At 42.4% G+C, this 224,476-nt stretch overlaps 1 protein-coding gene across 2 annotated transcripts; it reads right to left on the bottom strand.

Annotated features, from left to right (window-relative positions):
* Window positions 1-37,428: 37,428 nt before the first annotated feature.
* heatr5a (HEAT repeat containing 5a) lies at window positions 37,429-206,756 on the bottom strand. 2 transcript variants are annotated; one of them, XM_080202886.1, is made up of 37 exons: window positions 206,663-206,756; window positions 198,773-198,985; window positions 183,779-183,990; window positions 175,899-176,007; window positions 175,468-175,617; window positions 170,968-171,139; window positions 165,661-165,818; window positions 164,055-164,304; window positions 162,703-162,858; window positions 160,279-160,529; window positions 159,902-160,013; window positions 151,139-151,291; window positions 148,397-148,496; window positions 147,758-147,867; window positions 141,274-141,437; window positions 136,541-136,716; window positions 135,823-135,928; window positions 130,805-130,995; window positions 123,577-123,736; window positions 121,067-121,256; window positions 112,755-112,924; window positions 112,132-112,158; window positions 96,275-96,404; window positions 94,562-94,741; window positions 93,623-93,859; window positions 91,952-92,133; window positions 88,208-88,276; window positions 84,301-84,480; window positions 82,857-83,091; window positions 79,651-79,899; window positions 70,010-70,137; window positions 67,451-67,598; window positions 56,426-56,695; window positions 45,537-45,761; window positions 41,195-41,346; window positions 39,469-39,682; window positions 37,429-38,770 (listed from the first exon to the last, which is right to left on the bottom strand). In XM_080202886.1, exons 2-37 carry the CDS (start codon window positions 198,896-198,898, stop codon window positions 38,457-38,459), a joined length of 6,156 nt encoding a protein of 2,051 aa, XP_080059012.1. In that variant the 5' UTR covers window positions 198,899-198,985; window positions 206,663-206,756; the 3' UTR covers window positions 37,429-38,456. The 2 variants fall into 2 exon arrangements, with proteins under 2 accessions (XP_080059012.1, XP_080059013.1); XM_080202887.1 differs by lacking the exon at window positions 112,132-112,158.
* Window positions 206,757-224,476: the final 17,720 nt, after the last annotated feature.

Genomic DNA, 224,476 nt, shown 5'->3' with positions numbered 1-224,476 from the left:
AAACACCTTCCTAGCCTGCCTGATCCTATCTCGTTCCAATGCAATTGTGAAGGAGATAGAATTATGATCACCATTCCCAAGATGCTCTCCTACCGAGAGATCCATCACCTGTCCTGGTTCATTCGCCAGTACCAGGTCAAGTACAGCCTCTCCTCTCGTAGGCTTATCCACATACTGTGTCAGGAAACCTTCCTGAACACACTTAACAAACTCCTCCCCATCCAAACCCCTTACCCTTGGGATATTCCAATCGATGTTTGGGAAATTGAAGTCTCCCATCACGACAACTCTGTTATTACTACATCTCTCTAGAATCTGTTTCCCTATCTGCACCTCAACTTCCCTGTCACTATTGGGCGGCCTATAGAATACACCCAGCAAAGTTTTCGATCCTTTGCTGTTCCTAACTTCCACCCACAGAGACTCTGTAGATAGTCCCTCCACGGCATCCTCCTTCTCTGCAGCCATGACACTGTCCCTGATCAACAGTGCCACTCCACCACCTCTTTTGCCTCCCTCCCTGTCCTTCCTGAAGCATCTGAATCCTGGCACCTGAAGTACCCAGTCCTGTCCCTGAGACATCCAAGTCTCCGTAATGGCCACCACATCACATTCCCAAGCAGCAATCCATGCCCTAAGCTTATCTACCTTATTCACTACACTCCTGGCGTTAAAATAGATACACTTCACCCCTCAGTCTGGGCATTTCCCTTCTCCACCCCCTATCTAACCTCCCTCTCATACTGCCTGCAGTCCTTCCCTACCTGGGAGCTGACCTCCTCAGTCCCAGTCTCCCCATCACAATTCCCTCCCCCCATCCTTTCTAGTTTAAAGTCCCCCCAGTAGCCTTAGCCAGTCTTCCCACCAAGATATTAGTCCCCCTGGGATTTAAGTGCCACCTGCCCCTAAAGAGGTCCCAATGATCTAGGAACCGAAATCCCTGCCCTCTGCTCCAGTCCCTCAGCCACGCATTCAGCCTCCACCTCATTCCATTCCTGCCCTCATTCTCCCGTGGCACAGGCAGCAATCCTGAGATTACTACCTTCGCTTTTCTCTTCCTCAGCTGCCTACCCAGTTCCCTATAGTCCCTTTTCACGACTGCCTCCCTCTTCTTGCCTACGTCAGTAGTACCTATATGCACTACAACCTCTGGTTCCTCACCCTCCCCCTTCAGGATGTCTGGGACACGCCCAGAGACATCCCGGATCCCAGCCCCAGGGAGACAAACCACCATCCGCGACTCACGTCTACGTCCACAAAAACGCCTGTCTGCCCCCCTCACTGTGGAGTCCCCTATTAGTACTACCTTTCTGCTCTCTTTTTTAATTTTTTGACATACTGGCTCAGCTCCAGAGACCTGGCCACCGCTTCCTCCCTCAGATGAGCTGTCCCCCCCAGTAGTACTCAGGCAGGAGTACTTATTTTGAAGGGGGACATCCACCGGCGTGCTCTCCATCACCTGAGGTTTCCCCTTCCTAATAGTTACCCATGTGCCTTCTTCCCGTTGCCCTGGTGTGACTGCTTGCTGATAGCTCCTATCAATTATCTCCTCACTCTCTCGAATGAGCCGAAGGTCCTCGAGCTGCATTTGCAGCTCCTTAACCTGGTTCCGTAGGGTCTGCAGCTCCACACACCGAGCACAGGTGTGGATGTCTGGTAGACCAGGAGCTTCCAAGACCTCCCACATGTTGCACTGGCAACAACATACAGGTCTCACACCCATACTTGCCCCTTTTTAGTAATGATGTGGGTATGCCGGCGTTGGACTGGTGTAAACACAGTAAAAAGTCTGACAACACCAGGTTTTAGTCCAACCTATTTATTTGATAATATACTCACAAGCTTTCGAGGGACACCCTCTTCATCAGGTGAATGGAGAGTTCTGGCCAAATCTTCTTGGAGATCCTCTCCACTTGGATCCGGCAGTTTGCGGTGTCGATAGTAGTCATGATGTGGGTATGCCAGCGTTGGACTGGCGTAAACACAGTAAAAAGTCTGACAACACCAGGTTTTAGTCCAACCTATTTATTTGATAATATACTCACAAGCTTTCGAGGGACACCCTCTTCGTCAGGTGAATGGAGAGTTCTGGCCAGAACTCTCCATTCACCTGACGAAGAGGGTGTCCCTCGAAAGCTTGTGAGTATATTATCAAATAAATAGGTTGGACTAAAACCTGGTGTTGTCAGACTTTTTACTGTGTTTACCCTTTTTAGTAACCCAGAGGAAAAAGTAAAAAAAAACTTATAACTTACCTTGCCTCACCCTTATCTCTTTGGCCCTGTGAGCCAAAGCCCTTACAGCACACTCAAAAACAAAAACAAACTTACCTGCTCTCAGTCAGAGCCCCTCTCTCTCTTTTTTAGGTTGGAGGAGGGGGGAGGGCTGGGATACTCTACCTATGTAGAGTATCGGGAATCCTCTCCAGTCTAATTTATAGTAAGGTAAAAAAAAACTCTACCCAAGTGCCCTAGCAACTGCTTCCGGTGCAAAACTTAAAGAAAGCAAAAAAAAAACTAATACAAAGTTAGTTTTAAAAAAAGAAAAAAGTCGCTGTACTCACCCACAAGCTCTCCACTCGCAAATCGCAGCCTCTCTTCAGTGCTCCCATGGAACAATGAGTAGAGCAAGAAATCCCAGCCAATATTCATCCCGATAGAACTTTTCATCGCGCTGGTGTTGATCTCAAGAAAAGTGTAGTATTACCTAGGCAACATTAATTTGGAAGTCTTTGCACTGACAACTATTTTTTCTTACACTGGTCCCTTCTCACTTGAAAAAAGCCTTAAGATTTTGAAAAGACTTTTCCTAAACATTGACAAATGTTCAATAAAATCACTTAGATCAAAAAGTAACACAAAGAAGAAACTGGGAAATTGTTAATGGCTTTAGCCTGGATGGAAAAGTATACTGTAATCAGGAAATATCCTACTTTTCATTACTACTAGATGAACATTGGCCCATGGGTATGGGGACACACTCATGAACCAAACTCCTAGTATGGGCAAATATCTCCAATGCCTTGTGGAGTTGAAGACTGAGAGAATAATTTCTGACAAAAATCTGCAGCAGAACCCAAAGAGAGACAGATGTCCACATATTTCATCTTATTTGCAGCCAAGCAGGTGCCATCATGTAATGCTTTGCAATCCTTTGGACTCAACCAGGGAGTAAAGCTTACTCAAGATGTGAACAGAATCCGTTACCCCACACAAACAAACAAAAACGAAAATAAGGATACCAACTTTTCGATTGGGAACTGGAATGCCAGGGCTATATGCATTAAATAACATGCTGTGATTAGCATAGAACATAGAACATAGAACATTACAGCGCAGAACAGGCCCTTCGGCCCAAGATGTTGCGCCGACCAGTTAAAAAAAAACAATGACCCTCTAACCTAAACCAATCCCTTTTCGTCCATAAACCTATCCACGGATCTCTCAAACGCCCCCAAACTAGGCGCATTTACAACTGCAGCAGGCAGGGCATTCCAATCCCTCACCACCCTCTAGGTAAAGAACCTACCCCTGACATCCGTCCTATAACTACCCCCCCTTAATTTAAAGCCATGCCCCCTCGTGCTAGCTTTCTCCATCCGAGGAAAAAGGCTATCACTGTCCACCCTATCTAAACTTCTAATCATCTTATATGTTTCAATAAGATCCCCTCTTAGCCGCCTTCTTTCCAGCGAAAACAACCCCAAATCCCTCAGTCTCTCCTCATAGGACCTCCCCTCCATACCAGGCAACATCCTGGTAAACCTCCTCTGCACCCTCTCCAAAGCCTCCACATCCTTCCTGTAATGTGGGGACCAGAACTGCACACAGTACTCCAAGTGCGGCCGCACCAGAGTTGTGTACGGCCGCACCAGAGTTGTGTTGGCATGGAAGTTGATAAACTGAATGTCAACATAGCAGCCTTACAAGAGACCAGGCTCACCGGGAGCATGTCACACATCAAGATGTGAGTAACTAACCTCCTGATTTCCTAAAGTCTGTTCACAATCTGCAAGTTAGAAGTCAGGAGTGTGATGGAATACTATCCACTTGCCTGGATGAGTGCAATCCAAAAATAGTCAATCAATTGGACATCATCCAGGGAAAAGCAGTGTTTGATTGGCACCCCATTCTCTACCTTCAACATTCATTCCTTCCACTACTGATGCACAGTGGCAGATGTGCAAGGTGCAATATAAGAACTCACTAATACTCTTTGGGACCATCTTCCAAACCCATGGCCTCTACCACTTAGAAGTGAAAGAAACACCACCACCTGCAAGTTCTCCTCCTAGTCACACAATATGCTGAGTTGGAACTATATTGTCATTATTTCACTGTCCCTGGGTCAAAATCCTGCAACTCCCTAATTGCAGCTGTTCAAAAAGGCTGCTCACCAATGGCAATCATGAGGCCCACATCCCCTAAAGGAATAAAAAGAAACTCACTTTGATGGAACCTGTCATTGCAATAAAGTGGAGAGATTGATTGAGAAGACTTTGAATGCATGAGGATTTGCTTGAAGTAAAATACAATAAACTACAAGACAGAGCACATAACTACAACATTCCCAGAGTACTCAGATGTCACTCAATACAAGAAATGATAGGGCTATGTATGAGGAATCAAAAAGGCTACCAGCCTACCAGCAAGAAAGTGCCGCCATTGAAATCAAAGGCATCACTGGCTGCAATAAACAGTTAGAGAAATGGGTGGAACACTAACTTGCATTGTTCTCTAAGGAGAACATTGTCATTGAGGAAGCTCGACACACCTTAGAAAGCCTGCCCATCATGGCAAGTTGAATATCAAATCAAGTTGTGCTGGTTAGGTGCATTGGCCGTGCCAAATTCTCCCTCAGTGCACCTGAACAGGTGCTGGAGTGTGACAACTAGGGGATTTTCACAGTAACTTCATTACAGTAAGACTACTTGTGACACTAATAAACTTTAAGTGGAGGAGCTTAGCAAAGCAAGTTGTCTGAAGTTGCCCATTCCAAAGTTCCAGATGCTGATGGTATTCTGCCTACACTCAATAAGTATAGGAAACTGGCACTCCTGCAGCTTCTGCACAAAATTCTCTGTCTCAATTAAGGAAAGGGAGAGTACCTCAGGAGATGTGTGATACAAAGATTGTGACCCTATACAAGACTAAGGACATTTGCAACAACTATCAAAGGTGAGCCTGAAGATCATTGCCACCTATGTTGCCATTGTCAGCTTGCAATCCTGGCTGAACACATCTACCCCAAATTCCAGTGTGTTTTCAGAACTGGGAGATTGACAATTGACATGATCTTGTCAGTCTGACAGTTGCAAGAGAAATGATATGAATAAAGGATACCACTATATATTGCCTTTATCAATCTCACCAAGGCATTTGACCACGTGAACACAATCAGTCTCTTTACATAGCTCGAGGAAATTAGGTTGTCAAAACTGCTCAACATGATTTCTTTACATGACAATATGACAGGGCCACATTGGAACCTTTTGAAATCCCCAGTGGGATCAAACAGCTGCAGTTATTATGTCCAAGCTTAATGAGAAAGAGATTAGAACAAAAATGACCTAACTGAACACCAACTGTGAGTCCATCAAGCCTGTGTCTTCAATGTACTCTTCTTCAGTACAGACTCTTGAATAACATATGCTAACCATCTAATTTACACCTTCATTGTTGCAGATGTATCATCGATTGGTCATCAACTCAGAAATCCTGGACCATGCTAATTCCATCAGTGTATATTCATTGCTAAGGATTCAACCTCATGTGGCTGGTTTGGCCACATTCATCAGATGGATGATAGCTGTATTCCTAAAGATCTTCTGTATGGTTAACTAGCCAATGGGTTACAAACTCCTGGGCATCCATACTGCACCACAAGGATATCTGCAAGTGAAATATGAAGAGATGGATAATCACACTGACATGGGGATAAAGGGGTTCTTTTCAGGTTGGCAGCGGTAACTAGTAGAGTTTCACAGGGGTCAGTGTTGAGACCATTACTTTTCATTTTATACATCAATGATCCAGATAATGAACTGAGGGCATTGTGGCTAGGTTTGCAGATGATACAAAGACAGATGGGGAGACAGGTCGTATTGAGGATGCGAGGAAGCTGCAGAAGGACAACGTGGGAAAGTGTAAGATTATTTTAAAAACATTTTATTGAACTGACAAGTAACAAAATCACTCCAAAATTTATCAGTCTAATACATGACACAATTCCTTATCTCTGGAATTAATTCTTGTAAACAGATATTGAAGATGTAAAAAGTAGGCAAGCTGGTTTGTTGAATGATACAGAACACAGTTTCATTCTGAAAGAGGGAAAGTTGCCTCATCACAAGCAGAACCAGCTGTTGAATCTTATGATTTTGACAAAGACCATGAAAATTTTAATTTTGTTATGGAAATCTGATAACCCAGGTATTTATTAAAAAATAAAGTCATAACATTGTATTTCAAACAAAATAATTTTACGACACAAAACCAAAGAATGACCATACTAATAACCATACACTATCTTAAATAGTCAGTTACATTAAATATATTACAAACATAATAACACAGTTAGAATTAGAATTATATTCTAAACTAAACTTCTGAACTCAAATTATGTTCTACACCCATTTGATTACTCAAATAAAACTCAAGTCAGAAACTGAAGATTAACCATCTGGTTTGAGTAACGTTTCAAAGATTTTAACAAAGGTTGAGATTTCTTGGGCCTTCTGTTTACCTGTGGTGAGGTTGTCCCCCAGCCAAGTTGGTGCAGTACAGCTACAACACTGGCATCCACCTGGCAATGTGGAAAATTGCCCAGATGTGTGCTGTTCACGAAAAACAGGACTAGTCCAATGCAGCAAATTACCATTGCATTGGTCAACTCAAGTGACAGAAAGGGTGATCAACAGTTCTATTGTGTAGCACTTGCTGCTGTCAGACTTTTGAATGGACTTAGCTTGCATTAAGTTGATTTTTCTCTACACCCTTGCTGTGACTATAACACAACATTCTACTCTCTCTCCTTTCCTTCTCTGTGAATGGTATGCTTATTCTGTACAGCACAAGAAACAATACTTTTCACTGTATGTTAATACATATGACAGTAACAAATCAAATCACTTACATAGCAATAACATACCCCCTGATGATCAGTTTGGGTTCTGTCAGGGTCACTCATCAAGGTTTGGTTGACAAAGCTGAGATGACAGAGACTGCCCTTGACACCAAGGCAGCATTTGACTAAGTGTAGTAACACGGAACCCCAGCAAAACAGATCTCATCAGTTGGAATCATACCTAGATGAAAGGAAGATGGTTGTGGTTGCTGAAAGTCAATCATTTGAGTCCCAGGACATCACTGCAGAAGTTCTACAGGGTAGTGTCCTAGGCCCAACCATCTTCAGCTGCTTCATCAATTATCTTCCCTTCCCCAAGATGAGAAGCGTAGATGTTTGCTGATACAAACTTTTGACAAGGTCCCATTAGGAGATTTATAAAGAAGGCAAATGCAAATGGGATACAGGGTAATTTGATAAAGTGGATTCAAAATTAGCACAGTTGGAGGAGACACAGGTGACAACAGCTTTAGTGACTCGAAGCCAGTTGTCTAGTGGTGTACCACAGGGATCTGTCCTTTATGTTTGTTATTTATATAAACAACATAGATGACCATGTGGGGGGAGAGCAAGGATTATTAAGTTTATGGATGACATAAAGATTGGCTGGGTGGTTAATGATGAGGCAGAGTGTCTTGGGCTACAAGAAGATATCGACAGGATGGTCAAATGGGCAGATAAGTGACAGATAGAATTTAACCCTGACAAGTGTGAAGTGATACACTTTGGAAGGAGTAATTTGACAATGAAGTAGTCAATGAATGACATGACACTAGGAAGTTCTGTGGAACAAAGAGACCTTGGCATGTTTGTAAGATATTTGTCCAAAGATTTTGGAAGACAGAAGGACATGTTGGTAGGATTGGGAAGAAGGCATATAGGACACTTGCCTCTATCAATCAAGGCACAGATTACAAAAGCACGGAAATCATTTTGGAGTTGTATAGAACTTTGGTGAGGCCACAGCTAAAGTACTGTGTGCAATTCTGATCGCCACATTATCAAAAGATAGTGATTGTACTGGAGGGGATGCTGAGGAGATTTATTAGGATACTGCCTGGGGTAGAACATTTAAAGCTATGAAGATAGGTTGAGTAGGCTTTGGTTATTTTCATTGGAGCAGAGAAGACTGAGGGACAACCTGATTGAGATTATGAGAAATGTGGACAGAGTGGATAAGAGGTAGTTATTCCCTTTGATTGAAGGGTCAGTCACTTGGGGACATTGGTTCCAGCTGAATGGCAGGAGGTTTAGGAGGGATGTGAGGGATGCCTTTTTTACCCAGACAATGATCACGGTCTGGAATGTGTTGCCTGGGAGGGTGGTAGAGGTGGGTTGTCTCACATCCTACCTGGGTGAGCACTTGGCATATCATAACATTCAAGGCTATGGGCCAAATGCTGGTAAATGGAATTAGGTGGGAAGTCAAGCGTTTCTTACACGTTGTTGCAGACTCGATGGCCCGAAGGACCTCTTCTGCACCATATGATTCAATGCACACACAATGTTCAACACTATTATAACTACTCAGATACTGGAAGCAGTCCATCACTGAATTCTGCACCATCAACATCCTGGGGGTTACAGTAGACCAGAAATTCAGCTGGACCAGCCAAGTAAGAAAGAAAGAAAGAACAAAGAAAAAGAAAGAACAAAGTAAACACTTTCGCTATGAAAGCAGGGCAGAGGCTGGGAATTCTATAGCAAGTAACACAGGCCCTGACCCCCAAAGCCGATACAATACGTACAAGGCACAAGGTGAGGAATGTAGTGCTCGATTGGCACCCCACCCATCTGCTTAACTATCTCTCCCTCCACCACTGATAGACAGCAGCAGTGTCTATCTACCATCTAGATGAGGCACTGCAGCAATTCACCAGCAATAGTTGATGAACAGTGGCAGATATTTTAGGAGATAGTCAAGCCCTCCCAACTGAAAAATATATTCCAGAGAGGAGGAAACTTGGTAAGAAGGGAGTGGGGGGAAAACTTGCATAGCTAAGCAAAGAAGTTGAGGATAACAGAAAGTCAAAAACGAAGGCATGCCATATTGCAAAGGCCAGTGGGCATACTGGAAGATTGAGAAGCTTTTAAAGATCAAAAAAGGGTCACTAAGAAAGAAATAGAGCAAAGGTAAATTGTGAATGAGAACTAGCACAAAATATAAAAATGGACATTTAGAGTTCTAAGCATATAAAGACGAAGAAAGTAACTCAAGTGAATGTTGTTCCCTTGGATGATGAGGCTGGGGAGTTAACAGTGGGGAATGCAGAAATCATATAGTGTCACAATCAGCATTTTACCTTAGTTTTCATGGTGGTAGACATGGGTAATATCCCAATAGTAACAGAAATGCAGAGGGTATAGAAAGCGAAGAAATATCATCACTAAAGAATAACTACTGAACAAACTATTGGGATTGAAGGCAGGCAAGTCTCGAGGGCCAGATGACCTACACCCTAAGGTCTTAAAGGAAGTGGAATTGGAGATAGTGGATCCATTGGTTACAGTATTCTCAAATTCCCTAGATGCAGGAAAGGTTCAGCAAGGTGACACAGTGGTTAGCATTGCTGCCTCAGTGCCAAGGGTCCTGATTCGATTCCCAGCTTGGGTCACTGTTCAGAGTCTGCACATTCTCCCTACGTCTGTGTGGGTTTCCTCTGAGTGCCTTGGTTTCATAGAACATAGAACATTACAGCACAGTACAGGCCCTTTGGCCCTCGATGTTGTGCTGACTATGTCCAATCCCAAGATCAAGCTATCCCACTCCCTATAATTCTGGTGTGCTCCATGTGCCTATCCAATAACCGCTTGGAAGTTCCTAAAGTATCCAACTCCACTATCACAGCAGGCAGTGTATTCCACACCCCAACCACTTTCTGAGTGAAGAATCTACCTCAGACATCCCTCCTATATCTCCCACCATGAACCTTATAGTTATGCCCCCTAGTAACAACTCCATCCACCGAGGAAATAGTCTCTGCACATCCACTCTATCTATCCCCCTCATCATCTTATAAACCTCTGTTAAGTTGCCTCTCATCCTTCTCCGCTATAAAGAGAAAAGCCCCAGCTCCCTCAACCTTTCCTCACAAGACCTACCCTCCAAACCAGGCAGCATCCTGGTAAATCTCCTCTGCACTCTCTCCAATGCTTCCACAGCCTTCTTTTGTGAGGTGACCAGAACTGAATACGCCATTGACTAAATTTGAGGAAGAGATATTTCCTCCCACAGTCCAAAAGACATGCTGGTTCGGTGTATTTGTCATGCTAAATTCTCCCTCAGTATACCCGAACAGGGGCTGGAGTGTGGTGACTAGGGGATATTCAGATAACTTAATTGCAGTGTTAATGTAAGCCTATTTGTGGCTAATAAATAAACTTTACTAGGTTCCAATGGATTTGAAAAATGCTAATATTCAAGAAGGGATGCAAATGTAGGAAACAATAGGCCAATTAGTTTAACATCTGTCATTGGGAAATTGAGTGAATCCATTATTACAGAAGTAATAACAAGACATTTAGAAATTCGAAATGCAATTCAGAGTCAGCATGGTTTTATGAAGGGTAAATCATGTTTGACCAATTTGCTTCAAATATTTGCTTCAAATATTTGCTTCAATTTTCTTCAAATATGTAACAAACATGGTGGCTAATGTAGATTTAATATATCTGGACTCCCAAAAGCTATTTGATAAGGTGCCAAACGAAAGGTTAATACACAAGGTTAGTTCACATTGGAGTAGGGATCATCTATTAGCTTGGATAAGGGATTAGCTAACCAACAGAAAGCAGAGAATCGGGATTAATGGGCCCTTTTTTTGTTGGTAAAATGCAAATAGTGGGGTACCACTGGTTCAGTCCTTGGACCCCAACTATTTACAATTTATAATGAGCTGGATGAAGGGATATTAGGTACCAAATCCAAATCTGCAGATGACACTAAAATAGGTGGGATAATAAATTGCGAAAAAGAAATTTACAAATGGATATGTCTCATTTAAGTGAATGGACCAAAATTTGGCAGATGCAGTTGAATGTGGATAAGTGTTATGTCATCCATTCTAATGGGAAAAATACAAAAGCAAATTATCGAAATCGAGAGAAACTTTGAAGTCCTAGTGAAGAGGGATCTAGGTGTTCTCATTCATGAATCACAAAAAATTAGTCTGCAGGTACCATGGTATTTATTGCTGAAGGAACAGAGTATAAAACAAAGGAAGTGTTGCTACAACTGTATAAAGCAGTAGTGAGACCACATTTGGAATATTGTGTACAGTTTTAGTCCCCTTACTTGAGGAGGGATGCAGTTACATTGAGGTGGTTAAGAGGAGGCTCACTAGATTGATTCCAGAGATGTGAGGTTTGACTTATGAAAAGAAATTGGGCAGTTTTGGCCTGTACTCCCTGGAGTTTCGAAGAATGATGGGAGATCTAATTGAAGTGTACAAGATGATAAGGAAGATTGACAAAGTAGACATGAAAATATGGGTGGCACAGTGGCAGTGTTGCCTCACAGTGCCAGGGACCTGAATTCAATTTGGCCTCAGGTCGCAGTCTGGGTGGAGTTTGCACATTCTCCCCTTGTCTGTGTGGGCATCTTCTGGGTGCTCCTATTTCCTCCCATAGTTCAAAAATGTGCAAGTTAGTTGATTGGCCAGAAAAAAATGTCCCTTGGTGTCAGGGAGACTAGTAGAGTAAATAAGTGGAGTTATGAGGAGAGGGCTGGGTGGGATTGTGATCAGTGCAGACTTGATGGGCCAAATGGTCTCCTTCTGCAGAGTGGGGATGCTGTGATTCTATGAAAATTCAATGACTCGATGTTTTCTGTTATAGGACAATCTAGAACAAGGGGTCATAGTTTTAAGATGAGGTAGCAGATTTAAAACAGATGAGGAGAAATTACTTTTCTCAAAAAGTTGTGAATCTGTAGATCTCAAAGTATGGTGGATGCTGGGACTTTGAGTAAATTTGAGGAAGAGATGGAGATTTTTAATTAATAAGGATTTGAAGGATTATGGTGAATGGGTAGGAAAGTGGAGATGAAGCTGAGATGAGACCAGCCATGATCATATTAAATGGCATTAGCAGGCTGAAAGGGCAAAATTGCCTATTCCTGCTCCTAGTTCTTATGTCTTATGTCAGCACTTCTTGGTGTGTATGGGGTGTCAGGGAGGGGTAGTACCTCTGGTGGGGGAATATGTCGCGTCCTTTCAGGGTGGTTTGTCCACCCTTTGCCCCCACCCGGCACTCAGCTCTCACCTGAGGCTCCCCGTCGCTGTTTGCATGCGACAGCAGCCACACCCTGGACAACGGCCTCGACAAGCTGGCTAAACCAGTGAGGGTAGCCCAATGGGTCTCAACCCTCAGTGAGATAGGGAGATGTCTGCCCCAGCATGTGAAGACAGAGTCCGGCAGATTGAGCGGACAAGACCAATAGAAGGTCCAACGGTCAAGAAGGCGGTCTTTGCAAGCGTCGTGGAACGCGAAGAGCAGGACAAGACACAGAAGATGTCCTGGTCACCCACTGCATCTATTCCCATCTCCAGCCATCTTGACTCTTGTTTTGCCACTGGATCTAGCTGGGAATTGGAAAAACAGAGTGAGGCTGATGCTGCACAACTCTCCCTCACTTTAATCCAAATCATGCACTCGAGACCTCGACACCATCATCATCATCATGTGTCCTGTTCAACCCTTGAAGTCCTGTGGCGATGGGCAAGTGACGAAGCAGCAGGTGTGGATACATTGAGAGCTGCAGTCATGGACCTGCACACAGGCGGCTCAGGTCTAATGCTCATTTTCCACTGACTGAAGCAGCAGTAAAACTCGGCGTCTACCTGAGCAACTGAGCAATCCTCTTCAGGAATGCAGTGCTCACCTCCACAGAATGAGGAAGGGGCTAGAAAAGGTGCCCTAAACATTTCCTGCTTCACTACACCCTGGCCAGTTTACCACGGCTGGCGGGGATCCCATCTTGCGATTGAACAAACAAAATAAAACACAAAGTGACACTGCTCACCAATGGGACTTGGAACGTGCACACATTTTTGGACAACCCTACAGCAGACAGACCAGAGAGAAGAACAGCCTTAGTCGCCAGAGAATTTGCAAGATACAACATTGACATTGCAGCCCCGAGTGAAACTCGTCTTGCCAACGTAACTCAGTTGATTGAAACTGGAGGTGGATACACTTTTTTCTGGAGCAGTCGCGGCAGCAATGAGCGTCGTGATGCTGGAGTTGGATTCGCCGTCAGGAGTCACCTTGTTCGGAAACTCGATGGTCTGTCCAAGGGTGTGAACGACAGGCTTATGACATTGCAGCTTCTGCTACAGAAGTCAAACCACCCTGATCAGCGCCTATGCCCCCACAATGAACAACCCGGACGAGGTGAAAGACAAGTTCTATGAAGAACTAGACGCCCTACTATTAGCAGTAGCAGTACCAACAAGCTGATCTTGCTTGGCGACTTCAATGCAAGAGTAGGGTGTGACTCTGCAATCTGGCAGGGAGTCATTGCGAGGCATGGAGTGGGCAAGTGTAACAGTAACGGCCTACTCTTAATGAAGACCCTGTGCAGCACACGACCTCCTCATCACCGATACAACCTCCCATCTGCCTACATGTAACAAGGCCTCCTGGATGCACCCGCGCTCTAAGCATTGGTATCTTATCGACTATGTCATTGTCAGGAGAAAAGACAGGCAGGATGTCAGAGTGATCAAGACCATGTGTGGTGCTGACTGCTGGATGGCTCACAGGCTCATTGTCTCCAAAAATGAGGCTCCGCATCAGACTCAAAGTGATCACAAGAAAGCAAGGTAATGAAAAGAATCAATGCGGCCAAGCTAAAGAACCCCAGCATAGCTTCAGCACTAGCTGAAGACTTAGAAGTCAAACTTGCTGACCTACACCTCGCAGGCAGCACTGAGGACGACTGGGAATGCTTCAGATGTATGTCCATACATCTACATTGAAGATGCTTGGGCCCTCTACCTGCGAGCAGCATGACTGGTTCGATGAGAATGATAAGGAGATACAGGCTCTACTTGTTGAAAAGTAGACGTTAGAAGAAAAGACTTGCTGTCTTCATCGGGCCTGTCAGAATGACCCATCTTCAGCTGCCAAGAAAAATGCTTTTACCAATGCTTGCAGGACAGTCCAGAATAAATTGTGTAAAATGCAGGACGCCTGGCTGAGCACCAAGGCAGATGAAATATAGGGATACGCTGACAGAAATGACTTGAAACGGTTCTATGAAACCCTCAACACTCTATGGACCTCAATCTCTCGGGAGTTCCCCCCTCCTGAGTACAGATGGTACAACCCTCATTACAGAGAAGGCTGAGATCCTGCAGAGATGGGCTGACCACTTTGAAGCCGTCCTCAACCGACCGTCATCTATTAATGATGAAGCAATAGACAGGATTCCCCAGGTTGATTCAACAGCGCCATGGATGACCCACCAGTAGCAGCTGAAGTCACGAAAGCTGTCAGCCAACTATTCAGTGGCAAAACCCCAGGGGCAGATGCCATACCCGCAGAGATCTATAAAGCTGCTGGCCCTATACTTATCGAGAAGCTCGCCGAATTGTTTCAGTCCTTTTGGAAGCAAGGATCCATTCCTCAGGAACTTAAAGATGCCTCCATCGTACACCTCTACAAGAGGAAGGGCAATTGGCAAGTATGTGGCAACCACCAAGGAATCTCGCTGCTCTCCATCACAGGAAAAATCCCCACAAGAGTCCTGCTAAATCGTCTGGTTGCTCATTTGGAGCTGGGCCTGCTTCCAGAGTCACAGTGTGGCTTCTGCAAAGGTCGCGGGACTACTGACATGATTTTTGCTGTGCACCAACTTCAGGAGAAGTGTCAGGAGCAGAATCACGAGCTCTACACAACATTTGTTGACCTCACGAAAGCCTTCGACACTGTAAGCCGACAAGGCCTGTGGAGGATCATGTCAAAGTTCAGCTGTGTCCCCCCCCCCCCCGGCAAATTCGTTCAGATGGAAAGCCAGTTCCATGATGGCCAGAGTACTGGATGGCGGAGAATCCTCTGAGGCATTCCCAGTCACCAATGGCATCAATTAGGGCTGTGTGCTCGCACCCACACTGTTCAGCATGATGTTTACTGGAATTAGCCTCAATTACAGAGTGGATGGGAAGCCCTTCAACCTGAGGAGACTTCAAGCTATTAACAAAGTGAAGGAGACTGTTCTGAGAGACTTCCCCTTTGCCAATGACTGCGCCCTGCATACTGGCTCAGAGCCAGAGATGCAAGTCAGTATGGACAAATTTTCCACAGCTTGTGACAACTTTGGACTCACCATCAACATTAAAAAGACGAAAGTCATGCACCAGCCTGCTCCTCATGCACCGTACACAGATCCCATAATCACAATCAAAGGGCAGAAACTACAGGCAGTGGACCAATTCACTTATCTTGGCAGCATTCTCTCCCAAGCAGTGACTTTTGATACAGAAGTTAACTACAGGATAGCAAAGGCAAGTTCTGTTTTCGGTAGACTGCGCTCCACTGGGACCGTCAAGGAATCAGCGCAGCAACAAAACTGAAGGTCTACACCGCCGCGGTACTCACCACCCTCCTGTATGCCTGTGAAACATGGACTGTGTATCGAAGGCATGCAAGACAGCTCAATCGGATATTAAAGATAGAAGGATGGTAGGAGTTGAGGGCCTGAATGTGATTACAGTCACTAGAGAGGTAGTGCTTGATAGACTAATGGGACTGATGGTGGACAAGTCCCCAGGACTGGATGGAATGCATCCCAGGGTTCTGAATGAAATGGCAGAGGTGATAGTAGATGCGCTCAAAAAAGACAGTAGGACTAGGGGGCACAGCCTCAAGATAAAGGGGAGGCGGTTTAGAACGGAGTTGAGGAGGAACTTCTTCACTCAAAGGGTGGTGAATCTCTGGAATTCTCTGCCCGTTGAAGTGGTGGAGGCTGCCTCGCTAAATATTTTCAAGAAGCGGGTTGATGGGTTCTTGATAAGAGAGGGGATTAAGGGTTATGGGGAGAGGGCGGGAAAGTGGAACTGAGCCACAACAGATCAGCCATGATCTTATTGAATGGCGGGGCAGGCTCGAAGGGCTAGATGGCCTACTCCTGCTCCTATTTCTTATGTTCTTATTTACCAAACTTCGCTGGATTCCGGGGAAGTGCCAGAGGATTGGAAAACGGCTAATGTTACGCCGCTGTTTAAAAAAGGTAGCAGGCAAAAGGCACGGAATCATAGGCCGGTTAGTTTAATGTCTGTTGTTGGAAAAATGCTTGAATCCGTCATCAAAGAAGAAATAGCGAGGGACCTGGAAAGGAATAGAACATAGAACATTACAGCACAGAACAGGCCCTTCGGCCCACGATGTTGCGCCGACCAGTTACAAAACAATGACCCACTAACCTAAACCAATCCCTTCTTGTCCATAAACCTATCCACGGATCTCTTAAACGCCCCCAAACTAGGCGCATTTACAACTGCAGCAGGCAGGGCATTCCAATCCCTCACCACCCTCTGGGTAAAGAACCTACCCCTGACATCTGTCCTATAACTACCACCCCTTAATTTAAAGCCATGCCCCCTCGTGCAAGATTTCTCCATCAGAGGAAAAAGGCTATTACTATCCACCCTATCTAAACCTCTAATCATCTTATATGTTTGATATGGTTTGATAGAGCAGATGCAGCACAGATTCGTTAAAGGGAAGTCGTGTTTGACAAATTTATTAGATTTCTATGAGGATGAGACTAGTGCGGTAGACAGAAGGGAACCGGTGGATGTGGTGTTTCTCGATTTTCAAAAGGCGTTTGATAAGGTGCCGCACAAAAGGTTGCTTCAGAAGGTTATGGGGCATGGAGTTGGGGGTAAGGTGTTAGCGTGGATAGAGGATTGGTTGTCTAATAGGAGGCAGAGAGTTGGTATCAATGGGTGCTATTCTGATTGGCGGTTGGTGACTAGTGGAGTGCCGCAGGGATCGGTGCTGGGGCCTCAGCTATTTACCATTTATACAGATGATCTGGAGGAGGGGGCTGAGTGTAGGGTGACAAAATTTGCTGATGACACAAAGATGAGTGGAAAAGCAAATTGTGCGGAGGGTGTAAAAAGTCTGCAGAGGGATCTGGATAGGCTGAGCGAGTGGGCAAGGACCTGGCAGATGGAGTATAATGTTAGCAAGTGTGAGGTTATCCACTTTGGCAGGAATAATAGTAGGAGGGATTACTATTTAAAGGGCGAAAAGCTGCAGCATGCTACGGTGCAGAGGGACCTGGGGGTCCTTGTGCATGAGTCGCAAAAACCCAGTCTGCAGGTGCAGCAGGTGATCAAGAAGACGAATGGAATGCTGGCCTTTATAGCGAGGGGGATAGAATATAAAACCAGGGAGGTCTTGCTGCGACTGTACAGGACACTGGTGAGGCTGCAGCTGGAGTACTGTGTGCAGTTTTGGTCGCCGCACTTGCGCAAGGATATTTTGGCCTTGGAGGGAGTGCAGAGGAGGTTCACTCGGCTGATACCGGAGATGAGGGGGTTAGACTATGAAGAGAGACTAAATAGACTGGGTCTGTACTCGTTGGAGTTTAGAAGGATGAGAGGGGGATCTTATAGAGACGTATAAGATAATGAAAGGGATGGATAGGGTAGAGGTAGAGAGATTCTTCCCGCTCAGAAAGGACAGCAGGACTAGAGGGCACAGCCTCAAGATAAGGGGGGGGTAGTTTAGAACGGAGTTGAGGAGGAACTTCTTCACTCAAAGGGTGGTGAATCTCTGGAATTCTCTGCCCGTTGAAGTGGTGGACGCTACCTCGCTAAATATATTTAAGACGCGGGTAGATAGGTTTTTGACAGACAGGGGAATTAAGGGTTATGGGGGAAAAGCAGGAAAGTGGAACTGATCCACTTCAGATCAGCCATGATCTTATTGAATGGTGGGGCAGGCTCGAAGGGCTAGATGGCCTACTCCTGCTCCTATTTCTTCTGTTCTTACGTTCAATCATTTCCACATGACTTGTCTTCGCAGAATATTACGCATCAGATGGCAAGACAAAGTACCAGACACTGAGGTTCTCTCTAGAGCAAGTCTACCATCAGTCCACACGCTGCTGATGAGACCACAGACCTGGTGGGCTGGTCTCGTCATCCGTACGTCAGACGAGCGCATACCCAAGCAGCTCTTTTTTGGGGAACTCTCCGCTGGAAGGCGCTTACATGGAGGGCAGAAGAAACGTTTCAAAGATACACTCAAGGCCTCCCTGAAGTCGCTTGACAGACATGACCACCTGGGAAACACTGGTACAAAACCGCCCTACCTGGCGCTGCCTCATCCTCAATGGCTGTCAAGCTTACGAAGCAAGGTGTACTGCTGAAGCACAACTTAAGCGCAAGCTGCGCAAATCCAGAGCCACCAGCACAACAACTACAGTGTCTACACAAGTCTGTCCAATATGTGCAAGGACATTCCATGCCCGAATTGGCCTGATCAGTCATCTTCGGACACACCGTGACCAGCCTCAAAATGACTAATGATGTCAAGGTCCTCATCGATGACAGTGGACGAACAACAATGTCAGCACTTTGCAATACAGTGACCTCTTCCACCTAGAAGGTCAAGGATACCAGATAAATGGGAACCACCAGCACATTCCCCTCCAACTCATAGAAGTTAAGCAAAGAGGTAGTGTCACTGGACAAGTAATTCAGAGGCCCAGTCTAATGCTCTAGGAATATAGAAAAACTACAGCACAAACCGGCCCTTCGGCCCACAAGTTGTGCCGAACATATCTCCACCTACTAGGCTTACTGATAACCTGCAATCCTACTAAGTCCCATGTAGTCATCTAGAAGTCGCTTAAAAGACCCTAACAAATCTGCCTCCACCACCACCGCCGGCAGCCGATTCCATGCACCCACCATCCTTTGAGTGAAAAACTTACTCCTGACATCTCCTCTGTACCTACTTCCCAGCACCCTCTTGAAGCAGCCATTTCAGCCTTGGGAAAAAGCCTCTGAGATTTCACCCGATATATACGTCTCAGCATCTTATACACCTCTATCAGGTCACCTCTCATCTTTCATCTCTCCAAGGAGAAAAGACCGAGCTCTCTCAGCCTATCCTCATAAGGCATGCCACCTAATCCAGGCAACATCCTTGTAAATCTCCTCTGCACCCTTTCAATGGCTTCCATATCCTTCCTGTAATGAGGTGACCAGAACTGAGCACAGTACTCCAAGTGGGGTCTGACCAGGGTCTTATAAAGCTGCAGCATTATCTCCTGACTCCTAAACTCAATTCCTCGATTGATGAAGGCCAGTACACCATATGCCTTCTTAACCACATCCTCTACCTGTGAAGCCGATTTGAGAGTCCTATGAACCAGACTTTAATGTCCTTCTAATCTTCCACACTGCTAAGAGTCTTACCCTTAATTTTATACTCCTTCATCCCATTTGACCTGCCAAAATGAGCCACTTCACACTTATCCAGGTTGAAGTCCATCTGCTACTTCTCCGCCCAGTCTTGCATCCTATCTATGCCTCGCTGCAACTTCTGACATCCCTCCAAACTATCCATAACACCTCCTACCTTCGTATCATGGGCAAACTTACCAACCCATCCCTCCACTTCCTCGTCCAGGTCATTGATAAAAGTCACAAAGAGCAAGGGTCCCAGAACATATCCCTGGGGCACTCCACTGGTGACTGACCTCCATGTAGAAAAAGACCCATCTACAACCACTCTCTGGGCAAGCCAGTTCTGCATCCACAAAGCAATGTCCCCTTGGAAATCATGCCCCTTCACTTTCTCAATAAGCCTTGCATGGGGGACCTTATCGATCGTCTTCCTGAAGTCCATATAAATCACATCTACCACTCTTCCTTTGTCAATGTGTTTAGTCACATCCTCAAAAAACTCAACCAGGCTCATAAAGCACAATCTGCCTTTGACAAAGCCGTGCTGACTATTTTTGATCATACTAAACTTCTCTAAACATTCATAAATCCTGTCTCTCAGGATCTTCTCCATCAACTTACCAACCACTGAGGTTAGACTCACCGGTCGATAATTTCCTGGGCTACCTCTACTCTCTTTCTTGAATTTAGGAACCACATCCGCAATCCTCCAATCCTCCGGAACCTTTCCTGTCTCCATCGATGATGCAAAGATCATCACCAGAGGCTCTGCAATCTCTTCCCTCACCTTCCACAGAAACCTGGGGTACATCCCATCCGGTCCTGGTGACTTATCTAACTTAATGCTTTTCAAAAGCTTCAACACATCCTCTTTCTTAAGCTTCTCAAGCTTTTCAGTCCACCGCAAGCCTGCACTAAAATCACCAAGAACCTTTTCCACCGTGAATATTTAAGTAAAGTATTCATTGAGCACCTGTTATTTCTACCAGTTCTATACAAACTTTCCCATCGTCACATTTTATAGGTCCTATTCCTTCGCATCTAATCCTTCTGTTCTTCACATATTTGTAGAACGCCTTAGGGTTTTCCTTAATCTTATCTGCCAAGGCCTTCTCATGACCCCTTCTGGCTCTCCTAATTTCCTTAAGTTCCTTCCTACAAGTTGTATATTCCTCTCGATCCCTAACATTATCCAGCTCCCTGAACCTTTTGTACGCTTTTCTTTTCTTTTTGACTAGATTCATTACAACTTTCGTGCACCACGGTTCCTGTAACCTACCAAAACTTCCCTGTCTAATAGAAAGCAGAGAGTTGGAATCAACGGGTGCTATTTTGCTTGGCAGTTGGTGACTAGTGGAATGCCGCAGGGATCGGTGCTGGGGCCTCAACTGTTTACCATTTACATAGATGATCTGGAGGAGGGGGCTGAGAGTAGGGTAATGAAATTTGCTGATGACACAAGATGAGTGGACAAGCAAATTGTGTGGAGGGTGTGGAAAGTCTGCAGAGAGATCTGGATAGGCTGAGCGAGTGGGCGAGGACCTGGCAGATGAAGTATAATGTTAGCAAATGTGAGGTTATCCACTTTGGCAGAAATAATAGTAGGAGGGATTATTATTTAAAAGGCGAAAAGCTGCAGCACGCTACAGTGCAGAGGGACCTGGGGGTCCTTGTGCACGAGTCGCAAAAACCCAGCCTGCAGGTGCAGCAGGTAATCAAAAAGGCGAATGGAATGTTGGCCTTTATAGCGAGGGGGATAGAATATAAAAGTAGGGAGGTCTTGCTGCAACTGTACAGGGTACTGGTGAAGCTGCAGCTGAAGTACTGAGTGCAGTTTTGGTCGCCGCACTTGTGGAAGGATATATTGGCCTTGGAGGGAGTGCAGAGGAGGTTCACTAGGCTGATACCGGAGATGAGGGGGTTGGCCTATGAAGAGAGACTAAGTAGACTGGGTCTGTACTCGTTGGAGTTTAGAAGGCTGAGGGGGATCTTATAGAGACGTATAAGATAATGAAGGGGATGGATAGGGTAGAGGTAGAGAGATTCTTCCCGCTTAGAAAGGATAGCAGGACTAGAGGGCACAGCCTCAAGATAAGGGGGGGTGCAGTTTAGATCAGAGTTGAGGAGGAACTTCTTCACTCAAAGGATGGTGAATCTCTGGAATTCTCTGCCCATTGGAGTGGTGGAGGCTACCTCGCTGAATATATTTAAGTCACTGGTAGATAGGTTTCTGATAGACAAGGGAATTAAGGGTTATGGGGAGAAAGCGGGAAAGTGGAACTGATCCACTTCAGATCAGCAATGATCTTATTGAATGGCGGAGCAGGCTCGAAGGGCTAGATGGCCTACTCCTGCTCCTATTTCTTATGTTGTGTTCATCGGAACGTTGTCGTGCAGAACTCCAGACAAATATTCCTTGAAAATTTGCCACATTTCCCCGAGAAAACCTCCTTCCAATTTATGCCTCTGATTTCCTGCCTGATGGCTTCATAATTCCCCTTACTCCAGATGAATACTTTCCTAGCTTGCCTGATCCTATCTCTCTCCAATGCTAGTGTAAAGAACATAAGAAATAGGAGCAGGAGTAGGCCATCTAGCCCTTCGAGCCTGCCCCGCCATTCAATAAGATCATGGCTGATCTGTCGTGGCTCAGTTCCACATTCCCGCCCTCTCCCCATAACCCTTAATCCCCTCTCTTATCAAAAACCCATCAACCCGCGTCTTAAAAATATTTAGCGAGGTAACCTCCACCACTTCAACGGGCAGAGAATTCCAGAGATTCACCACCCTTTGAGTGAAGAAGTTCCTCCTCAACTCCATTCTAAACCGCACCCCCCTTTATCTTGAGGCTGTGCCTCCTAGTCCTATTATGCTTTCTGAGCAGGAAGAGTCTCTCCACCTCTATCCTATCCATCCCATTCATCATCTTATACGTCTCATCTAAAGGAGATAGAGTTATGATCACAATCCCCAAAATGCTCTCCCACTGAGAGATCTGACGCCTGTCCAGGTTCATTACCCAATACCAGATTGAGTACAGCCTCTCTTGTAGGATTAACCACATACTGTGTCAGGAAACCCTCCTGAACACACCTAACAAACTCCTCCCCATCCAAACCCCTTACCCTAGGGAGATTCCAATCGATATTTGGGGAATTAATTCCCCATCACGACAACTCTGTTATTATTACATCTCTCCAGGATCTGTTTCACTATCTGCTCCTCAACATCCCTGTTACTATTGAGCGGCCTATAGAAAACACCCAGTAAAGTTATTGACTTCTTCCCGTTCCAAACTTCCACCCACAGAGATTCCATAGACAATCCCTCCACCTTCTCTACAGCCATGACATTATCCCTGATCAACAGTGCCACTCCCCCATCTCTTTTGCCTCCCCCTCTGTCCGTCCTGAAACATCTGAAACCCAGCACTTGGCAGTATCCAGTCCCATCACTGAGTCATCCAAGTCTCTGTAATGGCCACCACATCACATTTCCAAGCAGTGATCCACGCTCTAAGCTCATCCACTTTGTTCACACATGGTTTCAATTTCCAAAGTCATTTGGCTGTGCTGACTCCACAAAGGAACAATTGACCTGCTGACTCTCTCTGTCGCCCTGCACATTTTTCTTTTCAATAATAATCCAATTCCCTTTTGAATGCCTCAATTGAACTTGCCTCCACCACTCAGGCAGTGCGTTCCAAATCCTAACTTTTGCTGTGTGAAAGTTTTTCTGATGTTATCATTGTTTCTTTTGCAAATTACTGTAAGTCTATGCCCTCCTGCTCTCAATCCTTCCATCAATCCAGACCCTCGATCCAGAACCTCATGATTTTAAATATCTACCAAATTTACACGGAGCGTATTATGGATAGCACTTTTAGACAGGTGGTCATTTTATAGGCTCAGGCAGAAAGGGAATGGGTGACCTCCAGGCAGAGCAAGAGGACTAGGCAGGCAGTGCAAGAATCTCCCGTGGCTATTCCTCTGCAAAACAGATATATTACGCTTTGGATTCTGTTGGGTGAATAGCCTCTCAGGGGAAAGCAACAGTAGTCAAATTCATTGCACCAGAGTTGGCTCTGCTGCATGAGAAAGAAATAAAAAAGTATGGAAATACAATAGTTACTGGGGATTCAACAGGAAGAGGAATAGATAGGTGTTCTGTGGTTGCAAACAAGACTCCAGGATTGTATATTGCCTCCCTCGACTAGGATCAAGGATGTCTCAGAGCAGTGGGTGACCATTGACCAGAAACTCAACTGGATTCATTACATAAAGTGGATATGCCGGCGTTAGACTGGGGTAAACACAGTAAAGAGTCTGACAACACCAGGTTTTAGTCCAACCGATTTATTTGATAGTAAACTCACTAGCTTTCGAGGGGATTCCCTCTTCTTCAGGTGAATGGAGAGTTCTGGCCTCAGACAGAGCATATAAAGCACAGACAGTTGAGAGATTACTGATTAGAATGCAAATCTTTACACCTAATCTGCTGTTCAAGTCCTAAAGTGGCTGACAATGTGTGTGGAAGGAGCACTGATCACAGGTTAAAGAGATGTGTATCGTCTCCAGACAGTACAGTGAGTGAGGTTTTGCAAACCCAGGCAAGTCACGGGGGTTACAGATAGTGCGACATGAACCCAAGATCCCTGTTGAGACCGTCCTCATGTGTGCGGAACTTGGCTATCAGTCTCTGCTCAGCGACTCTGCGCTGTCGTGTGTCGTGAAGGCTGACTTGGAGAATGCTTACCCGAAGGTGAGAGGCTGAATGCCCGTGACCACTGAAGTGTTCGCCAACAGGAAGGGAACAGTCTTGCCTGGTGATTGTCGAGCGATGTTCATTCATCCGTTGTCGTAGCATCTGCATGGTCTCCCTGTGTACCATGCTTCGGGACATCCTTTCTTGGAACGGATCAGGTGGACAATGTTGGCCAAGTTGCAAGAGTATTTACCGTGTACCTGGTGGATGGTATTCTCACGTGTGATGATGGTATCCATGTCGATGATCCGGCATGTCTTGCAGAGGTTGCTGTGGCAGGGTTGTGTGGACACACGCATCTCCATTAAGGACGGTCACCTCAGCACCTCACTGTACCGCAAGCCCACAGACAACCTCACAATGCTCCACTTCTCCAGCTTCCACCCTAAACATGTTAAAGAAGCCATTCCCTATGGACAAGCCCTCCGTATACACAGGATTTGCTCAGATGAGGAGGATCGTGACAGACACCTCCAGACGCTGAAAGATGCCCTCATAAGAACAGGATATGGCGCTCGACTCATAGATCGACAGTTCCGATGCGCCACAGCGAAAAACCACACCGATCACAAACACGAGACACAGTGGACAGAGTACTCTTCGTCATCCAGTACTTCCCCGGAGCGGAGAAGCTACGACATCTTCTCCGGAGTCTTCAACATATCATTGATGAAGACAAACATCTCGCCAGGGCCATCCCCACACCCCCACTTCTTGCCTTCAGACAACCATGCAACCTCAAACAGACCATTGTTCGCAGCAAACTACCCAGTCTTCAGGAGAACAGTGACCACAATACCACACAACCTCTGCAAGGCATGCCGGATCATCGACATGGATACCATCATCACACGTGAGAATACCATCCACCAGGGTACACGGTAAATACTCTTGCAACTCGACCAACATTGTCTACCTGATACGTTGCAAGAAAGGATGTCCTGAAGCATGGTACACTGGGGAGACCATGCAGATGCTACGACAACGGATGAATGAACATCGCTCGACAATCACCAGGCAAGACTGTTCCCTTCCTGTTGGCGAACACTTCAGTGGTCACGGGCATTCAGCCTCTGACCTTTGGGTAAGCATTCTCCAAGGCAGCCTTCACGACACACGACAGCGCAGAGTCGCTGAGCAGAGACTGATAGCCAAGTTCCGCACACATGAGGACGGTCTCAACAGGGATCTTGGGTTCATGTCGCACTATCTGTAACCCCCATGACTTGCCTGGGTTTGCAAAACCTCACTTACCGTACTGTCTGGAGATGATACACATCTCTTTAACCTGTGATCAGTGCTCCTTCCACACACATTGTCAGCCACTTTAGGACTTGAACAGCAGGTTAGGTGTAAAGATTTGCATTCTAATCAGTAATCTGTAAACTGTCTGTGCTTTATATGCTCTGTCTGAGGCAAGAACTCTCCATTCACCTGAAGAAGAGGGAATCCCCTCGAAAGCTAGTGAGTTTACTATCAAATAAATCGGTTGGACTAAAACCTGGTGTTGTCAGACTTTTTACTCATTACATAAACACAGTGGCTGGGAATACTGCAGTGAGTAATTCACCTCCTGACTCCCCAAAGTCTATCCACCATCTACAATGCAAAAGTCAGGAGTGTGACAAAATATTCCCCACTAACCTGCATGAGTGCAGCTCCAACAACACTCAAGCTTGACATCATCCAGGACAAAGCGGCCCGCCTGATTGGCACCACATCTACAAACATTCAATCCCTCCATCACCAACGCTCAGTAGCAGCAGTATGTACTATCTACAAGATGCATTGTAACAATTCACCAAAGATTCACACAGCACTTTCCAAACCCACGACCACTTCCATCTAGAAAGACAAGGGCAGCAGATACATGGGAACACTCATCATGCTGATTCGGAACTATATTGCCATTCCTTTGCAGTCGCTGGGTCAAAATCCTGGAATTCCCTCCCTAACAGCATTGTGAGTGTACTAACACCACATGGACTGCAGCACTTCATGAAGGCAGCTCATCACCATCTTCTCAAGTACAGCTAGGGATGTGCAACCAGCAATTCCCACGTCCCACGAATGAATAAAAAACTACAGGACATTCTGGAGGTGGAGGGTGAACAGCTCATGGTCCTGGTACACACTGGTATAAACAACATTTGGTAAGAAATTAGGTCCTAAAAGCAGAACGTAAGGATTTAGGCTGGACCCCATTATCAAAGATTTTATAAAAGAGCTCTTGGATCATGTCAGCATGGATTTATGTGATGGAAATCATGCTTGACAAATCCACTGGAATTCTGAGAGAATGTAACTCAAACTTGATGAGGGGGAATCAATGGTTGTGATTCATTTGGACTTTCAGAAGGCTTTCGACAAAGTCCCACATAAAAGATCAGTGTGTAAAGTTAAAGCGCATGGGATTGGGGATCGAGGTGGATAGAAAACTGTTTGGCAGACAGAGAACAACGAGTAGAAAGAAACAGGTCTTTTTTCAATTGGCAAGCATTAACTAATGTGGTACCGCAGGATTCAGTGCTAGAACCCCAGCTATTCATAATGTACATTAATGATTTAGAGGAGGGTACTGTAATGATTTCAATCAGGTCATTCAGGTTGGCCTATTGGAATATGAACTCCCTGATTAAGGAGTTTTTCCATGCCCACTGGGCACTGCAGGGACTGAGGTGTATTATTGACCCCTTTGATCACATTTTAATTTGATGTTTTAAGTATCCTTTCTGCTTTGTCTTTGGTTTCGGGTGGTTCCCCTCCTTTTAGGGAGCTGCCCTTTTCACGTTGTCCTCAAGTTAGTTTGATTTCATTTACTTGGTTCAACAGGACAAGATATCCCTGATTATGGAGTCAATTGATGGGGCAATCGGGGAGTCTTTTCCTTGTACTTAACCAGGAGTGTTGGTTCCTCCAGCACTCGTGAAGGTAGACTGCTAACTGATAGCACTGTGTACTGCTGTTGGAATTGCAAATAAAGGGATTTTGGTGAAGGGTCTTGTGCCTCTGAAGGCTTATTACAGATATTATATGTAATACCTCCAAATTTGCAGGTGAAATAAAGCCGTTGGGGGGCAGTTGGCGGGGGTGGGTGGTGGCAGCTGTGAGGAAAATGCAGAGATGCTTTAGTGTGACTTGGATAAGGCGAATGAGTGGGCAGATGCTGTATAATGTGGACAGCTGTGAGGTTATCCACTTTGGTGGCAAAAACAGGAAGGCAGATTACTGTCCGAATGGCTGGAGAGAGGAATGTGCAAGAAGACCTGGATGTCCTTGTGTACTATTCACTGAAAGTATGCATAAAGTATGCATGCAGGGTGAAGGTGGCAAACGGTATATTGGCCTTCATAACAAGAGCATTCAAGTACAGGAGCATGGTTGTCTTGTTGCAATTATACGGGACCTTGGTGAAGCAGCACTTGAAATATAGTTTTGGTCTCCATATCTGAGGAAGGATGTTCTTGCTACAGAAAGATTGCAGCAAAGGTTTACCAGACTGATTCCTGGGATGGCAAGGCTGATATACGGGAAGAGATTAGAGTTGTTTGGGATCATCTTTGGAGTTTAGTAGAACGACAGGAGAATTTCAGAAACATAAAATTTTGGGTCCCAGACCAGAACCCCAAGGTATATTGTGAAACCAAACTGGACCCTAACAATTTTTCTATTTTGGCATAAATATGAGGAAGGGATGCTTCGCTCCACTGACAAATTAGGGATCTTGTATCAAAACAAGTTTTATTCATAACACAATTGAAAGTGGAGTCACAGGTGGATAGAGTGGTGAAGAAGGCATTTGGCATGCTTGGTTTCATCAGTCAGAACATTGAATACAGGAGTTGGGATGTCTGATTGAAGTTGTATAAGACATTGGTAAGGCCACACTTGGAATACTGTGTACATTCTCGTCACCCTATTATAGAAAGGATATTGTTAAACTAGGAAGAGTACAGAAAAGATTTATTAGGATGCTCTGGGACTTGATGGTTTGAGTTATAAAGGAGAGGCTGGATAGACTGGGACTTTTTTCTATGGAGTGTAGAAGACTGAGGGGCAATCTTATAGAGGTCCATAAAATAATAAGCTAGTCAATAGATCAGCTAGTCAATATCTTTTCCCAAAAGGTAGGGGAGTCTAAAACTAGAAAGCATAGGTTTAAGATGAAAGAGAGAAAGAGAGAGAGAGATAGATACAAAAGGGTCCAGAGGGGCAGTTTTTTTCACAGAAAGTGGTGAGTGTCTGGAACAAGCTGCCAGAGGTAGTAGTCGAGATGGGTAAATTTTGTCTTTAAAAAAAATGTTTAGACAGTTACATGGGTAAAATGGGTATAGAGGGATATGGGCTATGGGCTACATGTGGACAATTGAGACTAGCTTATGGATTTTTAAAAAAAGGGCAGCATGGACAAGTTGGGCCAAAGGGACTGTTTCCATGCTGTAAATCTCTGACTCTATAAGTATAACTCTAACACAACGAGGCAGCTTAACTGGTTGAACAAGCTTTAACAAGAAAAGAAACAACGTTAGTCTCTAACTTATCACTACTTAAGTTCGAAGTTAGCAACATCCTTCTTTTAGACTTAAAATTCTCTTTTAGCAATTCTTGAAATTCTCTTTTGCTGTATATAGACAGACTTGGAGTTTTCAGAACGATATAGAGCTTTCAGAAGCCTGCAAAATTCCCCTAACTTCAACCAAAACAGCCAAATTCCAACTTCTTTCTGCAAAAATGTATTTCTTCTTTGCTACAGATTCAGGACTGCAAAGAAATCACACGAGCCTGTCAAATGATCCATCTGAAATCCCAGAGGAACTTCAGTAAACAAAGTCCATTAACTTTTTTTTAAAACATAACCACTTACAAGATTGAAATTAGTAATTGTCCTACTTCTGGCATCTGAGCTGTATTTCTTCCAGACATACTGACTACCTGTTGAGAAAAAGGTAAACTTTAAAATATTCTCCTGAAAAAATCCAAAATGTACACATACTATTTACACACCTTTACAACAATGTGATGGGAATAGTCACTCATTATAACTGGCTCTAAACACCAGTGTTAATAAAGTGTACTATTTATTATTTGAACTTGGGCAAATTGCGTACTGCACTGCTCTTTTGCCCTCATAGAACAATAGAAACTAGAGTAGGCCATTTGGCTCTTCAAGCCTGCTCCTCCATTCATTTTGATCATGGCTGATCATCAAATTCAATATCCTGATTGCCCCTTCTCCCCATATTGTTGATCCCTTTGGCCCCAAAGCTATATCTAATTCCTTCTTGAAATCACACAATGCTTTGGCCTGAACTACATTTTCTGAAGTGAATGCCACACATTCACCACCCTCTGGGTGACGCAATTTCTACTGACTTCAGTTCTAAAAGGTTTACCACGGTAGCACAGTGGTTAGTATTGCTGCTTCACAGCTCCAGGGACCTGGGTTCGATTCCCGGCTTGGATCTCTGTGTGGAGTTTGCATATTCTCCTCGTGTCTGTGTGGGTTTCCTCTGGGTGCTCCGATTTCCTCCCACAATCCAAAGATGTGCGAGTTAGGTTGATTGGCTATGCTAAAATTGCCTTTTATTGTCCTGAGATGCACAGGTTAGAGGGATTAGCAGGTAAAATGTGTAGGGATAGGGCCTGAGTGGGACTGTGGTCGCTACAGACTCAATGGGCCAAATGGCCTCTTTCTGCACTGTAGGGTTTCTATGATTCTCAAACTATGACCCCTGTTTCTGGATTCTCCCACCACTGGGAACATTCTCTCTGTATCTACCCTGTCTAATCCTGTTGGAATTTTATGAATTTCTACGAGATTCCCTCTCACTCTTCTAAACTCCACTGAACATAATCCTAACCAACTTCATCTCTCCTTATATGCAAGACCTGTCAAACCAGGAACCAGTCTGGTAAACCTTCGCTAAAACAAGGACATCCTTCTTCAGCTAAGGACACCAAAACTGCACACAATATCTCAGATGTGGCCTCATCAACACCGTATACAATTACAGCAAAACATCCCTGTCCCGATACTCAATTCCTCTCAATATGAAGGCCAACATACCATTTACCTTCTTTACTGTCTGCTGCACCTGCGCACTTACTTTCAACAACTGATGTGTGAGGACTTCAAGGTCTCATTGAGTATCCATCTCTCTCAGTTTACACCCATTCAAGTGATAATCTGTCTTATTATTGCTGAATAAGTGGATAACCTCTCATTTATCCACATTGGACTGTCTCTGCCATGCAGATGCCCACTCAGCCTGTCCAAATCATGCTAAAGCATCTCTGCATCCACGTCACAGCTCACCGTGCCACTCAACTTTGTATCATCTGCAAATTTGGAGATAATACATTGTTCCCTCTTCCAAATTATTAATATATAATGTGAACTGTTGGGGTCCTAGCACAGATCCCAGTGGAACCCCACTAATCAGAGTGCCAATCAGAAAAAGACCCATTTATGCCAACTCTTTGCTTTCTGTCTACTAACCTGCTTTCTAACTCAAGACTTTACCTGCAATCCCATGTGTCTTAACTTTACATAGTAGTGTTATGTGAGACCTTGTCAAAAGCCTTCTGAAAGTCTAAATAAGTCACATTCACTAGTTTTCATTGGTCAACTCTGCTAGTTACAACCTCAATAAAGTTTTCATCTTGATTTTCCCTTGAACTCCCTTCATTGAGGCAAGTGTTTCTGTGAAAACAGTTGTATTTATCCAAAAGATGTTGTAGGTCAGTTTTGGCATTGTTGACAACACTGCAGTTAACCTTTATCTTCTCCAACCATGATCTCCCAAATGGAGTTGGAAAATTACCATGGATCATATGGACAGCCAACTCCACCATTTGCCCTCTCAACTCTACCATGATGTAACCTTTTAAAGGCAACCACATCAGCTGTTGTAAAGGAAGATGCTTTAGCCTTTGTTGGAATTAATGACATAGCAACATCAGCCTCCATCCTAATCTGTTGTCTACCTAACTTTGGAATTACCCAAAATCTACAAAATCCATCCTGTACATATTAGACATTACATTGCAACTCATCATTACTCTGGACATGTCTTCACAGTCATAATTCTTTTCTCCCATCCTATCTTTTTGAAGATAGCTTGTTTATTCTTCTGAATATTCTTCTCAGGGAAAGCTGGCCTAGCCCAACAAGCTTTTGAAATGTGGCCCATTTTGCCACAATTCTTGCATTGAGCATTGTTGCTTCAGCATTCACTCATTGAATGGCCCATTTTGGCACGTGTAACATGCTTATTGTTTTGATTATTTATGGCAGTTCCCATCTTGTGCATCTTCACCAAATTGTGAAGCCTGTTCATTGACACTGCAATTTCTACTCCAGCCTTTGGAGTCAAAGTATGTTCAGTAAAGCAATCTTCTTTGGATAGCCTCATTTTGGAGACCACAAACTAGACAACTTTGAAAAGTATCTTCTAATGACTCAAACTCAAAAATGCATGCCAGTTTTTTTTAAGGTTGCTACTAACTAACAATGCTTTCGTCTTTCACTTGATTCCTTTGATAGAACCTGAACCGTTCCACAACGATCAGTGGCTATGAGGAGTCATGCTCTTCAAGGAACTTTGTCAAGTCATTGTAAATTTTAGTTTCAGACTTTGTTGTGTGGAGTCTGCATTCTCCCCATGGGGTTTCCTCTGGGTGCTCTGGTTTTCTCCTATAGTCATGATGTGGAGATGCCATCGTTGGACTGGAGTAAATTGGTTGGATTGGTACTGTGTTTCTCCTATAGTCCAAAGATGTGTAGGTTAGATGGATTAGCTATGATAAATGTATGGGGTTATGTGGAGCGAGCATGGGTAAGATGCTCTTTTGGAGAGTTGGTGCAGACTTGATGGGCTGAATGGCCCTCTTCTGCACTGTAGGTATTCCATCAGATGGTCCATTCTATCAGTTAACAAGGTTCCAGAGCAAAAAGGTTTTACATTCTATTGTACTGAGAAAAACTGGACAGAGCAGTCCCTTTTCTATTTTGTTTGCTTGTACAAAGTGCTGAAACCGCTCAACATAGAAACTCAATGATTAATTTTCTTTATTGAACGTAGCCATGGCACCTAATTGACCCCCCAGTAAGAACCATTAAACCACAGAACACTACAGCACAGAAAAAGGCCTTTTGGCCCTTCTTGGCTGTGAAGAATCATTTTCTGCCTCGTCCCACTGATCTGCACTTGGACCATATCCCTCCACACCCCTCTCATCCATGTACCTGTCCAAGTTTTCCTGAAATGTCAAAAGTGAGCCCGCTTTCAACACTTCATCTGGCAGCTCATTCCACACTCCCACCACTCTGTGTGAAGAAGCCCCCCCACTAATATTCTCTTTAAACTTTTCCTCCTTCACCCTTAACTCATGTCCTCTAGTTTTTTTCTCCCCTAGCCTCAGTGGAAAAAGCCTGCTTGCATTCACTCTATCTATTCCCATCATAATTTTATACACCTCTATCAAATCTCCCCTCATTCTTCTACACTCCAGGGAATAAAGTCCTAACCTATTCAACCTTTCTCTGTAACTCAGTTCTCAAGTCCCGACAACATCCTTGTAAACCTTCTCTGCGCTCTTTCAACTTTATTAATATCCTTCCTGTAATTAGATGACCAAAACTGCACACAATACTCTAAATTCAGCCTTGCCAATGTCTTATACAACCTCACCATAACATTCCAACTCTTATACTCAATACTTTGATTTATAAAGGCCAATGTTCCAAAAGCATTCTTTACAACCCTATCTACCAGTGACGCCACTTTTAGGGAATTATGTATCTGTATTCCCAGATCCTTCTGTTCTACTGCACTCTTCGGTGTCCTACCATTTACCTTGTATGTTCTACCTTGGTTTGTCCTTCCAAAGTGCAATACCTCATTTGTCTGCATTAAACCCCATCTGCCACTTTTCAGCCCATTTTTCTAGCTGGTCCAAATCCCTCTGCAAGGATGCTCTTGCAAGTATTAGTGACTCAAGATGGCATGCATGTCTTTTTTTAAACTGTCTTCCTATTATTTCCCTTTTAAATCTGGAAAACATTGACTTGATGTGTTTTGTTTTTCAAATTACCCCAGCTGTAGGGCAAAGCATCTCATTTTCAAATATACCAGATACTGCCTGGAATCTCACCCTTCTGATTAGGGTAAAAAAATCCTCTTTTTAAAAACCACAGAGCCTTTGCTTACATGTCTTCCTGGCACAAGCATGTTAATCTATATTCTTGTTGTTGCTTAAGTCTTCTAATTTTCCAAGTGTGAGGACCCACAACTTTTTCTTACTCCTTTAGGATCATTCCTCAATGAAACAAAATCACTCCAATTTTCTTTCTGTAATCTCCTAGCTATGTTAGGGGTTGTGGGTTTTTGACAGAAAAAGACTTGGTTTGCACACATAGATTCAAACACACAACAGATTCTCTGCTCTGCATCAAGCACAAACTGAAAGTAAAACAGCAGCCTGAGGGCCTGTTCTGCGCTGTAATGTTCTATGAGTGCGCACACCCTAATGACATGACCATCAAATCATGTGATCAGTTCTTCAAGACACCGGCAACCTTTTTAAATGTACAACAAGCTGTGTCTCCTTTCTCATTGGACTGCAAACATATTGAAGAAAATCTTCCTGAACACACTTGAGGAACTCTAGCTCCTCTCTGCTCTGTAAACAATTTCGTCTATGTTTGGATAATTCCAGCCACCATTATAAGTATTCTTGCACCTCTCTCTAATTTCCATACAGATTTGTTCCTCTTCATCTTTCCCATGAGTTGCTGGCCCATAGCATGCAATTGCACCTTTTTGTTCCTTTGCTCTGTCCAAATAGATTTTAGCTGTTAACTCTCTCCCCTTAGGGTGCTCTGTAGCACATGACATCCTTAGCCCTGGCACCAGGGAGGCAACATACCACCCCAGATACACCACCCTAGGTACACAGTTGTGGCTGTTTCTACAAATCCCTCTTTATTATTGCTCTCCCAGTCTACTTTTTCCCTCTTTCACAGCTGAGCCAATATTGGTGCTGTGGACTTGTCTTTGCCTGCATTTGCCCCGATCAACTATCATTTTCATTAATATTCAGAATTGAATATTGGTTGCAGATTAAGATGCACTGAGTACATTCCCACACTACCTGCCTGACTCTGCTCAACTGTCTGGTGAACACAGTAAGAAGTCTCACAACACCAGGTTTAAGTCCAACCAATTTATTTGATAGTAATCCCACAAGCCTTCGTCAGGTGTGTGAAGGAACACTGTTTCCGAAAGCTTGTGGGATTACTATCAAATAAATTGGTTGGACTTAAACCTGGTGTTGTGAGACTTCTTACTGTGTTTACCCTAGTCTAATGCTGGCATCTCTACATCACAACTGTCTGGTGGTCAGCCAATCCTGCTTTCCCTGAATACACTTAAAATGCAGTGTGACTGCATCTAAAAACCCAGCTAATTACCCAGCTGTTTAGACTCAAACTCTAAATTTGAGAAAACACAACAAATTCCATGCAACTTGGTATTAACACACAAACAGAAGACTCAAAATGTTAGCTCTATTCTCTCGCCAGATGTCAGATGAGATTTTCCAGCATTTTCTGTTCTTGTTTCAGATTCTAGCACCCACAATAATTTGCTTTTATCATTTTTAAAATGTTATTAAGTTGTACCTTCATTTTATACTCGAGAACTTAAAAATTCAGTTCACTTTTCAATTTCCTTAGGTATACTTCCCAACTGTAAGATTCTGAGAGGCATATCCTAATATACACAAAAGAGTCATTTGATTATAGGAACATAGAAACAGAAATAAATCATTCAGCCCTTGAAGCCTGTTTTGCCATTCATTTTGATCATGGCTGATCAACAAATTCAATATTCTAATCTCCCCCCTCCTCCCATTTCTCTTGATCCCTTCAGCTTCTAGAGATATATCTAATTTCTTCTTGAAATCAGACAATGTTTTGGCCTCAACTACGTTCTGTGGTAGTGAATTCCACACATTGACCACCCTCTGGGTGAAGAAATTTCTCACCTCTGTTCTAAAAGGTTTACCCCCTTATCCTCAACTATGACCCCGCGTTCTGGACTCCCCATTGGAAGCATTCTTTCTGAATCTACTCTATCTAACCCTATTAGAGTTTCATAAGTTTCTATGAGATCCCCTTCCACTCTTCTAAACTCCAGTGAATATAATCCTAACTGACTTCATCTCTCCTCATATGACTCACCTGCCATCCCAGGAATCAGCTGGTAAACTCCCACAAAAGCAAGGACATCCTTCCTCAGATAAGGACACCAAAACTGCACACAATACTCCAGGTGTAGCCTCAGCAAAGCCCTATACAATTGCAGCAAAACATCCCTATCCCTATTTTCAATTCCTCCCACTTTGAAGGCCAGCACACCATTTGCTTTCTTTACTGCCTACTGTACCTGTACGCTTACTTTCAGCAACTGATGCCCGAGGATTCCAATGTCTATTTGAGTATCCACCTCTCTCAATTTACATCCAATTAATAATCTGTCTTCCTATTATTGGTATCAAAGTGGATAACCTGACATTTATCCACATTATACTGCATCTGCCATGCAGATGCCCACATGCTCAGCCTGTCCAAATCACACTGAAGCATTTCTGCATCTTCTTCACAGCTCACCCTCCCACTCAGCTTCGTATCATCTGCAAATTTGGAAATAATATATTCAGTCCTCTCTTCCAAATTATTAATATATGTGAACAGTTGAGGTCCTCGCACAGATCCCTGTGGAACCCCACTAGTCACTGACTGCTGATCAGAAAAAGACCCATTTATGCCAATTCTTTGCTTCCTATCTGCTGACCAGTTTTCTGTCCATCTCAAGACTTTACCTGCAATACCATGTGCCTTAACTTTACATAGAAGTCTGTTATGTGAGACCTTGTCAAAAGCCTTCTGAAAGTCCAAATTACCCACATCCACTAGTTCTTCTTGGTCAACTCTACTAGTTATATCCTCAAAAAATTCCAATAGGTTTGTCAAGCATGATTTCCCTTTCGCAAATCCATGCCGACTTGAGTATACCACTGCCTTCCAACTGCCGAGCTATGAAATCCTTGACAATAGACTCTAGCAACTTCCCCAATACCATCAATAGGTTCATTTATCTATAGTTCTCGGTTTTCTGTCTCTCTCCCTTTTTGAATAATGAGCTTGTATTAGTTCTCCTCCAATCTATAGAAACTATTCCTGAGTGCAAAGAGTTTTGGAAAATAACCACTAACAGATCTACTATTTCCAGGGCCACTTCCTTAAGTACTCTGGGATGAGGATTATCAGGACCTGGAGATTTATCCATCTTCAATCCCATCAATTTCCTCCAAAACCATTTTCACATTATATGTATTGCGTGCCAGCCTTCACTTTGCAAGCACAAAGTATTTTAAATGTTGGAAATTCTAGCTCAGAAGTGTTTTTCAATTGTGAAAAAGCGACACAATTCCTGAGATAGTAACATGTTCTCAATTCTTTATAGTCCAGAACAGGTGTTTGACATGAACAAGGCACAATCCTTAAAAAGGACAAAACACTAAAACAAATCACCTGATGAAAAGACCCCTGGCACTACATGTGAGCTACCAAAATGGTTGCTTGGTTAAATTGGTAAATTTTGTACTGTTTGATAGACAGTCACGTAGTCCAGGAAAGTCATAGGCTTGATTTCTGGTCTAGCGATTTCTAAGTAAAGCTAGAATAAAATTGGGAGTATGATTTATACCAATGCTCCTGGGCTAAGGATAACAAATAGTCCTAGATCCAAAGGGCCTGAAAAGAAAACAAAACAAAACTAATTTCTAGTGACTCACCAGGGAAAATCATCCATCAAAATCTGTTACTTAAACTCCTACATTTGGAATGGCCAGTAGTACCTGCAGAATTGTATATACCATATGAGTCTGAACCTTCATAAAGGAGGAAAATACAATAGTAAAAAAAACCGGCAGAAGGAACAAAAAAAACGAAAGATAGATTGTTGCCATTTTCACCTCGGCCTGTGGACAGGTATTGAACAACCTCAGCTGGGGGCAAAAGTTAGGAACAATAAAGCAGACAACATGAAGAAATTAGTTTTATTTCAGTGAAATTACAAAAGCAAGATGTAACAATAACATACATGGTTATTCTGTAAAATTTACAATTGTGTTATGTACATAACATCTAAGTCATTTATGATAATACAGTACTTCAGAGCTTTAGTTAAGCTAAAACATTTAAACTCACCAGTTGACAGCTAGCAGGCTGCTTTTCTGTATGAATAATTTTTGGAATTAGTCCTTCTGTATAAAGATTACTGCAGCATGAAGAACACCATACACAAGTGTGTAATGACATTATTACTGACAAACACAACTGAGTGTCATCAACAGCCATAGTCAGTAAACAATTTATGGTTACAAATTTATTAAACCTAAGTTTTTTTTAAAATAGAATCCAGAGTACATTTTTAAAAAGAGATTGAGTATTTGGGTAACTTGTTTATTTAAAAAAATAATAGTGTTATAGTGCAATTGTCTTTGGAGCTCATTTAAGAAGTTAGCAGTTATTAGTGAGAAATGTGTGTTGTGAGCCATACTAATAACACTGCTACATTAGGTTTAATGCAAATTCTGGCAATTGGAGAGCAGCCTTTTAAAGAAAAATATATTTGCATAAAATTCCCTTTAATATTACTCCTCTGGTTATATTTGTTTGCTTGGAGATTAATTCCTGGTTAACAAGGACTTTTATACCAAATCCTTAGATTATTACAATAACTGAGTACACAATAGTTGTTTTAAGATTTCAACTGAATGAACTAGCAATTAAAATCAGCAAAAGAAATGTTTAAAATTATATATATGAATTTAAAAAATTAAATGCTAATTTTTAAAAAATGCGTTACCAGGTTTTGTAATGCTAATGCATACACAAGCTGCTCTACAACTTCAGCCCTCTGCTATAAGCTGAAATAAGACTGGATTTTGACTGGATAAAATATGCTTTAAGATTTCTTTCTCAACTTTTCTACAATTTTAATTCCTTCACTTGGTTTAGCATGGTAGGCATTTTGTTATGAGCAGTTTGTTATAATTGGTTCACAGATTTTAGAAATTAGAAAAATTTGTCTTGAGTTGAATGCTGGGGGATGTTTTTCCAAGACATTTAGTCTGTCCAGCTGCTGTCTTTGCTTTGACACTCTCCTGGTTACCTTTAACAGCACCTTCAAGCCTTGCTTTCATCGTTGGTGAAGAACTCATTACTTTTTGAAAAATAGATGGATATTGAGGGCCGATTCGCATCAGGTTCTGAAGGGCAAACTCATGTAAACTCTTGGCTGGACTTGGTGCAGATGTTAAAACGTTTTCATCCAAAAGGAAAGAAATTAGCATTGGCAGAAGCAAGACTACCAAATGAACTCCTGAAATATATAAACAAAGTTCAAATTTACACTTAAATTAAATCTGTATAAATTATTCAGTAGTTGTAAAATTGAACTACTACAGGAAATAAATTAACGCATAAAAGCAAATTACCGCGGATGCTGGAATCTTAAACCAAAAGACAAAACGCTGGAAAATCTGAGCAGGTCCGGCAGCAACTGCAAGGAGATAAAATAGCTGACGTTTTGAGTCCAGATGACTCCAAATGTCAGCTCTTTTCTCGCCTTATACATGCTGCCAGACCTGCTGAGATTTTCCATAAATTAAAGCATGATAGCCAAATGGGTGAGGAAAAAATATTCTTATTCAAGGAAAATTCCTGTGAAGGGTGAATATAAAATCTAAATTTCAAGACTTGGAGCTGATAATAAGTCAGTGCTCTAAGGTAACTGTTATCTTTTTCTCTCCCCTTTCTTAGGCATCTTTTCAAGGGAGGGAAGAATTGCATGAAGATTTTCTATCTAAGTGGTATCTCATGCTTCCTGGCAATCAACGAAAGAGGGCACTAGCAGAGAACTTCAGCATTCACCCGCTCTGTTGAGGTGGTTAACGGACACAGAGATAATTAGAACACTTTAAAAATGAGTTAAATATTAAGATTCTTCAACTTTAAACTGAAAGTGAAAATTCTCAACTGTTAATAAAAGTCCAAAGTGAACTGTGTAAAAACACTTACGATTTTGTTCATCAGCCATGCTAACCAAAGTCTCTAAAGTTTTCATCCCTTCCTGCGCTGCCTGCAACTCTGCATATGTGCGTGGCTTTTCTTTTTCCACTTCTCGTAGCCTACCCACAATTAAAACAGTCAGGGAGTGGATATAAGGTGTGGATACAGCCCTATTTGGATGCTGAAATACTGACTGAAGCAACTTGTAGCAATGCATCAGCATCTGAGATGAAAAAAGAACAAGATCTTATAAATGAGAAAACATAGGGAAAATGTAAACACTGAGAAACTGAATACAACTGGAAAAGGTAGGACTTATAATACATAATAACAACACATTTTATATTAAAAGTTAGCCGATTTAGGATGATCACTTGTTTTCATCTTATGAAAAATACAGATGGAAATTGCTGCCAACAACCTTTCTGTACACGTGTACACCAATATTAACCAGTAAAGGTCTGCTGATACCACTAATACCTTCATGTTTCTCCTTAAGTTGTTGATTGAGGCGGGGTTGCAGGACCATCTGTCACCTGCCATCTTACTCAAAGCTTAGGAGGGATTGATTAACGTGAGTTTTGGTAAGCAATTCGATCATCAAGGACATTCAAGTCCTTGCCGAGATATATTTTCCAGCAAAGGTCGCAGTCATAGAATCTCAGAATGGTTACAGCACAGAAGAATGCCATTTGGCCCTTTGTGTCTCCAAACGAGCGGTATGCCGTAGTGCCATTCCTCTTGATCCCTGGACATTGCTTAAACAGAAACAATCGTCTAATGCTGTTTTGAATGCCTCAGTTGAACCTGCCACTTACAGGCATGCTCATAGTCCTGAACCACTCATGAGAAGAACTTTTTTTCTCATTACATTTTCTTCTTTTGCAAATCACTTGAAATCCCTCTCACTCTTGATCCATTTTTTGAGTGGGAACAGTTCCTTGCCATCTACTCTGTCTAGCCTCTTCATGATTTTATTTGTCACTGGTTTGCTGTTAAGAATAGAGACACTGACTGATTTTGATAACTTTTTAGTTCATGTGGCTTAATATGCGACATGCAGTGAATTAACAAATAAGCCACTGCATGAATTTCACCTTCATCAAATTGTCTGGCAATAAAGTACTTAACTTTCTAAATCGATAAGGTGTGCATAAGCTGAAAATTAATAAGCTAAATTCATAAACATGCTTTATTTAAGATTTGCTGAAATTTTTTCTCTCCTCCTCTTGTCAAAATGCTTACTTTGGGCATTGTTCCAGGCATATCTTGTTAATTTTTCAAGCATTAACAAGGATGGTAAAGCATCAGAAATGTAAGGCAAATTACAGTCAAGGCTATGTTATCATCAGCTAACAGCTATACATGAACATTTCTGTTGAGTGGTTATTCTGCAGGAAATCTTGCTCATTTCCACTTGACTATTTCAGGATACTGAGGTGATTTTAACTCACACTCCCTCAAATCACTTTAATCTTTTGGTAGTTAAACAGACAAAAGAATTCTGGAATCATTCAGACACAGGCAAAAATGGCAAACCTTTAGTGAAGTTCTTGTGAACTTGACAAAGATAACCTAATTCAACATCAATTCAAACTTGGGATCCTCTGGTCTGTATGGCTCGAAGTAGACAGGTAAAATGCATCTTTGATAATGCCTGTTATTTGATTTCAACTATAAATCAGGATTAATTTATGACACAGGAGAATTTTAGTACATCTACCAGAATACTTACCACTGGATTTTTAGAACTAAGGATTATTTTAAACCTGTTGATACATTTTTTCTCAAGGCACTGTACACATATGACTTCTGGATTTGCTGACATCAAGAAAATACTAATGGCAGTTAGCATGCTCACTTCATCCAGTTCTGACTGAGTCTCCTCTAAGAAAGAAAACAGAAAATTTAGATGGGGGTTACAACCAAGGAATTTAATTCATTTTAACTCAAAGATCATTTTGTGGGGGTGGGTGGTGCTGAGGGGTAGGAAAGCCACAATCTTTGGCACAAGCAAGACCTTTACCTATGGATAACCAACATATTATTTATGTACAAGACGAGAACACCTTTGCTATCAGTGAAGCAGGCCAAATTCTGCTTCACATTGGAACAACCATACTGTTTCACACAATCAACAACAACAAAATAACTACATCGGGGCATAGTTCAATTGCCATTGTGTGGTGGGGGGGGAAATAGAGAACTGTGCACTTAATTAATTTTGACATCCTCCTTTCCTGGATTGACATGGACTAACTGAACATCCAGTCTGACAACAGAAGCAGGATTTCATTGCTTAGGTATGGAATGGGAGATGAAGGAAATAACTCAAAGACCTGGCTAATAAGCAAAAGACAAAATTTACAAATTACAACTATGCAACAACAAAAAGACAAACAGAAAAAAAAAAATTTTTAACAACATGTTTGTAAAAACAGAATTCAATTAAATGGAAATAATTTTGTTATTGCTATGTGAAAATTTGGTGCATTTCTGAGACGCAAACAGGAAAAGGAAGTACCAGTCAACGCTATTCATGGGAAAAAAGGAGACACAAAGGGGAATATCTATTGAAAGCATACAATAAGGATATGAAGCAAGCTTGGCAGCAATCCCTTCACTTACTAATTTTCAACACAAATTAGGATGTCACACTGATGTTAACAAGTTAACCGTAAATTTGAACTATTAGAATATTTGGAGATCTGGGCCAGGAATCCAAAATTTTTCACCAATTCCCAAGAATTACCCTTGTAGATTTAATGTATCAATTGTCTTTCAGATCAATCTTCCTTTCATAACTGCACAAAATCAGCTGCAGCTGAATGGTGGGTATGAATCCAAAATCTTCTCAACAACTTCCTAACTAAAACTTTTTTTTATACTCGCTGCTTCCCAACTCGAGTTCACTGCCTCTCTCGTTACAGGCACCTCCCTTCTGTTTGTTGCCTCTCCTCCCGATTCTCCCACTTATCACTTCCTTCCCTGATCCTCTAACTTGCTGCTTTCCTTCTGAACCATACCCCACAACCATTGCTTCACTTTCCATCCCTATCTGCTCAGCTCGCCAATTCATCCTCCTGGGGAAGCACGGTGGCACCGTGGTCCACGCTGCTGCCTTGCAGCACCAGGGACCTGCGTTTTATTCCTGCCTTGGGTGGAGTTTGCACATTCTCTCTGTGTCTGTGTGGATTTCCTCTGGGTGCTCCAGTTTTTTTCCCATAGTACAAAGATGTGTGGATTCAGTGGCTTAGCCATGTATAAGGTTACAAGGATAGGGCAGTGGGGAGGACCTCCATGCTGTTTTGGAGAATTGATGCAGACTCGATGAGCTGGGTGGCCTCTTGCTGCATTGTATGGTTCTATAGTTCTATGAATTCTTGCTGTGAACACGGGCTTGGGAGGAGGACAGAGAGAAACTGAGAGTGGGTGGTCAACGAGGGAATTGATGAGTGGCATGAGACTGACAGTTTTGGGCTCTGCAAATTAAATTCAACAGTTAATTTCACCTGATTAATGATGTTAGGTTTGATCCTTGTCCATTAATTTCCTGTTGTGAGGGAGTCTACAGTTCTATAGTTTTGGGCTAGAGTTGCAGTTAATCTCATTTAGCCATCATGTCCACTGCCGTAATGCATTTGATGGGACTGTTGTGCAGCAGTGCAGTTTAAAGGCTTGCGTTTATTGTCCACTCCTAATTACTTTTGGGAAGATGGTACTGAATATCTTATATCACTGCAGTCCTTGTGGTGGAGTTACATCCAAAGTTCCAGGATTTTGAAACAGCAACTGTGATGGAATATATGTATTCCCAATTTGACGTGGTATGTGATGCAAATGGTGGGATTCCCACGTGCCAACTGCCCTGTTCTTCACAGAATCCCTACGGTGCAGAAGGCGGCTATTTGGCCCATTGAGCCTGCACCGACAACAATCCCGCCCAGGCCCCATCCCCAGGGCTCTACATACTTATCCTCCTGGTTCCCCTGGTACGAAGGGGCAATTAAGCATGGCCAATCAATCTAACCCATACATCTTTGGATTTTTTAGATAGTGGAGGTCACAGGTTTGAAACATGCTCTTTAAGGACACTTGCTAAGTTGCTGCAGTGCATCACACTGCTGAAGACAGTGAATACTTGAAGTGATGTACAAGGTTACTTAATCCTGGATGGCATGAAGCGTGGTGTTGCTGGCACCACATTCATGCACATAAGTATACAGTATTTCACCACTTTGAACTTCTGCCCTCAGATGGCAGACAGGTTTGGGAAGTTGCTTGCTACAGTATCCCTTGACTTTGACTTGCTGGTTATGCCACACTATTTATTGGTTGGTCCAATTAAGTTTCTGGTCAACAGTAACTCTCAGGATGTTGATGGAGGATTCAGCAATGGGCATGCCATTGACTGTCGTGGTGAGAGTCAGATTCTCTCTTCTTGGAGATAGTCGTTGTGTAGCATTTGTATGGCACGAATATTACTTGCCACTTAACAGCTCAAGCTATGGATGGCATGGTGGCACAGTGGTTAGCACCGCTGCTTCACAGCGCTAGGAACCTGGCTTCAATTACAGCTTTGGGTGATTGTGTGGAGTTTGCATCTTCTCCTCATGTCTGCATGGGTTTTTTTCTGGGTGCTCTGGTTTCCTCCTACAGTCCAATGGTGTGTGGGTTAGGTTGACTGGCCATGCTAAATTGCCCTCTGTTAGCAAGGATTAGCAGGGTAACTACTTGGAGTTATGGGGATAGGGCATAGGTGGAATTGCTATTGGTGCAGGCTCAAAGGGCCAAATGGCCGCCTTCTGCACTGTAGGGATTCTATGATTCTATATTAAGCCTGACTGTTGTCCAGGTCTTGCTGCATATGGGCGCACACTGTTGTAGAACCTGAGTTTTGAATCAGACCAAACACTGAAATATTCAATCTATTCTGATCTCAACAATGCATCATCTATAAAATCAACGTCCCTCAAGGATCGAATCTTGGCCACATCCCATTTATCAACTACATGTTGTCACTCAGCAACAATATCAATTCCCATTACGTCTGTTGACAATACATAGAATGATCTCATCACCATTGTGTTGACCTCTTCGTTGTCTTTAATTTGTTACTTTTATTTGTACTGGATCAGCAGAAAATTCTTCCAACTAAATTATTGCTAAGACCAAAGACATTGTCATAACAATCCCCAAGCACGAATGCCAATCCCTATACACTCATTCCAACTATTTCAATTGACTGAGGTTGAACCGGACTATTTTCAGTCTTAGTACCGATATACAAGCTCGAGATAAGGTTCCAAACACATCCACATTATCACCAAGCCTGTCCGCTTCCATAAGTCTATCACCCAATCTTTTCCCCTTTTGCTCTTCTGCTGCTGAAAGCTTAATTCATGCCATTATTAGCTCTAGACTCATAAGACACACCTGATGGTGTCCCATTTTCCTCCATAAAATTGAGATTATCCTAAGTCTGCTCTATATCCTTATTCACACCCAGTCCTGTTCACCAATCATCCCTGTGCCCACTGACATGCATTGGCTTCTCAGACTATGTTTTCAAATTGCTCCATGGACTTACCCCTCTATCTCTGGAACCTTCTCCAGTCTGACATCCTTCCAAGATATCTGGGCCCTTCTAATTCAGGTCTTCTGTGCACTCTTCATTTTAATTATTCCAGTACTGGTCAGCTATTCTAGGCCAGGGTTCTGGAATTTCCTCCCAAACCTCTATGCCTCCCTCTTTTGATACATTTAAGATGCTGCTTAAAACCTAACTCTGTGACCAAAAGTTTGGTCACATGACTGAAAGCTCCTTATGGTGGCTCTGTTGATGTTCTAATGAAGAATCTTGGGATATTTTACGATTTTTAAATTAGTAAATAAATGGAAGTTATTATAATCTTATGAAACATTGAGACATTTTTATACATTATTGACACTATACACTCCACATTCTTGTTACCCTTAGTTATTAGCAACAGTTTTCTTCCCTTGAGCAAATGGCAATTTCCTTGTAAGCTATGTATAGTATAGTTTATTATGTAGAGGGGTTCAAATTCTGTTACCTGGATTCCAAATGTCCAAAATTGTTACAAGAGCACTACGGAGAAGTTTGGTCCATGCAGCTTGGCTTTTCTCTGCTCTAGCCATAGGGGAGGAGACAACAGTCTTCAATGCCTGCAGTGCTGCTCCAACAGTTAAAGACACACAGCCATCAACCTTTTTCACTGCAGTTTCTTTAAGGACTCCTATGATCAGATAAAGGACAGTGGGAAGAATCGAAATGCTCCCTGTAAAAAGAAAATTGGAGCATTTTCAATGTGTTGAAATATTATTGCAAAATCAAGTCTGTAGGAAACCTTCAAAAATATTATAATGCTTGCATATTTTTTGAGGACCATTTCTTCTTGACTTTCATCTCCCTGTAACATTTGACTCAAAGGATAAACGGTGGGGACCTGCCTCAAGTCTCTATCAATATTGTCCTTACTCGAAGAAAGCACAGAAGTGATATAGCACAGAAGGGGCCATTCAGCCCATCTTGTCCATGCTGAACCAATGACACCCAGGTGCTCTTTCTAATCTTATTTTTTTGCATATGGCCCATAGTCCTGTAACTTACAGCACAAGGTGCAGATTCAGGAACTTTTTAAATGAGTTTAGGGTCTCTTGCAGGTATATGAGCAAAATCTAGAGGAGCTGCTTCGATTATCAATACTATTGTGGAAATTATTAGCTACCAGTCACCTCAAAGAATGTGAAGAAATTACTTTCTAAATGTGTTCACTACAGATATGACAGCAAATCAGAGCAATGTTTCGTATACAATAAAAATCAACATCATGACCAACTAATTTATTTCAGCAATACTGGCAGAAGAATAAATGCTGGCCAGGAGATTAAGAATTCCTCTGTTGTTCTTTGAATGGTGTCATGGGATCTTTTGCATCAATTGAAAAGATACTTAGAGTCTTTGTTTAGCTCCTTTTTGGAAAGACGGCACACCCCTGACAATGCAATATCAAGAAGGCTGCAATAGCAAAAGCCTAGATTGTAGGCTCAAATTCTCCAAGCGGGGCTCAAATTCAAACTTTTTACTTGAAGTCGAAATAACTTCTGAGCCAAATGGTCATCAATAAGAGCAGGACCTTCAGTTATAAGCTTACAGTTGCGAACCCATGTCCTCCAACAAAGCAGCCTACGAAATGCTTAAAAGTAGGCTCCTTATTACACTCACTGAATTTATACGTTGTATTTTCCAGTAAGACATTCAAACAAAATGGAGTGCAATGACACAACTTCCTGGTGGTAAGATCAATTTATAACCGAAGTTATCTAATGTAAATCAATGGGTTCACAATGTTATCAGCTTTCTGTTTTTACTAAGCGAAAACAAATTTTTGTTGCCGAATGTCAACAAAATAAGTTCTGACCCAGTTTGACTCGGTTAATTAACAGTTTTTTGAAGGTATAAATTGTGGAAAAGCAAGAGCATGTTACTACTTTTGGGAGGTGGTGAGCATGAAGTGCATTAATATTTGCAAGAATTGTTGACACAATCATAAACGACTGGAAGTACAGTTCTAAATTTGCTACAAAAATATTCCTGAAGCTCTTTGACTTCCATCATGGTCCCTTAGCCACTAAAACTATCATATGTTAAATTATGTTCCACTGTGGAGGGCTAGTTGTTTATTTGACAAGGTACTTCGATTTCGTAAAACAAGTTTTTATAATTGCTGCTGGCAATATACTTGTGAGAGAAATCAGAAAACAAATATAGCATCTGATCAATAAAACCAAAGATATCTTGTAGTGATTATAATCAATGTCTCATTTTCTTATTTTCAGATGGCTCTGCTGGAAGGCAAGATAATTTGGGACACCATCAAATACCAATAATTCAACAGAATTGATTCATAAGACACGACCCTACTGGAAAAGGCAAAGTAATATTCTCATGACAAAAACTCTTAATTCCCACACAGAAACCCATGTTACTTTACTGGCTAATGCATAATTCCTGTTTTGGATCATTATTTGACAATGGTCAAACATCCTAATGCTCATAGGTAAAGACAGCAAAGTTAGGGAAAGTATCAAGCAACTACTTGACCTACAATTCCACAGTGCACACTTCATAGAACATAGAACACTACAGCACAAACAGGCCCTTTTTTAAGAAGCGGGTTGATGGGTTCTTGATAAGAGAGGGGATTAAGGGTTATGGGGAGAGGGCGGGAAAGTGGAACTGAGCCACGACAGATCAGCCATGATCTTATTGAATGGCGGGGCAGGCTCGAAGGGCTAGATGGCCTACTCCTGCTCCTATTTCTTATGTTCTTATTATGTTCAATCCCATTAAATCCCATGTACTCATCCAGGAGTCTCTTAAAAGACCCTAACGAGTTCACCTCCACCACCACAGCACAACGGCAGCCCATTCCACTCACCCACCACCCTCTTGAGTGAAAAACTTACCCCTGACAGTGGATGCCTTGGTGGTTATTTTCCAGACGTCGCTGGATTCCAGGGAAGTGCTGGATGATTGGAAAACGGCTAATGTTACGCCGTTGTTTAAGAAGGGTGCCAGGCAAAAGGCGGGGAATTATAGGCTGGTTAGTTTAACGTCTGTGGTAGGTAAAATGTTAGAATCTGTCATTAAGGAGGAAATTGCGAGGCATCTTGAAGGGAATTGCTTGATAGAGCAGACGCAGCACGGTTTCATTAAAGGGAAGTTGTGTCTGACAAATTTACTGGAGTTCTATGAGGATATGTCTAGGGCAGTGGATAGAGGAGAGCCGGTGGATGTGGTCTTTCTAGATTTTCAGAAGGCGTTTGACAAAGTACCTCACAAGAGGTTATTGCAGAAGGTCGAGGGACATGGAGTTGGGGGTAGGGTGTTAGCGTGGATAGAGGATTGGTTGTCAAATAGGAGGCAGAGAGTGGGGGTCAACGGGTGCTATTCGGATTGGCGGATGGTGACTAGTGGAGTGCCCCAGGGGTCGGTGCTGGGGCCTCAGCTTTTTACCATTTATATAGATGATCTGGAGGAGGAAACCGAGTGTAGGGTGTCGAAATTTGCTGATGACACCAAGTTTGGGGGAATGGCAAATTGTGCGGAGGGTGTGGAGAGTCTGCAGAAGGATCTAGATAGGCTGGGCGAATGGGCTAGGAAATGGCAAATGGAATTTAATGTTGGCAAGTGTGAGGTGGTCCACTTTGGTAGGAATAATGGTAGGAAGGATTATTACTTACGTGGCGAAAAACTGCAGCAGGCGACGGTGCAGAGGGACCTAGGGGTCCTTGTGCATGAGTCGCAAAAACCCAGCTTGCAGGTGCAGCAGGTGGTCAGGAAGGCGAATGGGATGCTGGCCTTCATAGCGAGGGGGATTGAATATAAAAGTAGGGAGGTCTTGCTGCAGCTGTATAGGGCATGGGTGAGGCCGCAGCTGGAGTACTGTGTGCAGTTTTGGGCGCCGCACCTGCGCAAAGATATTTTGGCCTTGGAGGGAGTGCAGAGGAGGTTTACTAGGCTGATACCGGAGTTGAGGGGGTTAAGCTATGAGGAGAGGCTGAATAAACTAGGCTTGTACTCGTTAGAGTTTAGAAGAATGAGGGGAGATCTCATTGAGACGTATAAGATGATGAATGGGATGGATAGGATAGAGGTGGAGAGACTCTTCCCGCTCAAAAAAGACAGTAGGACTAGGGGGCACAGCCTCAAGATAAGGGGGGGGGTGGGTTTAGAACGGAGTTGAGGAGGAACTTCTTCACTCAAAGGGTGGTGAATCTCTGGAATTCTCTGCCCGTTGAAGTGGTGGAGGCTGCCTCGCTAAATATTTTTAAGACGCGGGTTGATGGGTTTTTGATAAGAGAGGGGATTAAGGGTTATGGGGAGAGGGCGGGAAAGTGGAACTGAGCCACGACAGATCAGCCATGATCTTATTGAATGGCGGGGCAGGCTCGAAGGGCTAGATGGCCTACTCCTGCTCCTATTTCTTATGTTCTTATGACATCTCCTCTGTGCAAGATTTCAGGAGATAAGCAAAAGTTCAAGACTTAAATATATGTTGGTGGCATCCTTCTATCTTTGCAAGATGATGGACGTGCAAGAAATCAAATCTGAGGAGGATGGGGTTGCTAATATATGGTGCATTTTTGCTGACAGCCGAAAAGACCAATCTGTAAGAAGTGGATTCTCCTGCAGATTGCTATGATGGCGTGGATTGCCAACCTGTGTAATCACTTATCATCATGATGGTGTATGCCAGCTCACATATCACGTTGTAATTTTCCTGTAATCAGTTCGTATTTCCCAGGTGCAAAATCTCACTAACTTTCTTGGCTGGAGACAATACCTTTAACCTGTGCTTAAACCTCGCTCCACTCACATTGTCTGTATCTTTAAGATTTGATTACCTATAAAGTAATTCCAACCATTATTTTGTAAATTGAGTTTGTGTTTTTGTATGCCTTGTTTGTGAACAGAACTCTCACTCACTTGATGAAGGGGCAGCGCTTTGAAATCTTGTGGCTTGTGCCATCAAATAAACCTGTTGGATTTTGAGGACATTGAACCAGGGTAGATCCCCTGGTTTAATGGTGATGGTTGAGTGAGGATATGTCGAGCCATGAGGTTGCAGATTGTGCTGGAGTACAGTTCCGCTGCTGCTGATGGCCCACAGCACCTCAGGGACGTGCAGTCTTGTGTTACTAGATCTGTTCGAAGTTTACCATTTCGCACAATGATAGTGTCAACACCAAGGTGGTTATTCTCAATGTGAAGGCAGGGCTTTGTCTCCATAAGGACTGTGCTGTGGTCACCCTAACTGATACTGTCATGGACAGATGCATTTGCAGCTAGCAAATTGACAAAGATACAATCAAGTATGCTTTTTCCGCATTGGTTCCCTCATCACCTGCTACAGACCCAATCCAGCAGTTACATCCTTTAGGGCCTGACCAGCTCGATCAGTAGTGCTGCTGCAGAGCTACTCTTTGGTGGTGGACCCAGAGTACATTTTGCATCCTTGACACCCTCAGGGTTTTCTCCAAGTGTTATTCAATTAGGAGTACGATACATGGTAACCAGTAAAAGGTTTCCTTGCTCATGTGTATCCTAGAGCCATGAGATTTCATTGGGTCCAGAGTCAAATTTGAGGTCTCCCAGGGCAACTCTCTCTTGACTGTATACCACTGTGCCACGCCACCTCTGCTGCGTCTGTCCTGCCGGCAAGACAGGAGATAACCAGGGATGGTGATGGTGGTGTCTGGGACATTATCTGTAAGAAACTATTCTGTGAGAATGACCATGTCAGGCTGTTGCTCGACCAGTCGGTGAGACAGCCCCCAGTAAGGAGGACTTTGCAGGGTCAACAGGGCTATTTGTTTTGCTGTTGTCTTTTCCACTGCCTAGGTCCATGTCAGGTAGTTTGTCCAGTTTTGTTTCTTTTAATTGACTGTGCAGCAATTGATGCAACTGCAACTGAGTGGTTTGCTTGGCCACATGTAGACCAGACCAGGTAAGGACAGCAGATTTCCTTCCCTAAAGAGAACCAGATGGATTTTTCTGAAAATCAACAATGGTTTCATGGTCATAAGTAGACACTTAATTCCAGATATTTTTATTGAATTTAGTTTACCCAACAACAGAAGGACTCGGAGCAGGTGTAAGCCATTTTGGCTCCTCAAGCCTGCTCCGCCAATTAAAAGGATTATGGCCGATCTTTTTGTGGACTCAGCTCCACTGACCCGCTCGCTCACCAAACCCCTTAATTCCTTTACTGTTCAAAAACCTATCTTTGCCTTAAAAACATTCAACAAGGTAGCCTCAACCTCTTCACCGAGCAGGGAATTCCACAGCTTCAAAACTCTTTGGGCGAAGAAGTTCCTTCTCAACTTAGTCTGACATCTTCTCCTGCTTATTTTGAGGCCATACCCCCTAGTTCTGGTTTCACCTGCCAATGGAAACAACCTTCCTGCTTCTATCTCATTTATCCCTTTCATAATTTTATATGTTTCTATAAGATCTCCTCCCATTCTTCTAAACTCCAATGATATAACCCCAATCTACTCAGTCTCTCTCAGAAGCCAACACTCAACTCCAGAATCAACCTAGTGAATCTCCTCTGCACCCCCTCCAATGCCAGTGTATCCTTTCTCAAGTAAGGAGACCACAAGTGTGCACAGTATTCCAGGTGTGGCCTCACCAGCACCTTATACAGCTGCAACATAACCTTGCTGTTTTTAAACTCCATCCCTCTAGCAACGAAGGACAAAATTCTATTTGCCTTCTTAATTACCTGCTGCACCTGCAAACTAAGTTTTTGTAACTCATGCACAAAGACATCCAGGTCCCTCTGCACAGCGGCATGCTGCAATTTTTTTACGATTTAAATAATAGTCATTTTGCTGTTATTCTTACCAAAATGGATGACCTCACATTTGCCAACAGTGTACTCCATCTGCCAGACCCTTGCCCACACCAACTATCAATATCCCTAGCAGATGTTCAGTCTCCTCTGCACACTTTGCTCTACCACTCACCTTGGCGTTAAATTGGCAAATTTTGACAAACTACATTTGATCCCCAACTTCAAATCATCTATGCAAATTGTAAACAATTGCGATCCCAACACCAGTCCCTGAAGCACACCACTGGACTGATCACCAATCAGAAAAACCCCCATTTGTCCCCACTCTTTGCTTTCTGTTAAGTTAACCAATCCTTTATCCATGCTAATACATTATCTGTAACGTTGTGCACCTTTATCTTATGCAGCAGTCTTTTGTGTGGCACCTTGTCGAATACCTTCTGGAAATACCAATACACCACATCCACCAGTTTCCCCATTGTCCATCGTGCTCGTAACGTCCTCAAATATTTCCACTAAATTAATTAAACATGACCTGTCTTTTATGAACCCATGCCGTATTTTCTCAATGGGACAATTTCTATCTCAATGTCGCACTATTCTTCTTTGATGGTAGATTCAAGCATTTTTCCCACCACAGAAGTTAATCTAACCAGCTGATAATTACGTGCCTTTTGTCTACCTCTTTTTTTAAAATAGTGGCACCACATTAGTTGTTTTCCAATCTGCAGAAACTACCCCAGACTTCAGTGAATTTTGGTAAATTACCACAAGTGCATTTGCTATTTTCCCCACCATCTCTTAATAACCTGGGTATCTTTCCATCAGGGCCAGGAGACTTATCTCCCTTTAGCCCCACTAGCTTATCTAACACTACTTCTTCAGTGATAATGATCATTTCTAGCCTGCTTAACATCAATTTTTGGCATGTTATGTGTCTTCCACTGAAGATCAACACAAAATACCTGCTCTATGCATTGGCCATTTCCTCATTTCCTATTATTAAATCCCCCTTTCTCTTCCTCCAATAAACAACTGCAATTGAAATAAAAACAGAAAACGCTGGAAAAACTCAGCAGATCAGATGGCAGAGCATGTTAATAGCAGAGCAAGCATCAAAGAACAAAGAAAATTACAGCATAGAAACAGGCCCTTCGGTCCTCCAAGCCTGCAACAACCATGCTGCCCAACTGAACGAACCCACCTACTCTTCCAGGGACCATATCCCTCCATTCCCATCCTAATTCATGTACTTGTTAAGACGCCCCTTAAAAATCACTACCATATCGACTTGCACTACTTCCCCCAGCAACAAGTTCCAGGCACCCACTAGTGCCCTAAAAAAGCAAAACATAACATAGAACACTACAGCACAAACAGGCCCTTCGGTCCACAAGTTGCGCTAATCATATCCATACCTACCAAGTCTATCTATAACTGTCAATCCCATTAAATCCCATGTACTCATCCAGAAGTCTCTTAAAAGACCCCAACACATTCGCTTCTACCACCACCGATGGCAGCCGATTCCACTCATTCACCACCCTCCGAGTGAAAAACTTACCCCTGACATCTTCTCTGTACCTGCTCCCCTTCACCTTAAACTGTGTCCTCTCGTAGCGACTATTTGAGCCCTAGGAAACAGCCTCCGAGAATCCACCCTATCTATACCTCTCAACATCTTATAAACCTCTATCAGGTCGCCTCTCAACCTTCGTCTCTCCAGGGAGAAGAGACCTAGCTCCCTCAACCTATCCTCATAAGGCATGCCTCCCAATCCAGGCAACATCCTTGTAAATCTCCTCTGCACCCTCTCAATAGCTTCCACATCCTTCTTGTAGTGAGGCGACCAGAACTGCACACAGTACTCCAAGTGGGGTCTGACAAGGGTCTTATAAATTACCTCCCGACTCCTAAACTTAATCCCTCGATTAATGAAGGCTAGCCCACTATATGCCTTCTCGATCACATCCTCCACCTGCAAGGCCAATTTAAGAGTCCTATGGACCCGGATCCCAAGGTCCTTCTGCTCCTCAACACTGCTAATACTCCTACCCTTGATATTGTACTCCTTCATCCCACTGGACCTACCAAAATGGACCACTACACATTTATCCGCATTGAAGTCCATCTGCCACTTCTCCGCCCAGTCTTGCATCCTATCTATGTCCTGCTGCAACTTCTGACATCCCTCCAGACCATCCACAACACCACCAACCTTCATGTCATCAGCGAACTTACTAACCCATCCCTCCACTTCCTCATCCAGGTCATTTATGAAAATGACAAACAGGTCCTAGAACAGATCCTCGGGGCACTCCACTGGTGACCAACCTCCATGCAGAAAAAGACCCATCCACAACCACTCTTTGCCTTCTGCAGGCAAGCCAGTTCTGGATCCACAAGGCAACAGCCCCTTGGATCCCATGCCCTCTCACCTTTTCAAGAAGTCTTGCATGGGGGACCTTATCAAACGCCTTGCTGAAGTCCATGTAAACCACATCCACTGCTCTTCCTTCATCAATGTGTTTAGTCACATTTTCAAAGAATTCAACTAGGCTTATAAGGCACGATCTGCCCTTGACAAAGCCGTGCTGACCATTTCTGATCATACTAAACTTCTCTAAATGTTCATAAATCCTGTCCCTCAGTATCCTCTCCATCAACTTACCAACCACTGAGGTCAGACTCACCGGTCGGTAATTTTCCGGGTTATCCCTGTTCCCTTTCTTGAAAATAGGAACCACATCCGCAATCCTCCAATCCTCCGGAACCTCTCCTGTCTCCATCGATGACGCAAAGATCATTGCCAGGGGCTCTGCAATCTCTTCCCTCACCTCCCACAGTAACCTGGGGTACATCTCATCCAGTCCCGGCGACTTATCTATCTTGATAGAATTTAAAAGTTCCAACACATCCTCTTTCTTAACGTCCACATACTCAATCTTTTCAGTCCTCCGCAAACCTGCAGTACAACCTCCCAGTTCATTTTCCACCACGAATACTGAGGCAAAGTACTCATTAAACACCTCTGCCATTTCTTCTGGTTCCACACAGACTTTCCCCCCTTCACCTTTTATAGGTCCTATCCCTTCACTTCTCATCCTTTTACTCTTCACATATTTGTAGAACGCCTTGGGGTTCTCCTTAATCTTATCCGCCAAGGCCTTCTCATGACCCCTTCTGGCTCTCCTAATTTCCTTTTTAAGCTCCTTCCGACAACCCGTATACTCCTCTAGATCCTTAACATCTCCTAGCTCTCTGAACCTTCTGTGTGCCTTTCTTTTCTTCCTGACTAGGTTCATCACAACCTTAGTGCACCACAGTTCTTGCAACCTACCAAAACCTCCCTGTCTCATCGGAACATTGTCGTGCAGAGCTCCATACAAACATTCCTTGAAAATCTGTCACCTTCCTTCAGTACTTTTCCCCAAGAACACCTCCTGGAACAAGCTATGGATTGGCCCTGTGAGGTGTGGGGATTGGGAAAATAAATCACAATGGAGGATAACTGACCTTTATGACACTGCTGGTACCTGCCTCAGTCTTTAGCACAATCATTACTGCTCCTTTGTCTTGTGCCCATGATATCCTTTGTCCAATCTCTCCTGAGCTCCAACCTATCCCTGATCTTCTGTTTAGCTCCACTGCCTCTCTTCAACAGAATAACGCCTATTACATTTCTATCTCTTCAGTTCTGAAATGCTTTTCCATCCAGCATTTTCTGTTTTTGTTTCAGATTTCCAGGATGCACAGTACTTTTGTTCTAATTGTAATGATCCTTTTTGTATTCATTCTTTTTATGGTTTCATGTGCATCATTATATTCCATTTAATTAAATAACAGGTTTAATCATAAACAAATTTTCAAAAGCTAAATCTTGTTAATCAAGAATTTTCACCAGTCTTGAACGTTATCCAGTCTAAGGCAAAATACAGTTGGAATGCTGGAAATCTCAATAAAATCAGAAAATGCTGAAAATACTCAGCAGATTTCAGTTCTGATGAAGGGCAATAAACCTGAAATATTCTTTCTCCACAAAAACAGCTAGACATGAGTATTTCCAGCATTTTATGATTTCATTAACAAAGTCAAACTGGGCTTTGCTCATGGCATAACTGTAAATTCAAATAATTTATTCTCAAGATTCCAATATAGACACAATATAACTTATAGGCACAGTGGCTAGCATTGCTACTTCACAGCACCAGGGACCCGGGTTTAATTCTGGCCTTGGGTGACTGTGGTGTTTGCATGTTCTTCCCATGTCTGCACGAATTTCCTCCAGGCGTTCCGGTTTTCTCCTGCAGTACAAAGATCATAGAATCCCTACAAGTGCAGGAGGCGGCCCCTTTGTGTCCAAAGATGTGTTGGTTAGGGAATTAGCTGGGTAAACACATGAGGCTGTGGAGATCAAGTCTGGGTTGGATGTTCTATTGGACAGTTCGTGCAGACTTGCTGGGCCGAAGAGCCTGTTCCTACACTGTTGGGATTCTATGATTTTAACATCTTCAAATCAAAATTAGCAAATTAAATAGCTAAATATCAATTAATTTTGTAAAACGTGCATAACTTACCTGCAGGAGAGCACACCGAGGTAAGTTCAGAGAGAATTCCCAGGGCAGTTGATATTAATTTAACATCATCTTTGGACAGCTGCTGAGACTTTCCATTGCCAACAGAAGCACCTACAAGTTTAGGGTTTAATTGTGGAAGCTGACGGACAAGGATAGAAAGGGACAACTCCAGCGTTGCAAAAACAAGGGATTTTCCTGGTACCAGTCCACCTGTGTCATTACCCTCTCCAAATTCCGGTAGTGTCTCTTTTTCAGCAGCCCCATCATCAACTGAAAACAAGAGGAGTTAGACATAAACTTAAATATGATATGAAACAAATCTCTTCTAACTCTGACATAAAACCAGGAAAGGCTGGATGATCTCTCCCAATAGCTCGATGGATAAGTGGTCTGTATCATTCACAGAACATTACAGCACAGAATGAGAGCATTCATGTCTGCCCTAGCTCTCTGAATGAGCAATGCACTTAGTGCCATTCCCTTGCCTACTCCCCATAATCCTGCACATTCAGATCACAAAGTCTCAGGCTCAATCCACGATCTGAACATGGTGAGGATGAACCAGGGACAGGATAGGCACTTAAGCCTGCAAGGGGAGCCAATCCAATAATCAACAATGAAAGTGTGCATCTGCAAGCTAAAAATAGCTAACAGCAGGATTGAGGTAATTCCTCTCTTCCCTTGACATGCATGGAGATGCCAGATCATTTATGAAAAGCAAGTGTTGTCTGAACTTGACTCACTACATTCAAAAAAGAGAAATTTGGTTGATAATGGACAAAAGTGTAAGACTGAAATTCTAAATTTTGAAGCATAGTGTGAAGAGTTGCATATTTTGGGAGTTCTCCATGCTTTTAAGCATAGGACAAAATTAAAATAAAAGAATGCTTATTTAGGCTGCATTAATGAGCAATTTTGCTCCAACAATCACCGAATCTATTAATTTCTTAGAAGTATATTTAAAATATTAATAGATCACAAGGTAATTACAAGGAGGTAATATGTCCAACAGGTCGCTGTTTATAGTGTGTGGATGAGGACAACAGAATTAACGTGCTTTCTGCTTTTATATGCTAGGTTCCTCTTCAGCTGGCTCGTGGCAATGAGAAAAGGGCAGCCAAATGTGTAAGTCTCTTGCTGTCAGTATTCAGCCTTTCCGTCCACAAATCAGCTATGCCTCCTTGTGGCAGCACATAGAAACAAGGTCCCCTGTAGATCCAGGTTAAAGCTTCAGAGAAACTCAGAGAATGTGAACATGCCCTGGCATTCATGAGCCAATCTCCCAGCTATGGGGGAATAGCTCCACTATCTTGTAGTTATCTTGGGAATGGTGAAGGCTAAGGTATTAAACCCTGACAAAAAAACTCTGGAGTGAAACCCAAAGACAGATTGATGTCTCAATATGTAATGTTTCTGGCACATACTGCAACTGAGGTTGTGCCAAACACTGTGCTTTGCATTCCTTTGGATTCAACTGGAGAGGTTCTGAAGGGATCCTGAATAGCCAGGGATGCCATAAACCTGAAGAGGACACCTGTTTCATTGCAGAATGCCAGCAAACATGGAATATAGCAATTGAGAGCATACAGCCCTGTTTAATTGGCAGAGAACGAGTGCTATGGGCTGTTTCCAACAGTGGGAGAGCCTGTGTTCTACTCACTAGCCAATGCCTACCAGAAGTTCAGCAAACCCCACTCGTAAAGGTACTGACCCACCACAATCCATCTGCTTCAATGACTGTTTGGAGTTTACAGTCTCTGTTCAACTAGTGGATGGAACCAGTCGCGCCAGGCAAAAAGCAAAAGATGATTATAAAGCTGGAATGTCAGGATCACATAGAAACATACAAGATCGGCCAAAATAACCTCTTGTGCCTTCGAGCCTGCTCTGCCATTCATTACAATAATGGCTGATCATCCAACTCAACAGCCTAATCCTGCTTTTTCCCCATAACTTTTGATCCCATTTGCCCAAAGTGCTATATCCAGCTGCCTCTTGAGTACATTCAATATTTTGGCATCAACTACTTCCTGTGGTAATGAGTTCCATTGGCTCACCACCGTTTCGGTGAAGAAATGTCTCCTCACTTCCATCCTAAATGATCTACTCTGAATCCTCAGACTGTGACCAATGGTTCTGGACTCCCCCACCATTGGAAATATCCTCCCTGCATCTAGCCTGTCTAGTCCTGTTAAAATTTTATAAGTCTCTGATCCCCCATCATTCTTCTGAATTACAGTGAAAACAATCCTAACCAAGTCAATCTCTCCTCATACGTCAGTCCTGCCATCCTCAGAATCAGCCTGGCAAACCTTCGTTGTGTTCCCCCAAGAGCAAGAACATCCTTCCTCAGAAAAGGAGACCAAAATTCCACGTGTACATGGGATTGCTGATCAATAATGCATGCAAGATAAATGTGACTGACATGGAACTTGAGAGGCTGAATGTGACACTGCATCCCTACAAGAGACCAGGCTATTCCAGAGTGGATAAATGGAATAAAAATATTACATGCTCATCTGGCAGGGGAAGAATTGAGAGGAAATGCATGAGCAAGTTGTGGAACTGCTTTGAGGAATTTATTACTGTTAGAATTGCTGTAAAGAACTCATTACTCAGCTCTGGCAAAGGGTCAACCATTCTCAAAATGTTGGCTCTATTCGCGTTCCACAGACGCTGTTTTTGTTTCAGATTCCAGCATCCACGCTATTTTGCCTTTATCATTACTTTTGACAATGGAACCAACTACAGAAGGTTAGAACTTGTTTTCTACGTCCATCTCTCAACGTGGTATACATGGATTTTAGTAAGGCGTTCGATAAGGTTCACCATGGTAGGCTTCTGCAGAAAATGCAGATGTATGGGATTGTGGGTAATCTAGGAAGTTGGATCAGGAATTGGCTATCAGATAGGAGACAGAGGGTGGTGGTGGATGGTAAATATTCATCATGGAGTGCAGTTACGAGTGGTGTGCCTCAGGGATCTGTTTTGGGGCCACTGTTGTTTGTAATTTTTATTAATGATCTGGATGAGGGTATAGTTGGGTGGATTAGTAAATTTGCTGATGACACCAAAGTTGGAGGTGTGGTAGATTGTGAGGAAGGGTGTCATAGTCTGCAGGGAGACTTAGATAGGTTGCAGAGCTGGGCCGAGAGGTGGCGGATGGAATTTAATGCGGAGAAGTGTGAGGTAATTCACTTTGGTAGGAGCAACAGATGTGTCGAGTATAGGGCTAACGGGAGGACTTTGAATAGTGTGGATGAACAGAGGGATCTAGGTGTGTGTGTACATAGATCCCTGAAAGTTGGGAATCAAGTAGATAAGGTTGTCAAGAAGGCATACGGTGTCTTGGCGTTTATTGGTAGGGGGATTGAATTTAGGAGTCGCAGCGTCATGTTGCAACTGTACACTACTCTAGTGCGGCCGCACTTGGAGTACTGTGTGCAGTTCTGGTCCCCGCATTACAAGAAGGATGTGGAGGCGTTGGAGAGGGTGCAGAGGAGGTTTACTAGGATGTTGCCTGGTATGGTGGGGAGGTCCTATGAGGAGAGACTGAGGGATCTAGGGTTGTTTTCGTTGGGAAGAAGGCGGCTAAGAGGGGATCTTATTGAAACATATAAGATGATTAGGGGTTTAGATAGGGTGGATAGTGATAGCCTTTTTCCTCGGATGGAGAAAGCTAGCACGAGGGGGCATGACTTTAAATTAAGGGGGGGTAGCTACAGGACGGATGTCAGGGGTAGGTTCTTTACCCAGCGGGTGGTGAGGGATTGGAATGCCCTGCCTGCTGCAGTTGTAGATGCGTCTAGTTTGGGGGCGTTTAAGAGATCTCTGGATAGGTTTATGGACGAAAAGGGATTGGTATAGGCTAGTGGGTCATTGTTTTTGTAACTGGTCGGCGCAACATCGTGGGCCGAAGGGCCTGTTCTGCGCTGTAATGTTCTATGTTCTATGTTCTATGTTCAAGCAGGGACAGTTAATTATATGAGTATCTATGCTGCAACACTATGCTCGTATCACCATTTCTATGAAAAGCAAAACTCCTGAATCAGGAGTGTGATTTTCAGAAAAAGCCACCTGGTTTACTAATGTTCTTTAGGAAATCTGTAATCTTTACCTGGTCTGGCCTGCATGTGACTCCAGAGCCACTGCAATATGGCATCAGTGAGCAATGCCCATGTCCCATGAATGAATAAAAAACAAACAAATGCTGCCCTTGTATCAACTTTAGCCATACTGCCTACTTAAATGAAGACCTACACTTTTAAGATTTGACTTAACAGGTGCCCTCTGGCACTCCCACACAGTCAAGTAAATGGAACATACTTCAACGCACCATAGAAAATATCGCACTCTCAACACATAGGGAGCAAGAGTGGAAAATGCTGACTGATGGGTTAAAAATCGCTGTGATAAAACCCAAAATTGAAGCCAAGGGATCTGCTCTCAATGCCTACAAAAGAGATCCATGTGAGAAGACTGAAATGCCGAAAAGAGATTTTATAAAATCATGAGGGACATAGATAAGGTGAATAGCCAAGGTCTTTTCCTCAGGGTAAGAGAGTCTAAAACTAGGGCAGCACTAACTGAGTCACTAGCACAGCCGCCCCACTGCTCCAGGGACCTGGCTTGGGTCACTGTCTGTATGGAGTTTGTACGTTTTCCATGTCTGTGTGGGTTTCCTCCCGCAGAGCAAAAACACGTGGGTTAGGTTGATTGGCCATGCTTAGTGTCCCAGGATGTGTAGGTTTGAGGGATTAGCTGGGTAAATATGAGAGGTTGTGGGGATAGGGCCAGGGGTGGGATTATTGTCGGTGCAGACTCAACGGGCTGAATGGCCTCCTTCTGCACTGTGGGGTTTGAGGAGAAAGATTTAAAAAGGGACCTGAGGGGCAACTTTATATGGGATGAGCTTCCAGAGGAGGTGGTAGAGGTGGGTACAATTACAAGGTTTAGAGGGATACGGGCAAATGGGACTAGTTCAGTTTAGGAAATCGAACGAGTTGGGCCTAATGGCCTGTTTCCATGCTGTATATTTCTATGACTCTATGAATGCACTACGAGCAATTTAAGCACAACAGACTGATTGGTGATGCACTAGTCCAAGGACTAACAGTTACAACTTTGTCAGGACATCTGGATATTCTTCCAAACAAGGAATATTAGGGCATGTATAAAAGGATTAAAAAGATGAGTAAACAAATAAAACAACTCCGGTGAAAGCAAAAGCAAATGAGCTCATTGTTGACTGCAATAGGGCTGAGTGGAATACGACCTTGAGCTCGAGGAAGAACGCGTTGTGTTTACTTCCACATCAAGAGACACATTGCTGGTGACTGTCGAATATACATATGTGAAGCTGATGAAGACTTGAGATACTGTTTTCTTTAATCTTTGGTGAACAATTTAGTTACGTAAAAAGACACCTTCTATACATGACCTAAAGACATATGACAGCAACAAAGTAGTATCTGCACAAACTTCTTGGTCTTTACTGGAGTAGGCCCTTCCAAGAACAAGGATGACAGCAACAGATGCAGCAATTATTGAGGCATCTTGCTGGGGAGCACTGTGGGAAAAGTATTTGCCCATGTTGCTCTCAGACTGCAGATCTTGAACGCCTCTGCCTGGAATCCAAGTTTGCTTTCACAACTGGAAGATCCAGAATTGACACCACCACCTCAGTCCAACAGCTGCAAGAGAACTGCCATGAATAAAAGAGACCACGATATACTGCCTTAATCAATCTCACCATGGCATCTGACCATTTAAGTTACTTGAGTAAATTGGCTGCTTGTTAAAGCTGCTCAATGCGATCTCCTCTTTCCATGACAACATGATGGGTAAAGTCAGCTATGACAAGATAACATTGATCAACAGGGTTGTGGTACTGACACTCTTTAGCATATACTTCTCTTTGTTGCTGTCATATGCCTTTAAGTCACGGATGGAAGGTGTCTTTTTACATAACTAAACTGATTGAAAGCTATTTAGCCTTGTTCACTCAAGATTGAAGAAAACTGTAATTCAAATCCTCATCAGCTCTATAGTGATGATGCCCCACCAACTTTCCCAAACTGAGGAGCACCTACAGCAGAAGTGGATTGAGTTTAGTTTGATGACCAGACTCAGGAACACAAATGTCAGTGTTCAAGATGTTTCCATACCACTATACATCAGCACCGATAATCTGACAGTGCAGAATGTTGATAGTTTCACATATCTACATAGATTTCTGGTGGTTGTACAGTCACTTGATGCAGAAATAAACACACCCATCATAAAAGCTGCAGCTGTCATGTCCAAGCTGAATAGGGGAGGGTGAAACAGCAGCAACCTGATTGAGAACAACAATCTCTCACGCCTGTATCCTCAGCACATTCCACTAAATTATGAGACCTGGGTAACATACGTTCGGCAGGTGAAAAGGCTGAATAGTTTACATCTTTGCTGACTCAGATGTATTTGTGACATCTTTTGGCGGGACCATGTCACCAACACAAGAGGTTCTGCAGTATGCAAATTCCATCTGCATACATCCATTCCAAGGCAACAATGTCTGCGCTGGCTCAACCATACTCACCAGGTGGCTGACTGAAGATTGGAGGGTAGCAAATGTTGTGCCTCTGTTTAAGGGGGACTGCAGAGAAAAGCCTGGAAACTACAAGCCAGTGAGCCTAACGTCTGTAGTGGCTAAGTTATTAGAAGGTATTTTGAGAGACAGGATCTACAGGCATTTAGAGAGGCCAGGACTAATTAGGGACAGTCAGCATGGCCTTGTGAGTGGAAAATTATATCTCATGAATTTGATAGAGTTTTTTTGAAGGGTTAACTAAAAAGGTAGATGAGGGAGTGCAGTCGACATCGTATACATGGACTTCAGCAAGGCCTTTGACAAGATACCACATGGTAGGTTGCACAAGGTTAAATCGCACAGGATCCAGGGTGAGGTAGCCAATTGGATACAAAATTAGCTTGATGACAGAAGGCAGAGGGTGGTTGTAGAGGGTTGTTTTTCAAACTGAGGACCTGTGACCAGCAGTATGTCTCAGTATGATCAATGCTGGATCCACTGTTATTTGTTATTTATATTAATGATTTGGACGGGATTTTAGGAGGCATCGTTAGTAAATTTGCAGATGACACCAAGACTGACAGCATAGTGAATAGCGAAGACAGTTATCTCGGATTACAATAGGATCGCAATCAATTGAGCCAGTAAACCAATGACTGGCAGATGGACTTAAATTAAATGTGGGGTGATGCACTTTGGTAGATCAAATCGGGGCAGGACCAAGTCAGTTAATGGCAGGGCATTGGGGAATATTACAGAACAAAGATTGAGGAATACAAGTTCATAGCTCCTTGAAAGTGGAGTCACAGATGAACAGAATGTTGAAGGCGGCACCTAGCATGCTTGGTTTCATTGGTCAAAACATTGAATACAGAAGGTGGGACGTCTTGATGAAGTTGTACAAGACATTAGTAAGGCCACACTTGGAATACTGTGCAGTTCTGGTCACCCTATTATAGAAAGGGCATCATTAAACTAGGAATAGTGCAGAAAAGATTTACTAGGATGTTACTGGGACTTGATGGTTTAAGTTATAAGGCTGGATATTTTATTTGCTGGGGCATAGGAGGCTTAGGGGGTAAACTTACAGAGGTCTATAAAATAGTGATAAGGTAGATAGTCAACATCTTTTCCTAAAGGTAGGGGAGTCTAAAATTAGAGGACATAGGTTTAAGTGAAAGGGGAGAGATACAAAAGGTTCCAGAGGGGCAATTTCTTCCACTCAGAAGGTGGAGTGTTTGGAACGAGCTGTCAGAGGCAGTAGTAGAGACAAGTACAATCCTGTCTTTTAAAAAGCATAGGACAGTTACTTGAGTAAGATGGATATAGAGGGATATGGGCCAAATACAGGCAATTAGGACTAGTTTAGTCGTAAAATCTGGGTGGCATGGACAAGTTGGGCCAAAGGGCTTGTTTCCATGCTGTAAACCTCTATGACTCTATGATAGCCATATACTCAAAGCTTCTCTGTTCAGCAAATTGCCCACTGGATTACAACCTCCTGGATGCCCAAAACTCCACTACATCTCTGCAAGCGAGAAATGAAGATGGTGGATAATGACACCAACAACAGAGCGATAGTTATTGATGGCTGTGACCTCTGGAGTTGGACTATTTGGAGAGACATTGGAAGAGGCAAACAGACATGAGCTCAGCTTTAGAGAGCCAGTAAAAGTAGAGGCCAGCCTTCTCTGCATCAAATATGGCAGTGAGTGCCAAACCAAAGTGGGATGCCTGGGCCACATTTGGTGATTCTTAAGAAAGAATTGACCACCGTGGCACAAACCATCATCTTACAGAGAAAAATAGAAAATAGGAGTAGGTCAGCTCGCCCTTTAAGCCTGCTCTGTCTTTCATTAAGATCATGGCTGATCAATTCAATGTCCTCAGCCCACCTGCTCCGCACATCTCTTTAGCCCTAAGAGATATATTCTATTTTCTTCCTGAAAGCACACATTTTGGCCTCAACTGCTTTCAGTGGTCGTGAATTCCACAGGTTCAGCACTCTCTGGATGAAGAAATTTATCCTCACCTCAGTCCTAAAAGGCTTACCCCTTATCCTTAAACTATGACCCCTAGTCCTGGACTCCCCGAACATTGGGAGCATTATTGCTTAATCTACCCTATCTAACCCTGTTAGAATTTTCAAATGTTCCTGTCAGATTCCCTCTCATTCTTCTAAACTCCAGCGAATATAATGCTAACCAATTTAGTCTCTCCTCATATGAGGGAATTGCCATCCCAGGAGTCAGCCTGGTAAACCTTTGCTGCACTTCCTCTATAGCAGGCACATCCTTCCTTAGATAAGGACACAAAAACAGCACGCAACACTCCAAGTATGGCCTCACCAACACCCTATACAATTGCAGTAAAACACTCCTATTCCTATTCTCAAATCCTCTTGCTATGAAGGCCAACATACCATTTGTCTACTTCATTGCCTGCTGTATCTGCACACTTTCAGCAACTGATGCACAACAACACTAAGGTTTCGCTGAGATACATCTCTCTCAATTTATACCTATTCAAATAATCTGTCTTCCTAACATTGCTACCAAAGTGGATAACCTCACGTTTTTATAAAAGCCCACTAACACCTCTACTTTCTCAGGGGGCTATGGGTCTCTCCAACTTCTACAATTGCACCATAAAGAGCATCCTTTCTAGATGTATCACAGCTTGATATGGCTCCTGCTCTGACCAAGACCACAAGAAACTGCAAAGGGTTGCGAACGAACCCAGATCATCCTGCTCCCTAGGAAAACAGCCATTATTAAGGATCCCACATAATCCAGACATACCCTCTTCCACCTTCTTCCATTGGGAAAAAGATACAAAATTCTGAGGTCACATATCAACCTACTCATGAACAACTTCTTCCCTGCTGCCATCAGATTTTTGAATGGAATGGATTATATTAAATTGATCTTTCTTTACATCCTAGCTATAACTGTAATGCTACATTCTGTAACCTTTCCTTCTCTATGAACGGTATGCTTTGTTTGTACAGCATGCAAGTAATACTTTCCACTGTATATCAATACATGCGACAATAAGAAGTCAAATTTATCCACATTATACCGCATCTGCCATGCAGATACCCACACATTCAGTCTGTACAAATTACACTGAAGCATTTCTCCAACCTTCTCACAGCTCACTCTTCCACCCAACTTTGTATTATCTACAAATCTGGAGATGATGCATTCAGTTCCCTCTTCCAAATCATTAATATATAACGTGACTAGTTGGGGTCCTAGCACAGATCCCTGGGGTACCCCATTAGTCACTGTCTGCCAAACAGAAAAAGGTCTATTTACATCAACTCCTTGTTTCCTATCTATTAGCCAGCTTTTTATCCATTTCAAGACATTACTTGCAATCCCATGCACTTTAATTTTATTTTGTAGTCTGCTAAGTGAAACCTCGTTGAAAGCCTTCTGAAAGTCTAAGTTACGATGCAGAAGGCTGTCTTACTAATACATGGAGGTTAACATTCAATACTGATTAGTATTGATGTGACAAAAATTTGTCTATGGGAAATTAGCTATACAAGATGGCACTTAATACAGAAATACTGCTGGTTCTCAGCTGAGAATTTAGATGTCTATTGAGATTCCATTACTTTCCATCATTTAACTAAGTCCTGCCTAAATTACTTTCCTAAATAAAAAAAAGAAAACAATTCCTTGCCAATGACAAGTGGTTAGCACTGCTGCCTCACAGAATTAGGGACCCGGGTTCAATTCTGACCCCCAATTCTGGTCTGTGTGGAGTTTGCAATGTCCTCCATGTCTGTGTGGGTTTCCTCCAGGTGCTCCAGTTTCCTCCCACACAGACAAAAGCTGTGCCAGTTAGGTGGATTGGCCATGCTAAATTGTCCCTAATGTGTAGGACATTAAGTGGATTAGTTATGATGGGTATGCTGTGATGCGGGGATGGGGCAGGGGATTGGACCTGGGCGGGATGCTCTTTGGAGAGTCAGTGCAGATTTGATGGGCCAAATGATCTCCTTGTGCACTGTCGGGATTCTATGATTCCTTTTGTAACAGATCACTAGAGTTTCTCACTTGTTTCATGGCAGGAGAATACTTAAAAATCATGGAAGATCATGGAAATGCTGCATGATGAGTCATTTTCACAAAAGTGCGTGAAAATGAGAATTTCAGGACCTCTAAATTATGATTTCTTGGGAGAGAGCATTACAATACTGTTTCCACCAACTTTTAACTCTTAGTGTGTAGTAACATTTTATTGCCCTTCATCATCTCAAATGCCCAGCTAAGGATTTAACTTAATGTAGGAAACAATGGGTACAAATGTGCAGTTCAACTTTTGGCAGACAGATCATTTCTAAATCAATGCATTGCTGCACTGACCAACTTTGGTGCAAAAGTTCTGATAAACTTACAAACTTCTTTACCAATTAGATGTTTTCTATGAATGCCTACCTTCTGCACTTCTTCGTTTTTCTTTCACATGTTCCTGGGCTGCACGTATAATTTGTTCGACAACTTCAATTACAGCCAGTTGGATTAATGGGGACTCGCGTGTCAGTATTAATCGATGCAGTACATTCAGCAATTCCACTCCCAGCTCCTGCAATGAGAAAAAAAATGGAATTCATACTGATGTCAGTTGTCGAAATAGCGAAGTAGACAATAAAAAAAACACTCTACTCCCCTAAACTTTTCTGATTTTGCTGAAAGGCCAGCATGAATCAAATGCAATCCCAATGCGATAAAAGATACTTTGGACAGACGTTCAAGCTATAAACCTAATGATGTAAAATGAAATAAAATTTTACACTTCAGAATGCATAGTAGATGCAGCGAAGATGCTAAAGCATTCAATTGACCTAGGGTTTATTTTCTACAAATAAATACATAAAATGAAGTGTTATCATTTGATGTCAAGAAATCTGTTTCCATTTCAAAAGAACTTTACTCCTGGAGAAAATAAATCACAGAAGCCTCTGCGCTTAATTGATTTTTGTTTAGGTTGGCTACTTAATGGATGATGATGGTACTTGGCTTCTGGATTTTAAATCAATTGTCCAAACCATTTTTCATTTCTTCCCTTTTACTTCCTTTCATAAAGGCAATGATACAAACTTGATTGCCTTTCCGCATGAACTATCATTTGTTATCTACCTGGAAGATAACAAAGTCTAATTGTCAGCTATACAATAGTTTGGAAGTCATGTGCAGGCTGGAGAGAAATTGGATTCTGATCCAGTTGTCAACAGGTGCACTTTAAAAGAAAATCATTGCGACAACCACGTCCCAATTTAACTCCATTCCCAAGTCTGCAGACCCTGGAGTCAACAATACTATCTTTGGTCTAAATCAATTAGTTGTGTGTTAATCAACACATCAAATCCTTTCCAAGTCTTAGACTCAAAAACACATCAATGGCTTAATTATCTGGACCCACATAGGGACTTCTTTTGTGGTGAAGGTGAACTTGGGTAAATCAAAATACTAAACATAAACTATTGTTTTTATCTGCATGCTGATTCTAAATCAAACATATATCACAGTAAAAAAAAAGTTTAGAAAATAGTTGAATCTACTCTAGGTCAAAAAAATGAAGCAGCAAGATAAAGATTAATTTTACTGCTGAGGGAAATATCAACTCAATAAGGTTTAATATGTGCAAAGCTAGGAATATACAGAATTCTATTTTTGTATCCAGAATTTGACTGTCAGAGTATGTAAAACAATAAATTTCCCAGTAGGCACTGTAGGTAACTGCAACACATGCAGTGCTACTTAGCCAAACTGCTTTGAGAGGTCTCAGATCTAGATTATTCAATCTGTACCTGAGAGCACTACAATTGATCACAATCTCCAAAGGAAAAAGAGAGACAACTCCTTCTATGGTTGTCATTCTTGATCAAGATCCAGTTATCGAAGTTAATGTTTTCCAAATTTTTTTCCCCAACATTCCACTTTTACCAAATGGCTATCAATAGCGATCCACACCACATTCAATTACAACTGGTCTCTGGCCTCCCTTTTTCGTGAATTGGAGCCAAGTGCACCCATTTGCATGTTGACTTGTTCATTCATGCTTCATGTGGTAATACACAGTACTGCAGCGAGAATTTACCCAGAGTGAAAATGAAAAAAGATCAGGCGAACTTTGGGGATCATTTTTGATGACTCATTTTTTAAACAGCCCGTGACCCACCTGCAGCTTGTGACCCCCCACTTCAAAAAACACTGTTCTGTGGACATGTGGATGTTGGCAAGATGGGTTCAGCTACGATAATTCCATGATTAAATGTTCATTAATAATTTTCATGTATGAAGACTACCACTTGGATAAAGTACTGCAACAAGATAGCAGCGACAGAGGAAAATTTTATACAACAGAACATCATGTCCGAATCAAATATATTATTTCAGTTTAAAATTATATTTTAGTTCAATTGGTAAACCAGATTTCTTTGCTTTCTAACATTCTATTGTAAAGGAGGAATAAGAATTTATAAGGATAACAAAATATGTATCAAATTGTTCCTATATACATATGCGAAGATAGAATGCATCCAATATGACTTTAAAAGCAGCATGAAATAAAGCATTTGAAGCAGATATCTTTCATTTGTCATAGCTCTCCAGTACATTGTCAAGATTTTCATTTGAGCACATGGAGAAAATAGGTTAGTGGACCCATCTGTACCATTATAACAGAGTTCAAATTGCTAAGAAATTTTCTGTGTTTTCAACAGGCACAATTGAAAGTAATTATCTTCCTTTCTAGCCCAGCATGCCAAGACCAACTCTAGAAATCAAATCAAAGTTCTGCCAGAAAGTGAACTCTTGATTCTCACAGGCTATATGGCTCACTGTCACCAAAGGGAGGGGAAAGATAGTTAACTTATTTAAATCAAATAGAAAATTACAAACAGACTCAATCATGTAACAGGTTCATTCTGTTTCAAATAAAAAGGAAATGTGAAAGTAACCAAAGATTTCATAGAATTTATTTCTCAGCAATACCTGATCACTTCCGACTTTACAACGTGGCCAAACAACATCCAGCAGTGACTGCAGGGCATGTAAACAGGCTACGATGCTTTCCATTGGTGCATCAGGTCGTGGTGAGCACAGAAACTCAACGCTGATTCCTGTAATTAAAGCAGCGCAAAAGCACATAATATTTTCCTCAACTCCTTAACGGAACCTTGTTGGTTTTACCTATTTGATTGCAGAAACCAATTAGTTCATTTAAAAATAAATTCGTTGCTTTAATTTAAACTAATGAGAACAAAATACAGAATTCAGTTTTATTATTAAACATATTCAACATGCACAACTGCTCAAATACATCTTTCTCAGCTGAATTACCACACAATCCCAAATATTATAAAAGGGAACAACTGCACTTTGCTGCCTCTCCATTTCTTTTGTCCTTTCCACTTTCTGACTCAAAGCAATGTGGAATCATTTTGTGCTGCTTTCCTCACACTCATTAATAAAATGGGACACAGGAGTTTGTCTCCTCCCTTTTATCAATTTTATTCCCATCTTTCCCTCTGCTTGGCATCTGCTGCACACAAACCGCCTATTATTTAATAATTTTACTTAATTCCATGGGGAGGAATTACGCATTTAAAATTAGCTTAGGAACACATCAAGGCTCAGCAGATTTAAACAGTGGGAAATAGAATTGTACATACCAGCAAGATGTACTGGCCTTCATTAATCGAGGGATTGAGTTTAAGAGTCAGGAGGTAATGCTGCAACTTTATAAGACCCTTGTCAAACCCCACCTGCGCGCAATTCTGGTCGCCTCACCACAGGGAGGATGTGGAGGCTATTGACAGGGTGCAGAGGAGGTTTACAAGGATGTTGCCTGGATTGGGAGGCTGTAGAGCTGTAGTGTTCTATGTTCTATCTCAGTTTTCAAATGAGTTAACTGGCCTGGGAAGATACGACATTGGCCTCACACCATTTGCTCGAAGAAAATCAGCCATGGTTGCCACTTCTGATTTCTAGTGGTTTCTGCCAGAAGTCTGCATCATGCAAGGGTAATGTCAACATTTCACTCCTTACCACCCACCCTTAATTAAGTAACCTGTTGAAACTCATTGTGAAAAAGTCAAAGATAAATAATGGCTGTTTGGGTCAGTGGAGTGTGCCCATTGACCCTAACCCACCAAACTACACCAAATCTGACCAAAAAAATGGAAGTATTGCAAGTGAATTTTATGAATATGACTGAACATTAGAAATTTGAGAAGACAACATTTTGTTTCCCAAAACAACAATTGCACTTTTCTCTCTACATAAATGATAAACAAAGAGGGGGCTTGAAGTTTTTGACAACTTTCAGTTCTAATATATATCTGTTTAGTATCTGGCCATCCATTTGCTCTGATGCATCCACAGCTGCTCATTTGTTCAACCTCTTCCTTACTTCAACTTTCATCTGCAAGAGTATTCACCCAACCTTCTATCCCCTCTAGTTAAGACGACAGAATTGCTTTCCCAGGTTAGAGGTGCACATACTTGAGAATACTTTGTGCATAATTGGTTTATTGATACATGGACAGTTCTAACTTGACCACCAGAATTCCCTCAAGGGCCTCTGATATGTTCTGCTAAAAATGCCCACTATATCTTGTGCCCCCTCGGATGCTCCTTCTGCTTGAATTTCAAGAAACAAGTGGAAGGTGTGAAGGATTTATTTGTCAAAGTACCAATCATCATTCAATTGCTTCCCATTTCCCTTTCCTGCTGTACCAAACCTCATTATCTAGTCTTCCACAGAGTAATCATGGATCCAGGTCTCTCTCTCATCTTTTTTCCAAAAAAAAAATCTTGTCCAGTACTACCTCCTGCTCTCCATTTCCAATAAACTCTGGACAACATTCCTTCTGGCATTATGTCCTTGAAAAGTACCAGTTTCTCCAAACCGTTTGGTCCATTTCCTGCCCAACCACAAATCTCACCAATTTTTAAAATTCATTCAAGAAATGTGGGTATCACTGAGAAAACCAGCACTTATTTGCTGTCAAGCTCGCGGTAAACTGCAGTGAAGATAGACTAACAGTGCTGTCAGGTAGGGAAATTCCTCATTTGGGCCCAGTTTTTTTTTTATTCATTAGTGTGGCGCTGGCTCGCCAGCCTCAATTGCCCATCCCTAGTTGCCCTTGGAGAGCAGTTAAGAGTCAACCACGTTGCTGTAGATCTGGAGTCACATGTCGGCTTGACCAGGTAAGGATGGCAGATTTCCTTCCCTAACAGGACATTAGTGAACCAGATGCATTTTTCTCCCCACAATCGACAATGGTTTCATGGTAATCAGTAGATTGTTAATTCCAGATTTTTTTTTATTGAATTCAAATTCCACCATCTGTTGTGGGATTCAAACCTGGATCCTCAGAACGTTATCTGAGTTTCTGGATTGATAGTCTAGCAATAATCCCATTAGGCCGTCGCCTCCCCAGTGACATTGAAAAAAGTTATATCTTTCCAGTCACGGTTATAACTTTGAGGGGAACTTGCAAATAGTTCTATTTACATGCACTTATTATCCACGTTCTTCTAGGTGGCACAAGCTTGGGTTTGGGAGATGGGGTGTTGAAGAAGCCTTGGTGAGTTAAATAAGCCTTGGTGAGTTGCTGCTGGCATCTTGTGGATAGCATACAATGTAGACACTGTGTGCTTTTAAGACAGTGGGTGGGGTGCCAATCAAGCAGGTGCTTCAGTCTGGATGATGTCAATCTTGTTCAGTGTTGTTGGAACTACACTCATCCAGGCAAATGAAGAGTACTTAGTCACACTCCTGATTTTTGTCATGTACAATGGTGGCCAAGCTTCAGGGACTCAGAATTCCCAGCCTATGACCTGCTTTTGCAGTCACAGTACTTACATGGCTGATCCAGATAATTAATTGGTGATGGTGGAATTGACAATGGAAATACCATTAAATGTTAAGGGATGATGGTTCGGTCTCTTGTGAAGGTATTTGTTTAGTACTTGTATGGCATGAATGTTACTTACGATGTGGAAATGCCAGTGCTGGACTGGTGTAAACACACTGAGTCTCACAACACCAGGTTAATGTCCAAAAGATTCATTTGGTAGCAAAAGCTACTAGCTTTTGGAGCACTTGCTGCCCCTTCGTCAGATGAGTTGGAGTTCTATTCACAAACAGGGCATATAAAGACACAAACTCAATTTACAAAATAACGATTGGAATGCGAGTCTTTACAGGTAATCAAGTCTTAGAGGTACAGACAACGTGAATGGAGAGAGCATTAAGCACACGTCAAAGAGACGTGTGTTGTCTCCAGACAGGACAGTTAGTGAGATTTTGCAAGTCCAGGCAAGTTGTGGGGCTTACAGATAGTGTGACCTGAACCCAAGATCCTGGTAGAGGCCGTCCTCATGTGTGTGGAGCTTTACTATTGGTCTCTGCTCAGCGGCTCTGCACTGTCATGTGTCGTGAAGGCTGCCTTACAGAATGCTGACCTGTAGATCAGAGGCCGAATGCTCGTGACCACTGAAGTTTCCTCAACAAGAAGGGAACACTCTTGCCTGGTGATTGTCGAGCAGCATTCATTCATCTGTTGTCGTAGCATCTGCATGGTCTCCCCAATGTACCATGACTCGGGACATCATTTCCTGCAGCACATCAGGTAGATAACGTTGGCCAAGTTGCAAGAGTATATACCATGTATCTGGTGAATGGTGTTCTCACGTGAGATGATGGCATCCGTGTCGATGATCTGGCACGTCTTGCAGAGATTGCTGTGGCAGGGTTGTGTGGTTCATGGTCACTGTTCTCCCGAAGGCTGGGTAATTTGCTGGACAATGGCCTGTTTAAGGTTGTGAGGTTGTTTAAAGGCAAGAAGTAGGGGTGTGGGGGTGGCCTTGGCAAGATGTTTGTCTTCAGCAATGAGTTGCTGAAGGCTCCGGAGAAGATGTTGTAGCTTCTCCACTCCAGGGAAGTACTGGACAATGAAGGGTACTCTATCCACCATGTCCCGCGTTTGTCTTCTGAGGAGGTCCGTGCAGTTTTTCGCTGTGGCACGTTGGAACTGTTGATCGATGAGGCAAGCGCCATATCCTATTCTTATGAGAGCAACTTTCAGCGTCTGGGGGTGTCTGTTACAAACATCCTCATCTGAGCAGATCCTGTGTATAGAGGGTTTGTCCATAGGGGATGGCTTCTTTAATGTCTTTAGGATGAATGGTGGAGAAGCGGAGGATCATGAGGATGCACAGCGCAGCAACCGAAGAGGAAAGAGTCGAATTGGACTCCTCCGGAAGGCCGCTGCCCTTAACTTGACATGTATGCCCAAGACATCAGGAGGTGCATCAGCATCAGATTCATCAGCCGCACTCACAAGACAGCCCCGAACATCACCCAAGCACAATGCAACACCATCCAAACTCTCAAGACCAACTGCAACATTGTCATCAAACCAGCAGACAAAGGAGAGGCCACTGTCAGACTGAACAGAACAGATTACTGCAAAGAAGTGCACTGACAACTGAACAATGGGGAACACTACAAACAGTTACCCGCAGATCCAACCAAAGACCACACCCGTCAACTCAACAGTCTGATCAAAACCTTCAGAGCACCCTCTGTGCTCTCATCCCACGTACTCTCCATGTTGGGGATCTCTGAAGATAACGAGGCAAATACAACCGGCCGTCCCATCATATGGGGCAATGGGATCCTGTGTGAGAACCTCTCTGCTACATCCTGAAACCCATTGTACAAAGAATCCCCAGCTTTTGTCGTGACACTACGGACTTCCTTCAGAAACTCAGCACACATGGAGCAACTGAACCAGGAGCACTCCTCGTCACAACAGATGTCTTGGCACTCTACACTAGCATCTCCCACGACGATGGCATTGTCAACAACTGCCAGATTCCAGATGCAATTTTATAACTGATCTGCTTCATCCTGGACCACAATGTCTTCAACTTCAACAACCAGTTCTTCATCCAGGCACACGGAACAGCCATGGGGGCCAAATTCGCACCTCAATATGCCAACAAGACATCTTCACCGCACAGGACCTTCAAACAATGCTATATACTAAATACATTGATGACATTTTCTTCCTTTGGACTATGATGAACAATTACTGAAACAACTACATGATGACATCAAGTTCCATCCTACCATCAGATTCACCATGGACTACTCTCTGGAATCGGACGCATTCTTGGACACACGCATCTCCATTAAGGATGGCCACCTCAGCACTTCACTGTACCGCAAGCCCACAGATAACCTTACGATGCTCCACTTCTTCAGCTTCCACCCTAAACCCGTTAAAGAAGCCATCCCCTTCATAGAACATAGAACATTACAGCGCAGAACAGGCCCTTCGGCCCACGATGTTGCGCCGACCAGCTTTTAAAAAAAAACACTAACCCACTAATCTAAACCAATCCCATTTCGTCCATAAACCTATCCACAGATCTCTTAAACGCCCCCAAACTAGGCGCATTTACAACTGCAGCTGGCAGGGCATTCCAGTCCCTCACCACCCTCTGGGTAAAGAACCTACCCCTGACATCAGTCCTATAACTACCCCCCCTTAATTTAAAGCTGTGCCCCCTCGTGCTAGCTTTCTCCATCCTAGGAAAAAGGCTATCACTATCCACCCTGTCTAAACCTCTAATCATCTTATATGTTTCAATAAGGTCCCCTCTTAGCCGCCTTCTTTCCAGCGAAAACAACCCCAAATCTCTCAGTCTCTCCTCATAGGATCTCCCCTCCATACCAGGCAACATCCTGGTAAACCTCCTCTGCACCCTCTCCAAAGCCTCTACATCCTTCCTGTAATGTGGGGACCAGAACTGCACACAATACTCCAAGTGCGGCCGTACCAGAGTTGTGTACAGTTGCATCATGACGCTGCGACTCCTAAATTCAATCCCCCTACCAATAAACGCCAAGACACCGTATGCCTTCTTAACAACCTTATCTACTTGATTCCCAACTTTCAGGGATCTATGTACACATACACCTAGATCCCTCTGCTCCTCCACACTATTCAAAGTCCTCCCGTTAGCCCTATACTCAACACATCTGTTATTCCTACCGAAATGAATTACCTCACACTTCTCCACATTAAACTCCATCCGCCACCTCGCGGCCCAGCTCTGCAACCTTTCTAAGTCACCCTGCAAACTATGACACCCTTCCTCACAATCTACCACACCTCCGACTTTGGTGTCATCAGCAAACTTACTAATCCACCCAACTATACCCTCATCCAAATCATTAATAAAAATTACAAACAGCAGTGGCCCCAAAACAGATCCCTGAGGCACACCACTCATAACCGAACTCCATGACAAATATTTACCATCAACCACCACCCTCTGTCTCCTATCTGCTAGCCAATTCCTGATCCAATTACCTAGATCACCCCCAATCCCATACATCTGCATTTTCTGCAGAAGCCTACCATGGTGAACCTTATCAAACGCCTTACTAAAATCCATATACACCACGTCAACTGCCTTACCCCTATCCACCTCTTTGGTCACTTTCTCAAAGAACTCAATAAGGTTAGTAAGGCACGACCTACCCGCTACAAAACCATGCTGACTGTCTCTAATCAATTCATTACTCTCCAAATAACTATAAATCCTGTCTCTAATAATCCTTTCCAAAACCTTACCCACCACAGAAGTAAGACTCACCGGTCTATAATTCCCAGGGAAGTCTCTGCTCCCCTTCTTAAACAATGGGACAACATTTGCTGTCCTCCAATCTTCCGGTACTATACCAGAGACCAACGACGACCTGAAGATCAGAGCCAGAGGCTCTGCAATCACCTCTCTTGCCTGCCAGAGAATCCTAGGGTAAATCCCATCCGGACCAGGGGACTTATCTATTTTCAAACCTTCTAGAATATCCAGCACATCCCCCGTATCAACTGCAATACTATCTATTTTACACCCCTGCACCCCAGTGTCCTCCTCAGCTACATTCATGTCCCCTTGCGTGAACACCGAAGAGAAATATTGGTTCAACGCCTCTCCAATCTCCTCCGGTTCCACACACAACTTCCCTCTACTGTCTGTAACTGGCCCTAATCTTGCCCTAACCAACCTTCTGTTCTTGACATACCTGTAAAACGCCTTAGGGTTCTCCTTAATCCTATCAGCCAAAGTCATCTCATGTCCTCTTTTAGCCCTTCTTAACTCCCTCTTCAACTCCCTCCTAGCCAATCTAAAACTTTCTAATGCACTACCTGAGCCCTCAAGCCTCATCCGAACATAAGCCTCCTTTTTCTTCCTAACCAACGAATCAACTTTTTTAGTGCACCACGGTTCCCTGGGCCTACCAAATCCTCCTTGCCTGACAGGGACATACCTATCACAGACCCGCAGTAGCTGCTCCTTGAAAAATCTCCACATCTCGGACGTTCCTAGTCCCTGTAATCTCCTAGTCCAACCAATGCTTCCTAATTCTCTCCTAATAGCCTCATAATTACCCTTCCCCCAGCTGAAATTACTGACCCGAGGTTCATGCCTATCCCTTTCCATCACTAAGGTGAACGTAATCGAATTGTGGTCACTATCCCCAAAATGCACACCAACTTCCAAGTCTAGCACCTGGTCTGGCTCATTACCCAGCACCAAATCCAATATAGCCTCACCTCTAGTCGGCCTATCTACATACTGAGTCAAAAAACCTTCCTGCACACTTTGAACAAAAACTGACCCCTCTAACGAGCTAGAGCTATAGCAATTCCAATCAACATGAGTAAAGTTAAAGTCCCCCATAACAATTACCCTATTACTTTCACTCCTAACAAGGATCATCTCCGCAATCCTTTCCTCAACCTCTCTAGAACTTTTTGGAGGTCTATAAAAGACTCCCAACAGGGTGACCTCTCCTCTCCTATTTCTAATCTCCGCCCATACTACCTCAACAGACAAGTCCTCATCAAAGTTCCTCTCTGACACTGTGATACAGTCCTTGACCAATAATGCTACCCCACCCCCCCTTCTACCTCCTTCTCTACTCCAACTTCGGGCAAGCCTTCCGTATACACAGGATCTGCTCAAATGACGAGGATCGCAACAGACACTTCCAGACGCTGAAAGATGACCTCATAAGAATAGGATATGGCGCTCGACTCATCAATCGACAGTTCTGACGCGCCACAGTGAAAAACCACATCGACCTCCTCAAAACACCAACACGGGACACGGTGGACAGAGTACCCTTCGTTGTCCAGTACTTCCCTGAAGCGGAGAAGCTACCACATGTTCTCTGGAGCCTTTAGCAAGTCATTGATGAAGCCGAACATCTCACCAAAGCCATTCCCACACCCCCACTTCTTGCCTTCAAACAACTGCACAACCTCAAACAGACCATTGTCCACAGTAAACTCCCCAGCCTTCAGGAGAACAGTGACCACAACACCACACAACCCTGCCACAGCAACCTCTGCAAGACATGCCAGATCATCCACATGGATGCCATCATCTCACATGAGAACACCATCCACAAGGTACACGGTACATACTCTTGCAACTTGGCCAACGTTGTCTACCTGTTACGCTGCAGGAATGGATGTTCCAAGGCAAGGAACATTGGGGGAGCCTGTGAAGATGCTACGACAATGGATGAATGAACACCGCTCAACAATCACCAGGCAAAAGTGTTCTCTTCCTGTTACGAACACTTCAGTAGTCACGGGCATTCGGCTTCTGATCTTCGGATAAGTGTTCTCCAAGGCAGCCTTCACGACACACGACAGCGCAGAGTTGCTGAGCAGAGACTGATAGCAAAGTTCCGCAGACTCGAAGACAGCCTCAACTGGGATCTTGGGTTCACGTCACACTCTGTAACCACCACAACTTGCCTGGACTTGCAAAATCTCACTAACTGCCCTCTCTGGAGACAATACACATTTCTTCAACCTGTGCTTAACGTTCTCTCCATTCACATCGTCTGTACCTTTAAGAATTGATTACCTGTAAAGTCTCGCATTCCAATCATTATTTTGTAAATTGAATTTGTGTCTTTATATGCCTTGATTGTGAATAAAATTCCCACTCACCTGACGAAGCAGCAGCAAGCGCGCCGAAAGCTGGTGGCTTTTGCTACCAAATAAACCAGTTGGACTTTAACCTGGTGTTGAGAGACTTCTGACTATAAACGTTACTTGACATTTGAATTCAAGCCTGAATACTGTCCAGGTCTTACTGTGCATGGAGACACAGACTGCTTCATTTATCTGATGTACTGAATAATCCGTAATCATCAGCAAACTTCACTGATCCATAATGACTCCTGATTCCCAAATCACAGTTTTAAAATTCATATCCGGCCATCAAATTCCAGATTTCTGCTTTTTGCCATAACTTGTGCTTGTGAAATTTCTCAGAGAAAAATTCACAACAATTAGGTTTAAAGAAAAATCAGATTGTTTTGTTCGCTACAGTTAACAATTCATAACAACTTATAAGGTATACTTTTCAAAAAGGCCTGCAACACAAATCTGTCCAGAGGTACTGTGTCTACAGTTTTCTTTTTTAATGTAATGTGCACATACACAAATGAAACATATCCTTTAATTCTATTCATAGAGAAAAATATTCTACAACACACTAATTTATGTGCTTACTAAATAACCAACCTAGAATGAGATGAAATCTATCAGTGTTGACATCTTCTGGTGACATTACCACATTCGTCAAAGTAAATTCATGACCCAGCATCGTTGGGGTTACAGGTCTGGACAAACGAGAAGAGCCTTCATCTGGGTCAATTACTATGAAACCTGTGCTGTTCAGCCACAACGCTGTGGCATGTAGAATAGGAGCCCAAGAGCCAAAATAATGTGGCCTTGCACCCTCTATGGTCTCCGACGTATAAAATGCACCACCTAGCCAAAGATGAAACACATTCTGTATTAGCTGTATTACCAAAATGATAAAGCATTATTTCTGTCAGTAAACTGAATCAGTGATTTGAAACTGACTTGACCGTTAAAAGTCAGTTACTTTCAGATAAATCAATTATGTAACAAAACAGAATCATTAATTTGACTGCAGAACTTAACACCACTCACTTTATTTAGAACACATTAAACGCTACTGCTATATTTCCCCCTCCTGCCTTAAAAACTTTCTGTCCTCTTTCTGTCAGTTGCTTCTTGTTAACTTGCTCTTCCACAAATATTGAATTGACCCTTGTACCCAATCCAAATGGCTATTTATTCAAGTCAGCCTTGTCCAAGGAGGTGACAGCAGGCCTGAATCTTTCCTTTCTGGACATCTACAGATATACAGTTGCATTGCAAGGAAATAGAAGTCCTATTTTAATACCACTATTCACGAGCATTCATCCAATAATCCAGTCAACTAAATACAAATGGGATATTATGGTTTTAGGCAGAATTATTATTTACAAGTTTCTACAATCCTGAAATCACTACCGAACAGTATTATAAGGCAATTAATATGCAACAGGATTGGACAATTAAAAAAAGATCAAATTTTAACTACATTGTCTCTTTGCCGCATCAGAAGTGTTCTTAGCAATCCTCCAGAACCTCAGCCATGTAGCTATTCTTTAGATACATCATGCCAATGGCAGCATGTTATTTAACTGACAAGGGCGCACTAAATAAGTCTAATCTGTTCTCACCATAAAGCTTCTTATTTCCAACCGAAAAGACTTGACCCAAATCAAAGCCACTTCAACCCAGTGTGCTCAAGCCAATTAGTGTCCGATAATGCTGTCTCAGTTGAGATCAAGTAATTTAGCAGAAATTCAGAATCAGTGACTTTTATTCTTTCAGCTGTTTTTGACGGTTTAATACAGCAATATATGATACCAATTAGAGAGCATTTCAACAATCAATTTGGAAAATGCTGGAAATGCTCAGCAGGTCAGGCAGTAACTCTGTTTCTATTCCACAGATAATGTTTCAGGTCTCTGATGTCTTCAAAAAAATCCTTCACAGTTCGGAAGGAGGTAATTCAACCCATCAAGTCTGCACTAACTCTCCGAAAGAGAATCCCATGCAGTTACACTGCTAATTCCACTAACCTACACATCTTGGTATACTAACAGGTAACTTAGTATGGCCAATCCACCTAACCTGCACATCTTTGGACTGTGGGAGAAAACGGACCATCCAGATGAAACCCACACCGATATAGGAAGAATGTCTATGGAGTTTGCACAGTCACCCAAGGCTGGAATCGAACCTGGTCCTTGGCATTGCGACACAGTAGTGTTAACCATTGTACCAACATGCCACCCATTAGGAAGATGGTCACAGATCTGAAATGTTAACTTGGGTTCTCTCTCCACAGATATTGTCTAGCGTTAACAGCATTTGCTACTTTTATTTATTTCGGATCTTCAGCATCCATAGTAGTTTGCTTGGGTATTTGAGGGAATTTCAAACTATTGTTAAAAATGCAAACAGACTTCTTTGAAGGCACAGGTGGAGTAGATAATCAATGCCAAGTGCAGCACTGAGCCATGCAGCTTTGATCCCTTCTCCCTGTCTGCAGATTTCACTGCAGGCAGAGGTTGAGACATTGGAGTTGGCCTTAATCCTCCTGAACCAAGGAGAAAATCAGCTGCAATACATCCTCCAGATGATGACCATATTGTGGATTTAGGATATAGGCTCGATTTCATGGAACTGTATTCAAGGTTGAGGAACTCAGTGGCACATGGTATCAGAGCTTATACAAAAGATTGTTAATTGCATAGGCATCAAAAAGTTATCACGAGACAACATTTTCAGGTGAGAAGAAAAAATTTTAAAAAATAGATGCGATGGCAAATTTAGATGAACCCTAAATTATATCTACAATAAAGTCAGGAGCTGAGGTTCATTTAAAATAGGGCATCTCCCCTCAACATAACATAGAAAATAGTATTCTTGTATTGGAATTAATTTTTAGCTTTCACATTTTCGATTTTATCAACGGCAACATTTTATAATTCAAAACTTCATAGTTAAAATCAAAAGAGATGGATGCTGCAGGGACACAGCCCACTGGAACATTAACTTGTGCTTTAGAGTGGCAATACATGGTATTTTGTTTGCAGCAATGAAGCCTTGGCAAGGTACTGAAGAAAGAATATGTACTTACCCACAAGAGGGGAAAACAAAATCAAAAATTTAGGGAAGGCTTTGACAATTCTTTCAGCTGAGGATCGCATTTGGAGAAAAAAAAAAGCTATTTCTCAAGAGATACGTATCATAAGTGAAGAATACTGAGTGGCTAATAACGCCATCGCAAAATACCAAATCTGTCAGATGCTATCAATTGTCCATTGTCACATGCTTTCAACTGTAATATCGATAGGTATTTTCAAGGAGCAGCAATTAATTGGACTATTTGTTACGACTTAGGTGGGGCTATGAAATAGAGTTTTCAAAGTTACATGTTGTGTAACTTGAGCTGTTAACACAATTGCTGCAATAGAAAATTGAGTTTTTGTAGGGGGGCAGGGAGCTACATTAAATTTGTACCACCATAATTTCAGACAATCATGGCTTTCAAGAGAACTGGAAGAAGAAAAATTTGCAAGGGTATGGAGGAAAGGCAGGGGCATGCAACCAAGGTTGAATGATCTCTTTTTGTGCTATAACCATTCTGAATCGATAAAAGCAGGTTACATCACCATTCACATGGTGGTTCTGGCCATTCAGCATCATTCCAGAACAGTGCAAGTCTCTGAATCTCAGTTAGGTCAGCAATCAGCCATGTTGCTATACGCAAGCAAAGGAACCACAACAAAACTTGAGTGCAAACTGGATTTAGGTAAGGCTATGTCAAATAAAATTTATGAAAAGAAAATCAATATCCTGACCTTCAGCTGGAAGCTGATCAGCATATTCTGGAGGCAATGTGAGAAGGGCATAGTCCTGAAGTGCAGCCAGCCAGAGTTTACTCAGTGTTCCCAGTTCTGATTGGACCAAATTGAGAAGACCGTCTGCAGAAGTAATTGCATCATTGGAGCCATCAGCTGTAGATGTCTCAAACTTCAAGAACTGCTTCTGTTTTGGTGGACACGTATTTTGCTTTTCAACAGTTACAATGTAAACCTGGAAAGAAACAAAAACGTTAAGCAAATTAACAATGTCCAGAGGTGTCAAGGACAAATTCTATTTGGTTAGAGCCAACACACAATAAAGCTTTCATTGCACTTTTGGATGTATTCTATAGGTCACCAATTAGTGGGAAAGATACAAGGAACAAATTTGCAAGGAAATTACGAAGAGTTGCAAAACCAACAGAGTACTTAAGTTATCAAATACAGACAGGAAAGGCACAAAGAGGGATGAGATTCTGAAGACCATTCAGTTTGTTCCCGGCAAGTTGATCGTGTCAAATGATAGTTGGGGAACATTTAGGAGATAGTGATCCTAGTATTATAAGGTTTAGGTTAGCTATAGAAAAGGACAAAGAGAAATCCAGAGTAAAAGAACTTTACTGGAGGAAGGGCCGATTTGAGTACGAGAGGGCCAGTTTCCCGCCACAGTCCAAAGATGTGTGTGTTAGGTTGACTGACCATGCTCAATTGCCCCTTCATGTCAGGGAGATTAACAGGGCAAATACGTGGGGTTACGGGGATAGGGCCTGAGTGCAATTGTTGTAGGCTCAAATGGACCAAATGGCCTTCTTCTGCTTCTGTGAACAGATCTGAGCTAGGCAACTTAGATTCACAAACTGCAATGAAATAATGTATTGCCTTTAAAGCCAAGATATTTTGGATTCAGTCAAGTAAATTCTAATGAGGGAGAAAGGTACGGCAAACAAAGCCAAGAGCTTCCTGGATATAAAAGGCATAGACAGGAAGATTAAACCAATAAAGGATACCTGTGATAGATGCCAGGTTGATAAAACAAGTGAGAACGTGATTAAATATATCAAGGTCAGAAGGGAGGTGAAAAAGGAAACGGGGGGGGGGGGGCAAAGACTGGTGATGATCATGAAAGACCATAAAGGTCTTCTCACAGATAAATGAAGGGCAACAAGAAAAGAGATGGGATCGATCAGGGATCAAAAAAGGGGCTTAAGAATCAAAGAAAAGACAGGCTCAAGGATTGAATGAATACTTCGCAGCTGCCTACACTCAAAGGCAATGCTGGCAAGTCATTGTGGATCACTGCTTGAAAGCGAGCTTTCTAGAATTCATTTGTACAAGGTGTGCTTGCTTAATTAGCAAAGATATATGCCCGCCATGTCAGTGTACCCAATCTTCAAAAAATTGTAGAAGTGCCAAAGATATAAACTCTATATGAGTCACATACTTCAGCCCATGCTTTCAGAACAGCTAGATTCTCCATTGTTGAGGTACTCTCACTATATAGTTGATTCCGTGCTTCCTTTCCAGCTTGTACTTTGTTCAAGGATGTTGCCAGTAGCTGATGAACTCTTCGAAGATCATTTACATCACTCACAACTCCACTTCCAATCCAAGCACTGCAAACCTAATGCAAAACAGAATTTAAGAAAAATCTTCAATTTGATCATAATGACTGTATAGACCCAACCCAATACCACACATTTAGCACTAATATATCAGTTAATCATGTACTTCTGTCAGGGTCTGGCAACTACCTCAAAGAAAAAAGGCCAAGTTGCTAAATTAATATAATGCAGAATATATATTTCTCTGGACAGCAAAAAAGACTTTACCTGTAAAGTATTAGAAAATTAAAGTCAGCAAAGTTAGTTAAGCAAGGTTACATATTCACATCTACTCATTTTTTCTTCAAACAGAAAACACTCATCAAGTCACCACTGAAGAACTTTGATTGCCATCTTTTTAATCTTCAGCACAAGACTTTTTATTTAATTTCCTCTCCTGCCTGAAGGCAGACTTGTAACTAAGTACTTACTCATTTATGTGACTGTAATCAATGACAGCTGATGAACCATTCTCGTCCTGTATTTGACGGCAAGGCTCAATGGACAGGGAGCCCTCACTGATTCCTAATTAAAGTGGGTATGTAGCCAACTGTATTAGCTACTGAAAAACAGCATTGATAGGGAATATATTCTAGAACCTTCTGAATCACAGAATCACAAAATACTGCAGTGCAGAAGCGGCCCTTTGGCCCATCAAGGCTGCATCAAAGCCCAAAATGCTCTGACCTGCCCACTTGCCAGCACTTGGCCTTGAATATTATGGCATGCCAGGTACTCACCCAGGTACTTTTTAAAGGATATGAGGCAACCCACTTCCAACCCTTGCAGGCAGTGCATTCCAGAGGGTCACCACCCTCTGAGTAAAAAGGTTTCTCCTCACATCCTCCCAAACCTCCAACCCCTCACTTTTAACTTGTGTGCCCTTGCAACTGACCCTTCAATTATGGGGAACAGTTGCTCCCTATCCATGCCCCTCAATCTTGAAACCTCAGTCAGGTCATCCCTCAATCTCCTCTGCTCCAGAGAAAACAACTAAGCCTATCCAACCTCTCTTTATAATTTAAATGTTCCATCCCAGGCAACATAGTGGTGAATCTCCTCTGCAACCCCTCCAGTGTGTGCACGTTCTTCCTATAATGTGGCGACCAGAACTACACACAGATCTCCAGCTGTGGCCTCACCAGAGTTCTATACAACTCCATCATGACCTCTCTGCTTTTGTAAACTATAACCCGAATGATAAAGTCAAGTGTGCCATATGACTTTTTCACCACCCTATTAACCTGCATTTTCACCTTCAGGGATGGACAAACACACCAAGGTCCTTTGTTCTTCAGAATTTCCCAGTGTCTGACTTTTCATAGTATACTTCCTTATCAAATTACTCCTTCCAAAGTGCCACCTCACATTTTTCAGGATTGAATTCCATCTGCCATTCATCCGCTCATTTGGCCATATCATCTAACCCAAGGCACTCAACCTTACTGTTAACCACCTGGCCAATCTGTATCATCGACAAACTTACTGATTCTAACACCCACAGTCACCTATGTCATTTATATGAATGGCGAACAATACAGGGCCCAGCATGGATCCATGCCGCACGTTACTATCACTGGCCTCCAGTCACTAAAGCAGCTGCCTGTCACCACCCTCTATCTCCTATCGCTAAGCCAATTATAAGTCCACCTTGTCAGATTACCCTGTATCCCATGTGCATTAGCCTTCGTAATAAATCTCCCATGTGGGACTTTGTCAAAGGCTTTGCTGAAATCCATGTAAATCACATCAACTGCACTACCCTCATCCAACACTTGGTGACATGCTCAAAAAATCCAATCAAATTTATTAGGGATGGTCTCCCTCTGACAAAACCATGCTGACTATCCCTGATCAAACTTTGCCTCTCCAAATAGAGAACGATTCTTTCCTTCAAAATCTTCTCCGGTAGTTTCCCAACCACAGAAGTGACTCATTGGTCTGTAGTTCCCCGGCTTGTTTCTGCAACCCTTCTTAAATAGTGGGACCACATTAGCTGTTCTCCAGTCCTCTGGCACCTCCCCAGTGGCCATGGAGCAATTAAAAATTTGGGTCAGAGCCCCTTCAATTTCCTTCCTTCCCACGACAGGCTGAGACACAATTCATCTGGACCTGGAGATTTGTCCACTTTTAAGCCAGCCAATACCTCAAGTACCTTGTCACTTCTGGTGATAGTTTGCTCTCCCAGTCTTTTCAGTCTCTCTCCCTGAGTTCCATATTTACCTCCTCATTCTCATGAGTGAAAACAGGTTGAAATATTCTCTTAACACCCTACCAATGTCCCCTGCCTCCACCCACAGATTTCCCTCTTGGCCCCTAATGGGCTCTACTCTTTCCCTGGTTATCCTCCTCCCATTGATATATTTACAGAATACCTTAGGATTTTCTCTACTTTTACCAGCCAGACCTTTCTCATATCCCCTCTTTGTTCTCCTAAATGACTTCTTAAGCTCCAACTTGCAGTTTCTGTACTCCACGAGTGCCTCTGCAGGCTTACTCCCCTTATACTTGTTAAAAGCCTCTCTTTCCCTTCTTATTGTATCCTGAATGCCTCTGGTCATCCATGGTTCTCTGGGTTTGTTGCACTTCCTATTACCCTAGACGGAGCATGCTAGGCCTGTACCCTCCCCATTTCATCTCTGAACACCACTCATTGCTCTTCTGTAGATATCCCCACAAGTAACTCATTCCAATTTACCTTGGCTAGATCCTACCTAATTTTGTTAAAATCAATGTCTCCTCCAATCCAAAACTTTTTTTTTGCAACTTGTCAATTCCTTTGTCCATAACAAATTTGAATTGAACCATGTTGTGGTCACGATCACCAAAATGCTCCCCCACCAACACATCAAACACCTGTCTGACTTCATTCCCCAGAATTAGGTCCAGCACAGCTCCTTCCCTTATTGGATCCTCTACATATTGACATATGTTTTCTTGTATTCATTTTAAGAACTCCATTCCATCTAAGCCCTTAAAATGACGGCTATCCCAATTAATATTGGGAAAGTTGAAATTACCTCATACAACTATTCCCTTATTAGTTTTACTACCTGTTTGTGAATTGCGCACATATTTGCCCATCAATTTCCCAATGACTATCTGATGGTCTATAATAAACACCTAGTAATGTAGCTGTCTCTTTTTTTATTTGTTTATTTTATTTATTAAATATTAGTCACAAGTAAGGCCTACATTAACACTGCAATGAGGTTACTGTGAAATTCCTCTAGTTCCCACACTCCAGCGCCTGTTTGGATCAGTGCACCTAACCAGCATGTCTTTCAGACTGTGGAGGAAACCCATGCAGACATGGGGAGAACGTGCAAATACCACTCAGACAGTGACCCAAGCTGGGAATCGAACCTGGGTCCCCAGCACTGTGAAGCAGCAGTGTGAACCACTGCACCACCATGCTACCCCACTGTTCCATCATGCCCCCAACCTCTCTCCAGCTCTACCCACAAAGCTTTTCAGCAAAACTGAAAATTATTGCAAGATGAATTCTCTCTCTCAGCATTTGGTCAAATACGGCTGGTATCGCAACCATTGCGCAGTAAAGGGTTAAGTGTACAGTGATCCATAGTGAAAAAATTACATGCTGCATTTTTCCTCCAGTATATTAAGAGTGCAGAAAGATCATATTATGCTTCTGATGCAAATCTAAACTGCTGAAAATGGAAAAACTATTTCAGGTGAGAATTGTGAATTACATGTTAGCCCTATAAAACAAAATGATGCACTTACCTGACATGCCTTAGCAGTAACATCAGGTGGGGTATCAGGGCTGAACGCAGGCCTCAGTGCTGCTCCAACCTGAACGTCAAATTAGAATATTTAACATGGCTATTGGTGAAAGCAATACAAATCTATTAAAATTATAACAAAAGGAAGTACAATATTACAAAGTGCCTGAAGATTGGAGAATGGCAAATATTGTGCCTTTGTTTAAAAAGGGCTGCAGGGAAAAGCCTGGGAACTACAGGCCAGTGAGCCTCACATCTGTGGTGGATAAATTGTTCCAAGATATTTTGAGAGACAGGATCTACAGGCATTTAGAAATGCAAGGACTGATTCAGGACAGTCAGCATGGCTTTGTAAGTGGAAAATCACGTCTCACAAATTTGACTGTGTCTTTTGAAGGGGTAACCAAGAAGGTAGGTGAGGGAAGTGCAGTTGATGTTGTCCACATGGGCTATAGCAAGGTCTTTGATAAGGCACCACGTGGTAGGTTGTTGCACAAGGTTAAATCTCACAGGATCGAGGGTGAGATATCTAAATGGATACAAAATTGGCTTATTGACAGAAGCCAGAGGGTGGTTGTAGAGAGTTGTTTTTCAAACTGGAGACCTGTGACCAGTGGTGAGTCTCAGGGATCAGTGCTGGGTCCACTATTATTTGTCATTTATATTAATAATTTGGATAAGAATATAGGAGGCATGGTTAGTAAGTTTGCAGATGACACCAAGATTGGTGGCATTGTGTATAGTGAAGAAAGTTATCTCCAATTGCAACGGGATCTTGATCAATTGGATCTGTGGGCTGACGAATGGCAGATTGAGTTTAGACAAATGCGAGAAGATACATTTTGGTAGATTGAACCAGAGCATGACTTACTCATTTAATGGCAGGGCGTTGGGGAGAGTTAAAAAACAAAGATCTAGGGGTACACGTTCATAGCTCCTTGAAAGTGGAGTCACAGGTGGACAGAGTGATGAAGCCAGCATTCGGCATGCTTGGTTTCATCAGTCAGAACACTGAATGCAGGAGTTGGGATGTCTTATTGAAGTTGTATAAGACACTGGTGTGGCCATACTTGGAATACTGTGTGCAATTCTGGTCACCCTATTATAGAAGGATATTATTAAATTAGAAAGAGTGCAGAAAAGATTTACTAGGATGCCATCGGGACTTGATGGATTGAGTTATAAGGAGAGGCTGGGTAGACTGGGACTTTTTTTTCTGAAGCGAAGAAAGCTGAAGGGTGATCTTATAGAGATCTATAAAATAATGAGGGACACAGATCAGCAAGATAGTCAATATCTTTTCCCAAAGGTGGGGAAGTCTAAAACTAGAAGGCACAGGTTTAAAACAAGAGGGGAGAGATACAAAAGTATCCAGAGGAGCAATTTTTTCCACACAGAGGGTGCTGAGTGTCTGGAACAAGCTGTCAGAGGTAGTAGTAGAGGCAGGTACAGTTTTGTCTTTTAAAAGCATTTAGATAGTTACATGGGTACGATGACTACAGACAGATATAGGCAGCATGGACAGGTTGGGCCGAAGGGCCTGTTTCCATGCTGAAAAACTCTATGACTCCTAAAAAGACGTAATTTAACCGACTAACTCAAATGACAATCAAAAGCTACGTTATCAAGGACCAGTTTTACACACTTAAAAACATACTAAAAGGGGCACCAACAGGCTTGGGAAACTTAAAAAAAGGGGAAGAAAATGAGCAGTATTTTTAATAAATTAGCAGGGACCTGCAAAATGTCTACTGTTAAATTAGTATTTTTATTGCAATAGTACTTCTTTAAATGCAGAATTTCTAGTTGTTCTTCTGCCAAAGACTCGAATACAATTAAAACTCTTGAAAAACCTAAATGAAGCTGTGTAAATGTGTAAAATCAGGACTAGAAGTACAAATATGAATTTGTTTGCCATGTTTATAGTCATAGAATACCACAGGGTCATTCACTCTGCCACTGAAGATAATGTGTTTCGCCCACGTCTGTTTATCTGTAAACAATGTATCTCTGTAAACAATGTACTTCAAAACCTAATGGACAGATTTCAAGGAAACTTGACGTACAGCTAAGTCCAAGGAAGTATAGATTTATTTTTTTGGCAAAAATGGGGTCAGGAACTCGAATTTTCATATTACCACTGAATCCCTACAGTGCAGAAGGCAGCCATTTAGCCTATCAAATCTGCACTGACTCTTACCCAGATTCTTTTATAACTTTGTGGACTGTCTCTGCTGCTGTGGTGTAATTTGTCACAGCTGTCCAAATGTGAGCAGAGCTTTCAGATTGAGTTGTCAGATGTCCATTGGACAGAAGCCTTCTCAGTGAAATAGAGATTCTCAGTAAAGTGATTTATTTTTTCAGCTTTGTAGTTAGACATCAACTAGGTAAGGAAAAAGCTGCAAGAAAGAGCTGTGTAATTGTAATGATGTTATTAATAAATTAGAGGGTAAAGGTTTGCACTCTATTAAGTGTCCTCTTCAGTTACTGAGGACTGGTTTTCTCTCAAATTGAAATTACAGGGTTTACATCTATTATTTGAGAAACAAACTATTTTTCCTTGTAATTTGCTTTCTATAATTTCAGTATCCAAAGAAAGCAGCTTCCTTTCTATCAATCTTGTTACATGACAAAGTCCCTGTTTAGGATTCAGGTTTCGTAACATGATAACTGTACCTCTAAGTTTGTGTGGAAGTATACATATTTTCAAGTAAGACTGTTTAGAATCATTGGATGGTATGGACTATTTTCATCTACCGAATGCAAATGTATTCCTTTAATTCACCCAACAGCTTTTTTAAACCTTCCCGAGTCAAATTGAGTGCATTTTCAGCAGAAACAATAGCTTTCAAATTAATGCGGGCCCACGAAAGCATGGGACTTAACTTAAGATGGGTATGTATGCCTTGTATGTATTCAAATGTTTAGTTGAATAGACTTTGTCCTGCATGGTATTAAGCCATATAAAACAAAGGCTTCTGGTTTCACAACTGAACCTTGTGGAGAGAGCAGTAAAAGCATTTCAGTTGATCAGCACCCATGCTCAGGAACAGGGAAACCAGCTATTGTTGTTGCTGGCTGCCTGGTAACTCCTACTGGAAAGTGTATACTTGTGCAAGCCTCAGAGCTAGGCATCAGCAAAAAACACAGCTATGCATGGGCACCAGGGGTTCCTGCAATGTGGGTTACAATTCCCAATGGGGCTGCAGAGGTCAGATTTCAAGCTGCGAAAGTCCCCCTCCAAACAACAATGGCAGCCACGGAGAAAGATGCCGTCTAGTCTGTAGGCTCTTGCTTGACAGCCTTGGATCCACTATGTCAAATATGCAATTGCTACCTCACTTTAGGGTCAAATGTGACAAACAATGTTGTAAATGGCCTGGTTTAGTCTCACGTGGCCGTCAGGGAGAGGGACAGAGTTGGGGCTAAGGAATGAAGTTTGGAGCAGGAATCAAAAAAGACAATTCTTCCCAAAATACAACAGGAGGGAATTTCTGCTCATTCAATATTGGATGTTTGAATAAGCAAATCTGATGAAATAATAGATTCAATTCTCAAAATACAAGACATTACAATATTTAACTTGTATTCATTACTCACTCAAATACTGTTAGTGGGACTTAATGGCACACAAATCAATTCCTTTGTTTGTCTACAAGGCCACGATTTTACATCAAAATAACTCATTTGCTGTAAAACATTTTTGAGACACAAAGCCATTTTAAGTACTTGATCTGTTACTTACATTTGCTTGGTATTGTTCAAGGATTACATGACCTGGAAACTCTGGCTCGGGAACGGTTGAAAATTTCCTGATAATGACAAGAAGTGCTTCGAGGCCAGACAGCCGCAAGGCGTGACAGTGATCTGTGGCAGCTATGAAAGCCATGCGGATTAAATCTGCCAGATGGATCACTAAGAAATCACCTGCAAGTAATGTTCGAAAAAAGTGTGCATGGTATATTTAATATGTAGTTCAAGTATCTACCCACCTCTACCTTAAAAATATTCAAAAACTCTGCATCCACAATCTTTTCAGAAAAGGAATTCCAAAGTCTCAAGAAAGCAAAAATTTCACTTCATCTGGATTCTCCCATAAAAGGAAACATTCTCTCCACATTCACCCAGTTGATTTATAATGGATTTTAGAATGTTTCAACCAAGTCTTACTCTAAGCTCCAGCGGATACAACCCACCCATTCCAGGTAGTCTGGTAAATCTTCTCTGAACTGCTTCCAATGCATTCTTCCATAAATATAGTGACCATATTTCCAAATGATCAGAATTTACATATTCTTTGAAAAGAGTACTACTGAAAGTAAATAATTGCACAGAAATATGGTACAGAACTCAAAATACTGATCAGATTTTAATTAAAGGTAAAATACTGTGATGCTGGAATCTGAAGCAAAAACCGAAAATGCTGGCGAAACTCAGCAAATCTAACAGCATCCGCGGAGAGAAAATAAAGCCAATGTTTCGAATCAAGCTGACCCTTTGTCAGAGCTGGGTCATCCACATGTCAGCTCTATTCTCTACCTCCACAGACGCTGTCAGACCTGCTAAGTTTCTCCAGCATTTTTTGTTTTTGATCAGGTTTTAGTCATGCTTAACATACTAAATGGAGTAGTGGAATCCAATTCTCCAAATGTGGTCTCACTAGTACTCTACAGAACTGAAGCATAATCTTCCTATTTTAGTATTCAAACCCCCCTTCCAGCAAATGATAACATCCTATTAATTTTCTTAATTACTTGCTATATGCTATACCTGCATGTTAGACTTTTGTTTTTCATGCACAAGGACACCAGATCCTCTGAACCTCAGTCGCCAATCTCTTGTGGATGGCATAGTGGTTAACACTGCTGCCTCACAGCACCAGGGTTCAATTCCGGCCTTGGGTCACTGTGATGAGTTTGCAGTGATTATTACAGTGAGGGTTTGGGATTATTACAGTGAGAGTGTGGAGTATATTGTAGTGCAGATGTGTGGTATATCCCTGCATCTGTGTGGGTTTCCTCCCACAGTCCAAAGATGTGCGGGTTAAGTGCACTGGCCATGCTAACTTGCCCCTTAGCGTTAGGAGGATTTTCCAGCCATGCATGCCCCAAACTTGGAAAAATCCCACCTGAGGTCAACAGATCTTTGCATGGTCCACCCCTGGCCTGCTACAATTCCCATGGCAGGCAGGACCTGGTCATTGTTGTTGGTGCAGTCTTAATAGCCTACTTTGATTCTCTTGCCATTTAGAAAGCATGCTTCTTTTTTATTCTCCTTGCCAGAATGGACAAATTAACATTTTCCCATGTTATAATCCATCTGCTAGTTCTTCGTAACATTCTAAAGTTACACTGAACATTGGTATCCATCCATCTATATCCACCACCATCACCACCCTACCCCCAAAAAAACTTACTCTTAGGGTGCTTCAGTTTTCTTTCTTGAGCCATGGTCATGTCAAAATGAGCAACATCTATATTCTCACAATGTGTAATAATTCGACATACACATTCTGCTGCAAATACCCTGGTAGGCCAGCGTGGTTTGATGATTGGTTGGAATTGGTTATCTTTTCTTGAGGTAAATATTGAATCATCATCTCCCCCATCTTCCTCCTCTTCCTGAGTGGTGTCCACAGGTGCTGTGGTGAAATCTTGAGAACAAGTGATCAGAATTTATATATTCTTTGTCAAGAGTAGTACTGAAAGTAAATAATTGCATAGAAATATGGCACAAAACTCAAAATACTGATCAGATTTTAGTTAAAGGTAAAATACTGCGGATGCTGGAATCCAAAGCAGAAACCGAAAATACTGGAGAAACTCAACAAGTCTAACAGCATCTACGGAAAGAAAATAGAGCCAATGTTTCGAGTCAAGATGACCCTTTGTCAGAGCTGGGTCATCCACACCTGAAACATGAGCTCTATTCTCTATCTCCAAAGATGTTGTCAGGCCTGCTAAGTTTCTCAGCATTTTTTTGTTTTTGATCAGATTTCAGTCATGGTTAACAGTTACTAGAGTGGTGGAATCCACATGCACACTTCAAGTCACAAATTGAGTTTTCCAACTTTGCATGCCATCGCATCTAAAAAAAACTCTCACTTAAATAAGAGGAAAATGAGCAAGGGAAAATCTAGGTGGTCATCCCATGGTACCTCCAATTTTCTGGCTGCTTGGCTACAGATCCATATTGGTAAATGCAACACAAGATATCACCGATCTACCCTTTCAGGCAGGGGTGGTTTTTAGCAGGTGGAATTTAGAAGGAAAGAGACTAAACTATCTTTCATATCCGAATTTCCTATGCTTGACAGGAGACCAACACATTTTCCAAATGAAAGACTTGAACTCACCAGCTGAGGCAGATAAAACATCATTGCATAACTTTAACCAATGAGAAAGTTTTTCAACAGCCATGGATGAGAGGATATGGCTTAGAGTTTCCTGAATGTCCTGACGAAGTCGTCGGTCTGATTCTCTGTCCAGTAAACTGAAAAGCGCTCCTTCCAGGCCAGTTTCATTGATATTAATATCTGAAATTAAATATAAGGTCAGAATTTTTGTCCACAGTTACCTTTTCTGGTTAACAGTTCAGTTAGGAGGACTTCCGTCCAGTCCTCTAGTCATAATTTTAATTTTGCAAAGAAAATCTATATAAATCTTGGTACTTCCCCAGTTATAGATAAATATTGCATTGTATAACATTTCTGAGGCACACTAAACTTCTGATTGATGAGTTTTCATATTTTGAAGAATATAAATTGTATATTATGATGGGTCATTGAAGTGAAAGCTTTATTCCCCATTTCCTTACACTGCAGAACTAAAAATACTGCTGGTCCAGCATGTCACCAGTCCGCAGAATTTTACTAATTCCTTGAAATGCTATTTAAGCAGAACTACAAGTTTGAGCGGAATCCACTCAGTTAGTATTAATTGTATTTAATTGAAGGCAGGGGTCGACATTAACTAGGGATTCACTTGTGCTCCTTGGCCTTTCAGCTAGGATGAAGCGTCAAATCAAGAATAGGATAGGGTGCAATGTCTCATCTTGTCAGCTTGGATCTTGTTTGTCCCCCTCGTGGAGACCATGAATTGGATTTAATTTGAATTTTGTTTTTTGGATGGAATAAAAATTAAAAAACACCAACTGCAAGTGTGGTTGTTAGGTTAGAGATGCGTGCGTCAAACTCTGCAAATAACTCCTTTAGGTCTAAATTACACTTAATGGTTTTCTGGAATTTCTATTAAACTGAAGCACTATCTTCTGGTTTGTGCAACAATGTAAATTAACTTTAAATAACATGGAGATATTACACGTCACCAGTTCTTGTATTATAGCCAAAACATTGGATAAACAATTATTCTTGTTCGATAAACTATTCACAACGTTGGGATAGTATTTACTGTGACTACTGTAGTACAGGAGGCTAAACATTAAATAAAATGAATAAAATATTCATTTTCTATGTTTAGCAGTACAAGATGTTAATAGGGTGTATTATACTGCACCTGCATGGTGGCTCAGTGGGTAGTACTGCTGCCTCACAGTACCAGGGATCCAATTTTGATTCTAGCCATGGGTGACTGTATGTGGAGTTTGCACATTCTCCCTGTGTCTGCGTGTATTTCTTCTGGGTGCTCCAGTCTCCTCCCACAGTTCAAAGATGTGCAGGTTAGGGAAGATTATCAGGCTAACTATGTGGGGTTATGAGATAGGGCAGGAGATGGGCCTGGTTAAGATGCTCTGTCAAGAGAATTGGTACAGACACAATGGACTGAATGGCCTGCTTCTCACTGCAGGGATCCTATGAACCCTTCTTCACTGCTAACTCTTTGTCCTCCTTCAACGATTTTCACAAAAATAGATTTGACGTTGCATGTAGTAAACAATTATTTGCAGTTCCGTAAGGTGCTTTTTCACCTCTTTAGTACTTTAAAGGCACACGACAAGCGCAAATTGGTTAAATGCTGATGATGTGAAACTGATGCTTTCAGAATTTGCTTTTGATGGGATTGACTGTATAGAAAACCATAACTTCTATATCTCCAAATAAAATAATTACCAAATTTACTGGATTCCTTGGCAAGAGCCATGGCATGTTCCAACACCTCAGAAGCTTCCCTCTGTGCAAGCTGACGTAGGCATGCAATTACAGCACGCCTCAGCAACAGGTGTGAACTACAGAGGTTAACCTAAAAGACAAAATCCCGCTGTGGTGAAAAAAGTCAAACTTGGGAAGAGATAATGCAATATGCTTTCTAATTTCCTCCTCTTACGGAAGAAACAAAATACTGGAATCAGACACCTACTCAAAATCGATGATGAGTGGTAGATTATACTGATATATAATCACGTACTGTTAAATTTCTATAGAAATCTACTCAATTCAAATCCAACGATAAATAGATTATATTCTTTCCATCCTAGATTCACTACTCAAGTTCAAGCTGAATGTGAAGAAGTGGCATCATAGGAAGTATCTCCATGCTCGCTTACAAAAAAAGTCTCACAACGCTAGTTTAAAGTCCAACAGGTTTATTGGGTAGCACAAGCCACAAGTTTTCGGAGCCCTGACCCTTCATCAGATGAGTCGGAATTCTGTTCACAAACAGGGCATATAAAAACACAAACTCAATTTACAAAATAATGGTTGGAATGCGAGTCTTTACAGGTAATTAAGTCTTAAAGGTACAGACAATGTGAGTGGAGAGAGCGTTAAGCACAGGTTAGACATGTGTATTGTCTCCAGACAGGTCAGTTAGTGAGATTTTGCAAGCCCAGGCAAGTCATGGAGGTTACAGATAGTGTGACATGAACCCAAGATCCTGGTTGAGGCCGCCCTTATGTGTGCGGAACTTGGCTATCAGTCTCTGCTCAACGACTCTGCATTGTCGTGTGTCATAAAGGCCGCCTTGGAGAATGTTCATCCGAAGATCAGAGGCTGAATACCCGTGACTGCTGAAGTGTTCCCTAATAGGAAGGGAACACTCTTGCCTGGTGATTGTCGAGCAGTGTTCATTCATTCACTGTCATAGCGTCTGCATGGTCTCCCCAGTGTACCATGCCTCACGACATGCTTTCCTGCAGCGTATTGGGTAGGTCACATTGGCCAAGTTGCAAGAGTCTGTACCGTGTACCTGGTGAATGGTGTTCTCTTGCAAGATGACCCGGCATGTCTTGCAGAAGTTGCTGTGGCAGGGTTGTGTGGTGTTGTGGTCACTGTTCCCCTGAAGGCTGGGTAGTTCGCTGCAGCCAAAGGTCTGTTTGAGGTTGTGCGCTTGTTTGAAGGCAAGAAGTGGGGGTGCGTGGATAGCCTTGGCAAGATGTTCGTCTTCATCGATAACATGTTGAAGGCTTCAGAGAAGGTGCCGTCACTTCTCTGCTCTGGGGAAGTATTGGATGACGGGTACTCTGTCCGCCATGTCCCACGTTTGTCTTCTGAGGTGGTTGGTGCAGTTTTTCGCTGTGATGTGTCGGAACTGTCGATCGATGAGTCAAGTGCCATATCCTGTTCTTATGAGGGCATCTTTCAATGTCCGGAGGTGTCTGTTGCGATCCTCCTCATCTGAGCAGATTCTGTGTATAGGGAAGGCTTGTCTGTAGGGGATGGCTTCTTTAGCGTGTTTAGAGAGTGGAAGCTGGAGAAGTGAAGCATCGTGAGGTTATCTGTGGGCTTGTGGTACAGTGAAGTGCTGAGGTGACCATCCTTGATGGAGATGCATGTGTCCAAGAACGCAACCGATTCCGGAGAGTAGTCCATGGTGAATCTGTTAGTAGGATGGAACTTGTTGAAGTCATCATATAGTTTTTCAGTGATTGTTCACCACAAGTCCAAAGGAAGAAAATGTCATCGATGTATTTAGTATATAGCATCGGTTGAAGGTCCTGTGCGGTGAAGAGGTCTTGTTCAAATCTGTGCATGAAGATGTTGGCACAAGGTGCGAATTTGGTCCCAATGGCTGTTCCACGTGTTCTGGATGAAGAACTGGTTGTTGAAGATGAAGTCATTTGTGGTCCAGGATGAAGCGGATCAGTTGTAAAATTGCATCTGGGAGATTGGCAGTTGTTGGCGTTGAGTACTGAGGCAGTTGCAGCAATGCCTTAACCGTGGGGGATGCTGGTTAAGAGTGCCAAGACATCCTTTGTGACGAGCAGTGCTCCTGGTTCAACTGCTCCATGTGTGCTGAGTTTCTGTAGGAAGTCCATAGTGTTGCAACAAAAGCTGGGGGTTCTTTGTACAATGGGTTTCAGGATACTCTTGATGTAGCCAGAGAGGTTCGCACACAGGGTCCCATTGCCCAATACAATGGGACGGCCAGGTGTGTTTGCTTTGTGTAACTTTTGGGAGGTAGAGATCTCCAATGCGGGGAGTATATGGGATGAAGGCACAGAGGGTACTCTGAAGGTCTGGATCAAAGGTCTTGATCAGTCTGTTGAGTTGACAGGTGTGTTCTTTCGTCGGATCTGCAGCTAACCGTCTGTAGTGTTCCTTGTTGTTCAGTTGTCGGTTCACTTCTTCGCAGTAATCCGTTCTGTTTAGTATGACGATGGCCCCTCCTTTATCTGCTGGTTTGATGACAATGTTGCTGTTGGTCTTGAGAGCGCGGATGGCATTGTGTTCGATGCTGTCTTGTGAATGAATCTGGTGTTGACGCATATCCTGATGGCTTGGGCATACATGTCAAGTTGAGGGCAGTGGCCTTCCAGAGGTATCCAATTCAACTCTTTCCTCTTCAGTTGCTGCACCGCGGATCTCTGTCAGCTGTTCTGGTTCATTGGCTGTCTCATTGTGTTCACTGTTGGCCTCTTGGGTTTGTGGAATAACTCCTGCATCATTCGCCTGATGAATTTCTCTGCATCTGCTGCAAGACCGATGGGCTCCATTTTGGTGGTGGGGCAGAAATTGAGCCCTCGGCTAAGAACTTCGATTTCATCTGGTTGAAGTGTGTAGTCTGACAAGTTGACAATGGACTTCCCTGCAGTGGTACTGTTTTCTACTGTGACACCGGGGGAAGCTTGGTTGCTGCTGGTGGTGATGCCAAGTTTCTCAAGTTTCCTACTCTTGATGTGCACATAGTTCCTTTGTCTTGTCTGCTTGGCAGAGTTTTGCAGCTAGTTTGTGTCCTGACTGCAAGTTGAAAATATGGACTCTACCTTTGTTTTCAGGATGCGGCATCTGCTGTAGAGCTGGCTTATGAGGTGGTTGAAGAGTGTGAGAGAAGAGCGAGGGCAAAGTCTCAAGGCGTAGTCTGTGTTATAGGTTGATCTGAGTGGGGTCATGATCTGTAGTCCTTTCGTCGTCCAGTACGTCCCTGGAGCTGAGAGGCTAAGACAACTTCTCTGGAGCCTTCAACGCGTCATTGATGAAGACGAACATTTGCCAAGGCCATCCCCACATCTTGCCTTCAAACAACTGCACAACTCAAACAGACCACTGTCTGCAGCAAACTACCTAGCCTTCAGGAGAACAGTGACCACAACACACAACACTGCCACAGCAACTTCTGCAAGACGTGCCAGATCATCGACACGGATGCCATCATCTTATGTGAGAACACCATCCACCAGGTACACGGTACATACACTTGCAACTCAGCCAACGTTGTCCACCTGATATTGTTGAAGTGGAAATTTTCCTGCTTCTTGACTGTGATAGAGAGACTCAACAAAGTTCATTCCAACAAAATAACTCGTCTTTATTTACAAAGCACTGCATGCAGTATTGGCAAACACTTGAATTCAGAGAACTGTCATTACGACTTGCTAATTCTTCGTCAAGTCCGCGCTAACATTAAGAATCAACTCAGTATTTACACATAATCGTTATCAGTTTGTGTGACCAGAGCTTATTCAGAAATTCGATCAATAATAGTGTCATAAGCAATGTCATAAATGATAGTACAGCCTGCTGACTTCCTAGAACTCTGTCTCATCAGTCATACCTTTATCTTGTCCTTTGATAGAACAGAGGAAGGTTGATGACTCCTTCATCTCTGCCCTTGTCTTGTCATACTCATACAGTTCTCGGTCATGTGGAGTCAGCCTTATCAGGTCTTAGAGGTTAGGCACAGCTTAACCTTCTCTGGTCTTATTCATATCTTAACAAGACTGACCTCGCATAACTTAAGTCTTACAGGGGTCAGGCATTTTGGAATAGCTTGATCAGCTTTCCTTATTTTGTATCAAACACTTGACCAATTTTCCCATCATGCCACTACTTCATTTGTACAACTTCACAATATGCTGCAGGAAAGAATGTCCCAAGGCATGGGACATTGAGGAGACCATGCAGACGCTATGACAACGGATGAATGAGCACCACTCGACAATCACCGGGCAAGAGTGTTCTCTTTTCTGTTGGAGAACACTTCAGCGGTCACAGGCACTCGGCCTCTGATCTTCAGGTAAGCGTTCTCCAAGGCGGCCTTCACGACACACGACAACACAGAGCCACTGAACAGGGACTGACAGCTAAGTTCCCCACACATGAAGACGGCCTCAACCGGGATCTTGGGTTCACGTTACACTATCTGTAACCCCCATGACTTGCCTGGGCTTGGAAATCTCACCAACTGTCCTGGCTGGAGACATTACACATCTCTTTAACCTCTGCTTAACCCTCTCTCCATCACACTGTCTGTAGCTTTAAGACTTGATTACCTGTAAAGACGTGCATTACAACCATTATTTTATAAATTGAGTTTGTGTTTTTATATGCCCTGTTTGTGAACAGAACTCCCACTCACCTGACGAGGGGGCAGTGCTCCGAAAGCTAGCCGCTTGTGCTACCAAATAAACCTGTTGGACTATAACCTGCTGTTGAGAGAGTTCTTACTGTGTTTATACCAGTCCAACGCTGGCATCTCCACATCATACAAAAAGCACATACTTAAGGCAGTCTGGATATTTGACATGGAATTGTTCCACATTTTTATCTTGTAAATACTGATTTTAACTTTGAATTTGAAGAATTTAAAAGAGAAAGTATGTCAGTAGAAAAAACACTTGGAAGATTTCAAGCACTAAAAATCTATTTATTGAATGAACTCTTGTATAATTTCAATAATATTGCTCAGGACATCTGTTGCTGGGGGTGGGAGGGAGGGGGAAGAGCTGATGGGAATTCACAGAGGGAGAAATCAGATACCTTATGCACAAGTGCAACCATACGTAAAAGCATGGAAATGAAATTATTGTAAATTTCACTTTTCAACTGCAGGAGGAGCTTCACAAAGTCTTGCTAATATTTCCTGGATACTTGGGTCACTATAGGGCTGAATTTCTGCAGAGTGGCAATCAGGGTCAAAGAATGGCAACTCCTGGGGGTTGGGGGAATCCATGGGAGGTTGGTGTGGGTCTGAACAACAGTTCCCAGAAGCTAAAAGTGGTTTCAATTCTTCTAATATTTTTCTCAATAACTATTGTGGTAACATAGCTGGAACCATCTTAAGTCTGCGATTTAATCTGCATTTCTTGATGGTTCCCAGTCCAGAGCATTTTCCCATCGGCTGTTTGCATTTCGCATGCAATTGTTATGCAATTTTACTGAAGATGGAGAGGGGAAGGGGGTTTTCCAGTGCATCTTTGGAGTAGTTACAATGCCTTGGAGTTTAGAAGTTACTGGCCTATCTTTAGTGTCATAACAAACAATAATACAATTCTTCTCTTCCATAGCTGTACATGTACATTGTGTACTCAATGAACAAAAGTACGTGACAAAGACAATTTGTCAAACAAAATCACACAAGACTGCGTAGAAATAATATGTTTTCTAGGGTTGTGCAATGCTAAGTATTCTAAAGTACTGCTCCAATGCGAGTGAATGAAACTGCTCTTTCTCTCCTTAACAAAGTTCACAGTTCTTGAATGGCTAAAGAGGAGAAACTGTTCTGAGAATATTTACTATCCAGTACAAATATATCTTGTATCGAATATGTGTAGCCTTTCTCCTTCATGACTTCATCAAAGAGTGATGGAAATAAAGGAAGAAAAACAGAAAATGTTGGAAAATCTCAGCATCTGTGGAGAGAGAACAGAGTTGATGTTTCAAATCTGGATTCCTCTTCTTCAGATCTGGATCTCCTTCGTGTTACCATGCTCCTTACTGTAACAAGCATCTAATTCAGTCTCAAAGGACAATGTAAAATATCAAGTACCATCATCACAAATCCCAGGGAACAATCTAGTTGAGTGAAATGCACAGAAGTAATCAAACTTCACATTTACAACTTAGTAATGTCTAAGAGTTATCAGAGAACCATATCTTGAATTTAGAAAGGAATAATTGCACAACATATGAGGTTCTGAAATTTGATACAAATTTAAACAGGAAAGGCAGAGAAAGGACATCCAAAGTACATTTTACTTAAAGAAATTTACTTGTGATATATACTCAACATTACAGGAAGCTTTTACAGCTCAAGCTGATGAAAGTACAGATGGTAAGCAACTGCCTACAGATGGACAAACAGTCACAATGTGTAACAGATTCACACTTCAACCACCAAAAAAACAACAAATGTGCAAAGTAGATTTTTTGGTTTGCAAAACACTCTGTAAATTATAAACAGCAACAATGACCAGACACAGCTGACTCTCCAGATCTTTCAGCCGATACGATGCTGGGGTGAAGAACGCGAGTTCTAAAAGAATGTCATTGTAGAGCAGAACACCACAGTTTTAATACACTGTTACACCGGTTCACATCTATGCATTTCAATATAACCTTCCTGTGTATATAAAACATATTTCCGCACAGCAGATATGCAAAAATCCAAGGGAGAGCCTCAAGTCTGATCTTTGGGTCGAGTAAGGCAGCGGTTGGAGCATTTGACTTGTAATCAAAGAAACATAGAACAGTACAGCACAGTACAGGCCCTTCGGCCCTCAATGTTGTGCCGAGCTGTGTCTGAACCCAAGATCAAACTATCCCGCTCCCTATCATTCTGGTGCGCTCCATGTGCCAATCCAATAAAGTTTCTAAAGTGTCCGACACCACTATCACAGGAGGCAGTGCATTCCACATCCCAACCACTCAGTGAAGAATCTACCTCGGACATCCCTCCTATATCTCCCACCATGAACCTTATAGTTATGCCCCCTACTAACAGCTACATCCACCCGAGGAAATAGTCTCTGAACGTCCACTCTATCCATCCCCCTCATCATCTTACAAGCCTCTATCAAGTCGCCTCTCATCCTCTTCCACTCCAAAGAAAAAAGCCCCAGCTCCCTCAACCTTTCCTCATAAGACCTACCCTCCAAACCAGGCAGCATCCTGGTAAATCTCTTCTGCACTCTCTCCAATGCTTCCACATCCTTCTTAGTGAGGTGACCAGAACTGAACACAATATTCCAAATATGGTCTCACCAAGGTCCGGTATAGTTGCAGCATAACCTCACGGCTCTTAAACTCAAACCCCCTGTTAATAAACGCAAACACATTTTAATCCGTCTTCATGGCTCTATCTACTTCAGTGACAACCTTCAGAGATCTGCGGATATGAACCCCAAGATCTCTCTGTTCCTCCACATTCCTCAGAACCCTGCCATTGACCCTGTAATCCGCATTCAAGTTTGTCCTACCAAAATGAATCAACGTGTTGAGTGTTCCAATTGCTGTGTGGCATATGGTGAAGTTGAAATAAATAAGTCTTTTAATTTATAGGTTATATCCAAGGGAAAAAAATCATGACAGCTGCTAAATTGTCATACAAAAAAAAATCACACAGCTCTTTAATTTACTTGAAGGTAGGGAACCCATCAACCAATATATAGATGGTGTGACCACCTAGCATTTTGGAGTGGTCAAGCAAGCTATCCTTTTGCAAGAACATTAACCATTCAAAGGCCTATAATCTCAGAGTATCTAGTGATGGGCTTTATGCAGTCTTGGAAGTGCAGCTCAAAATTTAACCAAAAAACGTACACCTTGGAAGGGATGTTAGTATCATAAATTGAAAGCAAAAAGTACAACAAAAATGATCAAGAAAATGATCAAGAACCCTTGTTCACCAAACAGTCAGCTGAGAATTAATTGTTTCCTAAACAAATCATAATGAATTGATCATATTTCAGATAAACTCTTTGGTTGGCACTCCAAACAATTACTAAGCACAGATATATTCTTCAGTGTAAGTTTTGTGACCACAATTCACATGAAGATGCCAATTTATATGAACTTGTTATTTGCATATGCTGAGCAGACTAATGCTAACGCAAATGCCATTAAAAAGGTGAATTAGGAACCTAACACAGATAGTCAAACATAATTGGACGAGGTTTTGACAAAGTGGGGCATTTCACAATATGGCCAGTTAATTGCATTTCCTGCCTTTCACTCTTGACTCTTCAGCTAGATAATATTTGCCCTGCAAGTTGCTGGAAGCATGAACTAATAATGAGGGTTACAGGACATGTTGGACCTTGATAGCCAACCACCCATCTTCTGGGTCAATGAGAATGAAGGTTTTAGAAAGAGAGGAATGTAGAAAAATATGGTGCATTCAAGTCAAACAGGTACAGAAAGAGAAGTCAAGGGAGAAAAAGATAGAAAGACAAATAAAGAAATTTAAAATTCTCTAACACTTTACCTGTGGGAATGTACTTCCAAAGTTTAACTTGTTCCATTTCATAGCCAAAGATGTTGCATCTCATTGCAGGGACAAAAATCTCACTGAAATTATACTTATGCTGTTAAATACCAGTCCTAACTTTCTGAAGGATGCTCAACTGAAAATTAACATGCAAATGCAGCAATTCCAAGAATCTCTCGGACAAACTGAGGGCAAGATTTCATCTTCACAAAGATCAATGCAGTAATGCAAACTGTACAAGTTGTACTTGCAGGGTATCTTTTCCTCACCACCAGTTACTGGTCAATTTACATATTAGTAATGCTGATGGCCATTAAACTCATTATTATTTTGTCACAAAAGCCTGTTTTTTTCCAATCCCAGTTCATAGCCACTGTAATCTCCCCACAGTTCCCCAATCAATTAATTGTTTGATCACAGGATTTGCTGGTCTGTCTTGACTGGTTCCATGAGGCAATGAACTTAGTAACTTAGTTACAGAGAGAGAGTTGCAATGTTTCTAGTACAGGCAACTGAAGGACTTCCCTGGTGCAGTCTGGGAGAAGTTAGCTCAAAAACATTTACTAAGAAGTGGGAAGCGGAAGAACACCTCCAGTGATAAACAGGAGTGACAGCATCTGGTAGTGGTAGCTGAAAGACTTCACTGGTGCATCCTGGGAGAAGTCAGCCTGGCAACATTTACCTTGAAGTGGGGAGCAGTAAGCCCGAAACACGACATTAACGTTACCCCACCCTCCACCAAAAAAAAAGCCACTGAGAAGATAAAAGTGAAGGTAAAAGTTTTATAAATTTTCTTAAATAATTTATTTGAGACTCGAAATGTCAGTCAGTGAGGATAAGTGCTGCACTTGTGAGATGTGGGAGATCTGTGACAGTTCCAACATCTCAGACGACTATATCTGCAGGAAGTGCACCCAATTGTTACAGATAGGAGCTTCAGAGATATAGTCACCCCACAAGGTGCAGCCAGATAGATGAGCGATTGCTTGAAGGGGCAGTCAGTGCAGGAAAACCCTGTGGTCGTCCCTCTCTCTAACATGTATACCATTTTGTATACTGTTGGGGGAGATTGCCTACTGGGGATAATACCAGCATCAAGCAGAGCAGTTGCACCACGGCTGACTCAGTTGTTAAGCAGGGAGGGACAAAGAGCAGTACAGCAATAGTTATAGAGAACTCTACAGTGAAGGGTACAGATAGGTGCTTCTGAGGATGTCAAAGAGACTCTGCGATGGTATGTTGTCTCCCTGGTGTCAGGGTCAAGGATGTCACTGAACGGGCAGAAAGATTCTGAAGGGAGAGGGTGAACAGCCAGAGGTCATGGTACATTCTGGCACGAATGACAATGTAGAGATGCCGGCATTGGACTGGGGTAAACACAGCAAGAAGTCTCACAACACCAGGTTAGAATAAACTGGTTGGACTCTAACCTGGTGTTATGAATGACACACGCAGGAAGAGTAATGAGATCCTGCAGCAACAGTTTAGGGAGTTATGTAGAAAGTTAAAAGGCAAGACTTTAGGGTTGTAATCTCAGGATTACTCTCTGTGCCACATGCCAGACGAGGCTAGGAATAGGAAGACAGTGTAGCTCAATATGTGGTTAAACAGCTAGTACAGGAGGAAGGGTTTCAGATATCTGGACCATTGAGATCTCTTCGGGGGTAGGTGGGACCTGTACAAGAAGGACAGGTTGCAACTAAACTGGAAAGACAAATATTCTGGCTGGGGGGGTTTGCTAGTGTCACACATTAGGATTTAAACTGGTTTGGCAGGGGGGATAGGAACCAAAGCAACAGTGAAGTAACTGAAAGAAAGAAAACTACAGAATAGGGCCAATAAGACTCTGTTAATGGTAGTTAATAATCAAAGAGATTCTGGTGAACTGAAGTGCATATGTTTCAATGTGAGAAGTGTAACAATTAAGGCAAATGAACTTAGAGCTTGGATTAGTACTTGAAACTATATTGTTGTTGCTACTACAAGAGGCTTGGCTAAGGGAAGGACAGGATTGGCAGCTTAAGGATACAGGTTTCAGGCAGGAGAGAGGGGGAATGTGAAAGGGGTGGGGGAGTTGCACTACTGGTTAAGGAGAATTACCTTGGAGTGCTCAGTGAGGCAATACGGATAGAGCTAGGAATAGGAAAGATGTAGTCACAATGTTGGGGGTTCACTAAAGGCCACCCAACAGCCAACAGGAGATAGAGGAACAGATATGTAAGCAGATTTTGGTGGGAGATTTTAACTTCCGTTATATTGATTGGGACTCATTTAGTGCTAGGAGCATGGATGGGCAGAGTTTGTAAGGAGCATCCAGGAGGGCTTCTTGAAACAGTATGTAGATTGTCCAACTAGGGAAGCAGCCATACTGGACCTGGTACTGGGGAATGAGCCTGACCAGGTGGTCAATATTACAGTAGGAGAGCAGTTCAGGAACAGTGGCCACAATTCAGTAAGCTCTAAGGTACTGATGGTTAAAGAAAAGTGTAGTCCTCAAGTTAAGGTACTAAACTGGGGGAAGGCTAATTGCAACAATATTAGGCAGGAACTGAAGAAGGTAGATTGGGGGCATGTTCGAAGGCAAACCAACATCGAGCACGTGGGAGTTCAAGTATAAGTTGATAGGGATTCAGGACTGGCACATTCCTGTAAGGATGAAGGATAAATATAGCAAGTTTTGGGGAACATGGATAATGAGAGATATTGTGAGCCTAGTCAAAAAGAGAAAAGAAGCATTCGTCAAGGCTAGGGGCTGGGAACACACGAAGTGAGTGCAGAATACAAAGAAAATAGAAAGAAACTTAAGCAAAGAGTAAGAAGGGCTAAAAGAGGTCACGAAAATTCATTGGTCAGCAGGATTAAGGAAAACTCCAAGGCTTTTTGTACATATATAAAGAGCAAAAGGGAGCCAGGGAGAGGGTGGGTACACAAGGACAGGGGAGGGAATCTATGCATGGACCTAGAGGAAATTGGCGAGGTGTTCATCAAAGAGAAGGATTTGATGGATGATGCATCTGGAAAGGGTGTGTAGATAGCTTGAGTCATGTTGAAATCAAAAAGATGGTGCTATTGGGGTTCTTGAGAAACAGTAAGGTAGACAAGTCCCAGGGCCTGATAGGATATACCACAAAAAACAGAGAAGCAACAGACGAAATTGCTGGGGTCTCGAGAGAAATCTTGGTAACCTCACTGGCTACAGGGAAGGTCCCAGAGAGTTGGAGAATAGCCAGTGTTGTTCCTTTGTTTAAAAAGGCTGGCAGGAATAATCCAGGTGATTACAGGCCGGTGAGCCTTACATCATCAGTGGTAGGAAAATTATTGAAGAGGACTCTGAGTCAGGATGAAATAAGTGGACAGCAAGAGGCAACATGGTTTTCTGGAGGGACCTTGTCAAAGTCCTAACTGAAGTCTATGTAGACAACATCCACTGCCCTACCTTCATTAATCATGGCAGACTGGTGCAGAAGGTGAAGTCGCATGGGATCAGAGGTGAGCTGGCAAGATGGATACAGAACTGGCTCGGTCATAGAAGACAGGGTAGCATGGAAGGGTGTGTTTCTGCATAGAGGGCTATGACAAGCGGTGTTCCTCAGGGATCAATGCTAGGACCTTGGCTGTTCGTAATATATAAATGATTTGGAGGAAAACATAAATCAATCAATCTGTTTTGATTACCAGTGGATGACATAAAGATTGGTAAATTTGCAGACAGCGATGAGGACCATCAGAGGATACAAATCGGTTGAGGCTCGGGTGGAGAGAATGCAGATGGAGTTTAATCCAGACAAATGAGGTAATGCATTTTGGAAGGTCTCAAAGATAGGAAATATACAGTAAGTGGCAGAATCCTTATGAGTATTGATGAGTGTACAAGAACACAGGTCAATGAAAGTGGCAATGCAGGTGGAGAAGGTAGTCAAGAAGGCATACGGCATGCTTGCCTTCATCGGCCAGGGCATTGAGTTTAAAAATTGGCAAGTCATGTTGCAATTTTATAGAATCTTAGTTAGGCTGCGCTTGGAATATAGTGTTCAATTCTGGTCGCCACATTACCAGAAGAATGTGGAGGCTTTGCAGAAAGTACAGAGAAGATTTACCAGGATGTTGCCTGGTATGGAGGGCATTAGCTAAGAGGAGAGGTTGGAGAAACTTGGTTTGTTCTCACTGGAACGACTGAGGTTGAGGGGCAACCTGATAGAAGTCTACAAGATTATGAGGGGCATGGACAGAGTGGATAGTCAGAAGCTTTTTCCCAGGGTGGAAGAGTCAATTACTAGGGATCATAGGTTTAAGGTACGAGGGGCAAGGTTTAAAGGAGATAAGAACATAAGAAATAGGAGCAGGAGTAGGCCATCTAGCCCTTCGAGCCTGCCCTGCCATTCAATAAGATCAGTTACACTTTCCCGTTCTCTCCCCATAACCCTTAATTCCCTTGTCTGTTAGAAACCTATCTACCCGTGACTTAAATATATTTAGCAAGGTAGCTTCCACCACTTCAACGGGCAGACAATTCCAGAGATTCACCACCCTTTGAGTGAAGAAGTTCCTCCTCAACTCCGATCTAAACTGCATCCCCCCCCCCTTATTCTGAGGCTGTGCCCTCTAGTCCTGCTATCCTTTCTAAGTGGGAAGAATCTCTCTACCTCTACCCTATCCATCCCTTTCATTATCGTATACATCTCTATAAGATCCCCCCTCATCCTTCTAAACTCCAACAAGTATAGAACCAGTCTATTTAGTCTGTCTTCATAGTCCAACCCCCTCATCTCCAGTATCAGCCTAGTGAACCTCCTCTGCACCCCCTCCAAGGCCAAAACATCCTCGTGCAAGTGCGGCGACCAAAACTGCACACGGTATTCCCGCTGCAGCCTCACCTGTACCCTGTACAGTTGCAGCAAGACCTCCCTACTTTTATATTCTATCTCCCTCGCTATAAAGGCCAACATTCCATTTGCCTTCTTGATCACCTGCTGCACCTGCAGGCTGGGTTTTTGCAACTCATGCACAAGGACCCCCAGGTCCCTCTGCACCGTAGCATGCTGCAGCTTTTCGCCCTTTAAATAGTAATCCCTCCTACTATTATTTCTGCCAAAGTGGATAACCTCACACTTGCTAACATTATACTCCAGCTGCCAGGTCCTTGCCCACTCGCTTAGCCTATCCAGATCCCTCTGCAGACTTTCCACACCCTCCACGCAATTTGCTTTACCTCTCATCTTCGTGTCATCAACAAATTTCGTCACCCTACACTCAGCCCCCTCCTCCAGATCATCTATATAAATGGTAAATAGTTGAGGTCCTAGCACCGATTCCTGCGGCACTCCACTAGTCACCAACCGCCAATCAGAATAGCACCCATTGATACCAACTCTGTTTCCTATTAGACAACCAATCCTCTATCCACACTAACACCTTACCCCCAACTCCGTGCACCCGAACCTTCTGTAGCAACCTTTTATGAGGCACCTTATCAAACGCCTTTTGAAAATCTAAAAACAGCACACCCACCGGTTCCCCTCTGTCTACCGCACTAGTCACATCCTCATAGAAATCCAATAAATTCGTCAAACATGACTTCCCCTTAACGAATCCGTGCTGCGTCTGCTCTATCAAACCATTCTCTTCTACGTGCCTCGCTATTTCTTCTTTGATGATGGATTCAAGCATTTTTCCAACGACAGACGTTTATTAAACTAACCGGCCTATAATTCACTGCCTTTTGCCTGCTACCTTTTTTAAACAGCGGCGTAACATTAGCCGTTTTCCAATCTTCCGGCACTTCCCTGGAATCCAGTGAATTTTGGTAAATAATCACTAAGGCATCCACTATCACCTCTGCCATTTCCTTCAGAACCCTGGGATGCATTCCATCCGGTCCTGGGGACTTGTCCACCTTCAGTCCCATTAGTCTATCAAGCACTACCTCTCTAGTGACAGTAATCACATTCAGGCCCTCAACTCCTACCATCCTTCTATCTTTAATATCTGGCAAACTATTCGTGTCCTCCTCCGTGAAGACCAAGGCAAAAAACTTATTTAAGGCTTCAGCCATTTCCTCATCTCCCACCGCTAAATCCCCCCTCATCCTCTAAAGGTCCAACATTCACTCTAGTGAATGTACAAGGCAATTTTTTTTTTACAAAGGGTGGTGGATTCCTGGAACTCACTGCCGGGGAAGGTAATGGAAGCAGATACGATAGTGAGTTTTAAGGAGTGTCTGGACAAATACAAGAATAAGATGGGAATAGAGGGATATGGATCCTGGAAGGGTAGGGGGTTTTAGTTAAGTTGGGCAGCATGGTCAGTGCAGGCTTGGAAGACCGAAAGGCCTGTTCCTGTGCCGTAATTTTCTTTGTTCAGTGCAACATGAAAATCTGATAGTGTATTCTTGGTCTAAAATTCATCAAAACGGTAACTGGATTATTTCTATTTCTGTAAAAATATGTAAATTTATAAGAATATTGTTACAATTTGAGCACTTTTGTCATCTTGAGTTCATTGATTATTTTTAATTTATAAAAGATTGCACAGCATAATATCTCCAAAATGTACTCCAGGTTGAAATTCTGGATTGTAACTGATTATTAGTGGCAAGTACACCACTTGTGCTAGAATTTTAAGTCAAAAAACAATTAATTTCAACTTGCACCCAAAGTCACTTGGAACTCATTGTAATAATAATTATAAACAGCTAAAGCATGAACAAGCTTTTACTATAAACCATATGAATGTAGCAGTGCACTCACCTGCAAGACAAAGAAATGCTGACAATTACTATCGAGCACAAAAGAACAAGCAAAAATTATGAATTAAAGTAAACTAATTCTGTGGCGTTAACTTTTGCATATACTCTGCATGTTAGTGTGTGAAAATCAACAGCCCATTGTGTATCAGCTGACTGAAGAGTTTCAGACATGGTCAAAATATTGACAGGAGCAAAATGCACACTGCTCATGACAATCTCAAGGTTTTGGGGAGTTTTTCGCATAATCAAGCAAATAATAAAAAGCCAAACCATTTACAGTATTAATCTATACCTGTGCAGCCTGCAGATGCAATTGATGCTTGTCAAGTAAGGAAAGTACATTAGAAAATTAAGTCAGAGGTCAGCCAAGGGTTATCAATAGGGAAGTTGCATCTCAACTTGTTTGTATTCAATTTGCATGCCCAGCCAAGTTGTTAATTTGATACTAGAATCAGAGCTAAAAACAAACCAATATAAAAAAGTATTTAAACACATGAAACCAATACTTGTTTGGGGGTGTGGGGGTGAGGGTGGTGTTGTGGCAGGTGGAAAATGGGTGCAATGAGGGAAATAACCTACCCAAACAGAATTATCCAATAAGATTTCCTGCACAAAAGAACAAATGACAGGCCAGTCACAATAACACCCTGGTTGAACATTTGTTCAACAAACGGAAACTGTGATACTAATTACAATATTGCTAGCAAGAACTTGACACTAGACAAAGCACGGTGTTCTGATTGACAAACTGGTGTACGCACAGTTACAAAAATAACTGTACAAAGTCCTGATGAAGCAGTTATGGTGCCAGGGCCTCTTGATACTACATTAAAATCCAACCAATGAAGTTATAAACTTGTGCTAAATTCAAAAAACAGTCCCTCAGACTGTTTACAAGCTGCATTTACAAGCAAAATAGTCATATTGCACAACATTAGGCTTAAATAAAACTAGGTTAGTGGTTTTACGCAGTTTTTCTGCATTAGGGTGAATTTTATTATGGGCCCCTTATTTGGACGCTGTGCATTAATTTGGCCCTGGTGTAATTACTTTAAAATTATCTCTAAGAACAAATCATACAGCTTTTATTTAAGTCACAGCAATGGGTACAACCAATTTATGGATGGCCCATTTTTAACCAATGTAAGTTGAAGGCACCCAAATTCAAATATAAAAAGATTACATTCACATGGCATACTTACACAGAGACTAGGGACAAGATTGGAAAGGTTCACATGACGTGGTGCAAACAAATGCAACTGCTGAAGGCAGGAGATAGCTTGTGCCTGCACAAGACAATCAGGATTATCCTGCATCACTGCGCAGCCAACTAGGCAGGAGGTTCTTAACAGAGGGACAGATGTGCTGTTGCCTAGGAATTAAATATAGACAGATTATTTACTTTAACTACTGGAATAGCAAATACTGAATTCATTAAGTACTTAACGTACACTGAAAATATTTTCCAGCATTGGCCCCGACACGAAAATTAGTCCAGGTTCAGTTTATTTCACCAACAGTCAGCTGCCAGTCAATCAGTAACACTCTCACCTCTGTGTCACAATGTTTCAGGTTCAAGTCCCACTCCAGGGCTTGAACACAAAAATCAAGACTGACATTCCCAGGCAATACTGAGCACATGCTGTCAGACACGTTGCAATTCAGATGGTAAATTAAAGGGAAACACCTGTTTGGGTGGAAGTAAAAGATACTGTGATGTAATTGCAAAGAGGAGTTATAAAGAACAAAGAAAACTACAGCATTGGCACAAGGCCTTCATCCCTCCAAGACTGTGCTGATCATGATGCCCTAACTAGACCAGTAAAAACCTTCCACCTTTACTCAGTCCATATCCCTCCCTATTCATCTAGATGTCTTCTAAGTGTTGCTGATGTGCCTGCTTCCACCACCTCATCTGGCAGCAGATTCCAGGCACCCATCACTCTCTGCATGAAAAACTTCCCCCACACATCTCCCTTAAACCTGCACCCCCTCGTGATTGACACTTCCACCCTGGGAAAAAGTCTCTGGCTAACCACCCTGTCCATGCCTCTCAATTTTGCAGACCTCCCCTCAACCTCTGTCTTTCCAGTGAAAACAAACTGAGTTTGTTCAACCTAGATCAGAGTAGATTTTAACAAAATTAGGCAGAATCTGGCCAAGGTAGACTGGAACAAGTTACTTCTGGGGAAATCTACAGAGTAGTGGGGAGATGGGGGGTGGGGTGCTCAAAAATGAAATTGCAGTTGGGGGGGGGGGGGGGGGGTGGTGGTGATCAGGCCCAGCATGTTCCCTCTAAGGTAATAGGAAGGTGTAACAAACCCAGAGAACCATGGATGACCAGACACATTCAAGATGCAATGTGAAGGAAAAGAGGTTTTTAACAAGTATTAGGGGGGTAAGTCTACACAGGCATTAGTGGAGTACAGAAAGTGCAGGATGGAGCTTAAGAAATCAATTAGAAGAGCAAAGAGGGGATATGAGAAAGCTCTGGCTGATAAAAGTGGGGAAAATCCTAAGATATTCTATAAGTATATCAATGGAAAGAGGTTAACAAGGGAGAGAATAGGGCCCATTAGGGATCAAGGGGGAAAACGTGTGTGTGGAGGCAGAGGACATTGGTAGGGTGTTAAACTAATATTTCACATCTGTCTTCACCCATGAGAATGAGGAGGTCGTCATGGAACTCAGGGAGAGAGAAAACTATCACCAGGAGTGACAAAGTACTGGGGGTATTGGCAGGCTTAAAAGTGGACAAAATCTCCAGGTCCAGATGAATTGTACCCCAGGCTATTGCAGGAGGTAAGGGAGGAAATTGCAGGGGTTCTGACCCAAAGTTTTAATTCCTCCCTGGCTACTGGGGAAGTGCCAGAGGACTGGAGAACAGTTAATGTGGTCCCACTATTTAAGAAAGGTTATAGAGACAAGCCAGGGAACTACAGACCAGTGAGTCTCACATCTGTGGTTGGAGAACTACTGAACATGATTCTGAAGGAAAGAATCTATCTCCATTTCGAGAAGCAAGGTTTGATCAGGGACAGACAGCATGGTTTTGTCAGAGGGAGGTTATCCCTAATTAATTTGATTGGACTTTTTTGAGCATGTAACCAAGTGTGTGGATGAGGTAGTGTGGTTGATGTGGTTTACATGGTTCAGCAAAGCCTTTGACAAAGTCCCGCATGGGAGACTTATTATGAAGGCTAATGCACATGGGATACAGGTGATCTGACAAGGTGGATTTATAATTGGCTTAGCAATACGAGAGGGTGGTGACAGATGGCTGCTTTAGTGACTGGGGGCTAATGACCAGTGGCATACCATAGGAATCCGTGCTGGGCCCCCTATTGTTCATCTTTTATATAAATGACATTGATGACTATGTGGGGGGTAGGATCAGTAAGTTTGCTGATGACACAAAGATTTGCCAGGTGATTAACGATGAGGTTGAGTGTTTTGGGTTACAGGAAGATATAGAGGAGGTGGTCAGATGAGCGGCAGATGGAATTTAACCCTGAAAAAATGTGAGGTGATGCACTTTGGAAGGAGTAAGTCGACAAGGAAGTGTACTATGAAAAGTCTGACACTGGGAAATTCTGAAAAACAAAGGAACCTTCGCATGTTTGTCCACAGATCTCTGAAGGCGAAAAGGCAGGTTAATAGGTTGGTGAAAAAGTCATACGGCACACTCAACTTTATCAATCGGGGTATAGTTTACAAAAGCAGAGAGGTCATGATGGAGTTGTATGGAACTCTGGTGAGGCCACAGCTGGAGAACTGTGCGCATTCTGGTTGTCACATTGTAGGAAGGATGTGAATGCACTGGAGGGGATGCAGAGGAGATTCACCAGGATGCTGCCTCGGTTGGAACATTTAAATTATAACGAGAGGTTGGCTAGGCTTGGGCTGTTTTCTCTGGACCAGAGAAACCTGAGGGGCGACCTGACTGAGGTGTTCAAGATTATGAGAGGTACGGACAGGATGGTTAGGGAGCAGCTGTTCCTCTTAGTTGAAAGTCCGTTACGAGGGGACACAAGTTAAAAGTGAGGGATGGCAGGTTTGGCGGGGGGTGGGGGGGGGGGTGGCGCGATGTGAGGAAAAACATGTTTACTCAGAGGGTGGTGACAGTCTGGAATGCACTGCTTGAGAGGGTGGAGGAGGCAGGATGCCTCGCGTCCTTTAAAAAGTACCTGAATGAGTACTTGGCACACCATAACTCATGCTGGCAAGTGGAATTAGGTGAACAAGTCAGGGCCTTTCATGAGTTGGTGCCAATGGGCCAAAGGGCCTCTTCTGCATATAGGACTCTATGATTCTGTCATTATATCCAATGTCCTCGAGACCAGGCAACATCCTGGTGAACCTTCTTTGCACTCTCTACAAAGCTTCCACTTCCTTCTCGTAGTGTGGCAGCCAGAACTGCATGCAATGCTTTAAACACAATCTAACCAAGGTTTAATATAACTGCAACAGGATTTGCCAACTCTTGTACTCAATGCCCTGTCCAATGTAGGCAAGCATGCCATATGCCTTCTTAATTACCTTGGCTACCTACGTTGCCACTTTTAGGGAACTAAGGACCTGCATGTCCAGATCCCTTTGTATATTAATGTCCTTTAAGGTTCTGCCATTTACAGTATAATTCACACCTAAATTTGACCCTCCTAAATCCATCACCTCCACTTGTCCAGATTAAACTCCAACTGTCATTTTTGTGCCCACGTTTCCCATCTATATCCTGTTGTATCCTCTGACAATCCCCAGCACTATCAGCAATTCGACCAATCTTCATGTCATCCACAAACTCACTAATCAGACCACTCTCATTTTCCTCCAGATTATTTATATATACTACAAACAACAGAGCTCCCAGCACTCATCCCTGCGGAACACAATTGCTTATAGATCTCCATTGCGAGAAGCACCCTTCCACCACCCCTCTTGTCTTCTACGACCAAGCCAGTTCTGTATCCATATAGCCAGCCCAGCTCCATTGTGATTTTAGTTTTTGTACCAGTCTGCCATGTGGGACCTTTCTGAACACCTTACTGAAGTCCATATAATCCATATCCACAGCCCAACCGCAATTATCTTTGTCACCTCTTCAAAAAACTCAATCATATCCCTGGTGCCCTGATCAATACTTTTCTCTCAATCACCGTTAGAAAAACAGATTATCTGGTCATTTATCACATTACTGCTTGTGGGCATTTGCTGTGTGCAAATTGGCTGCCACATTTTCTACGTTACAACGATGACTCTTTTCTCTCTTTCAATACAACAACTCATTTAATAGACTCTAAGGTGTTACCTAGAAAGAAAGCAACATAAGGAGACATTGGCACAGATGACTAAATGTTTGGTTGAAGAGCAGGAAAGAGAGGCAGAGAGATTTAAGGAGGAGATTTGAGTGCTTGGCAGCTGAACACGTGGCCTCTATTGGTGCAGCAATTAAAATCATGAATACTACTAATGCTTTATTATTACAGGGCATAGAGTAAGAGTAAAAGAGCAAAAAGGTAATGTTAAACTTTTATACAACACTGGCTCAGCCTTAACTAGAATATTACAGTCAGTTCTGGGTGCCAACTTTAGGAAAGATGTGAAGGCATTAGAAAGCAGCGAAAAGATTCACAAGAATGGTTTCAAAGATGAGGAACTACAGATATGTAGATTGGTGAAGTTGGGACTATTTTCCTTTGGGAAGATTGAGAGAAAATTCAATAAATGTATTCAAAGTCATGAGGCGTCTTAACAGAGTAGATAGGGAAAAAATATTCCCATTGGTGAAAGGAAGGGGAATGACACAGGTAAATTTTTCAGAGAAACAATGGGCCAAATATCTACTTCCAGTGCTGTAACAATTACGTGAATGCTCACAAGGCCCAAATTGAGGAGTGCAAATATCTGAGGATTCAGCAGCTGGAGAAGATTACAGAGGTAAGGGATGTCTATAGAGGGATTTAAAAACAGGATAAGAATTTTAAAATCATGGTGCTGCTTGACAACTGTACGGGAGGTGCATAGGCCAGGCTAAATTGCCTGTGGTGACCCAGGATGTGTCCGAGACGTGGATTGGCCATGCTAAATTTCCTCGTGGTACTCAGGATGTTTGCGAGAGCTGAATTGGCCAGGCTGGATTCCCATTCGTGCCCCAGGGCATGTACGGGAGGTGGACTGGCCATGCTATTGCTTGATAGAGCAGACGCAGCACGGTTTCGTTAAGGGGAAATCGTGTCTGACAAATTTATTGAAGTTCTATGAGGATGTGTCTAGGGCGGTGGATAGAGGAGAGCTGGTGGATGTGGTCTTTCTTGATTTTCAGAAGGTGTTTGACAAGGTACCTCACAAGAAGTTATTACAGAAGGTCAGGGGGCATGGAGTTGGGGGTAGGGTGTTAGCGTGGATAGAGGATTGGTTGTCAAATAGGAGGCAGAGAGTGGGGGTCAATGGGTGCTATTCGGATTGGTGGTTGGTGACTCGTGGAGTGCCCCAGGGGTCGGTGCTGGGGCCTCAGCTATTTACCATTTATATAGAAGGTGCAGTTTTGGTCGCCACACTTACGCAAGGATGTTTTGGCCTTGGAGGGAGTGCAGAGGAGGTTTACTAGGCTGATACCGGAGTTGAGGGGGTTGAACTATGAGGAGAGGCTTAATAGACTGGGCTTGTACTCGTTAGAGTTTAGAAGAATGAGGGGAGATCTCACTGAGACATATAAGATGATGAATGGGATGGATAGGATAGAGGTGGAGAGGCTCTTCCCGCTCAAAGGACAGTAGGACTAGGGGGCACAGCCTCAAGATAAAGGGGGGGCGGTTTAGAACTCAAAGGGTGGTGAATCTCTGGATTTCTCTGCCCGTTGAAGTGGTGGAGGCTGCCTCGCTAAATATTTTTAAGACGTGGGTTGATGGGTTTTTGATAAGCGAGGGGATTAAGGGTTATGGGGAGAGGGCGGGAATGTGGAACTGAGCCACGACAGATCAGCCATGATCTTATTGAATGGCGGGGCAGGCTCGAAGGGCTAGATGGCCTACTCCTGCTCCTATTTCTTATGTTCTTATGTTCAGGGGAATTTAGCAATAAGGGATCATTTAGCATGGCCAGTCCACCTCTTGTGCACAGCTTGGGACACAAACGGGATTTTAACATGTCCAATTGACCTCTCATCCACACCTTTAGCATCTAAGGATGGCCGGTCCGGCTCTGGTACACATCTTGGGACACTAAGGAACAATTTGGCAGGGCAAATACACCTCTTGTACACATTGTGGAACACTAAAATGAATTTAGCATGGTCAATCCACATCTTGTACACTGCTTGGGAGACAAAGCGGCAATTTAACAAGACCAATTCACACCTCGTACACACCTTGGAATACTAAGGGGAATATAGCATAGCCAATCCATCTCTCATACACGTCTTGGGACACTAAGGAGCAATTTGGCATGACCAATCCACCCAACCTACACATCTTTGGCCGTGTCAGGGATTTCAACATGTCCAATTCTCATCCACATCTTGGGGCGCTGAAGGAAATTTAGTATTGCCAATCCACCTCTCGTACGCAGCTTGGGACACTAAGGGGCAATTTAGCATGGCCAGTCCAGCTCTCGTACACATCTTGGGTCACTCGGGCAATTTAGCATGGCCAATCCACCTCTTGGCGTTTATTGGTAGGGGGATTGAATTTAGGAGTCGCAGCGTCATGATGCAACTGTACACAACTCTGGTGCGGCCGCACTTGGAGTATTGTGTGCAGTTCTGGTCCCCACATTACAGGAAGGATGTAGAGGCTTTGGAGAGGGTGCAGAGGAGGTTTACCAGGATGTTGCCTGGTATGGAGGGGAGATCCTATGAGGAGAGACTGAGAGATTTGGGGTTGTTTTCGCTGGAAAGAAGGCGGCTAAGAGGGGACCTTATTGAAACATATAAGATGATTAGAGGTTTAGACAGGGTGGATAGTGATAGCCTTTTTCCTAGGATGGAGAAAGCTAGCACGAGGGGGCACGGCTTTAAATTAAGGGGGGTAGTTATAGGACTGATGTCAGGGGTAGGTTCTTTACCCAGAGGGTGGTGAGGGACTGGAATGCCCTGCCAGCTGCAGTTGTAAATGCACCTAGTTTGGGGGCGTTTAAGAGATCTGTGGATAGGTTTATGGACGAAATGGGATTGGTTTAGATTAGTGGGTTAGTGTTTTTTTTTAAAAAGCTGGTCGGCGCAACATCGTGGGCCGAAGGGCCTGTTCTGCACTGTAATGTTCTATGTTCTTTGTTCTAATTGTCGATATGCACAAGGTTGATGAATGAGTGAGTTAGGTTAGGTCAGCTCATGGGCAGGAGCTTTTTGAATAATCAAGTTTATATGAGATAGCTCATTGGAGACTGGCTTGGAGTTTGTTCAAAGGGCCACATCAAGAAGCATGTACTTCAGCAGCAGATGAGTTTAGGCAAGGATTTGATGTGAAGGTAGAAAATGGGCAGTCTTAGTGGTGACACAAATATGCGGTTGGCTGCCTACCTCAGAGTCAAGTATAACATCCAAGTTGCAAATAGTGTAGTTCGGCTTCAGATAGTTGACAAGGAGTGGGGAGCAGAATGGAGTTTGTGGCAAAGACCAAAGACAATGGCTTGTAACTTCTGAGTTCCAGACCAGAGTACCTGGGGGTACCCCAAATCTGCACCGGGAAAACCCACTCCCAACCCCCATCCCACCAGAGGCTCCCTGGTAATGTTTGCACACCAATGGCTGGAGAACTTCAAACTCCTGAAGGATAGCTGCCCTGCACTGGGAACCATCCAAAACACAATTAAATTGCATACTTCCAATGATTTTAACTGTCTCACAGCAATAGTTAGCCAGAAACGATTTGGAGAATTAAAACTACTTGTAGATTCTTGCTAACTATTGTTGTGACCATCCCAATCATCCCTCTCCTCCCACTGTGCATTTAGTGAAAATCTCATGTCCATCCACCAAGTTTGCATTTTCCACAAAGAATGAAAGATAGACACTGACAGTACTTGAGAATACAAACTCAAGATCTCATCAATCCTAACTAAAAAAACAATGATTCAAGGATACACTGCACAGCATTAGATGCCCAACATCTGAATCTCCATTCCTATAAATGCCACGCAATCATATCCAAATCTTGTATTTTGACCAACTTCAAGTTAAAATCAATTCATGATGTCTTGCTGAAACGTGTCTTCCAACCCCCATTTTCCAATTACTTAAGGAACACATTCATTTTAGCTCAATATATGTTTGAAAATTATATGAAATGAACAGAAAGTCTCCCAAATTTGACATAAAAAAACTATGCTTTCCAAGGGAAAAGCACATTCCTTTATCGGGGATGATCAAATATTAAATAAAAATCAATTTAGTAAAACATACCAACACTTTTGTTTTAAAATCAATGTAAATTTCAGGCATTAATCATGCAATGGGAAGCACATTTCAAATGCCATTGAGCACTCTTATCACAATTATCAACTATTGCAAACACGTTACCTTGCAATTCTGGCCCCAGTGTGGTAATAAGTACATTCAAACAACGACCCAAACTTTGATGAACTTCTACATGAGTAGGAGGCACAGTCAACAGCAGCAGCAAGACAAGAGAAAGACTCGATTCCACATGGGCATGATACATTGGACCACTAGAATCTATTAACAATGACAAGGAGTGCAGTGCCCAGGTCTACAATTGAAGAGGAATAGAGTGTTTATAGTTAAAAGTAGTACCAATAAAAGATCCAGTATAAAGCATGACATGTATTCAATAATAAATTCAGCAATCTTGACAAAAGAAAGTTATGAACAAAGCTGCTTTACAAGCAAATCACATTTATACAAAGATAATGGATTGAACTTCTTCGATAAGACGGCTAAATTAACGTACATTAGTAATCCATTCTCAACATCATAAAGGGAACAATCCGTTATTCAGTACGTTATCCGTTAATAGCTTTGCAGAATATATACCTTGTTCTATTTCAAATCAAAATTCAGTCAAATTAATCCTTTTTGCATACAAGTTAATTTTAGAACATAGAACATTACAGCGCAGAACAGGCCCTTCGGCCCACGATGATGCGCCGACCAGTTACAAACCAATGACCCACTAACCTAAACCAATCCCTTTTCGTCCATAAACCTATCCACGGATCTCTTAAACGCCCCCAAACTAGGCGCATTTACAACTGCAGCAGGCAGGGCATTCCAATCCCTCACCACCCTCTGGGTAAAGAACCTACCCCTAACATCTGTCCTATAACTACCCCCCCTTAATTTAAAGCCACGCCCCCTCGTGCTAGATTTCTCCATCAGAGGAAAAAGGCTATCACTATCCACCCTATCTAAACCTCTAATCATCTTGTATGTTTCAATAAGATCCCCTCTTAGCCGCCTTCTTTCCAGCGAAAACAACCCCAAATCCCTCAGCCTCTCCTCATAGGACCTCCCCTCCATACCAGGCAACATCCTGGTAAACCTCCTCTGCACCCTCTCCAAAGCCTCCATATCCTTCCTGTAATGTGGGGACCAGAACTGCACACAGTACTCCAAGTGCGGCCGCACCAGAGTTGTCTACAGTTGCAACATAACGCTGCGACTCCTAAATTCAATCCCCCTACCAATAAACGCCAAGACACCGTATGCCTTCTTAACTACCTTATCTACTTGATTCCCAACTTTCAGGGATCTATGTACACATACACCTAGATCCCTCTGCTCATCCACACTATTCAAAGTCCTCCCGTTAGCCCTATACTCGACACGTCTGTTATTCCTACCAAAGTGAACTACCTCACACTTCTCCGCATTAAACTCCATCCGCCACCTCTCGGCCCAGCTCTGCAACCTAAGTCTTCCTGCAAACTATGACACCCTTCCTCACTATCTACCACACCTCCGACTTTGGTGTCATCAGCAAATTTACTAATCCACCCAACTATACCCTCATCCAGATCATTAATAAAAATTACAAACAGCAGTGGCCCCAAAACAGATCCCTGAGGCACACCACTCGTAACCGAACTCCATGATGAATATATACCATCAACCACCACCCTCTGTCTCCTATCCGCTAGCCAATTCCTGATCCAATTCCCTAGATCACCCCCAATCCCATACATCTGCATTTTCTGCAGAAGCCTACCATGGTGAACCTTATCAACCTTATCAATTTTATAACATTCTGCTCTTATACTTTGAAGGCAAGCACATTTCAAGGGCAGCTAAACAGGGGTGGGACAGAGGAATGCAGTATGGGAAGACTGGGGAGGGCAGGCAGGCCAGAGGGAGTTTGGAGGAAGGCAGGTCCGAAGGAGTGAGTGCTATGACAGAGGCTTGGATGGTTTGGGGAGGGGGCGCTGTGGAAGCGGGCCAGATAGGTTGGTAAGGAGAGCATCCACCCAGAATAGATAGAAAAGACATAAAAAGGGGTTCATGCATACCATCTATCTGCCCTATCTGGACCAACACACACTAGTCACCGTTGTTTGCATCTGTTATATAGCCAGTGTGTTATATTCCATCTTGAAAACTCTGATCAAACTCAATAAACCCACTATATTTATTGCAGACAATCCTGCAGTGATAACAACTATCCTTTTTTTTTCAAAGAGTACATTTTCAACAAGTGTTTGTATCAAACAAGAAAGCATACAACTAAAGTTCAATCCATTATTTAGTTTTCCAGTGTACCACAATATCTAAACAGGTACGATTTCTATAACATTAAAACAATTTTTCCATTCGATGAATCAAATATTTTAGCAAAGAACCATGCACCTAAATTACATAGGTTGTGATCCCACTATACAAAGCATTTGCACAAATCTCAGGCAAGACTTTTATTACTACAGGAAAGTCAAATGGAATTTATGTTAAGCAGGTTACGGTACCAAATCTCTTCAATACAGCAAAATTAAAGGAGGATTTGTAAACAAGATTAAATTTTCATGCTTTCATATTTACAAGCACTTACTTTTGATGTCATATTCCAAAATATATATTACCTGAACTTCAGGCGATGTGCTATCTTGAGATAAAGTATAAAGAATACTGACACAAGCATTCAAGTGTTGACTTGAAACTATTCCTCCCAGGTACCTGTAAAGGGAGCCTAAAGCCATGGAATGTCCTGTGCGCGAAATCACATCCCTGGCAGACTTTAACCTGAGGTGATGAGGAAGGAAACAGTCGCTTTGTAATACAGAACATTAATATTGCTGAACAGAGACATGTTATTGAATATGTTTATCATGAACTCATCAGGACAAATAGAAAAATGTTAGCATACAAGATAGATACTTTAAATTGGTTCAACTTTTTGAACTCGGGATAATAAAATTTATTTATTCAGAAACCTGTGGAATCCTGTGGCTTTATCAACTTAGTAAGCATCTTGAACCTCAAACCTGTCTACTTTCAACAAAAATGTTATTAGTTCTCACCAGACGGGTCCCCCACAATCTGGGGTCTGGTCAAGGATCTGTCTGTAGTCAGGATTGTTCAGCAAGTGCTGCACAATTACAGAATCTAACTAACAATAGATGTTTTGTTTTGGATTTTGCAAGAACAAGCTAGTTGAGTATAGTCTCTACTCTGCCCATTGTGTATTTTGCCCACTATGAACAACTGAAGGAACACACTGATTATTTCCATCAGCCGATCTCTGGGATGTACAGCCTGTGTGCTGTGCGTGGCATTCCACATACAGCATTCTGTTAGTGGAAAATACCACTCAGCCACTGCACTAACCTAATACTACCCTCAGTCCAAAAAGACATTCTGCCTACCGCATCATTGATCAGTGTTATGCGTGAATTTCAGTGCCAGTGCTATAGGAAAGATAGAAGTCATGGAATCCCTGCAGTGCAGAAGGAGACCATTTGGCCCATTGAGCCTGTACTGACAGCAATCCCACTCAGGCCATATCCCCCGTAACATTACGTATTAACCCTGCTAATCCCCCTGACGCTAAGGGCCAATTTAGCACGACCAATCAACCTAACCTGCACATCTTTGAAGTATGGGAAGAAACCGGAGTACCCGAGGAAATCCACATAAACGTGCGGATAGCGGGCAAACTCCATACAAATGTTACCATTATTTCTTAAAGTGCACATCAGTAATGACCTCAGTGGTTTGAAATCAGCTGTCATTGCATTTCTTTTCATTTGTCAATTTTCTCCTCCTTTTATAAACTTTGAGTTTAGTTTCAAAGTATCTCCATAACACAACAGCAAACTGGCTGTTTTCCACGCACTGAATCAAGACATGAAGTCAATGGACTATTCAACTATAGAGGGCATCATGTACGTACACAATTTATCCTCATCAAAAATCCATACACATGCATCATGAAGCAGAAGACACTGGATATCCACAAGAATCAAAAATCCTGATCAACTTTCCTGCTATTCGAACAGATATCTATCTAGACTGGAAACTGAATCCCATATCTCTTAGAATATTTAGTTTTGACACACTATCAGTAGCAGAGAGGTAGTCTCTGATTCAGGAAAGAAAGTAGTGATAATTTCTATTGAATATTACCATTTCATGATAATAGATATCAGCTGAATAGCTTTCGAACCACTACCTAACGGGAAGTACTGCCAGAAAACATTGATGATGTATTGGAAAAAGATGTTTTGTTCCAAACTTTATTTTTGAAAATAAGTCATTTATAAAAAGGCAATTTTCATTGAAGATATTTCCTTCCCTCAAATTACTCTGCTCTGACTGACTGTTAGAATTCCAACAGTTAAAAGTGGATGCTGGGGAATCACCAGTATGATCTGTTTGTTCCTAAATTGAAAATAATGTTCAAAAATACATTTGATAAAAATATAAAAAAGTGTTGATGCTCAACCAAAACAATGCTAAGCGTTAGTTAAGAGTTAACGACTCCCATTTTAAAAAGATTGCACGTCACCATGATGCAAACCTTTAGCATCGCTAAAATGATCTAAGGATACAAGACAATCTAAATGAGGTATCATGGGATAAGTTGCGTTATCAGTTCATATGAATTCAAACTGTTGTCGCACCGCATAAAGGAATTACCCAGCTTAGCCAAAGGTAGTAGAACAAAATATGCAAGGGACTCATGTTAGTATTTATCCAGGGAAAACTCCTGCAGCATAACCCTACATGATCAGACTTCATCTGAACGGGAGGTCTACTCGTATAATTCCCAGCTATGAGGGCTCCATCTGGCACTAACTCAAGTGTCTTCCAAAATCTGATGAAAGCAAGATGGGTTTCTATCGAACTCAGTGACACACTTCAGTCACTACAAAGCAAGGGGTGATCCAGTGATTAGCGCTGCTACCTCACAGCTTCAGGGACCTAGGTTCAATTCCAGCCTCGGGTCAGTGTGTGGAGTTTGCATGTTTTCCCCGTGTCTGCGTGCTCTAGTTTCCTTCCACAGTTCAAAGTTGTGTGGGTTAGGTTGATTGGTCATGATAAATTGCCCCTTAATGTCAGGGGGATTAGGATAGTAAATATGTGGGGTTATGGGGATAGAATAGGACCTGGGTTGAATTGTTGTCCGTGTAAGCCAAATGGCTTCCTTCTGTCCTGTAGGGATTCTATGATTCAATAGTCCTACATTCTTGATCAGAGTAGAATCCAGCTGACTCCTCGACTTCACAACAATGATTCAACAGTTCTTGGTATTTCATAGTGCCTTTAAAAAAAAGGCCTCAACAAGGAAAAAGGAAGTCGATGGAAATAAATGGATTTTAGAAGTGGTCAAAAATTTCATCAAGAAGTGATCGTAAGCAAGAACTCAAAGTTGGAGGAGGAGAGGGACAGAGTGAGAGCAAGAAAAAGAATGAGGCGGGTGTATCAAGTGAGAGAATTGCAGAGTATTTGACACAAGTGCTTGAAGGCAAACCTTGAAGCTTAATAAATGGAGGGGTTGTGCAAGAGGTTATAATTAAAACAACAAAGAATGTATGGCTGGAAAAGGTTAAAGACTTGGGGGGCAAGGCCATTAAGGAATTTAAACACAGAATTTCAGAGGTATTGAAGTGTCAGGAATTAATGTAGGCAAGTGACGATAGTAGGGATGAGTGATTAAAGACAAAAAAACCCTGAAAATTAGTTGTTGAACACAAAGATCTGATTTTTTTTTGTGGCAAGGCATCATGTAATTGTCACACTTTTTATTATCTGTGATGAATGCAAATGCTTGTAAGCCATTTCAAATGGATGGATTCATTAGACTTCAAGTGGATTTGTTTTTCCTTTGTTTACTTACCAAAACTTGAACCAATGCATTTATAACAAATCACCAAAGTAACCTCAGCATTTCAGTGTTTAATGCAGATACTTCCTACTTCATCCTGTTGTACTAACACCAGAACATGACTTTTCTTTCTCTGTCCACTTCATGAATGGATAATGGTTACAGAAAGTGAAATTTAAATTTTTAACAATTAAGTGCATTATTTGGACTTGGTGCTTTCCTTGGGCTCCAACTGTCTAACCTGATTATTATTAATTTTAAATTTCAGTGTAGTCGAAGAATGAAGGGAGGCGATGGCATGAATTGTCACTGGACCAGAAATCAAGAGATCCAGAGTACTGCTCTGGGGGTCCAGGTCCAGATCCCACCAATGCAGATGGAAAATTTGAATTCAACAAAAAAAATCTGGAATGGATGACTATGACACCATTGTTGATTGTCACAAAATTCCATCTAGTTCATTAATGTCCTTTAGGGAAGGAAATCTGTCACCGTTACTTGATCTGGCCTACATGTGACTCCACAGCACAGCTGACTCTCTGGAATGACCTAGCAAGCTACTCAGTGACACGGCATCATCATAGAATCCTGTACCAGCTTTCGAAAGAGCATCTTCCACAAGGGCCAATCTCCCCCAACCTATCCTTGCAACCTCAGGCATTTAGCATGGATAATCCAACTAACCTACATATCATTGGACGTCAAGCTGCAATTTAGCATGGCCAAGCCACTGAACCTGCACATCTTTGAACTGTGGAGGAAACTCACTCAGGAAATTGGAGAATATGCAAATTCCACACGGAGAATCACCCAAGGCCAAAATCAAATCCAAGTACTGGCACAATGAGGCAGCTGTGCCACTTAAGAGTAGGCTGGGGCCCTCTGCAGAGGGCACCCGCCAACAGCATCTCAGGCAACAGGGCATGAAAAGTAGCAACCTCCACTTCTAATGTTTATCCTGGGAATACACTAAGATATAGTGGGACTGTTCGCAGGAGTAAGGAGTTGTAGGGGTACAGAGTGGGCATGGGTGAAGTTAGTCACAGATCAAACATCAAAATCAAACATCACAATTGCATTTGTCACCTTACTAAAACCTTTTGTTGTTCATAACTTCAAGATCTCACTCTGACTCCTCTCCCACTGGGATAGGTCTTCACCCCATTTCTCATAGACCCTCAATGAAAGAGAAATAGTTTGGTTCACTCAAACCAATAGTAACATACATCTTAGGAATGACTTCGGCACTGATCAGCGAACCCGAGACCTGCCCACCTAATCCTCCTTATTGCTGCAGGACAAAGGAATAAGGCCGGTACCTCACTTGCACATGAGCAGTGAGTCAACGCGCTGGCAACTGAAACACAGCAGTCAAACATAAGGAAAAACTCTGGAGCATCAGCGCTTTCATCACTGCAAGTCCTCATCGCCTTCCTGCATTGAAAGGCTAAGCACAGTCATACAGCTTTACAGCATGGAAACAGACTCTTCGGCTCAACTTGTCCATGCCGCCTTTTTTTAAGACCTTAAGCTAATCCCAATATCCCTCTATACTAATCGTACCCATGTAACTATCTAAATGTTTCTTAAAAGATAAAATTATACCCGCCTTTTCTACTACCTCTGGCAGCTTGTTCCAGACACTCACCACCCTGTGAAACAATTGCTTCTCTGGACACTTTTGTATCTCTCCCCTCTTACCTTAAACCTATGACCTCTAGTTTTAGACTCCCATACCTTTAGGAAAAGGTATTGACTGTCTAGTTGATCTGTGTCCCTAATTATTTTATAGGCTTCTATAAGATCACTCCTCGGCCTTCTATGCTCCAGAGAAAAAAGTCCCAGTCTATCCAGCCTCTCCTTATAACTCAAACCATCAAGTCCCGGTAGCATCCTAGCAAAGCTGCACTCTTTCTAACTGAATAATATCCTTTCTCTAATAGGGTGACCAGAACTGCATGCAATATTCCAAGTGCGGCCTAACCAACATCTTGTCCAACTTCAACAAGATGTCCCAACTCCTGTATTCAATGTTCTGACTGGTGAAACCAAGCATGCTGAATGCCTTCTTCACCATTCTGTTCATCTATGACTCCACTTTCAAGGAGCTATGAACATGTACCCTGAGATCTATTTTTTCTGTAACTCTCTCCAACGCCCTACCATTAACTGAGCAAGTCATGCCCTGGTTCAATCTACCAAAATGCATCACCTCATATTTAACTAAACTAAACTCCATCTGCCAATTGTCAGCCCACCCAATAGATCAAGATCCCGTTGCAATCAGAGATAACTTTCTTCACTGTCCACAATGCCACCAATCTTGGTGTCATCTACAAACTTACTAACCGTGCCTCCTATATTCTCATCCAAATTATTAATATAAATGACAAATAACAGTGGACCCAGCACTGATCCCTGAGGCACACCGCTGATTACAGGCCTCCAGTTTGAAAAACAACCATGCACAAGGACTCTGTGGCTCCAGCATCCCAATGTGTTGATTTTCATGCTGGACCTCCTCCTTTGATTGCTGGGTGTGTGTGTGTGTGTGTGTGTGTGTGTGTGTGTGTGTGTGTGTCATGGAGGTCTTTAAGACCAGCGAGAGGTGGGGGGTATCTATCTTTGCTGTTGGAAGCTCAGAGTTACTTTTTAAAATATTAAAGGAGGTTGGGATTTTTTTTTAAAGAAAGTGGAATTCCATGATCCCAAAGATGTAATTCAATCAAATGGTGGAAATTTCTTATCACTGTGACAGGATTAATGGGCGAATAGAATTTGATGGAGGATGGCATGTGGCGAATAGTCCTGCATGAACTGACATTGGTGGTGGGGGTGATGTAAAAGGACAGGAGCTCGGTGAGGATAGTTGAATGTGGGAGTGACAAACAAAAAACTAAGCATTTCAGGATTCAACAAGAGAAAAACATGAATGATCTTCACCTGTACATTCACAAATTTGAGTTTTACTGCAGTGATTAATAAGAATCCTAGCTGATGTTTACAAGCAACAAATCTATAATTACGATAGCTCACTCATCTGGGGTACTGTGTACAGTTGTGTTTACTTAAGGGAAGATATAATTGCATTAGATGCAGTAAAGTGATGGTTCATTCAACTGAAGGTTAGAAAGGACGGGACAGGTTGGAAATGCATTGGAGTTTAGAAGATTGATAGGTGACCTTATTGAAATACAAGATCCTAAAGGGATCAACAGGTCAAAGAATGTTTCATCTTATGGGAGAAGCTAGAACTAGGGGGCACTGTTTAAAAATGAATCTCCCATTTAAGACAGAGTTGACAAATTTTTTTTTCCCCCTCAGGAATTCTCATCCCCAGAAAGCAATGGCAGCTGGGTGATGGGATTTTTAAGGCTGAATTACATAAGGTTCATATGTAATATGGTAAAACAAAGGCTCTTATTCAAGGCTGGGACTTGTTTCCCCTGGAGCATAGGAAGATGAGGGATGACCTTAGAGGTTTATGAAATCATGAGGGGCATGGATAAGGTGAATATCCAAGTCATTTTTTCCAGGTAGGAGGGTCTAAAACTTGAGGACATTGGTTTAAGGTGAGAGGGGAAAGATTTAAAAGGGACCTAAAGTGATGCTTACATGGAATGAGCTGCCAGAGGAGGTGTGAGAGGCAGGTACAATTAGAACATTTAAAAGCTATTTGATCAAGTAAATGAATAGGTAAGCTTAAGAGGGATATGAGGCAAATGGGACTAGTTCAGTTTAGGAAACTTGGTCGGCATAGACGAGTTGAACTGAAGAGCCTGTTTCATGCTATATATCTCTATGATTCCAAGTTGTTGGTTGATATAATTTATATTTTGTATTCTGCACAGATCAAGAAATGAATATGGCTTTAGTTCAATAATACTCAAGTGCATTCTAGTACACAGATATCCCAAATAGATTTTTTTTTAAACTGAAGTCTATTGCAATACCATCAAAAATAATTATACTAATCTACTCACTTTTCAAAGCTAGTCTGTGCCAGCCTGGCAGTGAAGGCACTATCTGCTACAACCTGTGCCAGTCTGGCCAGGGTCTCTGCTGCAGCACACCTTAACAGAAGATTTGCACTTTCCAAGGAACGCATCACCAGAGTTACAGCAGGTCTTCTCACCCCTTCAGGGCCTAAATTATCTTTCGTGCAAGCTAACCCCTGGAAAAGAAAAAAATCAAAACGTTGAACTTCATTCATTAGTCCAGTGTGCATGACTATTTCATTATAAACAGCAGCAAAAACATACTGAGCTGCTATACATACACATCACATTAACCAACCTGAAGCAATAAGTCATTCATGATTGGTATGACAAAAGAACTGTAACTATAAATACTTTGCTTTTATATGGCATCTTTCATGATGTCAGGATGTATTATCTCCAAATTTGCAGAGTGAGCTCAACGCATTCTATGCTCATTGAGTAGCAGGTCAGCAAAAGCACACCCCACACACTGGAAGCTTCAGATGGACCTATATCCAAGGTCACCAGTCTTCTCAAAAGTCAACCCACGGAAAGCAACTGGCCTGGAGTATGCGGACGAGCACTCAGATCCTGCACGGACTAATTGGCGAGGGTATTCGGAGACATCTTTAACCTCTCTTTACACTAATCTGAGGTCATTATCTGCTTCAAGACGACAACCTTCATCCTGATACTAAAGGAGGGCCAGACAGCATGCCTTAATGGTTATCGTCCAGTGTCACTGGTATCCATTAATATGAAATGTTTCAAAAGGTTAGGCATGGCACAAATCAATTCTGGCCTCTCAGATTGCCCTGATCCACTACAGTTCGCCTACCACCGGAATAGGTCCGCAGCAGAAGCTACCTCCCTGATCCTACCCTCAACCCTGGAACAACTAGGTAATAAGGACACCTATGCCAGACTCCTATTCATAGACTGCAGCTCAGTCTTCAACATCATCATTCCAATGAAACTCATCTCTAAACTCCATGGCCTGGGGCTTAGCTCCTCCCTCTGTGACTGGATTCTGAACTTTCTACCTCACAGACCACAATCACTTTCAAGTAAAGATAATCAACAACACCTCATCCATGATCATCCTCAACACCAGCATCTCACAAGGCTGCATTCTTATACACCTATGACTGTGTGGCCAAATTCCCCTCCAACTCGATTTTCAAGTTTCCTTATGACACCACTATCGTGGGTCACATCTCAAACAATGATGAGTATAGTAAAGAGATAGACAATCTAGTGAACCAGTGCGACAACAAAAATCTCTCCTTCAATGTCAACAAAACGAAGGAGACTGTCATCGACTTCAGGAAGCATAGTGGAGGACATGCTCCTGTATACATCATTGGGAACAAAGTGGAAATGCTTGAGATCTTCAAGTTTCTAGGTTTCCAGATCAATGACAAACTGTCTTGACCCTTCCACTGGATTGTATAGTTAAGAAAGTCCACCGTCTTTATTTTCTCAGGAGCTGAGGAAGTTTGGCATATCCGCTACGACTCTCACCAACTTTTACAGGATGTACCATAGAAAGCATTATTTCTGGCAGTATATCAGCTTGATATGGCTCCTGCTATGTCCAAGACTGCAAAAAACTACAAAGGGTTCTGAACAAAGTCCAGTTCATCATGCAAACCAGCCTCCCACCCACTGGCATCTATGCTTCCTGCTGCCTTGAAAAAGCAGCCAGCATAATCAAGAGCTCCATGCATCCTGGACATATTCCCTTCCACATAATTCCGTCAGGAAAAAGATACAAAAGTCTGAGGACACACACCAACTGACTCCAGAACAGCTTCTTCCTTGCTGCCATCAGACCTTTGAATGGACCTACCTCATATTAAATTGATTTTTCTCTATACCCTAGCTACGACTGTAACATTAGATGCTGCAGTCTCTCCTTTCCTACTCTATGTACGGTATGCTTTGTCTGTATAATGCAAAAAACAAAAAACTTTTCACTGTATACAAATACATGTGACAATAATAAATTAAATCAAAAATAAGAGGAAGATGCATTATTTCTTAAATGGGTGTAAATTGAAAAAGGTGAAAACTCTGAGACCTTGGTATCCTCGTGTATCAGTCACTGGAAGTAAGTGCACAGGTACAGCAGGCAATAAAGAAGGCAAACGGTACGTTGGCCTTCATAGCGAGATGATGATTGTAGGAATAGGCATTTTTTTGACTGCAATTGTATAGGATGTTGGTGACGCTACACCTGGAGTATTGTGTGCAGTTTTGGTATCCTTATCTGAGGAGGGATGTCCTTGATGCTGAGGGAGTACAGCGACGGTTTACCAGGCTAATTTCTGGGATGGCAGGTCTGTCAAATGAAGAGACTAAGTCGGTTAGGATTACATTAACTGGAGGAGTTTAGAAGAGAGGGACTCTCATAGAAATTTATAAAATTCTAACAGGGTAGGTTCAAAAACAAATATTCTCAATGGTGGAGGGAATCCAGAACAAAGGGTCATAGTTTGGGGATTAGGGGTAAACCTTAGAACTGAAGTGAGGAGAACGTGTGGAATTCACTACCACAAAGTAGTTGAAGCCAAAACATGGTTTGATTTCAAGATTAAATTTAGCTCTTCGACAAAAAGATCAAGGGATATGGTGGGGAAAGGGGGAAGAGTCAGGATATTGACGTCAATGATCAGCCATGATCAAAACGAATGACAGAGCAGGCTCGAAGGGCCAAATGGCCTACTCCTGCTTCCAGGTTCGTTCAGTTTAAAGGAAGGAGCAGAGAAACAGGCTCCAAATTCGAGAAGTGCCTGTTGGGTGCAGACTTTAAGTGAAGAGGACTGTTTTGAAGTAACAACGTTCTACTCTACATAGCTGAAAAACTGAAGTTGTGCATATAACTGATATTTTGATGTAAAGATGAGAATGCAGGGGAATGGAATTTCAGAAGCAGAGACTGAAACGCTGTGAGGTGAGCCACTGCCAAAGCAACATTTGGAGACAGTTCCAAGGCAAGATCATCTCACGTGGAGATTGGAAACCCTCATTAGAGATTCAGAGAGATGAAGTTTCAGTGAGAAACTTCAGTGGTTGGATTGATGACCAACACCCAAGTAGGTTATTGCAAAATCCATGAAATCTGTTTTGGCCACATTAATTGTATAGTGTGTTCAACCATAGTTGGCTTGATAATTCACATGGATGCAACTTACCCTGGATTTGAGTATAAGATATAAAATATTTTCCTGAACTTGTAAAGTTCATTTTTGTTTGTTCAAAACCCATGAAATCTTGTAGCTTTCTCTATTTAGTAAGTGTCTTGGATCTCAAATTGTCTACCTAAAACATAATGTTGTTAGTCCCTAACTTGGCCTGGCCAAGGATAACATATCTCATCCAAAAGAGGGAATTTCCAACCATGAAGTCTGCCTTCAGCACTGCACAGACTCATCAGCCTGGATTACATGAGGAAGACTCGTGGGTAGGACAGGAACCCACAAATTTCCGACACTGGAAATGAAAAGACCGGCATTGAACCATGGATGTCACTTTGTGGAAGCAAACAGGGATGTGGAAAATGTAATACCAATCAGTGGAAGCAGAGGATTATGAAGCAACATTTAGAATGTCAGTCTGAAAATAAAAGGTGCAAAAATTGCATGCTAAGTGAAAAATGCAAGTGGCCAGGAGGCAAGTCTGGTTCAGCACCAACAGGAGATAAAAGAATACCGAAAACATGAAGTTGAATAAAACAAGGGAAATGTAGAAAAAAAAACATGAATGCAATTTAAAGAGTAGAGAAAGGCATATTGATAAAGGGGCAGTTGATATAAATTCTGAAGAAAATTAGCTTGGTGAATTAGTTAAGGTTTTATAGTCTTCTAAGTCTGATGGATGAGTATGATACTACAACCTTAGCAAAGAATATTTGGAAATTGAGATTAGAAAGCAAGGCTATCATGGAGTGCCATGTCAATTTATGTTAAGAGACGTTTTCTGAAAGCGGCTTCAATCAATTTAAGGGGAAGTGTGAGGGGGGTCAACTTTTGCAGGGGAGTAGCTGCGCTGCCCAGGTGCAAAATTGTCAAGGTCAGACTTTGACAATTGGCTGAGATGATGGCTCATTCTCTGAAGAGACACAAAACTGGATCATGTGACCCAGACCACAATGTAAAGAGATCAGGTGGCTGATTAAAAGCAAGAGGTCGTGGCTCAGCCGGAAAAGACAACCAAGGCGGCTGGAACTGAGTGCAGAGCTGAGGAAGGTTTGGAAAGGATCTCTTTTGGCGAAAACACGACCCCACCAGAGTTCCACGTTAATGTTGCTGTTGGGTGCAAATTGTCTAAACCTTGAAGAAAAGGACAGAGCTGGTGCCTTCTGCACTAAGTTGAGAAAATTTGCAAGTCTACCATTGCTGTATCTGCTATTTAATATGCAATTTAAAGTTCATGTTCACCACAATTTGCCTATTAATTAATGTTTAATTTAGGTTAATTTTGGTTTAAGTGAAATTTTGGCCATTAGTTTCCTTGTTGGGGTTGTTTAGTAATTCCAATTCTTCTAGTTTGCTGTTACTACAGGGATCATTCCAAGTGTGCAAAACCCAAATTCAGTTGGCTAAAAAAAAGCCAACCATTTTGTAAACTCAAGCTAAACTTCCTACCAATAGCTCTATATTTATGCATGCTACATTGTTTCGGTTCAATAAGAGATAGAGTACTAACGATGTGCATGGAACACTTTTACACTTTCATCATTGTGCACTCCAGGGGTGGCAAAAAATCAATATACACTTAATTTTGTCCCAGTGTGGGTCAATCAAAAACATTGGAAAAGCCACAAATTTATTTTAATTATATTCAGCACTTTGAAGCTGATTGGTCATGTTTGTTATATTTACACTGTTAAATTAATTTCAGCTTGATAGCCACAAAGCCTGAACTCCAATTCGTATCCAAGTTCTAACATTTCAATCTTAGTTAAGAGGTTTAAGTCCTCTTTATTCTTAGGAAATACATGAAAACACTTTACTTACCTTCAATCCACAGCAGAATGCAGCAAAAACATTTAGCTGTACAGTTTGCTGCTTTGATCCTTTAGCTTGCTTTATGGACTCTGTAAAATGATCTAATATCTGTGCTCTAAGGGAAAAATGAAATGGTAAATCTACAGCTAATACATACTGATATATTCATATTAAAGAGCTAAACAAATCAAAATCTAAACAACAATTCCAACATATAACAATTGAAACACAGATTGTGTGTATATGATAATACTTCTGACTGGTGCAAGTTGGCACAAGCTTCTATTTAGAATTTTATCTTTATGAACTACTTTGGCTCACTGTTTAAAATCATTTGTCAAAAAAAAGTTACATAGTGCATCAAATAATGCAAACCTATATAAAAACAGAACAAATCTATTGAAATGGATTTTGAACTTTTCTGATAACGAGCTCAGAAATATGAGAAGTACATTGTTTAAAAACTGATTTTCTATTCACTGCAATTGTGTTCACCATTTGTACACTATACATGAAAAGCCAATACATTGCATAAAGCATGCACTATCTTCTGTATGGAATCAGCTGCAAACTTGAAGAATTATTTGCACACTGTTGAGGGAAGTATCTCAAAGGAGCAATTATCTAAGATATAATTTTAAGAATCGAATGATTTTACTTGTTACCATATATATTTGTTGAATATACCAAATGTGTAACACGCAGAACAAATGCTAGAAATCAACACCTGTGCTTAACATCCACACAAGGGAATATCACTCCAAACAGGTCCACTGCTGCTCGGATCATAGACAATACTGGAGGAAGAGGTGTGGGTATAAATTCCCCATCCGCTAATCTCTCATAGATGGTAAAGGGATCATGTTCGAGGCTTCCACCTCCCAAGATACCACCCAGCTTTAACTGTTAGAGGAAAACAGACAATCTTACAGCAAATATCTATAAGTGCAATGCATGCAGCTAAATATATGTTCACTCAAATAAAACTTTGTTTGGCAAAACATTGAAAATCAATGCAGACTCTTATTTGACATCCAGCATAAATAGGAATAAACTGCATCCTAGATTTTTATATTAAATCTGCTAATTGGAATTTCATTCTCAAAGGGGATTTATACTTGTTCATAGCTAAGTGACAGTTCAACAAAGTCTATCAGTGCACATGAAGATGATTAGAGAGAGGAAAAGAAAGAGAAAGTCTTGGCAAACAAAAGCTAAGTTTTCATATCATGCGTGATGGAGATTCAATCCACCAGCAGAGAGCATGCTTTGGAAAGGTATGGCACTCTCGCAAGAGGTCATGTGCTTTTCAGGTGCAAGGATTGATTGAAGTGAGCGGTTGATGTGAAAATAAAATTTCATGTTACTCTGGTTACTTTGCAAAGAAGTGCAAATGGATTCTTGGATGAAAAGGGGAACAAAGCAAATATTGGAGAAACTTTGACAAAAGGATGGCAATGTAATTGGAGAATATTCATACAAATAGTCAAACACATGAATAACAAGCAGGAGTTAATCATACAGCTCTTCAAGCCTGCTCCACCATTTAATCTCATGGCTGATCTGACAGCAGCAAATCTGCATCCCACCTACCCCTGATAACCAAGAATCATCAAGAATCTCTGCACCTCTGCCTCCAACTCTGCCTTCTTTTCAAGAAGAGAGTTTCAAAGACTTACGACTCTCAGAGAAAAGATTTCTCCACATTTTGGTCTTAAACAAATGACCCCTTATTTCAAAACAGTGACCTCAAGATCTTGTATGTTTCAATCAACTTGCCTTATTCCTTTCAGCTCCAGTGGATACAAGCCTAGTCTATCTAAACTTTCCTTGTAGGGCAACCCATCCATTCCAGGGATGAGTCTGCAAAACCTTCTCTGAATTGTTTCCAACACATTTAGATCCTTCCTTAATAATTCCCCAATATAGCTACAATTTTCAGGAGGAATATTGCCTATTCTAGACTGATGCCGAAATATCAATCAAGCAGGTACAGGTAGAGATTCTGAAGGCCAATACATTCTCAGATATGATGCCCAAAACAGTCTGTGATTAACCTATTGTGATTCTGCAACAGGATATCGATAGATTGGATGATGGGAGAAAACCTGCAAATGGAGTTTAATGTGGTGAGTGTGAGGTCATGCACTTTGGTAGGAGGAAACAAAAGGCAGATTATCTAAATGGAAGGAGACTGCAGGTGAGTGAAGAGGGATCCAGGTATTCTAGTAATCACAAAAAGCTAGCAAGCAGGTTCAAGTAGTTAAGAAGGCAAAACACATTTTGACCTTTATTGTGAAGGAGTTGGGAGTTTAAAAATGGGGAGGTTTTGTTGCAATTGTACAGGGTGTTGATGAGGCCTCACCTGGAATACCACATGCCGTTTTGGTCCCCTTACCTTTAAAAGGACAGAGTAAAATTGTTCAAAGGAGATTCACCAGGCTAGTTCCTGGGAAGAGCAGGTTGTCCTATCAAGAGAGATTAAATAGCCTGGGTCTGTATTCCTTGGAGTTTAGAAGTGTGAGGGGTGACCTTACTCAAACATACAAGATCCTGATGAGGCTTGACATGGCAGACAGTGAGATGTTTTCACAAGTGGGAGAGTCTCAAACAAGGGAACATAGCTACAAGATAAAGGGCTGCTCATTTAAAACTGAGGTATGCAGAAATTTCTCCTCACAGACACCATAAGGCACAGGAGCAGAATTAGGCTACTCAGCTCATTGAATGGCAAAGCAGACTCAATCATGGGTGACACTGCTCCTGTAGACATAAATGCCATTCCATTAGCCATTTTCATTATTTTCTGTACACCTTCAAGGCATGTTAATTACCTTTGTACCTGCACTCTCTCTACAACCACCCCTTCTCTGCCACGCTCCCCACCCTAATTGTCCTTAGACTGTGATGATACTGTGTGGTTAATAAATTTTAAGTTTGAGGACGACTGCTTTAAGATGCCGTATTTTGTTACGAGCAGTCAGTTTTTTTGCAAGGAATACTAAGATGCTGGAAAGCAGGATAATTACTGATTTTAGCCATGCAAGTGGTTATTTAGCAGAAAGCTTAATGAGCTTTTGTTTACAAAAATAAAAGGACTCTTGAGGTGTTTTCTTGATTAAAGTAAGGGTAGGCAAATTAGGTATACATGTTCATTTAGTCATGTGATAGTAGAAATGGGAGCAGCAAGACTTGAAGCCAAGCTCAGTGGCTGGAGAGAGCTGTTTAAAGGTAGAAGCCTACAAGCAGCTCTCTCTCCACAAAAACTCTCTGAAAGCTCCAAAGCCACTAACCCAAGTCAAAACAAATAAGCCTGGAGTTGCTAAATATTTTTAAAGCAGGGTTGAAGTCTATAAGAGAAATATTGCTTAATTGGAACAGAATAGTGATACGGTAGAAGTTAAAAGTTGTTTCTTTTCATGTCTAAAGATTGTTCTACAGTTTTTTGTTTTCATGTTTTTTTGAGTTATACTTAACAAGATCCCGAATTTGTCACTGGAATTATCCTAGAATAAAGTATCATTTTGTCACATAAACACTAAAAAATAAAAATTGTTGGGGTCCAGTCTGGCTTCATAATACACCTTGGGGTTTCTGATCTGGCATCCGAACAAGACCTCCATTGTTTCTAACTTCTCACCATTTGGAAAGCAGCCTAGTCTATCCTTTTTAGGTCCAAATTAGATAACCTGAGCAAAACGCCAACAATTTTCCTGACTAACCAACTAACAAGCACAATTTGTCAATCTGAATGCATAGTTCCTGAATCGAGAACACTTGGGAAGAATATATTTAAGGCATCTGCAATTTAAGTTAAACCAGCGAATGGAAATCATTTGGTGCTGCAGATGTGTTGCTCTTTAGTGCCATTAATTTCTCTGTTATTGTTATCTTATTTACTTTAAATATGTTGAGACCCTGATCAATAGAAGTTTCCTCAACTATTGAGCAAGTTAACTACCTTCTCTGCTGCAAGTACTGATACAATATAATTATTCACCAGGTCAGTCACATCTTATCTGCACTAACATCGCTTTTAACAGTTTCCAAGTCACCCACTTTGCTTCTGATTACCCTGTTTGTGAAAGTAACTGCAAAGTTTGTGTTGATTTTGAAATCCTTTGCAAACTTCTTTTCATACTCTCTTTCTGTAGCTCGTGTTTTAACATCCTTTGCTGCCCCTTGTACTCTTTTTCCAATTCACAAGGATCTGTGGTAATTTTTTTTTATGTTTTGTCTTTAGTTTTATTGCTTTTTTTCCAAAAAAATAGAACACTTGTCCTTCAGGGGTATCAACTGGTTCTGCATCACATTCAATTTTTGTTTGAACATCTGCCATTTTTCCCATTAACAGATTTGCCTTGCTTACTATGAACATTGAAGTCAAGCTTACTTAAATCTAGGGGTTCATAGCTATTTTGTGTTTCTCTCTTCCAAGCAATATGTTGAACTTTACCATATTATGGTTGTAAATGTTCAGGGACCATTAGGCTGTGACTAAATCTGCTCATTGATCATAAATCTAACATGCCTGCCCCATTTAGTTCTGGGATATTCTGTTGAAAAAGATGGAGGCGTCTGGGGCTCTTTTCTCATAGTATGAGGAAAATTGAGAAGTAATCTAATACAAGTATTTTAAATGATGGATGCTCAATAGGACAGACATAGTTTCCACTATGTGATTTAAAAACTAGGAGCCACAAATACAAGACAGTGATTATTTCAATACAGAATTCAGGAAAAACTTCTTTAGTCAGAGATTGGAACATGTTATCACAATAGTTGACATAAATAGCAGTTTTGCATTTATTTGAAAGCTATGTAAGCACTAGAAAGAACAGAAATCGCCACTTGGTCGTATAGAACTGCCAAATGAGAGACATGCTGCCAAAGCTTTTCGTCTTGTACACATCAGACACAAAAATACCAAATTTGAAAGGGAATAATAATTAATACAACATGCAATAAGTGTGCTGATTGGATGGTAAGTGGACTCTAATTGGTTGAGGTGTTACTATGGAGAATGTACAAGGGAATAAATAGCTAACCCCTAAGCTTTTGTTTATTTTTTTTAAAAGGGCAAGTGGACTCTGACTGGTCTTGGGAAACGTACCAGGGAACTGCAGTCCCCCATGCTTTTATATATTTGAAAAGTTGTGCTTACATAGGACAGGGCCTTGTAACGAATAAGTTTCTAGCAAACGAAAGATGAACAACATTGCGAGCCCCTCGATAATCATCTATTGATTCTTTCACTAATTCTTAGCAGGCTCTTGGGATTGTTAAAAGATATTGTCCAATTGTAGAATGACTTCATGTTGCGATTTTTGTAAGCACAGACTGGTTGAGTAGAGTCAATAATCTGTGCCTGTTGCAAACGGCCAAAGGGACATGCTGCTGAAAACAGCATTCTTATTTTTCAAAGGATCTTCCATGAAGGGCTACATTTATATACTGTACCTGCTCCTCAATAAATCGATGATCAGTTTCCTGCAACCAGCCTCCAAGTAGTAGAGCATCATCCTGATGACAGAGGGATGGAAGCAAGAAGGTAGCTGCAAACATTTGATTATCAGCCAGGGTCAATTCAGCAATCAACTCTTTCAGAATAGAATTAAAAATCCCTGTAGTTAAAAAGAAACAAATTTTCAAAAAGTCGGTGTTGTTCATTTTAATATAATCCATCACATCTTGAACTCAAATTATTGCTGTAATGTAGGAAAAACAAAATTCAATATATGCACAGCAAGTTCCAAACAGAAACATGATGATGATGATAAGATGATCTGTTTCAGTAATGTTGATTAGCCAGGGTATGGGAAGAACCTTGCTCTTTTTAGCTCAGTGCCTTGGGTCTGGGAGGCAAAATGTGAGAGGTGTATGATCAGCGAGCAGAGCCTACAGCCTGGGTGACAGAGTCGACGAGTACATTTAGGAATTTGATTCAGAGAGAGAATTTAATACATAGGAGAAAGAGATGCTTGCAGTAAGATTTACTGCAGGATGTTAAGTGTTTTGAATGGGGAGTTTGGTGACGGGTGGGGAGGAGTACTGTTAGGTATTTTATTGTTTTATCTGAACTGTAAAGTTTACTACCAATGCAAAAACCTATTGGATAATATAGACTTTATAAATATTAAATTAATTCATTAGTGATTATTAACACATTGGATAAGGCAGGATAAGTGATGTGCTGCGATTGCAAGGTTTAGGAACTTCTGGACACTGGTGTGATCCAGACCATACACTAAGTGTTTGTGGCTGCAAGAATCTCAGCTCCAAGTTACTGAGCTGCAGATATTGTGGCATATCAGGTATAAAGGAAAGTTACCTGGACACTTTATTCCAAGGAGGCTGTCACAACCTCAGGGTCGGTCTTCTGGTTTGGTCCGTGGTCAGGAACTGCAAGTGAGGCAGATAAGGGGACCCAAAGGGCAGAAGTGCAGCAGCTATGCAATTGTCCAACAGGTTGATGTTTTATCAGTTTTTTTGGATCAGAGTGGGGGCTGCAGGGTGGATGACGTAACTGACCACGGTAGAAGAAGCCATTCAGTCCGGAGGAGCTACAAGGAATGTCGTGGTAGCAGTGGACAGAACAATCATAGGGATTGACACCATTTTCTGCAAAAGAGAGCATCCGTCCACATGGCTGTATTGCCTGCCAAAGTTTGGGACATCTACTCAGGGCCGGAGAGCAAACTTACAATGGGAGGAGAAAAACCCAATTTTTATGGCCCAGGTAGGCAACGACGACATGGGCAAGACAAAGGAAGAGGTTCTGCATTATAAGTATAATGAGCTTGGCACCAAACTAAGAATCAGAACCTCGTGGTCATAATCTCGGAATTGTTAGCTGAACCACACGCAAATTGGTCAACAGCAAATCAGATTAGGGAGAGTAATGTGTGGCTCTAAGACTGGTTACAGAAAAGTGGATTCCAGCTCGTGGGGTACTGGCATCAATGCTGGGAGAAGTGCAATTTATTTGGGATGGTCCACACCTGAACTGCACTGGAACCAGTGTTCCTGCAAGCTGCTTAACTAGAGATATAGAGGGGGTTGCAATCGAAGGAGTGGGGGAAATTTGGGAAGATATGGTAAAAAACAGAGACCAAGCAAAAGAGAAAGGTATTATTATGCAAAATCAAAAATGGACTATGACAGGAAGGGACAGAATGCAAATCTACTAGTAATTAACAGGTGAGACAAGATGTTATAAAAAGATGAAAGAATAAAACTGAAGGCTCTGTATCTGAACGCAGGAAGCATTCGAAACAAAACAGTTGAACTGAGAGCACACACAGAAATAAAGTAGTACAATTTGATAGCCATGACAGAGACATGCAAGAGGACATGAGTGAGATCTGAACATTGAAGGGTACGGGACATATAGCAAGGAGGGGAAGCTTGGTTCTGTTGGTTAATGAAGCAATTAGCACAATACAACCACTGAAGGACTGCACCACTAAACATTTGATTCTAGATTCTGGACTCATGTGAAACCAGAACTCATTTTTAGTGTGGTCTTACTGTGAATACCCTTCATTTCCCTTATCTCTTTGTAATTCTATGACTGCAAGAGGAACAAACATTGCAAAGCCCCATTCCTGCATTTTGTGTGTATGTGAAACAAACACTTTTATCTTATCTTGACTTTAATGTGCAAGTTATTGGCAGAAGAATCAAACATACCAAATTTTAGGGTTGGGAATAATATGCCACCATTGTGTGGGGTGGGTGAGAAAAGAGAGAGAGAGATCAAAAATCAAAAGTACCTTTTCATTTACAGATGGGTACCAAGAGGAGAAATCAGCTGTTCAAATTAATCCTCTTCCTGTCCATAACAATTGTATTCAAATAATAATGCCTCAAATACTATGGTACCTAGATTATGTGCTCAAATCTCTGGAGTGAGATTTATCTCAAACTTCTGACTCAGGAAGCAAGAGGCAAGAATGAGACAATTAAGACAAACTATACTACACTTACCTTGACCAAAACAAATTCAATTATACCCCATCAAATAATTTTAAAATATTTGATTTTCTTCTGTTCATTTCTTACTTCAGTTTCTATGCTCCTTCACAATTCTCACTTCCTTTTCTCTACCCAACAAATGACATGACAAAGAGGGAAGGATGGCTTCCAGAGAATTTGATTTTTTTCCCCCTACACCAGGGTATTTTGTTTACATTTGGGCTTTACGTTACATCAGCTCTCCAAATGTGTCAAGTACAAAGTTGACTAAATATTGTTAATAACTAGGAGTGGTGAGGGGCAAGAGGCAAGGAAGGTAATACATAAGGGAAAGGTATACAGTGTTATGGGTAATGCATTAGCATGGATAAAGGATTGGTTAACTAACAGAAAGCAAAGAGTGGGGTAAATGGGTGTTTTTCTAGTTGGCAGTGACTACCGGTGTGCCTCAGGGATCAGTATTGAGACTGCAATTGTTTACGATTTACATGGATGATTTGGAATTGGGAGAGAAGTGTAGTGTGTCAAAATTCACAGATGACACTAAGATGGGTGGAAGAGCAAAGTGTGCAGAGGATGCTGTAAGTCTGCAAAGGGATATAGATAATCTAAGTGAGTGGGCGAAGGTCAGGCGAGTACAACGTTGGTAGACGTGAGGGTCATCCATTTTGTAGGAATAACAGCAAAATGAACCATTAGTTAAACGGTAAAAAATTACAGCATGCTGCTGTGCAGAGGGACCTGGGTGTTCTTGTGCAGGAATCTCAAGGAGTTGGTTTGCAGGTGCAGCAGGTAATTAAGGCAAATGGAATTTTGTCCTTCATTGCTAGAGGGATGGAGTTAAAAAACAGCAAGATTATGTTGCAGCTGTATAAGGTGCTGGTACGGCCACACCTGAAGTACTATGTACAGTTTTGGTCTCCTTACTTGAGAAAGGATGTACTGGCACTAGAGAGGATGCAGGGGAGATTCATGAGGTTGATTCTGGAGTTGAGAGGATTGGCTTACGAGGAGAGACTGAGTAGACTGGGCCTATACTCTTTGGAATTCAGAAGAATGAGGGGAGATCACATAGAGGGAATAGATAAAATAGAAACAGGAGTTGTTTCCGCTGGCAGGTGAAACTAGAACTGGGGACATAGCCTCAAAATAAGGGGAAGCAGATTTAGGACTGAGTTGAGGAGGAACTTCTTCATACAAAGGGTTGTGAATCTGTGGAATTCTCTGCCCAGTGAAGCAGATGAGGCTACTTCATTGAATGTTTTTAACAAAGAACAACACAGCACAGGAAACAGGCCCTACGGCCCTACAAGCCCGCGCCGCCCATTTTAACACTCAGTGAGTGCCTCATTCCAATCCTCCTTCTACCTATGACTTTTGTCTACGCCTCTTGGATTCCACAAGGAAAGGATGGATAAATTTTTGAACAGTAAAGGAATTAAGGATTATGGTGAGCTGGCGGCCAAGTGGAGCTAAGTCCACAAAAAGATCAGCCATGATCTTACTGAATGGCAGAGCAGGCTCGAGGAGCCAGATGGCCTACTCCTGCTCCTAGTTCTTATGTTCTTATATTCTAAGGTGTACTCTGAATCCACAACATTCAGAGGCTCACCCACAAAAGTTTGTGAAAAGGGGGTGGAGAAAAAGCATGTTGCAAGAAGTGACATGTTTGTCATTTGAGTGTCACATGACTATTTTATTTAAGAATATATCACTGGGTGGATGAACAATTACAATGGTAGCGGCTGTATAATCATTTATTTTGTTGTAATCTAATTGGATAGAACATTTTGGTGGAAACAGAGGAGAAAATTAGATGGGGGAAGTGCAGGATTTTTTTGCTGATTTGAATAACAATTGCACAAAATGGTGAATTACCCTTGGATCAGCAGGAAACGAGCCGAATAGCCACAAGAAATGTTACAAAGATATACGACAAACAGGCATGGGTTGTCATCTGTTCCTGCCAGTCCAAATACACCATTACGGTCTAATTAGAAAAAACTGCCATATTTTGTAGATACTGTGTTCATGTAATGACAATAAATTACTCAGTTACTAACATGTGCTGCATTTACCAAGATATAAACAGACCAAGAGACTGCAAAGAGGCCAACAGTAGCAAAAGAGCAAGCTGCAGAGTGAGACACTGGGAGTTGACGTAAGTGTGGCAGTTTTAGAATAAATCTTAATCTTTTGCCTTTTTAAAATCTAACAAATTCCTGGTAATTGAAGTGCAGACATCTGAGTTTCTTTCAGGGCTAAGGAAAGTTTTAAAAAGCAAGCACTTCTAGTGCTGCAGCTCATAGGGGCCAGCTAATTAAGAAAACTACTTAAACCTGGTTCCTGAAGCAGGACAGGCCCAAGGTATACAAGCAAATCCTGAAGTACAAGCAACACAATGCAAGCTACAATGTGAGACACGAAGTTGAGGCAAGTGTGGGAGGGAGGTATTGTCGTATCTTGTGTCCCTTACTACTTCCACAGATTCAATAGGGCAGGAGTTCACCAGATATCCCAGGTCAGAATGTGAAGTAGACTAACAGGTGCAGCTGATTGCTAAGTCCTGGTGGGTATTTCTGATGTGGATGTGCCGGTGTTGGACTGGGGTAAACATAGTAAAAAGTCTAACAACACCAGGTTTTAGTCCAACCGATTTATCGGTTGGACTAAAACCTGGTGTTGTCAGACATTTTACGGGTATTTCTGAACCATATTAAATTGTAATTCATTGTTTAATGGTAGGGAATTATTTGATTTATTTCTTTTTAACAAAGTCTTATGAAGTTTTTTTAAACTTAAAGGATTTAATCACGGCAGGAGAGTCCTAAGCTGTGGTTGGCTTCTTGCTCCATGGAGGAGGTCAGGCACATTTCTAGTGTACGGGGCCAGTATGAGTGCAGGAAGCATGTCCAACTACACCACCTGGAAGTTTGAGTTTCGGAGATGGAACGATGGCTAGGGACAGTGTGAAGCATCCATGAGCTGAGAGCGTTGTGGATAGCAAATTTATGGAGATGGTCACACTACAGTTGAAGGGACTGGAAGAAGGAAGGGAATGAGTGACCAACAGGCAGACCAAGACGTAGGAAGGCAGTTCAGGAGTCCCCAGGGGTCTCGCTCACAAATCAGTACTCCACTTAGGAGGCTGATGAGCGCTCTGGTTCCTCCAGGGAGGGCAGACAGAGTCAAGGCTACAGTAGCCATCAATGTGATTCTAGGTTGGTATTTTGCCTCTCTGGTGCCAGGACCCAGGATGTCACTGAATGGTTGCAGGGCATCCTTAAGGAGGAGGGTGACAAGGCAGAGCTCATGGTACTTGTTAGTACCAATAGCATAGAAAGAGGGATGAGGACTTGCATCAAGAATTCAGGGAGTTAGGTGGTAGACTGAAAAACAAGATCTCTCAGGTTGTAATCTCTGGATTACACTGAGTGCCACACACTAGCAAGCACAGAAATATGAAAATAATGCAGATGAATGCATGGCTCATGGATTGATGCAGGAAGGAGGGTTTTAGATTCCTGGGTTGCTGGGACCATTTCTGGGGGACGTGGGATCTGTATGAGCAGGACAGTCTACAATCATATTACCCTTATGGGATGTTTTGCCTGTGCTGCTGAAATGAGTTTAAACAAATTTGGCGGGGGCAGGGGACACAGACTGATAGCAGAATAAGGGGATAGAATCATACAATAAAATCAGAGGGAGTGCAGCAAGTTTTAAGGGAGTAAGGCCAGGCTGGATGGCCTCTACTTATACACCAGGACTTTTGCAGGTAAAACTGATGAGTTGAGGGTGATGATTGCCACATGCGAGTGTGACATACTAGCCATCATAGAGAAATGGTTGAAGGGAGGGAGGTGGTGGTGGTGAGGTACAGCTGGATATTATCAGCATACATTTGGAAACTGACTTGACTTTGGATGATGTACTGGACTGAAATTATTAAATCTATCAAACCCACCTTCATAGGTCTTGGGTGGCAGCAGAGCCAAAATCTCATACAACCGTTGTCTAAACACCACTGAAGCACTTTTCAAAGAAACTCCATAAGATTTGTTAAGTGCAGGCAGTCTAAAACAAAATATATATCATCACCAAAAGATGTAAAGCAAATCATTGCATAGAAAAAGGTTAAATTAAATTGTTTCGTTATTTATTTTTTCCACTTTTGGTTACATGCATTTTAACCATCAAAAACAATACAAAAACTTGGGCCTGTTGCAAGAGCAGAGCTATTCATAAAAATCAACTGTACAACCAGCAACAAGCCCAATACTTGGATTTGGACTATCAGTGGAATTTTTAATTTTAATTTGACAGAAATTTGTACCATATGGACCAAATAAACCCATTATGAAAAGTAACAACAGCAACTTTCTCTTGAAAGAGGAAGGAGCTTCCTTGCTGAAATTAGAAACATTAATTTTAACCTTTATTACAAAGGTCTCTATTTTAAATGAATTTACAAAACATAAATAGCAATTCACCAAAACTGCACTTAAAACAACATTTTTCTGTAAAATTCTACAACCAAACAGATACGTTTAACTTTTTTGAAAAATACAGACAGTTCAAATGACTGACTATTGAACAAACATACTTTGTTGATAAAGCCACAGCGTAAGTAAGGAGCGGAAGGAGTCTCTCAATCACATCATCAGTCAACAAATCTCCGCAATACAACACAAAGCTTTTCATTGCTTAAAAAAAACACAAAATTAATTTAATGTAATCTTCAGCATATTTTTGTTTCAAACTCAAACTGAATTATGAAAATGCAATCACAATAAAAACATTAAAAAACAAGGTGCTATCCTTGCACTGTATCAAGGTTCTGCAACTCAGACAAAATGTGACCCTTAATGGTTTTAAGCTGAGAGGCATTTACACCATTTTTATTTCAGCATGAAAAAAATAGTTTCAGTCAGCACTCTGAAACAAAAGGCAGAAGAGTAAATAGAACAACGAAATGAACAGATGAAACACGCATCCTATGAACGAGGCCCTATTGCTTTGCAATGAACTGACCCTCAAATCACAATTTTTTTAAAACAGAAAAAACTACTAACAATATAACCAACCCTTTTGCCAGAAGGAATAATTTAGCAATCTCACCATTTCAACTTCTTGTTTTTCTGAGACAAAAATTGCAAGACAGGCTGATAGGATGGAGGAGGTAGATGTTCTGAGGGAAGATGCATTAGCAATTTTGAAAAACCTGAGGGTCGATCAATCCACAGGCCAGATGGGATACATCCTAGGATACTTTGGGAGGCAAAGGATGAGATTGCGGAGCCTTTAGCTTTGATCATTGGGTCCTCACTATCCACAGGGATTGTGCCAGAGGACTGGAGAGTGGTGAATGTTGTTCATCTCTTCAAATAAGGAAATAGGTATGACCCTGGTAATTATAGACCAATTAGTCTTACTTAAGTGGTCAGTAAGTTAATGGAAAGAGTCCTGAGAGGTAGGATTTATGACCATTTGGAAAGATGCAGTTTAATCTGAGATAGTCAGCACAGTTTCATGAGGGATAAGTCCTGCCTCACAAATTTGATTGAGTTCTTTGAGGCAGTAACTAAGTGTGTAGATGAAGGTACTGCAGTTGATGTCATATACATGGATATTAGTAAGGCATTTGATAAGGTTCCCCATGGTAGACTCATTAAGAAAGTAAGGAGGTGTGGGATAGAAAGAAATTTGGCCGATTGGATAAGTAACTGGCCATCTCATAGAAGACAGAGGGTGGTGGTGGAGGGAAAATTTTCAGACTGGAGGCCAGTTACCAGTGGTGTACCACAGGCATCAGTGCTGGGTCCTCTGCTATTTGTGATTTTTATCAAAGGCTTGGAAGAGGGGGCTGAAGGCTGGGTTAGTAAATTTGCTGATGACACCAAGATTGGTGGAGTAGTGGATGAGGTGGAGGGTTCTTGTAGACTGCAAAGAGACATTGATAGGATGCAGAGTTGGGCAGAAAAGTGACAGATGGAGTTTAACCCTGATAAGTGCGAGGTGATTCATTTTGATAGGACAAACTTGAATGTGAATTAGAGGGTCAATGGCAGGGTTCTGAAGAATGTGGAGGAACAGAGAGATCTTGGGGTTCATATCCACAGATCTCTGAAGGTTGCCACTCAAGTGGATAGACCTGTGAAGAAGGCTTATAGTGTGTTTGCGTTTATTAACAGGGGGTTTGAGTTTAAGAGCCGTGAGGTTATGCTGCAACTATACAGGACCTTAGTGAGACCACATTTGGAATATTGAGTGCAGTTCTGGTTACCTCGCAATAAGGAGGATGTGGAAGCGTTGGACAGAGCGCAGAGGAGACTTACCAGGATGCTGCCTGGTTTGGAGAGTAGGTCTTCTGAGGAAAGGTTGAGGGAGCTGGGGCTTTTCTCTTTAAAGTGAAGGAGAATGAGAGGCGACTTAATAGAGGTTTATAAGATGATGAGGGGGATAAATAGAGTGGACATTCAGAGACTATTTCCTCGGGTGGATGTAGCTGTTACTAGGGGGCATAGCTATAAGATTCATGGTGGGAGACATAGGAGGGATGTCTGAGGTAGATTCCTTACTCGGAGAGTGGTTGGGGTGTGGAATGCACTGCCTGCTGTGATAGTGGAGTCGGACACTTTAGGAGCTTTCAAGCGGATATTGTATACGCACATGGAGCATGCCAGAATGATAGAGAGTGGGATAGCTTGATCTGGGGTTCAAACATAGCTCAGCACAACATCGAGGGCCGAAGGGCCTGTACTGTGCTGTACTATTCTATGTTCGATGTAAAAATTGTGCATCTCCCAGTGTTATTATCTTAGTTAGCAAAAAGAACTTAAATAATAACAAAATTACTATTAAGCAAGAAAAATACACAGAATATTAGTGAAGGACTATTTCCTTCACTTTTACAATACACTGCCAAATATCCCTTCCTGCTCATTTTATATTAGATTTCAACTTGTTGCAATTCGGATTTCTTCAATCAAGTACTCATATGGCACAGATCCCACTTAGCAGCTAATTTCATTCTAAAACAAATGGGCTATGTGAAAGGGCTGCAACAGTTATTGCCTGAATGATGTTGCCGAAAGAGATAAATCATTTTTGTCTTCAATTGCAAGAAAAAGAGGAATTTTTTAAATTCAAATTCTTACAACTACTCAACTAAATAATTTATGCCACCAAAACATTAAGTTAGAATTTTTAACTTGATTAATTGCTATATCTAAAGGAAGGTTGACAACTGGCACCTCCTACAAAATTGAGTTAACCTCCTTCCCAGCTATGTTGCACAACAATGAGAATTCACATTCAAGCAGACTATTGATTACAAATATCTTACCACAGAGAGCTCCCGCACGTTCCTCCAGTGTCACCTGCCACGTGAAGCAGTCCCCACGACTCCTCTCTGTTTCCCAGTCCTTTGGGGATTGTGGGAATACACTTTTCCAAAGCAACAGAATTCTTGGAAGATGATGGCGAATGACTGCTGGTCCTCAAATTACAAATTGATCATACAAAAGGGTCAATTTGAAAAACTGAAAGTGATGGGTTTGACCAAATAAGTTTAATCAATGCTAAAATTTGTAACAATGTAAATTTGGATACATGATGATTCTGGCTGATGTTACTACTGGACAAGTCCAATCCCAGAGTTTTGACGGATCCTAACTTTTTTTTCAAGAAACCTTGGAGGTAGGTCACTGAACAAATTCACGAGTCTGATGAACTTTTGACAAAAAGAACAAAACATTTTTTAAACATGATGAAACTATATTACATCTGACAGAAAGGTTTGAAAGATCTCAATACAAACAAAAGAATTATTCAAATATTCACTTTTCCTTCACCCCAGCTATATCTTCACAGACAGACAAATTCGAAAAGATAAAACAATTTACCATATCTATCTTGGTATTCAGGATATTTATGGTGTACGTGAACCAATTAGCGAGCTGTGGTCAGACATACCACATTTCAAATTAAGTGACCGATGCAACTAAAGGAGATTCTATGGACTTCTCAACAACCCAACATGTCACACTGAGCAAACCAATCTCACTGTAACTCTTGACTTCATCATAAGGGTTTCCAATCTCCACATTTAAGAACTTGCCTTGGCATTCTCTCCACAAGTCTCTTCCACTCTGAAGGCTTCAACAAGAATCAAGCTCCATGGTTTCAAATTTGCCTTCGATCTCCAAGTACATTGACACTTCAACTTCCAAGAACACTTTCAGAACTTTGGTTGTGCCAGGAACACCACTGTTTGATCCCTGCAGGTTTAACTTTGGGCTTTTTTTCCTCTGTTCGCTGCTCTCAATTTTACGTAACATGATCTGTTCTTGATCTCTGCCCTTGTCCTTTACCCGGGACTGTCTTCAGGAATCTCTTTCTATACCATTCTCTGGTTCGGGACCTTCTTCCAGTCCCCCTTGCTGGGATATTTTCTCTCTCATAGTACTCTGGTTCCAGTTTATCTAACCAGCAATTTGCACCATTTCACTACTTCATTTTCTTTCCTACTGTGCTTGTGTGCTGAGCCATTGATCCCAGCACAAAGAACTTGAAGACTAACTGCGCAATGGCAGTCATTTCCTAGCTGGCACACACACAGGAGACTCATATCCCACTGGGAATAGTAGTTCCAGAACTGCAGCTGTTAATTTAGTGAAGTATTGGAGTTTGCTGCAATAACAAAACGGCAGCATGTTGCATTCTTGAGTGAAATGTGTACTTGTTGCATTGATCTAGTTGAAGTTAAGTTGGTGAACATTTAAAAAAGTATATACACAACACTTTCATTATTTTTTGAAGTTGAGATTTATTTACATACATTGGATATTGGCAGTCTGAGGTTGAACGACTGTCCTATGCTAACACAGTCAAGAATGAGGTTGCTATGTCCTTCTGAAGAAACATAAATGGTCTGTGATGTTCATTTCTAAATATTATGAAAAATGTGCAGGGATATCACAACAGCATGAAATCTATGTCAAATATAGTGCAAATATCATTGAGAGCATAGAGATGAACGAGGCTGAATCCCAACGTACAAGGACAAAGAAGAGATGCCAGAACAAATTCTGCAGTCCGAAAGGGTTTTCCTTCACCCCAGCTATATCTTCACAGACACAGACAAATTTGAAAGAATAAAACAATTTATCACATCTATCTTGGTATTCAGGATATGTATGGTGTACATGTGAACCAATTAGTGAGTTGTGGTCAGATATACCACATTCCAAATTAAGTGACCAATGCAAACTCCATCTCCAGCCTGATGATGAGGTAAAAATGAACTGCTGAAAATAAGATTTTAATGCAAGTTGGAAAATTAGAATCAAATGACATGTCCTCTGGAACGTCACTTGAGTAGTCGAAAAAGTTTAGCTTTTACGTCAAACAGGTTTGAGGAAGAGAAATAGTAAAGGATTAGAATTACAGAATCCCAGTGCAGAAGTGGACTGAAAAAGAAAGAGGAACATAACTTGCATAGGTAGCTGGGATCAAGTGAATCTCTTGAACAGTACAGGGGGTGTAGGAGTAGAATTGAGAGAGAGATCAGGAGGACAAAAAGGGGACACAAAATTGTTTTGGCAGATAAGGCAAAGGAGAATCCAAAGAGCTTCTACAAATACATAAAGGGCAAAGAGTATCAAGGGAGAGAGTAGGGCCTCTTAAAGATCAACAAGGTCATCTATGTGCGGATCCACAAGAGTTGGGCAAGATCCTAAATGAATATTTCTCATCAGTATTTACTGTTGAGAAAAGCATGGATGTTAGGAACTTGGGAAATTAAATATTGATGTCTTGAGGAGTGTACATATTACAGAGGAGGAGATGCTGGAAGTCTTAAAGCACATCAAGACTTTGGGACCTGATGAGGTATATCCCAGGATATTGTGGGGTGGCTAGGGAGGAAATTGCGGGTCCCCTAGCAGAGATATCTGAATCATCAATAGTTATGGGTGAGGTGCCTGAAGATTGGAGAGTGACAAATGTTGTAACTTTGTTTAAAAAGGGCTGCAGGAAAAAGCCTGGGAATTACAGGCCAGTGGGCCTCACATCTGTGGTGGGTAAATTGTTGGAAGGTATTTTGAGAGACAGGATCTACAGGCATTTAGAAACACAAGGACTGATTAGGGACAGTCAGCATGGCTTTCTGAGTGGAAAATCATGTCTCACAAATTTGATTGAGTTTTTTGAAGGCGTAACCTAGAAGGTAGATGAGGGAAGTGCAGTTGATATTGTCTACATAAACTTTAGCAAGGCCTTTGACAAGGTACCACATGGTAGGTTGTTGCATAAAGTTAAATCTCACGGGATCCAGGGTGAGATATCTAAACGGATACAAAATTGGCTTTTGTATGTAGAATATCGCGGATAAATGTGTAGTGGTCCATTTTGGCAGGACCAACAGGATGCAGGAGTACAATACCAAGGGTAGGAGTCTTAGCTGGGTTGGGGTCTGGGTCCGGGTCCGGGTCCATAGGATTCTTAAATTGGCCTCGCAGGTGGAGGATGTGGTCAAGAAGGCGTATGGTGTACTGGCCTTCATTAATCGAGGGATTGAGGTTAGGAGTCGGGAGGTAATGCTGCAACTTTATAGGACCCTTGTCAGACCCCGCTTGGAGTACTGTGCGCAGTTCTGGCCGCCTCACTACAGGAAGGATGTGGAAGCTATTGAGAGGGTGCAGAGGAGATTTACAAGGATGTTGCCTGGACTGGGAGGCATGCCTTATGAAGATAGGTTGAGGGAGCTGGGACTGTTCTCCCTGGAGAGACGAAGGTTGAGAGGCGACCTGATAGAGGTTTATAAAATGTTGAGAGGTATAGATAGGGTGGATTCTCGGAGGCTATTTCCCAGGGCTGAAATGGTCGCTACGAGAAGACACAGGTTTAAGGTGCTGGGAAGCAAGTACAGAGGAGATGTTAGGGGAAAGTTTTTCACTGAGGGTGGTGAGTGAGTGGAATTGGCTGCTGTCGGTGGTGGTAGAGGCGAACTCGCTGGGGTCTTTTAAAAGACTTCTGGATGAGTACATGGGATCTAATGGCATTGGAAGTTACAGATTGTTCTATGGCCTGGTAGGTATAGATATGATCGGCGCAACTTGTGGACCGAAGGGCCTGTTTGTGCTTTAGTGTTCTATGTAGAATTGTTTCTCAAACTGGAGGCCTGTGACCAGCGGTGTGCCTCAGGGATCAGTGCTAGGCCCACTGTTATTTGTCAATTATATTAATGATTTGGATGAGAAAATAGGGGCATGGTTAGTAAGTTTACAGATGACACCAAGATTGGTGGCATGGTGGACAGCAAAGAAGGTTGTCTCCAATTGCAGCGGGATCTTGATCAATTGGGCCAGTGGACTGACGAATGGCAAATGGAGTTTAATTTACACAAATGTGAGGTGATGCATTTTGCTAGATTAAACCAGAGCAGGACTTACTCAGTTAATGGTAGGGTTTTGAGGAGAGTTACAGAACAAACAGATCTAAGGGTACATGTTCATAGGTCCTCGAAAGTGGAGTCACAGGTGGACAGAGTGGTGAAGAAGGCATTCGGCATGCTTGGTTGCATCAGTCAGAACATTGAATACAGGAGTTGGACCACCCTGTTGAAGTTCTACAAGATATTGTTACGGCCACACTTGGAATACAGTGTGCAATTCTGGTCACCCTATTATAGACAGGATATCATTGAACTAAAAAGAGTGCAGAAAAGATTTACTAGGATGCTACTGGGACCTGATGGATAGAGTTATAAGGAGAGGCTGAATAGACTGGGACTTTTTTCTTTGCAGCATAGGAGGCTGAAGGGTGACTTTATAAAGGTCCATAAAATAACGAGGGGCATAGACAAGGGAGATAGTCAATATCTTTTCCCAAAGGTAGGGGAATCTAAAACTAGAGGGCATAGGTTTAAGGTGAGAGGAGAGAGATACAAAAATGTCCACAGGGGCAATTTTTTCACACAGAGGGTGGTGAGCGTCTGGAACAAGCTGCCAGAGGTAGGAGGTAGAGGCGGGTACAATTTTATCTTTTAAAAAGCATTCAGATAGTTACACGGGTACAATAGGTATAGAAGGATATGGGCCAAACGCGGACAAGTGGAATTAGCTTAGGGGTTTTTTAAAAAAAATAAGGGCGCCATGGACAAGTTGGGCTGAAGGGCCTGTTTCCACGCTGTAAACCTCTATGAATCTATGAATCCCTGTACTGACTCTCCAACAGAACATCTCACCCAGGCTTTATCCTCGTAACTCCATGTATTCACCCTGCTCATCCCCCTAATTTATACATTGTAGGATACTGAGGAACAATTTAGTACAGGTCAATCCATCTAACCTGCACATCTTTTGACTGTGAGATGAAATTGGAGCACTCGGAGGAAACCCATGCAGACACCGGAAGAATGTGCAAATTCCACACAGTCAACCAAGGCCAGAATTGAACCCAGATTCCTGGTGTTGTGCCAACTACTCTGCCACCATGGTGCCCTGAATTGACAATGTTGCCAGTAAAAGAGGAAAATAGTGCAAGGTGAGAGGAAGGGGTAACATAGAATGGGTTTGGAGTCTGGTATGGTAAGAAGAATAGTAAGGGGATGAAAGACCAAGTTTGGGAATAAAAATGGGAGGGTAAAAATGCAGAATAGACTTATAGTTAGGAGAGTACATACCTTAATGTTTCACTTCATGTGCGTATTTCTGATTATTTTTCCTTATTTATCTTTGTTTCCAGAACATTTCTCTCATCTTCCATCTGTACTTCACTTCAATTCTGTCTCTCCCAATAACATATTTCTTTATTTGATATGTGTGCTATCAATCTTTCTGCATCTGATTTCCCCTGTCTCAACCTGCTTTCTCTTCCATCTCCAATATCTGTAGATCATGTTCAAGAGGTAGAAAATAGACAAAGGCAGGCCCATGGGTCGCAGTGGAGGGGTAAGTTACTGGAGTTACATTGGTCATGCATGGATTAGACAAAACAAAAACCAAATATAGCTCTATGGAGATGGATAATGGCAGTTGTCAAGGAGCAAAGCATGCTCTTTTGTAGAAAACGTTGCATTTGCGAAACAGTTGCAAAAAGTAACATTCAATACTTCGATCAGAGCTGCTTCAGTAGGATGGGAGGAAGAAAATGGAGCTGGAGGGATTCGAATGAGGCATTTTGAAAAGATTTTGCTGCAAAATAATATGACTTTAGAGAAGAAAGGGAAATTTAAGAGGCCAGGTGTGTCAAAAACACGTTTGATGAACCTTCTCTACACTTTTTAATCATCAACTGTGGTCACACGGACTAAAGTGTCTTTAAAATAATTAAGAATCTTGCAAAGTTTTCCCAGTGCTAACAGTCACAATTAAATAAATCCGACGTGATAGAGGCAGAGGGATGAAGGATGGGGGGGGTGGCATTGCTCATCAGGGAAAATGTTGCAGCAGTGCTCAGGCAGGACAGATCAGAGGGCTTGTCTACCGAAGCCATGTGGGTGGAGCTGAGAAACAGAAAAGGTACGACCACATTAATGGGGTTGTATTATAGACCACCCAATAGTCAGCGAGAATTGGAGGAACAAATCTGCAGAGAGATAGTGGACAACTGCCGGAAACATAAGGTTGTGATAGTAGGGGATTTTAATTTTCCACATACAGATTGGGACTCCCATACTGTTAAAGGTCTGGACGGGATAGAGTTTGTAAAATTTTCTAAATCAACATATAGGTACCAACTAGAGGTTGCAACGTTAGATCTCCTATTAGGAAATGAGTTAGGGCAAGTGACAGAAGTGTGTGTGTAGGGAACACTTTGATTCCAGTGATCATAACGCCATTAAGTTTCAACTTGATCATGGACAAAGATAGATCTGGTCCTCAGGTTGAGATTCTAAACTGGAAAAAGGCCAAATTTGAAGAAATGAGAAAGGATCTAAAGCGTAGATTGAGACAGGCTGTTCTCTGGCAAGGATGTGATTACTAAGTGGGAGTCCTTCAAAGGAGAAATTTTCAGAGTGCAGAGTTTGTACGTTCCTGTCAAGATTAAAGGCAAAGTGAATAAGAATAAGGAACCTTGGTTCTTGAGGGATATTGCAACTCTGGTAAAGAAGAAGAAGAGAGAGATGTATGACATGAATAGGCAACGTGGAAAATTAAGATACTTGAGGAGTATAAAAAGTGCAAAAAACTACTTTAGAAGGAAATCAGGAAGGCTAAAAGAAGACAGGAGGTTGCTTTGGCAGTCAAGGTGAAGGATAATCCTAAGAGTTTCTACAGGTATATTAACAGCAAAAGGACAGTAAGGGATAAAATTGGTCCTCTTGAAGATCAGAGTGGTCGGTTTTGTACATCCGTATTTACCAAGGAAACTGGCATGGAGTCTACAGAAATAAGGCAAACAAGTAGGGAGGTCATGGAACCTATACAGATTAAAAGGGTGCTTGCTGTCTTAAGGCAAATCAGACTAGATAAATCCCCAGGACCAGACAGGATATTCACTTGGACCTTGAAGGAGACTAGTGTTGAAATTGCAAGGGCCTTGACAGCTATATTTAAAATGTCAGTATCCACGGGTGAGGTGCCTGATAATTGGAGGATAGCTCATGTTCTTCCGTTGTTTACAAAAATGCTCAAAAAGTAATTCGAAAAAAAAAATAGGCCTGTAAATTTGACATCAGTAGTAGGTAAATTATTGAAAAGAGTACTAAGAGATAGCATCTACAAATACTTGGATAGACAGGGACTTATTAGGGAGAGTCAACATGGCTTTGTGCGTGGTAGGTCATGTTTAACCAATCTATTAGAGTTTTTCAAGGAGGCTTCCAGGAAAGTGGACGAACAGAAGGCAGTCAATGTTGCCTACGTGGACTTCAGTAAGGCCTTCTGACAAGGTCCCACATGGGAGGTTTGTTAGGAAGGTTCAGTCGCTAGGTATACATGGAGAGGTAATAAATTGGATTAGACATTGACTCAATGGAAGAAGCCAGCAAGTGGTAGTGAAGGATTGCTCCTGAGTGCAGGCCTGTGACTAGTGGTGTACCACAGGGATCAGTGTTGGGTCCATTGTTGTTTGTCATCTATATCAATGATCTGGATGATAATGTGGTAAATTGGATCAGCAAATTTGCTGATGATACAAAGATTGGAGGAGTAGTGGACAGGTGGGGAAGGTTTTCAAAGCTTGCAGAAGGATTTGGACCAGCTAGAAAAATAGGCTGAAAAATGGCAGATGGAGTTTAATGGAGACAAGTGTGAGGTATTGCACTTTGGAAGGACAAACCAAGGTAGAACATACAAGGTAAATGGTAGGACACTGAACAATGCAGTAGAACAAAGGGATCTGGGAGTACAGATACATAATTCCCTAAAAGTGGCATCACAGGTAGATAGAGTCGTAAAGAGTGCTTTTGGAATATTAGCCTTTATAAATCAAAGTATTGAGTAAAAGAGTTGGAATGTTATGGTGAGGTTGTATAAGACATTGGTGAGGCCAAATTTACAGTAATGTGTGCAGTTTTGGTCACCTAATTACAGGAAGGATATTAATAAGGTTGAAAGAGTGCAGAGAAGGTTCACAAGAATGTTGCTGGGACTTGAGAAACTAAGTTACAGAGAAAAGTTGAATAGGTTAGGACTTTATTCCCCAGAGCGTACAAGAATGAGGAGAGATTTGATAGAGATACATAAAATTATGATGGGTATAGATAGAGTGAATGCAAGCAGGCTTTTTCCACTGAGGCTAGGGGAGGAAAAAAAAAACTAGAGGGGATGGATTAAGGGTGAAGCGGGAAAAGTTTAAAGGGAATATTGGGGGGAGCTTCTTCACAGAGTGGTGGGAGTGTGGAATGAGCTGCAGATAAAGTGGTAAATGCAGGCTCACTTTTAACATTTCAGAAAAACTTGGACAGGTACATGGATGAGAGGGGTGTGGAGGGATATGGTCCAGGTGCAGGTCAGTGAGACTAGGCAGAAAAATGGCTCGGCACATCTGAGAAGGGCCTGCTTCTGTGCTGTAGTGTTTTATGGTTCTAAATGCCAATAATTCATCATTTGGCACTAATTAAATTTAGTTTTTGCCCACTGATATTACTAAACAATCTTACCGAGCGTCATAAGTGCAGAAAATAGAAGCCAACCAGCCTGAGTGCGCTGTATTGAGAGGCGACTATTTTGGATTGCTGTCCGTAAAAAATCCTCTGCTTGAGCCATAATCAACTGTAAAAGATTAATTTAAAAGTGGGTATATGTACATGAACAAAAACCAACTCTTTAAAAGATGCAATATAAATAATAAATTAAAACATAAGTGGGAAATTACTTCAATGACTAAAGAATCGATATTTAGAAACAAAATAAGATTAATATGCAACTGTATAGATCCTAAAAGGAAGGCAGCATCTCCTTCTGACCCAACAGATATTAATTTATTTCTGCTTCTTCAAATTTTTCTCATCCAAATAAATGTTAATAAAATCAATACCTTTCCTTTCCCATGAGGGATACCCAATGGACAATGCTGCACTGCTCCTAACAGTGCTGCTACTGCAAAACTGTAACCAGTTACTGCTTCAGGAGAACATCTGAGAGCACTGAGACGTTCAGTGCAACGATCCAGAAGAGGAGAAACCTCAGATGGCAAGGCCACTGCAAAACAACGCAAACACCATGCTGCAGCTAATCTAGCTGAAATACTGGGATGGAGCAGCACTGAAGTGACTTTGTCCAGCACACCTGACAAAAGAGATGTACAAATTAGAGCTTCCACCTGCATTTTCAAACAAAATCAACTTCAGCTTTTCACTGAGGCAAGTCGAGATGAAGATGATCAGAGAGCTGAGCACATCCTTTCATAGAAATTGATATTTCATCCCCACACCCCAAAATATTGTTGTACTTTGAATGATACATTTTACATCTACTGCCTTCCCTAGAAGATCACTGTAGGTGATCACATACTCTGAAAAATGTATAAAAAGTCAATGGCAGTGTATTCCACTTGTTGTTGAAGAATTTTCAGAAAGCTAATGTGATAAGCTGCTTAGCAGTGCTACTGTTTTGGAGAACTGGAGATTCCCTTGGTTTGGCATCAGGATCAAACAGCAGAAAAGATGAGGTCCACACCTGAGAAGTTGCTTGGCCTTTCTTCAAGATCAGGACTAATTGCAACCATTGCTAACTGGAAAATTCAACCATCATTTTTATATATTTCACGGTACATTATGTACTGTGTAGTTAGAACATAGAATAGAAAAACTACAGCACAAACAGGCCCTTCGGCCCATAAGTTGCGCCGATCACATAGCTACCTACTGGGCTTACCTATAGCCCTCAATCCTATTAAGTCCCATGTACTCAGCCAGAAGTCTCTTAAAAGACCCTATCGAATTTGCCTCCACCACCGCTGATGGCAGTCGATTCCACTCACCCACCACTGAGTGAAAAACTTACCCCTCACATCTCCTCTGTACCTACTCCCCAGCACCTTAAACCTGTGTCCTTTCACAGAAACCATTTCAGCCCTGCGAAAAAGCCTCTGAGAATCCACCCAATCAATACCTCTCAACATCTTATAAACCTCTATGAGGTCACCTCTCACCCTTCGTCTCTCCAGGGAGAAAAGACCGAGCTCCCTCAACCTATCCTCATAAGGCATGCCACCCAATCAGGCAACATCCTTGTAAATCTCCTCTGCACCCTTTCAATAACTTCCATATCCCTCCTGTAATGAGGCGACCAGAACTGAGCCCAGTACTCCAAGTGGGGTCTGACTAGGGTCTTATAAAGCTGCGGCATTATCTCCCAACTCCTAAACTCAATCCCTCGATTGATGAAGGCCAGTACACCATACGCCTTCTTAACCACATCCTCTACCTGCGAGGCCAATTTAAGAGTCCTATGGACTCGGGCTCCAAGGTCCTTCTGATCCTCTACACTGCTAAGAGTCTTACCCTTAATTTTATACTCCTTCATCCCATTTGACCTGCCAAAATGGACCACTACACATTTATCCGGGTTGAAGTCCATCTGCCACTTCTCTGCCCAGTCTTGCATCCTATCTATGTCACGCTGCAACATCTGACTTCCCTCCAAACTATCCACAACACCACCAACCTACGTATCTCCGGATCAACGGGAAACAGTGCAACTTTTATGGTATGTATAAAATCATATGATGGCACTCAGTTCCCCTGAGTGGTACCTAATTATGACCTGTTAATGGACTTTTTTTTAAAAATAGCAACTTAATCTGGATGCAATGCACTTACATTACAAAACATCCTTTAGGCACCTCTCATAGTAGAGCAGAAATAAACAAACTGCAGGACAGAGTAAAACGGCATTCCTTGATGATGGTTTTAAATTGTCCACAAAAATTAGTTTCAGTAATTAAATATGAATATAAGAAGTAATGACAGAGTGTTGGAGAAGTTAATAAGTAACAGAGTGGCTTGAACGAATTTTATACCAGCTTGGAATAACTGTCTTCATGGTGATAAAATCTGAATTAAGTTTAGTGCAAGACAAGACAGCTTCTTGATACATTGTTTTATTGATCCCACTCAGGAAATCTCATACATAACATCTAGTTCCTTGTAGTACAACAATATATGCAAATCATGGAATTTATTTTGGGATGAGTGACCATATAGTTCCATTGAATCAGCACCAGCAAGGACCTGGTCAAATCTTGTGACATCAGTCAAGCAAAAAACTTCAACTTAACAAAAAGCAAACTCAAAGCCATTTCCACATTCTCTAATGAAAAAAATGAAATCATTGCAAAAACATTAATATTCAGATGAAAATGTTGGATAACACCAACTTCAGCTAAGATTTAATGGTATGAGATTTACTAACAGACCAACAGGCATTCATCTTCATACAGAAATTCTTGTCACATTACCTATGGTGGAATCTTGAAGCAGTGGGGCAGCAGTAGAACCAAGGCCCTGTACTAGGCTGCCCAACTCTTGTAGGGCACAGACAAGCACATGTTGACTGGCAGACACATCCATTGTACCCATCTTCGTCTCGATATTACTGTCACTCATTGCAGCATCTGGCAATAAAGATAAAAATTCAAAATACTGTAGAAACCAAAAGGATCATATCACACAAAACATGTCTCCTCTTTCTTTAAAAGAATTTACAACATATGGGAGTAGATAGCTAGGCCAGCATTTGTTGCCTATCTTTAGTTGCCTTTGAGAGGGTAGTGGTGAACTGCCTTCTCAAACATCAGCAGTCCCTGAGGTATGGGTACACCACCGTGCTGTTAGGAGGGAATTCAGGATTTTGACTCAGTGACAGTGAAGGAACATATTTCCCAGTCAGGATGTGAATGAGTTGGAGGGGTATCTCCGGGTGGTGGTGTTCTCACAATTGAAATATGATAACGTATCCATATTATTTATGGGAAAAAAATGAGTTCAACAGCTCAAACAATCCAGTGAATTGAAAAATCTGAACCTTAACATTTTTACAATTTACTCAGCTAATGTCTATTTTTCATTTTTCTTGCTTGACTGAAGCATTGGTATTTCTGTTGAACAATCAAATTTTGGCCTTTAGTGAACAACAAAATATAGTAAGACAGACCCAATCAGTGCAAAGAAATCTTAAGGATATAGTTAAGTAAAAGGTGGATATTCAAACAGTATGCAAAATATATAAGGTGAGGTATTGATTTTACAATTAAGTTCCATACATTATCCCACGTAAAAACTGAAGCAACATGGGATGAAAATAAAAGTAAATCAGTGAAAATTTAGGGGGAAGTCAGTAGCCTCCTGACAATGTCACCAGAGGGGTAATCCAGAGAGCCAGCCTATTGCTCCGGAGACACGGGTTCAAGTCTGACCACAGCTGGTGGAATTTAAATTCAATTAATAAATTTAATCTTCATAATGGTAACTATATAACTATTAGTTGTTGTAAAACTCATCTGTCTCACTGATGTCCTTTAGGGAAGGAAATCTGCCATCCTTACTAATCTGGTCTACGTGACTCCAGATCTACAACAACATGGTTGACTAACTGCCATACAGATATTATCAACAGCAGTATATGAAGCACAAAATTATGTAATTGAAAAGCAGTCACTACGTACAGCCAGAATATCAGTAGTAAGAGTCACAATAAATGTATCAAACTGAATATCTAAGTGTATATGTTCATGTACAAAAATATATCTTTGACATACAAGCAATTCTTGGTTGACATGAACATTCACCTGAATTAGTTCTGGTTTCATACCTACAGCTTTCTTCTGTTTACCCACAGCCTGACAGATCTCTTTAGCTGCAGCAATTTGAGCTTTCTCTCCAAGCAGATTTCCTACTGAGGCTCGAAGGATAAATGAAACACAATGGCGACAACATATGGCATCGATCTGAGTCTGAGTAGCTTTTGGGTGGGACACCAACTCCAAAATATGTGCAAATAGGGCAGCAAAATTCTGTTCCAACCACTGACCGCCCAGTGTAGAAATAAAAACAACATAGGCCTAAAAAAGAATCAGTGAAAATGATAACTTCTAATTTCATTACCCAAAAAATATATTTGAGTAATGTTACACAAAGCCATTAATTACTTCTTTCCATCATTCATGTGGTGTGTTATCTTAAAATCATTGAAATATTACATAACATAAAAATTGGTTACATGTAGCTCAGTTCTGTTACATTTGTTCATGGTGTGATGCCTTTTGACTCAGAAATAGTTACACAAGGAAAAGTTGTAATTACTTAATGTTAAGATTGCACAAGCAGAACACATTAACTGGACAGCATTGCTTGTGGAGAATCAGCAATGTCCTTGAAGGAAGAAACTAGAATTCTACCTTGGGATGATCTGAGTTTGGAAGAGCTTTTAACTGGAAACATCGGCCATACAAGTGGAGTGGATTGCCGAGAAACTCTACTTGAGTTTTTGTGGTATCTGCTATATATTGTACAATGAATAGTTCATTTCAACAGTGATTTGCCCATTTTACGTTTAAAAGGAAGGAATGATATGACTTATTCTCACATGTATTACATGAAGTGAAAAGTATTGTTTCTTGCACGCTATACAGAAAAGGATACTGTTCATAGACGGAAAGGAGGGAGCGCAGAATGTAGTGTTACAATCATGAATAGGGTGTAGAAAAAGATGAACTTAATGCAAGATAGGTCCATTCAAAAGTCAGATGGCAGCAGGGAAGAAGCTGTCCTTGAGTTGCTTGGTACGTAACCTCAGACTTTTGTATCTTTTTCCTGACGGAAGGTGGAAGAGAGTGCATGTCCGGGGTGTGTAGAGTCCTTAATTATGCTGGCTGCTTTTCCAAAGCAGCAGGAAGTGTAGACAGAGTCAATAGATGGGAGGCTGGTTTGTGTGATGGTTTGGGCTACCCGCACAACCTTTTGCAGTTGCTTGCGGTCTTGGGCACAGCAGGAGTGAAATGGCCCAGAGTCTTGGGTTTGCCTAGCGCACTCAACCATTTCTTGATGTCACATTGAGTGAATCAAATTGGCTGAAGACTCGCCACTCAGCTGATGAATCATTTGCTGAAAATTTGATTTGAAACCAACCACAAAATCATGCCCGAGCTTCCATCAATCTTAATGAAAGACCTCTCAAGTGATAAAGTTGATGACAAGCAAGAAGCTTAAAGGGAGAATGTTCCAGGCTTGTGACAATAGTATCTCAGAAAGCAAATTTTCATTCAATTATTTAAAAATATTCCAGAGATTCCTATATAACATTCATCAACCGTATTTGATACTTCAATGTATATTAAAAAAATCAGATGTTCAAATGATAAAAACAAAGCACTGCACACATTAATTCTCAAAGGCAAAATTCAAATGTAATTTCTAACCTGAGTTACTCCAATTCTAATATCCCGGTTCACAGAGCTGCCTCCTTTTAGCATCTCTCCACTGACACGCAAGAAACCACTGCCTCCTCGCAAGAAGCCAGAAGCCAGTAAGTCCATTACTTCCTCCAGTGAAGCTTTACGAACAACCTGCCTTGAACCTGAGAGATAAGTGAACAACAGATGTTAATTAAAAAAGGATTAAACTCGTGTGCTATCGCACAGCAGATATTTTTCCCGCGTATTTCTAGCTTATTGAATAGGGAAGGTTGAATCTATAATAATAGAGACTCAGTGCAAAACATGTTGGTCAACACCAAGACACTAGAATTCAAATTCTGGCTTCAGGAGTTACAATCTCCAGAGACTGATCAAAGTTTAAAAAAAGGAATCCCTCACAAAGCCAACAGGAAGAAATCCAATGGACAAGATTTAACTTCTTAAAACTTTTACTGTAACAAACCAACTTTCATCAACATACAAGAACACAAGAAGTCAGAAAAGTAGACCATCTAGCCTGTTAGGCCTGCTTTTTTTAAAATTAGTGTCACAAGTCTAAAAGCAGTTTATCTCAGCCTTAAGTATAATCAATGATGGAACATTAACAACCCTCAGGAGTAGAGAATCCCAAAGAGTCACAACCATTTGAGTTAGCTAATTTCTCCTCATCCCAGCCCCAAATAATTGGCCTAAGATTTTACCCATGTTTTAGACTTCACAAGCGGTGATAAGACTCTCTTGGCATCTACCCAATCAAGCCCCTTCAGAATTTTGTTTATATCAAACAGATAGCCACTCATTTTCTCAACTCTAGGGAACGTGAGCCCAATTTACTTGACCTTTCATCACAGGACAACATCCTCAGCACAGGGACCAATCTAACGAACTTTTGCTGTGCTGCCGACAATGAAACTGCACATAGTATTTCAGATGTGGTCTCACCAATTGTAATTTAATCTCTTTATTCTTGTACTCCAATTCCTTTGCAGTATAGGCTAACATGTCATTTGCCTTCCTAATTGCTTTCTGCATTCTTTGTATGAGCACACCTAAGTCTTTTTAAACAAAGCACTTACAAGTTTCTCACCTTTTAAAAATATTGAATTTTTGTAACTTGAATAATTTCACGCTCCTTATCTATAACTCTTGCCGGTTAGGCACACTGGCCATGCTAAATTCTCCCTCAGTGTATCTGAGCAGACACCAGATGTGGTGACTAGGGAATTTTCACAATAATTTCATTGCAGTGTTAATGTAAGCCTATTTGTGGGCACAAATAAACAAACTTGAAAACTTTAAACTTTAGCTACCATTCATACAACCTGTCTCTATCTCTCTGCATCCTGTCCACAGTTGACAACCAAGCTGGTGTGTGGATATCAGTAAACTTTGATACATTACACCGTCTCTTCATCCAAGTCAGTAATCTAGGTTATAAACAGCTGAGGCCCCAGCACTGATTCTTGTGGCATTCCACTATCCACTGCCTGCCAACTTGATCCGTTATTGCCGACTCTTTGCTTTCTACCATTAATCAATCCTCTATCCTTGCTAAAATATTCAACCCTTAGTTTATCACCTAATCAAGTGCCTTTGGGAAATCCAGGTATGCTACTGATTCCCCTTTACCTATCCCAATAGTTACATCCTCAAAAACCTCAAATAAATTTGTCAAATAGCATTTCTCTTTAGTAAAAGCAAATTACTCTGGATACCGAAATCTGAAACCCAAGAGAAAATGCAAAAAAACTTAGCAGATCTGGCAGCATTTGTAAGGAGAAAAAAAAGCTGACATTGAATCCAGATGACCCTTCATCAAAGCTCCGAAAAAGGGTCATGTGGACTTGAAACATCAGCTCTTTTCTCTCCTTACAGATGCTGCCAGACATGCTGAGATTTTCCAGCATTTTCTCTTCTGGTTTCCCTTTAGTAAAACCATGTTGACTTGTTTTAATTGTACTATGCTTTTCTAAGTACACCGTTAAGACTTCTTTAACAATAGATACCAGCAGTTCACTAACCACTGATGTTTGGTTATGTGGTCAGTACTTCATGGTTTTCTTTTTCCTTCCTTTTTTGAAAAGCAGAGCCACATTTGTCAATTTCTCTTCTAAATCCAAGGAATTTAGGAAATTCTTCGCTGGGATATCCGTCACCTCTATGGTTATCTGTTACAGAACCTTACAGTGTAAGCCATTAGTCTCTGGAAATTTGTCATTTTTTGTTTTCCAAATTTCCAATACTTTTTCTCTGCTGATATCAATTTCCTCATTGTTTTCAGCCGCAGGTTACCATCTATTTCTGGTACAAAACTTGCGCCTGCCACTGCAAAGTCAGACACAGAATACTTGTTCAATGCCTCTTCCATTTTCTCCTGTTTTTAAACCTCAATATTTACTTCCGTTACCCTCTTCCTTTTTATATACTCATAAAAGTTCTTAGGATCAGTTTATATATTAATGACTAGTTTATGCTCAGTCTATTTTTTCCCTTATCAACTCTTTGGTTGCCATCTGCTTGTATCTAAAATACTCCAGTCCTCAAGACCTGTTGCTGTTTTTTGCAACATTACAAGCCTCTTTTTAAATCTAATGCTAGCCCTAACTTCCTGAGTGAGCCACAGATGGGTCTTTGTTAAGTTTTTGTTTTTTCATGGAATATATCTTTGTTGGGCATTTTGAATGATTTCTTTAAATATTTCTCTCTGGTCATTTACAGCCATATCTTTTAATCAATTTACCCAGTTAATCACATCACGTTCTCCTCTCATACCTATGTATTTGGCTTTAAACTTTAGGACTTTTGTTTGAGATTAGAATATGTTACTTGCAAACTTGGTATGGAATTATTATTTCCCCATGGCAATAATAACCCTACTTCAAATTATTTACTATGACATAATAACCCTCCTTCAAAACCCAATACTAGATCTAAGAAAGTTGCCAATCTGTCTTCCCCAAATATTGTGCGTATATTCTTGAGTATTTATTTTGCATCCTTGATCACTTTGTAACCATGCTTCTATAATGACGATTAAATGTAATATTTATCTTTATGCCATCAGTTCATCAATCTTATTTGGACACTTAATGCACTCAAAAAAAGAATCTTTAATATCAACTTTCTACCTATAATCCCTGCAATGACCTTATTCATTGATGTAGTTTTTGTTCAAAATTGTATCTCTTTTTGTCCAACTCTGCTCACATTGCTAAACTGTTCTGATACCTTGGCTTTTCTCTTTGGACTTCTAAACCTCTCTTCACCTCAGTGTCACCACCTGCCACTAGTTTAAAGCTCTAGCTATACAATTGGCCAGGATACCCGAAATCAAGCCCATCCCAACAAAATAGTTCATTTTCCCCTGAGTACTGATGCCAGTGCTGCATGAATTGAAATCCTTTCTTCCACACCACATGCTTAATTCTTCAATCTGCTTGACCAGATCCAATTTGCACATGGTTCAGGTAACAATCCAGACATGACTGCATTTAATATTCTGCTTTTTAATAGGGTCCCTAGCTCCTCAAGCTGTCTTAGATCATTCCTGGTTCTACCGAGATAGTTGGTTCCCATGTGAAACACAGACCTTTCAGTGTTTGATCCTTTTCAACTGCATAATACTTACAATAACAGTCTCTGCTTTGTTCTCAGAGAACCGCTCCCCCCGCCCCCCGCACAACTCCCTCAAACACCCCAGAATCTGTTCTAAAACTGCCAAACAAAAATCTGCACCATTCAGAGAGAGAATATTGCTCATTTTCTCCCACCCGGATTCTCTGTGTTCTGAACTGCCAAACAGAAGATAGTGGACTGAAATTCAACAGCGCTGCAATTAACTTTCTATTTACCTTTTGCTTCTTAGTCGGTCATCCCCTTGGTTACACTTGGTTACATGGAAATTTCTTGAAACCTAATGTCATAATCAGGACACTTATAACACTCTTTTGGAATACTCCCCAGCCTACTTTGGTCTTAAAAAGGTCACAACATGAGGAAAACACATGCTTCCAAAAGCACCCAGGTCACCACACATCTAACCCCAAAATGAAATTGAGAAACTCAGTTAATAAGAGTGCCAAACTCAGACCCAGACATGGGTTTGAATCACAATAGTATCACCTAACTTTTAAATTCAAATAAAATGGGTGAACTCAGTTGTGTGCGTGAGGAAACAGTGAACAAGCTCACAATTTTTTTTCACTGATTAAATATCCATTCAAAGCTGGATTGTTGGACGTACAGACCAACTGCTCACAAGGAAGGAATAATGAATGGGATTCTTCTATGGTACGGTCCACTTCAAACACAAAGTTCCTGTTATTTCAATAAAAGCATATTGAGGCAAGAAATTGGATCCAAAGATATTAGGACGTTGCAAGAGAAAGGGCTGATTAAAAGAAGTTCCTTGAAGAGGTGACTTTTATATAGATTATAAAAAGAGAAGAGAATCAAGCAGTGCAGGGATTTAGGGAAGGAATTCCAGAGCAAGGTCCTTACAACTGAATACATAGCTGTCAATTGTAGAGTGAAACAGGTGTCACACAAGAGGAGGAATTGAAACCTCTGAGGAGTTTGTCAGGGGATGAAGGTTGTCGAGCTAGAGTCCAGGAAGATCTTTAAGTAATTTTAAATGTAAGAATGATAATTTTAAAACGGAGGCACTAAGGGTTTGGGAAACAACATATGGCAGTGAGGCTAAGAGTGAGTGAGATTGCATCAGCAGAATGTTACCAGCTAGGAAAGCACTGACATAGTCAAGTTTGACAGTGGGTGAGGTAATGGATGGGTACATTTGTAAATGAGTGATTCTAATTGCAGAATAGTACTGCGAGAAGTTCTGAGGAAACCCACTAAGGACACCCAGAACAAGAGATGCAGAGTGCAAGCTGCACTATCAAGATGACCTGGTTGGGACAAACAGAGATAAATTGTATTAAAATTTTAAAACTTCCAGAGGAAGTTTGCAAGTGAAATGTTCAGTTTGAAGTTAGACATAGCTGGTTAAAAAAGCAACACCAGACAGAAAGATGCACAATGGATGACTGAAGTTGGACAGTTAGATCAGCCACTTTTAAAAAGCATTTGGTTTGGATTACTTCAAGTGCAAAGATACATTTCCCATTTTCACTAAAATCACTGTTGGCATAACTGCAAGAATGATCAATTTTAATCAGATACATCCAATCAGAAACAAATCTTAAATCTGTTATCTTGTTATATTTATATAGTGAAATCACATTTCAGAATCCAAACTGGTTCAAGTAAAATTACGACAAAAAAATTCAACAGTTCAAATATAGCACCTACCTGGATCCTGTTTTGGCACCACGGCTGCAGCCAGAATAGCACCCAGCAATTTTGAAACGGACACACGCACATCATAATTAGAACCTTCAAAGGCTTTAAAGCAAAGTGTAGCAACATTCTCTAATTCTGTGGTCCTCATAAATACAGCTTCATTTTGAAGTTCCAAAAGACACTTAAAAAACAAAAATGTTACAGTTTCTCAGAATTTGCACTGCAGCAACCATGGGAGTATAAAATCTATTTGGAGCCAGAGGCACCACTGAAACATATGCCCCAATTCCATTGATTAATTATTCTAATAAACCATTCAATGTCAATGCCTAACTTTACCACATATCAAAATTTCGGAAAACATCTGCATTTTTTAAAAAGGACAATAAAGCTCAAGAACTTATTCTCTCCGTTACAAAATTCAATGTCTGAATGGGAAAGAAAGGCTGGGACAAATCTGTGCCAAGTCTAATATTAGAAATATAAAACATGTACTATGCATCTACATGGTATGACCACTGCCTCCTCACACTACCGTGCAGCCGTTAACCAAGCTGCAAAGACTTAATGGGAGTTCTTACAATGCGTGGCAAATTCAGTTAGCAATTAATGGGATGCAATCTCAGACTGTGGGTCCCTGGTCCAATCGTGAGTGGCGTTTTAGTTTAAATACTGAAGGAGGACATATTAATAGAATGCACAGTTATTAAGAAAGCACACATTAAAGTTTTGCACTAAAGGTCAACTCGTTTCAGAAATTTTTTACATCGAAACATTGAAACCCCACAGTACAGAAAGACGCCTTTTGGCCCATCAAGTCTGCACCAACCACAATCCCACCAGGCCCAACCCGCAATCTGTACATATTTTACCCACTAATCCTCTATGACCTATGCATCTACGGTCAATTTAGCATGGCCAATCAAGCTAACTCGCACATCTTTAGACTGTGGGAGGAAACCGGAGCACCTGGAGGAAACCCACGCAGGCACAAGGAGAACGTGCAAACTCCACACAGACAGTGACCCAAGCCGGGAATCGAACCCAGGTCCCTGGAGCTGTGAAGCAGCAGTGCTAACCACTGTGCTACTGTAATTCACAAGACAGATTTCCTCAATTTTGACTATGCATGGGAATTCATAATTAAAAATCTAATGACAAAAATTCAAGGTGAAACAAACCATTTAAAAAGCACAATTACTTTTACCATTTCAAGAACTTGACTTTGAAAATGAGTAGTTAATTTTTTTTTCAATTGATCGATTTGGTGGCAAAAAAGAGACACTTAAGACACCAGCTTGCAAAAAAATGCCTAATTCAGTGACACACAGCAGAGCAGAGCAGATCTTTTTCTGTGCTTAGCAGAAATATATTCCGATGGTAAAGAAGGAATAGATGGTAAAGAAGGGATAACCAGCCGTGGTTATCGAAAGAAATAGAGTATTAAATTAAAAGCTGATGCGTTCAGAGTGGCTAAAAGTAGTGGGCAATTAGAAGATTGGGAAAGATTTAAAAGTCAACAAAGAATGACTAAGAAGTTGATAAAGAAAGGAAGGATAGCCTATGAAGCTAAACTAGCACTAAATATTAAAAAGGACAGTAAGAGTTTTTACAAATATATAAAGAGGAGGCTGGCTAAAGTGAACGTTGGACCCTTAGAGGATGAGGGGGGGATTTAGTGATGGGAGATGAGGAAGTGGCTAAGGCCATAAGTTTTTTGCCTCGGTCTTCACGGAGGAGGACACAAATAGTTTGCCGGATATTAAGGATAGAAGGATGGTAGGAGTTGACGGCCTGAATGCGATTACTGTCACGAGAGAGGTAGTGCTTGATAGACTAATGGGACCGAAGGTGGACAAGTCCCCAGGACCAGATGGAATGCATCCCAGGGTTCTGAAGGAAATGGCAGAGGTGATAGTGGATGCCTTAGGTGATTATTTACCAAAATTCACTGGATGCTGGAGAAGTGCTGGAAGATTGGAAAACGGCTAATGTTACGCCGCTGTTTAAAAAAAGGTAGCAGGCAAAAGGCGGGGAATTATAGGCCGGTTAGTTTAACGTCTGTTGTTGGAAAAATGCTTGAATCCATCATCAAAGAAGAAATAGCAAGGCACCTAGAAAAGAATGGTTTGATAGAGCAGATGCAGCACGGATTCGTTAAGGGGAAGTCGTGTTTGACAAACTTATTGGATTTCAATGAGGATGTGACTAGTGCGGTGGATAGAGGGGAACCGCTGGATGTGGTGTTTCTCGATTTTCAAAAGGCGTGTGATAAGGTGCCTCATAAAAGGTTGCTACAGAAGGTTAGGGTGCACGGAGTTGGGGGTAAGGTGTTAGCGTGGATAGAGGATTGGCTGTCTAATAGGAAGCAGAGAGTTGGTATCAATGGGTACTACTCTGATTGGCGGTTGGTGACTAGTGGAGTACCGCAGGGATCGGTGCTGGGGCCTCAGCTATTTACCATTTATATAGATGATCTAGAGGAGGGGGCTGAGTGTAGGGTGACAAAATTTGCTGATGACACGAAGATGAGTGGTAAAGCAAATTGCGTGGAGGGTGTGGAAAGTCTGCAGAGAGATCTGGATAGGCTGAGCGAGTGGGCGAGGACCTGGCAGATGGAGTATAACGTTAGCAAGTGTGAGGTTATCCACTTTGGCAGAAATATTAGTTGGAGGGATTACTATTTAAAGGGCGAAAAGCTGAAGCATGCTACGGTGCAGAGGGACCTGGGGATCCTTGTACACGAGTCGCAAAAACCCAGTCTGCAGCTGCAGCAGGTGATCAAGAAGGCGAATGGAATGCTGGCCTTTATAGCGAGGGGGATCGAATATAAAAGTAGGGAGGTCTTGCTGCAACTGTACAGGGTACTGGTGAGGCCGCAGCGGGAGTACTGTGTGCAGTTTTGGTCGCCACACTTGCGCAAGGATAGTTTGGCCTTGGAGGGAGTGCAGAGGAGGTTCACTAGGCTGATACCGGAGATGGGGGGGTTAGACTATGAAGAGAGACTAAGTAGACTGGGTCTGTACTCGTTGGAGTTTAGAAGGATGAGGGGGGATCTTATAGAGACATATAAGATAACAAAAGGGATGGATAGGGTAGAGGTAGAGAGATTCTTCCCGCTTAGAAAGGATAGCAGGACTAGAGGACACAGCCTCAAGATAAAGGGGGGGGGGGCAGTTTAGATGAGAGTTGAGGAGGAACTTCTTCACTCACAAGGGTGGTGAATCTCTGGAATTCTCTGCCCGTTGAAGTGGTGGAGGCTACATTGCTAAATATATTTAAGTCACGGGTAGATAGGTTTTTGACAGACAAGGGAATTAAGGGTTATGGGGAGAGGGCGGGAAAGTGGAACTGATCCACTTCAGGTCAGCCATGATCTTATTGAATGGCGGGGCAGGCTCGAAGGGCTAGATGGCCTACTCCTGCTCCTATTTCTTATGTTCTTAGCAGTGCTTAAAAGCAGCACTCACTCTAAACATTCGTAGACCCGTAACATTACTATCAGTGCATCTGCACATATGCAGGAAGCGTTCCCTCTTTTGTTGCAACACAAATAATCACAGCCAGGGGCAAGAGGAGAATGAAATGATGAGAAAACAGGGGGGCAAAAAGCACCGAGGAAGCAGGACCTGAAACAGCCTGAAGATATTGTGATCACATTTATCAGCAATGAATGCATTTTTACCATGCTTTATGATTTTAAATTTTCATCACGCAAAAACCAAAATAATTTTGCATACTTCCTCATGAAAGGCTACAAAAGCAGCATGGGCAGGGGCTCAGAATCAACCGGTTTTATGCCTAGCCAGGTGAAATTAGGTTACAAGAAAAAAATATTTGGAGGCTTCAAACACAAACAACTACTCAGCCAAATCAATCTTCATCAATGGCTACCCTCCGCAAGTGCAAATATCTTTAATTCTTCTTCCTACGTCCACACAGCACATGCTATTTACTGTCTAAATCTTCAATGTTGACAGTTTCTAGTTCAACCTCTAACCCGAGAATTTATTTCCACAGCCTTTTGTGTGAATAAGTTTCTCTGTCCTCACTCAAGAATCTCTTGGGCTTAATCTTGTTCTTACAATCACTTGTTGTTGGCCTCCTTCAGCTTTTTGTAACCATGTCTGATCTCATAATTTCAACCAATACATTATCCCATTATCTGTATTACTCAAATGAAAATGACGTAGTTTGAACACATCATCAGATTTGTATTTCCTCATACTGGGTGGCAGATTAACATTCTCAGCATTCTTCACAAACAACACTAAATGCCAAGGTCTTGATGTTATCTACGAGCTTGTTATTGTTTCTGACGAATAAACCTAGAATTCCACAAATTCAATTTTTCTCTTCAAAAAAAACTGTGTCAAGGTGCCTTAGAGGTGTTACTGTGCTATTATACAAGCAAGAATACAATTAAAAAGGAAATGAAACAAGGTTGACAGACATTTTTCAGTTCAAATGTAGCTAAAAAGTAACATTAAAAATTGAGAAATGCAATACCTTTGCTGCAGCACAACGAACAGCCATCGATCGATCGGTTAAACACAAGCGAGCAGCTTTGTAGATATCTCTGTGACATGGTGCAGCAGTAGCTCCTTGTCCAGAAAGGATCTTCTGCAAACTCAGCATAATCTCATAGCGTCCTTGGGACTAGATGACAAATTACTCCAGAGACTGATGTTAAAGATTCACTCGCATCAGTATGATATTATTGTACAGCTGCAATAGCTACGAAACAGTAAGCTTGCCAACATATACTGGGATTTAGCATTTTCCTTAACATTTGGCACAATAACCAATATTTGAAACTTGTAGTTATCTATTAGACTGGCCATATACCATAACAAGTGAAATTGATTTTATTAATCCAGCCACATTTACTTCAAAATAAATTCTATGTTTTGAGTTTCTGATAGGAAGCCTCTTCTTACCTCAGCACTTTTCATAGCTTTCAGTAAGTTTCCAACAGTGTCCAGGTATGTATTCCCCAGCATTCTTCCCAGTTGCTCATACAAAGCTCCCAAAGAAGCAACTGCAGCCCTTTAAAACCAATAATCTGAATGAACTGTGCCGATTTAAACACTAATATTCTATTTAAAAGAAAATTGCTTGTCCTGTTCTGAAAAACACAAGCTTGAAGACAAACAAAAAGAAAATACTGCAGATGCTAGAAATCTGAACTAAAAACAGAAAATGCTGGAAATTTTCAGTGCGTCAGGCAACATCTGGAGAAGAAGAAAAAACAGAAAGGTTCTTTTGAAAGGTCATCAACCTGAAACATGAACTCTTTCTTGCTCCAAAGCTGATACCTGATCTGCTAAGTGTCCTGACATTTTCTGTTTTATGCTCGAAGACGTAACAGATAATAATTACTTCATCTGATAAAACATGTTAGATTTTCTTAAAAATTGACCAGATTTCACAAAATAAACCAAAAAACAGGTGCAAAATGAAAAAAAAATTATCTAAATAACCTCAGCTTGTGAAATGCCTTCAAAGAGAAAGGTGAATTTGTAAATTTCAGTAAAAAGAATAATATAACAGTTGATCATTTGAGTTTTGTCGCGATTATTATACAGAAGGAATAAGGGGGCAAAAAGCAAAACAAATTCTTCCTCGGGAAATAGATTCTACAGAATTATTTCAAGATATTGAAGTAGAACGGTACAGAGTACTAGTATACAATATCATCGGCTGGATTTCCTGTTTCTCGCAAATTTTTGTTTTCAGTTGTGCTGCTGCATGAAGTGCCAAGTGGACATTAAGCATCTTCCAACACAGCAAGAAACTGAAAGACAATTAGTTTCCATTAGGCCACTGTATGTACTTTTCAGCAATTTTAGCAATGGCTTGAGAAGCATCTATCTTCTCAAAAATGAGAGCAGAGTCTATAAAGAGGGAAACTAAGTGACCCTGCTGATGTTTTGTGCAAGAGTGTTCCAACCTGAAACACTGGTTTCCAGTGGTGTGGTTTCCCATGGTGCATTTCTTTTCCATATTAGCAAGAAACATTTGCGGAACAGCAAAAACTCAGACCTCTCTTTAATAAATGCTCTCTTATTTGTTGTTTAAGGAAAGTAGAAGAAAGATAAAAAACTACAAATAACAATCTTATACATGGACAAATTAAAAATATGCACTTAGTCCGTCAAAGATTAAAAATTCAAGTATCTCTTTCCTCTGTAATCCTAAAATCTGCTGAGATGCCCCCCCTACCCCCATCTTCCCCAAACAACAACCATGAATACATTGGTCAAATCTAGCCAGTGATTATCACACTGTACAGCTTAAATCACTAGATCTTGCAAATGCTCTTTGCTCAACCAAAGAAAAGAATCTTTTGCACAAACATGGTTTTACTTCTGCACTTCATCCCTACATGAGCTGTTTCCTGGGAATGGTTTCCCCTCTTTACTGCTGCCTTCAGCTCCTAATCTCTGGCTGAACTGGTTCCTGGTATTGGTTGCCTCTCTCTTCTGCTATTGCTTCTTCAGCACCACATCCATGTCTAAACTGTTTCCTGGCTCTCAGCACTGACTGCTAATAGATCAATTGCAAAAACCACCCTGTTCCATATTTTTTCTTTTTCCTTTCTCTTACCTGCTGGCCAGACATGGTTTACAAAATACACAACAATTTGATTTTGTTTGTGCAAAAGCAAAAAAATTCACTTTTTGTGACATGCCTCCTAAAAAAATGAAGTGTCTAAATTTTAAAAGTAGTTTTCATTTCATAGACCAATTTGTCCAACTTTCTTTTATTCATTTGTGGGACATGGGTATCGCTGGCTGGCCAAAACTTATTGCCCATTCCTAGTTGCACTTGAGAAGGTGGTGGTGAGCTGCCTTCTGAATCGCTGCAGTCCGTGTTCTGTGGGTTGACCCACAATGCCATTAGGGAAGTAATTCCAGGATTTTGACCCAGCAACTGCGAAGGAACAGCAATTTATTTCCAAGTCAGGATGGTGGAGTGGCTTGGAGGTGAACTTCAGGTGATGGTCTTTCCATTTATCTGCTGCTCTTGTCCTTCTGGATGGAAGCGATTGAGGGCTTGGAAGGTGCTGTGTAAGGATCATTGGAGAATTGCTGCAGTGCATCTTGTAGATAGTATACACTGCTGCTACTGAGCGCAGTTGTGGAGAGATTGAATGGTCATAAATGTGGTGCCAATCAAGCAGGCTGCATTGTCCTGGATGATGTGAAGTTTCTTGATTGTTGTTGGAGTGCACTCATCCAGGCAAGCGGAGAGTATTCTTGACTTGTGCCTTGTAGACGGTGGATAGGCTTCAGAGTAGGAGGTGAACCACTCATCACAGTATTCCTAGCCTTTGATCTGCCCTTGTAGCCACTGTGTTTGTGATGAGTCCATTTGAGTTTCTGATCACTGGTAACCCCAAGGATGTTGACAGCAGAGAATTCAGTGATGGTCACACCATTAAATGTTAAGGGGCAATGGTTAGGAGTGTCTCTTATTGGTGATAATCATTACCTGAATTTTGTGTGGCGTGGATGTTATTTGCCACTTGTCAGCCCAAGCCTGGATATTGTCTAGATGTTATTGCATTTGAACATGGACTGCTTCAGTATCTGAGGAGTCAATGGTCCTGAACATTGCGCAATCAGCAAACATCCCGACTTCTAACCTTATGATGGAGGGAAGTTCATTGATGAAGCAGTTGAAGATTGTTAAGCCTAGGACATTATTCTGAGGGACTCTCGCAGAGATGTCATGGAGCTGAGATGACAGACCCTCCACAAGCTCAACCATCTTCCTCCAACCAATGGAGAGTTTGCCCCCTAATACCTATTGATTCCAGTTTGGCTAGGGCATTTGATGCCACACTCAGTTGAATGCAGCCTTGATATCAAGGGCTGTCGCTCTGACCTCACCTCTGGAATTCAATTCTTTAGTCCATGTTTGAACCAAGACTGTAATGAGGTCAGCAGCTGAGTGCTGCTGGCGAAACCCAAACTAGGTGTCAGTGAGCAGGTGTTGCTTGTTAGCACTGTTGATGACCCCTTCCATCACTTTACTGATGATCGAGAATAGACTGATTGTGCAGTAATTGGCTGGGTTGGATTTGTCCTGCTTTGAGTGTACAGGACATACCTGGGCAATTTTCCACATTGTTGGGTAGATGCCCACGCTGTAACTGTACTGGAAGAGCTTTGCTAGCAGAGAGTAACATTCCGGAGCACAAGTCTTCACTAAGATTGCCGGAATGTTATCAAGGCCCATTGCCTTTGCAGTATCCAGTGCCTCCAACCATTTTCTGATATCATGTGGAGTGAACTGAATTGGCCAGAGATTGGCATCTGAGATGCTGGGGACCATGGGAGGCCGCCGAGATGGTTCATTCACTCGGCACTTCTGGCTGAATAGTTCAGTCTTATCTTTTGCATTGGTGTGCTGGGGATCCATCATTGAGGATAGGGATATTTATGAAGCCTCCTCCCCCAGTCAATTGTTTAATTGTTCACCACCATCTTTGATTGGAAGTGGCAGGACTGCAGAACTTAGATCTGTGGGATTGCTTCGTTCTGTCTAGCACTTGCTGTTTTTGCCATTTGGCATGCAAGTAGTTCTTTTTACAGGCTTCACAGGGTTGATGCCTCATTTTTTTTTAGGTATACCTGCTGCTGCTCCTGCACTCTCCATTGAATCAGGGTTGATTCCCTGGTTTGATGGTAATGGTTGAGTGGAGGATATGCCAGCCCACGAGGTTGCAGATTGTGCTGGAGAACAATTCCACTGCTGTTGATAGCCCATAGCACCTCATGGATGCTCAGTCTTGAGTTGCTAAATCGGTTCGAAGTCTGTCCTTTTTAGCACGGTGATAGTGCCACACAACACAATGGAGGTTAGTCTCAGTGTGAAGGTGGGATTTTGTCTCCACAAGGACTGTGCAGTGGTCACTCTTACCAATACTGTCATGGACAGATGCATCTGCAGCTGACAGACTGATAAGGATGAAGCCAAGTACGTTATTTCCTCTTGTTGGTTCCTTCACCACCCACTGTAGACCCACTTGAGCAGTTATATCCTTTCGGAGCCAACTAGCTCAATCAGTAATGCTGCTGCCAAGTCACTCTTGATGGTTGACACTGAAATCCCCCACCTCACGTACATTTTGTGCCCTTGCCGTCCTCAGTGCTTCCAAGTGTTGTTCAACATGAGAGGAATACTGGTTCAGCAACCGAAAGAGGACGGTACATGGTAACCAGCAAGAGGTTTCCTTATTATTAAGTTATTAAAAACATTTTAGCATACTTTATTAGAACAATAAACTCCAGTAAACTTATATATTGTCGACAGTCTTTTAAACTCTATCATCTGCTATCACATTTTCTCATCCAGCAATTTTTTTTTTTAAATTAAATGGTTGTGATAGACTCCAACAAAAAAAGTCCAGTGTTGCATTGCCAGATTTACGATCTGTATACATGACTGTTCCATTAGGACTACTAAAAAAAAATTTGATGTGGTGTACAGAACCTTAGTTAGGCTGCACTTGGAGTATAAGTGTTCAATCCTGGTCGCCACACGACCAGAAGGATGTGGAGGCTTTAGAGAGGTAGAGAAAACACTAACCAGGGTTGCCCAATCTGGAGGGCATTTGCTATGAGGAGAGGTTGGAGAAACTTGGTTTGTTCTCACTGGAACAACATAGGTTGAGGGGCAACCTGATAGAAGTCAACAAGATTACGAGGTGCATGGACAGGATGTATCGTCAGAAGCTTTTTCCCAGGGTGGACCAGTCAATTACTAGGGGACACAGGTTTAAGGTTTAAAGGAGATGGACAAGGCAAGTTTTTTTTTTAAAAACACAGAGGGTAGTGGGTCCCTGGAACTCACTGCCAGGGGAGGAGGGATATGGCCCTCCGAAGGGTAGAGGGTTTTAATTCAGTCGGCAGCATGGTCAGTGCAGGCTTGGAGTGCCGAAGGGGCTGTTCCTGTGCTGTAATTTTCCTTGTTCTTTGTTGTAGTCCCAGCACTAGAACAAAAAATTCTCCCCTGTGTTTCACCTACTACAGAAATCGTAGCGGGTGAGGGACAGGCCATGGAAAAGTCCATTGACATTGCGCAGGATTTTCTGGTTTTGGGGTGAGCATGGCCAGCAAATCCCGCCCAAAGTCTCAATTTTGATGATGGAATATTTTTTCTGATGATGGACGGCACAGTAACACAGTGGTTAGCACTGCTGCTTCACAGCTCCAGGGACCTGGGTTTGATTCCCAGCTTGGGTCACTGTGTGGAGTTTACACATTCTCTTTGTGTCTGCGTGGGTTTCCTCCGGGTGCTCCGATTTCCTCCCACAGTCCAAAGATGTGCGGGTTAGGTTGACTGGCCACACTAAAATTGCCCCTTAGCGTCCTGAATACACAACTTAGAGAGATTAGCGGGTAAATGTGTAGGGATATGGCCTAGGTGGGATTGTGGTTGGTGCAGACTAGATGGGCCAGATGGCCTCTTTCTGTACTGTAGGGTTTCTATGATTCTGGAAAAATATCTCACTGGTTTTTTGATTCCCTGGTCATCACAAAATGGCCCCTCACCAATGTCATTAGCATTAATAGCCAATTTGAATTGTTTCTCAGTTTATCAAAATAAAAACTGTCTAACCACTGCAGCTGTTAAATGCTGCAATGTTGTTTGACAATGCTCTGTCCGTTTAGACATTTGGTTCTTTTTTAGCAACTCGATGAGTGGATATACGATACTATTGAAACTTGTCACAACACAGTGCTTCACAAGAACCTCAGAATCTCCTTCTTTGATGTAGCTTCAGGGAACTCCCAAATGGCCTGCACCTTTGCATCTCATGGTGCCATCAGCTCATGTCCCAAAATGCAAAGTTTGTGCCCTGATGAAATCACTCTTTGCCAAATTCATGACAAATTCAAATCCTCAGGGATCTGTTTTGGGGCCACTGCTGTTTGTAATTTTTATTAATGATCTGGATGAGGGTATAGTTGGGTGGATTCGTAAGTTTGCTGATGACACCAAAGTCGGAGGTGTGGTAGATTGTGAGGAAGGGTGTCATAGTTTGCAGGAAGACTTGGACAGCTTGCAGAGCTGGGCCGAGAGGTGGCGGATGGAGTTTAATGCGGAGAAGTGTGAGGTAATTCACTTTGGTAGGAATAACAGATGTGTTGAGTATAGGGCTAACGGGAGGACTTTGAATTGTGTGAATGAACAGAGGGATCTAGGTGTATGTGTACATAGATCCCTGAAAGTTGGGAATCAAGTAGATAGGGTTGTTAAGAAGGCATACGGTTTTTTGGCGTTTATTGGTAGGGGGATCATCGTGGGCCGAAGGGCCTGTTCTGCGCTGTAATGTTCTATGACAAATCCAGCTACTTCCAAATACTCGAACAACTGGCTGAACAATACCAAATTGATGATATAGATTGCACAGTGACCAAAACCTTCAGTTACTTCACTTATAAGTCTTTGAAGCATCACAGTTCTCCATGCCAAAAAACACAACTTTGAACTGATAACATGCAGAGATGCAGAAATCTCCTTTGTCCTCTGAGTCAAAGGTAGCTGCCAGTACCCTTTCACCAAGTTGACCTTGGCAATGAACTTAGAACATCAGATACTCTCAATACAATCGTCCAAGTGCAGAATAGGGAATGAGTCAATTCTGGTGACAACATTCACTTGGATTTAATCCACACACATCCCTTGTATTGTCAGGCTTTGGCAGTTCCAGATCCACTAGCTAGGACTTAATTCAATGATGTAATTTTTCAACACAAACTTAAAACATATGAACGTTGTTTGATTGGAACAGAACACCCACATCAACATCACTTTTGTTCTACCCAAGTTGTTTCCAAAAATAGCTGTGTGACTGCAGTAGCTCTTTTAACCCCATCCAATTCTTGTCTCACACCAGACTTGAACCTTTTTTTAAAGGAAGGACTCTGTAGCTATATACAGGTTGTTCAACTAACATGGGTATTACCACTACCTGTAGCCTTGTTAAATCACTCCCCAAAATAAACTGAACTCCTGCAAATAGGTAATTTCTCTACCAACACTACAGTTATTTCTCCAGTCTTGAAACTGCTCCTTAAATTGATTCCTCTAGTGACAATGTTCCTGTTTTTACCATGAATTGTGATCAGAACTTCTTTTTAGCATCCCTTCAGGATAACAAACATCTTTATCGCATAGCATGAGGGATTGATTTCCCCCTGCATCTCAGAATTTTAATGTCCTTCCCCATTCTGTCCCGTCTACGTTGAAAAACTTTTTCTTGCACACACAAAATCCTTGAAGGCATACACCATATCCTGGTCAAAAGAATACATTTGTTTTAATAGCTTCGTACCAGTTCATGATGAATTGTGGAAAATAAAAGATAGCCTGAGTTGACGTCTTCTCAGCAGAAACAACAATAAACTACTATCAATTTTCAGCCATTCCAAGTTTCCATTCAGTTGGATGAGTTAACTCACTGTTTAAGTGCACTCTGAATGTGCTATTGAAATTGTGGTTGGGGGTACAAAGGGGCAGGGGAGAAAGCAGGTAAAGCGTACTTCAGGTATATTTGGAGCACAGTCCAAATTTTAGTCATATTACACGAAACTTCCAAAATAGAGTTTTGCTCTACTTCAATATTTTAAATCATCTTTATGAATAAAGGGTAGCTGAAATATGGAAGAAATGTACAGAGACTGCTCAAAGATTCAGAATTTGATCATATAAACACAGAATGTTATTATTTTAGCTCTGCAAAAATACAGCAATAAATTTGTGATATCACCATGATGATTTTTGTGAGTGGAAATTCACTTACAGTTTGGTTGGTAGGTAACTTGGTGAGTCATCCTTGCTTCTTATGATTTCGTTGCACTTGTCAATAGTTTGATAGACAGAGAAAGTGTCACCAACATAATACAATAAGGCCAGATTCTTAGCAATTAGCTTGCGGACAGGTGGGCCTGGTGAACTCTCCAACAATGATATCAGCTGTTCCACAAGCTTCTTCTGCTTCTCTTTAATATCATCCTGCCGAGAAAAAGTTCTCAATAACAAAGTGCTCCATTCTAACTCTACAGAAAGACAAACTTTTATTCATACAGAACATTAGCATACATCTCCGATTTCACTCCAAGTGAATGGCCTTGCATATCATAGAACATAGAACATTACAGCGCAGTACAGGCCCTTCAGCCCTCGATATTGCACTGACCAGTGGACCAATCTAATGACCCTCGAACCTAATCTATTCCAATGTTATCCATATGCCTATCCACTGACCATTTGAACACCCTTAAAGTTGGCGAGTCCACAACTGCTGCAGGCCATGCCCTTACTACCCTCTGAGGAAAGAACCTACCTCTGACATCCGTCCTATAATTACCACCCCTTAATTAAAGCTATGTCCCTTCGTGTTAGCCATCACCATCCGAGGAGAAAAGCTCTCACTGTCCACCCTATTTAACCCTCTGATCATCTTGTATGCCTCAATTAGGTCACCTCTTAACCTTCTTCTCTCTAATGAAAATGACCTCAAGTCCCTCAGAACACCTTCCCACCATACCAGGCAACATCCTGGTAAACCTCCTCTGCACCCTTTCCAATTCCTCCACATCTTTCTGATATCAGATCAGAAAGGTCTTGTACAGCCATGAATTTGCCTGACCAAATTCTCATCGCCACCTTTGATGCTCCCCCTCATTCTGGCAGTTCTCAGCTGTTCCCTTGCTATGGCCCTCATCTCCACTTCCTCTGTCCTTGCTAACAACCACCCCTTTCAACTTCCAGTTCCTCTGCAATATCATGAACATGCTGTCACCTCCCAAATCCATGTCTGAATGCCTCCATTCATATTTCTAACCCCATCACAAAGCAGTTGCAAATCTTTATAATGTACATCTTATGTTGAATGGAACAAAAGTAAATTATTATTTACAAAAGGTAAATTATTACCTTTGACATGCTCAACAACTCCACAGTCATCCAGCTGGGTAGAACTACACTTGCCCGGTTCCATTTTTATCTATCCAATCAGCCAAAATATAGCTCTAAACAGTCATATGGATTCATAACATTAGCTCTTATTTCTCTCTCCACAGATGCTGCCAAACCTGTATTTTTCCAGCATTTTCTGCTTTTGTAGCCAAAGAATCACCTGTAATAGTTTCATTTCTTGCCTCTGCACCATTACCTCTGGTGACCCAAGGAACAATCTTTGACTCCCTCCTCTTTCTCTTCTGCACGACCTCATCAACAATCCTGACTACGACCTATATTTCATCCCTTCGATATTAAAGTCAAAATCCTGGAATTCCTTCTTAACAGCAGTGTAGGTGTTCCTACATCAGACAGACTGAATCAATCTAAGGACCACTTACCACCAGAATCTCAAAGGCAGTTCGGGATGAGCAACAAATGTTGGCTTTACCAGTTCACGTCACAAGAAACAAAAAAAAACCATCTTAAACCAGTGTCCTAATTCACGCCATTCTGTTCACCCATCACCCTGGTGCTCACTGACCAACTCTGGCTCTCAGCTAATAGAGGCCTCAATTTTAAAATTCTTATCTTTGTTTTCAAATTTCTCCATGCCTTGATCCCTCCCTATCTTTGTAATCTTCACTCACCCCACAACCCTCCAGGATATCTGCACTCTAATGCTGGTCTGTTTTTAAAATCACTCCAATCCTGGTGGTTGTGCTTTCAGTTGCCTAGCCCCCAAGGTCTGCAATACCTTGTCTCTCCACCTCTTTTTCCTCCTTTCGGAGGAGGATCCTTTAAACACGCCTACTCGACCAAGCTTTTCATCGCCTGCCCTAACATTTAATTGTGAAGTGGTGTAAAACATTGATTGATAATGCTCCTACAAAGCACCTTGGCATGTTTTACCACATTAAAGATGCAAGATATATATATATTGCTCTGCCAAAGTTGAAATAAACAATCAGTTAATGAGAAGCAATATTGGACAAAATCCTAACTGCCTATACACCAATATACAGACACCAAACTCTCCACCTCATCAAGCCAAGCCAAACCAAATGAAGACTCAGACTCCGCTGCTCTCCCTCCACCACCGCTCACAGAAGTCTGACAAGTTCTGTGGGTCCAACAAGCAACTAGCATCTGGTGTGATCAGTATCAGCCAAGTCCAGACTAGCGCAAAGTTGAGCGGCAGGATTCCTAAGTCTTGCCCTCAGCCTTGGTACTGTCAAGAGATTTTCCAGGCTTGGAATATCTCTTCCTAGCGTTGGTTGATTTGGAGATGGAGGCCGAAGCGACAGGCAGAGGCCAGAAAAAAATTTAAAAGGGCAGAGTTCCATTATTCAAAAGTCAGAATTCTATCCAATGGAAGATATTCCTCGTCCTTGACAGGATAGTTATTGTTGGGACTCTATTGACTTCCCTTTCTATTATCTCACACCCAAATTGAATGTGAACCAAAATCATTCCTGCAACTGTATTAATTTCATTCTTTACTGCAGAGCTCCTGGCCTCCTTTGCCTATCTGCCTAACTTTCTGAAATATATGAGTTTATTTGTATTTGTGCCATCAATACATCCATTTTGTTGTGCTGCACACATTCAGCTAAAGGGCATTTAATTTTGTCTTTCAACTGATTTATTTCCATTCGTGGCCCTATTTGCATCTTAACCCACCTATACATGTTCTGCCCCTTCTCATCACAAACTGATTATGTATTATCTGTATTTAATGTATTGTAGTCTTTGTTGTGTATTTCTCTTTTACTTGAATAAGTGCTCTTTGTTGACTTAAAGACCGGACTGTTTCCTGCCTGGCCGTACAAGGTTCCTCACATTAATCCAAACAAATATACATCATTACAAACCACTGTTTCAAGTTAGGACACTCTTGCACTGGGTTCATAACACTCCATCAATTTTAAATGATCCCTGTACCTATGGTTACTTTGCTCACCCTCTTTGCACACAGGCTAAAACAGCCTCAGTCATTCAACAAGTACAAGGCTGAGGCTCCTCCAATATAATTTTCTGGATCCCCGTTCCTGCCTCCCTTACCATGGGCCAAATTTCAGCACTTAAAAGTACTAAACCCAAGGGGTGTGACTTCACCCTGAAACACAGCATCTAGGTACTTTTTCTCTCCATTATGCATGTGCCCCAATCTGAAAAAATAGTTTATCAATTCTAAGTTCATCAAGCTGCAGGTACTTACCGAAGAAGTGTTTTTTGTGAATCACACTGGTACCCACTGGCAACCACATGCTACAGCTGCACCACATTATCTATCCTGCCATCCCTATTGAGATTTAATTGAACTAATTACTTTCTCAAATTTTGAAATATCATTCAGCTTGGAGTCAAACTTGGAGGTTTATAAACATAAATCATTAAAAGTAAAGAAGATAAAGAAAATAATCAAAGAGGCTAATTGAAGTGTAGGGTATGTTTACCAAAATAACACCTACAGATTAAATTCTGAGTAGCGATTATGCAAACCTCTTCACAACGCACGCCCAATCCCTCAACACCTTCAGAATGAACAGACTCTGTGATTCTTCCTTGAACAGAGGCCCAAAAAATCTCCATCCACTCCAACCCTCCTCCTCCTAGCTGCAACTGTTCTCTCACCTGCAGTTTCTCTTTTAACTTGTCTCAGCTCCTGCAAATAAAATGGTGACGCTATGGGCCTCAATTGTATTATCTTAAGGAGTATGTGGAATAGTCTTTGTTCCAATCCTACTAAGGCCCCTTCCTACAACCCTTTCTCCATCATATCGGTAACTATAATCAGAGGCACTTCATGCGCTCATCTGAACCTTGAAAAATCTATTAAATTTTGCTTCGAATTTCCACCCTCTCTCACCTTCACATGGTCCATTTCTGACACTTCCTGGGCTCCTTAGTGACAGGCTGGACACTAATATTCATTACAAGTGCAGTGACTCCCACAGCTATTTTCACTAAAGCTCCTCACACTCCATCCCATTTATCCCAGTTCCTCAACCTGCTGCTGCCTTTCATAATGTGGGTATGCCGGCGTTGGACTGGCGTAACACAGTAAAAAGTCTGACAACACCAGGTTTTAGTCCAACCTATTTATTTGATAATAGACTCACAAGCTTTCGGGGTTAGCCCCTTCGTCAGGTGAATGGAGAATTCTGGCCTCAGACAGAGCATATAAAGCACAGACAGTTTAGAGATTACTGATTAGAATGCGAATCCTTACACCTAACCTGCTGTTCAAGACCTGAAGTGGCTGACAATAACAGCATTGCTGATATGTCTTCTTTTTTCCTTCACCCAGGGCTTCTCCACCACTGTGGTTGACAGGGCACTCAACTCTCTGCCCTCACCCTTCCCCTCCCAGAACCATGAGAGGGTCCTCCTTGTACTCACTTTTCCACATTCAAAGGATTATCTACCATTTCTGTCAACTCTAGCATGATGTGTCCAGGAATCTTTTCCAAAAACAATACATGACAAGCCCAGCAAGAGTTGGTGCAATTCTGGATTTAGTCTTGGGAAACAAAGAGGGACAAGTGGGTGAAATGACAATGACCGGATTGCGAACAGCATGTCAAACTGAAAGTATATCACTTCGTTCTTCCCATCGACTCTATTTTCTCACCAACATTCACAATGCTTTTGACACTCTCCGCCAACTTAACAGTTTACATCTGTCTTAACCATCCACTTTTCACCATGAATGACCAATACCTTTTCAACCCTAAGATCCATGATTTTGGCTTGAGGAACCTCCACTAAATTGCTTAAAAGGCCAAAACAGCTCTCATCTAGCACAATCATTCTCTGCTTTTCAATATACCTTTTGACTCCACTCAATTCCTCCAAGCAATAACAGTTACTGGGTTTTCTAGCTATGCCTGCCTTTTCATGGGATAGCTTATATACATGTGAGAAAAGCACAAAAATATCTGACTTCAAAAAATTCCATCATCTAACATCCAGTCACTCAGATGTTAGACCATGGATGTTTTAAAACTAGATGTTTAACTGAAGGGAAACTAGAGACTAGGGCCAGTAAGATTCAGAGAAAGAGCAGGCAGGGTGTGGTTACTAATAAATGAGAGTCTGGTGGATTGAAGTGCATTTGTTTCACTGCAAGGAGCATAATAGCTTGGATTAGTACTTGGAATTATGATGTTGTTGCTATTACAGAGACTTGGTTAAGGGAAGGACAGGAATAGCAGCTTAACATTTCAGGATACAGATGTTTCAGGCAGGGTAGAGGGGGATGAAAAAGGGGTGGAGGAGTTGCACTACTGGTTAAGGAGAATGTCGCAACTGTACTGTGAGAGGACAGCTTAGAGGGCTCATGCAGTGAGGCAGTATGGGTAGAGCTCAGGAATCGGAAGGGTCACAACGTTGGGGGTTTCCTATAGGCCGTCCAATAGCCAGCAGGAGACAGAGGAACAGATATGTAGGCAGATTTTGGCAAGGTGTAAAAGTAACAGGGTTATTGTGGTGGAAGATTTTAACTTCCCCTACATTGATTGGGACTCACTTAGTGCTTGGGGTATGGATGGGGCAGAGTTTGGAAGGAGCATCCAGGACAGCTTTTTGAAACAGTGTGTAGATAATCCAACTAGGGAAGCGGCCATACAGGACCTGATATTGGGGAATGGGCCTGACCAGGTCGTCAAAGTTTCAGTAGGGGAGCAATTCAGGAACAGTGGCCACAAGTCAGAAAGCTTTAAAGGAACTGATGGATAAAGATAAGTGTAGTCCTCAAGCAAAGGTGCTAAATTTAGGGAAGGCTAATTACAACAATATTAGGCAGCAACTGAAGAATGTAGATTGGGGGCAGATGTTCGAAGGCAAATCAACATCTGGCATGTGGAAGGCATTCAAGTGTAAGTTGATAGGGATTCAGGACCGGCACATTTCTGTAAGGATGAAGGATAAGTATGGCAAATTTCAGAAACCTTGGATAACGAGAGATATTGTGAGCCTAGTCAAAAAGAAAAAGGAAGCATTTATCAAGGCTGGGAGACTGGGAACACACAAAGCAAGTGTGGAATACAAGGAAACATAAGAACATAAGAAATAGGAGCAGGAGTAGGCCATCTAGCCCTTCGAGCCTGCCCCGCCATTCAATAAGATCATGGCTGATCTGTCGTGGCTCAGTTCCACATTCCCGCCCTCTCCCCATAACCCTTAATCCCCTCTCTTATCAAAAACCCATCAACCCGCGTCTTAAAAATATTTAGCGAGGTAGCCTCCACCACTTCAACGGGCAGAGAATTCCAGAGATTCACCACCCTTTAAGTGAAGAAGTTCCTCCTCAACTCTGTTCTAAACCGCCCCCCCTTTATCTTGAGGCTGTGCCCCCTAGTCCTACTATCCTTTCTGAGCAGGAAGAGTCTCTCCACCTCTATCCTATCCATCCCATTCATCATCTTATACGTCTCAATGAGATCTCCCCTCATTCTTCTAAACTCTAACGAGTACAAGCCTAGTTTATTCAGCCTCTCCTCATAGCTCAACCCCCTCAACTCTGGCATCAAGCCTAGTAAACCTCCTCTGCACTCCCTCCAAGGCCAAAATATCCTTGCGTAAGTGCGGCACCCAAAACTGCACACAGTACTCCAGCTGCGGCCTCACCAATGCCCTATACAGCCGCAGCAAGACCTCCCTACTTTTACATTCAATCCCCCTCGCTATGAAGGCCAGCATCCCATTCGCCTTCCTGACCACCTGCTGCACCTGCAAGCTGGGTTTTTGTGACTCATGCACAAGGACCCTGAGGTCCCTCTGCACCGTCGCCTGCTGCAGTTTTTCACCACGTAAGTAATAATCCTTCCTACCATTATTCCTACCAAAGTGGACCACCTCACACTTGCCAACATTAAATTCCATTTGCCATTTCCTGGCCCATTCGCCCAGCCTATCTAGATCCTTCTGTAGACTCTCCACACCCTCTGCACAATTTGCCTTTCCACCAATCTTGGTGTCATCAGCAAATTTCGACACCCTACACTCGGTTCCCTCCTCCAGATCATCTATATAAATGGTAAATAGCTGAGGCCCCAGCACCAACCCCTGAGGCACTCCACTAGTCACCATCCGCCAATCCAAATAGCACCCATTGACCCCCACTCTCTGCCTCCTATTTGACAACCAATCCTCTATCCACACTAACACCCTACCCCCAACTCCATGTTTCCTGACGTTCTGCAATAACCTCTTGTGAGGTACCTTGTCAAACGCCTTCTGAAAATCCAGAAAGACCACATCCACCGGCTCTCCTCTATCCACCGCCCTAGACACATCCTCATAGAGCTCCAGTAAATTTGTCAGACACGACTTCCCTTTAATGAAACCGTGCTGCGTCTGCTCTATCAAGCAATTCCTCTGAAGATGCCTTGCTATTTCCTCCTTGATGACGGATTCTAACATTTTACTTACAACAGACGTTAAACTAACCGGCCTATAATTCCCTGCCTTTTGCCTGGCACCCTTCTTAAACAACGGCGTAACATTAGCCGCTTTCCAATCTTCCGGCACTTCCCCGGAATCCAGCGACGTCTGGAAAATAACCACCAAGGCATCCACTATCACCTCCGCCATTTCTTTCAGTACCCTCGGATGCATTCCATCCGGTCCTGGCGACTTGTGCACAATCAGCCCCTCCAGTCTGTCGAGCACCTCCTCTCTAGTAACAGTAATGTCATTAAGACCCTCCAGTCCTAGCACCTTTCCATCTCTAACACCCAGAAAATTATTCACGTCCTCCTCCGTGAAGACAGAAACAAAAAAGTTATTCAGGACCTCAGCCATATCCCCATCCCCTACCACTAAGTCCCCCTTCTCATCCTCTAAGGGACCAACGTTCACCCTAGCCAGCCTCTTCCTTTTTATATATTTATAAAAAAGTAGACAGAAACTTAAGCAAACAGTAAGGTGGGCTAAAATGGGTCACAAAAAAATCATTGGCCAGCAGGAAGGAAAATCCCAAGGCTTTTTACACATATATAAAAAGCAAAAGGGAACGGGGCGGGGGGGAGGCATTCAAGGACAGGGAAGGGAATCTATGCACGGTGCCAGAGGAAATGGGCGCAGTTTTAAATGAGTACTTTGCATCAGTATTCACCGAAGAAGAGTTGATGGATGATGCGTCTGGGGAAGGATGTGTACAAAGTTTGAATCCTGTTGAGATCAAAAAGGTGGTATTGAGAGTTTTGAGAAACATTAAGGTAGGCAAGTTGCCAGGGCCTGATGGGATATACCAGAATACCGAGAGAGGCAAGGGAGGAAACTGCTGGGGCCTTAAGAGAAATCTCTGTATCCCCACTGGCTAGAAGGGAGGTCTCAGAGGATTGAAGAATAGCCAACGTTGTTCCTTTATTTAAGAAGGGTAGCAAGGATAATCTAGGTAATTACTGGCCCATGAGCCTTACATTAGTGGTAGGGAAATTATTGGAAAGGATTCTTTGAGACAGGATTTACTTCCACTTGGAAATAAGTGGATGTATCAGCGAGAGACAACATGGTTTTGTGAAGGGGAGGTCGTGTCTCACTAACTTGATCGAGTTTTTGAAGAAGTGACAAAGATGATTGACGAGGGATGTTGTTTACATGGAGTTCAGTAAAGCCTTTGACAAGGTCCTCATGGCAGACTGGTACAGAAGGTGAAGTCGCATGGGATCAGAAGTGAGCAGTACAAGATGGTTACGGTGCTGGTTGGGTCATATAAGACACAGGGTAGTAATGGAAGGGTGCGTTTCTGAATGGAGGGCTGTGACGAGTGGCGTTTCTCAGGGATCAGTGCTGGCTCCTTTGCTGTTTGTAATATATATTTTGGAGGAAAACATAACTGGTTTGTTCTCCAGAGCAGTGTACCTGGTGACTGTGGTGAGTGTTTGATTTTCTTTCGGAAGCTCTTGACTGTATTTCTGGTTCGCTGGGTTTTTTTTGATTACTTTTTATTTCCGTAGCGGAAGTTAGGCGAGGGGCTAGTCAGGAAGGGAGAGCGGGGGGTATAAAAAGAAGGCAATAGTAGACAGCGGGCAGCAGAGTGAGTTGGGAGCAGAGTGAGAGCTACAAGGGCTTTGGCTCGCTGGGCTTAGGCAAGGTGAGTTACTGGTTCCATCTCGGTATACATAATTCCAAGGGTGGTCAGGTACATGGCAGGGTCTATGGGGAGATGCTTCAGCTGTATTAGGTGCCATATGTGGGAGTTCCTGGAGGGATCACATCTCCCGAAGGCCCACACCTGCGTCGTGTTTAGAGCTGCAGCATTTGAGGGTCCGGGTCAGGCAATTAGAGCTGTGTTTAGAGGATGCATTTCTGGTCAGGGAGAACGGTTGACAGGCGGTTCTGTGGGCAAAAGCGTGACTCCAGGATGGTAGTCTGCCTCCCTGGAGCAGGGGTACAGGACGTATCAGAGAGGATAGACGGAATTTTGAAGGGTGAAGAGAACCAGGCTGAAGTAATTATACACATAGGAGAGAAGGACGTAGGAAGGCAGAGCAGGAGGGGGGAGGTGTACGTAGGCAATTCAGGGAGTTGGGAGCCAAGCTGAAGAGCAGGGCCTCCAGGGTGGCATTCTCTGGGCTGCTGCCTAGTAACAGCGTGGCTAGGAATAATGAGATCATGCAGCTGAATGTGTGGCTGAGGGATTGGTGCAAGGTAGAGGGCTTGACTTTTGTCGATCACTGGGAAGTATTTGCGAGAGAAGGGCACCTGTACAGGAGGGATGGGGAACATTTGAATGAGAGGGGGACAAAATATCTTAGCTGGGAGGTTAGCTGGACTGTTTCGGCAGGGTTTAAACTAATAGGGAGGGGGGGTGGGGATGAGACTGATAGCTCATTAGGCACTGGGATTCGGAGTGAGTTGAGTGACAGAGTAGGTTTGGTTGAAAGGAAAATTATCAGGGGGAAGGAGTGGGCCTGGAGGTTTGGATTGCATCTGTTTTAATGCGAGAAGTGTAACGGGTAAAACGGATGAGCTTAGGGCCTTGATGTTCATGAGGAATTTAGATGTGGTGGCAGTGACGGAGACGTGGTTAAAGGAAGGGCAGGACTGGCAGCTGAATATTCCTGGGTATTAGTGTTTTAGGTGTGACAGAGGAGGGTTGAAGAGAGGTGGTGGGGTGGCGTTGTTAGTAAAGGAGCACAGCACAGCAGTGCAGAGGGAGGATAATATGGAGGAGTTAGGGATCGAGTCGCTGTGGGTGGAGTTGAGGAATAGGAAGGGAGCAATTACTATGCTAGGGGGTGTACTATAGGCCACCCAACAGTCCAAGGGCAGTGGAAGAAGGCATTTGTAAAGACATTTTAGATAGGTGCAGAAAGAATAGGGTTGTTGTAGTGGGTGACTTTAATCTTCCTGGAGCAGATTGGAAGGAGCCTAGAGCTGGGGGTTCAGATGAGGAGGAATTTGTAAAACGTGTGCTGGAAGGGTCCTTGGAGCAGTACGTAAGTAGCCCGACTAGGGAGGGGACTATACTGGATTTGGTTTTGGGTAATGAGCCGGGTCAGGTGGTTGAGGTTGCAGTAGGCGAACATGTGGCTAACAGTGACCACAAGTCTGTCTACTTCAGGATAAAAATGGAAAAGGATGAGTGCTGTCCGAAGGGGAGCGTGCTGAACTGGGGGAAGGCAACCTACAGCCAGATTAGGAAGGAGCTGAAGGACACTGATTGGGAGAGGTTGTTAGCGGGTAAGTCCACGGTTGGCAAGTGGGAGGCTTTCAAGGGCAAGCTGAAAAGGTTGCAGGAAAGGCATGTGCTGGTAAAGAGGAAGGATGGGAAAGGCAGGATTAGAGAGCCGTGGATTACAGGGGATATTGAGGACTTGGTCAGGAAGAAGAGAGAGGCATATGTTAGGTCTAAGCAACTGGGAACAGAGAGAGCACTGGAGGAATATAGAGAGAGCAGGAGGGAGCTCAAAAGGGGAGTTAGAAGGGCGAAAAGGGGGCATGAAATTGCTTTGGCTGATAGGATTAAGGAAAATCCAAAGGCATTTTACTCTTATATTAGGAACAAGAGGGTGGTTAGAGGGAAAATAGGTCCTCTCAGGGACAAAGGAGGGGAACTGTGCATTGAGTCTGAGGGAATGGGAGAGATCCTGAATGAATACTTTGCGGCGGTATTCACGAAGGAGAGGGGCTTGGTGTCTTGTAATGTCTTGGAGGGAGCTGTAGACCAGTTGAAGGAAATATCCATTACGAGGGAGGAAGTGTAAGGGTTTTTAGGTAGCATAAAAACTGATAAAGCTCCAGGGCCTGATGACATTTATCCCAGGCTGCTTAGGGAGGTGAGGGATGAAATTGCTGGGCCTCTGACGCAAATCTTTGTCTCTTCTTTGGACACAGGTGAGGTCCCAGAGACTGGGGGATAGCGAACGTGGTACTGCTGTTTAAAAAGGGCAGTAGGGATAACCCTGGTAATCATAGGCCAGTGAGTTTGACGTCAGTGGTTGGAAAGTTGTTGGAAAAAATTCTTAGGGATAGGATGTATAAGCATTTGGAGCGTTGCGATCTGATTAGAGATACGCAGCATGGCTTTGTTCAGGGGAGGTCTTGCCTTACGAATCTGGTAGAATTTTTTGAGGAGGTGACAAAAACGGTTGACTATGAACGAGCCGTTGATGTCATCTATATGGATTTCAGTAAGGCGTTTGACAAAGTCCCTCATGGTAGGCTGGTAGAAAAGGTTAAGGCTCATGGGATACAGGGACAGGTAGCGAGATGGATTGAAAACTGGCTAGGCAACAGGAGACAGAGAGTAGTAGTGGAAGGGTCCTTTTCTAGCTGGAGGTCTGTCACCAGTGGTGTGCCGCAGGGCTCAGTACTGGGACCTCTTCTATTCGTAATATATATAAATGACCTGGAAGAGGGCGTATGTGGTGTGATCAGCAAGTTTGCAGATAACACAAAGGTGGCAGGATTGGTGGATAGCAAGGAGGATTGTCAGGTGACACAGCAGGATATAGATAGGCTGGTATATTGGGCAGATGGAATTTAATTCTGATAAATGTGAGGTGATGCATTTTGGAAGGAATAATGCAGGAAGGAGTTACGTGATAAAGGGTAGACCAATTAAGAGAATAGAAATGCAGAGGGACCTGGGAGTGCAAGTGCACAAGTCTCTGAAGGTGGAAACCCAGGTGGAGAAGGTTGCGAAGAAAGCTTACAGTATGCCAGCCTTTATAGGAAGGGGTACAGAGTATAAGAGCTGGCGCCTAATGCTACAGTTGTACAGAACGTTGGTTAGGCCGCATTTGGAGTACTGCGTCCAGTTCTGGTCACCTTACTACTGGAAGGACTTGGAGACCCTGGAGAGAGTGCAGAGGAGGTTTACCAGGATGCTGCCTGGTAATGGAATGACTGGGTTATGAGGAAAGATTGGGTAAACTGGGACTCTTTTCCTTAGAAAGACGGAGATTAAGGGGAGATTTGATAGATGTGTTTAAAAAATGAAAGGTATAGATAGAGTAAACAGTGGCAGGCTTTTTCCTAGATTGGAGACAAGTATCACGAGGGGTCACGTGCTAAGGGTGAGGGGGGAGAAGTATAATTTGGATACTAGAGGGAGGTTTTTCACACAGGAGGGTCATGGGGGTATGGAATGCACTACCAAGTAAGGTGGTGGAGGCAGGCATGCTGGACTTGTTTAAGGTCTACTTAGATAGGCACATGAGCGAAACAGGGACGGAGGGTTATAGGAGACGGTTTTAAATAAGAGTCAGAGTCTCGGGACGTTACTGGAAATCTAATGCTACGTGTTGATGTTTTGTCTCTTTTACTCCACAGGTGTGTCAGTCCACCTTGTTGTCTAATGAGGGGCATGCACATGGTGGGTCGTGCGTGGGCTGCTCTTGGATATTGAGAGTGGCCTAGTACTTCACGTTGTTGTGTGTGCTTAAAACTGGACCAGCAGATGGACACCACGACAGCTCAGTGACTATCACTGCTAGCTGTGCAGATACATGGATTTGGGCCAGTGTCTGTGGGAGTTTGCGCACTCTCCCTGTGGTCACGTGGGTTTCCTCCAGGTGCTCCGGTTTCCTCCCACACCCCAAAGATGTGCTCTTAGGCTGATTGGTGTAATAAATTGTCCCTAAATTATTCTCCCCTGAATCTGGTTTCCAATGGGGGTACCACAAGCATAGACACGGGTCAAGGGAGGTGTAGGAAAAATGCTTTGTTAAGATGGCGGCGCGGGCTCGTTGGGCCGAAGGGCCTGTTTCCCGTGCTGTGTTGTTCTTTGCTCTTTGATCACTAAGTTTGTGGATGACATGAAGATTGGTGGATTTGCAGACAGTGTTGCGGACCATCAGAGGATATAAATCAGTTGGAGAATTGGGCGGAGAGATGGCAGATGGAGTTTAATCCGGACAAATGTGAGGTAATGCATTTTGGAAGGTCTAATACAGATAGAAAATATACAGTAAATGGCAGAACCCTTAAGACTATTGATAGGCAAAGGGATCTGGGTGTACAGGTACACAGGTCACTCAAAGTGGCAATGCAGGTGGAGAAGGTAGTCAAAAAGGCATATGGCATGCTTGCCTATGTCAGCCAGAGCATTGAGTTTAAAAATTGGCAAGTCACGTTACAGCTTTATGGAACCTTAGTTTGGCCGCACTTGGAACATAGTGCTCAATCCTGATCACCACATTACCAGAAGGATGTGGAGGCTTTGGAGAGGGTACAAAGACTTACCAGCATGTTGCCTGGTATGGAGGGCATTAGCTCCGAAGGTAGGTTGGAGAAACTTGGTTTGCTCTCACTGGAACAACGGAGTTGAAGGGATGATCTGATAGAAGTCTACAAGATTATGGGGGGCATGGACAGAGTGTATCGTCAGAAGCTTTTTCCCCCCAGAATAGAAGAGTCAATTACTAGGGAGCATAAGTTTCAGGTGCAAGGAGCAAGGTTTAAAGGAGATGTAAGAGGCAAGTTCTATTTTTTTGTTTTTACACAAAGTGGTGGGTACCTGGAACTCACTGCCAGGGGAGGTAGTAAAAGCAATAGTGACTTTTAAGAGGCATCTGAACAAATACATGAATAGGATGGGAATAGAGGGATACGGTCCCTGGAGGGGTAGGGAACTTTAGTTCAGTCAGGCAGCATGGTCGGTGCAGGCTTGGAGGACCAAAGAGCCTGTTGCCATGCTGTAATTTTCTTTGTTGACCCTTACTTCAAAAAATTATCAACCATTTTCATAAAACCTCACAATTCAGATACTCCTCAAATGAGTTTTTCCAGGTACAAATGAATTCAGAGGAATCCGAGGAACAAAGGAGAAGTAGGCCACTAGGTCTCTCGAGTCTGGTCTAGCATTCAACCAGATCATGGCTGACTTTCTACCTCAACCCCATCTTCATGCACTAATCACATATCGCTTGATGTTACCGGTATCTAGAGGTCTATCAATCTCTGCTTTGAACACATGGGTTCATATAAATGCAAGCTATCACCACCATCTTTTCGATGGGACATTAAACTATGGTCGTGCCTGCCTGTTCAGTTGGAGACAAAAAATGGCAATATTTGAAGATCCAGGAGGTCTACCAGTTCCCTAGCCAGCATTCCTTCCTGAACAAAACACCTCTAAAACCAGATAATTCAGTTATTTATGTAATTATCTGCAAAACTGTGCTGCATGTAACAGGTTTTGGCTTTGCCAACATGATAACAGCTATATTATACATTTTCAGATATTCTGATGTCCAAAGAGCTATATAAATGCAAACCTTTTCTTACTTCTACAAATTGACATACATACATACAACAGAAAAAATTTGAATAAAAATATATTTTCACAGCTTTTAAAACTTGCTTAAGATTTTACCTTATTTGCAGCCAATAAAAGTTTCTCTAAGAATCGAAGCCATTCAAAAACAAACTCTGGTTTCTTTGGTTCACTCAGTTGACTATAAAGCTCTTCATTTAACAGTGGGCCATGTGCTTGCTCCATGCCTTTGCCAGACGTATCTTCTAATAGTCACTGGAAAAGTCACAGATGATCGTGAAGAATTGAAAATCCTGGCATCCTTTCCTGTTGCTGCAACATAAATGCAAGAAAATTATTCAGTCTGAGCCCAGCAACTAGTTCAACAATAAATTGCAAAACAGTTTTGTCACAAATGAAATTGATTAATTGTCTAACCTTGGAATGCAATATTAGAAAAAGCTCCAAGAATTTGTACTTATCATCTAACGAACATACCAAGAGCCCTCAGCAGGAATTCTGTTTTTTGTTTGAAGTCAAATTCCTTGCAAACTATTTTTTCCCAGTGACTGGTAAATGATGGGAATGCTTTTTTTGTACTTATTCATCAATATATTAGCAAATCACAAACTAGTATACTGAATAATATGTTGCTTTATAGGAGAAATGTTAATCAATATAAAAGCACTTTGTATTATTTGGAAAAGGGGGAATCATACCTCTTTAAAAACAGTTGAATTTCTTGGCTTTAAGTAAACACAACTTGAACCCAGTTAGTTTGTTGAGGGAACTTTGCAGAATGAAGCTGCAGGATTCAGGATGAAATTATCAGTTTCTTTATTTCACTTCCTCTACAAAGTGAGATTGCTCAGGCTTTTTTGCCATCGGTTAAAAAGATATTCTGATGAAATGTTTTAAATTCTCTTTTTTATTGATGAGGATGTTTCTGTGTACATTCAAATGACTTTTGACATGACAAAATGATATTTTCTAAAGATCCTTAGAATAAAAAGTTGCAGTTGAACCAAATCAGCTGCAAGAAATATATTTTGATACACAAGTTATACATGAATTCAGTTTTCATAAAATGATCCTGATATTTTTAACTGTTGGCTGAAATTTAGGACAAGGAAATTTTATGTCAGTATTGATACGAGGCTCCTCTGCGTTCCTCAAACTCTTTGTACAATTGCTGACATGTATACGTGGGGGCAGATGAAAAGTTCGTCAACCAGTTCACCATCCTCAGTTTATTCAGAAAGTACTGAATCAACTATATTTATGGCAAAAATGATTCAAGAAAACTACTTTTCAATGTTTTAGAGCAACTGACAAAACTAAGACAAAGTTTCATTTCTCAAGAGGACCAAACTTAAATTGTTCCTGTTCAAAGTTATGTTGCATAAACCTGAAGTTTTTGAGTTTGCATTAAATTCAGTAAAATTCAAATACTATGACCAAATAAATAATGTGCATTCAAAATCTGTTGTAACAACTGAACCTTTTTTAAACCAAGGGCTATGCCCCCAAGACTGCATGTTAATTTCATTTTAATACCAACTTTTATTTAATATCAATTAGATTTTACACAACCCCCTCAGTAGCCTTCAGGACGTTACATTATAGAGACAGACTTATTCACAGCACAGGAAGCCATCCAACTCAATGAGTCTGCGCCAGATCCAGAAAACAATCCAGTAAATCCCACTCCACCCCTGCCCCAATCCCCAAAGCCCTGCAGGTTCATTACTAATTATATAATTAAATGTAAGTTACTTATAATGAATCATTTCTCTAATTACAAAAGTTTATATCAGCTTGATAAACACAATTTCAAATTGGTCAGTCTCGTATCATTTTAATGATTACAGGGCACAACTGTTGAAAAAAGGCACTTAAAAAAATAAATGCAATCTTCCCATTGCTGTCACCAAAATTATATCCAGGTCTTAAGACAGATCTGTGAGGGGCCGTAGTTTTTCATTCAGACATTTAGTGTTAACCATCAAAGGATGCCTTGCAAGAGCAAATTTTGAATTTGGAAAATAAAGCACACAAAACATTTTCAACCCAAGTTGAATCCCTTTTAAAATTAGAAACTGCAAGATCATTTATGGACAGGCTAATAAAAAAGATTACCAAGGAATATTCATTCCACCTACATAATTCAAATACACCTTGTAAATATAAAAGTTCATTGTACCATAAGCAATCATTTATTCTGGGAGGGTACTTTTCTCCTCAAATGTACCAAGCAAGAATCTGATAATGGTATAATTCCAAAAAACAGCCAAATACATTCAGATGCTTCATACATAATTAGTAACATGTAGAATCAAAGATTGCAAAACTCTGAAATCAGGATACAAAGACAGCATGTTATTCCTCAGATGGTTACACACTGCTCATCTCCAACATCTGCACTTGCAAGAATTTCATATTCCAGAAGATAGTTATGCTGACAGAGATGACAGGAGGCATTTGATGACAATAGTGAGGTGTACCGATTGATCTTATAGTAGTTACAACTCCATTTCATTCATTCCAGTATGTCAATCTCCAGATGATTCAACTTTCCTGCTTTGGATCACCTTTGTATTGGGCACAACATCGTCGGTTAATTAAATTGTCTTTTAGATTTAACTTTGAAACCTCAAATTTGTTTTAATAAATCCTAGCATTTAATCTGATATTAAGTCTACGGTTCAAAGAGCCAATATATCTTTCCTTTGTAGAAAAGCTTAAATATACTTTTTACAAGGATATCATTATTGAAAATGTGCTGAAATGTGTATGGATACTACATGGTCCTGAGCATATCTATAATTTATTCACTTAACATGCATTACTTAGCTATGTAGAACATACACAATGCAATCAAGAAAGCAAACAGTGTTGGTTTATCTAAATGAAGAGAAAATAAACCAGCTAGCTTTGAAACCAGGCTGTCAACTTGTTGGATGTTCATTTCAAATGGATTTGGGAAGATAGGATTGCAGCACAACAAGCTATTATTTTCCTCTAACCTATCCTGACTGTGAGAAATCTCTCCAAAATTAGTCTTCTTTATTAGATGATCAACAGCACACCTTTATTTGTACACAACACATTAAATTATGCCTTATGGAAATTGAATGAAGTTCTCAAGGGAGGTATCAGTCATCAAAAGGATGACTTCACAGGTCCAGGTGAAAGATCAAATTACCACATGGCTAGAAATTGTTTAAATGATATATACTCAATAAACAATGAATCACAGTCAATAAAGTGACTTAACTAGTGATGGAATTTCACTGAATCAATGCTCCAGATTTTCTTATATTTTGAATTGCAGATCTACCTTTTGTTTAAAAACAATTAGGGGATATACTGATCTGAATTATTAGCATCGAAATGGCAGTTGCAGCAATGCGTAACCCGAATCAATTATTCGCCATGACCCAAGTATTCTGTGGAATAGTGTTTTTCAAACATTTTTTCCAGCAAACCACTTTTACTAAATGGCTCTCCCTCAAAACCCATGTCACGTGGAACGTACAATAAAATACAATCTTTCCACTTTGTACTAACATTATCTACAGTATATTAAGTATCAAAAGATCAGTTTCAGATCCATTTTCCAACTTATTCGGGCCATTTTCCGGCATAAAGGAACTTGGTGTTAGTTTTTTGCAAACTCCTCTCGTCAACATTTATATTTAAAACTAATATCTGAAATCAGGCAAGACACTCATTTACTGTGCATCAGCCATCCACAGAAAATTGACTGCCATTTGTGACAGGTTTTTCATTTAAGATGCACCTTTTGCATGCAGAGCTCACCACCTCAACGTGATGCTTTTACATGGAAGCTTAAAAGAGCAATCACCAATTATCTTCATCAATAAACCTCCCCGATAGGTGGGATATGTCTCATTAATAACATTTTGCTGCATTCATTGAATTTTGTGTGTCACTTATCCTTTCTCACATACAGGTGTAATTTTAGAAAAAAATCTCAATGGTTTTCCTGTTTTTCAGACATCAGATCATTTTGAAAGCACCTGCGCAAGGATATTTTGGCCTTGGAGGGAGTGCAGAGGAGGTTTACTAGGCTGATATCGGAGTTGACGGGGTTGAGCTATGAGGAGAGGCTGAATAAACTAGGCTTGTACTCGTTAGAGTTTAGAAGAATGAGGGGAGATCTCATTGAGACGTATAAGATGATGAATGGGATGGATAGGATAGAGGTGGAGAGACTCTTCCCGCTCAAAAAAGACAGTAGGACTAGGGGGCACAGCCTCAAGATAAAGGGGGGGCGGTTTAGAACGGAGTTGAGGAGGAACTTCTTCACTCAAAGGGTGGTGAATCTCTGGAATTCTCTGCCCGTTGAAGTGGTGGAGGCTGCCTCGCTAAATATTTTTAAGAAGCGGGTTGATGGGTTCTTGATAAGAGAGGGGATTAAGGGTTATGGGGAGAGGGCGGGAAAGTGGAACTGAGCCACGACAGATCAGCCATGATCTTATTGAATGGCGGGGCAGGCTCGAAGGGCTGGATGGCCTACTCCTGCTCCTATTTCTTATGTTCTTATGTTATGTTCTTATATTTTTATGCACACAGGAAAGATAATGAGTTGGATTGTGAGATGAGGACCACTCCAAAGTTATAGCTTGCTTAAGCGGTGGGAAATTCAGGACTCAGGCAAAGCTCGCTGACCAGGCAAGTTGCAGTTCTGCTGCTACAGTCGCAATCTAAACAGGATTTACTGTATATTTAAAAGTACACCTCTCTCATAATTCTTACAACTTATCATGCAATATTAAGCTTTTCTCCACATTCAAATCCTTACGCTGGCTATGTCATTGTTTGAGACGCTCTCATCACAATTCCTTCTACAAAATGAGCGCTATAAACAGCACATTACACTTTCTTTTCAGAACAGGATCGCAGACCATGCTGCATTTATTTTTTTTAAAAAACAGGATCACAGAACATCCTGCATTTTTTGAATAGGATCAGTTAATAAGGCAGCAAGAATTTACCCAGCGACCCTTTTTCAACATCCCACAACACACTTGCAAGTTGCACCCCCTAGTCTGAAAGAGCCTGCTATGGCATCACAGCACCTATGTACCCAAAATCTGCTAAACGCATGGACACGAATAAGATCTCTTGAAAACACAAACAACTTGCCTAAGTGCACTAATGACATCTGGTGGCAACAGTACCATTCTTTAGCAGATTTCAAAAGGAATATGCAGTTGATTCAGAGACAGAACAATTAAGCCCTTACTTCAGACAATATTGAAAGCACAGAACCAGTTGCCTTATAATTAAGAAAAATAAGTAGTTTACTGTCAAAACAGCACAATCTGCAATCTTCCCATATCTTTATAATTACCACAAAACCTGCTTGAAGGCGATGGTTTGGAAAAGACCCATAAAGTTACCCACATGCACCAGACAATGCAGCAAGCACTATGTTTTAATTCATCATGGGCTGCACACGTCACTGGCTAAGCCAACATTATTTGCCCATTCCTAATTGCCCTCAAGGTGGTGTGCTGCCTTCAACTTCGACAACGCATGTGTCGAAGCAACAACCACAACGCTGTTTGGAACAATTCTAGGAGTTTAACCCAGTAACTGTGAAGTTCTAAGTTACAGAACATGTTGCTGATTTTTTTCCAATCAATTATGATCACGAACCTTATCTAACTGGCCACAAGTAATTTCAAGCTTTTTATAAACTTAATTTCTAACTGTGTTTATTGCTTTACATTTCCCAAAGTTGAACTTGGATAAATAAACAAAAACATGGAAAATAGTGTATTCTTAATCTTTCATGAAATGTGGCCATCACTGGCAAAGCCAACATTTGTTGCCAGCCCTAATTGCCCCTTGAAGGTGATGGTGAACCACCTTCTCAAGCCACTGCTGCCCGTCTGGTTTGGGTACATCCAGTGTGCTGTGAGGGAGTTCCAAGATTTTGATCCAAAGACAATTAAGGAACAACGATATAATTCCAACTCAGGATGGTGCAGTCCAACGCCCTTATCCTTCTAGCTGACAAGAGGTTGCAAGTTTTGAAGATGCTGTCAAAGGAGCCTTGGTTAGTTGCTAAACTGCATCTTGTGTATAGCATACACTGCTTCGGTTGTGTGTTGATGATGGAGAGAATGAATGTCTAACTTGGTGGATAGGGTGTTAATCAAGCGGGCAACACTGTCCTCAATGGCATCAGGTTTGTTGAATGTTTTTGAATATGCAATCATCCAGGCAAGTAGAGTATTCCATTACACCCCAGACTTATGGTGTGGCTTTGGAGTGCGAGGTGATGAGTTACTCACCTCCCACTTCTGTCTCCAGCCTGCTCCTGTAGCCACAGTATTTGTATGGCAAGTCTAGTTCAGTTTTAGTTCAATGATAACCCATTAAGTGTTGATAATGAGGAATTCAGCGATGGTAATGCCACCGAATGTTATGAGGAGAGGTTTAGATTCCCTTCACATAGTTTAAAAGGTCTTAGAAATCATGTGCTCAAGCAGCTAACACCTTCAATACAAGCTGCCAATAATTCTTAATAAACCAAAATCATGTATACTAGATTTAGGATATACAGCATATAAAAATGATCAATTTAATGTCAACTGATAGGGAAAATCCTCATTTTAATTATGGACAATAATCTCAAATCAGATGCATCACTGTACATCCCTCATTTCGGAGTGCATTCAATAATAATTGAAACATCAACATAAACTATCAAAAATGTGAAACTTGGTGAATTTTTTAATCCTCAATTAGTTTCTCTGACATTTCTGATCTAATGTGACCAGACAGCTCACATCTTCCCATGACATTCTTGTTTACTAAATGGTGGCCAGTTCCTGCATAAGGAACACCCAACAGCAGTTGCTAAGAAGCCCTTTCCCCAAGTAAAATAAAGACACTTGCCCACACACAACATTCAGCTACAGCAAGCTAAAGTTGTGCAAGAAAAGTCATCGGGGTTCAATATTTCAATAAAAGAGTTCGTTGTTGACAGTAATGCTCCAACGTTATAGACAAAGGCTTGACTTCAATAACTGTTAAAAATATTTTTGGAAACCCATCTGCTCCTGCGGATCATAATTCACTTGTATGAAATATTCCTAAGCAATGAATCGCCAAATAATAAGCTCCAAACACCTTCTTCCCCGCAATTATTGGGTCTTCGACCCGAATTCCATTCCCACTGTACTTGCTCCATATCTGTACCCTCACCACGCGTGTCTCAGCTTCAGCGTTTCCAAATTAGACAAAATGTCACCTACTTCAGATGAAAATTCAAGAGGTTTCTTTAGTGTCATGACTTGATCCGCAAACTGCAGCAAACGTGCAATTCTTTTTAATCTGCAGATTTACTATATTATACAATCCCTACAGTACAGAAAGAGGCCATCCAGCCCGTCGAGCCTGCACCGGCTTTCGAAAAGATTTAATTTTAAGAAACAATGTTACAAAATACCGACTTTTTATTTCTCAAAACAATCTTTAGTCACTGGCGTAAATTATTCACGTCCAACCCTGTTAGAGACACGAACAAATTATTCCGGGGTTTGCTGACTGGTCCACACCGCCAGTAGCGGCCTCGCCTGTGCAGCTTCTACTGGGAAAAGGAGAAGCCTCCGCCCAGACCATTCAAGGGCTCCATCTTCCCGGAGCAAACCAGGTGGAATTTAAATACAAACTTCAGCCACGGGTTTGGTGATGGGAAAGGAAAGACAGACGGAAGTTTCGAGAGGCGGTTGGGTGGACAGCTCCTCTCCTCAGACCATTTACTAATGGTCACAAAGTGAGGGCCCGGCTTGCAGCTTCCCGCTGTCAGCAGCCGACACATTAGCTCCACCTCCACCAGCAGCCGCTCGCTTGCACCCGCTCCCCTCCCGGCTAACTACTCCCCAGGCTCCTGACTGAACAACAGCCGGTGTCCCCAGGGTTGACGCGGCGCCAGATGGAGAGAGCCGTCCTCAGAGGCCCAGCACTCACCTCCGCCCCGCTGCAGGTGCCCCGGCTGAACAAACTCCGAGCAAGCGAACAATGCGAAAGGGAGAGTCCAATGACCAGGGCAGCGAGCCGAACTCCGAGCAACTCACCATTCAAGCATCTGATCAGAAAATCAGCACTGGATCGAGCCTATCATGTGATGACTGATTTATTTTTTTTAAGAAGTTTTTTTTCTGAAATTTAAAACAAATTAAAATAATTTTGAAGAACGGTCCTAAGTTTTCTAATCTCTAGGTAACTGAAGTTCCTCATCCCTAATATTCCCCAAGTCAATGATAATTCTCATGAATCTTTTCTGCACCTTCTCTCATGCCTTCATATTTTTCCTAAAGTGTGGCATTCAGAACTGGATGTGATATTCCAGTTCAGGCCAAACCAGTGTTCTCTACAAGTTTAGCATCACTTATTTCCTTTATGTTCTAGGCCCTTATTAACAAAACCTAGGATACTATATGTTTTATTGGATGGATGCTTCATTCACCACTCTCTCAACTTGTCCTGTTATCTTCAATGATTTATACAGATGAACACCCAGGTCTGGTCAAGGTGGCCATTGTAAGAAGTCTCACAACACCAGGTTAAAGTCCAAAAGGTTTATTTGGTAGCTAGTTCTTTGAGAGTGTGACTGAACACATTGATGAAGGAAGAGCGGTAGACGTGGTTTACATGGACTTCAGCAAGGCGTTTGATAAGGTCCCCCATGCAAGACTTCTTGAGAAGGTGAGAGGGCATGGGATCCAGGGGGCTTTGGCCTTGTGGATCCAGAACTGGCTTGCCAGCAGAAGGCAGAGAGTGGTTGTGGATGGGTCTTTTTCTGCATGGAGATCGGTCACCAGTGGAGTGCCTCAGGGATCTGTTCTAGGACCTTTGCTGTTTGTCGTTTTCATAAATGACCTGGATGAGGAAGTGGAGGGCTGGGTTAGTAAGTTTGCAGACGATACGAAGGTTGGTGGTGTTGTGGATGGTCTGGAGGGATGTCAGAAGTTGCAGCGGGACATAGATAGGATGCAAGACTGGGCGGAGAAGTGGCAGATGGACTTCAACGCAGATAAATGTGTAGTGGTCCATTTTGGCAGAACCAATGGGGTGAAGGAATACAACATCAAGGGTAGGAGTCTTAGCTGAGTTGAAGGACTTTGGGGTCCGGGTTCATAGGACTCTTAAATTGGCCTCGCAGTTGGAGGATGTGGTCAGGAAGGTGTATGATGTACTGGCCTTCATTAATCGAAGGATTGAGTTTAGGAGTCGGGAGGTAATGCTCCAACTTTATAAGGCCCTTGTCAGACCCCACTTGGAGTACTATGCGCAGTTCTGGTCGCCTCACTATAGGAAGGACGTGGAAGCTATTGAAAGGGTGCAGAGAAGATTTACAAGGATGTTGCCTGGATTGGGAGGCATGCCTTATGAAGATAGGTTGAGGGAGCTGGGACTGTTCTCCCTGGAGAGATGAAGGTTGAGAGGCGACCTGATAGAGGTTTATAAAATGTTGAGAGGTATAGATAGGGTGGATTCTCAGAGGCTATTTCCCCAGGCTGAAATGGTCGCTTTGAGAGGACACAGATTTAAGGTGCAGGGAAGCATGTACAGAGGAGATGTTAGGGGTAAGTTTTTCACTCAGAGGGTGGTGAGTGAATGGAATTGGCTGCCGTCGGTGGTGGTGGAGGCGAACTCGCTGGGGTCTTTTAAAAGACTTCTGGATGAGTATATGGGATCTAAAGGGATTGGGGGTTATAGATAGGTCTATGGCTTAGTAGGTATAGAAGTGATCGGCGCAACTTGTGGGCCAAAGGGCCTGTTTCTGCTGTAATGTTTTATGTTCTATGTTCTAAACACCACTAGCTTTCAGGGCTTTGCCCCTTCCTCAGGTGAGTGGGGAGTTCTGATCACAAACACAACATATAAAGACACACACTCAGTTTACAGAATATTGATTAGAATGCGCGTCTTTAAGCTAATCAAGTCTTAAAGGTGCAGACAACGTGAGTGGAGATAGCATTAAGCATAGGTTAAAGAGATATGTATTGTCTCCAGACAGGACAGTAAGCCCAGGCAAGTCATAGGTGTTACAGATAATGTGACGTGAACCCAAGATCCCGGTTGAGACCATCCTCATGTGTGCAGAACTTGGCTATCTGTTTCTGCTCGGTGACGTTAGCCACCAGAGGTGGCCCTTAACAGATTCAAGCAGCAGGCAGGTGAGGGTGTCATTTGATCCAACCAAAAAAAAGTCACTGTGAAGACCACAAACAAGGAAAAGGTGAGTGTGATTCATAGAATCCCCACAGGACAGAAGGAGGCCATTTGGCCCATCAAGTCTGCACCACCAAGTATCCTACCCAAGTCTATCCCTATAATGCCACATTTACGCTGCTAATCTCCGTACTGTAAGGGACAATTTAGCATAGCCAACCAACATAGTCTGCACATCTTTGGACTGTAAGAGGTTTAGAGGATGAGAAAGGGGATCTAGTGGTAGGGAATGAGGATATGGCTAAGGTATTGAATAACTTTTTTGTTTCTGTCTTCACGGAGGAGGACGTGAATAATTTGCCGGGTGTTAGCGATGGAAAGGTGGTAGGACTGGAGGGTCTTAATGACATTACTGTTACTAGAGAGGCGGTGCTCGACAGACTGGAGGGGCTGATTGTGGACAAGTCCCCAGGACCGGATGGAATGCATCCGAGGGTTCTGAAAGAAATGGCGGAGGTGATAGTGGATGCCTTGGTGGTTATTTTCCAGACGTCGCTGGATTCCGGGGAAGTGCCGGATGATTGGAAAACGGCTAATGTTACGCCGTTGTTTAAGAAGGGTGCCAGGCAAAAGGCAGGGAATTATAGGCCGGTTAGTTTAACGTCTGTGGTAGGTAAAATGTTAGAATCTGTCATTAAGGAGGAAATTGCGAGGCATCTTGAAGGGAATTGCTTGATAGAGCAGACGCAGCACGGTTTCATTAAAGGGAAGTCGTGTCTGACAAATTTACTGGAGTTCTATGAGGATGTGTCTAGGGTGGTGGATAGAGGAGAGCCGGTGGATGTGGTCTTTCTAGATTTTCAGAAGGCGTTTGACAAAGTACCTCACAAGAGGTTATTGCAGAAGGTCGAGGGACATGGAGTTGGGGGTAGGGTGTTAGCGTGGATAGAGGATTGGTTGTCAAATAGGAGGCAGAGAGTGGGGGTCAATGGGTGCTATTCGGATTGGCGGATGGTGACTGGTGGAGTGCCCCAGGGGTCGGTGCTGGGGCCTCAGCTTTTTACCATTTATATAGATGATCTGGAGGAGGGAACCGAGTGTAGGGTGTCGAAATTTGCTGATGACACCAAGATTGGGGGAACAGCAAATTGTGCGGAGGGTGTGGAGAGTCTGCAGAAGGATCTAGATAGGCTGGGTGAATGGGCTAGGAAATGGCAAATGGAATTTAATGTTGGCAAGTGTGAGGTGGTCCACTTTGGTAGGAAGAATGGTAGGAAGGACTATTACTTACGGGGCGAAAAACTGCAGCAGGCGACGGTGCAGAGGGACCTCGGGGTCCTTGTGCATGAGTCGCAAAAACCCAGCTTGCAGGTGCAGCAGGTGGTCAGGAAGGCAAATGGGATGCTGGCCTTCATAGCGAGGGGGATTGAATATAAAAGTAGGGAGGTCTTGCTGCAGCTGTATAGGGCATTGGTGAGGCCACAGCTGGAGTACTGTGTGCAGTTTTGGGCGCCGCACCTGCGCAAAGATATTTTGGCCTTGGAGGGAGTGCAGGGGAGGTTTACTAGGCTGATACCGGAGTTGAGGGGGTTGAGCTATGAGGAGAGGCTGAATAAACTGGGCTTGTACTCGTTAGAGTTTAGAAGAATGAGGGGAGATCTCATTGAGACGTATAAGATGATGAATGGGATGGATAGGATAGAGGTGGAGAGACTCTTCCCGCTCAAAAAAGACAGTAGGACTAGGGGGCACAGCCTCAAGATAAAAGGGGGGTGGTTTAGAACGGCGTTGAGGAGGAACTTCTTCACTCAAAGGGTGGTGAATCTCTGGAATTCTCTGTCCGTTGAAGTGGTGGAGGCTGCCTCGCTAAATATTTTTAAGATGCGGGTTGATGGGTTTTTGATAAGAGAGGGGATTAAGGGTTATGGGGAGAGGGTGGGAAAGTGGAACTGAGCAGCGACAGATCAGCCATGATCTTATTGAATGGCGGGGCAGGCTCGAAGGGCTAGATGGCCTACTCCTGCTCCTATTTCTTATGTTCTTATGTTCTTATGAAACCAGAGCCCCGGAAAGAAACCCACACAGACATTGGGTGAATGTGTAAATTCCACACAGTCACCCAGGGTCCCTGAGACTGTGAGGCAGCAGTGCTAATCACTGTGCCACTATGCTGCCCTAAATCCTTCCTCCTTTTAACTGTAAAAGGGTAGTATGGCAGTAGTTTGATTTTGATTTGATTTATTATTTCAAATGTATTAGTATACAGTGAAAAGTATTATTTCTTGCGTGCTATATAGACAAAGCATACCATTCATAGAGAAGGAAATGAGAGTGTAGATTGTAGTGTTACGGTCAGAGAAAGATCAACTTAATGCAAGGTAGGTCCATTCAAAAGTCTGACAGCAGTAGGGAAGAAGCTGCTCTTGAGTTGTTTGTCACGTGACTTCAGACTTTTGTATCTTTTTCCCGACAGTAGGATATAGATGAGAGAATGTCTGGAATGCATGAGGTCCTTAACTATGCTGGTTGTTTTGCCTTGGCAAAATGAAGTATAGACAGAATCAATGGATGGCAGGCTGGTTTGCGTGATGGATTGGATTACATTCACGACCTTTTGTAGTTTTTTGTGGTCTTGGGTAGAGCAGGAGCCATACCAAGCTGTGTTACAACCAGAAAGAATGCTTCCAATGGTTCATCTGTAAAAGTTGTTGCGCGTCACAGCTGACATGCCAAAGTTCCTTAGCCTTCTGAGGGAGTACAGGCATTGGTGGGCTTTCTTAACTATAGTGTCAGCATGGGGATACCAGGACAGGTTGGTGGTGACCTGGACATCTAAAAACATGAAGCTCTTGACCCTTTCTACTTCGTTCCCATTGATGTACACAGGGGCATGTTCTCCTCTATGCTCTCTGAAGTTGATGATAATCTCCTTTTTGTTGACATTGAAGAAGAGATTATTTCGCTGCACCAGTTCACCAGATTCTCTATCTCATTTCTGTATTCTGTCTCGTCAGTGTTTGAGATCTGTCCCACTACGGTGGTATCATCAGCAAACCTCCCCAAAGTTGGTGGGGAATTTGGTCACGCAGTCATGGGTGTATAAGTATAGTAGGGGGCTGAGAACACAGCCTTGTGGGGCACTGGTGTTAAGGATGATCATGCAGGAAGTGTTGTTGCCTTTCCTTACTGATTGTGGTCTGTGAGTTAGGGAGTTCAGGATCCAGTCACAGAGGGAGGAGCCCAGGTCACGGAGTTTGGAGATGAGTTTCATGGGAATAATGGTGTTGAAGGCTGACCTGTAATCAATAAATAGGAGTCTGAATAGGTGTCTTTGTTATCTAGGTGTTCTAGGGTTGAGTGCAGGGCCAGGAAGATGGCGTCTGCTGTGGATCTGTTGCAGCAGTAGGCAATCTGTAATGGATCCAGGTAATCCTGGAGGCTGGAATTGATAGTGCCATGACTAGCCTTTTGAAGACTTCATAATGATGGATATCAGCCAGCAGATGATAGTCATTGAGGCATTGGTATGCTCCTCCTGCCAGATGTGAGAAATTAGGGAGCAATCTAGTCTCCCTGATAAATTTATCTGCAAGAAGTGTGTTCAGCTTCCTTCAGGAAGGACTTTTATAATAGCTGTTACACTCTTTTCATCTTCTTTCTTTGCTTCTCTTATTTGTTTTTGTACTTTGTCTCTGAATGTTCTCTCTTCAGCTTGGTTCTCTGTTATGTTTTCCACTGGCATCTATCTTATGTACACTTTTTCTTCATCATCTGAGTGAACTCTGAATTTGTGTGCCCTGCCTTTCCATTTTGACAGAATATACCATGTCTGTGTCTGAACAGTTCCTCTCTAAAGGCATCTCTTTGTTCATAGAATCATAGAGGTTTACAGCATGGAAACAGGCCCTTCGGCCCAACTTGTCCATGCCACCCTTTTTTTTTAAACTCCTAAGCTAATCCGAATTGCCTGCATTTGGCCCATATCCCTCTATACCTATGTAACTATCTAAATGCTTCAGGTACTGTTTTGCCTGCCAACCTTCAATTTCAATTGATCTGGGCCAAATTCATTCTTACTCCATTAGAATTAAAACCTTATAATACAATGAGTACTGTCCCCTAAAGGTTGACCTGCTGACACTTGACACATTTTCTCACCTCATTCCCAAAACCAGATCTAACTGCCTCCTTTCTCACTGTCAGGGAGACTTCGTGGATGCAGATACAATAGTGACCTTTAAAGGGCATCTCTCTGGCTAGGTGAATGGATGGGAATAAAGGCATATGGTCCCTGGAAGGGTAGGAGGTAACAAATCATATGGGCAGCCTGGTCGCTATAGGCTTGGAGAGCTGAAGGGCCAGTTTCTATGATGTAATTTTTTTGGTGCTTTGTTCCATGTTCAATGGAGAAATGTGAATCATGTGCTTGGCATCCCGGATTCCTCTCTCTCCCTTGCACTTAACCTTGTGTCCTGTGTTGCAGTCCGGAAGCCCCAGGGCCTTCTGGACTCCAGGCTCATACTGCTGCTCTCGCCCACCCTGGTCCAGACAGCTCGGATGAGTCCTTGGATGATATGACTGAAGGGACCTCCAAGGGTGGCACAGTTTCGGCGTCAGCTTCCACCACCTCACAACTCACCATCCCAGATACGTACACATCAGTGGGTTCAGTTAGTGGTGAGGCTTCTGGGTCATTCTCTGGTGAGCATGGCACATCTAATCATGTACATCAGGTGGAAGAGGAAACATCCGAGACCTTTGGCATGTGGGGGCCTGCCGAAGGCGAGGACTCAGCTGACCCCAGGCTACATGCTGGTCCTCTGTGATCTCTTCTTCTTCAGCTGCTGGAGATGCAGCAATAGAACCAGGGAATGCAGGAGGGGCTGACAGCCACACTGGACCAACTGTGAGGCTATTGGAAGTAGTCCCAAAGCTTTCAGGTGGACCAGTTTTTGCCTGTCTTGCATGCTTCCCAGGCCAACACTGCAATGGTGGCATCTGCAGTGGAAAGCCTGGGGCAGGGGTTCTGGTAGGCTCCAAGCAATGGCCAAGTCACAGCAGGCCACAGCCGAGCAACTGAACAGGCTTCTCGAGATTCTGCGACCCATTGGCTGAGAGGCTCGAGGGCTTGCAGGTCACTCAGCAGGACAGCGCTGAGACACAGCAGACGATGGCAGCAGCCTTGAGAACGTGGCCCAGTTTCAGAGGGTCATGGCTGAGGGCTTGAAGAACGCAGCCCAGACTCAGAGGACACTTGCTGCAGTCATTGAGAGGTGGCCCCCGATTCAAGTCGCCATCGCAGAGGGCTCGATCACCATGGGTAGGACGCACGTGGTCCTCCAGGACTGGCAGTGCTCACTGCAGAAGGACTGCCGTCCCATGGAGTGACCCAGGGACCCACAGGAATTCCAAAGGAGGAGGAAGGGCTCGAGCTCATGCCGGGGATTTCCAGCCAGGAGACTGTGGTTACACCTTCTGACTCCCACCTTCCTGACACCAGGGCATCTCAGGGGCAGCAGGATGAAGACGCTATCGTGGAAACATCCCAGACACCTGGAAGCAGGCCAGGGCCCTTAAGGTCCAGGGCCTCCACAGGATGTGTGCCATCGCATCACAGGCCATGGGGCATGGTAGGCAGCTGGCACCCTACACCTCTGATGTACATTCTGGGGAGTCACTGAGACTAGTGGTAGGCCATGTAAGGTTAGAAATTTGTAATTCCATTGAAATGACATGGGTGAAGGGCTGCACTAGTTAGAAATTACATTGAGATGCCTGCGTTGGGCTGAGGTAGGCACAGTAGTCTCATAACACCAGTTTAAAGTCCAACAGGTTTATTTGAAAGCATGAGCTTTCAGAGCGCTGCCCCTTTATCAGGTGAGTGCAGGATTTGGTTCACAAAGAGGGCATATATAGACACAAACTCAATTACAAGATAATGGTTGGAATGTGAGTCTTAACAGGTAATCAAGTTTTTACAGGTACAGACAACGCAAGTGGAGAAAGGGTTAAGTACAGGTTAAAGAGGTGTGAATTGTCTGAAGCCAGGACAGTTAATGAGATTTTGTAAGCCCAGGCAAGTCATGGGGGTTACAGATAGTGTGACATGAACCCAAGATCCCAGTTAAGGCCGTCCTCATGTGTGCGGAACGTGTCTATCAATTTCTGCTTTGCAATTTTGCGTTTTCGTATGTCTTGGAAGGCCATCCCCACATCCCCACTACTTGCCTTTGAACTACTGCACAACCTCAAACAGACCATTGTACGCAGCAAACTACCAAGCCTTCAGGAGAACAGTGACTGGAACACCACACAACCCTCCCACAGCAACTTCTGCAAGACATGCCAGATCATCGACATGGATGCCATCATCTCATGTGAGAACACCATCCACCAGGTACATGGTGCATATTCTTGCGATTCGGCCAACATTGTCTAACTGATATGCCGCAGGAAAGGATGTTCTGAGGCATTGGGGAGATCATGCAGATGCTACGACAATAGATGAACTTGACAATCACCAGACAGGTGTGTTCCCTTCCTGTCAGGGAACACTTCAGCAGTCAAGGGCATACAGCCTCTGATTTTCGGGTAAGTGTTTTTCAAGACAGCGTTCAAGACACACGATAAAGCAAAATCACCAAGCAGAAACTGATAGCCAAATTCCACACACGAGGATGGCCTCAATCGGGTTCATGTCACACTATCTGCAACCCCCACAACTTGCCTGGCCTTGCAAAATCTCACTAACTGTCCTGGCTTCAGACAATTCACACCTCTTTAACCTGTAGTTAACCCTCTCTCCACCTGCACTGTAAAGACTTGATTACCTGTAAAGACTTGATTACCTGTAAAGACCCTTGTCAGGCCTCATTTAGAGTATTGTGCGCAGTTCTGGTCGCCTCACTATAGGAAAGATGTAGAAGCTATTGAGAGGGTACAGAGGAGATTTACAAGGATGTTGCCTGGACTGGGAGGCATGCCTTATGAAGTTAGGTTGAGGGAGCTGGGACTCTTTTCCCTGGAGAGACGAAGGTTGAGAGGCGACCTGATAGAAGTTTACAAAATGTTGAGAGGAATAGATAGGGTGGACTCTCAGAGGCTATTTCCCCAGGTTGAAATGGTTGCTACAAGAGGACACAGATTTAAGGTGCGGGGAGGGAAGTTCAGAAGTGATGTTAGGGGTAAGTTTTTCACTCAGAGGGTGGTGAGTGAATGGAATCGGCTGCCGTCAGTGGTGGTGGAGGCGAACTCGCTGGGGTCTTTTAAAAGACTTCTGGATGAGTATATGGGGTTTAATGAGATTGAGGGTTATAGATAGGTCTGTAGGTTGGTAGGTGTTGATGTGATCGGCACAACTCGTGGGCCGAAGGGCCTGTTTGTGCTGTAGTGTTCTATGTTCTAAAGACTCGCATTCCAACCATTATCTTGTATTTGAGTTTGCCTCTATATATGCCCTGTTTGTGAACCAAAGCCTGCATTCACCTGGTGAAAGGGCAGCGCTCCAAAAGTTCGTGACACCAAATAAAGCTGTTGGACTTTAACCTGGTGTTGTGAGACTTATTAGTTAGAAAGATATTTAAGCATCTTAACATTTTCTATTCACAATTTTTTTTGTTAGAATGTCTTATTTAAAAACATTTATCACAATTAAATGTTTTATCACCACCCACTGTGACTAATTTGTCTCAGATTTGTCTCAAAAAGGAATCTTCTTCCATTGATGATTGCCGGTGTTGCTTCACTTTGCTGTCAATTTGGGAGGCCCCTCAATGCTGAGAAAAGGAATGTATTGATTCCCCAGACCCAAGAGCGATTCCCTTCCATTCCCCACCCCATCCCCAGGGCCGTGTTTAGGGATTTCAGATCCCTTACCTGCTACACAGACATGGGTCCAGGTGCCAGCATGCATGCAGAGCTCAGGTAGGAGTCAGATGAATTTGCACCAGGGCATCACCGTAATGGCGAATTGTCATCACCCTCCTGCCTGTCAAAAAATGTGCTAACGCAGAGGACCCAGCCCCACCATCGTGGGGTGATAATGTTGCAGGATGTAGAAGGAATTGTTGGCGGGGGGGGGGCGGTGAATGGATCCCACAGACACAAACCTCTAGCGAGTGAACGGCCTGGTGAACAGGGCCTCCCTTGCCATCCTCGCATGCCTTATTTGGGCTGCCAGCCCTCCAGCGCCCGGTTGGTGTTCCTCGGCATGGTCTTCCTCATCTTCCTCTTTCTCCTCCTCCTGCTAGTCATCCTCCCAGAGATACCCAACTGGTCAGCCTCCACATCCTCCTCTTCCTCCAATAGGTTACCTTTCTGTGAAGCCAGATTGTACAAGGCACAGAACACAATCACTATGCGGGAACAGATCGTGGGTTGTATTGGATGGCCTTGCCAGAGTAGTCCAGATATTGGAATCGCATTTTGAGGAGCCCAACGCATCTCTACAGTGGTGGCTACATGGTCCTCATTATAGCGGCCTCAGGCACAGGCCTCTGCACAGGCATCATCCATGTCTGAAATGGGTAACCCATATCACCCACGAGCCAGCCCCATAGCCTGGGCTTCTCCTCAAATGCCTCCAGGATGTATGAGCTCTTGGTTATGAAACTTGTGCACACTACCTGGATGTCTTGTGCGAACAAGCATAATGTTCATGTTATGGGCACACATGAGTTGAACATTTAAGGAATGGAACCTCTTTCAGTTGATGAATCTCCATGGATTCTGTAGGGGGGCCTTGAGGGTGATGGGTTTGCAGTTGATGGCCCCCTGAATGTTAGGCATCCCCACAAGGGCAGCAAACTCTGCAGCCCAGGCTTCCTGATGGGCCTGGTCCAGGTTAAATTTGATAATACTGCCCAGCCTGGGGATACAGGGCTTCTGTGACCTGTTTGACACAGGTGTGCACAGCTGATTGGGAGATGCCACAGACATCTCCGCTGGGATCTGGAAGGAGCCAGTTGCATAAAAGTTCAGAATGGCCATCAATTTGACACCCCTCCGCCTCTGGGTGCCATGTTCTGCAACAGATTGCACAGGTGTTGCACTCTGTCCTTTCGGAGGCAGAGACACCAGCAGCACACAGTGTCCAACATCTGTTCAACACTTTAGCACACACTTTAGTACTTTAGTCTTTAGTACCAACGCGTATCACAACTTCTGACTCATGCCCTTTCCCCTGCACTCTTGTGATGTCCTTTACTTAGGCATCAGGGAAGAAATACATCTTGTGGGACTCAACAATGATGGTTATGGAATTGCGGCTGTCCTTTAACTAGAGAATCCCCTATAACATCTGCATTCCCACACTTCGCTGTTCCGACCTTGACTGTTGATGTCATAATCTGGACTGCACTCCCTCAGCATATCAACACTCCTGATAATGTTTCCATTTATTGGGCACAGAAATTTTAAAAAAAAATTTCCACACTTCGAATCAGATTTTGTTTGAACTTCACATTTTAGAATTTTTCTGATGGCTGTGTTGAAAAGTTTATGTTTAATAATTAGCTTCAATTTAGTTTTGTAATGAGCAATATTAATCAATTAACCCAACATATTTTGCTGAATTATAGTTCATACAGGACACTAGTACACCACATGACTGGGTCCTTGTTAAAAGTCAAATCCACACTTGACAAGACGTGTGGGGTTATGGGTATGGGGTGGGTGGAATTATTGTCAGTGCAGGCTCAATATGCTGTATGGCCTCCTTCTACATTGTAGGAATACTATAATACTACATGGCCCAAGGCCATTGTTATAAAGTCAGTCAAGTTTGATTAGATTAAAATAGAATCACTGTACTTCATAAAGTTGAAATTTACCAGTTAATAGTCCCTAAGATTCAAAAGACTGTTGTGTGAAGTAAAACAATAAGATTCTAACTGGTTAGAACTAGCTTAGTCTTTTTACTATGCAGTATGAAGGCCAGCATCCCATTTGCCTTCCTGCAGTAGGTGGTCAGGAAGGCAAATGGGATGCTGGCCTTCACAGCGAGGGGGATTGAATATAAAAGTAGGGAGGTCTTGCTGCAACTGTACAGGGCACTGGTGAGGCCGCAGCTGGAGTACTGTGTGCAGTTTTGGTCGCCGCACTTGCGCAAGGATATTTTGGCCTTGGAGGGAGTGCAGAGGAGGTTCACTAGGCTGATACCAGAGTTGAGGGGGTTGAGCTATGAGGAGAGGCTGAATAAACTAGGCTTGTACTCGTTAGAGTTTAGAAGAATGAGGGGAGATCTCATTGAGACATATAAGATGATGAAGGGGATGGATAGGGTAGAGGTGGAGAGATTCTTCCCGCTCAGAAAGGACAGCAGGACTAGAGGGCACAGCCTCAAGATAAAGGGGGGGCAGTTTAGAACAGAGTTGAGGAGGAACTTCTTCACTCAAAGGGTGGTGAATCTTTGGAATTCTCTGCCCATTGAAGTGGTGGAGGCTACCTCGCTAAATATATTTAAGACGCGGATAGATAGGTTTTTGGTAGGCAAGGGGATGAAGGGTTATGGGGAGAAAGTGGGAAAGTGGAACTGAGCCACTTCAGATCAGCCATGATCTTATTGAAAGGCGGGGCAGGCTCGAAGGGCTAGATGGCCTACTCCTGCTCCTATTTCTTATGTTCTTATGTATTGTAAACATGTAACCATCTTTGGTTTTATCACTTTTTGTGACTTCGAACTTTAGCAAAATAGTTCTTGTGACTTTTATTCTTTAGGCTGTTTCTTGTAACCTGAAATTTACCACACTAGTCACCTCCATGTACTGACTTTTATGTGTATTTATATAGATTCTTTGTAGCCTCTTATTTTGTAATTTATGTAACATTTGCCAGAATTCAACCACCTCATCCGCCATGGGATTGGAGCAGGTGAGGGGCGGATAATGGAAATAAGAACATAAGAACATAAGAAATAGGAGCAGGAGTAGGCCATCTGGCCCTTCGAGCCTGCCCCGCCATTCAATAAGATCATGGCTGATCTGTCGTGGCTGATCTGTCGTGGCTCAGTTCCACTTTCCCGCCCTCTCCCCATAACCCTTAATCCCCTCTCTTATCAAAAACCCATCAACCCGCTTCTTAAAAATATTTAGCGAGGCAGCCTCCACCACTTCAACGGGCAGAGAATTCCAGAGATTCACCACCCTTTGAGTGAAGAAGTTCCTCCTCAACTCCGTTCTGAACCGCCCCCCCTTTATCTTGAGGCTGTGCCCCCTAGTCCTACTGTCTTTTTTGAGCGGGAAGAGTCTTTCCACCTCTATCCTATCCATCCCATTCATCATCTTATACGTCTCAATGAGATCTCCCCTCATTCTTCTAAACTCTAACGAGTACAAGCCTAGTTTATTCAGCCTCTCCTCATAGCTCAACCCCCTCAACTCCGGTATCAGCCTAGTAAACCTCCTCTGCACTCCCTCCAAGGCCAAAATATCCTTGCGCAGGTGCGGCGCCCAAAACTGCACACAGTACTCCAGCTGCGGCCTCACCAATGCCCTATACAGCTGCAGCAAGACCTCCCTACTTTTATATTCAATCCCCCTCGCTATGAAGGCCAGCATCCCATTCGCCTTCCTGACCACCTGCTGCACCTGCAGGCTGGGTTTTTGCGACTCATGCACAAGGACCCCGAGGTCCCTCTGCACCGTCGCCTGCTGCAGTTTTTCGCCACGTAAGTAATAGTCCTTCCTACCATTCTTCCTACCAAAGTGGACCACCTCACACTTGCCAACATTAAATTCCATTTGCCATTTCCTGGCCCATTCGCCCAGCCTATCTAGATCCTTCTGCAGACTCTCCACACCCTCCGCACAATTTGCCTTTCCCCCAATCTTGGTGTCATCAGCAAATTTCGACACCCTACACTCGGTTCCCTCCTCCAGATCATCTATATAAATGGTAAATAGCTGAGGCCCCAGCACCGACCCCTGGGGCACCCCACTAGTCACCAACCGCCAATCCGAATAGCACCCATTGACCCCCACTCTCTGCCTCCTATTTGACAACCAATCCTCTATCCACGCTAACACCCTACCCCAACTCCATGTCCTCTGACCTTCTGCAGTAACCTCTTGTGAGGTACCTTATCAAACGCCTTCTGAAAATCCAGAAAGACCACATCCACCGGCTCTCCTCTATCCACCGCCCTAGACACATCCTCATAGAACTCCAGTAAATTTGTCAGACACGACTTCCCTTTAATGAAACCGTGTTGCGTCTGCCCTATCAAGCAATTCCCTTCAAGATGCCTCGCAATTTCCTCCTTAATGACGGATTCTAACATTTTACCTACCACAGACGTTAAACTAACCGGCCTGTAATTCCCCGCCTTTTGCCTGGCACCCTTCTTAAACAACGGCGTAACATTAGCCGTTTTCCAATCCTCCGGCACTTCCCCGGAATCCAGCGACGTCTGGAAAATAACCACCAAGGCATCCACTATCACCTCCGCCATTTCTTTCAGAACCCTCGGATGCATTCCATCCGGTCCTGGGGACTTGTCCACAATCAGCCCCCTCCAGTCTGTCGCGCACCACCTCTCTAGTAACAGTAATGTCATTAAGACCCTCCAGTCCTACCACCTTTCCATCGCTAACACCCGGCAAATTATTCACGTCCTCCTCCGTGAAGACAGAAACAAAAAAGTTATTCAAGACCTTAGCCATATCCCCATCCCCTACCACTAGGTCCCCTTTCTCATCCGCTAAGGGACCAACGTTCACCCTAGCCAGCCTCTTCCTTTTTATATATTTATAAAAACTCTTGCTATCCTTTTTTATATTAAGCGCTAGCCCAGCTTCATAGCTTCTTCTGCCCTCCTTTATCAACTTTTTTGTCAATCTTTGTTGACATTTAAACCTTTCCCAATCCTCTTCTCGCCCACTGCTCTTAGCTACTCTAAATTCCTCCGCTTTTAATTTAACACTTTCCTTCACCTCCTTCGTTATCCACGGCTTATTACCTCTCTTCCTACTGTCCTTTTTAACCATCGGAATAAATTTCTGCTGAGCACCAAGAAAGATCTCCTTAAAGATCCTCCACTGCTCCTCAGCAGACCTACCTTCCAACGCGCTCCCCCAGTCCACATTCGCCAATTCTTCTCTCATCCTACCATACTCCCCTCTATTCAAACAAAGGACACGTGTCCGGGAACCCACTTTCTCCTCCTCCATCTGCAACAGAAACTCCACCATACAATGATCACTCTCTCCAAGAGGATCCTTCACCTCAAGGTCCCTAATTCTACCCGCCTCATTACATAGCACCAGATCCAAGATAGCTCGCTCCCTCGTCGGCTCCAACACACACTGTTCCAGGAAACTATCCCGGCAGCATTCCAAGAACTCCTCCTCGAGCCCACCTCGTCCAACATGGGTCGACCAATCAATATGCAGATTGAAATCCCCCATAACTACTGCCGTCCCATTCCTGCACGCCGCACTTATTTGCGCGTTAACAGCCCGCCCCACCTCCAGATCATTATTCGGGGGCCTATAGACGACACCCACCAGCGTCTTCCTCCCTTTGCTGTTCCTAATCTCCACCCACAACGATTCCACTTTCTGCTCTTTGGCTCCGATATCATCCCTTGCTACCACCTTGATGCTGTCCTTAATCAGCAGAGCTACGCCACCCCCTCTTTCCTCCTGCCTATCCTTCCTAAACACTTGATAGCCCTGTACATTCATCTCCCAGTCCCTGTCACCTTGCAGCCACGTCTCTGTAATGGCCACCAGATCGTATCCATTTGTGTCGATCTGCGCCACCAGCTCATCCACTTTATTCCGAATGCTTCGTGCATTCAGATAAAGCGCTTTCATCCCAGCCTTCTTCTGGACCCTATTTGCCGTAACGCCACCACTTGGGACATCCTCAGCCTCTTCCCTTACCTGTACCCTATCCTTAACTGTAGACCTCCTAACATCACCTACCCTCGCACCCTCCCCCCCCCTAATTAGTTTAAAGCCCTGTCTACAGTCCTCTTTACTCGATTCGCCAGCACTCTGGTCCCAGCACGATTCAGACCAACCCCATCCCGCCCGAACAAGTCCCACCTACCCCAATACTGGTGCCAATGCCCCATAAATTCGATCCCATTCCTCCCACACCAATCTCTGAGCCACCCATTCACTTCCTTTATCCTGTCAACCCTACACCCGTCTGCACTCGGTTCAGGCAGTAGCCCAGAGAAGACCACCTTGTCGGTTCTACTTTTTAATTCCATTCCCAGCTTCTCATACTCCCTCCCCAGATCCTCAGTCCGCACTTTGCCTACGTCGCCGGCACCCACATGTACCACCACAACCGGGTTCTCACCCTCCCACTCCAGATTCCTCTGCAGCCCAGCTGCGACATCCTGTACCCGAGCACCAGGCAGACAACACACCCTTCTGTGCACTTTGTCATTGTGACAAAGGACAGTGTCAATACCCTTCACCCCACTATCTCCAATCACTACTACGTTCCTTTTCCCCTTCTCTTTGCCTATGTCCTGCTGCATCACTGTACCGTGTGCAGTTTGCTCACCAACCTCACCTGCCTCGTCCTCTTCCAGACTGGAAGCAAGAACCTCAAACCTGTTATGCAGATTAAGAGGCTGAGGCCTCCGCTCCTCACCCCCCTTCCTCCTCCCAGCAGCCCCCTTTTGTTCCTGACCCTTAGATTTAGACAGTCTAGGGGGGGTGGATGTCACTTGCACCCCATTGACAATGACACCCTCTCTCCCCCTGATGAGCCTCAGTGTCTGTAGCTCAGAGGCCAGCTCATCCACCTTGAGCTGGAGCTCCTCCAGCAACCTGCACTTACTGCAGACATGGCCACTGGGAAGGACCCTGGGGTCCACCAGTTCCCACATCATACAGGAACCGCACATCACATGCCCCTCCATTATTCAATATAATTTGTTGTGGGAAAAAATTTTTTCCTTGTTTTTTGCTGTAGTAGTTTTGAAAAATTTTTTTTTTTCCTTGTTCTTTCAACCTGGCCTTTTTACCTTCAAGCCCTTTTTGATATTAAGCCCTAATAGCTCACTCTGCCCATTATCTTCAAGCAGGAATTTCTGGTCTCACCTGAGAGAGGCTGTCAAATCTTGCCCATTGTGTACCAGTTAGTATAAAAATGTGGAGCACCAGTCTGTACTCTTCCACTTTTTAATTAACTTGTACCAACCGCAGGCAGATAAAATTCTACAAGACACCTACACATTAATTAAACATTAGTGTTACTCAGCTGTGTTAGAACCACACGCTCTTATTTCAAACAAACAAACACTGAAACTAAAAGCAAACAGCAAAACTACCTTAAGGCTCATTATCAGTGGGAAGTCACAAAATTTAATAAGACAACAAGAAAGGCTATAATGAGAGAGACAGTCTAATGAATAATTTATACAGTAGATGATTGGGCACCACCTAGACCAATCAGAAATGGATCAGGCAACCTCCCCCGCCCCCTGCAACTCTGAACTATCATGCACAGTGAATTTGAAGACTGAACTTAAACTTAGGGGTGGCACAGTGGTTAGCACTGCTGCCTTACAGTGCCAGGGACCCTGGTTCGATTCCCAGCTTGTCTGTGTGGAATTTACACGTTCTTCCCCCTGTCTGCGTGGTG

This window comes from Carcharhinus amblyrhynchos, chromosome 14, assembly GCF_965287045.1.
Source record: "Carcharhinus amblyrhynchos chromosome 14, sCarAmb.v2.hapA, whole genome shotgun sequence".
NCBI classification, from domain to species: domain Eukaryota; kingdom Metazoa; phylum Chordata; class Chondrichthyes; order Carcharhiniformes; family Carcharhinidae; genus Carcharhinus; species Carcharhinus amblyrhynchos.
This window is presented reverse-complemented; position numbering and strand designations above follow the sequence as displayed.

Bases quoted from the DNA above. Each gene is read 5' to 3' on its own strand.
- heatr5a (XM_080202886.1), bottom strand. From the start codon at position 198,898: ATGGAGCAAGCACATGGCCCACTGTTAAATGAAGAGCTTTATAGTCAA. The intron at 135,929-136,540 runs GTGTTGATTTCT...TTTTTCCCTTAG, and splicing joins TGTGTGGATGTTAAGCACAG to AGCACAGATATTAGATCATT. The intron at 121,257-123,576 runs GTAATATATATT...CTTCAATTGTAG, and splicing joins GCACATCGCCTGAAGTTCAG to ACCTGGGCACTGCACTCCTT.